At 46.4% G+C, this 232,156-nt stretch overlaps 1 protein-coding gene across 1 annotated transcript; it reads right to left on the reverse strand.

The window, feature by feature from the left end:
• Nucleotides 1-30,594: 30,594 nt before the first annotated feature.
• CACNA1I (calcium voltage-gated channel subunit alpha1 I) lies at nt 30,595-196,635 on the reverse strand. Its single transcript, XM_054386678.1, has 36 exons — nt 196,355-196,635; nt 124,330-124,441; nt 121,772-121,905; nt 103,853-103,950; nt 85,761-85,920; nt 83,385-83,700; nt 82,645-82,737; nt 75,732-76,038; nt 74,181-74,584; nt 64,687-64,838; nt 63,614-63,799; nt 62,822-62,939; nt 62,193-62,348; nt 61,674-61,764; nt 59,326-59,528; nt 57,802-58,218; nt 56,725-56,825; nt 55,533-55,656; nt 54,686-54,754; nt 53,584-53,768; nt 53,138-53,264; nt 51,875-52,000; nt 51,308-51,397; nt 50,157-50,349; nt 48,902-49,053; nt 46,947-47,056; nt 46,212-46,345; nt 45,423-45,493; nt 41,742-41,820; nt 41,066-41,187; nt 39,983-40,315; nt 39,200-39,346; nt 34,333-34,449; nt 33,749-33,917; nt 33,049-33,245; nt 30,595-31,296 (listed from the first exon to the last, which is right to left on the reverse strand). Exons 1-36 carry the CDS (start codon nt 196,633-196,635, stop codon nt 30,595-30,597), a joined length of 6,576 nt encoding a protein of 2,191 aa, XP_054242653.1.
• Nucleotides 196,636-232,156: the final 35,521 nt, after the last annotated feature.

The raw sequence follows: 232,156 nt of genomic DNA on the forward strand, positions 1-232,156 counted from the left end.
TGTTGCACTACAGCTTCTGAAAAAAACCCCAGTGAGTCTGCAATACCAAATGAACATTTCTAATTTTGAGATTAATTATGTTAATGGTCTAAACAAAACTAATCTCCTCTAACTCAGACAAATGAGTGTTTCCATGTGGCTCATTAATGCCTGCCTCTTCATCTGAAGAGGCCATGCTTCACAGGACCAATGTATGCAAAAGAATAGCATGCCAGGAATATCTCAGACTGGAAGGGCTGAGAACAGTAGAAACATTGCCTGATTTTATGTAGACATCTAAGGTACTGTCCACCTTTCATTTCTCTCCCTCACTTAAAAGAAGCCCAAGGTATTCCATCAAACACCATGATCTGCAGCAATCCCACTGAGAACATAAACTGAAATTGAAGGAACAGTCATGTGCTGCACATTTTATAAGAGAAAGCTTCTGCATAATGAAGGAAGGAGCCAAAGTGTCTTCAAATCTAATAAATTTGCCACTGATATTCACTCATTAATGAGAGTTAAGAGCCATCTTGCTGACAAACCTTCACATATGGTTTCAGTACAAGGAGAGACAATGGAGGAAATTTCTTCCCAAACTTTTTAGTCTGTCTTCAGAAGTTGTGCTTATCTGTCCCTGCCAGCTCATCCAGGTACAACTGCCTGAGAAAGGAGCAGCCCAGCACTGAGCTCAGGCTCACCTCCAAACCACCACTGCCTACATGTCACATCTTTACTGTGGGCACATGCCTTGGTTATAATCTTCAGCTGTTAGTACCAAAGCAAGCAATAAGCACAAACCAGCCAAGGTGATGCTTTGGATTGTGCAAAATTTACAGTACCTTCAAGTCACACTTGTGATAATTTTCAGTACTTACAGATGATCACAGACAAAAATCTATGACAAAGCAAGGAATTGATTTGTTCGGTGTCTCAGGCTTCGGGGTCTAGCCTGGGTGTCATCTCCCTTTCCTCATAATCCCTCCTGATTTAAAATTATTTTGCTGCTCTCTCAAGGTATCTGATCCCTGAGGCCTGAAATCCTCAATGTGGGTGCTCACAAATCAATTGCTGCTGTCACATACAATATTGGTTCCTGCAGTGCAGTGCTTAGGAGCAGCAAATGCAAAAAAAAAAAAAAAAAAAGAAAAAAGAAAAAAGCCAATTTCAATTGCTAAGCAAAACAGAAGATTTATTTATGACTAGATGACAAGTGGAAGATTACAAATAGCTGCATTCTGGGGAAGAAAATAAATAAATAAGGAAAAAACGTTCTCACTTCACAAAAGATGCAGAAACCTATTTAGATACTTGATATACCCAGATACATTATTTATGTTTCCATGCTGTTGAAATAATTGATATAGATACTTATATATGTAAAAATAATAAAATACATACACAGTGACACCACAACAGCATCCCCCTTTGAATGCAGCTCAAGCTAATGAGAGAGAAGTGTGACAGGGTGACTTTCCAGTGCATTCTCTTGAACTCCCTTGCTACACAAATTTTGATGAGTTTTAATCAGATCCTCTGTCATTACTGTGTCTGGCCACCTCGTTGGCATCACTGAATTCACCCTGGCAAAACACTCCTATGTGGGAAGTATATCCCATAGTAAACACAGGGAGATCAGTAGAACTGAAGAAATCGGATCCAGAGCCACAGGAAGGGGTGGGGTGGTGTCCTTTAACAAAGAGATCTCCAGGTCCCTGACATCATCCTCTCTTGAAGGGCAGCCCACGCTAGAAGAACGACATCATCTCCTGGCAAAGAACTGAAAAACAATTTCTTCTCTGTGTTCTGGCCACTGCCTCCATGGACATTTTTCAGCCCTAGCTCTGCCAGCAATGATGACCTTCCCATTGTAAGGTTTCCTGACACCCAGGCTCAAAGGACTCATGTTACACCTTGCATCCCACTCACTGCTGCAATGAGAGGGACGTGGTCAGCTGACTTGTGACAATGCCACTCTGGAGAGGGTTGCAGCAGCAGCAGAGAGGAGAATAAATCTCTGCTTTTGATCCAGCCAAGACATTAACATCATTAACATCTACAGGTGTGGCCCAGAGCTATTTGCCTTCCATCTCCTCCAGGCCTGCCTGATCTGCGTCAGGAGGTGTGCCTGCAGAGGAGGCAGGCTACCTCCAACACTCGGTAACAGCTGCAGGCAGGCTGTGCAGGCATCGGTGTGTGTGGCCAGCTGATGGTATGACATCTGTGGAGAAGGGTGCAGCTCTGTGTTCTCATCACAGACATTTCTTATCTGTGGTTTAGTTTGCCTATGGTATGTTTGTATGAGCTGCAGCTTGGCTTCCTCATACTGTGCAGAGGAGTCTCAGTTATGTTACAGCGAGCGAATTGACGTGGTACGAGGTGGTGGTGGTGCTAGAGACTCCAGCAGCTTACTGACATCACTGCACCAATGACTTCCAGCAGCAGCATAGGCAAGAAGCATTAAGAATTGTTCAGTGCAGACACTGACATTAGGAATATCCTCTTGACATCTGCAGTTCTTGTCTTTGGCTCAGCAAAAGCTTTGTCTATAACCTCCTATCGCTCAGAGTGGGGAGGGGAGATTGTTCCTGCATTTAAACTGTGGGTGGGTGAAACACTGAGATTCACAGAGGTTGCAGGGTAGCAGGCCAGTCAATGTCATGTTTTCTGTTCTGCTGGAAGGAGAGGTGAGGAAAAAGCAAGAGAAAAGCAGGCTAGACACACTTCAGCTCTTATTGAGAGAAATATTACTCCATTCACACAGCTTCTGAACCAGCCCAGAGCACACACAGCTGGAGGAGATGCAATGCAATGATGTGCAGGGCAACATCTGAGGCACAAGAGATATAAGACCACAATCTGCACACCCTTATGCCTTCCCTTCCTCTACCCTCACCTAACCCTCTCTTTCCAGCTTAGCCAATATATTTCTGGCTAGAAGATGATGCATAGGAGTTCAAAAGAGAAGACTGATTTCCTGCAATATGGCTTCCTTTTTTAAAATAGAATTCCTTTTTCTCCTTTTCTTTTTGGACTAGCAACATCCACAAAGGTATACCTGTCAATGACATTTAGGAAAAACCAATATTTTCATGCCATTGCAGATCCTTATGCTGGCCCTTGAACTGCAACATGAGTTGAAGCTATTTCTGAGATTGGTAAAGCACAGGGAACATTTTCCTGAATCCATTTTGCTGGAAAATTATGTGCAGGACTTCACTTTAGAGATCTAGAGAGGTCTGCATTTTTCCTTTTAAGGCATCACTGATGTTAATTAAGATTGACTCTTAGGTGCAGAAGGCATGTGATTTGCAATTGCAATAGGCCAGATGCTGTTTCCAGTGGCACCATCAAAAATATTCCACTACAACCCTGGTGCAAAGGACAGAGTAAACCCTTGGCTTTTTTTGGAGTCACTATCCCAGGTCCAGCTTTGCAAAGGGTAACTGGTTTTGCTTTTAGAAGGGTAATTCCCACCTTTCCATAGCGTGAAGTGATAAATAAAAGCTAAATTGCATTCGCTTAGCTTTGTGTTGTGTTGGGGTTTATGCTACTGCACAAGAGCGTTATGTTCCTAAGTCAGCTGGTGACAATGTAAAGATGCACACAGCAGGTTAAGAGGAGGTGTAGTCTTCCCACAGGGACCCCATATCCATGGTTCATAGATTGTGGCAGAAACTCTCATAGACATCAGGTGGCTTTGACTCAGACCTTCTCTATTAGGTATACCACAGGTCCAAAGTGCTCCATCAAGCCCTGGGTCGTTTTTCAGCAATCTAACAGCTCTGCTTGGACCCAATGTCATCCTTACTACTCTTCCTCTCCATTTCCTTACTTCAAAACCAGAGCTTGCAATTAGCTTCAATCATAGAATCATAGAACGCATTGGGCTGGAAAGGACCCTTGAAGGTCATCTTGTCCAACAGCCCTGCAGGGAGCAGGGACATCTCCAAGTAGATCAACAGAAAGTGCAAGATGAATTTGCCTTTCTGGAATTACTCATACCTCAGATCACAAAGAACAATAGAAAATGCCCTCACTGATTTCAGATTGGAATATCCAAGTTAAAGAGTCTAGCAGAGAAGCAGTAGGCTCCTTGCTTTTCTAGGAACTGTCAAAAGAAGCCCTAGCCTTTGCCTGAGTGAGCAGTTCCAACCTCTGCAAGGCAAGAGGTGAATCCTACAAAGTGCCTAAAATATGTATCAAAAGTTAAAGAAATTCCATAGCAAAAGCTTCTTAAGTAAGCACTTCATCTTGCCAGGACTGTTGGAGCACACTGCAATGAGCAAACACATGGGTTGGGGCAGAAGGCTATCTCTTGAATGTAAAATCAAACAGCTTGGCTGAGGGAGTTTGCAAACTCCACTAGCTTCCTGGGCAGACCCCATCAATCCTCTCTCAAGGGAGAAGGGCTGAGCCAGAGCTCACCAAGTTCACAGGCAGTGCTAGGATGGCGTGAAACTCATTTGGACCTGAGAGGTTCAGCTAGTGGAATGCAACATAAACTACCTAGAAGAGTGCAGTCACAACTGCCAGCTCTCTTAACCCAAGCAGCACAACTTAGGCAGTTTGAAAACCTCACGTCCTCTTCCACAGCCCAGCACCACCAACCTATGGTACACTTTCTGAATAGGATCTTGATGTGGGGTTTGCTGTTGTCCAGCCTTTGCCCTGTGGAAATCCAAGCAGGCATGGATCACAATTTGCTTTGGCAAATTCTGCCTTTAGAGTATGAAGCAAAAGTTTGGAGAGGCCTTGCCAAACGCTTAAAAAAGCGTTTCCTAATCTTTTCCAAAGTCACACTTTATGTTAGCATATTAACATGGACTCTTGCAAAACAATTTCCAAGCCAAGTCACTTTAGAGAGAGAGCCTGAGAAAGAAACAGTTGCAAAAAGCAAATGGCACAATTGATATTAGAGTTTTATTCCAACCAAACAGCCTTGAAGTGCCAGAAATATGGTTTATTGGCCACACATCACACAAACAGCTAAAATGATGGACTTTGTTACTGAGAGGATTTAGAAGGCTTGTAAAATGGGATGCAAAGCTAGTTAAAATCACTGCCACATAGACACTGCCAATTCTCCATGCTGTATGCACATGAGCTGTGTAGTCACAGGAGCTAGCTTGCTGAAAGTGTAAAAAAAAAAAAAAAAAAAAAAAAGGCCAACAAAACCAAAACCATTCCACTTCTGCGGAAATGGTTACTTCAGAAGCACAATATGTTTTCCTGACAAGGAGGTGTTATACTACACACAATTAGGAGTCTCTCCATAGACCAAAACTCAGATACTGCAGCTTGTGCAAAACTTGGTCTCTGACAACACCCCAGTTATTTAATAGCACTTGGCATATTAGAGGCACACACAGTATTAACAAGAGTATGACAGTCTTTGCTAAATAATCTGTGCAGCTTTATCAATAAGGAAACATTGCAGATGCACAGCAGCAAAATCTTTATACAACATGCTTCACATATATGAGTGTGAATAATTCTCTCAAATCCTCTTTCTCTCAGCTCTGTCATCTCCTTGTAAGATAGACCTGCCCAATATTGGTGGAAACCCCTCTTGCTAAGGGAAAAGGCTCCTTTTCTGATAAGCCTTACATTCAGCAGGGTGAACAATCCTCATTTGTAACACAGCCTGCACTTGTCCCCATTTAGACCAGTTTAACCATTAATTAGACAGAAATTAAAGTCTGTTCTAAGAAGCTGCCACTTTCAAGGTCGTATTACTTCAAGCAAAGGCCATTAGGGAGCTCTTTGCAAGGCTGAGTGAATCAGGATTCCTGCCCTTTATCTGTTTGATGCACATGCATTGGTATGTTCAAGACACAGAGGCAAAGCAGTCTGGTCTTTGCTTTCCCCAGGTTCACTGGGAAATGCTTCATTTAGCAAGGCTTGAACCTATTTCCTTTAGCCTAAGGACAGCCTGAAGCCTGTCTGGAAGATTAGGATTTCTTTTCTGTGACCACACAGCAAATATTCTCAGTTCACAGAGCCTTCCCAGTGGTGACCAGACTCGCTGCTGACTATAGCACTTCATAACTGATAAAGCTGTACCAGGACCATTGAAGAAGGGCCAAGAAGCAAACCCACTCACCTAACCTACAGCTAGCCACACATTAAACACAAATAAGTGAAGGGATATGAGGAAGGATACTGTTTAATGAAGGACACATCTTCCCAACAAAAAGGCTTACTTCCCAGCAATAACACTTCTTGGGTAAATATCATGGGTTTGGGTTCAGAATGGATGAAGATGCATTTGGATGGTTTTATTGTATTTATTTATTAACATAAGGCATTACAGAAAAGACTCAAAGCATGCTAGTATGTGGTGAGAGATGCCTTAATCTGATCTTTGCAACCTACCAACTGACTAAACTGCATCAAAAATGAGTCATAATATTTTCAAACCAAAGCTCTCAGTGGGTGTTTCGTAGCACCAGCCATCTGACAGTGAGCTGCATTTGGATCATCACAGGAGATGCATTGGCCTATCCTCAGCTTGGATGGTGGTACCTGAGGTTTATACCTGATCTGCCTACACAGAAGATCAATAGCCCTTGGAAGTCTTTGCTTCCAAGCCAATGCCCCCACACAGAAGATCAATAGCCCTTGGAAGTCTTTGCTTACTGGAAGACACACTGATACTATCATGTGCAGTCAGCTCATCTCATTCAGGGCTGAAATGATGCAGAAAAAACTCCACCATGATGGCTGGGTCTGTGTCTGACTCCACTGCTACCAAGCCAGGCTGGGAGTCCCACCACTGTGCCCCAAAGTGCTACCTGTGTCAGAAAGCCTGTCCAGCTCAGACCCCCAAACCATAAGACAAGGCAATGCCTGATCAAGTCCAGAGAGTGAAATGTTTCTGTATTTGTAGGAAGCAATACCCACAGGGAGAATAATCTGCAACCAAGTGACAGAGCACTGCCTGTGCACTGTCACAGGAGCAAGGGCAACCATATCTTCTCCTCCATGTGGAGGGGCTGAGAAGCGCTGTGACCTCACATCCAGGAGCTCCAGTCCCAGAGGGATATTGAATGCTAGCCTGCTGACAAGAACCTTCCAAGTGAAATGAAAAATCCTGCTTCTTTCCCTTGCCCTCCTAGCCTCCTCTCCTTCTTCCTCAGTAAAGCAGCAGGACACTCTTTGAAGGCCAGATGCTCCTTGACAGCCAGTGACATGATTTACATTTCCATGGCACAGTTGACACTAATGGATGCCAAAGGACACTTCAAACCATTTTCATAGAGAAGGTGTTGTACCTGAGTTATGATAAAGTACTGCAGCACATCAGGATCACACAATAGGCTTATGACAAGCAGCAAAGATGAGCAGCAAAGACAGCTACAAGGGGAATTTTGGTGAAGTGAAAGCAGTTTATCACATTAGCTCTGGCCAGAACATCACAACCAGCATCATCCCTGTTCTTGCACAAGATAGCACAGAGGTCTCAGTAGCTATATGTTTTTCTGTCTTGGAAGATAATGTGTCCTGGAGCCAAATTCGTACAGAGAAAGTAGAATCAGTAATAAATGAAATATAAATGAGTTCCACTGCCTGGGTCAGTCCTCACCAGGACCTATCATAACCTGTGTCTTCCCTTCAGTGTGCTCTCATCAGGTTCATAACGACTTATGATGAGATCTCAAACCAGCTCAAGACAACGTGTCTGGATGCAAAGGGCTAATCCTCTGCCTCTGTAGCCTGACAAGGTGTCACTGAAGTTGGTGAAGAGGTGTCAATTTACAACAGCTGAGGATATGTCACATAAGGTAATCAGGCTTTAAAAGAAATGTGATGGCAAGAGTCCTAAACATTTTCGAAACACTACTGTCAGAACAAATCTCAGAGTACAAAACCCATCTTTGAGAAGTTGTCAGAGACCCAGATGGGTTTCTGGTTTATTTTATCCTGCCTGGAACACCATGCACTGATCTCTTCTTTCCAGTTATTATTATTCCTGTGCCCTAAACCCCTACTGAGAGGGCTTTCTGATATCACATCAGCCACAAAGCTTGGCTCAAAACTAGCCAAATATTTTCCTGAGTTTTCTTTCCCTTCGTGCTTCAGTTGCTAAAACTTTAGCTTAAAACATTTATTTTTCATTGTGTGTGTGAAATGGGGAGTTTCCAGAGAGACAGCAAAACAACCTGTAAAAGGCAATTAATAACACATGCCAGCATTCCCAACCTGTTCAGAACACTTCGTTCAGACAGAACAGTAGAGCTGCTAAAAAGCATGCAACAAAGCAAAACCCTGGGAAAGGCAAAAATGCCCTGCACTTCTTGGCACCTTTGATCCAAAGTGCTTTGCAGACGTATGTGCACATTACACAGAGATCATTCATCTAACTTTGAAGTACAGCTGGCTTCACATCAGAACTCAGCTAGGTAACAGGACATACTAAGATCGCATACCAGAGTCAGAGAGAGGAAAATGAAGAGCAGCAGGTTCTAGGTGAATTAAAGAGCAAATGCCAAGTCAGCAGAACACCACTTTCTCCAGCTGGATTTAAGTGGAAGATCAAAGACTGCATTCAAACTTGTGTGGAATAAGCTATGGTTATCACTAATCACTAAGTCTTTAGGTCTGCCTCTAAATGAAAACACAGTGCCTCTGGCAGCAAAATGCCTCTAGCACCGTGTTAGAGAGGGTCCAGATGTCACCCAATGAGTTAACATTTGTTTCTAAATCACCTGCAGTCTCAAAGGTCCCCCAGCTGAATATCAATCAGTGAAGCCCAGTGAAGAGTAGTATTTTTCAAGAGCCAGTATGATCATAACCCCAGCACAAAACTGCTTCTAACACACCTGTTAGGCCAGGAGTGCTCAGTATGGTTCCTGGGACAGGGCAGTTAGCCTACAACACGCACTTGCTCGAAAGACTGTGGTCAACAGCACGATAGAAATGAAGTATGAGGTTTAACAAAGCCAAGTGCCAGGTCCTGCACTTGGGTCACAACAACCCCATACAATGCTGCAGGCTTGGGGCAGAGTGGCTGGAAACCTACCCAGCACAAAAGAACCTGGGGGTAATGGCTGACAACTGGCTGAAGATGAGCCAGCAGTGTGCCTTGCAGCCAGGAAGGCCAACAGCATCTTGGTCTGTATCAGGAATAGTGTGGCCAGCAGGAGTAGGGACCTCTGTATTCATCACTGGTGAGGCTGCACCTCAAGCAATGTGTTCACTTTGGGGCTCCTCACTACAAGAAGCACATTGAGCTGCTGGAGCAGGTCCAGGGCAGGGCCTGGACAACAAGTCTTATGGAAAAGAAGAGGATGAATACAAATATCATTGCTCTCTTCAAGTACCTGAAAGGAAGTTGTAAGGAAGGGGAATTTGGGTTCTTTTCCCTAGTTTCAAGTGATAGAACAAGAGGAAATGGCCTCAGATTGCACCAGCAAGGGTGGTCCAGCATTGTAATAGGTTGACCAGGGAGGTGATGGAGTCACTGTCCCTGAAGGTGTCAAAACTGTGTATATATGGCACTTCAGGACATAGTTTAATGGCCATGGTGGCATTGGGCTGACAGCTGGACTCGATTTTAGAAGCCTTCTCCAACCAAAACAGTTCTATAACTTTATGCCAGTGTGACTGCATGGAACAAGGAAGGATTGTATTTCTGGCTGTAGATCACACTACCTAGTTAAGACAAATTATCTCCCCTGGCTATTGGAGCTTGGAGATTTGCAAAGAGGTTGCTAGCAGGCCAGCACAGACATCCAGGAACTAAAATTTTAGTTGTTTTTATTTATATAGAAAATTCCTGTTGCATTCTAAATTACAAAATGCATGTTATGGGCAGGAGTCTTGCTCTTGGGTGGCTCTTCATTTTCTTCATTGCCTGAGTGCTCAGCTCTCATGTGTTTTGCACCATAACAAATTTCACAGATTGAAATGACCAGCATTTTATTCAGAAATTTCTAGTGGTGGATGCCTGGGGGTATCAGCTCTGCTCCAAAGCTTTAACTCTGGTTGTTTGCTGTTTCAAGCCTCAAAATGGAGGGAGCTGTAATTGATTCTTGCTTGGAAGCTTTTGTTTGCAAATGAAGGCTAGAAACATTAGTGTAACACCATCTTGGATACTGCAGAACCTAAACCTGCTCCACAGAGCAAGGGTAATATCCCTGCAACAGGGATTTCCTTTCTTTATCTTACAATACACAGCACTGAGATGAGGACTTGCCTCATGTAGCCCCAGCAGGCTTGGAAGGTGGCAGAAATAGTACAGTATGAAATGTAAAGTGTAATTCATCCTTCCTCCCAGCTACAGGATAGCCAGGCAAACCAGTGTGTGTGTGTGTGTGTTCATTTCCCAGAGGAACTTGCACAAAAACCTTCATTGGGAAGAACCTAGTGGGATACCTGGACTGGCATTTCATCCAAAACCTGGGATCACCACAATCATAACTGATGAGGAACTGCTGCTAGCACAAAGTAAAGTGCATCCTGTGCTAAAGAAACACCACCTTCTGTCACCTTGGGCTGTCCTGGTTTTGGCTGGGACAGAGTTAATTTTCTTCCTAGTAGCTGGCACAATGCTGTGCTTTGAATTTAGTGAGAACAACGTTGATAACACACTGATGGTTTAGTTGTTGGTACGTAGTGCTTATCCCAAACCAAGGACTTTCCCTTTTCCTATGCTCTGCCAGCAAGCAGGTACACAAGAAGCTGGGAGGGAGGATGACCCAAACTAACCACAGAGATATTCCATACCATAAGGCATCCTGCTCAGTATACAAACTGGAGGGAATTGGCCAGGGGTGGTTGGATTGTTGCTCAGTCATCAGTCACCAAACAGTGAGCATGGTGCATCGTTTGCCTTTTCTCAGGCTTTCTTTCTCTCTCTTTGTTATATTTCTTTCCTTCGTTATTATTTTATTTCAGTTACTAAGCTGTTCTTATCTCAACCCACAAGTCTTAACTTTTTATCCATTTCTCTTCTCCATCCCACCAGGGTGAGGTGGGGGGAGTGAGCAAGCAGCTGTGTGGTGATTAGTTGCTGTCTTGGGTTAAACCACAGCACTGTCCTTGCCTCCCTTCAGCCTCAGAGCACAATTACAGTCAGGCTGCAGGCACACTTAGCCTCTTTTCTCCACACAGCTTCTCTACCTCATTCACACACGTATATCAATAATGGCTCTCTTTTCCTGTGGTTAAAATTATAACCTCAGACATTTCAGACCTGTAGTCAAAGAAGATTTGACTAGTCTGAATTCACCTTTGAAGATTAAATAGGAACACGGAAAGGTGTTGAAATCAAAGCTATCACAATCAAAGACTGAAAATCTCCAGCTCTGTCTTGAGAGACTTGATCTGGAGATAAGAGAGCCCTTCCAATTTAAGGAAGAAAAAGGAGAGTATTGAGCAACTACTGTGTGACTCTTTCACCCTCAAGTCCTCCTATAATTTCTCATCTCCATGTGGCTTTTTTGTTCCTAAAAGCCATCTTTTTCTGAGCTATTTACTGTGGCATACTAGCCTGAACACAGAAAATACCTCCCCAAACCAAGGAGCTTTACTGGGACAGACCCAAGTCAGCCAGCAGCAGCTGATAAGGAACAATTCAATAGAATCTATTCTGCAGTTTCTATCCCTGGGACACTAATCCAGAGGTTACTAAAGCAGTAATCCCTTGCTGATCCGCAGGCTCTGTTTCCCCTGCTCAGCCCCAAACCATTACTCCAGGTTATGTCTGCTCTTGCCACCCTCAGTTTCCCTTCCACCTCTGCTCCCCCATCTTGCCTTGCCCTTGCTGCTGCACAGCCACCTTTCAGGACTCAACTTACAGAGACATTTATATTTAGCTATGTCAGCCTTGCTTCCTGGATTACTGCTATCCCAAAGATATTTTGTTTGCCTTTGAGCTGGCAGGCTCAAGCCCCAGCATGGGAGTTGCTTGTGGCACCTAGGGAGCTGCTGAGAGCCAGTATGGGGAGCATCATTACCTTCAAAAAGGGTTCCCCCTTGCCCAGGCACCACCACCTGCCCAGAAGATGTACACATGAGCCCACCACAAAATCCAGTGGTGATGTGACAGCTCCCTTTTACTCTGCTAGCCACTCATTCATCTGAAACAGTGTGGCAGTTTCAGGCTCTCTGCTTTCTCTCCTCTCTTTTCCCTTGTATAGGGGAGAAGAGGGGAGGGAAGGAGAAGGGAAAGCTATTGAAAGCCCCCTGATTTTGTCCAGGGGCGTTGTTGTGATGTTTATAAATTGTAAATACATGTAATTATTGTACATTTTGTACATATTCATTGCATTTCATGTTTCTAGATTGCAGTTTTGCTTGTAAATACAGCTTTGTTTGCTTTCCAGCTGAGCTGGTCTGACAATTTTATTTGGGGGGGTTAATTCTCTCAACTCAGTTGGGGGGTAAATTTAACCCACCACACACAGGAAGCTATAAGTCACACCATGGTTCACTTAATCTTGTGCACACTGCCAGCAGCCACAGGTAAGGAGGGAGCAAGGGAAGGAGATGTGCATCTCCATGGCAAAGCATAGAGATGCCATCCCAAGCCAAGTCCTCTAGTTTGTTCTCCATGTGGCCACTACCAAAAGCTACAAAGAAAGTATTTTCTGTCTTAGTCTTATCATGCTCCCAATAAACAGATATTGCCTGAGAAACAAAAGCATAGGGCTTAACAGATTATAAGTAAATATTAGGTATTCATAAACTTTTGGATTTTCTCAGTTACTTCTCACATGTCCAGCTCAAATAAATGTTGCAGAGATCCTGCTACTGTGCTGGTCTTGGGCAGCGGGTTAGTTCTACATCATACTTTCACTTAGCAATGATCTGGAGTCCCAAGCTTGCCATCTTTAATCAGATGTCCTTTGAACAAGGTTCTGTATTTTAGGCATCCCAAAGGGGCTAATATAGGGAGGGCTGAAGTCCTTGCTTTCTTACCTCTGAAAAAGCATACCTGTGGCCCACTGCTAGAGCTCACCCCAAGAGAAAATGAAAAAAGAACTGTAAGCAGATATAGGAAGAGACATCAAATTCTCCTAACACCTATCAACTGGTAAACACAAATTCACAGAATCATAGAATGGTTTGGGTTAGAAGGGACCTCCAAAGGTCATCTAGTCCAACCCCCTCTGCAGTAAGCAGGGACATCCTCAAGTAGATCAGGTTGCCCAGAGCCTTTGTCAGCCTCACCTGGAATGTCTCTAGGGATGGTGCCTCAACCACCTCCCTGGGCAACCTGTTCCAGTGTTCCACCACCCTCATGATAAAGAACTTGTTCCTAGCATCCAATCTATATCTTCTCTTCTCTAGTTTGAAACCATTGCCTCTCATCCTATCACTGCAGGCCTTTGCCAACAGTCTCTCTTCATCCTTCTTGTAGGCCCCCTTCAGGTACTGCTTTTCAGCAGATGTCTTAGGATGTCAAATGCTTTTACTAGCAATGAGTACCAGGACGGCAAGGGATGTCACTGGGTAGGCTGTCAAACAGTTGTGAGCTCTCTCTCCCTTGATTCAAGAGATAAGAAAGGCTTCTCATCTTCCATGGGGATTTAGCTTTACTCAAACTTCTGAAAACAAAGCAGCACTTCAAGAGATCTAAGTGCTTCAAATCACACAGAGATTCGTGAAACACAACCCAGCCAAGGTGGTCACCCCTGTTGGTAAAGTGCTATTTAAAGAGGACTAAGAAGCTGGACACAGTCCTCATTTTTCATCTGTCCTTCCTGCATCCCTTTCATCTTCCCCACTCTCCAGATGCCAAGGAAAATGGATGCACTGTAAAGATGCTTCTTTCCTGTCTGCTAAGAAGGAATTGAAATGCAAGAGCAAGTACACAGGGCATAGGCAACAGGATTGCCTTAAAGATGTGTGAGATGATTCTAATGCCATATCTGCATTAGCTGTGTATAAAAATGACTGTAACAGTAAAACCTCGTGTTTGAAAGACCTTCTTCCCTTAGTGAGGCCTTTCAGAGCTGTCCAATAGAGGTCACCAGTACTCAACCTCAGCAGAAGCCCATCCCCAGCAAACGAAACCCTGGACACCAGAACTCCAGCCAAAAAACTTTACCCTCAACAAGAGAGGAGAAGCAAAGAAAAAACAAACACCCTTCTTCATCCTGTTGTAAAAGAAAACAGTGGGGAAAACAGAGCTTTGGAAAATAGGTGCATGTGTCTGCCACAGATTTGAAAGAGGGAGCCTGGGGAGCCCATCAGGTGAGGGGGCAAAGAGACCTTGCCTGTAGTGATCAGCACTCAGAGCAGGCTCATCCAGCACCCTTGGCAGAAAGCTCAGCACAATCATGACTTCTTAAATAAAAGCAGAGATAGAGGCAGGCAAATTATGCTCTAGGTATTAAAACTGCCAGGCCATTTGGGAGCTGATTTCAGCTGCAAACAGACAACTGCAGAAGGCAAGGAAACTGCTGACCAGGGCATGGGAACTAAATGCAGCTTCGGAGCCCAAGCTATCAACCTACCTACCCCCTCCAGCCCTCCCCTGCAGTAGGGACCACTGCTACTGCAGCCAGTGTGGGACAGCAGGAGAGAATAGCCATGCTCTGACATTGTGAAACAACACAGCATTGTCTGCCTGTCCTGAGGATCCACTGACAGGTCTCAGTCAAAGCCCATCCTCCTGCCACCCCACAAGGGGAAGAACATAACACATCCCTGGTGTCCCACAGCTGAGTCTAGGAGGAAACCTGGTGACCTGGTTCAACCTGGGAGCATAGGCATGTGATGTAAAGGGACATCCCATCATCTCATAGCTCTTGAGACAAAAAAAGAAAAAAATTAGGAAATGCCATTAACACCCCCACCTCTCCAGTTGCTGCCTATCTGCTGTACTCTGTGGCTGATAACCTGCCTGCAAGCACTGCAATTACATTGGATCCCAAAGCAGGTGGGCAATTTATCAGCCAGCTGCATCCCTCCCACACACCATCGTTTCCTTCTGTCTTGCAATGAGGAGAATTTGCCACCTCTCTCATTTCCCTGCCAAGCACACAGGACCCTCACTGCTCTATCCACAGAGTTCCTGGCTACCTGTTGACCCTCAAGATGACATGCCTGTATTCAATGGTAGCCTCGGGGACAGGATACAAAGGCTGTGATGGAGTCATGCTGCTACATCAATATCTGAAGAGGCTGCGACCTCTTCTGACCCTGCTTCCCACTCCTCCCTCTGAGAGATCAAACCTGTGATGGCAATCCCTCCAAATGACCATCTTGCATCTGTCCAATTGCTCCTACCCTGGCAGGAGCTTCTGTCCTTAAGCATTTGACTAGCTCATTTGAGCCTGCAGGCACGGGGCACAGCATATGTTTGCTGCATCCCTGTCTGTATGCTCTCCACAAACCCTTGGCAGCATGGGGAGGCAGCACACAGAGGTGACAGGGGGGCAGCAAGGGGGGAAGGACATTTGTGTGCTGACTGGGTTGTCCTCCTGATGAAGGACAATGACAAGCCAGGATTCATCGTCTGCAGCTGCTCCCTTTTAACTGCTTGTGACGAATATTTGCCAGAGGGGAGGGGAGGAATCAAGAAATTATCTGTTGGGGTTTTTTCTGCAGCATGTTTGCTTCCAGAGAAGCAGCCAGTCTGACAGCCACCCAGGCTGCCTCTAGCCCTGTGTTTATACCCAGTTGACAGAGGCACTGTGAGGTTGTACAGACAGACACACATCTCACCCACCTCAGGACTGACCTGCAGACAGCTGGAGGGGAAGTCAGGGAAGTCAAAGGCTGATGAAGGCACTGCTCAACATTGTACTGATTTTTCTGACCTGGCACTGACAGACCCAAACTAAAGACCAATGCTGTTAAACTACTCCCAAATCTCAGCTTGGTGTTTATGACCTTGGTATGCTGCAGACCCGTGCTGGCCCCTCAGTATAAGTAAGCCTGAGAGGCTTAATGCCTGCCTCTCCTCCAAGGACTGCTACCATCTGACACTCCACTACTAACAGGCCAGCTGCTGCATTAACCAGACTCCCCAGGGGTCATGCAATAAATCTGCCTTTACTTTGCATTCACTTCACTCCAGATACTACCTGCGAGAGAACACTCAGCTTGGCAAGCCTTAGCTCACAGACAAGATCCTAGAATCATTTAGGTAGGAAAGATGTTTAAGATCATCAGGCCCAACCATTAACCTGGCATTGCCAACTCCACCACTAAACTACGTCCCTAAGCACCACATCTACATGTCTTTTAAATACCTCCAGAGATGGTGACTCCACCACTTCCCTGGACAGTCTGTTCCACTGCTCAACAACACTTTCAATAAATGAATTTTTCCTAATATCTGCTCCAACCCCCACTGGCACAACCTGAGGCAAATTATTCTTGTCCTGTCACAGAACGATAGGGGTTAGAAGGGACCTCCAGAGATCATTTAGTCCAAGCCCTCTGCTAAAGCAAGTATGCCTAAATCAGGTTGCACAGGAGTGCATCCAGGCATGTTTTGCAAATCTCCAGGGAAGGAGACTATCTGTTGGCATCAGGCCTGGTGCCATGTAAACCAACCCACGAGAAAAAAAACATGAAATTCTGCTGGTAACACCAAGCTTGGAGTCAGGTATTGATCTCCCAGCTCCTCCTGGTTCTCTCCTCATCACTTCTTCCAACTGAAAGGATAGAGAAGAACACTTGTGCTCCTGATCCCTTAATCAGTCATCCCAAAGCTCTGGAGTCTCTCTTGAGTCCCTCAGAATTCTTGTTGCAACTTCATCACTGCCTACACCTGAAAAATCAACGATGGATAACAATCTGAAGGTGATGACAGGGTAGGAAGCTTTCTTTTCACATCTTTAACCCATGCCCCATGGAGGCAGCAGGCTTTCCTAAGAAGCAGGTCCCATCTGCATATTAGGCCTTCTGTTTCTTTCAGCAAGGAGTCTGCTATGACAATGAACCATCTTTCTTTCTTTATAGATGTAATTTTGACACAGGCCATAGACAGATTTCACCTTGGCAGTGCCTCCAAGCAGATGAAATATTGTTTGGTTCCACTTGCAGAACCTCACACCTATTATACAAGGGCACCTTGAGACTGCAGCACAGCCAAAGCAGGACTCAGCAGAAGGGATTCTCAGGACCAAGAGCCGGTTCTTTTCCCACCTTGCTGTTTTCCCCACCTCAGGAAGGGGAGACAAAATATGAGAGTGTTTGTTCCACTCCATCTCTTCTGTCTAAGCCACACATCACCTTTTACTGCTCTTTATTCTTTCTTGCTCTTTCAGGTTTGGCACACAGCAGCATGTTCTTGATTTCCAGGCTACATTTGCCAACAGCTTTAAACAGCCCTCAAGGATAAGGCTGGCCAGCCTGCTCTACTGAGCCCTGTGGTTTGGACAAGACACAGGTGAGTTTACTTTATTGAGCAGTCCCGTGTGGGCAGTGGGGAGCAAGCTGCAGGGTTTTTTTCTGCTCTCAGCATTTGCCATGATATTTGGGGTTTGGATTGACGGCAGACTCTTGCTGGAGGAGCAGGTGAAGCAGCTGCTCTGTTATTTCAGTGTTCCCCATCTTCTGAGCAAGGATAGCCTCAGCCCCAAGGATATCTAGTCTCCCCTAAGAGGGTGGCAACAACTCTCCCACACACTAAAATACAGCTCCTACAAGTTCCCATGTGTACCATAAGGCTGACAAGCAACTCCACCTGCTCTCTAGTCACCTCTGGGCATTGCCCATCAGGTTTTTCCACTGTCTCCCCCACCCGTGATAGAGTCCTCTGTAAGTACAGGCATTTTGTGCAGCCACTGATGGATGCTGATGGCTGTGGGTGGGAGGGTGACTAAGCATGAAAAGGACCCTTTCTCAGAGGCTCAGTGGCTTGGAAGACTTTTCCTCAAGGGGAGAGAGCAGTACAAGCACAGGATTGTCCCTGTCAGCCAGATTGTTTGCCTTACCCCTGGTCCAAGTGAGTGGGAGAGTGCTGACTGCTTGCGTTAAAGCCACTGCACTGCTGATGAGGCAAAGAGTTCACTTGGGGAAAAACACAAAGCATAGCAGCATAGGAGAGGCTCTTTACAAACATTTTTTACTTTTGGTAATCACAGTCAGAAGACCTTTGGTGAAAAATCTATACCTAATAAAATGTTTAACAAGTCCAAGCAGATATTCAGGGTTGCCAAGACCAGTTGGTGAGAGCCTGAGATCTGCTCACCAGCCCTAGATATGTTAATTCACAATGTACCTGAGAGAAGAACACTACTCAGAGCTCCACAGGTTTACAAAAGAAAGCATGGCTGTTGGGAAAATCTTTTAAGCTGCTGGTGGTAGCAGCCATTGCTCTTTCAGGGAGAGAAAGAAGCCATTCACCTCTTTCGGAATAGGCAACTGAAAAAAAAAAAAAACAACCAACAAAAACAAACAAAACCCCCAAACAAACAACAAGAAGCCACAAAATCTGCCTGCATCAGTCTTGCAGTCAGGCTGGTCAGCCTGAGTTTCCATGGTGTTTTTACCAGGAGCTTAAAGTAAATGGCAAGGGCAGTTTTGATGAAGTACAGAGAAAGGCAGATGTAGCAGACAGGGAGGAAGCCAGGGAAACGTATCCTGCAGGAAGTGTCTTGCAGAACACAAAGCAAGCTATACAGAGCTTTGGTTGCAGAGTGCAGGCTAGGAGAGAGACTTGGAGTTTCAGACAGCTGTGTTCAGGAAAACCTGGCTTTGCATATGTTCCTTGTCATTAAGCAAAGCTGCACCAAGGACAGGCTTTGCTCCAATTTCAATTACTTGTCATAAAACCCCCCTTGCACTCCTGAGCTAAGTTGCTGAGGTCTGAAGGTAGCACTGGTTACTGGTTACTGGAAGGAATCTGGGGGATGCTACCTCTCCTAAAGCAAGCACCATGAAGCAAACCCTGGCAGAAGGACTGGTAACATAACTCAAGCTACAGTGCAGACAGAACTGCCACATGTGCTCAGCATCTCCATCTCCAAGCCCAGGGCACACAGGATCACAAACACAAGCCATCAAATTCTTAAAAGTACTTATAAAGTTTGCCTTTGGGCACCACTAGCCCAAGCATCTCTACTTCTAAACCCCTCTAAGGCCACAAGCACAGAGATGTATACAAGACACAGGCCCACTTTCACCCTGCTAAAAAACAATCACAGCACAGCAAGCCCACAGCTTGGTCACACACACATATGGATGGGGAAAGAACCACCCCCTTGCTACTGCTGATTGCACCCATCTCCAGACAACTCAGAAAATGCCATAGCCTGAGCAATACTGCTTTGCAGTCCCAGCAAGAGGCAGATGTAGCACCAGGAGGAAGATTGCCAGCCCCCCCCCAACACCTCCACCACATAGGCAGACACACAAACTTACCTTTCACTCCTTCCTTCACAAGCTGTCTTGTCACCATAGCAACTGTAATCCTAGGTCATGCAGCTAGAAAAAAAAATACAGTACAAATGAAGATACCCACTGTCACCAAACACAGCCTCAGTGCTAGAACCTAATTTTCATTAGAGACATAACAGTGGTTTTGCATAATTATACATACATTAATGCCAACATGGCCATCTTCACTTAAAATTAATGAATTCAGTTCTAAATAAAAAGCATTGCTCAAAGCAGGTTCATTTTTGATACTATTTTTTTTTTAAGGAGAAAATATTTCTAAAAGCTTTTTTGTTTTAATCCTGAGATTAACAGAAAGGAGAATGCAAAGATTAAGTCAGTTCTCGAGTAGAAACTTGGCATAAAACATAAAGGGAACTTTACTACTTCTACAGGATGAGGAGTGAGATAGAAAAAGGCCAGATGTTGGAGCATACCTGCAATTGAGACCCAAAGGAAAGCATCTGATGGCCTTTCCCCTTGCTACTTGCAGTGAAAGCAGTACAGGAGCATCATACTGAGAAGTGACATACCACTGTGAGTCACTGAGCACAGGTTTAGCTGGCACTAGAATTTACTACATAGCTTGAGGTCAGTGTTTGCAAGAGGAAGTTTATTTACTCTGATAGCACAGACACGAGAGAGAGCACCCAAGGGACAGCCCCAGCTAAGGAAGCCTATAAATAAAAGGCTGTAAAGAAGGACTTCTTCCCTGTCCTTCTTTTTATTTGTTCCTACTGCCTTCAGGTTCTTCCACTACACACTAATTGCAACTGCCCTGAGGGTGGTACCCTACACCCCTCTTTATTGTAAAGTTTCCAGGTGGAACTCATCTAAATGATGGGGAGCCCTTGGTGCTGATCAGACCTCATCTTCACCAGTTCTACCTGTGGGGCAGTGCCTGGAGGGTGATTATTGTCACTTCAGGGAGCTGGGTGGGTAGAAGATTTGAGACCCCCCACAGTGAGCTTTTGCATTGCAACTCTAAGGATCATCACCAAAGGCTGACCTGCTGCATGCTGGGCTTGGTGTTAAAATAAAAGTGGTATACTTAGGAGATGCCTCCTCTTTAATTATATCAGTATCCTAGTCAGGGAATAAAGGGAGATGGTACTACCTGAGTTTGTCTCTGCAGAAGCTTCTGTAATTCTGCACTTACAGAAAAGGCAAGGAGGAGCAGGACAAAAGGGAGAAGAGGACTGGGCTTGAGGAAGGGGTTTGGGGCTGAAAAATGGATGGAGGAAGGAAAAAGAAAGATGTTGTAAAACAAATGGAAAGACAAAAGAAGACAGGGAGAGATGCCTGTCCTAAATAAAACAGAAATTCCTCATGGCTGTCAATCTCCATCTCCTCTTCTCCTTGCACTGTCATTAGCACACAGCAAGAGGAAAATAAGCTGAGCACAAAGCACAGCTCATGTGGAAAAGAAAGCTCCCTTCTCACCTATGTTCCTGAAAGAAGGAGAGGAATTCAGTGCCTCTGTGTCCGAACTCATCCACTGTGGCCAGGGTCTTGCTCATCCTCCCCTCTGCAGCAGAGAGCCCTGGCTGATGCAGACCATCAAGAATTGCAGTGAGTCAGTGTGGCCTCTTCACTCCACTCTGCAAACACTTCCTGCCCACATACCTGAGACCTGGAAGTCCACCTCTTCATGATGAAAAGAGAAACACCACCTTGCTTCAGTGCTGCTGGGCACAGACTAATTAATGTATTTTTATTTAAATTACGAGCATAGACATCTCACTGTTTTGTGCTTGTGCTGTCTCTCCTTCCTTCTCAGGCGCTACCCTAGGGAGAGAAGATACTTTTTAGAGAGGTCAGACAGGGTCTGACAGAAGTTCTTGCTGGTCAAGAGCTGTGAGCAAAGGCAGGGAAGAACCCACCTCTCCTCCAAGCACTTTCTCCTCCGCCTTGTCCTTCAGACTGAACCCTGGATGGTAGCAAGTCAAAGAGTTATGTGTATGTGTTTTGTAGCCCACATGTGCAGAGCCACCTCAGCTGTGATCTCATAGCAGGGACCTGTGTACCTGCCTCCTCCTGCCCACAGGCACCCTTGGGAAAACTGTATGTTCAGTGTGACCCTCCCTGTCTGCTCCAGCTCCCTACAGAAAGGGACAGACCAGTGATGCTTAGCCTGGCTTGCACAGTACTGGGGACCTCTGCACGGTACCTTAGAGGGTGGTATCATGGGGTAGGAACAGACAAGGAGGCAAGGGGAGCAGGTGACTTGTTTCAATGTTTTGCTGAAGTTGTACAGCAGTTCCTGACCAGACAGAGAAATGGAAGCCATGGGGAGCCTGCACTCCTTGGTCCAGTGCTGGGCTGCAGCCAACGCATGTGCTTGCTGGGGTAGTGGCTCTCCTACCCATTATGGGCCCAGATTTGCTCTCACATGTTCCCACAGCAACAGTGAGGCATTCACATTCCTTCTTCTCTCCTGTGCACCATACTCATCACAAGTGCCTCAGCTCGAGCACCCAGCCCTTTAATTGCTGCAATGAAGGATACGAATGGAGGCGATTCTGAGGCCAGCAAAGCAGAAAATTAGCATTTAGCATGAAAATGATACCACTGCATCATCACCAGTGCCAAGCAAACACCACAATGAGCTCTGCTCTCTCTCTCCCTCCGTACCCTCACATTTGGACCTGTTGGGAGCTGCAACAACCCTATGGGGCCTGCCCCTCTGAGGCTGCCACCAGGAGACCCAGGGCAGGCAGGAAGCTGGGTCCCAGCTTCTGTTTTCTGCCTCTGGACTTCTGATGATGAATCAGATTTATGCACTCGTTTCTGAGATAATCCTCCTTCAAATGTCAAAAGCACCACATTTGCTGCTGCACTGACTCCTGCAGTATTTACAGAGCAGAAAAATGCAGTGGTTGGAAGCATGAGGCTGGAGGAAAGAAACCTGCACCCTTGAGGTGTCCCTCAGGCTGACTCATCCTTGTCTCAAGCCAAGAGTCAGATCTTCGCCTCCTCCAGACCCTTAACTACCTTTCTCCATCGTTAGTGTAAATTCCCCCCAGGCCTTTTCACCTCTTTGTTACCTAGGCTGTATTTTTGCCTGATTGGACACAAATAAACCTTAAAATGCTGCATCCATCCAAGCACAAAAGGAAAGGCTGTTTACCAGCCAGGCTGCTATGGAGCCAGCACCCTCACCCCCAGGGCCGGGGGTCACACCAATGGCCAGGGGGTCCCACCAGATCAGGACATTGGAATTAGCTGGGCTGGAGGTGATGGCTCTGCCTCTGTAGTGGTCACAGAGCAGGAGTACAGATGAGGCCTGGAGGGATCGCTCTGGAGCAGGATCCAGAGCCCTGGGTTTGACTCCACTCACAGAACCAGCAGCTGCACAGGAACCTTTGCTTTGTTGTGAGATTTTGGGCTGTTCAGCTATGTCCACATCAAAGATCCTTGGGACTGAAAGCAAAATCCCAAGCTATGAGTCAGACTTCAAACAGGCTCTAGATGTTGGGGTTGGGGACAGGAGTTCCTGATTCCTTCTGGCTGTTGAGACTGTCTCAATTTCAGGTAGATAATAACTAACCTTCTGAATCTGTGGGCAGCAGTGGTGCCCACCACACTTCCCCACCCCAGCCAGGGTTCTGCACATTGATGGTTTCTACCACAGAGAGCTGTCATTTCCATGGCCTTATGTAGGTGCCAGCATGGCCTTGCCCCAATGGAACCACTGATCATGAAGTGCCACAGCTCAAGTCTTGAATTACAGTGGGACCAGTAGTTTACATGATGTGAGGAGGGCTGTGGTGTTCCTCTCCAGTGCATGTTCCCCTACACACACACACATCCCATATACACCCATGGTAGCTACAGCAGCTCAGGTCCCTGCATGTCTGACCATGCAATCTGCTGCAGCTCCTCACCAGCCCTGTCATCCCTCTTTCCCCTCCTTACAGACACTGCCCTGAGCAGCAGCTGTGGGCTTGACTAGTGTGGATTGCAAATGAACTGCACCTGGCTCCTCAGGCTGCAACACTTTGAAGTTACCCATTGCTCCAGCTTGCCCTGGGGTGAGCAGAGACCGCTGCAACTCATTGCAGACAGGGATGGAAGTGCTGCCCAGGCACTGCCTGTGTAAGTGCTGTGGGGACTACCAGTGAGCAGTGTCCTGTGTGTCAGCAATCTGGGCTGCTTATTGCTTTAGTACATACACACTTGGAGAAAAAAAAAGACCAGGGGGAGATGTAGTTGTAAGGCACAGACATTCTGAAACAGGTACCTGCCTACACCCACACAGACACCCACAAGCAAAGCAACAGTGGCTATGGAAGCAGGAGAATGAATACTGAGCAACATCAAGGAAGTTTTAGAATAGTTTGCCTGACATTTTGTTCAATGCTATTTTGTTTGTTGTTGGTTTCTTTCCTCCACCCTTTTTTTTCTTTTTAATTCCTGATTTATTTCCTGTGCCTGAGCTTACTGTAGCAGCAGAAACTCATCAGTAACCAATGATGATTAAGAGTCTCTCACCTGTCTCTACACTCAATGGAAGGTAATTTTTAAAGACTGTGGCAAGAAATATAAGTATATGGGGCCAGGATGTATGAATGCAGAGGAAATAAATAGACTAAATAAATTTTTCACCCATGCCACCCCATTTATATTGCACTTAACCTTAGAGATATCTATTACCTGGAGTGTCTGTATTATTTCTGAGTGTAGATCAGATCTTGAAACCAACCCTTCATATGGCTCAGATAAGGAGCTGGGAGAAGGGCATAAATGGAAACATAAATTAATTGTCTTTGTGAAGTTGTAAATGAAAGGGGAAATGGAGTCATCCAGGTCATTGTTATCATCCCAATGATTACCAGATGCAGCTAAAGGTGACAGTGTTAGTTTTAAAGGAAAGCCCATCTATACTTCATATCCAAAGCTGTGATAATTTGAAAGCAAGGCTTGAACCAAGAACTTGCAGGGTAATAAAAGTGCCTACCTGTGGACCACATACTTTGGGTTATTACATGGTGCTTCTCTTCCTCATGTGTGAGTGAGCATCTCTAAGAGAGCACTTTGCAAAAGCAAAAGCTTGGATTAAAGATGTTTCAGCCATCCACATAGTCCATGGTATTGCAAATGATTTGTTTTGAAGCACCTTAGCCCATATAAATGTTTCTGACTGAAAGAGGGGTGGCTGTCCCACCTGCTTATGCTCACAGGTTTCCAACCCCCTTTTTGGAGCTGCTCTGCCAAGCTCTGTAAAGCAACAGTGCTGTTGTCTTGACAGCAGTCATAAGAAAGATAAGAGGAGGAAGGTTGTGGTAGCAGGGCAGTGACAGGCATGGTCAGCACTAATAGGTAACTTAAAGGGCTCTGGGCAACCTGATCCAGTTGAGGATGCCCCTGCTTACTGCAGAGGGAGTTGGACTAGATGACATTTGGAGGTCCCTTCCAACCCAGGCTATTCTGTGATTCTGTGAATTTCATCCAGGTTAAGTTATCTGGAGGGAAAGGAGAGGAAGAGCCCCAGGAAGAGCTGCTGAAGCTTTGCACAGTGCACTGCATGCACCAACCCTTCCCCAGCAGCAACAGCAATAAAAAAGCAAACACACAAAATACCCCTCCAAACAAACAAAAACCAAACACAACAACCACGCCAACCAAAACACAAACCAAAATTCAGCATCTTTTAAAGATTTCAGAAATAATATAGATGACTAAAATGGTGTTGGCCAGAGGGCTAAAGCACTCTAGTCTCCAGGAAAGTGCCCTTGGAAAAAAACAGTGTCTCACTCACTCTATTATTCTGCTCTCTGGACCATGAGACAAAGAGAGAGACGTGTCTGCTGACTTTGGTGACTACAGACAAAACCACTGAAGAAAAAGATTTGTATTCCTCTGTGCCCACAATACTGCACAGCAAAATGGGAGCAGGAGCTGGAGCCTGCTGTGGTTTACATGGCAACAGCCCAACTGTTAAGAGGAGCAACTTCATAGGGTGCTGAGTCCTTCCTGCTCCTACTAATGTCACGAGCGTGAACGATGCTCAGCAGCTTTGCTGACATACAAAGCGACACTGAGGATGTGTCTGGCTGTAAAGTTCATCTGTGTAATCCCATTGCTGCCATAAGGGAAAGGACAGACTGCTGCTGGAGCAAAAGCAGAGGCATGCTGCAAGCTGGAGGCTGGAATGCTGGTTTTGGTGGGGGGTGAGAGCTTCTAAATTGAGCACATCTGCTCTGCAAGTGGCCCAGAAGCATAAATATTGAATATCATATTTCCAGCTCCTGCTCAAGGTGTGACAGGATCTTAGAAGAAATAAACAGGGGGCTTGGAAATATGCAGAAGAAGGGAAAAGTGTTGCAGAAGAAACATGTAGGTCTAAATGAGTTTGAAGAAATGAGTGATAATTCAAAGATACAGAGATACTGATTTCCTGCTGAAAGCCAGTCCCTTGCAAGGAACAAAAATAACATGGAGGAAAATGGGCAAATAAGGCAGATCTCATAAAATAAAGTATTCATGAAGACCACAGAAGGGAATATTTGGACAGTCAGATGACATGCAGATTGAGCTGGGTGGCATACAACCAGGGGCCTGACTTTGCAAAGCACCAAGTGCCTCCTACAAGGAGCGTTGTGTGGTTTGTACTGTAGGTAGTCAGAAAACCAGCATGGTTTATTTTTTCTCTTCTCTGTGAAATTCCTGTGATGAGAACAAGCAAAGCAAAGCTGCTTACCTCGATGTCTTGCACAAAAAAAAAAGTTAAGATTTTAGTTACTTTGGCAAAATCAAATCTCTGCTCCTGAGATGCTGTTGCAATAACTTTTGCTCTCATTAAAGTGAGTGCAGAAGGCACATCCCCTGCAGCACCTTGCAGGCACCTCACTGCCTGAGCACCCATCTTCAGTAGCCTGAGGGGTGGATGAGTTGCATGGTGTTTTGAGGAAACAGTCACTAGGGGCCACCCAGGACACAATACTTCTGTCATACTCTGTGGGAGTATTTTGGACACAAAAGCCATTTTGGCAGGAAGAATTTCATTCTGAGAGAAAAGGAAATTAGAAAATGTCTTGGGGTCATCTCAGTTTTCTGTTTTGCTTTTCTTTTGTCAGAAAAATTATTTCCTGCTCAATGACATTTCCAACACCCCACCATCCTCACCATCCCCTACCCCAAGGCCTGCTCAACTCGTATTAATTTCACAGAAAGCTGGTGGTGCTCAGTCCTTTACAGGACCTGGCCTCAAAAACTTCTCCCCTCCCTGGTAAACAAAACCAAAACTGAACAAACCCAGATGTGCCACACTGCCAGCTCCCCATGAAAGAAAGCAGTGCTCATACTGGCAATTGTTGCCCAAGGATCTAATTTCATAAGGAAACTTTTGGTAGTAGTACAGAAGACAGATGAAGAGAGAGAAGCCATGAGAAGAAGTATACCCAGCAGTCCCCTTCATTCATCTGGTAGTGCTGAGACAGGGTCTCTGGGCTCAGAAGAAATACTAAATGTGGGTGTGTTTTCCATGGGCAGGTTGGAGTGGTTGAGGATTTCATACACCACAGAAAGTGAGAAGCACTACAGGTGGGCTCTGCTCTGCAGCTACAAAACCCCACATTGACAGGCCCAGAGATCACAGCAAGAGGGGAAAACATATGGGGAGAGGTTAAAAAAAAAAGTTAAAAAAAAAAGTTGAAAACAGGTTGGAGGAATGAGCTGGCCAGCCAAGTTAGAGAGAGTTAGCCATACCTAGCTTGTTGGAGCAGCAGCTGGAGCAAGGCATGGCAGCAGTGTGTGTGCATGTGTGGAGGAGCTTGGCATTGAAGAGGGAGAGGAACTGCTTTCAGTGGCAGACGTGGGGGAGAGCTGGGCACGAGGGTTGTGTGGTAGTGGGACAAAGTAGAGCAATCTTGGGCTGGCGATGGCAAGGAGCCCCCTGGCAGGAGATGCTGGCAGCATAGTCCCTTGTGGGAAGTGGGGAGTATGGGAGGCTGAAAAGATGCCTAGGCAAATCCTGGGCTGCCCTCAGGTGTTGTCTGGGAGGTGGGTGGGTGATGACAGAGGTTTTTCCTGGTGCCAACAGTCAGACATAACTGGGAAAGGCATCTCTTGCCAGGAGAAACTGCACAACCTGCCCTGCCACAGAAATCCCCAGCGAAAACACAAGGTGTTTGCTGAGTTTTACTATTATGCTTCCTCTTTGGGAAGGATGGATAGTTCCTTCTTCTTCAAACAGTTAGTAAATAATTAAAAGAGAGAGACAAAATATTCTCTAAAGATAACCTAGTCCTCTGTTTCTATGGCAACCTCCTTCCTAAGCCAGAAGCCTTTTTCTTGAATCATGTGACAGAGGGTGAAAGCCCTTTCTGGGGGGAGGCATGAGTAGTGGCATGACCCTGTTGGGAGGCAAAGGGGAGACATTGTGCAGAGCAAAAGGACTGTCACAGACCCCAAACCACAAGAGAAATAAAGATGTTTTTCCTTGTAAGTCACTTCCAGGGACAGTTGAGAATAAGCTGAAAGAGCATTCATTCTAGGGGCTGTAAGTCACCACCATCATCTTTCCTACTGCCTTTTGACCCTTCTCCCCTCCCAGCTACCTCAAGTGCAGGCCATACTTCTGTCATGGCTAAACATCAGAGTAACTTTTACTACCGCACTGGTCTCTGACCTTTCTCCCATTGCTGAGTCAAAACATTTCACAGCCCACAGCTGCCACGCCAGCTGAGAGTCCCACCTTCAAGTCCCCTTAATGTAACCCCTCCAGGAAACACTGTGCATGGAGTTGTCTGGGGTTTGGATGGGTTTTAACTGTTCAGGTATTTTTGGTAAGCCCTACTCAAAACTCTGGTTTTGAGTCTAAACCTTGTGCAGCCCAAGTTCATTGTTCAGCCCTTAGAGGACTGAAACCTCTCTCCTCTCTGCCCACAGGTGAGCAGGCAAGGGGCAATTCACCCAAAGAACCACTAGTGCAAAAAGAGCATTTAAAGACCCTTATTATTGCTTTAATAAATCTGAATCAGCATCCTTTCTGCAAGGACAAGGACCCAGGCTCTCCTGTCCTTGGCCCACAGGCCTGACTTCCCTGCAGTTGGTGGTGTGAACACTTGCAACACAACAAACACTCCCTTCCAGTGAATAAACCAAGTCCACACAGTAGTTATCCTTTTCCTGGCTGTGTTCCCATTTGACACACTGTTTACAAACCCAGTTTGTAAGATGTAGCAGCTGCTTAAAAATCAGACAGGTCAGAGTAAAACCAGAACATCTGTTTTGTGCTGCCCACTTCACAGTTCTTCATATGCCAGCTGGAGAGCTCTCGGAGGACTGCAGGGAGCCTCATGATCTGATGGGAAAAAAGGGGACAAGTATTCTTGACGGTACTCTGAACGCTACATCAGCTTCCAAACCTTCCTGTCTCCACTGGGTTGCTGTCCTCTCCCTGCTGCCCTTTTCACTCTGTCTTCTCCAACATACCTTAGTGAAGCTTCCCTGGGTGTGGTAGGTGACATCCAAGATCCTTTGTGACCCCTGGGTGACTGGATTTCCCACCCACCTGCAAACTTAGGAAGGGTACAAAATCTTGGAGCTGCTGCAGGGTGAGATCCAGGCTGGCACTAGCCAGAAAGGAGACACATGGCAGTCATACTGCTGGAAAGGAGAGGAGAGATATGGCCTCCTGAGGTCTTGATGTAACCACACCAGGAGGGGATCATGTCTGCCCAATTGAATCTTGGATCCTGAAGCAGGCCACGGTTTGAAGAGTCAGTCTGCCCTTGCCCTCCACACTCACACTCCCCTTTCAAGGCAGAGGCAAGGAAAGATAAGTTCTCTTTCTTCCTCTCCCTCATTTCTCCAACTGGTGACACACAGAAGCATCCTTACACTTGTGCACACACAGAGAGACACATTCACACATGCACCAACATTCCCTGCTCTCCATGTCCACAGCTGGCTCTGAGCAGGGCTCATCTTGGCTACACTGATGCAAATCAGGAAAACATCAGAGGATGAAGGTGGTGCCAGAGAGGAGGCAGAGCCATCACTGAGACGAAGATGTTCTTGTAGGCTCTTCCCACTGGGACTTGGAACAAAGTTAGCCCTCAGCCAGAGGACTGACTACATTTTGTGTTGTTGAAGTCCCCTTTGCTTTTATTTGTCCTTTTTTTTTTTAATTCTAGGTGTTGTCTTCTTTTAATATATAGCTATAGATACAAAAATAACAGATAGGTTTCTCTAGAGATGATTTTTGCACCTTTGGGCTTCTAAAATAAAATATCACAATTACTGCAAATGAAAGGGGGAAAAGTTCAATTTCCTCTCCCCTTTTTACATACTGCTCCTCTTCTACCCTGCCTCTCTCAATTAAAATTTCTCCATATGTCTTTTTTTTTTTTCCCCACCCAGAGCAATTTCCTTTCTTTGGAAAATAAAAAAGACAAAGCCAACAAAACAACAACAACAACCTGCCCTGTAGCCTCCATCTTCTCCTCCCATGAGCATGCCTGCTGCGTTCACACATTCCCTTCAGAGCAAGATTTTTCGCCTCAAAACGTTTCCTGTGCTGCATGGCTGTTTGCTTTTCCCTGCTGCCGGGGCCAGATTTTCACCTGCTGTAAACCAGCATGAACCCACCTTGAGCCAGAGCTCTGCTGCTTTACACCCACAGAAACGCACAATCGAGTTCTGCCAATTTAAGCTCGACCTGAAGATCTAGCCCACAAGTTTTAATGTTTGAAATGGAAGCATGGACAATAAGGGAGTTCCCAGAAACAGGCAAGGCAAACCCCAGATGCTCTTCCTTTGCTGCTCACCCTGCTGAACTCTTCCCCTTGCCCCCCCACCATTCTTCTTGGTGTAGCACCTCCTTCAGCCCCACTTTGCTTGTTCCTCCTTAGCACTTTCTGAAATTCGTAATCTCTCAGTAAAAAAAATAAATAAATCGATCTCTCTATATATGTATATAACTAAACAGCTGCCATGACAGTCACCTGGCTGGAGGGGCTCATCCCTCCCAGCCCCATGGCCTTTTCTTGTCACTATAGTCTCTGCAGTGATGGTCCAGGTCTTGCCCTTGGGCAGGACTGTTCCCGTATTGCTTGCACTCTCCCAGCCTCTGAGGTACGGTACCAGAGTATTTATTCTATATATATATATATTTATGTATATATATATATTTATAAATTTGTTCGCCTGGTTCTTTGTCTTGCAAATCCTTTGGAATTGCTGCTGCTGGGGAGAAGTTAGTGAAACACGCTCCCCATGCCGGCGGCTGAACGCTCCCTCCCTGCACCCCAGGGACCCTCATCTGTTCCTCTTGCTGACTCCGTCACCCAGATCCAGCTTGGCCGGGAGCGGGGAGTCGCGGCCCCCTGTCCCCAGTCTGCCGGGGACGTCCGGCTTCTCTCCTTCCCCAGGCGAGGAGGTGCCCTTGCAGAAGTCCGTCACCCAGGAGGGCATTGAGAGGAAGCCTCGGGGGTCAACGGTATAGAAAGGTTTGGTGTGGTGGGCGGCGGGGCGGCGGGGCGAGGGGCTGGCGTGGAGGCTGCTGGTGCTGCTGCACTTCTTCACCAGCGTCAGCCCCGGCGGTGGGGGCGAGAAAAGGGAGGTCAGCGAGAGGCTGCTGAGGGTCTCCGAGGGCTCGCTGTTGTTGCCACCCCCGCGCAGGCTGCTGCCCGCCCCCTCCTCGTCCGACGGGTCCATGGAGTCGTGGTGGGTGCAGCCGGGGCTGGTGCTCCCCCCGCTGCTGTGGCTGCGCTGGTGACAACGAATGCTGCGGAGGCTGAAAAGCCCCCGGCCCCGCAGGCTCCGGCGGCGGGAGGTGGGGGAGAGGGGAGCCGCCAGGGGTCTTTGGCTGTCGGCAGCTGGCATGGGGCACAGAGCCACCGGTAAGTCCAGGGTGCATTGAGGAGAGTCGCTGAGGTTGAGGCTGTCCTCCATCGTGGTCTGTAGGCTGCCCGCCGAGCTGCTGCTCCTGCTGTCCAGCGACGTATCACTCTCGGGGGCCTGGGGAGCAGGAGTGTGAAAACACAGCTCTCAGGAAAGAGATGTGCAATGGGCAAGAGAATCTGTCCCTTTTTACAATGCGAAAATGAGCCAAAAATACAGGAAAAGCTGCAAATCTCCAATTCTTCTTTCCTTCTCCTCTGCTGGGGAGGGCAGCTATAAACCACCTGAGCAATGCTGCAAAGCCCCTTGGGCAAGCTGCATGACAGGTTTTTACTTCTAGGGGAAGGAAGAAAAGTTTTAATATTTTGAGCTCTGGTGTCATTTTGCTCCAGGATGAATCTTCCCCTTCTATGCGAAATGCTTTGCCAGAGGGAAGGGGTGCTGGGTCTGTGAGCTCTGCTGGGCTGTCCCTGACCACTTGTGCTCCAGGAGGCAGTGGAGCTGAGGTTCCTTGTGAGCCTGTCACATAGACTGCAGGCACATCAAAACCATCAGCTGGACAGAAATCAGGGCACTTCCATACACAGACCTCAGGCTCTGTACCTAAACCTCCTCTTGTTAAAAATTCAGCAATGCTGGGGATAGAAAAGAGGCCTCTTGGTTCATCTGGCCAGCACTGGTGGTGGTGATGGTATTTAGGGCAGAAAGGATGGCTACCCTTCCAGCAGGAAGGCAAAATAGCTTTAATTTCCCTGTATCAGCGCTCAGTTAGTGAAGCTGCATTTCTCTTGTTCCTAGGAAGTTGGTCTGTGCCATGAGATCATAGTGCAAGGACACAGCCCTGGGAATGATGCATGTAGGACAGGAAGTAGTCTCCAGAACCCTAGATATTCAATACAGTCTCCTTTACAACAGTTCAGTACTTTTGTCCCAGTGGTGTGCCAGCTTCAGAGACCTTTCTCCTCATGTCTAAGCTTATACCAGAACTTTCCACACCACAACAACTCTGTGGTCTCAGCTTGAGGCTAAATTTGTCCTTGGTGAGTTTATGCACATTTGTATTGTACCAACAGTGTCTGTCATGCAGAACTAGATAACATATGCTTTTATTTGGATTTTTCAGATTGTCTGAAATAGTGTCCCTGTGCTCAAACAAATTGTTCATGGAGCATCTTCCAAGAACAATAACAGGGAATCTCTACTGGACTTTCATCTCTGCCTCTTTTGCTCTTCAGAGGCACCTGATGTTCCCTCAACACTTTTATTCTTCTCTCTTGTTAGTGAGAAATAGCTGCCTTTTCAGAAAGAGATAGCACCTCTCTGGAATGTAAGAGCAGAGGCAGGGGAAAACAGTGAGCTCAAGAACATGGTGTGTGGATGTGGCATGAAGGGCTGTGGAGGAGGTAAATAAGGAGAAGCCTGTTCCAGCCAAGAAAGTGCATGATCTGGAGTCACAGCACTAAGAGAAGCCAAGGAGGGTGAGTAGCTGTCGTTTTTCCCTGTCTCACACTAGGAGGTGTCTGCAACATGCTTGGTGCATGGGATCCAGGAGTGAGCTAAAAGGTGATGTGATTTCATCTTCATGTGGGACTAACTGCAACTGTCAAGCTATTTTTGGATTCAAAGAAGAAGATTCTATGATTTCAGGGGGTAAGAGCTATACAACACCCCCTTACTGTACAATCGTCTCACTAACTCTCCTGAATTCTGCAGTCCACTGTGCACCTGCAACAGATCAGATTGAGGTCATCCAGCCCACGGCCACAGCTGCCTCTCTCTTTCCTCTGCCCTCCTCCCCATTCAGGCCCCTGTGTTTGGGTGTGATGTGCAGATCAAGCTTTGCTATCAGAGGGAACCAGGGGTCCTCACCTGATGAAGAAGTGAACAGTTCACACTCGGAGATCTCAGTGATGCCCATGAGCCTTGCAGAGAGATCTTGGGAAGATTGTGTGGACTTGAGACTTTCTCAGGCCCTGTCTGGGTGGCAGAGATGGCTGGGTGGAAAAATTCTGCAGGTACAGGTAATAGAGGGCAAGACGCACCTGGAGAGAAGGGGCTGGGAGGGACTGACAAAGCAACAGAAGAAAGGGGGAGGAGAACACAAACAAAAAAAATAAGGCTAAAGAGTCCTCTGATTTGATTTGGTGCCTTTGCTGCTGTTACACTCAGTGTCCTACGAGTACAGTGCGTGGAGGACATTTAGTAATACACACTCCTGCCCCAAAAGTCTCAGACTAGTGTTCACACTACGAGTCATACTTTCTACACAGGGACCAAAACCTGCATCAGACCTGGAAGATCTAACACAGCTTAGAGTCATAAAGCAACAGCCCAGCTTGCCTTTCCACTTGCTGCTCTCAGAGAATTGCTGAGCTGTAAGGCTTTGATACAACTACATATCACTGCCTGCTCCTCACCCCATTCCTGAAGGTTGTCAAACTGAAAGGTAATTCTTGGTTAGTGTAACCCTACATCACACTAATTCCACACCTGGCAGGGGGAAGGCAGGAGAAGGGTAGAGGAGCTGAGCCAACCCACACACCTGGAGAATGATGAGAGCCATGCTCACCTTTGGTAGTTTCATTCTGCAGCCAAGACTGGACTGAGTTGAAAGGAGTTTTCTCCATTTCACATAGGTAGCTGTCTGGGTTTGTAGAGCCATCCTCACTGGATACTGGGAGCAGGCATTCCCCCAGATCACCTGCCCCATTGGAGTCAGGGCTGTCCTGGCTATCCTGCTGGAAAAAGTTAAGTGAGGACAAAGCCTTGTGAAGTTTAATGGCAAATAAAAAGTAAGTGAGGACAAAGTCTTGCGAAATTTAGTGGCAAATAAAAGAGAAAACTTGTCAAAGCCTCAGGAAGAATTGATTCTAAAGGTAACTTCCAGTAGTCTAAAAGATGTTCAGTTTTCCATCCCAAATTCCTAAATGCAGGCTCAGAGGAAGTTACTGAGAGCAGTGAAGAGAACTTGCAAAAACATACATCCCTGTTTTTCTCTTCACATCTTTCTCCACAATATGTCTCTATGGAGAAGGTCTTGAGAAGTGATCCAAATCTATATTCCTCATCAGGGATGAGTACAGAGCACTTTGAAAAAGAAGGGGCATAAATACAGCACACGGTGCAACACGTCCATGACCACCTGGGGCTAACCTTGATCTCCTTAGGGCTCAGCTGAGAAGTGTTGCGATTGTCTGACTCATCTCCTAGAAGGATGGAAGAGGACTTGTCTGAATTGAGGGATAATGCTTCCATTTCAGCCAGCTGGACCTGCAGGAAGGGAAAGGAGCTGTCAAAGGCCATGCCTAACACCCATATTTCAAGCAGTCACACCGTTTATGGTGGATAAGTGAGAGCCTGTAGACCCAAGATCAATTTTAGGTTATATTCCTTGGAATATTCTTGAGCCCAGACCTGGGGTAGGCAGGAGAATCCACTTTTTTTAAGGAAGGTTGAACACATCTGCAAGCAGCCCATGCCAGTCCATGCTCCTCTAGTGCCAGAATTGGAGGAAGGAGTCCTGAATCTGTCCCAGCGATACAGCTGGCACAAGGCCCTGTAAGTAAAGCTGGGTGGGGAGAGGGCTCCCCCAGGCCAGTGACAAGGCAGTCTGCTCTGCTGAGGGATGGACCCCTCTCTCTGAAGGCACCATGGACAGCCCTGCTTAAATGGGAAAGTGCTTTCATTCCAGGGGTAGTCATGCCTCTTGCAGTCCATGCCAGTATCATGCTTTTCATGTACTCTTACCTTCATCACTGAAACTCTGTCTCCCTCCAACTTCCCCTCATCTCTAACCTACCCAAGACCTCAGCTAACATGGTCTCCCAATCTGCTCTCCATACCTGAACTCACCCCTCCTGCCCACTCATACGTGTGCTCTCTTGCTTTATGAAACCAAGTCTGGCCACTCCATCTCTCTCATCCTTGAGCTTCAGCTGTGCTCCAGCCCCACACCTGACCTTGCTTTATCTTTTGGCCTGTTTCATACCACATGTGTGTCTCTCCCATTCTCTTTCTGCTAAGCTTTCAATTCCCTCCTGCCTCTTATCTCTTTCCCACAGTGCCTGAAAAGCATCTCCCTTTCCTAGCAGCCTAAGCAGTTGCTCTCTCTCCTGTGCTTGGCTTTCCGTCATTGGTCTCTAGAATCCCATCCATCCCCACCACCAGCACCTGACTCTTTAGAGCTATATTCTGGGTTGTTTCAGTCAGGGCAGATAGCTTCCTGGCCATTTATCTTGCCCTCCCTTGTGTTTGTGTTTGCAAGACGGGGGTACAGCTTTTGTCCTAGAAGAGCAGGTAGAGCATTGTGAGAGATGACTCCTTCGAGCTGGAAGTTTAGTGGCTTGTGCCAACACTAGACTGGAAGAGGTCTTCGTCCAAGGGATAATGCACTTTTGAGTAGACAGAATGGGAAACTAGAGTTGGATCTAAATAAAGGGCACAAATGGGATCCTTACTTGGGATACTACTATGACACTGGAACATTGGTGCCATTCAAGCATGTAGAGAGCCCAAAACCAACAACTACTACTCAGAGCACTGGCACACCAGAGACCCCACAACAAAGTGATGTCAAGCATTCTACACAGCCACCAGTCAGCAGCTACTTGTGTAAAGAACAACCGGTTCCATTCAGTCCCACTGCATGTGAGTGCTGAGCCATTACTTGTCTAAGTTCTTACACCAGAGCAGCCTTACGGCTGTGCTTGTGGAGACGCCAGCATGAAATGTGGTAACATCTGTGGCTGCCTTCTCCATCCCTAAAAGAGGGTTTCAACAAAAGCCAGAACAGTCTGCTTTTCACTGAACCACTTGCTTACAAATTCTGACCACCCTGTCATCTACAAAGTGATGAAAAAATAAACTGGGTGTGTGGAGACATCACCCACAGCTGCTCACTGGCAAACTCCTGCCACTGGCTAAACGCACAGTCAGCCACCAATTCACAGATGTCTAACTGTCAACCAGACCCAAGAGTGAAAGGAGAGAGGTGACAAGAGATAAACAGTACCAAAAAACAATTAAAAAAAAGGAACTTTTATTCTCACAGCTTCCGTTACCACAGAATACTTAAAAACCTTCTGACTAAAGATGAGGACCAAAACAAATAATCTGAAAATTGCAGTAGTGGGAGAAGAGGCTGAAGAGGCTGTTCACCAGGAGCACAACCCATGAAAACTGCCAAGAACATCAGCCTGAGACACTGAACCATGCACACAGATCCCTTAGAAAGTAACTGGTTGCAGGTAGAACACTTTTTAAAACAGAACCATCATTTACAAAAATCATTAATTGTATGAATAATTGGTTTGAAAATAAGATACCAGCAGCACAACTGGGGAAGGCACTGAGCACCTCTACTCAATGAAGCACGAAGCTTAGCACATATTAATAACTCTGAGCATATATTTAAGTGTTGTGTTCATCTACTGTGCTCAGCATCTTGATGGATTAAATTACAAATGAACATTTTTGGCTAATAGGTGATTCCTGGAGGCAGCAAGTGTACTGTTTTGCTTGAACATACACCTGCTGAATAGGACTAGTTAAAAGTTGCTTGGCCTATGTAACTTGCTGACAGCTTCTTCTGAGATTGTGCATTGTATGCAGAGAGAGAATTGTACTTTCAGATATGTTGATCTGCCAGAGTACACTAATTTAATGACTATGTGCATTGCTGGACAAGCCTAGCTGTGACTCCATGTAGTGCTTTCCTGTTGGAATTTCCTCAGTCTTTCTCATAGAATGAAATGTGAAGAGAAGCTCTTGATCAACCATGATTTAAAATTCTGAGCTGATTCATATAATCAGAAATAAAAGTTGAAGTTATTCCTGCAGTCATAGGTAATTTCTTTCCATTATCACATTTTAGATGTATTGAAATACCAATTTAAAAAAAACTAATGTATAGCTCTATAACAGCCATTAGAAAATACAATCTAAGAATAGTTCTTTGGTTGTGATTACTCTGTTAAACTCTCTGCTGTGTCTGTGGGTTGCACTTGAAGATTTTGCTGTATAGTTTCCTTGCTGAGAAGGTAAGAAAATCCATTCTTTATTCTTAGACAGGATACTGAAGACTGTCTGGATGGTTTTCAAATGTAGCACACTAGCTGTAAATGACTTAATTTTAGGGTAATCATGCTGAAATGCCTTAGAAAACCTGATTTTCTGAGGCAGCTTGAGCACCAACTGCTGAATATAAAGACTTACTTAAAGCAGTGTTATGGTTTGAGGCTAGATGCCTTTAAGAACCACAGTGTGGAAGACCTCCAGGAGGTTTAGAATGGTCCAGAGATGGATCCTAAAGTGTAGCTTGTTCATTCGATCCCATAATTCTGCTATCTCTTTATAAGCAGGCTGTACTGCCAGCATTCTCTCTCTTTTCTTTTTCTTCTCTCCTCCTGGGAAGGCATGAGTTTTTATCAAACACGAGGGAGGATTTGGGGTCTCACTGCAGCCTTAGGAGGCCTGGGTAATTTTTCAGACACAATTTTGGCCTATTTGGGCCTTATGTAGGGGGCATATGGGGGGGGGGGGGGAAGAGAAAAGAGCACTAAGGCCTGAGTATTAAGGCATGGATGGGGGGGAGGTTTGTCTTGGTATGTGGAGGTTTGTCTTGGTATGTAGTAGATAGTATGGATTTCTATATTCTGTGTTATGGATTGATGTCTTCTGTAGTCTCTCTATATTTTTGAATACAAGTCTGCATTTCTCTCCAATTCTGTGAGAGTATTTTATTTTGCTCCCTGAGGAGGGTGTGTGTGTGTGCATAAAATAAGATTCTGTCTTGCTCTTTAAAGCAGGACAAGCAGTAGAAATTTCAGTTCATTGAAAACTAGCAATTGGGCTGCATTAATGCAGCACCCACTTACGAAGTGTTGCAGTACTGATAAACTGCAGCAATGTTAGCATTCTGATACTTTCAAAAGGGAAGCTGTAGGACAAGCATTCAGCTGAGAGGCTGAGAAAAACCTACAGCATCAGAACTAGGCATCTGAAGCCAAACAAAATGGTGTTTTCCTCCAGTATAGATGGAGTAATCTGTCAATGAGAGCCCTCTTCTCAAGGTTCGTGGTTTCTTCATAAGCAATAGCAACATAGCAAGTTAGTTATGGGAAGGAGATGGTGAAGCTTGCCACTGATGCACTGATTTACTGTCAGATGAGCCACACTACTGTTACAAGTCTGACCACAATCATTGCATTTAAATACACTACACTGATTTCAGAAACAATATTAATTCTGCTACTCGCTTAACTTCTCCCAGACTACTTTGCTCCTGAAATTCCACAACCTGAAAGGACTAATCACTTAGCAAGTAGTTTTCCAAACCATCTTATAACTTTAGAAGCACAAGACTAAGCCATTGATGCCATGCTCTTAGCAACAACCCATTTGTCAGCTAACAGGTTCTCCATCAGAAGAGAGACTCTCAAGCTTTCTTGGTAGGCCCACTTAGTTTTCACTCAAACTAACTAACTGCTTTTCACCACAAACCAATCCTTGCTCACAGATAGTGAGTCTGTTCAACAAGGTATTTAAGTATGTGCTTAATTCATCAACCTCAACAGGGTCTAAGCAAGCACATGTTTGATATTAAGACAAAACCTATGCTTAAATCTCTTGCCGATTTGCCCCTGAGTGCTGACGTCGGGAAAAGATTCTTCGAGTCCTCTGTACAACATGAGCTTGAATCTCTGCTTTTCTTGCAGAACTGAACACAACAAGAGCTGCCAGGATGCCTTTGTAGTCATTTCTCTACAGCTCATTCAGTACCTCCTGACCCATGTCCTTGCACCTCTCACCTTTCCACCACCTCAAACATCCCTGCATGGCTAAGGAGGGCAGGCCTGCACCAGAGGCAGCATCAGCAATTCACGGCAAACACAGGTCAACAAGCTCTCTGTCTACACAATCTCCAGCCAGGAGCACACATCGGATGACCTGCAGGCACGTGAGCCTGGGGGTGCAGGTCTTGGGGGGAGAGTCCTCTCACACATCCTCGTACGCAGGTTACCTCTTGCTTGTCATGGTTACACTTCTCGCACATGGCCGGCGAGGAGTAATGATGGAAGACGGAGCCCGATAGGTTATCGATGATCATTAACTCCCCGTCGAAGGAGTCCTTAATAATTAAAGAGACACTGTCCAGCCATAAGTTCTCCTAGGGGACAAGAAAGGGGGGAGGATGGGAGAGATCATTTCAAGAACGCCAAGCTTTTTGCTTCAAGGTTTCACGTGAATTGGGGGCTGGGTTCTCCACCCTGACTCATCTGGAGCAGCATCTTGTCCTGCAGGTACTTGCACAGGATTGCTCTGGGAGCATCTGCTCCTTAGGGTGTGTAAAGGTGCCAGATTTCAATGGAGAAAAGAAAAAAAAGGAAGGGGAAAAAAAAAAAAGGAGGGACTGTCTTCACTTATTGTCAGTGCACCATGGCACTGCTCACACCTTCCTTCCAGCTCAGCTGGAGTGCCTCACTCCTGATCTGTCAGTTCCCACTCTCTTCTCCTGAAATACCCTCTAAAATGTACTCCTAATCACACCTTGACTTGATCTGTTCCACCCCTTCTCTGCTGGCCCTCAGTTTCACCATGTTGATAATGAATAGGTCCCACTGCTATCACAGCCTCGTCCCCACACGATTCCACCAACTCAAAAGTCTACTGCTGGAAGCAAACCTCACGCTCTGAGATGGGAGAGTCTATCTGTTACTGCTAAGCCCTCTGTCATCTAGGCTGCCCATCTTCTCCCCACATCTACTTACTGCACTCTGGTTGGTAAGCTCAAAAGCATACTCACCTGTGCTGGAGAGTAACATCTCATGCACAGACGTCCTTCAGGATCTGTTCTCCCACCACCACCACCTCCTGTTCCTGTTCCTTTTCCCTGCTCCCTGCGTGACTTGCGGGAGCAGAACCCATGTGCAATTTCCAGCTCGATCTCAGCATCCATCTCTGCATCCTCCTGGGCCTCCTTGTTGCTGTCGTCGAGGTGTTTCATGAGCACAGCTACCACCACATTGATGAGGACAAACTGGGCTGTGAGCACAAAGCTAACAAAGTACAGTGGGGAGATGAACTGCAGGTTGCTGAGGCAGCTCCGGTCATCGTGGCTGCAGTCACGCAAGGTATCCTTGAGGGGAAGTTGGGTTTGAGAGGAAATGATGGAAGGAAGGAAGGACTAAAGTAAGAATACAAGCTTGGCTGCTCTTTCTGTCAAAACCTACTGATGCCAATGGAAAGAGCAAGGCAAACATTTCTACTGTCCCCACCCCTTCTGGGATCATCACATCCCCAAGGAATATGGGACAGTATCCCACCATGTGCTCTCTACTTCAGTATAAATATGCCCAAAGGCATGCATATATATAGAGACAGAGAAACTACTTCCAGATCATCACTTTGCTGCCACTGCACATGTGAACAAGAACAAAAAATAGGCAGCCTAGTACTGCCTTGTCCCATCCAGGCTCAGAAGCACCACATGTGTTCAAAGAACTTCCATCTCTCCACATCCTTTGAAGAAAGGGTTATTTTGGATTGCCCTGGGAGCTCTGCAAATGGGTGCCCTGTCCAACGCACCTGCATTCAGCTTTGATAACAGGTCTTACAACAATAGATATTTCCTCTTAGTCTGGGTAGTCTTATTAATCCTCCCAAGGACAATTTGTACTTTTTTCAGCCAGATGTCTGGAGGACTAGATAAGCCCAAGGTCTGAGTTACCATGGTGGGGGGGAAGGTCTGGCTCAACCGAGGACCTTATCTAGCATCCCCACTCCTGCCCTCATTCCCTTTTCTAGTCCAAGCACTACTGAACAGAGCACATATCAGAATTTATTCTTTCCCAAAATAAGGACATCCACAACATTGAGACTCAGTTACCTTCATGATTCCATTCCAGTTGTCACCTGTGGACACCTGGAAGAGTGTGAGAAAGGCCATCCCAAAGTTCTCAAAGGTGGCATGGCGGCTCATGCCCTCACAGGGGTTCTCATCGTTGCAAACTGAAAGGAAGGGGATTGTGGCTATCAGTGGAGGACACACTGCAGACATTCAGATCAACATCAGGAACTGGAGAAGGGGTCTTCAGGCTTTTCATAGTCTGGACACCTCAGGTAATGGCATCAGCACCCCACCCAAGAGTTGGTTGTTGCCTGGCAACACTGAAAAATCCCTGGTGGCCCACTCCCAGGATATTGGGCAGTGTAATTCAGTTGCTCACGATATCCTCCCAACATGCTATTGTACTTGATCAATATCCCACGGCAAGAGATATAAATTATCATTCCCTGAGTTTTTCTTGTAATCTTGAAGGCAGTATGATTATAAGCAGTCCAGAAAAAGCAAAAGTTTAAGAATGAAAGAGAAAGCAGACACTGCTTTTAGGCTGTTAGGATAATAACAACTTCAAGGGAAATTCCTCTTAAAGGAGAAATCAAACAGAATAAACACCATCAAGTAATTCAGTCCCTTTATTGAATGAGTACTGATTCTGAGAAATCTCACACTCTCAACAGGTCTGTAGCTCACACTGAAGCATGGTCAGTTTGAGACTTACCCAGTTTTCCAAAGAGCTCAACTCCTAGAGCAGCATAGATGAAAAACAGGAGCATGAAAAGGAGTCCAAGGTTTCCCACCTGAAAGCAAATGGTGTGGTCAGCCTACCCCAAGGCCTATTTCATCTGTACAGGCAAGTCTTTCTGTCTTTCAAAGCCTGAAGAGAACAGCAGAGACTACCCAATGTAAAATGCAACCAAACAATTGAGAAATCCCCAGTTGTAACTGGACTTGAAGGATGCTTTTTCCCCCAGTTACCTCCACTCCAACACGAGCTCGGGCCAGGGCTGGCTAAAGTGTACAGTTTCTGGGCCAGATGGAGACAAGCACATTGGAGCAGGGGCACAGAAGTGGAAGCCAGTTTGGCTGAGTGAAGGATAAGCTATGAATTACAAGAGACAGACATGTCCTGCACTGCTACAAGCCCCACAAAACTGCCTAAGTTGCTCAAAGCTATGCTCATGTGAAGAGCACAGCAGCAGTGCTCCAAAGAGACAGGGACACTGGTACATGAGCTCCTGCCCTGAAACAGGCAGAGCATGGTGAGACATAGCACCAGCTGCATGTGGAGGTTACAGCAGGCTTTCTGGAAGGAGTAGGTAGGTGGCAAGTAGGAAGGGTAGAGGTACTTGTGAAATGTGTGGAGATGAAGAGGAGAAGAGAGGAGAAGAGAGAAGGCTATGAATGGGTCAAGAGAGAAAGCATAATTTCCTTTGCATCTCCTGAATAATAGGCAAAAAACTGATTTCTCAGCCTTCGGTAGGTGCTGTTTGGAAACTCCTGCTGCTTCATAGTGCACAAAGGCAGCAGTGCCACCAGCACTCCCAAACCACTGCTTGCCTCTCAATCTCCTGCCAGGTTGTGTGTGAGGAGCAGGAGCAGGCTGAACAGTAACGGAAAACGCCAGTGATGGTGAGCACATCGTTGGTGGAGCAATAGAAGGCAGGGGAAAATGCAGGACCTCACTGCTATGTGGGTGTTTTTGGAAAACTGAGCAGTGTCTGATCTGAATGCATGTCGTCACTGGGCCTTTGTTAGTACCATCCACTTCAGGAGTCTAATTTAGTCATGGCAACTGCTGTGCCATCCAAATTCAGGAAAGAAGTAAATGATTCGGCCCACCCACTCCCCATGGCTGCCAGATCCTAGCTCCCTGCATACTCAGTGAAAAAAATAATTTCTGATGACTAAATTGGACACCATAGTAAATGCTGTGAGTGTGCACTTTGGGGTCTGTCTACAGGCCATTCAGATGTTAAGAAAACTTAGCTAAGGGCTACATTTCCAAAGGGCTCTTCAAAATTAAAGATCTATTCACTATTAAGAATTGTTGCAGTATAACAAAGAAAGAGAATTGAAGCAGGACAACTGGAGCTGCCTTGTATGTCATTAGCAAGCCAAAATCCCTGATGGTTATACTCTAGGAACATAAAGAGAAAGGTTGAGAGGAGGAAAAAGTGCAAGGAAAGAGCTTATTTCAAACTGCTTCTTTTGGCAAAGCCAATAAATCTTGAATACCAATATTTCAGATAATTCAGTTGTCCCCTGAAGACTTAATGTATGAAATATGGAGACTAAATTCGATCTTCTAACAGTGAAACTGGGGGACTTTAGCCCTGCTTTAAGTGCACAACTTTAACTATGGAGTAATTTTTTTACTCTTCTGTTATGTGACTTTATTAAACTCAGCCAAGCTGTTACAGAAGGAAGTCAATAGGAAATGGTTTGATCACAGGCTTTGACGCTGGAAGACTTAAGCATTGCTTTTTGTTAACCTCCAGGGAATACATAGAGACTAGACCTTTAGACATCCACCTGTGGGGGAGTTGTGGCAGGTATTAATGATGTCCAAAAGATCTGACCTACCATCTTAGTTAACAAAGCAGTTGTAGGTGAGTAGGAGACAGAAAAGGCAGAACTTATAAAGTATGGAAGAACATACTGATGGTTTGTGGCTTGGACCACAGAAGGGCTCAGAGGCTTGAACTGAGGTCCCACCTGTGCTTTTTGCCACCCTGAGCAAACCACTACTGCCTGATGACTGTTTCTCCATTGGCATGACAAGGATATCAACATTTCCTTTTCTCTTATTTATTCTCTGTATTTTGGGGGTAAAAGCTGAGTCTCACCATGTAAGTCCAAATATACTGCAGAGTCCTCTTAGCAAAGGCTTTTAGATACTACTTCAGCCACCTCTTAATATCTGAATGCAATTATCTGGATTTCAGAATAAATATGCCACACACATGCAGATGCTGGATCTGAAGATCTGCTCCACTACAGATTCTTGCCTGAAAAAAAAAATCAGCAGTTGTGGCTCCTGGAACAGAAAAGAGCAAGGTGGAAAAAAGCTGCACTGAGCTAACCTTGGTCAGCAGAGCCAGAACTAATAAATGTTACTGACTCAAAGCTGCCAGCTATAAGAATACCCTTAATCTCAGGTCTATCCATTGCTCAGTGTATCTCAGCCCCCAACTATCTTGGATGATGATATTATTGCATATCCTACATTTTAATGATGTAATAATAATTATTAGATGAAACCAGAAATTATTATTGTTTAATAAGCGGCATGGAAGATCACACAGAGCTCAGGATTCATAAAAATTCACAGTGTCCCCCCCTTGCTTTTGTGTCATAATGTTCCTCTAATGCAGATTGACATTTATTGTCAGCAATATCAGAAGTAAACTCCTTGGGTAACTACTCATGCCATTTTCAGATTGATTCTCAGCTCTGCATCAGTCACCAAGACTGTTAGCTGATAAATCACCTGATAAATGCCTGTGCATTTTGATATCATGCAACATAGCTGCCTGGCTCAGGGCCTGCCAGCAGAATGATCTGATGTATGATCAGTAAAGCCACTTGGTGCCATTACTCCTTGCTTAACAGTTCTCTCTCAAAGACCTAAAACGAATGGGACCAGTCTCCCTGGCTGCTCATCCATCACAGAGGCTCCTCACAGTGGGCTTGAAGCCTGTGTAAAGCACTGTGTCAGCATCTCACTTGGGAACAGCTGCTGCTCACAGCTCATGAAATCCTTCTGTCTGGCTGTCTTGCGGTAGACACTTAACTGCCGGCTGCGTGAGCCACAACAGAGAGCGTTGCTGCTTCTCCTGCAGGAGAGGCTCAGGAACACAAAGGGATCCAGGAGGAGAAAAGAAAAGAGGAAGAGAAAGTAGGAAGGGGGAGGCAGTGGCTAAGAAAAGGAGTGATGTGATATGTGTGAGTAAAGGAGATGAGGGAAAAGAGGGCACATGCAGGGAAGGGTAAGAAGGGCGGAGATGTGAAGATCTCCTTTCTTCATGAAACGGTTGCCAGTCATCACTCTTCCTTTCTGTGGAGCTTTATTTCTATGGAGCTTCCTTTCTGTGGAGGGAGAGAGGAGCTGAGCACTAGCCACAAAAAGTTAGACACTAGATAGACATGATGGGGAAAATATGCCCTTATCCAGGAATCAAGCTTTATTTAATTCACCCACTGAAGAACCCTCATGATTGACATGCTAACCTGGACAAGACCTATCTGAGGACAGCTATACCCCCATAAATGACACGAAAACATGGACATCACCTTCAGGCAGTTGCCTGCACAACACAGTAGAGACCACCTCTGAGACTCCATGAGAATCAGCCCTTTGGAAAAGGGGTGCAGAAAAGGAGAAGCTTGTCTGTTTTACCTGTGGCAGGGCTTGAACAACTGTATCCAGCAGTGCTCGCATTCCTGTGGCCATCTTCAGTAGCTTCAGGACTGCCACAACAAGCACAAGAGAAGCGTCACTCACACTAGGGTCAGAAGGTCCATCTGTTGTGTCACTTATGACTGGCAGAGACACAGTATTAGATGAACTGTCTCCCCTTGACCTAGAAAAGCTGGACTGTTCCTCTCAGACCTGTTCTCCCTTTTCTCACTTCTTTTGATTGCACAACCCCAGTGGTTCTTACTCTTCGAGACCATCTCCTTCTTACTAAATACTCTGTTTCCACTCCCTTCTTCTGCTTCATCTAGATAGTCTGTCCAAGACCTCTCCTTCTCCCAGCAATGTGCTCTGATTTTTCATTCCATCACTTTCTATTCCTCCAGCCTCCATGGTAAGGCAGCTTAGTACACCTGGCCACCACTAGGAAGACTCAGTCCCCTCCTTGTGTAAATGTCAATCTGCTTGTTGTCCCCTTCTCTGAATACCACTGCCATACTTTCCCCATAAAAGAATAATAGGGAAACTTGAGGTCTCACATGATCAGCAGATTCTCCTGGCCCTTCATATCTCCTTTTAAAACCACTGCATCTAAATGCCTGGCTAAAGGAAGCCAGAAAGCCTTAGACTGTAGGCTTTCCTTCATCACATCCCCTGCCACTCTCCCAGGGCAGAGCTCTCGACTGTACCCTCACTGATCAATGAGTCATGGCACCAAGTCCCACTCCATGTCCACCTGCACCCCCTGCCTCTAGCCAACGTCTCTCTCACCCCGGGCAATACGCAGCACCCTCATGATCCGGATGATGGTAGGGTTAATTGGGAGAGCAGCATTGATTTCAATCTCTTCCAACGTGATGCCCATGACAGAGAGGAGCACAATGGCCAGATCTAACTGGTTCCACCTTAAGAGGAGAAATTGAAGAAAATAAAAGATGAAGGAGTTTTTCCATTTCCCTGTAAAAGAAAGTCAATTGCCTCCTCTTCAACCTAAGTATTTCTCTATGTATGAGTTCAAGGCCCCAGTCTGAGTCAGTCTATATGGGCATTTGCAGACAAACAGAGATTCACTGCATACGCCCTGAGCAGCCAGAGGCAAGCCAGGCTGATCTGAAAGCATGGAGCTGTGTTACTATGGTGCTATGCTTTGACTAATGGGCTCAGCTTTTTATGGCCTTACTACCTCAAGTCAGCTTCCCTATAAAAGTTCTGCTTCAGCATGCTCCCTGTCTGCCTCAAGGGCAGGGAAACAACAGCTTTCTCTAACCCCATCTCATTTGCTTTCTAACCTAACCAGCAAACGCCAACCAAGAGCTAATTTTTGGACAACACTTGCTTAGGTATTGCAGCTCATGCAGGCTGAGGCTAGGTCCATGCTGTGCAGAACTGGGAGGCAGTCCTGGCACTCTGCCACCACCTCACACACCAGATAGGGATCTATGCTCAAAACCTCCACTCCAACCCCAACTGTCCCACAGCTACTGTTGACAATAACCCTCTGCTCACCTGTCTTTGAAGAACCGCCGCAGGCCAAACGCCACGAGCTTGAGGACTGCCTCCAACACAAAGACAGTGGTGAAGAGGTAGTTGCAGTACTTGAGGGCGGTCTCCAGGGACTGCCAGCAGAAAGAGAGGGCACAGAATTGAGGCAAAAGCAACATCAAGCACATAACCTGTCAGGAGACTCTCTTGAGTGCCAGGAATTCACATGAAGGTGAGGGAAGGTGCCTCATGCCTCCTACCTACTTGAATGTGGAGGCTGCCTACTAAGGGGAACCACCAGCTGACCCCTCTGTCCCATGTGATTCTCAGATTCAGTTATTGCTCTTTCTTCTGTACTACTCAGCATTATGGGGAGGAAGAGGATATTGAAGAAGAATCCATCAAGTACCATCAGCCTACTCTTCAGCCAGTGGCCCATACCACCTTAGTGCCACCATGGCATAGCTATCCACCAGGATTAAGGCACAAAGATTACTCCAGTTGTGGATGCTTGTCTCACCTGACAGAAGGAACCCCCCCTCTGTGCTTTGGTGAGGAGCAGGCATATATCATATCCAATAGCTGTTGGGCTTCTGGTTCTTTTGTGTGCTGCCCCTTCCCCACCACTAAGGACCAGTGTGAGCAGTGAGCAGAATTTAGTGGTACTTTGTGCTGGAAGGGTTCAAAGCGCTTTGACAAGATTCTTTAGCAGAGCCTGACAGCAGGCTGGCACAGTAGGACCTACATTCCAGGGAAAGGAGCTGAGGAGCAAGAAAAAGGAGTGACTTGTTCAAGAACAAAGGCCTCACACAAGGAAGGTGACAGATAAAGGTCAAGAATCTCTACAGAGTAAAACTGGGCACCATCAAGGGCAAGATCAAAGATGGGCAGTTGGGTAAGATGGGCAAGAAACAGGGGAGCCTGGCAGTGGATTTGAATAAGGACAGACAGATTCAGTTCCTGATCAAAGCCTGAGCTACCTTGGACAGCATCTGCTTAGGCATCAGAGCTGTCACCTAAACCAAAGGTCTCCTGAAGAGAAGACTTAAATACCACCAAGCAGATTTCATGATGAATGCTACACATGGAGGCAGAAAGCTTGTTTGATATGTGCAGCATACGTTTTTCCATCAAAGGCATCTAGAGCTTTGCCAGGAACACTGAGAGGTACATGGTATTCCCCAATCAAATATAAAACCTATTTGGCCTGTAAAGCCCTTCACTGGGAATCACCCTTTGCAGCTGAGAGAGGCTCTGCTCAGCACTCTGGCCCTGCAACTTATCTTATGGAAAAAAGGTGGCTTGTTAAAAACACTATACCCAATGACACAGATCCAGCCACTCCAGCTGGATCCACTTTCAGCTCAGACCATATGTCAGGGGAATTGGACAGGCATTTGGAAATCTGATACAAAGCCTGAAGTTCCCAGGACACTGCTGCTCCTACCACTCCTCCTCTTAGTATCTGTAGATACAGGCAGCAAAATCTGGGTGACCCAGATATACACTTAATAATATAAAGCATAGACATTTAATTACACAACGCTCTCTAGGGGCCTGACTCTTGCTTAGATGCATTCTCTCTGTTGATTTTAAAGGATAAAGTGTCTGAGCAGGGCTACCCTTCTGGATATATATATGAAACTCTTTCCGTAACTTTGCCTATTATATTAAATCTTGCAACACTTTAATGGTATTTTTTAGAGACTACCCTTCTAGATATATATGAAACTCTTCCCATAGCTTTGCCTATTAGATTAAGTCTTGCAGCACTTCAATGGTATTTTTTAGACTACCCTTCTGGATATATAAAGCTCTTCCCATAGCTTTGCCTATTACATTAAGTCTTGCAACACCTTAATGGTGTTTTTGGAGCCACTCCAGTGTTTTACCTATGCCGGTGGGCAGCAGTCATCAGAAAGCTGGAGCAAAGTAACGTAACGACTAGAAGCAGGGCTTATCTCCATGATCTCACTCACCACAGGCTGGTTGTAGTGCTCCAAGGACATAGTGACCACGTTGAGGCAGATGATGAAAGTGATAAAGATGTCCAGATAGTGGCTGGTGCAGACCGAATGAATAAGGAGGCGTATGGGGCAGTAGGTAGCATAGTACGGCAAACGCTGCGCCTCTTCAGTGGAAAGAGGGAGATGGGCAGAGTTAGGAAGAGATTGGAAGAAAGAGAGAAATGGGTAAGAAACACTGAGGAGGGAGCAGGCACAAGAGTGGTGATAAGTGTTGAAAGAAAAAAGAATGAAGATGGCAGAAAGAACGGAAAAGGATAGGCAAAAGGTAGGGAGAATAGGAAGGGTATAAAAAAAAAAAAGAAGATGACAAAAAAAGAAGAAAGTAGAAGTGTATGTGGGGGGAAACAGAGAAAAAAAGACAAGGAAAGAAATGCTAGAAAGAAAATCTCTTAGCCTGTGTTTGTGGGAATGGTGCTAAATCAGCATTTCATGCCTCAACAAATTAAGATCACAAATTATAATAAGGGAGCAGATGGTTCTAGGAGAGGCCCTGGGGTGTCACAGGAGAGAGGGGAAAAACTGGAGCAGAGGAAAGGAATGTGTGCCCACAGGCTGTGAATGGAAGAAAACCATCAGTCTGGGGTAGTAGGGATGATAATCAGGGGCAAGTATGCTTTGGGACTTTTTGTCTAAAGGTAATACAGAGGAGGATGGAAACACGAGGAAGAAGGCTTGCTCACCCAAGGAGTGACACTGAAAGCCAGGAACAAAACACAGAAGTCTTCCTCTTGCCTGCCCACCCCCCAGTCTCCCACCCCTCACCCTCCCACCTCCTTCTTTAAATTTGGATTTAAACAGACCTGGATGGTCTGTCCAGGTCTTCCCACAAACACCAGCTTGGTAACAGGAAGCCCAAGTGGGACTGACCCAAGCCCAAGAGGCGTACCAATGTGTGCTTGTCCTGTCACAGCCAGAACACACACAGGGGGATTTTTGGTACATATCTTCTTCCAAGGGGCAGGGTGCCAAAACCCCAGTGGCTTCCTGAGCCACAGCATCATCAGCCACCCCTCTTCCCCAGACCACCCCAGTGAGGTGCACAGCAACATGGCAGTGGGGCACGGAGGAAGGCTGAGAGCACAGCCACAAGCAATGCATTTCAGAGGCTGGTCCATCAGGAAAGAAAAAGGAGAAGTTGTTTGTTTTGTTTTGTTTTTCCAGAAAACCTTGGCCCACAAACCAACCAAACACTTAGGCTGTGCCTTACTCCTTCTCTTCTTCTCCAGGCGGCGCAGGCGCTTCTCCTCCCGCCGGCGTGCCTCCTCAGCCTCCTGGTGCTGACGGCACTTGTGGAAGTTCTCCACCACCACCCCCACAAACATGTTGAGCACAAAGAAACTGACGATGAGAAGGAAGGAGATGAAGTAGAGGAGCATCCAGGGGTTGTTGTTGGTTACTGGCTGGAAGAGAGGGAGAACAGAGATGGTCAGTTGGGTGGATGTGAGGCGGTATGGAAATTATCAGGGTGGGACCTGCCGTGGTGATTGACCGCTGGGAAGGTGAGAAAGGGTTATGGAAATCAGGAGTGGGCTGGGAAGAGCTGGTGCTACAGGAAAGGCAGCTTGTGGTTGGTTGGCTTTTAGCATCAGCTAGCAATTGACAGAGGGGGTGGGAATCAAGTGCAAGAGCCTGCTTGCAAAGAGTCACCTGCAGTTCAGGCACAGCCTCATCTGCAGGTCAAGTACAGCACCAGTATGTGGTAAAATGGATGGCCCAGACACCAGGAACAGCTTTGGCTTGAGGACAAGTAGGGACCACATCCACACAGCACCAAAATGGCTCTGAGATGGGAATAAACATGTCATTCAGGAGAGAAAGGAGGCCCTGACTGCATCTCCTGACAAACATCTACAAAGCCACCAGTGGCAGAGGTGCACTGGTAAATGGAACATCAAGCCTGAGGTTTAAGCCTGTGGTACTGCTTTCCTGGGCAGGTGCCTACACTGGTCAGTGCCTTACTAGTAGAGGAATAGAGAATAAGTGGGCAGCATCTCAACAGTCTCTGCTTTACAGAGTATTAAAATAACCTCCTGTGTCCCAGGAGGGAGCTGGCATATCCAGAAAGGCACACAGCATTGTTGCTCCATCATAACAAACAAATAAAGGCCTACTGTGAGATCCAACCTGGGTAGAGGCTGAGAATTGCTATAGATAACCACCACACAGCCACAGCTGCACAGCCCTGCATGCACCAGGCATGACCCTGACCCCTTGCAAATAGGTGAGCAAAGGATTCAGAAGGGCCCTGCAAGGGACTTTTGGTATGAGGGGGGTATCTGAAGCAGGACACTAAAGCATGCTTCTGTCTTACTAGCCTAAGAAAGTGAAAAAGGTCCTTTCACAAGGAAGTTTTTGTACCTGCTGGTCAACAGCCACAGCATCTAGTCCATTATACATAATATTGACCCAGCCATCCTTGGAAGCCAGAACAAAGAGGGACATCAGAGCCTGCAACACAAAAAGCAAAGCAGATATGGAGCAGGTGCATCTGGCAGGCTGGGAGAAAGCAAAAAGGAAAAAAAGAAAACTGAGTTTACACTCTAACAAACACAGCATTGAAATCCTCTTCCTGCCTATGTTTCTACACACATCAAAACCTGCTCCTTCCCCCATGGAGTTGAGAGAGGGGGGCACAGGAAGTTGTGTGCAGCCAGACACACCAGAGGAGAGAGGTTGTGAAGAACATCTGCTTTGCAGCAGGAGGAAAAAAGAAAACGAAGCTCTCTGCTGCCACCACTTTTCTTTCCCCAACAACCTCTAAGCATCATTCTGATCCCAATCCACTAAGGGACACGGCTTCTGCCAAATAAGTGCCCCTCCTGGACCAGGGACCAGACTTCCCAGGCACCACATCTGTGCATATATAGGAGAAGACAAACCCTGCACTGGGTTCCCATCAGAGACAGGGCCTGTAAGCACACTCACCTGTCCCAGGTTGTCAAAGTTATACTTGTGGTGCACCCACTTGTAGTTGGCAGCCACACAGTCAGACCGGTTGGTGATGTTCCTGATGTCGACCCCCAGACAGTGGTAGAACTTGCCCTTGAAGAGCTGCAGAAGGGAAGTGATCCCATCAGCCCCTTTCCCCACTGGGCTCTCCATGTTCCCTGGGCTAGTGAAGAAGCTCTCGAGATGGTGGGTGGGCTGCAGGGCTGCAAGTCAGGTGGAGTATGACGGGTAGGGAAGACTACCAATGCAACAGAGCACAGGCTCAAACATTGATGCAGAGCCAGAGCCACCCACATAAACCCACACCTGGCCTTTCAGCCTCCTCCATTGCCCTAGGCTAGCAGTGACTCCAAGTCCTTACTCTCTGACAGCCTTTAGGGCAGCCTTTCTAGGTAGAATTAGAGTCACTGGCCTGAAAGGAAAAACATCCTCTATTTAGCCCGCAAACGTAGTCTCCTTTTCTTGCTTCCCAGTTACTGAAAGGACTGATGGGAAAAGAAGATCTCATCTGAGGGTAAAGAACCAGGAAAAAAAAAAGTCCCCTGATTCTCAGATACTTTGTTTTTTGTTTGTTGTTTTGTTTTTTTTTTTTCCTCTCCACAAAGCTGCACTGCACTGCTGGGGCTCTTCTGCCCAGGGCTCCTTTCCCCATATGGAAGATACTGGATTGTGCATTTGTACAGATGCATCAGAGCAGACTAAGTATAGCACATTGCCTGAGATGGAAGTAACACCCACGCCCTTGCTCCTCTGCAACAACCAAAAATAAAGAGGATTAAATAAATTTTTAAAAAGAAAAAAAAAAAAGAAGGTTGCGGGTGGATTTAGGGCTCAGAGTAAGGGGGGGAATCAGAGCTTACTGGAGGCATGGTTCACCTCCTTGCCCTTGTGGTGTGATATGGATATGCCCAGTGAGCCCTGTGCCACACCAGCCCTGAGCTCTCCCTACAACACTGACCCAAACCCTGATCCACCTCCTGCCAGGTGTGAGCATTACCTCCTACCTCACACACCCAGCAATGCCTGAATTGACTGAGCACCTGGCTGTCCCTGCCAAAGGCTACACGAATGTTATGGTGGGATATAGCTCATGAAGGAGGGCAGGCTCAGAGATATTCCTGGCTTGCCTGTCCATCCTGGTTAACCTGGTTGCCTCTGCCTGTTGTAGCATCTGGGGTATATAGGTGCCCATGGCAGGGTGGCAGCACAGAGGCTGCTTGATGGGCAGTAACAACCTACCTGCACACCCAGGATGCCAAAGATGATGAAGAAAGCACAGCAGATGAGCACAATGTTTCCTATGGGCTTGAGGGAAGAAATGAGTGTCTCCACCACCAGCTTCAGGCCAGGGGCTCGGCTGATGACCCTGGAAAGGAAGGAAGGGGAGGGGTAACGAAAAGGACAGGGCAGGGATGTTTGGCTTAAGCTAAGCATTTCAGTTGTGGCAGTGCCCTGCTCTGCCTGTGCAGTGACTCATCAGTGGAGATCAAAATGCTCTTCTGTCCCATGGGCTGCTTGCCTGGTGAGGTACCTCCAGGGCCAGAGACATATGGCTAAGGGAAACCTTCCTGTGGCTTATGGCCTGTCAAAGACCATGCTTTGGCACAGCAGGATCAGACTCTAGGACTTTTCCTGGAGGGGCTGGTGGGAAGAGGGGACCAAGCAGGGCTCAGCGGGGCTCTAACCGGAGGGGACGTAAGGTGCGCAGCAGCCGGAGGACGCGCAGCACCCCCAGGATTTTGGCACCGCCAGCAGAGGCCACCGAGACCACAATGTCGATGAGAGACACAAAGACCAAGAAGCCATCCAAGACGTTCCAGCTGCTGCGGAGATAAGCCTGATCCCCAAAATACAGGCCTAGAGAGACCACCTGCAAGAGAGGGGAGATGAGAGGGGGTTAAATGGCTCCTCTACATCTTGCCTGGTAGAGGCAGCTATAGAGAAGGAGGGAGGATGGGGAAAAGTTATCAACTCCACTTGACACTGAAGTGTTATCATCTTTTCCTTTCACCTGGAAAGCTATGAAAGAAACATCTTTAGGGAAATTGGTGTGGCATAACTCCAGAAATAACAGGGCTGTGGAGTCTCCTCACCTGTTCTTTAATTCCCTGAGCAACAGGACTCTGGAAAGAACACACAGGAAACTATTTCCTGCCATAACACAGACCTGGGGCAAATCTCTCAATCCAGAGGTCAGCTGGGAGGTAAAATTGGGCACTGAACCCTGTGTTTTGAGGTTTAAGGGGGTGCTTCGATTTTCAGCAGTTCTCAACACCAGCAGGTGCTACAGAAATAACTGGACTTGAGGAGAGCTGAACACCCTGCAAATCAAGGCCATAATTCAGGTATGAAATTTAGGGGTTTTACTTCAGGCATCCAGTTTTAGGACTCTTTTCCAGTCACAAGAGGATAAAACCAAGATTTCCCTGTTGTTGCAAAGTACTGTGGTACATATTGAATAATTATGTGAACTAAGAGTGTATTATTCAAATTGTTGTCATTTCTCCTATCCTTGTTTCAGGAGAAAGGGAGTGGACATTTGACATCATTACAAAATCCATACCTCCTGGATACTAAGATTTCTTTGGATTTAAAGCCCAGGATAAACATACCCTCAATGCCTAACAGGGGACTCATACCCAGGCAGTATCTGCCTGTATCAAGGTAGAGAGAAGGATGGGCACACTGAAAAGACAGAGATTTTAGAAGGGTTCTGGGCAAACATGAACCACGTTGTGTTTCTGACACTGGGAAAAGGCTCTGAGCTGCTAATCTCCAGTAACTTACCTTCAGTGTCATCTCAGCTACAAAAATTGCTGTGAATATGTAGTTGGACACAGTGAGAAAGATTCTTTCCTGAAAATAAAAATAAAGACAGGCCTTAAATGTATCTTGACTTCCTGTTACTCTGCCAAATTCCTCTGATGAACTTGATATCTTTTGCTTTCCTGTGAAGGGTCTGAAAGTTGGGGAAATAAGAGAGGTGCCTTTGGCAAAGGTCAGTGCCAAGCAACTTCTAGCTCCTACATTGGCTCAGTCCTGTGCCATAGCTGGGACAGGCTCCTACACAACTCTGCAAGAGCACAAATTCAGTTTCAAGATGCTTTCTGCCCTGTTCTGCCCTGCTGCACTGACTTGAACTCGCTGAAAGGCTGCTGAGCACTGACTGCTGGATTGTGTGTAAGTGCAGTAGAGTCCAGGGGTCAGCTAAGGCAGACATGCAGACAAAGCCATTTCACTTGTCAGCTTGAACCATCTCCAAGGTAGCTCAAAAGCAGCATACACGAATGATGACATGCCATTCCTACAGAATGGGAGATAATTCTGTCTCTTAGTGCACACTCCCTGTCCCTTTTGCCAGTCATCTCTTGACTGCAGGTGTCTGGAGGACTCCCTTGTTCCCCACGAGGGAAGGAACTAGGATTACTCTATTACAAAGTGGGTTACCCCATTTTAAGGCCCTGCAGGAGAAGAACACACTGTGTTAAATACTAATACTTAGGCTTTAAAATAGATGAGTGGGAGCTGATGTTTAATGCTGAAGTTCTTTTAGAGGTCCTAGCAGTGCCAGGAACACTTACAAACCTCTGGCAGAGGTCGTGATAAAAAGTAAGTGGGAGGAACTGGTGCTCACCGTGCTTCTATGTTCAATCTGTGGTCTCTCCAGGGCAATGGTGATGCAGTTCAGGAAGATGAAGGCCAGCACAACGTGGTCAAAGAGTTTGTGAGCTATGATGGTTTGGCAGAGGAGACGAAACCTGCAAGAGAGTTCTAGTAGGCAGCTGTGGCTTAGGCAGAGGAAGGTTAGGAGCTATGAGGGCAGAGGATTGAGAGGTCTGGCCAAAACTGAGCTCTGATGCAGCAGCATTCCTGTCACTCATAGTATTGTTCCTTGCCATGACAATACCCCAGAGTGACCTACAGTCACACAGGGAGCCTGGAGCAGAGTAAGGGCAGAGGAAGGAGCTGAACTTTCATCCACTGCCAGTGTCAGAATGGTATCCTAACTACTATGGCTCTGGGCTCTTCTCTTGCTCTGTAGAGAAGAGACTGAGTTTCAGTTTTCATCCCAATCCCACACTGTGTCAACTCAGGGCAAAGAGGCCACACGCCTGAGGAGAGGCAGGTAAGTTGGCAGTCAAGGTGACCACACTTATATCTGCTCTGAAAGATACTGCCTGTGAGCAGAGCTGTCACACAGAGAAAAGCTCTCCCTCATGAATTATAATGAAACCCTCTTCAAGGGGTGATGCACAGGGATGAGAATACCATGGGGCATATGGATGCTTTCTCCTAGTGGAAAGACACCCTTTAGCAGGAAGAGTTTAGCTTTTGTTCTTTCTTTCTTTCTTTCTTTCTTTCTTTCTTCCAGGCAAGAAGAATTCTGACTTTACCCTAAAAGGTGTGATAAGACTGCTGATAAGTTGGTACTGGGACAGAAAATGAAAAGGTTCTAGCATCAGGGGAGGAAATACCAGTATTGTGGAGCTGTTAATAATACATTCCTTCTTCTGGGTTAATGTTAGTATTCCCTGTCTTGCTTTGCTATAAATATTTATGATTATACAAAAAAAGAAATGGGATGCTCCAAAGGGAGGGAAAAATCACAATAGTGATTTAGGATTCTTATCCTTTCTTCTTTCTCCAGAATCAAGGAAGAGTTGCTTGGCTGTAGAGGGAACATGGAGAAGACAAAACACATTCCCAGCTAGTGAGTTTAAATTTGTAACCCAACAGGCAGCTCAGGGGATGTGGCCAGCAGAGCACTAGAATCTCAACCCTCTTGCCCCAGCTTCTCAACCCTCTCATGGCAGAGCTGCACAAACCTGTTTTGTGGAGAGAAGAGATAGATGGACCAGTCCTCCCGTAATTCACACCAGTCTGGCTTATAGACTTCCATCATCTTCCGGATGCGAAAGCACAGGCTCTGGAGGGACGCAGCAGAAGCAAGTGCCACTGGTTACCTTCCCACCGAGAGAAGGACTCTTCCTTTCACATCTGACCCCAAAACAACACTACCTGCAGGTTGGCCTGCTTGCCTTTCTTTAAGCCCCTGAATGAGGAAATGGGATCAAAGAGCAACAAAGCAATAAAGAAAATAGCTAGATGCTGTTTTGTCCAGGCCTTTTTGCTGCTTGGCATCTGTTTCCCCTCTCGGATCATTACCAATTAAACTTCTCATGTCCTTTCTCAAGCACAATGTTGTCCATGATGCCTTCTCAGAGTGGTTACTTGAAGACAGGGTTTTCTCCCTACCTCAGCTAAATGAGAAGCCAAGACAAGAAGGCCTTTGACTGACACTCAGGCTTGGAAGTGACTTCATTTCATACAGCATATATGTCTGTTCAGATTTCTACTAATCCTTCCTCCAATTTTTCCACCCTTTGATGTGCTCACAGATTGGACATTGGAGTCTCCCAGGCTGGCACTGCAGACCTCACTTGCCTTGTCTCTTGTGCCTGTGCTTCCTGCTCTGGTATGCTGATGTTTCCCATGCTGATGTTTTCCCTTGCTGCTCATACAGCCTGACTTTTCCTACCCTCTAGTAACCACTGCCTGCAATGCTCTGAAATAACACCCCCTGAATGACCACACGCACTCCCCACATCTTTTCTCCTACCATCCACCTGTACAACTGCCTTTCAGGCAGTCTGACACTATGGGTTGAGCTTGTCTAGGCCTAAAAAGTCCCATCTGCATTTAGTGTTGTCCTCCAGTTATACTTAAAACATTTCAGCAAGCTCTCCCATCCACGCAGCAGGGAAACAAACTCTGGCACTGCCCTAGGTGACCCTGCTTTGGCAGGGGGGTTGGACTTGATGATCTCTGCAGGTCCCTTCCATGATCTGGGAGTTCCCACAGCCCTGCCATGTAACCTCAGGCTCCCTCCACCAAATACTTACATAATCTATTTCTTCATCATCCTCTCCCCGTTCCTTGCGGTTGTTCATCTTTGGGAAGATCTCCTTGGAAATACTGGGCATTTTGCCATTGCAGTCTTGATGTTCACTGGTCCCAGGTACTGTTCCCAGCTTACAAGTCCCTCTGTGGCTGGATGGGACCGAGGCCAGCTCTAACAGGTCAGAGGAGCCTTTGTTGTCCAGGGAGAGCGTCCGGCGGTGATGGAACACCCTTCCCGTCCCATCTGGCTCTCCATCCACCACCCTGTGCCCTTCCCCAGACAGAAGGGACTCGTGCTCAGCAGAGGGAGGTTTGTGCTTCAGGCTGTGCCCCTGGGCCAGGCTGTTCCAACTGGAGCGGCGGCTCCCCCAGGCTCCACTGCGGCCCCAGGCACCATAGTGGGAACTGCGGGAGCTCGACTGTAAGAGAGGGAGAGGAGGAGAGCTTAGCAACTCTGGGCACAAGGAGGGACCATGAGATCCTGTTTCAGATCACAGGGGAGGCTGCCAGTTTTCAGCCACTGAGGAAGTTGAATGGTGGAATTTAGCAGCAATCTCTGTACATCTGACAATAAATTGATAGTGAGTTAGCAATGGTGTTGGCTGTGATTACTTTGTAGCACCATCTGTGTGCAAAGCACTTATGGGGAAGGTAGAAATTAAAGCCAAAGGCCAGGTGTCTGATATTGTTACTTACACCAGCACAGAGCAAGAATAAAGCTCTCAAAAAAAATTCGATGGGCAGCTTTTTAGACTGCCCCAGGGTGAAGGATAACACAAGGTACAAGGTGATGGATAATCTTACATGCCATCCTTGAGTACAGTCTTAGTGAAAGGAAGAAATGAGGGAAACAGGCTTACTGATTACAGTCTAGACCAACCACATCAACAACTTACCAGGTAGCATGTGGCTGACAGCTCTCCCTATTTAGAAATAATAGGACCATGAACCCTTCGAGCACCAGTGCACCCCCCAAGGCTGTGTCTCTGGGTAGAGAGCCCAGAAGCTGATGTTACAAGCATTGGCTGGACAGTCACTAGTGCTTGGGAAAGTGCTAAAGGGCAGCAGGACCAAGCCTGGGGAGCTCCAAGGCAAGATTTCTCTCTCCATTGTTACAAAAGCTTCCAGAAAACCCATCTGTTGTGGGACTTGGAAGTTCTGGTGTCACCCAGATACTCCTATCCCTTTAACTTACTCAGGGCATCATTGTGTGCCCTGTGGAAAGGAAAGAGCAAGGGGACAAAATGTATTTCACTCTAAGAGAGAGATTCTGTCTCCTTGGTGTTTCCCCCACTTCTACTAGAAGAATACAAAAGTGCTGGATCCCACCTTCAATAGAACATAGATCAGTATCCTGGAAACAGACTTCAATAATCTGGAAATTCAGGTAAATAATGTGAACTGACCTGACTCCTGCCTACAGCAGCAGCGCAATGCTCCCCAGCAATCCCCAGATGATTGCAGAAACACAAGCAGAGTGCTTGGAAATCAAAAGAAGATCATGACACACGTTTCTACTCGCTTACCAAGGACCGCTGGTCATAGGTCATTCTCCCCAGGGACATCACACTGCTCTTCCGGGACCCAACAGCCACACGGATCTGGTCAGGCTGCAGCGAGTTGTGTGAAGAGTTTGTGACTCCCCCAGCAGCCACTGGTGGGTTGGAAGAGGGCAAGGATGGGTCCAAGTGGCCATTAGGTGTCACAGGAATTGCACAGAGCTTGGGATCTGTGTGGAAAGATGCAGAAAGCAGATGAAAGAGAAAAGAAGGTGTGTTCCTCACCAGCCAGTGACTGTTTCAATGTCTCAGTTATTTAGAGAGTTAGCAGCAGCTAATGGAATATTCACTGTTTAGCAGCAATCAGTATCAGTTCCTTCTGATTTAGGGGTTTGTGGCAAAAGCTGTGTAAGATGGGAAGACTTTGAACTATTCTCCTCAGTTCCCGAAACCAATCTGCAGTTCTCCGTGGGGCCAGGCAGATGAGCAGAGTGCTGGTCAGGTACACACAGGTTAACAGGCAGAGCAGGAAGCTGAACCCTGGCAGCAAGGGGAGGAGAGTGTGCTGCTGCTGCATGCTGAACCCTGGCAGCAAGGGGAGGAGAGTGTGCTGCTGCTGCATGCTGAGAACAGACACTTGCAACTTCAGGTCTGAACAAGACCCACCGACTCTCAGCTTGGCTAATTAAAGCAGTGAGGCTGAGGCACTGAGATCAAGAGATCAAGACGTGGGGAAACCCACAGTCAACTGCATGTTGGGGTCAGCTTTACATGTCTGCAATCCTTCCAAGTCTGTCCTACACTGAGCCTTTGCAGGGTATGTTAGGTGCTGTGGAGAGCCATCAACATTTGTTGAGATGGATGGAGAAGATGGGGTACTAGATTTCGATGCCTAAAAGGACTGAAACAATCCTTTCTGTCTGACTGTTGCATTATGTCTGCATGCAGCATCAGTGCACCAATAGGCTCTGTAACCTCTTCCCCATCTGCCTTCCTAGGGGGTTGGCTGCCTACACTCAAGGTGAGCTCTGCTATGGTGCAGCCAGAAAACCCAGGATCAGGCTGTTGTGAAAACAGCTGAGTTGCCTGAAAGAGCTGTGACAAGCCAATACTGGAGTCACTATTTGCTGAGAGAGCTGCATTTAGGCTCAGACCTGTGCCTGTGGTCCTTGTCTGGGTTATGCTGGAAGTATGCTTGTGCCTGTCCTTGCATCTTGTTAATCCTCATCTTGTCTTGCTGACTGGACTTCTTGCCTCAACCTCAGACCTGCCTCACCAGTGACTGCCTCACCTGCAATCACTGAACCATTGGCTGAACCTGGCTAGTGTGAGCAGATGTGCCCTGCTCACCTTGTGCAAATACCATGTCTTTGTAGGTACAGTTCCCCCACCTCAGCTCCTGGCTCACCATCCATTGTGGAGCAACCCACTCTTGCTGCTCCCTGCCACCAAGTCCTGTCTGAAGTAGAATCACAGAATTGTTAGGGTTGGAAGGGACCTCAAAGATCATCTAGTTCCAACCCTCCTGCCATGGGCAGGGACACCTCACACTAGATCAGATTGCTCAGAGCCACATTCAGCCTGGCTTTAAAAACCTCCAATGATGAGGCTTCTACCACCTCCCTGATCAACCTGTTCCAATGTCTCACCACCCTCATGGTGAAGAATTTCTTCCTATGTATATATATATATATATACACCTCTTGTAGAAAAACTTTCAGTCTCCAAGGGAAGACTTTGAAGGGTAGAGACCTTATCCAGCATCTTGTAGTCAAACTGTTCCAACAGTTAAATTATCTTTCCTTAAAAATATGTGGCTTTTTTTTCTTCTAGTCTGAATTTGTCTAGTTTCAGCTTCCAACTGTTACAATCTCATTATGTCTTTTTTTCTGCTCAACTAAAGGCCCATTTACCATCAGAAATCTCTCCTTACGGTCAGCACTTAGAGAGCGTGTGATCCCGTCACTTCTCTAGTTTCTCTAAGCTTCATTAGCCACTCACTATGAGGCAAGACTTCCAGATTTGTCCAAGTCCTTACTTATGTGTTGCTATCCTCTCTCCAAATGTTGGTCCCAGATTTGGACACAGCGTTCCTGAAATAGTGACTCTGAACCTAAGTGGAGACAATCTCACTTCTTACTCCTAGTTACCATTCTGTAGGTCATTCAAGAGATGCTCCCCTTAGCTATCATATTCCTCAGGATGCCAACACATCTCAGTTTTCTCACACATAACACCACAAGGTAGCATAAAGTTCAAAATGAAAACTGATAAATCCTTGGAGATGAGAGTGACTTTTCTGCAGAGTTTGCTTTCATTTTTCTCAGTAAACAGCAATGGGAGATAAGAAAATGAGGCTGCATGAGCTACTGTACCTGAGCCTTCCTGCACCTCTTGGAATTGATCTAAGTCCTCCATGTTTGATGAGCTCTGGTCTTCATCTGAGTATGACCGGTTGGCATCACCCTGGAACACACAAGTTTAGGAGCTGAGAACTCAGAAATTGAAATGATCATTTGTTCTTGTCTTTCATTGCTGGAACAACTGTAAATCCTCCTTGGCAGCCAGGCATCAATGAGATAACTGAAAGAGTCTCATGTAACCTGGGATGGCTGACATACTGCTTGCTTGCTTTGGGAAGGGCAAAGAACTCACTCTAGTAGGGTAGGGTCTGTTTCACAGGATAGAAATTGTGACTCCCTTCAGAGAGTTTGTCTCCTTGCAAAGATTAACAGTGCCAGGGGTTTTTTTGTTTCATGGTGCCCACCCTGAACCTAACAAGGGAAATTTCAAAAGTGTAGTAGTCTTGAGAGTCCTCCACTTCAAAGTGTCATGAAGGTCCCATTTTTAACACCTGTATTCCTCCTCCTGATGAGGCCTTAGTGGCAACTCACCTCAGCCTGGAATCCCTCCACGAGAATGGCCACCAGCAGATTGAAGAGTACATAATTGCCAAACGTCATGAGAGCCACAAAGTAGAGGGATGCCCATGGTGAGGTGGAGGCCATGCCATTATAGAGCACAACATTCCAGTCCTCCTGGGTTAGAATCTGCAACCAGGAGTAGAGACCACATAAGCATGAAGGAAGAACACAAAGAGAGTTCTTAGAAAAGAACAGTGAAAGGACACACATTAGGACTACATCAGGCCTCTTGACTTCCCTATAACCACACACTCACTGCCCACTGTTACTGTCCACTGGTACTGCCCCAATAACGTTAGCTGAGCAAGGATAAACAAGAGCAACCATGAGGGTGGTCATGTGATGATGTGACAGTATTACACATGGAATTTCCACAACAGGAGGGACCTGTGCAAACTACCTCCTCTAGGAAGGAAAGAGTGTTCCTGCCTGAGAGATACTACAGTCATTTGATTACAGCATGCAGTTGTTCTTCCTCCAAACATAACAAGCTGGAACCTGCTGTCAGGAGCGAGTGCAATGTTCTGCAACGAGGAAAAGCAGCCCTTGGTCCTCTTCTCTTTCCCCTGGCCCACCTGTAGAAAGCAAAGTGAGCTCACCTGGAAGACAGTGACAATGGCCCACAGCAGAGAGTCAAAATTCTTCCGGTCGGGAACTGTATCTCCTGTGTCTGTCCTGAGGCTGAACTTGCAACCAAAGATGTGCATTCCCAGGATGCTGTTGGGATAAGAAGTAGAGATGGTGTCAGACATAAATACCTCTGCCACCACAATGATCTCAGATACTTTCTCTTTTCCTCCTGACAATCTAATGTCATGCCACAGGAGCGAGAGGTAGAACACCACAGCCAGACCACTGAGACCTGTTCATGAAGAAGGAGCTGTGCATTGCACTTCCCAAACACCTTGTTTCTCATCTGTACTGCCTCAGAGCTCACGTTGTCCCTTCAACCTGTCCTTCACATCTGCCTTCTCCATTGTTTGCTTTCATTTTTCTTCATCCCCCTATCACTGCACCCACAGGATGCACTGACAAAATGTCTTCGTGGCTTCCTGCTGCTCTTCTGCCAGCCAGCCTCCAGACTGAACTGTTCTTGCAACCAGTGCTGATTACCAAGGCACCTTCCCCATCCTGCCATGGGACATTATGCTCAGTGTGCACATTTGGGGGCAGTATTTCTCCACCCCTGCCCAGGCCAAATCTTCAGCTGCTGAACCCAATCCAGGGCAGCAGCAACCTCAGCCCATACCAACAAATAGATGTTTGCCAGTGCTTGCCTGAGGCTAAAGCAATGTGCAAGACCCAGTCAAGCAAGCGTGCATTGAAGCTGCTGTCCCCAGGAGCCATGCAGCGCCTCTCCAAAACACTGAGGCAACTATCTGCCACCTCACCTGAATATAAAGATGAAGAGCATGAGGAGCATGCAGAAGGTGGCTACGTTGTCCATAGTCTTCATCAGCACCACAAGCTGGCGGCGCAGTGCAGGCATGAAGCGCACCAGCTTCAGCACCCTCAGGAGGCGGAAAGTCCTCAGCACGGAGAGGCCCCCATCCGCCTGGCCAACAATCTCCCAGATGCTGTGGCCCAGAAAGGCACAAGGAATACAAGGAACAAAATGAAAGACAAGTGAACAAACTGAAGGGAGAGAGAGAGAGAGAGAGAGAGCAATAAGAATGCCAAGCCAACTTTTCCACCTCTGCGAAAAAAAATCTGTTTCAGCAAGATATCACAGGATCCCAGGGGTTGGAAGGGACCTCCAGAGATCGAGTCCAACCCCCCTGCCAGAGCAGGAACATAGAACCTAGCACAAGTTGCACAGGAACACATCCAGATGGGTCTTGAAAGTCTCCAGAGAAGGAGACTCCACAACCTCTCTGGGAAGCCTTGTCTCATGCTCTGTGACCTTCACAGTGAAAAAGTTCCTCCCCATGCTGAGGTGGAACCTCCTGTGTTGTAGTTTATGTCTATTGCACCATGTCCTATCACAGAGTGCAACTGAGAAGAGCCTGTCCTCTCCCCCTTGACACCCAGCCCTCAGATATTTGTAATTAGAAGCATATAATATAGGCTTATATTTAAGTGCAGAAAACCATATTTCTCTGTTATGAACATGAGCTGCATGTTGCACGGGGGAGGAAAGGATTGCAGCATTAAATTCCAGTAAGACAAGTTCTTTTATCACTCATTAAATCTTTCTGACCTCCTTAATTTCTGCATTTACCAATATTTCACAGCTAATATTTGTTGTGGAGTTGCAAAGCAACTGCAATTGCCTCCATTCTACAGAGAGAACTGAGGGGCAGCAATGCTGTGCAGCTTGCCTAGGGTCACCAAGTGTTGGCCTTGTACATCAGCTCAGGTCCTCCCAGTATAGCTGCTGAATCTTTTTTTGAAAAGGCAGATGAAAATGTGCAAGCTCTGTGGTACTCTTTTTATTTCAGTCCCTCCCCAAGGCCCTTGTCACCTGATGATGACGATGATACTGTCAAAGATGTTGTAGGGGTTGCGGAGGTAATCAAAGAGACCAAAAGCAGCAAGTTTCAGAATCATCTCCAGGGAAAACATGCTTGTAAAGACAACATTGCTGATCTCCAAGATGTTGGTCAATTCCTCTGGCTGGAAAGCAAGCAAATTCAGAAAGTCAGAACTGAAAGAGCCCTGAAATTATGGGAAATAATTTGCCACCATTCCCAGAGGACAGATTTTTTGTAGGGAGCTGGCAAGCTCCTGTAAGTGAAATTAGAGTGGAGCTGGACAGAGCCACCCCTACTCCAATGCCTTTGCATGTTTACTACACTCAGCACAGATTTTGTACTAGGGGTGGTCAGGAGGCTCACAGCCATTCACATAGCAAAGGCTGATCAAGTGTCTCCCAGATTGCACTCCATAGCCTGATTCCCCAGCTAAAGGCTACTTTACTTTGTGCCAAGAATCTGAGTATTTTCTGAAGCAGGGCAGAAGTGATTGATCTGTGGCAAATCTCTTTCTTCAAGGAGTCCTTCCTCTGAGGTTTTCACAGGTAGCTGGCACGTATTTTTGCTGACATCTGAGTGGTAGGAAGACAGTTCCCCATCTTCCTCTAAATCTCACTGCACTTCTCTGCCCTTTCCCCCTCTGTTTTATCCCTTCCCTGTTGTTCAGTCCCCCTCTCCCCACCAAATCTTTGGTATGTATTAGTCTTCTGAGTTTGCTCCAGCAGTCTTTTCTCATGCCTCTGTCCTCAGAGTGGTCTCAATAATGACCCAAGTGAATATCAGACTGGGTAAATAAGACAACTGCAAGGAGAGGCCACTGCTAACAACTACCTGTAAGAGATAGGAAGAGCAGAACAGGGTGAGGAAAAGAGAATAATAGATAGCAAGAGGAGAAAGGCAGATGCAGAAGGTGAAAATCTCCACATATGACACAAGCTGATAGTGTTGAAAGAAAAAAAAAAGAAAGAAAGAAAAGAAAAACCCCAACAGTCTGCCCCTGCCTCAGGAATATTTTTTTCCTGTTGAATCTCTGACACATCTTTCAGCCCCTGTGATACAGCCTTCTCCAGCAGAGACTGATGTGCTTGTGCATATGAGAGGAAGCCTTTTAATGACTCCATCAGTAGAACAAGACTCAGCAAATTAAATTACTCCTCCTTTTGTTTTCTGAGTTAATGACTTTTTTTTTCTTCAGAGAAGTTTCCAAGGCTGCACACACTGACAAGGTCAGGAAAGGGTCTAGACCATTTCCTCAGGAATGGTGAAACAATTGCTTCGGAGGGAGACAAAGGCTGCACTGATATCATTGATAAGGAATGCCAGGATCTTGCTATGCCCTATGAAATAGAAGCATTCCCTGCACTAAATTTGAGGTGGACTCATCTGCTCAAATCAGCTGTTACCAAGGGGACTAGGACTGCATGAGGCCAAACAGCAAGGGCTGAAGTCTCACATAAGGCCAGATGTGTGACAGGCAGCAAATGCAGAAGCCTGACCATGTCTGCAGGCACACACACACAGAGCCCAGGGAGACCACTACAGCAAGGGAAAGGTGCAAAACATTCCCATAGCGAGAGAAAAACTTCCTCACAGTATACTGGGAGCCAGGCTAGACACCTATGGATGGCCTTCAGACCAGATGAAGCTTCTAGGTCAATAGCCTCATGAAATTCAATGTGGGCAAGTGTAGGGTACAGCATCTAGGGAGGAACAACCCCACATGTCAGTACAGGTTAGGGGCTGACCCGCTGGAACACAGCTCAGTGGAAAAAGACTTTGAAGTTCTGGTGGACAACAGAATAACCACGAGCCACCAGTGTGCCCTTGTGTCCAAGAAGGCAAATGGAATCCTGGGGTGCACCAAAAAGAGTGGCAAGCAGGTTGAGGGAGGGTCTCCTTCCCCTCTACTTTGCCCTGGTGAGACCTTATTTGGAATAGTGTGTCCAGTTCTGGGCTCCCCAGTTCAAGAAGGACAGAGAGGGTACAGCAAAGGGCTACCAAGATGATTAGGGGACTAGAACATCTGTCTTATGAAGAAAGGCTGGAGGACTTTGGGATTTGAGGCTGGAGAAGACTGAGGGGGGCATCTTATCAGTGCTCATACAAATTTGAAGGGTAGGTATCAGGAACGTGGGACCAGTCTTTTTTCTGTGGTTGCCCAGTGACAGGACAAGAGGTAACAAGCACAAACTTGAACTTCCATCTAAATGTGAGAAGGAGCTTCTTTACATGGAGGGTGGAACATTGGAACAGCAGCACTGGAACAGGCTGCTCAGAGAGGTGATGGAATCACTGTCTCTGGAGTCATTCAAAACTTTCTTGGGTGCTGTCCTGTGCAATCTGCTGTAGGTGAACTTGCTCTGGCAGGGGGTGGTTGGACTAGATCTCCAGAGGTGCCTTCCAACCCCTATCTTCTGTGATTCTGTAGTTCACCTGGCTGTAGCCCACTGCTGACCATCACTTTTCCAAGCAAGAGCTGGTGGGGACTTGCTCCAGATGAAGGTGTGCCACCTTCCTAGGAGAAGGGAGAAGGAACACACTTCAGTGCTTCTCTGGCCCAAATGTCCATGTTTACCTCAGGGCAGGCATGTGACATCTCAGACAAGGTTACTTTTTTGTTATTTAATTTAATGTAGCACTAAACCCCAGCTCCAAGCCTTCAGGATGATTCTGATCCAGGCTCCCTAGTAGCAGGCAGTAGTACTCTCACGGTTTGGATACCCTTGCTGAAAAGGTGGCTGAAGACTCCCCTGTTCCTTCACACTGGTCTGAGCCAGGCCTGGCCACCAGAGCACTCTATTAAGCATCACATAAAATGGATGGGAACAAGAAAACTGCAAAAGCCTGTTGGTTAGGACAAGAGAAGACAGATGCTCCTGGTACTGCTGAAACGAAGAAGTGAGTCTCTGCAGGTCAGAGCCAATATTTTTATCATCAATTCAGTGCCCAACAGGGAAAGGAGTCATGGTGTCTGAGGACTGCAAAACTGATGTTTTTCTAAAGGGCAGCCTTTTCTGTTGGCTCTGCCTATTACATATGGAGTTTGTGGAAGGGGAAGTGAGAGAGGGATGCAGTTCTGGGTTTTACTCTCCCCCTGAAGCTGGGGGCTGCTTTCACCCCTGCTCTGGGACCCTCAGAGGACCATATCCTCCATGGACTGGAAACTGCTCCTCTCATCTGTGGCTTCCCGTGCCCTTTGCTAGTTTGTTGCACTCCTCATTACAGATTTTTACTGAAGTAGTCTATTTCTTTAAAATATAAAAAGGGGAGATGGCTCAATTTCCATCCATAATTACATTTGAATAACAAAACCATCCTGAAAATGAGGGGGAGAGGAAGGGAGAGAAGAGCAAGAGAGAGAAAGAACAAACAAGTGCACATAGGAAGGGCAAGATAAATATCACTTTATGGAGAGCCAGGCAGTAATGACACTCACCAGGGACATGTGGTCCATATGCTACACAGAGATGCCAGCTTCAGCCTGAATCAAATGATTATGTCACTGAGAATGAGCAATGCAAAAAAGCAGCAGGCTATGATGGTGGATTATCCTTCCCTCTGCTGTCCACATAGTCTTTCCTGTGCTGTCTTAGGAGCAATTGATGCTTGAAAAGCCATGCTTGCATCTCACTTGTGGAAAAGGTCACCTGTTCCCTTGTCTCTACCTCCCTCCCTAACATCTGTTTTTCTAGTCAAGCCTCCACCTGTTAATCTGTTTCTAATGGGCCATCAATCAGGCCCAGCAAAGCATCCTTCCTAGAGAGAGGGGCAGGAACGATTGGCCAGGGAAAGGAGGGAGAGGAATCAAAAAACAAAGCTGAAGACAAATTAGCAAAACAAACTCATTGACACCCACAGGAAGCAGAGAAGCAGAGTTTTGTTTTTTTTTTTTAATGGAGTAGAACAGTTGTAAATGCTGGGGAAGGAAGAGCAACACAGGGAATGAACTCAGGAGAGAAAGAAGAGAAAAAGAGAGGAGCCAGCTGCAGAGATACTCACTGGCTAAAAGCAGATCCTCCTTTAAGGCCATTTCTGGAGATACAGATAATTTGGCAGAGTGCAAGGAGCCACCAGCTGGGAGCTGGGGGTGCAGGGTGGGGGCTGCCAAGGGCTGTGTCCCATGTGGGGACACCCTCACACCTGGGGCAGTGTGGTCATGAGTGACAGTGGGCAAGGCTGATGTGTGGGACTCTGGCCAGGGAAGTGTGAACTTAATGAAGGGGGCAAGCAAACAGGGAAAATTGGCTCTCTCCCTTTTTTCCTAACAATGGACGTGTCCCCTCACACGTGGGAGAGGTCCAGAGGCTCCCACAGACAGTGCTCAGGCATTTATTATCAAAACCTTTAGCAAGGCTTCCTCCTCCCAGGCTATTCAGGTTTACCTAGAAACTGTAAATGGAAGCATCCACAAGGAAAAGCTGAACTCAAGGATATGTTAGTTCAAGCAAAACCATGGAATACCAGAAATCTCTCCATAAGAGAGGTTGCCAAGCCAGGATAGACTCATTTACTCATCATACCAGGAGAGAAACTTGAACAAAAATCATGGGAGCTGAGTATTGGGATGAGAAAGGTGGCTTCAGGGGGGCAGAGCATGCCCTGATACACTGTTTTAACCAGACTGGTTCACCTACTCTGAATATGGATCTCCTTCCAAATCCATGAAACTACCTAATCCACCTCTTCATGACACTAAGTCCTTCCTCCCTACCAGTGCAAATCAAGTACTGACAGTGAAGTGTAGGATTCAGGTCTACTTCAGTGCTCCTGAACAGACATCAGAAACTAGACTTGGGACAAGGGGCAGCTGCTCAGCTTCTTTTCTCCTTTTTAGTTTCTTACTGACTAACATTGGAATTCTTAAATTGGATAAAAATTAAAACACAATGAATCCATTCTTTGACAACAGCCAGAAACTCCTGCACTATATGTTAAGAAAACACAGAGTACCATTAAGCCCCTGCAAGAGGAGTTTCTCCTAACCAGGAACAAATTGGCAGCAGTCTAGAAACTGAAGAGTAATTCATGTCATCTATGAAGACCAGCCCTACCAAACCACATCTACACATCACTGCCCCTAAGAACAGGAGAAAAAAAAATAAATTCCAGAGAGGTCTCTCCAGCCTGCCCATTTTTACTCACCATTTCAAAGTAATTTGACAATAATCAGAGGAGTTATATCAGCCACAGAGCATACCAACTAGTTTTCCTTGCTCTAATCACCACCCCACAACCAGTACAGGATGTCCTGATGTTTTGTTATACCCTAGTTTTACAAGGCTGAAGGAATGTTGTTCCATCTACTACCCCAGGGAGACTGTTCCATCATTTACTAAATGTCAGTGTGATGAGCTGGCTTGGACATTTGTTGAATGTTTCTGACAAGCAGCAAATAGCAAAGAGAGAAGCAATAACTGTAAAATATGAACTTGTAGATGCAATAAATGTTGGTATAAAGGGAAATCATGCAGGCTAAAGGATATGAAAGTACTGATCCACAGGGCTGGTCTAGTTAGGAAACAGGGGATCATCTCCTGATCTACACAAGACAGACTTCATAAAGTATTGTCTGAACTATGAAGGAATATTGTAAGTAGGTACTGGAGAAGATAAACCAAGTTACTCAGCAATTGTCTCATTGGCTACTAATGGCAAAGAAGCTCAAGTCCAATGGGCCCTTGAAGAAATATATAATAAAGGCAGCCTGGAACATTCAGCTGGGACCAGCCTTTTCATCCTCATGCTGAAGAAGGGAGAAAAGCAAGCAGCACTAGATCCTCTGTGAGTATTTAAAAAAAAAAAAAAAAAAAAGAGTAAGCCTCTTAAAAGGATCATTCTGGAAAGCCACAAGCATCTAATATCTTGATTTTCTACACTGGATTTAAAAATAGGCACTTCCAAGTAGAAGCAGATATGAAGAACTGCAAAAACTATTTCAAGCAGAACAAAGCTTGAAAGGATGGATTTGGGCTTGTGCAGTGTCCCAGCAGTATCTGAAGGCCTAATACTGAAGATATTACATGGTATAATACACATGATGGGTTTGAATAAACTTGCCTATTTACAAGTGATAACTTGGTGATGGATCTAAGGATCAAAAATTACTCATAGCAGTGCAGTTTGCCCCAGAAGGAGTTTATTGCCCTCACAAGAAGTGTATAAGGTGGTGGGAAGCTGCCTTAACCTCACAAACAGGACAGGATGAGGGGCTGGGTGGATAAGTTAAAGCCAAATTCCAAGGTGATCTGGATGTGAGTAAAGTGGTTTGAGCTGCTGAGGTTAAGCACCTGGGCAGAAAAGCACTGTGAATATTAAACCTCTGCATTGCAACAAACAGGTAATTGTAATTCGTGTTTTGGTTTGGATTTTGTTTTGTCTTGTGTTGTGTTGTGCTGGTTTGGGTTTTTTTCTGTTGGTCAAGGCTTGGAAATCAAAGGGTGAGACACCAGGTTCCTGTGTCTCTGAGCGTGAGCAGCCTCCTGCAGTCTCACTTCTCACCCTGATGGCTGATGGGTGCCTTGGTCAATGGATGCTTTGGTCACTAAGCAGCTCGCTTGGGTCTGGTTTGTGAACAAGCGGAGCAGCAAGGAGCTGACAGACATGCCCAGGACTGCTCAAACACATGACACCTTCACACATCCTCTTGCCCAGCCAGATATTTCCTCAGAGAGTGGAGTTGTGATCTCCCATGCACCAGAATAAAAGCTTGAGAGGTCTCTATAAGCATTAGCTCTTGGCCAGGAGAGATTCATATGATGAAGTAGCTGAGGCAACAGAGGCTACACCTCTGTCATAAGATGGCATCACCCTGCAAATCCCAGATCTCCGTGGGCAGAGGGGTTTGGCTGGATACCATTCTATGAAAAATTGCGTTTCTGAGAGGAAAAACAACAGGAAAAAGAGGAAGAAAGGAGAGAAAATGATGGAACGAGGCACCAGTCTGAGATGTACTGATAACATGGCTTGAGGAAAACTGAAAGAGAGCAAAGGAAAATGCAAATGCCTGTGTGCTTTAGAGTTAAATGCTGGCTGGAAAAGACCTGGAGTTCATGGTATGGTCTGAATACTACTTTTTAAAGTCTTGTGCCAGGGAAACAGGATTCAGTGCACCCATGTTAAATAAACAGGCTGCACCACTCATGACCAATTTGTCTGACATCTCTTTCTAGTAGAAACAGCATGCAGGGTCATAAGCTTTTTCTAGCTACTTAGAGATAAAAAGGGATAGCATAATGTGAAGGATGTGTCATTAATAAGCTGCTACTAGAAACCCCAAGGCTGCAGGCAGCTCCCACTCTGCTGTGGGCTGTACAAACACAGCAGAGGCAGCCTAGAAGGGCTTAAATCTGCACACACAATAGCCAGAACATGAGACTGAATTCTCTACCTCCAGCTCAAATAGTCATCTGCTAAACTCTTAATTCATGCTGTCTCAAATAAACCAAAATGAACAATGGCTCTCCCCACTTGGTGCTCACATCTTTAAAATATCAGTGGGCAGTGTTCAGCTTGTCCTGGGCTTCAACCCTTAGTCATCTCTCTGCTATGTGATAAATTCATGGCTATCTTTAATCTATTTCCATGAGTCAATCCCTGCAGCCTCTTCATTCTCCTCTCCCCTAAGCTCCTGCCAGTATTTTTCTGGTATCGTAGCATCCAGTGCAGTTTTGCATTCTGGGATCAAATTAAGGTTTTCCCATGCTTGTGTCAGAAGCTAGCTAGGCTTTGAAAAATGGTTTAGTGCTTGATATGTGGGTGGGATCCAGACATCTGGGGCTTCAAATACTGGCTCAGACACTGTGTTGCCTCAAACAGGGAATTTAAGATACTCTTGGTCTCGAGATATCTTGTGATGGTTTTAAGACTGTCTTTGTAATCTCTCTTCACAAAGTTCGAGCAGAGAAAGTGAAAGAATGTAAATAAATCACTATTGGGTGTAGGAAAGCAAAATAATGATTATTCTAAACAATTCCATTGGAGAGAGAGAAATGTTTAAGAATCTCTACTCAAAACAAGGTTGGGGAGTTGGGCAGTTCTCAGCTTGCTTGCTGGGCTTCTGTCTGCTGCTTCTTTTCTGGCTGAAGATAACACACTGACCTTGACAAGCTAACAGCCTCTCTGCTTCTTGACTCTCTGCCTTCTGCCAGTAGGGTTTGGGGGGATTCCTTCTGGCTGGGGTGGAGGCCCCTTTGGGGAAGCAAAGGGAGCTTGGTTGTGCTTTTCTGTTGATTGTGATATTTGTAAATGTTGTGAATGGTGTATATTTGTATATATTCATTGCATTTCATCATAGATTGTAGATTTGCTTGTAAATACAGCTTTCATTTGCTTCCAGACTGAGCTAGCCTGGTCATTGTCAGTGTGTGTTGGGGGGATTTCAGCTCTCACACTGTTACATATCTCCATCCTGATAAAGCACAGGACAGTTCTTAGTGCCTTGCTTGAATCAGGCTCACCATCTCTTTGCTGCCTGAGACTACGTTCAGGACTAGACCTTACTAGGTTGATTCCAAACCTTCAGTGCAGTCAGCATCTCAGTAGTGGAGCAATCTCTTATTTTTGTGATCTGGGCAACCACATGGAGTGAATTGTTGGTGACATTCAGACCGATGGCATAGATCTGAGACGTGAATGTACAGCATGGACTCCTACGTGAAGTGCAGCGGAGCTACCAGTGCAGATCCACATCACAGAGTAGGCACAGCCTCTGTTTCCCAGCTATAAAATGAGGGCACACAATCTTTCTCTATGTCACAAGTCTGTCATTAGGATAAAGAGCATTGCTGACTCAGAGCTGCCTGCAAACTATTGGCGTGAAAGTCAAACCTGTGCCCACACCTGCTGTCTATGTCTGACCTACCTATCTCTTCTTATTGTCATGGCAAAGGAAAGACTCAGGCCATCCAAGCCCCCCCAGATGACTGAAGATGGGAGGTGGTGCCGTGTACACCCAGACTGTGCTCACGCATCTCTTAATTAATCTAGAAAGACTAGCAAGCTGATGGATTTGAATTGAGATGCTGGTGAGGTGACTGTGACATCCCCTGAGGGCACATTAAATTAACCAAATAGACTAAGGATTCAGTAAGCTAATGAAGAGAGAAATGAGTGAGAGAGAGAAATGAGGAAGATGGAAGAGACAGGATGGAAGAGAGAGAAGCAGATGGAAAAAGAAGACAGAATGAAAGAGAAAAACAGAAGGATAAAAGTGAGCAGGGAAGAGTTAAAACAGTGATTGGAAAGAGGTGAGAGGAAAATACGTAACAGAGTGAAAGTGATTAAGTACAGGAATAAGGAAGAAAAGACCCTGCAAGATCCTAAGGTTTTCTCCGAAGCCATGCTGGGACCATCTGTGCTGTGGCCTGGGGTCCAAATCACTCTATTCTCTGCCTCCACTGAGTTGCATCAACTGCTTAGCAAGGTTGTAACCTCCAGCAGGACTGACCAGTCCCTGCTTCTCATACTGTGCCTTCAGGTGCCTTACCTGCTCGTGGTGCTCGATGCCCATGCTGATTGTGTTCACTAGGATTGCTATCATGATCCCACGGTTGAAATATTTACTGTCCACAATCCCTCGAAGCTTGATCCTCACTTCTTGCCACATGTCACTGCAAAGCTTCAGCCGTCCGCCTTCTTCCACCTCCTCCTCTTCTTTCTCCAGCACTGAGGCACTATGGTCCTCCCTGCTGCCCTCTCCTTCCTCTTCACTGGCTCCACCATCCTCCTGGCCTGAGCCAGTGCTATCCAGGACAGAGAGCCTTTGGGATGCTTTGTGCTCCCCACTCTGACATCGGGGGCAGTTGGTGGGATCAGAGGTTGCTGTTACAGCAATGGGCTGGACCATGCCCTGAGGAGGGCAGTCAAGAGAGTTGTGCTGCTGGCAAAGCCCTGTGGAGAGAAAAGATCACACTTAATAGAGAAAGTTTTGAAAAATACATCCAAACTGAGCACCTGCTTGGCTTTGGGGTATTTAGACAGAGGGCTTTTTGGCTGTGAGGATGACTAAACAATGGTGCATCATCTCAAGGCCAGCAATAAAAGCCATTGCCATTGGGGGCTCTACACTGACTGGCTGTGTCACCAAAAGGCACAGTACTGCTCAATAAGGGTTTACATCCATCAGAGGAAGAACTGTTTTGTTTGATGTAGGGATCACAGCTTGAGACTCAGTAGCTTGTGTTAAGTGGGAACTGTTGGGAAAAAAAAAAAAAACAAACATCACAAGGGCTGCTTTTGGCCTGAACAGCTATGAGTGGGGTCTGAGAACACACATACGGAGCTGAACTCTCTAAATTAGGGAAACCATATTAGCAAAGCATCTCAAGAAGCTAGAAAAAGTAGCACAAGAACAGTTCCTCCTGGGACACAGTTCCCCCTAATACTTACCTCTCTTAGACTCCTGCCATTCCCCTCCTATGCCAGACCTGAAGCCCTTCACAAGCTGAAGTCAGTGTTACCCCATTATGGTCTCTGGGTTTCAGACCTCAGTTTCCCATGTAACAGAATCATAGAATGGTCCAGGCCAGAAGGGGCCTCCAAAGGTCATCTAGTGTGACCTCCCTGCAGTCAGCAGGGACATCCCCAACTAGACCAAGCTGCCCAGGTAAGCCTCACCTTGAATATCTCCAGCAAAAGGGCCTCAACCACCTCCCTGGGCAACCTGTTCCAGTATTCCCCCACCCTCACAGTGAAGAACTTCTTCCTGATATCCAATCTAAATCTGCCCTTCTCTAGTTTGAAGCCACTGCTCCTTGTCCTGTCACTGCAGGCCCTTGTAAACAGTTTCTCCCATCCTTCCCGTAGGTCCCCCTCAGGTACTGCTATGGTCACCCCTGGTTTGTTCCAGTTCTTGCTGGTTGTCCCCACCTCGCTGGTCTGGCACACTGGCCACAGCCCCATGCTCCATGGCCAACGTCAACTCTAGTTCTGTGCTCTGTAGGCACAGGACCTTTGGCAAGGCAGCACACGGGGATGCTCGCAGTGACTGTCACGTTTCCACTGCTGGCACTTCCAGCTTTACCCACACAATCCTTACTGTAGTGCCTCTGGCTTTTCCCGCTCTTGCCTAGCTTGGCAGCGCTGGGCTGCACGTGGCCCTGGCGCCGGCTCTGGATGCTGTTGTAGAGCCCAAGGGTGCGGCGCTTGGCTTTGCGTATGATGTGGCAGACGTATTGGAAGATCTCCTCGTAGCAGTCCCCTGGCTCCATGTAGCTGGCGACGGTGCTGGAGGAGAGGTACCGGGCCCGCTGCTCCTGCATCAGCTGGTGCTCTCTCTGCTTGGTCTCTGAGAACTGGGTGGCGATGACCACCAGGCACAGGTTAATCATGAAGAAGGAACCAACCTAGACACAAAGGAGAAGGAGGGACGGTCAGTGTCTACCAGACGAAGGACATGCAGGAGGGGGAAAGAACAAAGAGGAGAGGAAAGTGACTGGAGGTAGACAGAGGACTAGGAACCAGTCTGCGTATGAAGATGAATCACAGAATCAACCAGCAGTGTGCTCAGGTGGCCAAGAAGGCCAATGGCATCCTGGCCTGGATCAGGAATGAGGTGGCCAGCAGCGCTAGGGAAGTCATTCTGCCCTGGACTCAGCACTGGTTAGGTCACACCTTGAGTACTGTGTCCAGCTCTGGGCTCCTCAATTCAAGAAAGATGTTGAGATGCTTGAAAGTGTCCAGAGAAGGGCAACAAAGCTGTGAGGGGTCTGGAGCACAGCCCTGTGAGGAGCAGTTGAGGGAGCTGAGGGTGTTTAGTCTGGAGAAGAGGAGGCTCGGGGGTGATCTTATTGCTCTCTACAATTACCTGAAGGGAGGTAGTAGCCAGCTGGGGGTTGGTCTCTTCTCCCAGGCAACCAGCAACAGAACAAGAAGACACAGTCTCAAGCTGTGCAGGGGGAAGTTTAGGCTTAAGCTTAGAAAGAAGTTCTTCCCAGAAAGATTGCCCGTTGGAATGGGCTGCCCAGGGAGGTGGTGGGGTCAGCGTCCCTGGAGGTGTTTAAGAAGAGACTGGATGAGGCACTTAGTGCCAATGAAATTTCAGAATAAGCCATGGCAGACTAAGCATGTGTTTGAGAACTCATTCACTGTGATTTCTATGCAGAATTCAGAGCTCTGAACAGAAATTCAGGAAACATAAGCACTGCTTTTGGCAGGCTTTGGGGCCTTTAGCATGTCACTTAGAAGTTATCTGCAAAGGCTTTGATGAAAACTGGACTTCTTTCTTTCCCCCTCCTTTGTGTTAAACAGAAAGTGGGAGACAGAGGACTCATCTGGTCATTCGGTTTCTTTCTCCTCTGGTTGCTCTTTTACTACTGGGAAAATAATTTGCTGTCATTTATGGTCTTCAGCTGTTGGAGGACATGCCAGTATCTCTGGACTATTTTATTTATTTCTATCATTTACACCTCAATTCACCACCATACAGTGTGATGGCACTTTGCTGAAATGAATGAGCTCTTGAAATCAAACAGGAGTTCACAGAAACTATTGACTTGGAGGAGGACACTAAATAGTCTGTCAAAACAGTTCTTCCTTAACTCATTTTCTCTTCTTCTGGTACTAGACACACTTATGTTAGCTCTTCTTGTCCTGCAGCCTAGCTAGGCTTTCCATTTCAAACACAAACCCAAGCATAACCCATTCCCCCAGTTTCTTATAAACAAAATGCCCAAGTTTTCCCTGTCTCCCTACAGAAGCCAAAAAGCCTGTCAGGCTTATTTTACACCTTCCCATGTTTCCGTTAAACTTCCTTTGCCTGAGTTTTCCTATCTGTAAAAATGAAGCAAATTTTTCTTGGTGCTGAGAGATCTGAAGGTAAAACTCTGACTCAGTGTTACGTACGACGAAATTACAGCTTAATCTCCACTAGGAGATCTGTTCATGACACTTAGAATAAAACCTGGGCTTCGATATGATGAGAATTTAATACATAACAGGGCTGATAATCACCTTCAAGATCATTCTCAAAGGCTGTGATGCCTTGATTGCTGCCTACTTCCCACAGAGCTGCAAAGTGGTGATACAGCACTGATAAAATGTAGAGTCTGAACTGTGATTAAGGACCACAGGTCTGCACTGCTCTGAAATGGACACTGCAGCGCAGCCCCCAGAGGGAGAGGAAGCACCAGGTCACTACTTCTCCTGGACCAGAGAGTATCCCTGTTAAGGGACCTCACACCATGTTCCTCCTGTATGGGCCCACACAGGATCCAGTTTCCTCTCCTTGCCAAGCAAACAGCTCTGACGCATAGCTAGACCCAGTCCTGCTCTTATCTTCTTATGTGTCCTCCCCTATGTCACCCTTCTAGCAAAGGGGAGAGGGCAAGCACAGATGATGATAACTGGAGTCCAAGCCCCACACATAGAAAAGGAAAAGGTTTTATCAGCAAGCACTCCAGTTTGGTTTACCTATGCAAGCAGCCTAGCAACTTCCCTCACCATCTTGCCCCCTTGGTTGTTCCTTTCTCTTGCACACAGGTGCCCAGCAACCCTTTCTGGAGGCTTAATACAATGGCTGTCAGTATTCCAAAAGGGAAGTGTCCCTGCTAGCATCTGAATAAGCCTTTGAAACATAAAGCCCTTCCCAACCAGATTCAACATAAGGACAACAAATAATCTCAAAAGAGAGACTTCTTGTTTTTTTACTCTCTTCTCAGCACTCTTCAAAGTTGTTCTAATTCTGTTTCCCTTCATCATCAAACCCTTCTCTTCCCTTTCCTACCTCCCCTGTTTCAGCCTATTTTCCTTTCAGCTTCTCTGTGTGGCCTTGAAAATTGTAATGATGCCTCATTTGGATTCCTTCACCTTCCCCCATGATTTTCCCTATTCCATTCTTCTCCAATGCACTTTCCTGCTTTCTTTCTCGTCAGCATCACATGACATTCACTTGCCCATTCATAGAATCATTAAGGCTGGCAAAGACCTTTAAGGTCATCGAGTCCAACCATAACCCAGCTACCACAACTACTAACCTATATCCTGAAGCATCACATCTACACTCTTCTGAAACACTCCCAGGGATGGCAACTCCACCACCTTCCTGGGCAGCCTGTTCCAACCCCTCAACACTACTTTCAGGAAAGAAATTATTCCTAATAGCCATTTATCTCCTTCAGTTTGTCCTGGGTGATGCAGGGTTGGGAGTTGGACAAGAGCTGCGCATGCTAGTCATAGCACTGTTGGGTGTTGTAGCCTCCAAAAACTTCACAAACAAGTAATTCAGACCTGAAACACCTTCTCTTTAGGCTACAAGCAGAGGAGCTGGGGGCAGCAAGATGCCCTCAGCAAGGTCATACTGTCAGCCTAGGGTTGAATTCAGAGTGGTGTTCAGTTTCCACATCATCAAACCCTGTCCTAACATGCATTGTTTGCTGTGATCTCCCACCAGATGATCGAAGAGGAGCGGAGTGAGAGAGCTGGATATGGCAACTAACTAGCTAGGAACATGAAATGCAGAACAAAGGAGCTTGTTTAATCCTTGAGACAACAGACAAGTCCATAAACTCTGCCGAGCTTGATGCCATCTCCCAACTAGCAGAAGGACTGCAAGGGTTCCGGATGGTTCATAACTGAGTGAACCATCTCAGCTAGCTGAGTGGGGAGATCAAAAATATCTGACATGGAGTCAGACAAAGCATCTGACAGAGGCAAAATGACATATCATTGGTTCAGAACCCTAACACAGGAGTCCCATTCAGCCCTGAGACTAAGCTATACTTTAATTAAACAGACCCTGGCCTTATTGAGCCCAAGGTTTGATCCCTGTCTCTATAATATCTAATAAAATCTGACTGGTAGTGGAGATTCTGACTTACTTGCTCATTATTTTTATTGGTTCTGCTTAGATAGTCAGCTTGTCTTCTGAAGTCCACATATGTAAGCACAGATGATTTCAAGGGAGCCACTGAGTGCTGCCAGATTCATCCACCAGGTAGATGCTAGTTCAGAACTCTAGTCCAGGAGCAATACCAGTGGCCAAGTAGTTGGAGAGGTGGCAAAGAGACAGTGGACCTCAAGCAGGAAGACCCAAAGGAAACACTGACCCAAGAGGTGAAAGCAGTCCTTCCTACACATCACCTCCCTGGTCTCTGGCAACAGGGGAATCTATTTACAATTTTCTGGATACCAGATTGTTCTGCAAGGCCACCTGGAATATCAGTGTCAACCAGCACTCTTCCCCTCAGGGAAACACATCTATGCAGGAATCCTAACCATGCTGCAATACATCTAGGTGGTGGACCCTGATCCCGTCAGATGAGCAGTAGCAGGTAATGCCCTTGAATATATCTCTGTGAGAGAAGGAGAAGTCAGGGATGAAAGCAGAGCTCTAAAGAAGAGGCTGTACTGATCTAGCCCCAGAAGGGTAAGTCTGAGCCAAAGCTCGGATATATGTGGAAAAGCAAAGAGTCAGGGCTTGAAGCATGACTGTCAGCAATTGTGCTTAGAAAGCCAGGCCTTTCAACTGTGGAGAAGCAGGGAAGGATAAAGGCTGGAAGGACTTTGCTTCATGAGACTTGAAGAGGGATTATAATTTCTGTAAGACGACTCAGAAGGAAAATGGAACCAAGTGACAGCCAGTTCAGACTGTGATGTTGCAATGTGCTGCAAAAGATGCATTACACATGCAAAGAAGGTGACAGAAAGGCTAAATACTTTCTTGGTGTAACTCCATCAAAGGCAAAGGAAATATCCTGTGTAGGATATGGCTCTTTTGTTCTGGGCAGTCACCAGTATAAACTGAGGTTCATGTTCTTCTGTATTTGATGGCAATAAACCTACATGGCTTCTGCAAATGAGGAGGGAGTGTCTAGAAATGTCAATGACACTCTGCAGTAAAATCTCAGGTGAAGTGTTTAATTGAGGGTTTTCAGCACATGCAAATTCAGAGACAAAGTTGGAACAGGTGGGAATCCACATGAGGTGAGAGAGCACTGGAAGAACAGCTCCACTTGGGAATCAGAAATATGATGACAGAATTTATGTAGCTTGGAGCAAAGGGTGAGGGGCAGTTTTTGGAACTGGCCCACAGGTGACAGGCATGCCCAGGCCAATGGTTAAACACTGACTCCACAATCCTTCCTGGCTCTGAGACAAGGAGTAAATTCAATGTTGAACTGTGCAAGTATGAGTATCCTGACCATGCTGCTCAAAACGGAAATGCAAGTAGGGACTAAACATCTACTGCATGGTGGGAGATCTGAACAAACGTTGTTTTCTGAACTCACAAAAAGTAGTGGATGCTCAGTTTGGGAACAGAGCTGAGGGGAACTCCCCCCTCATCCTGTGCAGTCATACCTCTACGGTGGACACAAAGTAGATCACAGAAACAAGGAAAATAGTCTTCACTTTGAGTGTGACAGAGCACTGGAACAGCTGTTCCAGTGGAACAGAGGTTATGGAGTCTCCATCTCAGGAGGCATTTAAAACCTGCCTGGACATGTTCCTGAGTGATTTACTGTAGGGGATCCTGCTCTAGCATCGTATTTGGACTACATGATCTTCAGAGGTCCATTTCAACCCCTACCATTCTCTGTGTGTGTCTATGCACATTGTTTCTCCTTGGTAATCTCCAGCCTCAAAGTAAAAGAAGTGCTCTTTAAGGAGCATTTCACCTCTGCTGTCTTGGCTAATGCTTCAGCCCACAGGTAAAAGGTCATCTTTCCCTTGTGAGGCCAGAAAGTAGGGAGAGATCAAGGATACCACAAAGACTCATCTTTTTCATAAGTTCTCTGACCTGAATGGACCAATAGATTATCTTTTTGTGCCACTCCCCATACATACAGGTCACAGGATTTCTCTTAGAAATTGGATTAGGGTTTGTTTGCTCCCAAGTCACTACATGTCAGTTTGAATTTAAACCAGATCCTGTCCCACGTGAGTCTGTTAAGGTCACGAGGTGATTGCTTCCTGAGATCCTATTTGTAGGAGGGCACAGCCAAACAGGACAAGTAGCAGTTGAAGAGCAGAGTCTTAGCCAGATCTGTTTAGTAGCCCACCCAAATGCATGTATGCTTTAGAAATGCACACTGAGGTCCTTCCTGGCTAAGTGACCTGGAGCTAAACTATACCTGCCATGTAAATATTTAATCCTTCCCATAATTTATCCTATGTCTTTCCTTCCTACTCTCTGCTTTTGTTCCCATGTGGGCAAAGTGCAAAAGCCTTCATAAAGCCCAAATCCTTCCTTCCTAGAAACAGGAGATCCTCTCCATGAAAATGCATTTATGTGTGGGAAGCTTGAGGAATGGAAAAAGCAATGGCACCATGTTTCTCACCTCTCTTTCCAACCAGTGACAACAAATGTCCTTACAGAGAAGCAAACTTCAAACTTCACTTGTATGAAGAAATCCACAGAGCTTCAAAGCTGCTCATTAAGTTCTCATCACGGACACACTTCCCTCTTTCTGTCCCTGCCAACCACAAGTGATCTCACACAGCCACTTTATGTTGGATTGCTGACACTTTCAGAGCAGCAGATCGTTTTTATTCATGGTGTGGAAGTAATTCAGTGTGACAGCCCCTGAATCTGATGAAATCTGAATCTCAGACCCTGGATCTGAGAGATGCAGGTGCTGCCAAAAGCCATAAAACGTGGCTTAAGAATGACTCAAGAGCTTAAAATGCATAAAGAGACCAAGTAGGAAGGCAATGTAGAAATGGTTTTCTGTGCTTTTGGGCCTACTGGTTTAGGCATTTTACTTTGAGATGAGATCTGTAAGTGAGAATATTGTGATACAACAGGTATGCACATCTCCAGGAGTCAATCTTGAGCATGTTTTTTGAGTGAGAGATTATGACCTGGTTGAGAACTCCACCATCTTGCCTGCAAGCTTTGGTGAAAATCAACTAGGTGGGTCCTGAGATTCCTAGAAGAAATCCAAGTAACCAAACACTTGTTTTATGTAGGCTTTTAGCTTGCAATGCTGACAGTCATCAAGTCTAATACTTACAATTATCAGCAAGATAAAGTAGATAAAGTTGTAGAAGGAATGGGCATCCATCACGTAGTACATGATCTCCACCCACCCTTCCAGTGTGATCACCTGCAAAGACAAACAACAAGAGAAACAAGAGGGAAGTGGGCTTCCAGAGTTTACTCCTGGGTTACTGGCAGGGCCATTGTAACCCAAGCAAGGCAAAAACCCAATTCATTGCAAGGAGGCCAAATTTCCATTCCAGGAAATCAGCATGGTACTGCTTGGTGACTCTGGCATATTGTCAAAGCCTGTGAGATCATGCTAGCCCACAGCAGGAATATTTCATTAAAATAGTTCATTTCCCTGGATCACAGCAGGGGGAAACCTGCAGCAGGTTTCTGTGCCCCTTGGACTGGACACTGCGTACAGCCGGTGGAAAAAGCAAAAAGGAAGGGAATTCAGCTGGGAATTAAACAAAAATAAAACAGAGTCCTTTGCTTTAGTGATCTGGATTGAAGGGGAAACTGTTACAAGTCAGCCTGAGGGGTGTAGCTTATTTCAGCAAGGGCCTGGAACAGCTCTGTGTCCCTTCCTATCATCAGGAGCAGCATGCACGGACTGCACGCTGTCTCTCGTGCCAGAGTAGTTACAAAGCCCTTTTCTCTCCGCAGCTGTATCACACCCTGCAGAAACCATCACGGGAGCACAGAAACACTGAGTTAGAACAAAGAAAAAAAAGCTTGAGCCTTCTTAGAAGGCTGGCTTGGTCTCACCTGAAATATCACAATCCAGGCATAGCCGATGTTGTCAAAGTTGATGGCACCCTTGTGCGGGTTGGCGTTGCCCGTGCGGCACACGTTGTAGTACTGGTTCCAGTTCACACACATGCCGCTGATGTTGAACTCTTGCCGGACAGAGTTGTAGTAGTAGTAATCATCCTTGTCCAAACAACACTCGTGGCCCCGCTCCTTCAGTGGGGGTATCTCGTGACAGCCCATAATTCCATTGTCTCCTGACAGCGAGCAGATAAAGGGCATCTCGTCATCTTCCTCGGGCTGGTAATAAGGGGGTAGGACGATGTCACCTTGTCTGCAAGGATGAAAAACCACAGTCATCGAGTTCCTGTAAAAGTCACTTTGCTATCAGCAACACTGAGGGAGATGGGGAGCTCCCATCCTGACACAGAAACTGCATTGGGTAAGGGATTTCCAGGTTTATTGCCTCAGGAAATGAGAAGGGAAGACAGAGTTCCTGAAAAACAGGGTATGGCCAGGTTGAGCCCCCAGTTTTCAGAGCTTTGTCTGCCATCAGATCACCCCAAGCCAAATGACACATTCTGCTCACATGGAGCTGAAGGAAACCTGGAATCTGCATTTGGATCACTCTCCCCATTAGCATCAAAGCTAAATCAGATGCAGTGATACTAAAGAAGTTCTTCTTCAGGCTTTCCTGTGATGTGCTCCTGTCATTAAGCGTTGATGGACATGTTTTATAACATTTGGCAGTGAACCTTCTGTACTTCTAAAAATAAAATAAAATAAAATAAAAAATTAAAATTCCACTTCATGCATAATTAAGGTTGCATGGCTAAGCCTTAAAATCAGGAAACACAAAGTTAAAACTGACTTAACCTTAACTTGGACTCCTCCTTGACAGCTGACAATAAGGGTGCAGTGTTTCATGACAAGTTCACATGCTTTTTCTTCCAAATAATGCAAGCATCTTCCAAATGCATGAATAATTAAAATCATCTGTGCCTGCCTAGCTGGAGATGAGCTAATGATCAGGAAAGCAAGAGGTGGAGGTTTAAGAATTCCCATTAAACTTTATCTGCTGCACTCCTTGCAGCGCTGCAATCCATAGCTTTCACGTTGCATGAGTGCAGACTTTTTCAGTAAGTGTCACTGGAAGAGGATAGGTGCTGATGAAAAAGAAAAGGAAGTCTCTGCAGACAAACTAAGCAGGACTGAACCACAAAGATCTGTCGTAACACATCCGCATCACTGCTGAACTGGGTGCCTGCAGAATTCATCTCTCTAGTAACGGTCAGCAGAAGATTTTTCCAGTATCTGTCACTTTGCAGGCTGTGGCCCCAATTCACTTCTCAGTCACATCAGCTCTGCACAGATGCAATTAGAGTCACTAAAGTACTTCTACCTGTGATTTACATAAAGGACAACCATTCTAAATGTTATATATTCCTTGGAGAAAGCCAAAATACAGCAGAAGGCTGCTGCACATAGCTTCTGCTCTCTGCTGCTTTGCAGATTGTATTTTCACACCTTTATCTCTTTTTTCCCAATTTGAGATGATCTAAAGCTTCATTACTGTTTAATCATTCTAAACTGATCTTCAACTGTAGTTTGTTCTAAGCAGCCTAAACTGATAGGATGTCTGGGATTAGTAGATACTTTTAAGAAGACATTTTAAAGCCTGAGACCTGCTAAAGCCAGAAAGTCAGCAGGAGGAGTTGTGCCCTGGGACTGGGGGTAATTGGAGAATTCCTAGCAAGTAGGAGATTTTCCACACCACTGCCTCCAGGAAGGAGAAGACTCATGCTCTGCAGGCTCCTCTTTGACTCCCCAGAATAAACCTCAGATACCTGTAATTGACCACTCTGTAGCTCCAGGCTCTCTTTGCCACAACTGTGCCATGTTTCCCCATGTTTTTTTTGTCCCATTCAAGCAACCATACTTCACTTTCACTTCTACTAGCCCAGCTGTGGGACACCTCTCCAAAAAGCTCTCCATCCTATTTTCATGGAACCTGCCATGTACAGCTCTACTCCTGACATTTGCCAATTTCCTGATGTCCCTCTAAAGCATCTGGAGATAATGCATTACTGTCCAAACAGTGACCTCAGCTCCATCTTGGAGGTGCCAAACATGTCCCTACAGAAGCATTAGGTAGCACTATGGATTTCTGGAACACTCCTCTGGCTCTTGATTTTTGAAGAAGGAGCAAGTTTAGGAGAAAGACAGCATGACTGGTGTTTCAGAGCTCTTCAACTCTTTTTACTCTATCACCTTAAAGCCATTGGGAGTAAGCAATACACAAGGAGTCAGGCAGCAGAAGACAAGGAAGCAGCGAAGGAGAAAGAGAAATGTCTCTGGAAGAAAGGAAAGAGACATGGTCCCCTAGGCACTCACATTGTGAAGTTCTCCTCCATGAAGCAGCGGTTGCGCAGCAGTCCAGCCCACAGCTGCACCCCAATGATGCCAAAGATGAAGAAGACAAAAAAGCAGAGAAGGAGAACATTCCCCAGCATGGGCAAGGTGTCCAGGAGCAAGTTCACAAGGATTCGCATGCCTGTAGGAGGAGAAGAGAACCAGAAGGAGCAAGTGTGGGATGGAGGGACAGAGAAAGGGAGAAAAGGAAGGGAAGGAGAAGGAAAGGAGAATTCAGGAGATACACATTAAAAGAAAAAAAGGCCACATGAAGATAAAAGCAGAGCATCACAAATTAATTACTGCCCAGACCAGGCCAGATTTATGATTGCTGCCCCTTCTTGTCCTAACCTCTACTGACAGGCAGCCAGCAGAGCTGCTGCAGTGCTGTGACCTCTTAACCCTAAGCCTCCATCTGCAGCAGTGAGAAGAAAAGCAACTGAGACTTTTGGTACCATCAGCTGTCTGACTGATGTCCCTCCCTTCCCCTTCCCTCCAGAAGGGCCATGGAGTGACAACTGTCCCAAAGGTGCACAGCCCCATCCTGAGATTTCTCAGGCTGAAAGACAACCCAGTTCAACAGCTGTATGCTGCAACCTGTGAGAATTGCATCGATGGACCAAGGGCAGCCTGCCTAGAGAGATTAACCTCTCCAGCACACAGAAACCAGCATGGATTGGTTTGCTCAGTGACAGATCATCAGTGGGCAGTCATGGAGACCACACTTCTCCTCTCTCTCCTCTCTTGATTAGTCCTACATCCCCACGAGGGCTGGAGCACACAATAGCAGGCACAGCACAAAATGCTGTTGGCACAGCACAAAATGCTGTTGACACAGCACCTCTGTACAAATGTTTTAAAAGAAAGAAATAAAACATATTTAAATTACCTAAGAAATTATTTCTGTGATTTTTTTTCTCCTCCTGCTCTTCAGCTCACAAAACCACAAGTAAGGGAAGTAAGGGTAAGCAAAGACTTGTTTCTTCATGAAGCTAATGACTTTTCCTCTGCTCCCCAGGGATGGTCTAGAAAACCTTCTGAGCATCACCATACTGCCTTTACCCTCACATACATACCTCATGCAATTGTCCCTCCTTGCCTCAACAGAGGTCCCTCCCTGCAGGGAGTTCCTTCACTGAAGATGTTAGGTATAGGCTAGCAAATAATTAGCTAATTAGGTACTTATAACCAGTTCATTACTTCAGATAGTAGTGGAAGGGGAAAGAGGAAGGAAAGATAAGATTAGGATTCTCTGACAGCCTTTTGAGGCACAAGATAATCCCCCCTTGTATGCCCAGCATCAAGTAATTAGCCACAGGATGCTGTATGTGATGCTCTGTCTTTATTCCCCAGGCTGCTCACAGTCAGAGAGGCAAGGGGAGTGGTGCCTGCAGGGGGCATGCAGGTGTGGGGCACACAGACACTGAAGGGAGAGGAAGGAGGAGGAAATGTTCTGGGGATGGGTAGGGGTGGGAAGAGACAGAACTGATATTTGCTAGTAGGTGACACTTAAGAAGGAGAAGATGCTTAGTGATGGCTACATGGGATCATGAAGGACAAGGAATGATGCCATTAACCCCAAGCCAAGGCTCAGAGCAGCAGCTAAGCCCTGCTTGCCTGACTGTTCAGCTGTATCACTAATCACTAGTTAAGGCAGTTTCTAGGTAGTACCTCAGTAACTCAGTAGTGCAGGGGCTCAGCTCCAGCCACTCAAGGGATCATGGGCACTGATGGCTTTTTGATCTGGGCACAAAGCCCAACAACATAGCCACAGTAACCTGCTGTCTCTTGTTGTGACCTGCCAGGCTCTGGAGCAATGCTCTGCACAACACTTTGGGTTTTAAGGCCACATACCCTCACTAGGGTGCAGCACATTGCCAGCACTAACACTGCTTCACAGCACCAGCTCAGTAGATGCCATGAACTGTCCTGGTCAGTACGTTAGAGAGGGCCAAATGACACAGGAAGCTCTGCCAGCACACTGCAAGAAGAGGTGATGCTCCACCTCAGAGCACAGGTAATGGGAAGAATAAGACTGCCTTCAGGTGAAACACAGAACAGGTAGAATTGACATCCCCACCAGAAGTTCACAGAAAATAGGCTTGTCAGGTCAGAATTTGCAAAAACTGATTTTGTCCACGTCCCAAGAGAAGCCAAAGTGACTTGCAAAACTTGCCTGCCTTTTCCTAGGAAACATCTTACCTTACCACACATTCCCCATCCTGACTCTCAGAGGGGCTGCTGCTGGTACAGGATTGTGCAATCCACAGCTTCAAGATCCTAGCAATTGATCTCATGCAAGTTCTTCAGGGGTGCTAGGACCATAACCCAAGAACTGGCAGATGGCCCTGTGCCAGGCAGGTGGCCTCAGCACTTGATGTCTTTTCCACATCAAATAATTTCAACGTTGTTGGATTCCATTTCACAGAATGCTAGAGGTTGGAAGTGGCCTCAAAAGATCATGCAGTCCAACCCCCCTGCCAGAGCAGGATCACCTGTATCAGGTCACACAGGAATGCATCCAGGTGGGTCCTGAATATCTCCAGAGAGGGAAACTCCACAACACCCCCCAGGAGCCTGCTCCAGTGTTCCATTACTCTCACAGTGACAAAACTTTTCCTTATGTTTCCATGGAACTTTCTATGCCTCAGCTTCCACCCACTGCCCCTTGTCCTGTCATTGGGCATCACTGAGCAGAGCCTGGCTCCATCCTCTTGATGCTCACCTTTACATATTTATAAACATTAACGAGGTCACCCCTTAGTATCCTCCTCTCCAAGCTCAACAGCCCCGGCTCCCTCAGTCTCTCCTCGTAAGGAAGATGTTCCAAGTCCAAATGAACCCAAACTTCTGCTTTTTAAGTCTTCCACTTGAGCAGAGTCCTCCTCTGCCCATTGGTGCTGACTGGATATGAGACAAATTCTTCAAAAGCACAAATACTGAAGCTACACACATCTGACCATCAATTGCAATTCTGCTATGGGCCAACCACCTCTAAAACAAACCCATCACTTATTGCAAAGCCTCTTATTTCTGCCCTAAACTGCCAAGCAATTGCTCTAGGAGGCCATTTTTCACCAGAAGCATTTGGTTTCTATCAAATGGACCACCTTTACCCAGCTAGTGGAGGTACCTCAACTACTACTTCCATAATGATGAAGGCACTGTGTAAATACAAGCTCAGTACCTTTGTTCTCTCCGTCATTAGCCTCCCCTGCTGTCTCTGATACTCAAGCTGGGGTCCCTGAACCCCATCCTTTGCTATGATATTTTGGTAGTCCCCTCCTATACCTCTGCCAGCCCCTATGGACACTTTGGGGGAAACCCTCACAGCCTCCCTGTGCCCTCCTGAGCCAGCAGCCCTGCATGAGCCTGTCCATGGCTGGGGCTTTTCAGTCCCCCAGACCCAGGAAGGGACAGACTGATCTGGCAGCCACGCTAGGGGCATCTGTTCCAGGTCTCCAAGGAAGGACTCTTGCTGATAGGTGTCTGAACAGTTTCATAGGCAAGAAGTAATGAGCCCTGCTCAGGTAGGACCCACAAAGCAGTGTTTCAGGGTCTGCCTGAATGGAAGCACATTGCAGATGGTCCCTGTTTCCTCAAGCACTCACAGGGTGTGGTGGAAAGAGGGAGAAGCCTGGAAAGCTTGATGAAGGCTGGTGGTTTACTGCAGATGGCAGAGATAATGAGGCCTCTGATGCAGCTGTAGTGCAATGGAAATGGGCAGAAGGCATATTTGTCAGTGCAGCTTTGGCCCTAGAGAACTAGGATGCCTCTTTTTGAAGGCTTGCTGGACAAGCCCTCATCCACAATAATACCAGTGCATCTTGCATGACAACTTCTGGAAGGTGCTGGAAAGCCAGTTCCTTGGCAAATCCTGCTGCTGCTTCCTTCCTACCTCCTGCCACCTCTGCCTGCTCCTCTGCTTTTCTGTTGCTGTATCTACACCATTCTGCTGCCTCTGCACTGCTCTGCAGTGTACATGCACACATCTCCCAGCCTCCCTCCCCACTGCTGCCTTTCCCCACACCCTCATTTGTCCTTTACCACTGGCAGAGTAGAAGCCATGCTGGCTCACAGCAAGGAAGGAATATGAAAAGGACAATGACCTTTTCTGAAGCAGCCCTTGAAAAAAGGAGATGTTCCCTGAGAAGAGTAAAGAAGAGGGGCTGGGCAGTCTGGAGGGAGAGCAGGGAGGGAAAGCATTGATGAAACAACATTCAACAACCAAACAGGCTCCCAGGGCATCAGATATGAAAAGGTTTTGCTCTTCAAGAGGAAGAAGAGCTAGAAAGATGAAATATTCATGAGTGCCAGGTGTGGGCTCTGAAAGACCTTTTCTTTTTCCCATTCACCCTCACAAGGAGACCAGGTGAAAGGAGGAAAGGAAACAGCATCAGCTGTGGGCATCCAAGGAAGGCTTCTCATGAAACGATGCTCAAATAACACTTCCCTGCTGCTCGCTCATGCCCTCGGGCAAGGGGTAGGGAAGGGTGCTCCATCACGCAGGAGCAAAGCCACAAGCACAACAGAGATGCATTCACTGCTCCAGCACAGCAGTGGACATTGTGGGGAGAGTATGTCACAGGGATGAGCAGCAGTGGGAGGGTGAGGAGTGCCAAGCAGTGAGCTGTCAGAGGGGAGGATAAGGCTGAGCAAAACCAAAAGACAAAGCAAAGTCCCTGAACGCCCTCCAGGGTTCAAGCAAAGCAGATCCTCTGCTTCACCCTAGCAGCACACAGAGGCCCTTCCTGACAAGCTCAGCAGATGCTACAGTGACCATAGCTCCCTCCAGACACTCGAGATCAACCCTGATTAGCCTGCCCGTCACCGCCAAGCAGACCAGTCCGGCATGTGCCAGCCCCGGGGAGAGCGTGGCGGCTGCGGTGGGGAGCAGCCAGGGCAGGGCTGAGGAGGAGTCAGACTCCAGGCAGGCAGAGCCAGCCATGCAGTGCTCAGCAGCACTGTCACTTAGCCTCCTCTCCCCCTGCCACTTTCCTGGAGTGAGAGCCAATAGCTGAGCCGATTAATTCCTGAGCAGTAACAACCCTGTGATCGGAACAGAAGAGTAGCTCAGGAGACGGTAAGAAACCTTACTCTTCTTTTGGTGTCTTGTGTCTCACCCACCTCTGAGGCTCTCTAGCTCTCCCCAGCTCTACAGTGAGGAACAAAGCTAACGTGTGTGGAGTCAAAAAGAGGCAGCAGTCTGAGGCGTTTGTTCCCTTGCTTAGAGTAAACCAGATGGAAGAGAACATAATTCCCAGCACCTGTCTTACCTGCATCATGGGCCAAGCCACCAATTGTCATTTTAACTGGAGCAAAAGCAAATCTCTTCCCTATCAGCACTTGTGACTGTAGCTGGCAGGACATGTTGCAGAGTGCAGAGACCAAAGTGTTACTCTGTTCCTAAGCCAGTCTGCTTGTCCAAGTGTGCCTTCTTTCCTTCCTCCCCTGCCCCAGGACACATGGCAGGCCATCCAGCTAGCATGCGGTTGGCAGGATTTTCCTGTGCATCCTCCTTTTCGGGAATTTTCAAAACTGAGGAACCATTCCAGCAGAAAAGTTGCATTAACACAGAAAGCACACAGGGAGCTGCAACTTTCCTTCTTTTCTTTTTTTTTTTTTTTTTTTTTTTTTTTGGTTGTTTGGTTTTGGGGGTTTGGTTATTTTTTGGTGTGGTTTTGATTGGTTGGTTGGTTGTGGTTTGTTGTTGTTGGTTTGGTTTGGTTTTTTGTTGTTATTTTCAAGTTGACCCCACAGATAAAATAATCTCAGTCGGTGTGCACAGTGCAAGCTGGTGCTCTAACTTGTGGCCCTCCTCACTGATCTCTTGCTGATCCAAGGTTTAGCTGTCATTTCACACATTGCATTCTCCACATCAGCTAAAATGTGAGGCCAAAGTACAGCAAAGAGGAACCAATCAGATATATGTGCAACAGTAAAGGCACGGCCAAGTTCATCAACAGACACAAATGTGAAACACTGGCCTTGATAAGAGGCAAATAAAATCCTTCCACTGATCTCTTGTCATGTTCCCAGAGCATTTGTAGGATACATTTAGGGTTGGGGATTTTGTACTTGCAGGTTGTCAGCCTGATCCATAGTTCAGGAGCACCACTCAGTTCCTCACCAAAGCCCTACTCTTGCATTGCCAACAATCAAAGCTTTCAAGCTTCTCTGACTGCCTCAGACCTCATCCTGCTCAGCCTGTTGATGACCTAACCTTCAATTATCCAAATTTTTGTCACTTCTCAGCCTGACCGCAGAAAATATCAAAGCCTGACATTTCCAGTACTCACAAAGCTTCAGCCAGTGCAAAGAGCTGCTGTTAATTTTCTCAGTAGCACAGGCACATCAAGTCTCATCTCAGTGCAGTGTATCCCTTAGGATACTGAATCAACTTCAAGCATTAAGTGTTCTCAGTCCCTACCTTCGAAGTATTTCTCAGTTTAAGATTAGGGTAGCTAAAAAGAAAGGCTAAAACTCTAGGAAAACTCTGCTGGTCAGAGCTTCACACTGCTGGGACAGCAGAGCTCTCCAGAGTAGGTAGCATACTGACATAAGAGAAAGAGTTCTCTCAAGCCTCTGGAGCCAGGGGCTGGCACAGATCTCACCACTTTTCATTCTGAGAGCGAGACATTTACCTTAGATGGTTCAGGTCAGGGCGAGACAAGAATCAAAATGAAAAGGAAGAAGAGAGAAAAAAAACATACTGCTTGCAACACCCCCAATACACTCAGCTGAAAGAACTGCCAAAAGGAGAGTGCAAATTAAACCCAAGACATGCTGCACTCCTTGAGGGGGAAGATGAGAAAACACACATGGGTGCTGCGTAGCCACGATGCTCAGCACACCACCCAAAGGGGGCTCAAGTGCCAGAGCCAGGAATCTCAATATTCTGAATCCCTCAGAGCTCTCTTTCCTACCTGCTCATCAAATGTGATATGCACACTGAGGAAGTAGGCCCCTCCTAAGTGAGATTCAGGATACAGAAGTATCAGGAACTTTAAAAATCATAATTCTCCTTAGCATGGTGTACAGCAACATGTCCCATTGAGCCCTGACCTGGCTTGCATCCCAAGTAGTTATTGCCACATTTCTTTGCTGCAGACCTGCAGAAAATCCTACAAAGAAACATGGCCAGCTTCCAGCACAAGGTAGTAAAAGGTCTATTCATAAAGAATTTCTTTTAAAGAGAGTATCAAGATGTTAAATGTAAAAAAATCCCCTCTCCCTAAACCAAACCAAACCACAAAAAACAACTGACCTGGGTAAAACAAACAAACAAAAAAACCAACAACAACAAAAAAAAAGAAGCAAAACCAACCAAACAAAACCCCACAAAAACCACAACAACAAAACCCAAACCCAACCAACCAAAAATTACCCCCAAAAAACCCAATAAACCCCACTTTTGGAGAATGCTACATGAAATGTACACCAAGGTCATGGAAAATTATCTTCTCATCAGATCATAAATGATATAAAAACTGAACTGTGATTTGAACAGTTTGACCTTCTAAGGTTGCAGCTTGTAAGTCTTTCAGAGAAGACTAGTGGCCTAAACAGCAGTCCTGAGCTCTTCTATTTTGCAGCCTTGTCCAAAATGCACAAGACCCAATGCACAAAAGAGATCATCCTTGCCAAGCTTGACCCTCACCAGCCCTATAGAGGGACCAGAAACTAGAGCCAAGCCAGGTGGAGCTGCCAGGTGCTTTGAAGAAGCAAGCTCAGAGTTGAGGCCTCCTAATTGCAGACTTGACCCTCAAAAATGAGGGTAAAATCCAGAGCATTTATTTTCTGTGGTAGTTTAAGGCTGTGCCTAGGAAAATTTTCCACAGATTGAGTACAAAAGTGATAGAATGTAAATAAATTGCCATTAGATGTAAAAGGGAAAATAATTTTAAAGTCTAAATAATCCCATTGGTCTGAAAAATAACATAAAGGTAGTTGTGTAAGCTATTTCTTTCTCTTTTGAACTTCCTTTGCTCTAGCAGATACTGGCTGGTGCTTCTGATTCTGATTCTGCTGGCTTGCTGACCTTGGCTGTGTTTCTTTGTTGTGGCTAAGTACTAACAAACTACTCTCTGCTCTTCTCTCTATCTTTTGCCTTGTAAAAGATGGGGGAAGGGAGCAGGGAGGGGGAAGCTGTTGGTAACCCCCTGGTTTTGTCCAGGGGATTCTTGTGTTGTTTGTAAGTTGTAAATGCATGTTAGTATTGTATATTTTGTACATATCCATTGCATTTCATATTTCTAGATTGCAGTTTTGCTTGTAAATGCATGTTAGTATTGTATATTTTGTACATATCCATTGCATATTTCTAGATTGCAGTTTTGCTTGAAAATGCAGCTTCATTTGCTTCCATCTGAGCTGGTCTGGCAATTTTATTTTGGGGGGTAATTTCAACCCACCACACCTTTACATGCAAACATCTCTGAGGAAAGCAGGTCCTAGGTGCAAGTTTTGTCATGACCCAAAAAGGAGACACCATAACTCTGCAGCAGGCTGTACCCTGTCATGGAGTCTGCCAGCCTGGCTGAGATCCATCGATACCAAGAAGAAGCTCATCCGCCACAAGCACTCACATTCAGTACCTGCCACTGTAAGCCTGGTTGGTAGCCACATTAGCTGTGACACAAACAGAAACAAGCATGAGCAAAAGACTCTGTCAGGAGTCCCCTTCTTCACTCTCTTGGCCCATTAACTCCTTTCAAGCTTTGGGTTGTTAAGCAACCTTTTTGTGGAGAGCGATGCCGGGTGCCAGATAATTTCTCACAGGGGTGTCTCTCTGGAGGATTGCTGTCATTCTGTTCTTTTTTCTAACACTGAACATCTAATAAGCAACACCTACTACCACCTGCTACTGTTGTTCATTCACCAATCATCTCATTCCCCCCCTATTTCTCACTGCAATGATGACTGTGCTCCCTCGCAGTGAACACCCTCTGAAGAGCCGACAGCACCAGCTCTACTTTCAGAATGGCAGGGGTCACCCAGCACTGGGGACAAAAGGTAACTCCAGTGCCACAGCTGCGAGCCACTCGCCTCCATTCTATAAATACCCTTAAGTTCCTTACATATCTTTAGTGCTGTGTAAGTAGGACAGAACAATGCAAAATATTATGTAAAGCAGTGGTAATGCAACTTCTGGTTAAGATCACAGGGAGCTGATTTCCTCTTGCTGTCACCAGCCTGAATCGCATGTCTCTTCTCGACTGCAGGCAGTGACATGACGTGAGGTGAGATGTGTGTGAAAAGGAGGATCAGGCCCTAAATACATGAAGGCTGAGAAATTTCAGGTTCTGGTTGTAAATTGCCCTGCCCACACACAGGCACGGAGTATAATTTGCATTAGTGTAATACGACGTTATCTTTCACCCTATAACGTGTTGTCATTATTGCTCACATTTCCATGGTATCTACTGCTTGATAGGTCCCATGGGACAGATTTTTGCAAAACAGCCCAGCTCCCATTTAGGCAGCAAAATACGTGGCTGGGCTTTCAAGAGCAGTGTGTACACTGCAGGCTGAGCGTGTTTGAACAGGCAGCAGAATTGTCACAATGGGAGCTGCAAAGTGCTGAGCATTTTTTAAATCCTGGCTGTGCAGGTTCCCCTAGGAGGGGAAAGGAGAAATAAAGATTCCAGTGAAGGTCTTTTTATGACTGGTTTTTGGTTGTTGGGGGTTTGTTGTTGTTGTAGAGGTTTTTTTTTTTCTTCCAGCCTTGCTTTGCTTCCAATAACACCAACTCCAAAGTGCTGTTGCTAAATCTTGCGATTTTTATCGGGAGTCTTGGGATGCGTGGCATAAACCTTCAGGCATGAAATCTTGCCATGATTTGACAGTCTTGGATCACAAGAAAAAAAAGAAGAGAAGAAGAGAGAAGAGAAGAAGAGAGAAGAGAAGAAGAGAGAAGAGAAGAAGAGAGAAGAGAAGAAGAGAGAAGAGAAGAAGAGAGAAGAGAAGAAGAGAGAAGAGAAGAAGAGAGAAGAGAAGAAGAGAGAAGAGAAGAAGAGAGAAGAGAAGAAGAGAGAAGAGAAGAAGAGAGAAGAGAAGAAGAGAGAAGAGAAGAAGAGAGAAGAGAAGAAGAGAGAAGAGAAGAAGAGAGAAGAGAAGAAGAGAGAAGAGAAGAAGAGAGAAGAGAAGAAGAGAGAAGAGAAGAAGAGAGAAGAGAAGAAGAGAGAAGAGAAGAAGAGAGAAGAGAAGAAGAGAGAAGAGAAGAAGAGAGAAGAGAAGAAGAGAGAAGAGAAGAAGAGAGAAGAGAAGAAGAGAGAAGAGAAGAAGAGAGAAGAGAAGAAGAGAGAAGAGAAGAAGAGAGAAGAGAAGAAGAGAGAAGAGAAGAAGAGAGAAGAGAAGAAGAGAGAAGAGAAGAAGAGAGAAGAGAAGAAGAGAGAAGAGAAGAAGAGAGAAGAGAAGAAGAGAGAAGAGAAGAAGAGAGAAGAGAAGAAGAGAGAAGAGAAGAAGAGAGAAGAGAAGAAGAGAGAAGAGAAGAAGAGAGAAGAGAAGAAGAGAGAAGAGAAGAAGAGAGAAGAGAAGAAGAGAGAAGAGAAGAAGAGAGAAGAGAAGAAGAGAGAAGAAAAGAGAGAAGAAAAGAGAAAAGAAAAGAGAAAAGAAAAGAGAAAAGAAAAGAGAAAAGAAAAGAGAAAAGAAAAGAGAAAAGAAAAGAAAATAATTCCTCACTACTATGGTGGGGAAGAAAAAAGGAGAGAAAGAGGACTACAAGATCTGAGTCACAGGTCTAAATATCCGAAAGCCATGGCATGTTTTTGTTTCCTTTTCATTTTTCATATCTCATAGTTTTAAGCCCATTTGACAACCTATAAGCACATAATTTGTGACTTCTGAATAGTTGTTTATAATAACAATGAAATGGAGCAGACTACTTCAGAGAGGGAAAGATGACTTTCTCCCATGACCTGTGACTGCAATAACAAAAAAGGACTGAGCAATGTATGGTACAAAAAAAGGCATTACTCAGTCTATATTTCCTCCACTTCACTGTTCCTCAACTGCCTGCCACGATGCTACACTAACACAGGGATGTAATTCCCTTTTTGTTTGGGGGGTTTTCTCCCCCCAGATTTACTTTGATTACTCATTTAAACACATGGCAATAGATTGCACATGAAAAACAGCACTGAGATCAGACAACGAGCAAATAAAACTGGAGCTTCTCTTCAGCATCTGAAGACCTCCTTCAGCACTACAAGATGTGGAGTCTGTTACAGCCTGCTCAGTTTGTTAAAAAGTCCCAGAGAAGAACTGATTTGCAGACCCACCCAGAGTATTACCTGAGAGTCAATAAGCTTTCTTATACTGGTCTTTGTCCTTGTTTCAGTTTTGATTTCCTCCCATTCTCTCGCTCACTCCACCCTCACCTTTGCTGTGTTACCCTACACACAGAAGTGCATCATGCCTTTGCATGCTGTGCCTAGCAAAGCCTATACTGGCCTCCTGTGCTTTTCTCCTTCAAGCCCTGCTCTGTTCTCTGTTGATCCTCATGCTGCTCTCCTTCCCCTCACACCACTGCTCTGTATCCTGAACACGCACGTCTGAGGTAGGGCTCAACTGACTTGATAAAGAGCTTCACATACAGGAAAATACAGCTTTAAGTTACAATTTCATCTCCCATCTGCCCCCTCTCCGAGTAAAGGCAGCCTTTAATGGCCAGAAATAAATCACCTTGCTCTCTTCAGTGCATCACTGCACTTGGCTAGGAGATTGGGTTGGGAAGGGAGGATACAAACTGAATATGACCCTGTCGGTGAGGTCCATCCCCTGTCAGCTTTTCTCCATCCTTTCACTGCCCACCTACCTGGGACAGAGCCTACAGAAAGCTGTCAGCTTCTTTGAGCCACACATAGCCTGAGCAGGGAATAAAAAGGGCTTTTTTAACATCCTAACTTTTGTGCATGAACGCTGTCAGAGAACATTACTTTTGTCCCTGTACTGACCTGCTGAGGACTCTGGCTGAGCATGGATAAATCTGTGTGCATACACACTTGCAAGTGGTTTGTGTGTCACTGAGATGTGATAACAAAAGTTTACAAGGACAACTTATACAAAGAACTGTGGATGGGCTGAGTTTAAGTAATTGGAAAATACAACAACAGCTGAGTCTGGGTTATCAGTTTACAAATAAAGCTGGGAGGGAAAATATTTACTTCCAAAAGAGTCAAATGGAAGAGTTTATTTCTGAAAGGAAATTAGCATTGGATAGATAACAAGCAAGTGTCAGTCCTCTTTCAGGATGACTGAGGCATCTGAAGCAAAGACCCAGTAGGGAAGGACTCTTAGAAGAGGAATCTCATCACCCTTTTGCACTTCCAACTGCTAGGGCAGGACTGTGCTTGTCAAATGAACTTGCTTTTTTCTGATCTAGCTGTAAATGAGAGTGTTTTACAGCCTGATATATCTCAGCTCAAAAGCTAATTTCACACACACTCATCAGTGAAATTAGTTCTTCAAAAACACATTTAGAGAACTAAATGCCATCAATATTTCCCCTGTGCCAAGTGTGGGGTTCATAGGCTGACCACTCTTAGGCACTGCTGCAGCACCAAACTCAGGTAGCTCAGGGTTGAATACAGATTTAAGGTAGGCATATAAATACAAAACATCTGCTTCTCCCATTCCAGGGTTCAGCTCCTTCAGACTATCTTATATTGGTGCTTTGGTCTGGTGAGCTGAAGGCAGAGTTATGAGTTAGAAGATGTCAGCTGTATTCCTGAGTCTGCTGGTGACAGTAAGAAAGATTAAAACATAAAAAAGATTAAACCAACAAGCCTTGGCTTACATCTAAGAAAAGCTATTTCACTGAAATGGAAACACTTCAGTGTTGTGATTGTTATTGAAACATCATTTAGCAAAAAGGAGGACAAGAAGAGAGGAAAGCAATTCTGTACTAGAATGGCATAGTTGAGGTTTTTTAGACTTTGAAACCTCTTTGGCATGGCCCAGTATGAGGAGGGGGGAATAATCAAAAAGCCAAACAAACCACCGAAAATGAGGCAGAATAAAACCAGATTAAAATGGGTAGGAAATGTTTATTCTTATTCTTACTCTGACTGAGGGGGGAAAAAACCAAAACACATATTTAGAAAGAGCTGAACTTCCCAAAGATCTGAAATTCTATTTCTTGCAGAGCTAGTAATAAGAATGCAACATTATACATCTAATGCCTATACCTCCACATAAGTATTACTGCACTTACACCCCAAGTATTAGAACATGTATGCACTTTCTGTTTAATAAAGTTGCTATGCAACACTCTGCAACAGACTCCTTCACTTTCTTACAGTGTGCTCAGCTCAAGTAATCTGCTTGCAAATGATGAACCAGTAACTAAATTCTAAGTGGAAACTGGAAGACATCAAATATGTTACAAGGATTCTTCTTTGCATAAGACAAGAAGGAGTAAACTGAAGAAACATTTTCTGCTCTGATGTCAAAAACCCCAAAATAACAGAAGCAAAAGAAATTCAAATGATCAGAAATGACTACAGACTACCTCCTCAAAAGCAGGCAGAAATAGAACAAAACCAGCCTCCCCCCAAGCCTTGTGCCTTGCCACGAGAAGAAGGGATGAAAGAGCTGGCAGAAGCAGCAACGTTTCACCTAGCAACCTGCCACATAACTGCAAAAGGAAAACGACAACAAATGGATGCAGAATTTCACCCCAAAACCAGGACATGGATATACCCAAAGCAGAAAGCAGCTACCTCTGACAGAGACCTGGAGAGGACTTTTTTTTAGCTCTTTACAGTTCTTCAGTGACTTGCAGGACTGGTCACACCACCTCACCTCTTTACACATGGTAATAGGATCAGAACAATCACTAATTTTTTTTTTTTCTTCATGCATTTTCAAACAAAAACCTCAAAAGGCAGCATTCCTGGGGCTGCAGCCAGGAATGCAAGAGAGAAGCAGGAATACTAATGAAGGTGTGATACATATTATTGAGGGTGATGCCTCATGTTTTCTCTGGTATACTTCAAAGCTGACACGCAAGTGGAGGAGTGATCAAGCAGGGCAGAGCCACAAACTTCATCCAGAAGTGAAATCCAGAACAGTCAGGAGCACATCTTGCTAAGAACTGCAAGAAGTGCAATTAACTGCTGAAAACCAGCAGCTAAGGATTAGTTTTAACTCTGAAATAAGGAGGTTTGATATCTAGAAATGTCTGTCCACGAGCTCTCATCCCTTGGACAATCACGATTTTCTTACTTTACTTACACAGTGCCTTTTACTTTGGGTCTGGAAGGATTTCCCATGGCAGCAAGCTTTACAGCCTAATAGCAAACGGGTGGAGAACTTCTTCCTTAACAGGAATTTTCCACCTTTTGGTTGAACTGGATGTGCTTTTCTTCTTGTGTCACAATTCAGGTAGGAGAGTCTATGCATCCTCTAGACTGCACATAATGAGTATGGCACACACAAATAGCATTTGTCAGCTCCTTCTGGGATATTGTTTCAAAGCCTCACAAGTCTCCCTGTGAGGAAGGGCTTTCAGTAACACATTAAGAATGAGCACAGGTAACCAGATTTTAGACATATCCAATTTGGGCATTTAAACTTCAGCTTTGCCTACTTGCCAAGAATACAAAATAAATTTATTTAACTTACTTAATAGGTGACACTTTCTAATCTCTCATGTCTCTATTGTTTCCTTAGAGTCATTCTGAATTTCCTCCCTCCTAATTTTCTGCTACTGGTTGTTTTGGGGTTGTTTTTTTTTTTCTTCCTTCACAGAGTATAAAATTTCTCTCAAATTTCTCCAGATTTTTTTTACCTTGGTATGCAGACTCTTCAAATGCTGGCTGAGCATTCCAATGGTGCTGTTCTTTGGGCACTAAACAATCAACCCAGACAGACCACTTTAGCACTCTGCCACTCGTGCAGTAATCACTCATGTTCCTAATAATTTTGTCCATCCTCCTAATAATAAACTGTGATTATTCAGTCCACATGACCAGACTCTCCCCAAAAAGCAGCTCCTACCCGGGTGCCCATATGGAAGCCTTTCAAATGGCCACCAGTGAAGGCTTGACCACATTGTCCCATCGCAGCCTTCTAAACACTGTCACATATCTGTCCTTGGGATTAACCTTCCTGCCTCTCCTCATGTATCTCACACTCCTACCACGACCTCAGTCTCCCTGCCTCCTGTTGTTTTACTTCCCACTTGTTTTGCTTGCACCTGCAACACCTCCAGCTTAGTATCATCACTACATCTCACTAATAGACTTTTCTCTTGCTTCAGATCAGTAATGAAGAACTTTAAAACGACATTAAAAAAAGATTTGTGGCCAAAGGTCCCATTTGTTATGTTTGCTATACCCCACTGGGCACCTCCTTCCAACGCAGATCATGCCCATTTATCACAAGCCTTTGTTTACAGCCTCTTCACCAGTCTTCACCCCTCAGGTCAGTGCTTCCTCTCCCAGGGAATGTGATTTCTTTTTTTTTCTTCCCTGTAAATTAATGACAGACTGTCTTTCTCCCAAAACGTTCTCTGCATATAGCTACAAATTTATGTAGCAAGAAAGGTGCATAAAGATTTAACCACAGAGTGGAAATTAAAACAGCATCAATTTCACACAGGTAGAATTTTATGCTGATAAATTGAGCAGACAGACAGCATCAGGGCTGGGACAGTCTGGGGAAATTCAATGGCCTATGCTCTGCAAAGGTCAGGCAAACATGATTGAAAGCTTCCCTGGTGCCTCTGCGTGGACAAAGCAGATCCCTGATGAGCCAGTTCTGATGCTGCTCACATTGCTCTTCCTGGGGCAGCTCCTGCTGGCAGGGAACAACCCCAGCTGTTCCAGGAGATAACCAGGAATTAAACAAGACCTTGGCTTTGTCAGTCAAGCTTTACTCCTGACTTTACACTGTGGTCCAGCAATTAACAGCAACCCCTACAAGAGACATATGCAAGAGTTGGTTGAGTATCATTCAACGTGTCCAGAGAAGGACCATGGCTCCCCTCTTTATCACCCCATGATGGGCTTGGTATGCACCTGAGTATACACTCAGTGCCCAAACCAGCTCCTCTGCCTGGTGCCCTCCTGCCACTTTGGGCACATCAGATTGTGCCACAGTTCCTTCCTCACACCTTTTGGCACCCTATATTCCTGGCTATTGCTCAGAGAGAAAAATACACCCAAGGAAGAGGCACAAGATCTAAAAAAGCCTTCTAGAAAGGCTTTGAACAGAATCTGAGATACTAAAATCTGTCCCTGGACCATGTTCAGGAAATAGGTGGCATTGTGAAAGTGACTCTGGCACAAGGAAAATCATAGGAGGAAGACTGGGAGGCTGCCTTTGCAAAGTTTGTAAGATCTGGAAAAGAAAAAGGAGCATCTGAGTTTGAGAGGATTAGGAGAGCTCTGGCAAGGTCTTAGCCACTGCAGACAGCCTGATAGGGAGATTATGGGGAAGAGCAAAGAGACCTGCTGCCATTCTCCAAGACAGAAAAACCTGCAAAAAGAATGCCTGAAACCTCACAGAGCTGCATGTGGCAGCTGCTGCCTTTGCACAGAGAGTAGCCAGAAACAGAGTGACATAGAGGACTGAGCTCAGTGCTCTTGCAACCACCTGAGCCAAACTGCATGCAACCTGCCTGCCAGTTCACTTCCATCCACCTGGATAAAACCACTGTGAAGCCTGAGCCACCTCCATCAATGCTTCCTGCACTTAAATAACAACAACACCTGCTTACTTGCTCCAGGGTTACAGGCAGAACAACACTGATGAGAAAATTTTTTAAAAAGAAAAGAAAAGGTGAAAGAGGTAAGAAACAGGCTCCAACAAAACCTGCAAAGCACAGTGAAGAGTCACAGAATTAACCAGCTTGGAAAAAATCTTTGAGATCAAGTCCAACCTATCACCCAACACCATCTAATCTACTAATCCATGGCACTAAGTGTCTCATCCAGTCTTATTTTAAACACTTCCAGGGATGGTGACTCCAACACCTCCTTGGGCAGCACATTCCAATTGCCAATCTCTCTGTGAAGAGTTTCTTCCTAACATCCAGCCTAAACCTCCCCTGCACAGCTTGAGACTATGTCCTCTCTTTCTGTCACTGGTTTCCTGGGAGAAGAGACCAACCCCACCTGGCTACAACCTCCCTTCAGGCAGTTGTAGAGAGCAATAAGGTCTCCCCTGAGCCTCCTCTTCTCCAGGTTAAACACCCCCAGCTCCCTCAGCCGCTCCTCATAGGACTTGTAGAAGTTGGTCTTGTTCCCATCCTCTGGGAAGGAAGGAAGTGAGGGTTATGGAGGGGCCACCTCCACTGTAGGAGTAGCATGCTCATGGCACATGCTGCAGGGCTGTGGATTACATGCCAGGGCTGCAGGACCTCTCTGGTTTGTATGCAGATCTGAGCTGAGGGCTGCATTTCAGACCTGAACGGTATTGGTGAGCAGCATTTTGGCTGCTGACACATCCCAGCTCCCATGCAGCCCCAGCAGCACGTGCCCTGCAATGCTCAGCCTGGCTCATACACACATGCCAGCTCACAGTAGGGAGAGTTGGCGCAAAAGAGGGAGTACAAAGCACAGGGTGAGGTGGAGAGAGAAAATAACTGGTGCTACACACCTCTAAGCTCTAATGGCATGAAAATTTTTCAGATGAGAGGACCTGGAAGAGTGTGTGAAAGCCTGAGCAAACCAATTCACCCTGCTTCCCTCCCCTCATCCCTCACCAGACTGCACACACATCTCCTTTTGAGGCTGCAGACATTATCAAACCCACAATGTCTTTCAGTATGAGGAAGAAAAACCCCTTTCCTTTATTTGCACTTTGTTCAGCTTCAGCTCCTGAGCCATCAGCATGGCCCTGCACAAAGGATGACCAGGGCTGATATGCCAGAAGACTGTGGCTTTACCACCCATCCAATGGCACTTCCTGGCCCCATGGTGGGCAAAAGCCTGCACACATCATGCAGTAGTCTCCATTCAGTTTGCACCTGAGCCTCACATAGAGACCACCACCACACACAGTATCACAGATCAAGTACCCCCACAGCCCAAGCTGAGCAGGTGTGAGAGGGACACATGACTTACTAGGCACACGGTTGATCGCTTTCAGGGGTCTCAGGACACGGACAGTACGGATTGCAGACAAGTTAATGTTTTGCAGATCCAGGGAGTACTCCACCATCCTGCAGAAGAGGAGAAAAAGAGAAAATAAGGAAGTTTAAAAGAACACAAAATTTTGGTCTGAGCCGCAGAGCCAACGTTTCTTCATTGAAGGGCTTCTGGAAGTCACAGGAATGAAGCCCAAGTCCCTGGGAGTAAAGCTGAAGCCTCCAGAAGCAGGACTGGATCCCAACGTTCCCCTGACAGAAAACAGTTTGTCCACAGCAAGGCAGTGAGTGGTGAGAATGTGCCACGTGGATGCAGGACAGGAGCTGCAATGATGTTTACCTGCTGCAGCTGTCAGGGGGTGAAGGGGCTGCATGAAGATGCCCAACAGGAAGCATGCACTCCTGAAGAGGGCACACATGTGGCGAGTACCTTTCTCATGAGGCCAGGCGGAGGGGGCTGCATAGCCCGCTTTATGGAGTGTTACCTGCAGCAGAGCAGGGTGCTCCCCATGTTTGACTCATCTCACAGGACAGGATGCAGTCTGTGAAGGTGGCTTCAGCTAAGTTGTTTCACCTCTCATGGAACCAACTCTCTACTTAAAGCAGTAACTGCTTCAGTTAGATGAGAAGACTTTTCCCATAGCTGTGAAAAACTCCTTTTTGACACCAGCCAAGAGGGGGAAAGCCTAATTTTAGACATATGAGAGACCTTAGCTTTCCTAGCCCAACAGCGTGCTCCCTAAATTACCTCAAAGTACAAACAGCCATGACTAGTCCATTGGCTTCCCTGCAAGAGCAGCAGGCACAGGTGAAAAAGAGTGACATGGCCCAGGACCCCTCAAGCCCACTGCTTCCCTCCTCATCCAGCATGGCAAGTGTCCAGTAACTTCCCTGCCTCTTGGATGGTCCTAATCATTTACCCTGACCAGCACTTTCCACCTGAGCATTTTGCATGTTTTAGTGAACACAGTGAGCTGTTGTCAGCAGCTTCCCCAGGGTGGCCCTGATGTGCAGAGAGGATCACAGAAGTATCAAGAGAGTAATAAATTTTGCAGATGAAATAGCAGCAGAGTCAGGATGGGAACCACTTCTCCTGAATCTTTTCTCAGGTATGAATGATGAAAAGAGCTCCCTTTTCCTTGGCCTTTCAACATGCTCAAGAGACAGGGAGGGATCAGGGGACAGAGCCCTTTGTTACAGCATCCCTTCTCAAGCCAAACCCATTATAATTTGTATAGAAAGACCCACAAGTCAATAATCCTGCAACCTGAAGTCCACCCAAAGCCCTCTGACCAGGAACAACCAAGGAGTGAATCAGAGAGCCTGAGTGAGGCGTTGAGAGGGAAATGGGGTACAGCTAGTGTCTGTGCACAGCTGGTCTGTAAGAAATATCAGAGAAAGGACTTGAATGAAAGCATTGATCCTCCTATTGATCACCCCCTTCACTCTAAAGGACCTCAAAGAGCAAATGTCTAGTTATCTGTCTACACCTTTCACAAGGAGGACTTGTCAGAGTGATAGATTTTCAAACACAACGAGGTAAACCTGTCGAAGTGTTGTGATTATTCCTCCTCATGCTCTCTTTCGTTCTCTCCCTCTCCTGTTCCTTTCACTGTTCTCTCATGCACTTTTAGGGTAATTGCATGAAATAATTCTTCCTCTGAAATGCAGTGGCATTCATTTACCTCCCTGGAGCTGTCAGTTCCAGATACACTGAGTGCAGAAGGAAAGAGAAGGGATTTCATGCAAGTAATTAAAATATTCACACCCCCACAAAAAATAACCCCCTCAAAAAACCTTTCCCAAACCAAGCAGCAACACTTAGCCCACGGAGGGCATTAGTGATAGAGAGAGGCTTGGGATGCAATCAGATGAAATTGGGAAGTGGGTACAGAAGGAGGAAGAACACACATGCATATAAATGCACAGACATGACTGCAGAGTATCACACAAACAGCACACATGGTGCAAAGGGCCTTGCAGAAGCTCTGATCAGCCTTGCTTCGAAAGCATAACTCAAGACATTGTGCTCCAGAAGTAGGCAGACCTGCTGAAGCTTTGGAACTATGGTTATGGGCAAAGCAGCATATGGACACAGCCATGGGCTCACACCTCTTTACATCACAAGGGACTTGACACAGAAGCTTGGAAGCATATAGCTTGGAGAAGCTTGGTCAAGTTCCAAGGAACTTCCTTTCCTCTCCTAAAAAAAAAAAAAATAATAAAAAAAATCCAACATGTTTCCTAGAGCCCTGGCCTGAGGTCAGATCTCTGAAGGCAAACAAAAAATAGCTTTGAGCAGCAGGAGAACAAACTGGAAAGACACTGTGGCTGTTTGCTTATTTGACATCTGACAAAGAAGGTTTGTATTTTCAAAAAGTGGTCTTTTCTGCACCACAACTGACCAAATGAGAAGCCATGAAGAATACCACGACCCTCACAGACCCTCACAGAAACTGAGCACAGGGAAAGCGTGCAGGGCTAGGGCTGAGAATAAATCAATGGGCAAAGGCAACATCCTTTCTTAGACTTAACCATGCAAAATTAATTTAAAAATAAACCCTCTGTTTACAAACCATTTCAGTTTTGTCCTCTTGTGGCTACATTGCTGCCATTAGAATAGGAGTGACCTTAGCCAGGTTACTGAGTGCATCCCTGCCCTGTCCTAGCTGGAATGAGCTTGCCAGGCTGTGTGTCACTAGAAAATTAATAATTATCAAAGCAGTGAGTGTGGGTCCTTCCAGAGCAGGATAAATGCTGCCCTAGCTGGGACTCTGCAGTTCAAACAGCCAGCAAGTCAGCCTCCTGCAGCCCTTGGTGACTACAGGTTTGCAGCAATTACATTCCAGTTTAGCTGGGAAAAAAAAACCACCACTCAGTCACTGCACCAGCAAAAACACAGCAGGCTGTTCCCAAGGATGGGGCAGAGAAGGCCAACTGCTAAATTTTTCAGAGAGCAACTCCTAACAAAAATAAGCTCAGCTGTAGCAGGCCCCAGGGCTTCAGCTCATTTAGCAGACCCCTTCTGCCTACAGTTCTTCCTGAGGCCTCCTTGTCTATAGGCTTGTCTATAATAACATCCAGGATGTTTAAATCCCCATGGATGAGTTTGGTCTGCTGTAGTCAGGGAAATCATATCCAGAGCAACTCCAAACACAATTCTGGGGCAATTTGGCACTAAGGCAGCTTGCTCTTGCCCTAGTGATGGCTTTAGCATCAGTTTATGTTCACACTCATAAAAAAAAAAAAAAACACCAAACGTTTTCTGTGTAGGTAAAACCAATGAATCCAAATGTTTGCCTCCCTTCTCTAACAAAATAGGATCTCTAAGCAGCTCTGCTGGAGTCTCTGGGCATCTGAAGCATTTCAGGGATTGCCAGCTCAGCTGTTTTTTGCTTTTATCTTTCTCCAGCCAGCCCTGCTCCCCACTACCTGGGAACCCTCTACAGTTAACCACCTTTAGGTTTGGGCTGTGCCTGACCTCTTGCCACATGTGGAGGTGGTGACAGGTTGACAGAGAGTCAAAAGGGCTCATAGCAGAGAGTAGTAACAGTAGCAGGTTTATGTCAGGAGGTTCATGTTTTCCTTTTTCCTCATGATCTTGTGATGGTGGATTGGGCACATAGTGCTTATTTGGACTTTCATGCAGGCATCTGACCTTCTGTGCTTTGATCCTTACCACAGCAGCCACCTGGGGAACCATGTGTTTACTGGGTGCTCATAAGCCAAGAACCAGGAAAGATTAAAGCTAATACAAAACTGTTTCCTTCTTATTAAACTCCATGAGGTCTTCATGCTCCTTTTCCTTGCTTTGTGGTAGCAAGTGTAGCCCTCAGAACCTGCCCTTCATCTAGTTCCCCCATGTTTATTGGCTGGCTTAAGCATGGCTTCTTTGTTCGTGTCTTGTTTGCCTTAGATCCTTTAAGGTCCAGTGGCAGTCAGTCACAGTTTGGGATGTAGGGGGTGGGGAAAGCCCCTGTGGTGGTTGCAAAGCTGTCCTTTCCCCTTATCGTGATGGGGCAGGGGAGGATGTATCTATCCCAAAGGAAATGGTAACTCATTTCTGGCACCACTAAAGCATTTTGTGGCCTCTGGCGTGGGTGTGTGAGCGCAGGGGCAGGTTAGGGAGGTCGAACTGTGTTAAATCAGAGAGAAACTCCTGGTCTGTGATGGAATTTGAGCACTGAGCTGTCAGGATAATTGAATTTATACAGTAGAAATTCTTCTTCCCTTGCTAGAGATTTTCTTCTTCAAAACTTACCACATGAAACCCTTCTGAAATGAGAGGGGGTTGATGTATGCACTATCCCCATGCCATACAGATCCAGCTTAATGCCTGGTGGGAACACTGACAGGGTAGGAAATGGATAGGGGCATCAGCTGCCTACAGGGGTTTCATCCTGCAGAAGCAGGGGGGATGCCTATCAGGAAACACCCTTCCTGCTTCATTAGTCTCTGGCTTAGCTGCTAAACATTAGCCTATGGCCCAGGCAAGTCTGCTCAGCTGAACACACAAGAGACCTGGAGTTTAACAGAGATGAGACCAGGTTAGTGTGAGGAGCAAATGAGCAATTTGTTAGCACATTGACCCTGGTCATTTGTCTCATGCCAAGCCACTGGAGCAGACAGCGAGCACAGGGGGACAAGAAGGCATGCAAGCCACCAGCCTCACAAACCCTCACTCCTCATGAGGTCTCAACAACAGCAGAATAACTTCATCAGCTACAGCTTGGCACCCCTTTTGCTACTGTGCACCTACGAGCTTCAATCTGTCTTGGCACTCCCCACTTGTGCACCAGCAATGAAACTCAGGGCAGAGCAGGAGAGCAGTAATCACTGCCCAACAGCAGAAACTCATGGCCAGCATGGCTCTGTGCCAGACATGAGAAAGCAGACTAAGCAATGGGCTGGAGGCAGAAAAATTAAAACTGTTTAAAACAGACATAGTGAGAACGTGAAAATCATGCAAGGAGTCCAGACCCTCTCTGATGTCCATGTAACCCGAGATAATGTACTTCTGCACTGCTTGGTTAGTAGCTTCCTCACAGCTACACTTGATGAAATCCATGATCAGTTCAAACCTGACCATTTACCTCTTCACATTTCCACCTCCTTACACCTTTATTAAATACTTACTAACTTTCCTAATCTTAGCTCCTGAACTTCTGTTTGCTGAGAACTGGCAGCCAAGAAATAATTTTTAAAATGGATTCTGGAAGCATTCATGAAAAATACTGAGGCAATATTTTTCTTAGGAGACAAAGTCAGTGTGGTTTTGTCAAATTCAAAAGCTGCCTAATTCCCCTTCTCTGATAGGGATTTTCAATTGAAATCTAATTAACTGCATTCTAATCAATTCATATTTCTTTTTCCAATACATTTGGAGTTGGCACTGAAGCCAGAAACTTTATGGCTGTGACTTCCTAGCTGTAATTTCAGGCTTGCTTATGAGTCTCTGTGGAAAGTGAAGCTTTTCCTGCCTCTGGATTTTAATTTGGTCTTTGCATCTATGAGCATCTGGAGCAACCAAGATAGAAGATTATTTCATTGCTTTCTATTCCAAAATCCTTTACCTTCTCAGCTATAATCATGAGTCTAAGCCTGACATGGACCTACACCATGACTAGATGTGGTTTAACCAATATCTTCTGTGTATAAGAACATGCCTTTCTGTCTTTGGCCCCTTGTTTGGCCAAATTCCACAAGCTGAAATGTCCACCACTTCGAAGATCCAAAACATAGGAGTCACAGGGAAAAATATAAGACTAAGTCTGCCAGGTTTCCCTGAGTTTTTTTATTCAGATACTGGCATCCCAAGTGGGAGATGACTGACACCTCTTTGTTTACCAAGGTGTCCATCCCTTGAATATGTGAGCCATGTGTGAGCCACTCCACAGCTTCAATCTCCCATCTGCAGTGTGTGGGGTGGTGGTGTAGACTCATTCACCCTTGTATCCTCCCACCTCTGCAGCACACACCAATGTGAGGGGAAGGGCTCACTGCCTCTGCTCTGGCTTCAAAGACTGTGGCTACCATGACAAAAAGGAGCAAAGCTGGCCCTCCCACAGGATGATATATTTCAATGGTATATACATATCTCCCCTCTTATCTTAATGAGTCATTCTGATGAAATGCATTGCTAGATCCATCTAGTTCTGGCCTTCTATAACCAGAGATACAGCAGTGGGCATGGGATGTGGAGAATAGGACTGACCAGGCACCCCCTTAGGCTGCATTAGTTGAGCCTGTGGTGTGCAAAAGAGGGAGGGCAGGCAGCAAAATCCACTTACTGGTGCCCACAACTGCCTGGATAGTGGAGATCATCTGTGTTGGAGCAACAGCAAAGAGGCAGGAAGAAGAACAAGCATTTGAATAGCCAGTGTGGAGCACAGGTGGTATTCAAGACCTCTCCTGTAAGCCTTTGGCAAGACTGGACATGCCCTGGCCTGTACACAAGGAGAGCTGTAAGCAGGCAGGCACTGACGACAGATTAATCCAATCTCTCACAAATCCATCTGGAGACATTGGAAGCAAAGCTAGGAGATTTTGACAAGGCCTGGCCAGATGCTGGGCAAGAGAGGAGGGCTACTGCTTCTACCTTGAGCCTGCAGCTACAAGACATGCATTTAGCAGCAGAGAGAAGAACCACCCAGAGCATGCAAACAGGCTACCTGCCAGCCCCAGGTCTGCAGGGCTCCTCTGCAGGACCTATCTATTTACATTTCTGCACCAGGAGAGCCCTTTTGCTCTACAGCTGGAGCCACATGCTTACTTGCCCTCAAAAGTAAGGAGCTAGGAAAGAAATGGAAGACTTCTCCCTGCTCAGAGATTTGTGTTGTGGCCCATTTTCCCATTTCCTTCACCTGTTCACAGCTGCAGAGGCACAACCTTTACCGGGCAAGTGGGAATGGGCAGGGGCTTCAGACAGCACAGGGTGCCAGCCCCCATGGGGTGGGTGAAGCACATGCAGGCCCCTAGCCACGTGTAGTCACAAGCCACAGGGCCCTGCAGTCACCTACAAACTCCTTAAAAATGTTGTCTTCACAGATGCTCTAGCTCCCAGCCACCAGATTATTTGGCCCTGATCTGCTGCTACACGTACGCAGGTTGCTCCATGGAGCAGGAGGCACAGGGCTGCCAGGCAGTCCCCAGCACTGAACCCACTTGCTTGATAAGTATTTAAAGAGCAAGCCATGCAGCCATTTGTACACATTTTGCAGTTTTGTGCCTCAGGGGCTGGGCTTCAAAATGTGCCCTAAATAGATGAGCCAAACTCCTTTCAACACCTTACTGTAGCAAGGATGGAAGAACATCATATGGGACATGGCCAGACATTACACAGTAGGTCTCTAAATTGCTCTGCAAACCACAGCCTCCTCAGCTAAGTACTCTTGCTTATCTATTTTAAAGACAACTCTCTGCTGACATAAAAGCTGAAAGACAGAAGTAGTGGGGGGGAAGGGAGGGAAAAAAATAAATCTGTTGCTAGTAAAACAAGGACTGCAAAAATTTAATCCTTTCCTCCCCCCTTTAATAATTTAAAAAAAAAAAAAGGAATACTAATTAAAGAGGCTATAATTCTGTTAGCAAAAAGTTAGATGTTTCTTCAAGGAGTGATAGAGGGGGACTGGAGCACTGCCCTGTGAGGAGAGGCTGAGAGCCCTGGGGCTTTTTAGTCTGGAGAAGAGAAGACTGAGAGGGGAGTTAATAAATGTTTATAAATATCTGAGAGCTGGGGGTCAAGAGGGAGGGGACAGGCTCTGCTCAGTTGCACCCTGTGATAGGACAAGGGGCAATGGATATAAACTACAACACAGGAGGTTCCACCTGAACATGAGGAGGAACTTCATCACTGTGAGGATCACAGAGCATTGAAACAGGCTCCTCCAGAGGGGTTGTCTCCTTCCGTGGAGACTTTCAAGACCCATCTGAATGCATTCCTGTGCGACCTGTGCTAGATTCTATGGTCCTGCTCTGGCAGGGAGGTTGGACTCAAAGACCTCCAGAGGTCCCTTCCAACCCCTAATAACCTGGGATCCATTACTAATTACACAGTCAGCTCCAGAACTATGATGCTTAGTGTTCTTTAACAAACAGCCTGCAACTGGTGCCCTTCCAGTGCAAAACAACTTTTTTAACTCTTCTTTTTTTTTTTTTTTTTTTTTTTTTTTTTGGTTATTGCTCTGCAAGTAAAAGCCGCTGAAAGCTTCCAGAGCCTGTGAGACTGGTCCCTTGCTGTCTGGAACGTGATTATTTCACACCCCTGAACACTCCAATTTCTCTCCCAACTGTGTACCAAGAGAAAACGTCAGAGTTTCTTAATAGTTTTGGAGACATGATATGAAAAGACATAAGCAGGTTTTCACACTGTGATAAGAAAGCCAGAGGGACTAGGCAAGCTCAGACGACTGAAGACGAGAGACAGAGCCTCACTTTGGAAAACCAGGAGTCTGGACAGAGGCTCTGAGCTCTGCATTTAACTGCTTAGGGGGAAAAGAGAGACGGAGGGAGAGAGACGGGGAGAGAGACGGGGAGGGAGACGGGGAGAGAGACGGGGAGAGACGGGGAGGGAGACGGGGAGGGAGACGGGGAGGGAGACGGGAGGAGACGGGGGGAGACGGGGAGGAGACGGGGAGGAGAGAGACGGGAGGGAGAGAGACGGGGAGGGAGAGAGAGACGGGGAGGGAGAGAGAGACGGGGAGGGAGAGAGAGACGGGGAGGGAGAGAGAGCCGGGAGGAGGAGAGCGGGAGGAGAGAGCGGGGAGGGAGAGAGCGGGAGGGAGAGAGCCGGGAGGGAGAGAGAGACGGGGAGGGAGAGAGAGCCGGGAGGGAGAGAGAGCCGGGAGGGAGAGAGGGGGAGAGAGATGGGGGGTGTGTGGGGAAGGCGGTGTCTGCATTTTGGTCCTGCTGGTGTGGCCTTTTTTATCCTCATAAATAAAGCTAAAGATTCACCTCCTAGGGAATTAGCTTTTAGGGAGGCAAAAAACTCAGAGTCAATAATTGAGAACTACACATAGCACAGGCAGGGTACCACTGCCTGCTTGTTTTGATTCTTTTCTGGTGTGATTCATTTCATTTTGATGACTGCTTTCATTTCAATGTGTTGCACATCTAAGGAGAGTTTTACTAGGAGAAAGCAAATGAAATAATTAGTATCATTAAGTAGGAAAAAAAATGAGTGCATGTTGGTGGGGCGGGGGGGGGGGGGGAGGGCTGTGCTTCTGCTTTTTCTGCTTTTGGTTAAGATGCTGTTTAGCTGCTGCTTGCTGGTTTCCATCCCTATCTGATCACTGCTTGAAACACCTAATTGCTATATTTATTACAGCTTTCTTTAACTTGCCATCATTTTCTAGAAACTTTCATTTGGCGTCAAAGATTAGCTGCCGAGGATTTGCTGAGCATTCTGCTGTTTGCCCTGCTGCAAAGAAGCATTTAATGGTCTGTGGTTTTAAAGTCATAACTATGCAAATTCTGGCCAGGTCCCTGAAGGACCACAGTTAATTAAAAGCAAAGAGAAAGCAGAAGATTGGCAACACACTGCTCTGTCTTATGAGATTAAGCCCAACCAGGGCGTTTCAGGCTAAGCAGCATCTTCCCAGCGGGGAAGGACATTGCACCATCCCAGTGTCCTGGGAATGGCTGGGCAGTTGAGGCTGAGGGGCTGTTACCTCTCATCCTTCAGAGAGCTGCCACCCTCCTTTCCTTGGCTCACATGCAGACTTGGGGCTGTAAGTGTAAACTGGTGGCTTCCCAGTAAGGAGAGAGCCACTGGTCAGAGGAAGATGCACTGATGCTGCACCGGTTAGAAAAGAGCTCGGATGGATGAATGTGGGAAGCAGCATCACTGAAGGGTTCATGGAGGAAAAGATGCAATGCCTAAGGAATTATGTGAAACAGAAATCAAGGGCAGTAGATCAGAGAGAAAAGGTACAAACAGTGATAACAATTGTGTCATTTAATGGAGAGCAATACACTTTCCAGGCTCCCACTGCGGAAGCTGCATAAAGCACACTCCTGAAGAAGAACCAAGCCAAAAGGCACAGGGAGTGAGAGAAATGTTCTGCTTAACCTAAGGGGCTACCAGGCATGCCTGAGAAGAGATCTCCAGCTATACAAAGACACCAGCCCTCTCCAAAGGCTGCATAACTGCTCAGAAATGAAAAGGATGCTTTGTTAAATAAGACAAGACATTGGGACAGTTGTGCTGCCACACTGTAAGTGAAAGAAGATTTAAAAAAAAAAAAATTAGGAAGGTTTCCAAACTTCCAGGAAAATATTTACCCATTATGATGCCTTTTGCCTTTTGAAATTAATTGCTTATCTTATCACAATATGCTACAGACTATGGACCATTTCTGAAGAAGATGGACAAGAAACATTCAGCTGAGCTCTTTGGTGTACCTTTCTAGCCAACAGGCAGAGGAGAGGGTGGAGGAATCTGGTAATGAACTGCTGGTTTGGCCAGCCACAATGGGCAGGAGACTGAGAGAGCCCTAGCTACCCCTGGAGAAGCACAAATGTTTACCAGCATTTCATTCACAGAAGAATTAGGTTTTTTAGGGAGCTGGCAGATTGATCAGTCAGGAGACTGTTAAATGAAAGACCAAAAGGCGAAAGTGATGAAATTAGGGGAAAACATTAATTCTTACAGAATCTCCATGCCAAGAACTAAACTAATCAAGGTACAAAAAGATATAAATAGGAGAAATCCAGTATCATTTATAGACCAGTGCCAGGGGGCTGGCTAATAAAGAGAATAGGAGTTGCTCAGTTTATGAGCATAAACAGCCTAAACAACATTAAGAAAGCCTGGTGGGAAGATCTACATGAAAGGAATATTAAAGTCAAGGATTTTAACCTAGCTAGGAAGGCTCAAGTGGACAGAAAGGAGGAGGGAAGGGGAGTGGCATACTGTCAAAAATAGCATTTTCTAGCATGCAATCAGTGACAATTTAGAAATTAATACTTGCAAATTAATTTTCTGCCTTATAAATTAGAGAATTCCTCCTAAACAGAGAATTGGGGTGACAAGGGCCTCATGAAATTAAATAAACAAATGCAAGATCCTGCACCTTTTCTGGACTGACCTGCTGCTTAAGGACTGCGGGGTAGTGGCTCTGCTGAAAAGGGACTGTGGATCCTGAGGAACAAGAGGCAAAACTCAGTTGCTGCAAGGAAGCCTTGATGGCATACCAAGCTGCACCAACAGGAGTGCAGAGAGTTGTGAGGAAAGGGATTTTCCCCTTTACTTTGTGCTTGGTAGACCACATCTAAAATAGCATATTTGGTTTCAGGGCACCCAATACAAGAAGCATGTTGATAAACTGGAGTGAGTTTAGTGGAGGGTCACCAAGACACTCCTTGCTGGCTAGAGCACTTGGATGGCAAGGAGTGGCTAGTGGGTGGGGGCTTGTTTAACCTGCAGAGGAGGTGATTTCGGAGGGACCTAATAGCACCTCCTTGGTATCTATGAGAAGGTCAGTAAGGAGACGAAGCCAAGCTTTTCACAGTGGTTCACAGCAGGAGAACAAGATAAGATGGTCATAAATCCAAGCAGGGAAGGGAGGCTCAGCCTAGTTACAGAGATAAATCAGCAGTGGGGTTAGTGTGTGGAGATGTGCTGCACTCTCTGTCTATGGTGGATTTCAAGACTTGACTGGACAGCTCTGAGAAACCTGACTTCAGTGTTGTTGACTCTCCTTTGAACAAGAAAATTGGTCTGGAGACCTCATAAGGTCCTTTCCAATCTGAATTATCTAGGAACCTAGGAATGTGATTAGGTACATCCATCTGCAAGAGCTGAATTTGGGCAAAGTGTTGAGGACACATAAACCTCCTTCCAGTTTCCCAGCATTTACAGTGATGTGCCTTACAACTCAAAGAAAACTGCATTTAAGCATGGAAGATACAGAGATTGTCCATTAAGTGGTTTTACCTTTTTCTTTTAATCACAGAACTTAAATACAGCTCTACTCAATTTAATGTGTTATGTGCAAATCAAGTAAGGTTATCAATAATTGGTGGATTAGAGAGGCCATATTCATGCAATTGGAAACACGGAAACAGCCAAGCATCAAACCAATCAGGACAAAGACTTTAATCAATGAACTGTGGATACCAATGAATTGGTGTTCAGGAATATTTATCAAGTGACCAAGAAGCTTTCAACAGAGACAAGAAAGCTGAGCAGGCTAAAAAGATAATGCAACATAAGTGAAAGCAGGGCTGTAACAGCAAGGGAGGAGAAGTTGATACCAATGAATATAAATTAGGAGATGGAAATTGTAGAAAATTTGGCAAAGAATTGAACAAGCACACAAAATGGTGTAAGTTAATCACTGGAACAAGAAAACAGAATTGTCACAAACAGAGTGGAAAAGGCAGAAAACTTCAATTAAAAAAAAAAAAAAGGTCTATGGGGAAGGTCAGATGATATGTGTGTGGCATAGATGATAATGAGGTAGTTTCAGCTCCAGCTGTGATTGAGTATTTTAAGTTGTGCCTGTGAAAAGCAGGGATAGTCTAGGATGAGCAGGTATGGACTATTTATATCCACAAGGTTTAAAAGAGATGGCCAGAAACGATCTAGACCAATACTGATGATTTTTGATTAGTCTCAGAAAACTGGGGAAGCATCCAAGGGTCAAAGATACTCTGGTGATGTGCCAGTACTTTAGAAACACAGTGATCTCAACAGCTGGACTGGACTGCTGCTGAGCACAGCACAGCAATGAAATCGCTAGCATGCAGCTCTGATGCGTTACAGATTAAAGGTGGGTAATGAAATTAACCACAATCAGCACAGGTTTAAGGAAAAATAGACATCATCAAACTAATGTGCTATAATTTCTTGTGAGATTACAAGTCTGGTTCACACCAGTAATTATGTTGATGTGGCTGGAACGATGAGAAATTATCATGACATGCATTGGCTGGAGAAAAACTGGCTAAGCAAGAAACTGCACATGCCACAGTCAATGGGGACTCATTCATGAGCAGATGTACTTCTGTAATGCACAGTTCTTGCTGCTCTCTTCTTTATTTATTTATCACAACCTGGCAGAAAATAAAATGTAGAAATAAAAGAAAAATCACGGATGGATTTTGCAGTTGAAGCATATTTTTTCTTGGAGAACAGAGAAGAAAAAAAGAGGACAAGTCAGCAGCATAGAGCAGTATGAACTGCCTTGGAAATGCAAATAGTGTGTATTCCAGTGTGAACAAGTGGGACAGCGTGAATCTGGGCACAAAGTTTGCTGTTCTTACTAAGAGGAAGGGATTTTCTCTCTTCTGAAGGGGAGACTGAGGAAAGAGAAGAGAAAAAAAAAAACAAACCCAACAAAACCACAGCAACAAAACAAAACAAAAAACCAAACACACAAACCAAACCAAACCAAAAAAAACCCACACAACCAAACCAAAACCACAACTGACCAACCAACCAAAACAAAACAAACAGCTGCCAAAATCGATAAGGAGATGCTGTGATTGATTAGATGCTTGTAGATTGCAGCTAGTGCAGTGTGTAGCTGCAGGACCTAGGAAATTTCAGCCTGGAATAGGGAGACAGTGTTGCCACTGAAGGCACTGAAGCAGCTTAGACAGACTTCTATATCTTGTTCTGATGTCCACCACTTTTAAAAGCTGTTTAAAAAAAAAAAAAAAAAACACTGCAAGTTTATCTCAAAATTCCAAACTCCACAAGTCATTGCCATTCCTCCCAAAGTCATCAAGGTCAGCATGCAACTTGACCACATCTTATGAGGTCTGTGTGGCAAGCTCCAGAGAGATAACGGAGAGGGGCAAAGATGGGGCACGCTCTGAAACACAGACCAGCCTCTCCTCAGCCACTGGACTCATAAGTAGCAACTAGTTAAGTATTTTGGGTATGTTTTGGGCACACACTTGTGATCATAATCAACCCCCACAGCTATCTAGCAAAACCCCTTCCCCCGTTACCCTCCTGCCTATTTACACAAGTACATCACATACAGAATATGGCATGGAGATGCTGCAGGGCAGAGACAAAGCTAATTCCCACCTCAGATTGTTAATTACAATACTTAGCTCAAGAGAGGCACAAAAACTCCCTCAGTGGAATTAATACCCTCAGGGTCAGGCAGATTGCATGAATCCACTCCCTGCACAGGAACCCTCAGGACAGAGTCATGGAAAGGGACATTTCCCTTCCCAGAGAGACAGTGCCTTCTCCAACCTCACAGAAACACAAGTGCCTCACAGAGTAGTGTGAGCAGGAGAAATTGCTCCCTCTTTTTCTGCTGGAGAGCCTCCTGGCTTAAACAGTTGTAGTGCTAGCCCAGAAATAAGTGACTCTTCCCCTAAGTGCATGTACATACAGACATTGGCTGACACCTCCACTATGATTAGTGTTCACATTATCTCAACTTTAAAAGGCTAGAAGGCTCTCAGCTTTAGGCAGCTGTCCTCTGAAGCTGCCTCAGACCAAGCTTTCCCAATGCACCCATCCCTGGGAAACAAATGGTGACAGACAAGCCCTAATCACACATGAAGAGGGACTCCCACCAGGACAGATGGTGATGAGCACAGCCTGCTTGAAACATCTGGAAACCTGCAATTTCCTGTTCCAGCGCACAGTTGGGAACTGGAGCACTGGCACTGGCAAGCTGAATCTGCAGCCCTGGTTGCCTCTATGCACAAGGGTATCAGCGTTCTTCAACCCAAATTTCCCCACTCAGTTTTAGGAACTCTGAGGGGAGCAATGAAGAATTGATTTAGAATTGGGTTTTTTTTTGGGGGGTGGGGGTCTGATCCTTTCTGGGGAAAAAAAAAAAAAAGTGTTGAAGATGGTTGGGGGAGGGAGCATGCAAGAGGGGAGAAAGTTCTGGTGATGTCATCTCCTATCACCATGGAAACTGAACATTTTTAGTGACAATGGAGTCTTCCTCCTTGAGCTGCTGGGTTGTGTGGGGAGCAGGGGCAAGCAGGGCAGGGGCACACGAGGGAATTCAGCCAACTAAAACTATAGCTTCTGGCTTTCCAAGGAAGTGAGGAGAAAACTACAAATGAACGCCTGAATGCATGCTTTATGTAACCAAAACACTGTCTGGGGCACAAACAGTTGTCATGCTCTTGGATGAAACATGCTGCAGATGGAGGCATCTCAGCTGCCCAGGAGTGCCTGGCAGAACAGTCCCTTGCCTGCACTTCACTTTTCCATGCTACAGTTTATTCTTTGACATTTGCTGCCTTGCTGGTGCCTATTTGCAAAAGGAGAAGGGAAGAGAAGGGCCTGGGAAGTGCAAGCCTTACTTTTGAAACTGAGAGAAGCTGCACTTGTAGGCAGTGCAGCCTTCCCAACATCAGGCATTATCTTGAGAGCTTAATTTATGAACTCCATTGCAGGCAATAAGAGTCCAGAACCACGAAAAGGAGAAGGCCCTTAGAGAAAACTGCTTAGCCTCTGATCAGGATCTAACACACTGGCATAGAGAAAGCATGCAAGACTGAATGCAGGATGTCTGCTCTTACTCAGAAGGCTAAGACAGCATCTGGACCCACAGTGAACCCATGATCCAGGTGTGGGATAAACCAGGATAAAGCTTGGAGCTTAAAGTGGAGGTTAAATAAAAGCCTAGAGTCTGTATGTAAGGGTAAGATTGAGCCCTGGATTTGATTTAAAGAGTGCAGACAATTTTAATGAATTTCAAAGAATAATGAATTAATAACCACAAGCTTTTATAACTTGAAATACATTATACAGTCATTAGCTCTATGTAACTAAATGGGAAAAAAAGGAAAAAAATCTTTCTTTAGCAGAAGTCTTTTGAGATCAGATATTCTAATGAGATTACTATCATTTCAGCCTGACACCTCCTGAAGACAATTGTATAGAAATCAGGAAACAAATTTCTTTCCGTTTTTGGACCTGAAATGAAGAATCTTCCACACTGATTATTTCATCTAAGGAGTTGATTCTAAGTCTCCCTGGCACTGAAAGGAGTTCAGATATGAGCTTTTTTCCCTAGTACTGCTATCAGATGCACAAAATACTCTTTCTCCAAATTTCTGCCAGCAATGGTGACAGAGGAAAAATGTGTAAAAGGGGTTTACTCCCTTATCATTTAAATAATACAGGTTTCACTGCTTTCCTGCATGGAGTAAGCACTTGAGTTCACCTTCTTTCATTTAGCATTGCCCCACTGAGTCCATCATCTCTCCAGACAGCACCACTTACGCACCATGCTTGCAGGGACACCAGGCAGAGCAAGACCTCCACTTCCCAAGCCTTTTGCTCCATACCAGCAAACATGTGCCCAGCCTTCCACCCAGCATACCACAGCACATCATCCACACAGAGGAGCAGTGTGGGTCTGAGATCACACACACACATCTGTTTGTTTCAAACACACCTGTCTGCCCCTTTCCTCCTCAAAGGCTGCTGAGGTAGTGTCTTGCTTTGCCTGCATCCAGTCATTGGTAATTTTGCCACCAGGAGCTCAGGCTAGATCTGGCTTTTCTAACCACCACGTGTCAGGTGCTTTAACTCAGCCTTTCTTGATGAACTCACAGTCCCCATGCTGGGCCATTTTAAATGAGATGCTAATCACAGCAGGCTCAGCCACAAGAAAGGTCTTCCCATCTCACACATGTCACATTAATTCAGGAAAAGCTACAGCTTTCATCTGCTCTCCTCCTTTTGTGTACAGGCTGGCCAAGAATCAGCCTTCAAACTTTAACAACTGAGCAGAGTTTGAAAACCTCTGCTCCCCTAGAAGCAAACAATTATACACCCCTCCAGAGGGAATGACTTTCAAGGCTTGCTGTAGAACTGTGTCAGAAAGCAGATACAAAGACAGAGCTGCTCCACACTGCAGGGAAAAAAAATCTGCCAAGTGAGCTTGAACTCACTGCAGGCTCAGTCAGTAATACAACTGCTTCCACTGGAGAGCTACTGGGAGTGATTCCTTACTGGGAGGAAGAGGGAAGTGGGGGATTGTCTCTAAAAAGATCTTGTTTGCTGCAAGAACAACACCACTACTTTTGTTTAGGGCTTTTTTCATGTTGGTTTGTTTTGGGGGGTTTTGGTGGTTTTTTTGTTTGTTTTGGGTTTTTTCTTTTTGTGGTGGTTGTGGGTTGTTTTTTTATTTTTTTGTTTGGAGAAGATTTTTGTTGGTGGGTTTGGTTTTTTTGTTTTCTTTGGTGGGGAGCTGGGGGGTGTTGTTTGATTGGGTTTGTGGTTTGTTTGGTTTTTTCTTTACTATCCCACAATGCAATCTAATTGAAAATGGAAAAATTACAAACAAACAAACAAACAAACAAACCAATCCCAGCTGTCCACTAGTCATTAGTATCAAAGAAGGACATTTTGCTGTGATTCAATAGGCAAGTCCTGGTAGGCTTTCCACTTCATACATGCACAGGGCAGATCAAAGCTTCACCATAGCAACTTTGTTGTAAAGAAACACTGTCATTTCAACTTGCCCTGACAGTATCATGGGTAAAGCAAATACAATACCAACACAAAAAAGCCCAGAGTAACAAAACCGACATTCTAACTGCTGCTGGAAACAGAGAAACTAGCCTGCTTCTGGTAAAGGTGGAACCTCCTCCACTCAGACATTTAATAAAAAAGATAGATAGATAAATAAATAAATTAAATAGATTTCTGGGCTACCTCTTCAGCTGGAACAAATGAACACCCTGCACTGAGATAGATGGCTGCACAGCGGCTGGGGAGCTAAGCTACCTCATCTACTGTTTCTTCCATAGACTGCAAAAAACTTAGCACATACAATTCCAGCTTGGCAGATGCACTGTACCAGAGTGGAAACTTTCACCTCAGTTACATCGTTTCTGTTCCATGCAAAAACTCCAACGAACAGAGAACAAATAAATTCAGAAATAGTTAACCTACCCAGCCATGACAATGAAAAAATCCAGACGGTTCCAGGTGTCCCCAAGGTAACACTTCTTGCCAAAGATCCCCAGGGCCACCATCTTTAAGACCATTTCCATGGCAAAGAAGATGAAGATGAAATCATCAAATACCTGCCAAACAGAAATCCAAGAGCATATTTGGTAAGCACTCTCGACCTTGGACTTCGAAATACAGGACATGAGATGAATACAAGTTTCAGTCCTTCTGAAATTGAGTACAGAGGCAGGTCTGGAAAACCTTCTTCCATGCAGCCCTGGCATCAGAGTTTCAAGCAAGGGGCTCTCATAGTTGGTTGGGTGGTTTGGTTTTGATGGGTTTTTTTCTTTAGTTTTGTTTTGCTTTTTGTTCTCTTCCCCATAGGTGAAGCAATTGATATACAATCAGAGCCTCCTTACATGGACTTCATAGAACCATAGAATTGTTTTGGTTGGAAAAATCCTTCAAGATCAAGTCCAACCATTACCTAACTACAGAATCTGATGCTAAACCACGTCCCTTAGCACCACAGGTATGCCACGTTTTAAACACCTCCAGGGATGGGGATTCAACCATCCCCCCTGGGGAGCCTATTCTAGTGTTTGATAACCCTTTCAGTGAAGAAGTTTCTTCTAATATCCAATATAAACCTCTCTTGGTGCAACTTGAGGTCATTTACTCTTGCCCTATCAGTTGCTAAAGAAAAGAGACTAACACCCCCTTCACTACAACCTCCTTTCAGGCAGTTATAGAGAGCCATAAGGTCTCCTTTTAGCCTCCTTTTCTAAATAACCCCAGTTCCCTCAGTCGCTCCACAGGAGAGCTGTTCTCTTCCCCAGACTCTTCCCCAGCTTCTTTGGCTTTCTCTGAATCCACACCAGCACCTCAATGTCTTTCTTGTAGTGAAGGGCCCAAAACCAAACACAATAATCAAAATGTGACTGCACCAGTGCTGAGCACAAGGGCACAACCACATCCCCACTCCTGCTGGCCACACTATTCCCAACACAGGCCAGGATGCTGGTGGCCTTCTTGGCCATCTGGATGCACTGCTGGCTCATGTTCAGCCAGCTGTCAACCAGTACCCCCAGGTCCTTTTCTGCAGAGCAGCTTTCCAACCACTCTTCCCCAGTCCTATAACACTACATGAGGCTGTGGCCCATGCACAAGACCAGCACTTGGCCTTGTTGAATCTGTTGAATCTCATACAGCTGGCCTCAGCCCATCAATCCACCCATCCAGGTCGCTCTGTAGAGCCTCCCTACCCTCGACCATATCAACACTCCAACCCAATTTAGTGCCACCTGCAAACTTACTGAGGGTGCTCTCCATTCCCTTGTCCAGACCACTGATAAAGATATTAAAGAGAACTGGCCCCAGCACTGAGCCCTGGGGGATACCACTTGTGACTGGCTGCCAGCTGGATTTAACTCCATTCAGTGTCACTCTTTGGGCACAGCCATCCAGCCAGTTCTTTACTTATCCAAGCCATAAGCAGCCAGTTTCTCTAGGAGAATGCTGTGGGAGACAGTGTCAAATGATGTACCCAAGTACAAGGCAAACAACATCCACAGCTTTTCCTTATCCACCAGGCAGGTCACCTTGTCATAGCAGGAGATCAGGTGTGTCAAGCCAGACCTGCCCTTCATGAACCCATGCTGACTGGGAGTGATCACCTGGATTCCCTGCATGTGCTGTGTCATGGCACTCAAGGTAGTCTTCTCCATCACCTTTCCTGGAACTGAGGTCAGAGTGACAGGTCTGTAATTCCCTGGATCCTGCTTCTGGCCCTTCTTGTAGATGCACATCACATTTGCCAATCTCAAAGACGTTGGCTCAACACCAACAGATTCAAACCTGGCCAGGGAAAAACTGTACTTCCAAGGTTTCACTCAGGAGGGATTCCTCATCATCCTACTGCAAATGGCTCAGCTGAGGACACAGCACAGCTTCAGGCACAGCTTGGACAGCACATACCGATCACAGATGGAGGCTTCAGATAGCTGAACATTACAGCCTGCAGCCTCAGCAACACTAGATGACAACCTTTACTGTCACCTTCTCCCTGGGGAAGCAGTAAGCATAGCTAGTGCATTCACAGGCTGGATGTACCCATGGCCCTTCTTGGCATACCTTCTGTGGCTTCTCCCGTTGGACATCCTGAATGCCTCACTACCTGTGGACTCAGTGGTACCCTTGCTCTTCAACAAAGTGGCAAATGCACTAGGGGCTGCTAGTCTCTTCTGTCTGAATGCTGTAACCTTAGTTATTTCTCTCTGGCTTACCTCTGAGCTATGTGTGTTGTAGCTGTCTATGTCAGAAAGCCCCTGCTTATGCACAGGATCAGGAAGGCTAGCAACTCTTCTGTATTGCATGGTCACAAGTGGACAACATTCATGATATCTCACCTCATTCTCTGTCTCTTGCCATTTCATGCCAGCTTACTACCAGGAACCTTCTTGCCTGGGAAGGTGTTGCTCACATGCTGAAGAAAAGCATGCATGAAAATTTGTGACTTGGACTGAGGCACCATCACAAGAAGAGGGAAGTTTGCTTACCTGCAGGATTTGACACCTGTCAGAAAGGCAGTCCATGTCCTCACAGGGCTGGTACATCCCCAGGGTAACGCAGTTTAACAGAATCACCATCATGCTGACACACTCAAACCAGGTGGAAAAGAGTCAAGGAAGAACTTCTGTAAAAGCATTATGGCTGAGATAAACTTGCTCTAGGCTTGGAATGACAAAATAGGAAGATTAAGGGAAATAACAAAATAACAGCTGCTGGTAGGCTGATTCATTATAGTCCTATGTTTGTTTTTTTTCCCCCTCATTTCTTCACTATTCCACTCCTTGATTAAGCCAAAACTCTCTTGAAAACACCAAAGCAGGGGTAGCACAAAGGCTTTAGCTGTTTATACAAGCCAAATCATTGCTATAGTTAAGCACATGCTCACTCTTCTCCTGTTGGTTTAATGAATCTTCCAAATAAATGCAAGAGACCTTCCATAGTGTCCTGTATCTAAATGTAACAGAGATCTCTATCATTTATGGGTCTAAATCAAAATGCACAGCCACATCTCTATGTGAGTCTGGTGATTACTACCCTTCTGGGAAGGGAGTACAACACACAGCTAGAAGTTTCCCTCTTCCCTTCTGAGAGAATTTTGGATATAGTTTCCATATTGGAACAGGTCAATGGTCCCTCTAATTTATTATTTTGCTTTCAGCAGTGGCCCACGCTGGATAAAACTCCACAATGTGCCTAATTAAGTTATTTGTTAACCATGGGGGGAAATTGTGCTTCTGACCCCAGCTGGTGATCTGTTTATGCCCTAAAGCATGAGGATTGATAGCCCTTATAATTGTTTTCTCAGCTACACTGGTGTCCCTGCAGATGCTTTGCTTATTCATTTGAATCCTCTGTTGATAATCTTACTAAGATATCTGCTTCAATAATAGTTGGCAGCCGTGAGCTACAGTGGCTAATTATACTTTACATTAAAAATTGTTCCCTCTTATTTATTTTTAATTTGTTGCCTTTTAATTTCACCAAGTACCACTTCATTCATACATTACAGAAGAGGAGGTACTTGTGTGACCTCCTCTGTGGTCTCCACACCTGCCTCCTTTTCACCATTCCTCTCCTTCTGGGAGAGTCTGAAGACCTGATATGCCCTTGTCCAAGAAATCATTTACAGTATTTTAGCCCTACAAATGGGCACATTTCTGTGATATCTTTCCAGCGTCCTCATAGCAAAGCAGTGATGTAGATCTAATGAGAACAGACCTCCAACCTCAGGCAGAACCATTGTTCTTGGGTATTTTAGCACATCTCACAAAAAAATGTATCTGCTCAGCTTCCATTTTGGGACAATTTCTTTAATTATTATTATTAAAAATAGCAGAGCCAAGAAATTATCCATTTAAAAAATAACCTGCTGAGTCCACCCATTTTCAGTCCTTGCAGAAATGAATCCAAACCCAGTATCTCTGGTCACTTGTGAAAGACATTGAACATCTCTGGTTTGTTCTGAGCAAGTCTTCTGTGCACATCTCTGACAGTGATTCATGACTAACTGGCACAATCTGATCTAAAAGATTATTAATTCTTTCTCTTCTCCCCCTCTTGGTTTTCAGTGAGCTACCTTCAGTTGAAAAATCAAGCAGGAACAGGGCACCAGCTCTCCTGTACCAATGTCAGGTGATTTCAGGAATGTGTGATCACTACTCCTAACTTAGTTAATCCCAAGTGCTATACAAAGTAGTGCACAAGGATCCAACCCTCTATCTAGGCTTCAAAACCAGAGACCTTTTCTGAGAGGAATACACCAAAATGGCATGAATAAAGTTTTTGCATTCAGAGGTCTACACAACACATCTTCATCTTTCCACCTTTCTCTCTTCCATGTTTCTTTATTGGTCTGAGCCAAAAGCCCAGGAAAGCAATTTGGAAGGTTTCCATTAGCTCACATGAGAATTTTGGGTTAAGACTGCAATTCTCTTCTAGGCTTCTCAAAATCCATGTTTGACAACATCTTTCACAGAATTACAGAACCACAGAATGGTTGAGGTTGGAAGAGGCCTCTCGAGGTCATTTTGTCCAACCCCCCCTGCTCAAAGCAGCATCAGTTACAGCTGATTGCTCAGTGTTGCATCCAGGTAGGGTTTGAATACCTCCAAGGATGGAGGTACCAGAATACCTCTTGGCAGCCTGCTCCAGTGTTTGACAATCTACACAGTGAAAAAGTGGGAGCTTATGTTTAAATGGGACTCAGGCTATGCCCATTGACTCTTGCTCTGCCACTGGGCACCACTGGTCAGTCTGCCTCCGTTACTCCTCCCACTAGGTGTTTACATGCATGGATAAGATCCCCCTGTGCTGAATGACACTCTCTGAGTGGCCAAAAGACTCTGTGTGGGCTGAGCCAGTGGCTGTATATGTCCCTCTCCCTGGGCATAAGGCAGTCAGGAGAGGCATGGACAGAATCAGTGCTTAGAAAAGCCCTGGATGAAATTAATGTGCAAAACCAATACAGAAATAACTTAAAAAAACAGGGTCATGTCTTCAGCAAACATCCAGAAAACGTGGCACAAGAGACCTAGAGGCAGAGAGTATCACTCTCTGACAGCAGACAAACTCAGGAAATTCAGGCAAAGGGTAAGGGGTTTATTTCTTAGAGATCTGCACTTCCGTGTACATACTTTGGCAGCATGCAACGTGTGGATGGCCAGGATATTCCTTTGCTCCTCTTGCTCCCCTTGCAGTGCCCACCACAGACCATGGGATGTCTTTGGGCAGCTGGCAAGACCCCAAACCACAAGCCCTGTTCAGCCCTGGCAAGTGCTTCCAAAAACGTTGCAGTTTGGGCCAGATGCTCAAGACCTTCATCTTCTTGCATAAAAAGCTCTGGCCAACTGCACTTAATTTCTGCTCCCCCTGCTTTCTGGCTGCCATCTCCCTGAAAGTTTGTCAGTGTTGTCTGGGTTTCCTGAGGACACTGCTGAGTTGCTGGCTGTTGCCGTGCTATTAAAGCAACATTAGGAAAAGCTGCTGCCCCACACTTTCAGAGCAGGCGAGGGCTCTGAAAGGGCACATCCCCCCTGCAGCAGAGAAGAAGGAAGTGCAAGGAGGAAATCAGAGCATCTCCTGCCCTGAGTCAGGAGGAGCTGCTGCCTGCTTGGGTCGGTGGAAGGGGTAATTAGAAGTACCTGATGCCTCCAACGTTATCACCGCTGTCAACCACAGCAACTGCCTCCTGTCACCACGGCAACAGCCTGCAGCCAGGTTTATCATCTCTCTTTCAGTGATGCCTCCCCCTCCCCACATCCCTCACTCCCTCCCCTTTTCCCTGTGCCTGAGCCTGTAATTAATTTCAGCTGCTGACAAAACTGGTCTTCACAATCTGCATCCTTCAGTCAGAAGTTTCATTACTAATTAACTTCTTCCAAAGTTCAAATCTCCTCATTACAAGCAAATCCATGCACTATCCTCCTCTGCCCCAACCCTTCCTCATCACTGCTCTCCCTTCCCACAGCCCTGCTCCTGATGCCTTTCCCAGCAAGGCCTAGGGCCTGAGACAGCTTTTGGTAACTAAAAGGAGACCCAGGGACTTCTGTCCATGGCCAACTTCTTTCTTGGCCACCAGAGGAAGGTGGCTTCAGAGGAAGGTACCAGAAGCCCCACAGCCATCCACTATGTCATAATTTGCTTTTAAAAGGAGATTTATTCTTTTCCCCCTAACAGTGACCATTCATAGTTGTCTCAAACCCTCTGGGATGAAGGGGCCATGATATTCATTTGGTATTCATTGGAGGCTGGAGCACAGAGGGAGCCAACCTCTCCTCCCTAGTGGCAAGTGACAGGACTAGAGGAAACGGATACAAGCTGCATCAGGGGAGGTTCATGCTGGATATTAGGAAATAGTTCTTCACTGAAAGGGTTATCAAACAGTGGAACAGTCAGTCCAGGGCAGTGGTGGAGGCACCATCCCTAGAGATGTTTAAATGGCTTGTGGACCTGGGACTTAGAAATATGGTTTAGTGTTGACCTTGCAGTTCTGGTTGAAGGTTGGGCTAGATGACCTTGAAGGTCTCTTCCAACCAAATACATTCCATGATTCTGTCATTTAAGAAAGGAAAAACATCACGAATTAAAGTTTTCCTGTACTCATTTAATCAGGGACTATTGTCATTATCCACATCATTATCCACACAACTGCCTCCTTCTTGTAAAAGTCCTGTTAAGCTATCTTCAGCACTGTCTTGTGGCATCAAGATCCTTATCTAGGTTAATTACATTTTGCCTAAAACATGCTTTCTTGTACTGGTTCTATGGCTGGTGCCTGCATGTGGCAGGGACACTGCACAGCCTGAACAGGGTCAGGCTTGCTGCTGGTCAGAGCAGCCACCATGTGTCTATCCATTGACCTCCAAAGGTAGGAATGTCCTCCAATGGACAGGGCAAGCCTGGGATGGGGAGAGACTCAAGGGGCATGTGTATCATCAGCACAATGTAGAACAAACCATCATCCACTCCAAACCATCTGGGATGGCATCAGTGCCAAAAGCCACAAGTTGTAGGACAGCTAAGGATACCTACAGGTGTTTCTGGGAGCTGGTCATGTTGAGACATTCCAAAGAGTCACCTTATCAGACACTCTGAGATGATGTTAGAAATGAGTGATGGGACTCAGGCAAAGCTTTTGGTCTCAGTTCCTGAATGATAAATAGCTGAAGCAAGGTGTGCTGTATTGGAGCTGTAAATAGCTCACACCTGGCAAACTAGGTACCACTTAATGTTCTTGGGGTCAGCTTCAATCTCTGCTTTATATCACTGTCAAAAATACAACAAAGCAAAACAAATGAATGCTTCTGGGTCCCCTCTCCTTTTCCTTCATCATCATCAGAATAAGAGTGCACCAGGCACAAAGAGCTCCAGAGTGGCTGGTGGTCCTAACAGCACAGAAAATATGTAAGTTTTATAAGCATGAGAATGCCCAAGCCTTTCCTGTTGTATTGTCAAATCACTCTTAGGATACACTTTGTGTCAATTCAGGTCTTGAATATCTCAGATCTGTTTAATCTGCAGTAGAAATGCCTTGGCTACAAAGCCCTTACAGTAAGGGGAAGCAGCCAGCTCTGTGGTGTAGCAGCTGTTCCTGCCCCAAAACAGAGAGAAGAGCCTGCTGTGGTGGAGCAGTTCAGTGACTCAACTGGAAACAGGAAGCCTGAGGCAGTGCATCCCAAACACCAGCACACAACTCCTCGTGGCCTCCCACCTCTCAGCCAGTGCCAGGCAGGCACAGATGTGGACACTCTGCAGGTGAGACATCACATTTTCATGATCACACCTCTCTGCTTCTCCTTTAGGTTCCTCTCCACCTACCTCTCATCCCCACCATACTTCACCCTGTGATTCCAGTTTGCAGTGACTGCATTTTGTTTCCCTCCTTTTAAAATAAGCTAAGGATAGTGCTGGGCTCCTTCCCTACTTTCCCTCTCTGTTTTCTGACCCTTCTGAAAGAAGCTGGTAGGACACTGTAAGTGGAGCAGGACAATTAATATTTCATTTATAATGGAAGGAGTGATTAGTGTTATGAAGGTCGGAGAAACAAGTAACTCCAGGGAAAGAGTTCCCCTTGCCACCCCTTCATTGCTGTTGGATTTTGCAGATGCCCTCACAGGTGAGTTGCATTTTTTTTTCCCAACCACATCTTTTTTTTCCCTTCTGTGCTGATGCCTAGGAGATCCATGGACTTTTTCTACCAAATGAGCCAAGAGAAGCAGCAGGGTTCTTTGTCTTCAGCCTCAATCCATTAAGCTAACTCAGTAGCAAAGGAAAAAAAAAAAAAAGCTGTACGTAACACCTGGTGCTCACTCAAAGGAAAATACATCTCAAAATGTGTTTGTGTTCAAATAGATCAAAACAATCAAAACATTTCTCAGAACAAAAAGCTTTAAAACCCCTGTTTTGTAAAGGCTGAAACAATTATTCTCTGTCTTTTTGAGCGCAAAGAAATGTTTCAGCGTTACAGAGAAAAAGGTTGTGGGGGTTTTGACCTGACTTAGAGCTCTCTTCTTTTGAGTTCTGAGTCAATTGGAAATTAAATTACAATAACCAGCACTGCAGCACTGGGATGTCATGATGGCCAAGCCATGCAATGCCATTTGTGAAGCTTTTTTTGCAAGCCCTGAAAGTCAACATGCTCTAGGTGTTCGTATAATCTCTTGTACATGTTTACTTTCATCATAACATCATTTATATACTCTTCTCATGAAAAAGGAGCACCTGAACTTTGGACAGATGACATACACATCACTATGATCTTCAAGTCTTTTGCAATAATGGCACCAAGGAAAGGACTGCAGTACTGCCACACACAGCAAGACTGTTAGAATGATTTGAGAGGCACTAGGGAAGACTTGCAAAATTTGTGATGGTCTTACAGGAAGGCAGGATAAGAAACTATAGAAGAGGGAGGTAGCAGAGAGGTTATAAATGCTTGGCAATGCTTGCATGTTTCTGACCTTTGGAAGAGACTTTACATCAAGAAGAGATTCATTAGAAAAGAAAAAGACTTAGTCACATCCATACTAAATCAGATAAACACCAAAAAAACCTAAGTGCCATGGGTCAGCCTCCCTTCATCAGTCTAACCTGCCAGGACTGCTCAGGAAGTGTGTACCATGCCAGGCCACATAAGCTTTTGGCTGCACAGCTCAAATTTAGATTTAACTCAGAGGTTATTGAGAACTAAGCCAGTTTTATCTCAAATCCCACACCATATTTCCCTATGGACTCAGGCAAGGGTTGAAGATGGCTTCTGGAAAGTTGGTTTGTTGCTTGCTTTTTTTTTTTTTTTCCATTACAGAAAGAAAACTAAACAAATCTCTCATTTCTTAAAACTCTTTCCACAATTATTTATTCAGACTTGATAATTGCATCTGTTAAACTCTTAAGTCCAGCAAAATTAAAACTAACAGAAAGAAATTTAACCTCTGTCAGGAAACACATACGATGGAGATTAAGCATCTAACGAGGAATCTGAAGAGCAAATAGACAGAAATATTAACACAATGGGAGGAGTCTTCAGATATTCCAGATATAGGAAGCCAACAAGAGAGCTTTCAGCTAGGGTAGGGCCACAACAGACCACAGAGGACTCCTAATCAAACAGGAGGCTGCAGAGAGAAAGCAAAGCTTCTTTACGATGCTCTTCACCACAGGACCAAAAGGGGAGTCCATTAGTCCTGAGGCCAGTGGCAGTTATGCCAACGATTCTGGCTGGCTCTCACATCACCTGGGTGGATATGTATTGGTCTTCTAAAGAAACTTGGTGTTTTCTTCAGAAGAGGTGTGAGATGCCACCACTAATTATTCAAATACTTCACAAATACCATGCACCTTCAGCCATGTTGCCACACAGCCCTACCGTTGACTGCCTCTTGCCTGTAGCTGCTGGGCCCTAGAGCTTCCCTACTGACAATGATGCTCCTCCAAATTGCATCCAGCTTTCAGGGTGCAACACAGCATCTGTTAACAGTGTGTAACATTCTTACAAAGCTCTTTACTATAAGAAGCATGAAAAAAGTATCACATCTAGGAGAAAAAAAAAACAAACCTACAAAAAAACCACATGAGAATCTTTTTAGTGGGTCAGAAGAAACTAATTGCTCCTATTTAAACTTGACCAGGGTATTAGAGATAATGACTGTTCCTGGAGAAAGAGCTTTTTAATGTCCTCAAATGGCTGGTACTGTGGCTGTATGGCTTGCCTGCCAGCAAAGCAACACTCCACCATGCTGTGGGATCAGTTTAGGACTGACTTGAGGAATTGCACCTCCTGCTGACTCCCAAATGGTGCCCCCTACAGCATTCTGGCTCTGCCTTGGAGATGACCATCCAAAACCTGACCTGGCTTCCTATTAGGAGCTTCAACAAGGCCACAGCATGAGGCAATAGGACTAAAGCTTGCAACATTATTAAGCTATGTGACAGTTGAAAGAATTTTGCTCTAAAAATCTCCAAAGGTCAGCAGCTGCTTCCTGCTGCAGATGTAGCTGTAGGGGTAACAGACACCAGGGAAGGACCACTGAAGAAAACTCCCTGAACAGCAACACTGGGACCCAAACAGCAAAGCTTTTATTGCTTGCAAGTATTTAGCTTTGTGGAGGCAATTCCCTACTGACATCAGTGGCAAAGTAAGGAGCATAGAAGAGTTAATCTTTGCATTTGCACTCTAGAGAAGATCTGAACTTAGCAGACCAAGGCAGGAAGGCATTTGCAGTCCCAGAGTCATTTAAATTAACAGTGTGCTTCAGAGTAACAAAATCTGAATCTGAATGGGGCAACCGAATGCTTTGATATGGGGCCTCCATCATACCTGACCCCAGGAAGTAAAAAGAACAGTCAGAGAAGGGTCTGAGCTACAGGGGCATCTTTGTAATTGGCTTTTTATCCAATATGATATGGACTTCATTGGTGGAAATCTTCTTACAAATCATGAAGTGCTTCACGAGAAAAATCAAAATCTCTCCACATCCTTCCCCTTTGCTTCTGTAGCTCACTGTCTTTCCTCTCACAACCACCACCCAAAGTTGTCTAAGTCTTCCCCAGCAGCTGTCAAACTGATGTAGCATTTCTGCCATGTTTGGCAGTACTGCAATCCCTTCTTTGCCCTCCATATCATGACAACTTTAAGTGAAGTTCTTATCTTGGGTGAGTCCACTAGAGAGATAGACAAAACAAATCTAGCACTGTAACAGCAGTGTATTTATGACTCAGCTTCAAGAAAAGGAGAAGGAAAGAGCTAGTTGATGATGGATTTGGGAGAGCAGGGAAAACAAGAGAGTTAAAAAATATGGAGGGCTTTGCTTTCCCCCTTCCCTACTGCTTCTGATATTTTCTGGTTTTATCTAGGCTTTTTCCTTCTGCAGGGGTCTCTTTCTTACTCTTCCCTTACTCTAGTGGAAAGAAAAGCTTAAATGTTTGGAATAAAACAGCATGAGGAACAGAATAAATATTTCTTCAAGAACTGGGAACAAATGGCTGAGGTTTGGAAGACACATGGCCCTTAAGATGCACAAGAACACTTTGCAGAACTTTTTAAAGCACAGAGATCCCTGCCACCCCTTGATTTTGGGCAGACCACACTGTTCCCCTTGAGCCTGCCAGATGAGCTCTCTAGCAGCTCACAAAGACGAACAGGTGAAAGGAGGACGCTTACAAAGCGCAGGAAGTTGGCTGTGAATTGCCAAGCAGAGTCTGAAGCACAGACAACTCCTTCCATTTCCAGCACAACTTTCACCTTCCTACTAAAGGGATGTCTTCTCACCTTACTTTCTAGTGCTTCATAGGTTTGGGGTTTGTCCTTTCATTGTGGGTTTTAGGTTCAGTGCGTCACGGGAAAAAGTCTGTGGAGCATGAGGAGAATATTTCAATGAAGGTCTTGACATGTTGAGGACAGACAGATCTGGGTGTTGCTTTTGAGGGGTTGGTTTTTTCCCCTCTACTACTTTATGGCAAATAGAACAAGATAGTGGAAACATCTGTCTTTGAATAAGAAGCCATTTCCCTGGAGAGAAGAACAGGTACCAGAAACCTCACAAGCACTGAAGGTATAAAGCCCAAACACTCACTGTCTTCCTGTTCTTGCTTCTCTTTCTTGCACTGGTCTCTCTGTTCAACACCAGTGCCTTTCTAGTCCATCCTGGTTTTCAGATGTTACAGATTGCCTTTTCCACTCTGCAGCTTCCCACCTATCTCTGGCAAAGGTCACAGGAGCTCAAGCTGAACTCACAGGAACACAACTCAAATACATCTGAAGGGAGGGAAGGGCACCTGTGACTAAAGGCCATCTCATTTTGCAAAAATGTGAAGACAACCATGAAGGCATAAAGGACAGACTCTGGACCTTCTCACAATTTAAAAGGTGTATGTTTTCCTCTGCACAGGGACTCTGCTGTCTGCAGGTGCCAGGGCAGTATCCAGCCAGCCTGATCTAGTGTGGGGTGTCCCTGCCCATGGCAGAGGGGTTGGAACTAGATGATCCTTGTGATCCCTTCCAACCCTGACTGATTCTATGATTCTATACCCCAAGCAACACACTTAGTGAAGGATGAGTGAGCACCTTGTTCCACCAGACAGCCAGTTCCCAAGGCTAACTGGTCTTAGAGGGTACTCTGACTCCAGAATTAGTCCTGTATTATACAGGCAAAAAGGATAAAGCCACTTTGCCGTTCTCCTTTTTCCCATCTAGGCAGTGCTTGCAGTGGATACAGCATCACTAAATCACATGCTTGGTTCTTAGCTTAGCAGGCTTTTCTGACGAGTGCTTCAGTACAGAAAAGAAAGTCATGTGGTGACAAAGCTTTGCAGCAAAGTAAATAAAGACTAATTCAGCAGTATAGGGAGTGCTCAGGAAGGTCACTCAGAAGAAATTGCATACAGTCTAAGCAAAATGCAGGGCAATAACAAAAAGAGCTGGGTATGAGCTCATTGCTCATTTCATTACTGGCTGCAATTAAACTTGCCATTTTCAGGGTTTCGAGATGCCACCACCCCCAACTTTGAATGCCCATTTTTCCTTCACTGTTTTGGATTTTTGGAAGGCTTGTATCTGGCCTCTTTAACCTGGTGCCCAGAGGGTATGCTGGATGAACTGGCACCAATGGTCTGTAGGACACATGCCTGGAGGAAGGACTGATTGCAAATGACTGAGGCAATCTGTCTCAGAAGATGACTGGGGGCTAGGAGCTCCAGCCAGCATGCAGGCTCACAGCAGCTGCCGGAACCTACTCGAGCACACAAGTGGCTCTAGCTGGCCTCCTGAGAAGGAAGCTCCTGATGTGTACGTGTGACAGAGGTACCTGTGAGGGCCTCCTGTGAGGAGAGGTGTTCATTAGGCTTCTCATTCAAGAAGAAGAAGGGACCATGTGGTGGATGAGCAGATGTGCCAGTACTGCTCTGGTACATCTGTCCTCTTTCTCTTCCTTCTACCTTCTTGCATCCTGCTAAGAGCACTCAGTGAAAATGAGATCAAACCATCTAGTGCTTTCCTTCCAAACACTACATAAACTTCTACTAATTTAATTTCCACAACTAACTTTTAAAGTGCATAAACACTTCCCTTTTGTTACTGGTAAGAAAGCAAGCAGAAGTGGAGCATATTTTTCCAAGGTGGCCCCTGATCTGCGTTCTCCAATGCATGAGCTTCTTAGAGCCTCGTTTTCAGCAGTGTGAAACATTTGTGATTTCAAACACAGCCAACAAGAATTGTGGAGCTCCAAGCTTCTAGCTCCCACTGCCTCAAAGTCAGATGACCAATGACCAGAGTCCTCTCTAGAAAAAATACATTATCCAGAGATCACACAGCAAGCCACTGCCTGAGCCTGCATTAAAATTCAGGTGTTTCTGACACTCAGTACGTATTCACTAAACCCTTCAGCTCCCTGGCTAGCTGACAAGTTGCACCATGCCAGGGAGAGCAGCCAACATGACTCATACTCAATCACTACGATACTGACAGTATTGAGTACTGGGTTAGGGGGGTTAAAAGCTGTGAATGTGCTAAGCACTATCAATATTAAAATATTATTAGTATTATTTATGAGGTATCTCCACGTGTCCCAGATGACAGCAGCCAAGATCGAACTCCAATTATGCAAAGTGTTACATAAACATGTGGTGGAGCACAGGCTGCCTGCTCCAGAGAGGTTTGCATCTGACTGAACAGGACAGGCTACCCATGCATTACCATCTCTGCTTTGCACACGAGGAGCCAGAGCACACAGACATGAGTGGATTTACCCAAGGGCAGAGAGGAGACAAAGGGCGCAGCTGGGAACTGAGCAAGAGTCTCCCAATTTGTTCTCTCCAGCTTCCCTGACCTAAGATCATTCTCCATCTCAGCTACAACTGCATTTGATGAGGACAGCCCACAGGGAGAAGGGTTCTCCAATAAATTTTTACTGGGAGCAATGGAAAAAGAATCCAAGTTCCACTTTATAGAGGCAAATCATGTACTGCACACAGATCATCCAAGGGCCACCTGCACCCATTCAGAGAGGTCCTTGGCTGTTCAGGTGTGCAATGGATGGATAGGCAGGAGCCAAAAGACCTATCCTCTACCTCCATCTTCTACTGACTGGCATCTCAGTATAAAATTCAGCCCATAGTTATGGCAGCATGACACTTAGTCCACTCTAATACTCACACATCTTTCTTTTTCCAATCTGCCAAAGAATTTGCTGCCTTCCAGGGGTGCTCCAGAGCATACTATATAAGCACAAATTATTGACACCTTCCACTGCAGAACAACCAGCTCCAAAAAAAAGGGCAAATTACTAACAGCACAGGCTGGCTAAAGCCGCCATCATCAGTATGGCACAGCTCTGCTACCTCTTTGATGTCTTTCTGTCTGTTGTATTCATCACCCCTCTTCAGATTTAGGACTAGGAGTACATTGCCATTGCCACATTCATATTCCTGTGACCTATTTGCTTTCATATAGATTCAACTTCACAGTCTATTTATTCTGGAGCTTCTGACAGCCTCTGGAAATACATGCCTCTTCCTCTTTCTTACAGCCTAACTTATTCTTCCCTGTACAGTTTCCATACAGAATACTATGGATGAGCATTAATCTCATTTCATTTTTGGACATACCAGTTACAGCCTAGCTCACTGCCCCGTTCTTTCCAGCCATGCCAAGTATTTCCCTTTCTCTTTTCAGAGTCTGTCTTATGAGCCTGATGGTTTTGATTTGTTATAACTTCTAACAAGCATTCCCAGTTCTGTGTGACTCTGCAGAAGCTGGTCTTTTATTGGATTACTCTTCACTGTCTCACAGTCATCCATCTTCCATCACGTTAATTACTGAGCACTAAAGGATCATTTGCATTTCCATTGTCCTATGAAGGTTTCATTGCCTTCTCCACTAGTCAGATTCCTCTTCTCTCTCCACACTACATACACCATTTAAATATTGCCTACTTAACTACCTCATTTCCATCAGCCTACTTCCCTTTTGCTTATAACAATAAAGTGAGTTTACCATAACGATGGAATAAAGATCATTTAGCTGGGACATAGTTAGTACAAAATATTGGTGAGCAGAGCATCTTCCCCTGCTGCAGAGGACAGGGCTCGGGTGGGGTCATGGTAGACTGCAAAGATCCATCTCAAGGATGGAGAACCTGCCCAGCTCAGCAAGACAAGACACTGGCAACAGTAAGAACTGTGACCAGATATGTGTGATAACTTCATTCCTTGTGGATCAGGATGGCTGCTTCATGCCCAGTGCATTCCTACCAAGGGCCCTTCAGGAGCAATATCTTCATATGCTGTTCTCCAAGATAACATACCACCTACCACTAACTCAGGATGCCTGCAGCTAGCAGACCCATCACTTTCTGCAAATTTATTCTCCTACCCTTTACACTCAAGTGTATCCTTTGCCAAACAGATTTAGCAATGACTGAACAAAGCTTACATCTTCCCTACACAATCTTTCCTTTCATCTGAGAATGATTCTTCCTGTCCAGATACAATCAGACATGGAGCCAGCAGTGCACTAGGAACGACTACTGTAGAAGCTTTAGCTTTAAGCCTTCTTGCTAATAATCTACCCTTATATTTCAAGACTTCTTTCCTACAGATTCTTATATCACTGACACAGAAAGTGCCATGACCACAGGCTCCTTCACACCTATCTCTAATGTACTCACATATCTTGTGGAACTTGTATCCAGTAGGCAAATCATCTTACAGGTCTCATGGCTGTCAGACATCCACCAACAGAATTATCTCCTCTCCCCACAAGCTGCTTGCACATTCCATCCCATCCCATCCACTCAGTTTGTGTAGCCAAAGCAGCTATTATCAAACCCAAAGCAGAAGCTGTCCATGCTCCTGTTCTCTCTAACCCAGAATGCCACTTGACAGGGAAAGCAACACAGATGCAAACTGACAGCACCAAATGCAGCTATATCATCACCACCATCAGCAAGGTGCTGCAGAGCTTGGTAGGAGCTCTGGAGATGAAAGTTGGGAGTTAGAGAGAGAGAGTCCTCCTTTATTATGTGTCTAACAGTCTGATGAACACATCTCCAAGCAGAAGTAGACCACAGGCCTTGGCCTTTCCCACTTTGGCTCACCTGTAGCAACACAGTGATGAAGGACATGGCAAGGAACATGAGAAAAATGCAGAAGAGTTTTCCTGGAGAATCAAGAGGCATGGAGAGGCCTGAGGGATAAAAAAAACCATTGCTGTGACCTGTGCCTCAAGCGTCCCCACAGTTTGCTGCCAGAATGGGCATTGTTTCTCATGTCCATTCCTATGGGACACTGCACTGTGCAACAAAGATGTCTATTTTGGTCCAAGTCAGGTTAGAAACCAAAACATTTTCCCTCAGGTAGCTGCAGTCACCACTTATCAGCGAGGAAGAGAAGAGACATTCCTGCCATAGCACCTCTTCAGAAGAAAAGAAAACCCCTCTGCACCACTGGTTTTCTGGGAAAGAAGTTGCTTTACGTGTTCCTACAGCAGGAAGCTGAAGCAGGAGGCATCTGCACCTCCATGGCATATAAAGCATAGCCTCCACTCGGGCATGCTTTGAGCACCCACTTAGCTTTGCCACATGTAAAGAGCTTTCACATTATTTATGACAGCAAGAGGAAGGAAAAGAAAAACCAGAGCATAGGTCAGGATAGTAAAGACAGACTTGGCATGCCCGGAGGAGCCAGCCAATGAGCACCTGCAGTAAATCTCAAAGAGAGAACACAAAAGAGCTCCCATTACTTTCCCAGAAAGAACAGCCTGTCCCTAAAGCCAGCTCTACTCCCAGCCCCTCTGCCATCAGGAAGAATGACAAATCACCAGCCAGCAGCCAGGTGGCCGAGGTCCTGCAGCCCCACGGGGCAAGGGACCCTTGCCAGGTAGCAGCCAAGGGCCAGGGCATCTGCAGTGTGTCAGGTCTGGAGCCAGCCACACACTCGAACCCCTGCTCGCTGCACCAGGCTGATAAGGCTTTCTCCCCCTCTCTCTCTCTTTCTTTTCAACCTTCCCACCCACCTGCCACCAAGGCTGGGGAGGAAGGTACAGAGACAAAAAAATAAAAATCATAAATTTGCACCAATGTTTTGTGAGCAGTGACCCCTATTACAATTTCCTTTGTTTAAGCTTTTGTTTAAGCCCAGCTTCATTTCTCCAGGGTAATTAGTCCTAGCAACCCTTCAAACATACTTTACAGCCTCATAGAGAAGATGAAAATTTCTAAGTGACAATTGTCACACCAGGCTGCACTGTCACATGCAAAGCTCTTTGCCCATCCTGCCTAACTCTCCATACCTTGAGACTATTTCTGTGAAGTCTCCCCACATGCACACACCCCTCCACCCCCAGATCCTTTCCTCCTCCATTATCAGTCGCACTTCTCCCTCACTCCTTGCAGCTGCCTTGCAGGCTTTTGTGTGAAGGTGTATAAAAAAAAAAAAAAGCAGTGATAGACTTGCATTGGCCCTGTTATAGGCTGCTGCTGCACAGCAGCTTTTCAAGGGAACTGTGCCTGTGCATGTGTAACATACACAAGGATATAGGGCACAGGCAGAGCACAGCCAGCTGGCACACACATTCACGTGTTTTGATGCTTTGTCTAGCATTTTATTTCTTCACCTAGCATAGCCAACCTTTCTGCTGGCACATCTGATGCACATGATGTTTTCAAATAGTCAAAGTCCTCTCCTTTAAGCCAGTCATACCTGTTTGGAAAGGTGAACTTTCTCTTACGAAGGCTGTGGTGGGTTGAAATCACCCCCCCAAAATAAAATTGCCAGACTAGCTCAGTGGAAGAAAATGAAGCTGTGTTTGCAAGCAAAACCACCACCTAGAAATATGGAATGCAATGAGTATGTGCAAAATACACAATATTTACAACTTATAAACAGCACAAGAACCCCCCTGCCACAACAAAACCAGGGGACCACAAACAGCTTCCCCCACCCTATACAAGGTAAAAGAGAGAGAAGAGCAGAGAGTAGCTTGTTAGATACAACAAAAATGCAGCCAAGGTCAACGACAGCCAAGCAGAAGCAGCAGCCAGTATCTGCTAGAGCAAAGAAATCAAGAAGAGAAAGAGTTAGTTTACACAACTAATTCGATGTTAGTAATCAGACCAATAGGATTTATTTAGACCTTATCATTATTTTCCCTCTACATCCAATAGTAATTTATTTACATTCTACCACTTTCCTACTCCAACTGAGGAAAATTTTCCTGGGCACAGCCTAAAACTGCCACAAAGGCCTTTTCTTCCCATGTTTGAAAATTCCTCTACTTTTTCCAATTAACCTTAATTTAAAAGAAACAGAGCAATAAAAGACATCATTATTCCCTGTCCTCCTTGCACTGAAGCCCTGTGCTCTGCAGAAGAAACTGTTGTGATCACTTAGCACCCTCCCCTGTAACTACTACCATCAAGGTCAAAACCAAAGGCACTGAAGCCAGCAAACTCCACACACTGCACAGGAAAGGTTCCTTTCAGCCCACAGCAGAGAGAGTGAATTTGTCCAAACACTGAGGAGACCTTGACAATTTGAAGTGGGGCTAGGCAACCATAGAATGTCAGGTTGGAAGGGGCCTCAAGGATCATCTGATCCAGCTCTGCTTTCCAGGCTCCATTAAATCTTAGCCACCACACCTATAATCTCAACAGCACATAAATTTGGGGATCTGTGTTTAAGCTGCTGCATGATACATAAAGAAAGGAGCAGTGTGAACATGCATGTGGGTGTCTGGCTGTTTGTTTAGAGGGAACCAAAGCATTGCCTTTTCACCCAGTCACTGTGACCACTCTGGGTCAGGTTTTTCTTCTCATCTCTCATCCCAGAGCACTGTTGCCCACCAGAAGGTTGATGAGACAGCACAAGACTGGGATAAAGCAATCAGGGCAGAGGAGAGCAGGAACCCACAAAACCCATGTCATTGTCAGGGAAAAACAGCCAGGGAAAATCAGCCTTCCATAGGAAACAGTCTCCCACATTCTAGCAATGCTCTTCCTTCCCTTCCAGTTGTGAAATGGCTCCAAAACAGTAAAGAAAACAAAAACAAAGCAGTTTAGCATTGGAGAATCTCTCATGGGTCACCTTGTAGAAAGAGAGATGGATCTTTCCTTATCCAGCAGAGTGAGGTTGATGGCACATTGCACACCTGACCCTGGCAGGGACAGAAAAACAGCTGCAGGGAAACAAATCTGAATTCCCCAAGCCCTTCATAATGCAGCCACTTTCTAATGTGCTTTAGAGCACGTGGTGGTTGACAGAAAGGTTTTATTAATGCAGAGCCTGCATAACTCAATTGTGAATTTTAATCCACTCCAAATCATGTCAATAAAGCCTGTCTGCCTGATCCCCATTCTGCAGCTGATACAGCAGAGGATGATGGCTCAGCTTGAGGAAGCAAACTGGGACAGCTCCAGTGCTTACCACCCAATGGCTTTCCAGAAGGGTCCTCTATTTGCACCTGGGCAGAAGTAGCCCAGAACTCCATCCACCAGTAGAACTCTTCACAAATTTAAGTATTGCAATGCACAGTCATACAGACTGCTGCAGCAGACTGCCCCACATCCTGCTGAGCCCTTCTTGCTGGGGAGGGAATCTCCAGCAGAAGGATAAGGTGGACAACAGAAGATGACAACTGCTTCAGTCTTGCCACTGTAACTTAACACTATGTGTGGGAGAAGACCACAAAGCTGCAGTCAAAAGCAGAGCTCAGATGTTTCATGGCTGATTTCTTATACCACTTGCATATACATAATCACATCTTTTGCAAGGCTGAGAGGGTGTTGGACATCCTTGACCTGGTTTTAAGACACACACTGAGAACTGCACAGAAAACTACCTCATAGTAGGGTCTGGGATAAAGATTTCACACCCACAGGAGCTGAGCTGCTTAGGAATATTTACATGGAAGTAGAGAAACATCCAGCACATACTGCCTAGTAGGGAAGCTAGTTGGTAAGCCTGAAAGACCTTTCTCACCTCTAACATGAAAGACAGTGAGACACAGGGGTTTGATCAGTTGCCACAGAAAAAGCTGGATGGATTTGGTGTTTGTGACAGCACGATGGAGAGAGAAGCTAAAAATCCAGGGCAGGGCTTGCAAGACCAAATTAAATCACTCAGTTCTGTCACTTCTCATTTCAGGCTAAAACTTCCACCTCTTACTAGAACAGCACCTCCAGCTTGCCCAGCCCTACAGTGAAGCATTTAGTCGTGGCTGTAGGGTCAAGCCCAGGAAAAAGCTCTCTATGCTGTCTTCTGCTGGATCTCTGTTCAAGCACTTCTGCTCTCTTCCTTTGCCATGAGGTTACTCTCTTCCTAGACTACACAAACTGTGAAGGGCAGCAGTATCATTTATTTGAAAATGGTAATACCTAGTTTTGGGGTTTTTTTAATAGAATGAAAACTCCCCACACCCCAACATCCCAGATCCTTATCGTGTTGCTGGGTGTGTAGGGAAGGAGGAATGGTTTGGTTTCCACTGGCTCTTTAAAACAAACATTTTTCTGTCTAGATTAGAAAGCATGCCACATCTGGGTAAAATTTAACTCAAACCTTCTTTCTGTTTTCTGTTTCCCTTCAAACAGAGAATTTCAGAGGCTGCTTCACTGACAAGAAAAAAAATGGATTTGGTTTATTTCAGGAGTGGAGGTTGTGCCTTGGTTCTCTCTGATATATGAAACATCCCTTGATTGTGCAAATGCATCCTGATGGTGTCTTTGTGTTCCTGTCACTCCTGATTTATGGGGGCCTTTTCTCCACTCAGAAGAAGAATTTGCATTTCAATTTCCATTATTGGTACCTCTCCCCACAGCACTCCAGCCCTTGAAAGGAGCTCATGCTCTGCTTCCTCCCCAGCTGCCCCACACTGCACTGGCATTGGGGAGGGTATGAAAGTAGGGATAGTGTGGACATTGCTCTATAGGAACAAGCTCATGCTGATGAGATCTCCAGTGAGATGTGTGTTTGCTTATGCCCAACGAGGAGCCTTGATGTGAGTAGTCCTCTTTCTCATCCCTTCCTCCATGCTGTGATGGAGGAGGAAGGCAGCAGCCTGTGTTCTGTGTGGTTCCAAACACAGGCCCTTGCTCACCTGTTCTCTGAGAAACAGCAGCCAACAGAAGAGCAAGAAGGACTTGGATATGCTCAGGCTTGTCCCTAGCAGGTGAGTCAGGAGTCTGCCTTCTCCATTCTTGCAGGGCTGGCAGAAGGACAAGCAGGAAGCCCTCTCTTGGGGACTCATCCCTGCCTTGTTTGCTACAGAGCTGTCCCCATTCTGACAACATGAGCTTGTGTCCTGGTTTCAACTGGGATAGAGTTAATTTTCTTCCTAGTTTCTGGTGCAGTGCTGTTTTAGATTTAATATAAGAATAATGTTTGTAACACATTTATGGTTTAATTATTGGTAAGCAGTGGTAATACCAGACAGTCAAGGATGTTTCAGCTTTTCCAAGAAGGCTGGAGTGGTACTAGAAGATGGAATGGGATACAACCAGAACAGCTGACCCAAACCAGCCAAAGGAATATTCCACACCATATGACATCATTCCCAGATTATAAACAGGGAGGAGTCCACCAGGAGGGTCAGGTCACTCCTCAGGTATCGGGCAGCAAGTGGTGAGCAATTGCCTTGGGCATCATTTGTTCTTTTTTCTTTCTCTCTGTTTATTATCCTCCTTTTCTTTGCAACTATTATTGTATGTTGGCTTTATTTCAGCTCTTAAGCTCTTATCTCAACCAATGAGTTTTACTTGGTTTTGATTCTCCTCCCCATCCCAACTAGAGAAGGCAGGGGAAGGGAGTGGGAGAGCAGCTGTGTGGTGCTTACTTGCTGCCTGGGGTTAAATCATAACAGCTTACAAGCAGACTCCTATCCAAAAATCAGCTCAAAGCATAGCAAATGTATTAGACAGGTGAGTTGAACACAGGTCTAGAAGCTGCTCTCCCTCCTGGGCTTCATCCTTACCCCTCCTGCAAGCCTCAGTGGCCACAAGCTCCTCTGTCAGCCCTGGCTCTGCACTCCCAGTCATGCACTGCCTCTCCTTGTTTGTGCAGTCTGGATAAACTGTCAGAGGCAGCCCAAGAACAGCACAAACCCTCTGAGCCTGCACAAGGGGTAGGCTTGGAGCCAACAACCTAAGGGAAACCACATGGACTGCATTGCAAACCCCACAGACTGCATTGCAATCTCCACTATCCACCTTGCAGCTAAACTTGGACTTTGATGGATGTAGTTCATGTCTACCTATGAAACATTACAAGCTTTGAAAGGAGGGGCAAAATAAAAAAAAAAAAAAAAAAAAAAGATAGCTTCAGAAATGGAGGAGGAGTTGCCAGGACACATCAAGCTTTAAAGATGTGAGGATGTGAGTTGCAGAAATGCATTAAGGCTCATTCTTCAGAGCTGTCAGCCCCACAGCTGTTATCAAAACTAAACTAAAAAAAAAGAATAAAAGAGAGAAATATACTGAACCTTATCAAGTGTTTGTTTGGACATTAAGGCCATGGATTCCTAACAGGCTGGTAGAAGTTAAATGTCATGCTGTGTGCCATAAGCCTGTGTCATCTTAATTTGCAGTGGCCTCAGAAAAATACATTAAAAAATACATTTTGCTTTGACTTGTTTGAAGCACATTGTTTGACCTAAGGGTCTTGACAATCACCCATTGTTATGTTGACTTTTATATTACCATACAAAGCCAAAAGAAAATATTCTGAGCTGATTACAACATGCACATTATTTCCAGGAGGTGGAGGAGTGGCAATAAATTGATGCTGATTTCACCAAATCAGCAATTTCCAGCTGAAATCAGTTCCAGGGCAAAGTCCTCCAGAAGCACGGTTGGAGCTCACATGCTGTCCCTGGTGTGCACCTGAGACACTACACACTTGTGGATAGATTTGAACACCCAACTTGGGTCCCTCTTTCTCCTCTGAGCTGCTTTGTTATTGGATTTCAGAGGTTTGCACGGAGTGCTGAAAGCCATTATGTCAGGCAGTATCTCCCCTATTTACCCAGCTCCCAGCTGGCTGCAGAGGAGCTTTCCTCAGTGGGTCTGAACTCGGGGATGCTGAGAGGGAGATGAGCTGCTCCCTGAAGAAGGGTTTAACCAGATTCAGCTGTGGGAGATCCCATCAGCCCCTTCCCTGCAGAGCCCTGCAGTAAAGGACCAGCATAATCTCACAGCCTGTGGTGTGTGTGGCCCCCCTCCAGAAGAATGCTATCCCAGTTCCTCAAGATGTCTAATTCTGTTTCCCTCCCTTGTCTTGGCCCCTTTGCAGTGCCAACCACCTCCTTCAGGGGAGGTCTGGCCCAAAAGACATGAGGAGCTGTATTGGGTTGGGGTAGGAGACTGCACCCCCATTTTGCATGCCCTGGAGTTGGTAGCCCTGCTCCCAGCACAGCATGCCATGTTAACAGAGACCTAGAGCAAAGCCCCATAGCCATAAGCCCCTTGAACCCATCAGATTTACACAGCAGGGTGGAGTAAGGTGATCTGCTAAAGGTCCTTCCTCATCTGACTCAAACTTGCTTTCATTACAGCAGATAAAAACATAAGCCAGTTATATTTGGCAAATCCAAGCCCAGAAATCACATTCCCTCAGCAACTCATGGAGTATCAGAGGAGACAGGAGCAAGACAGACTTTTAAATAAGGGAGGAAGATTCAACATTAGCATTTCTACTACTGCCTTTTTTTTTTTTTCACTCCCTTCTCCCCTTCAAATATAGCTTTAAACATCTCAAAATGGGCTGATTTTAAGGTAAACTAGAAATCCTGGCAATGGATGATGACTAATACTCTATGAATGACAGAAACTTGGTGCAATGCTAAAAAGCAAATGGGATGTTAGAATAGCTGGCTGCAAGTTAGCTAGAAAAGTGGGTTCAAGCCAAAGGGTTGGAGGAATAATGCAGTCTTTTAAATACCTCTGTGGAGCTAACTCAGAAACCTTAACATTCTTAAGGGGAAACCTTGAAGTTCCCAAGAGAGTACCATCAACTCCTCCCCTTCTAGTCTGCCCTGATAAGGCCACGTCTGGAGTATTGTGTCCAGTTCTGGGCCCCTCAGTTCAAGAAGGACAGGGAACTGCTTAAAAAAGTCCAGCACAGAGCCACAAAGATGATTTAGGGAGTGGAATGTCTCCCTTTCTTCAAAAGGCTGAGGGAGCTGGGTCTCTTTAGTTTGGAGCAAGGGAGACTGAGAGGTGACCTCATTCATGTTTATAAAGATCTGCAGGGCAAGTGTCAGGGGGACAGAGCCAGACTCTGCTCAGGGATGTCCAGTGATAGGACAAGGGGCAATGGGTGCAAGCTGGAGCACAGGAGGCTCCACACGAAGCTTTTTCACTGTGAGGGTGGCAGAACACTGGAACAAGCTGCCCAGAGAGTTTGTGGAGTCTCTCTGAAGACATTCAAAACCCACCAGGATGCATTCCTGTTCTGACAGGAGATTTAGACTGAATGATCTTCTGAGGTTCCTTCCAACCCCTAACATTCTACGATTCCACCAACTCCGCACGAAATCACAACCCCAGGAGCAGCAATACCTTTATAATCCCATGTTGCACATTCATCATCAGGGTTCCAGATATAGTCAAAACTGGATGTACAGCTTTGAAAGAAGCAGTGGCACAATTTAAAGCAAATGAAGTCAGGGGAATTCATGTCTAAGCTGGCACAAAGGACACAACAGCTCCTCGGCACTTCCAACAATTGCTGCCTGGAACAGTTAATTCAAGCAAAAGCAGCTATTCCTGACTTCATTTTCAGTAACATGCAGGAACTAATTTGAGAAGTGACAACATCTGAGCCCTGAAGTGATAGGGTTCACAATGTAATTATGTACAATGTCCTAGGAGGAGGCAGTGAATGAAGAGATACATGAGTGACACTAGATTTAGGGAAGTGTTTAGAGCATGAGGAGAGTCGTTCAGAAGGACATTAGTTCAGAATAAAGGAGGTGAGTGCTGGACAGATGGCTTGAATAATGCATAAATTATGTGGGAAGGGATGTCTTGGTGGGATCACAGAGTCTGCAGAGGATGCACGTTATTTTGGGTAGGTCAAAACAGCCTCTCAAGACCAGAGAGCACTCTTGGGTACTGAAATAAGACTTAGCCAAGCAAGGCAGATGGTCAATGCAATGCTGAGTGTCACTGTGTCAATAGAACCAAAGTGATTATTTTACAAAGTCCACGTTAAAGCTACACCAAATCACCCTGCAGGATTTTGAGCACCAATAGCCTGTGCAAGGGAGCTGAGGTCCCCACATCCAAGCACATCACCACCAGGCAAGGTGTCCAGCTGCAAAAGGTCTGGGAGGACAAAGACCAGAGATGCTAGGCAGCAGGAGTTGTCACCTCAGGCTGTGATGAAATTGGTGGACAGTCTAGGAACACCATTCTCTGCAAGGAGAGGGGAAACTTCGGGCCAGTTTCTAGTCTCTTTCACCAAGGAGTTTCTCTTCCCCACTACAAGCACGAACTATGTTAGCAATACCCTTGCTTCCTCCCAGGACTGTCACCACAGTATTGTTGTCTGAGATTTTCCATCTGCTGTTGCATAGGTTCTACATCTACTGCAGAGCACACAGAATCATTTCATGACCTCTGATGTACGAGGAGACATTTTTGGTAGTTCATTCTGCACTTAACAGTGCAATGGCTCATGACTGCAGGGTGCTAAAGAAAGCAACTCCAGGACTCTTTTGGTACTAAGCTCCTCTGAACAGGAAAAATTATACAAGTGTATAAAATAACAAAATAACTGGAGAACTGCAAGACAGCAAACTGGAGAACTTCTGTGCTCCCAGCACAGGGCAGAAGGATACACAGTGGCATTAGAAGAGGGCAAATCCAAACCTTGCAGATGAGAAATGCTTTCCCCCTCCATTTCAATAAATGATCAAACAGCAAAACTCACTGCCACAGGAAGGTGGCAAGACCAGGATTCCAAAATCAGTTAACACAGGACCAAGCAATCCATGATAAAACTGTACCCAGAGCTGTCATCAGCAGAGAACCTCAAAGCCTCCAGCACTTGTACCAGTCTCTAACCCATACACTCAGGATTAATCTGCATCTGCCAGCAACACCACTGAGACACCTTCGTGAGAGGTGCTCCCTGCTGTGGTTAATCACCAGCAGCTATGTACTGGACCAGCCCCAGCTCAGCCATTCCTCTTCCTTCTGAGCTGAATGACATTTATAATCAAGGCAATCACATTTATTGCTTGATTTTTTTTAAGTGTCACAGGGATCGTGAGGCAGGCAAGCAACAGGTCTGAACTGGAGCACGGAGCAAGGCAGCCTGGAGGGCAGCTGTGAGTCACAGCTGATGAGGTGGATATCAGCATTAACTTTTGCAACACTCATTTTGAGGTTTTTTTTTTTACCCCTTCCACAATCAATTTGCTCTCATCATTTTGAGTCAAATCTTCACAGATCAAGCCAAGCAAATTCTGCTTGACACCTCATTTTCAGGTCATAAAAATAATTGTTTGTATTAATAAAAGCTGCTGTGATTCATGCTAGTTAACACCTTAGAAGGTAGAGACACCTTTCAGACAGCTGTCACTTTCCACAGCAGTCACTGTCAGAGAGAGGCCATATCAACAATTCATACCTAGCCCAGCACTAGGAGTGTCCAACATCCTTATCCTCTTCACATCAGCTTCTTCTGTATGCTAAGCAAACATTCCTCTGCCTGTTTAGCTCAGAGTCCAAGGAAAACACAGCTACAAGATTGTCTTGCACTAGGGATGCTGCAGTGACACAAGCCAGTTTCAGGATAAATAGATTTGCTTTGCCAGCCAAATCTTTCACAGTGTTCTATCTAGCTCACTTAGCCTGAGTGCCAAATGCCCAAGCCTTCACTGAGCCCCAAGCCTCTTTCCAGCCATCGGATCCCAGGCTCACAGGATGTTAGGGGTTGGAAGGGACCTCTGAAGGTCATCGAGACCAACCCCCCTGCCAGAGCAGGACCATAGACTCTAGCACAGGTCACACAGGAACACCTCCAGATGGGTCATGGCACTTGACCATCTTTTCTTTGTGGATTGCCAGCCATTCTGAACACTGCTACCAATTCCTAATTAATTTGCTGCTCATTTCCACTGCAAAAGCACATGAGTGCAGGACTGCAGCTCCCACACAACATGATGAGTGGCTAGAGCATCTGTCACTTCCTTTCACTGTAAGATTAGTCTAAAGCTCAAGAAAGTCACTCCCTGTCTGCTGCTGCTTTTCACTGCACCCAGGATATTGTTTATTCCTTTTCACATCCCTCAGGGTATTCCTCATATCTTGCTCCTGTTGCACCAATTCCTACTTCTTCCAACCCCTCTCCCAGCTCCCCTGTCCCACTGTCATGATTTCAAATTTCTTCTCCTCCATTATTTTTCTGCCATTTAATTAGATGTCACTACTTACAGCCCCTGTACATTCCCACCTTTGCCCTCACATGTTGTCACTTTTCAGCCCTCCCTCTTCTCAGGGAAGCAGGCAGGGGGGAATGCCATCTCTCATTTTTATACACAGGATAAACTCAGCCTATTTGTAGATGAGGCTCTGGCAGAGCCAGAGCAGTGGAACTGCCTGGGATAGCTAATGATCTCATCTTCTGCAAACTATGAGCTTTTCTCTTGGCTCATTCTTTTTGACCTTAAATGCTGAGCTGCTGCATCCTCCTGGAATTCAGATTTGACAACTCTTGCTCCTTCCTGACTTCTCTTCATTTGTGATACAGCTGTTCTCCCTCCTTTTGTAGGTAACTGCTTTCCTGTTGTGCTATCTCAATACATGCTCTTGCCTGCTATGGCCTTCTGATCCCCTTTTAAAAAGGAAACCATAAGTGGTCCCTCCTGGACTGCAGCAATCCCCCAGAACTGCTGCCATGATGGATAGAAATGCTCCCAGCCTTTACCTTTCCTGACTATTGCATCCAGTAATCTCCAGGACACTCTTATGGATTGTGAGGTTTGGCTACAGCCAAAGAAACCATGATAGAGCTTCCAGTCTGGCTGACTGGCAATTGTCATATTCCTTCTTAATTTCCTGCTGGAGCTGAAGCATCTCTGCCTAGAAATACAGCAGTCAGCAGTGACAGAGACACGTGCAGCAGCCCAACTCTGACTAGAAGGACCCTAGCAACACAGTTTCTAGTGTGTTTGAGCCAAGTTGCAAGTGTCACAAGCCATGGGGCATTCATCAGCTTAACAACTTCACAGGCACAAAGCTCTTTTGAATATTCAAAATGTTTTGTCCTTCCTCCCTCCATAACCATCCAGCATTTCTATAATCTTAAAGTAAATCTTCTCCATCCCTGGGACAGAAACTTTTCCTAGTGTGACAAATTCCTTCCAGACTCCTCCTTGACTTGTTGCTAGGTCAAGCAACCCATAATAGCACTTTAATCTTTCCTACTGAAAAACAACCCTTGAACTTTCCACATCCTTCAGCATCTCCCTTGTTCTCTCTTTCCACTTTTTTTGTTTCACTCTTCCCAGGCTCCCCCTAGAGCTCAGAGTACTCAATGTGTAATGACCTCAACCCCCCAAGAAAAAAGGAGTACTACATGCCAGGTCTACAGTATGATGTCTGCCTGTGCACCTAAACAATAAACACCTTAAAGCAAGGACCATCTTCTTTTCCTATATTTATACAGGGTCTGCCACAAGCTGTTTCTGACCCTCCTACATAATGTTAAGATCAAGGTGCTCTGAACTGCACAATTTGTGAAGGTCTTATGATTTCTCTCTTATCCCACCCAAAGTCCTCTGCTCAGGAACAGGTCTCTGCCCCAGTGCTCCTGTGGATGCCCCTTCCCACTTCAGAGAAAAAGGGCTGCAGGGCATGAAACACAAACATGAGGCATAATCAGTTCTGCTGCTCTCAAAATGACTCTCATCACCCTCTCTGGGTTTGCTCATGTACAAGTCCTTGGGTCCTGATAGGATTCATCTGTGAATTAAATTGGTCAACATTTATACCCCAGCAGGATTCAAATCCTTACTATGGCAGTGAATTATTTTGTGTGTGTGTGTGATGGATAGAGATTCATTTCTAGGCTGTGGCACATGTTATTTAAAAACAGTTATCTGGAAATGAGAACATTCAACGAGTGACAAAACTGTAGACAACACGAAGTCATTTGAGGTAGCCAGGGACCAAAAGCAATAGAGAAGAACCTGAGTAAGACCTAAGCAAATAGACAGTGTGATAATAAGTTACATTCAGTGTTGGTAAATGCAAATAATACCTCTAAAGGCAGGGGAGAAGCATTCATACATTTGAAAGGTCTGTGAATAGTAGAAAACTGTCTCAGCAAAGAAAAGAATCGAGATGGCAATAGGAAAAGCTGAATGCTGAGCTCAGCTTACTGTGCAGCTGTGGCAACAGAACTCAACCACAGTGTCAGAATGCAGAAGGAATAGGATGAAGTGATACAGAGACTGTGCTGAGCCTTCTATAATTCAGGGCTGGGATCATGCCCAGATTACTATGTGCAGTGCTGGTCACCATTCTCAAAGAGGGGAATAAAAACCGAAATGGGGAGGCTGGGTGAAACATCACCAGGACCATGTTCTCGCTGCACAGTTTAGCAGGAGATAGACTGACAGCTCATGCAGATGGAGTACTGAGCTGGCCCAATGCCATTCCCCATCTCCATATCTTGTCCATGGCATTTCAGGCAAAACAGCCACCACTGGATTTCCCCACATATCACTCCCTACAAGAGGTTTCAAGCTTTTTCAGGACTGACCTGGAAGAATCATTCTTGCATTGGATTTAACTCCTACAAATATTAAAGCTCATGGTTGGAAACATCTCTCTCTTTTTTTCAGTGGTTGATTTCCTCCTTCCCTCTGCTGTTGCTATTATTGAATTCCCCACTTCTGTTATGTAAAGTGATTTGTGCTATTGTGTTTGGAGAATACAGCCAGCACGGCAGATAGCACACCAAATAAGATGATATTGTATCACTTATCTGAAAATCTGTGCTTACAGCAGAGGAGAAAGGAGGAGAGAGGATGCCTGCAGAAAGCAGGTAGGGGGTCCTCAAAGGTACCTGGACAAAAGCAATGAGGTTGGCACTACCTCTCCACACTGCATGTGCCACTCAACAACAAGCAGCCCAGGGGAGATAGCAAATGTGTATCCCAGACCCTCTGGCCCTGTTGTCCCAGGTGATACTTGCCAAGAAGCAGAACAGACACAGGCAGAGGGGTCCTCATCCCTCTCTTTGCATGCCAGGGAAACAGCCTGCAGCAGCACAGGCTCCTGGCAGCTCTTGGGGTTGCCAGCTACTGGATCCTGCTTTGCGTTTCGGAGAGAGAAGCTGTGGCAGAAGTGATAAAACTCTCCTCCATTTGGATGAAGGAAAGCACAGGGGTTTGCTTTGGCTAATTAAAGGCATGAGGCCATGCAAGGAAAGCAGTGCTTTAAATCACTGAAAATAGCTGGAATTAAAACTAATCATGAGCACTTAGGCTGCCACGGATAAAGATGTTTAGAAGTGCTTCTGCCAGGGGCCTGTAGCTGCCTTTACATAGCTACAGGAAAAAGGGTACAGAGTCTCTTGCTGATGCAGCATCACATAAACCTGTTTGGCTGTATGCTTGGTCACCCTCCTCGAGGGCTTAAGAGCCTGTCATGGTGCAACCCCAGCCAGCAGCTAATCACCACTCAGCCACTTGCTCACTTCCCCTCCACCCACCTCAGTGGGATGGGAGAGAGAGGGAAAAAAAATAATACTAAATTAGTGTTTTGAAATAAAGAATGTTTAATAAGGACAGAAAAGGAAGGGAAAATAATGATAACAGTGACAACAGAACAGACAAAACAAGTGATGCATAGTACAATTGCTCACCACCCACTGACTGATGCCCAGCCAATCCCCAAGCCACAGAATTCCCCTGTCAGCTCCCTCCCCCCCCAGTTTATATACTGGGTATGACATCATAGGGTGTGGAACATCCCCTGGGCTCATTTGGGTCAGCTGTCCTTGCTGTGTCCCTTCCCAGCTCCTTGTGCACTCCCAGCCTCTGCTGGCACAGCAGTATGAGAAGCTGAAAAGTTCTTGGCTTAATACAAAGACTGCTTAGCAACAACTAAACCATCAGTGTGTTATCAACATTATTCTTGTCCTAAACCTACAAACACAGCACTGTACCAGCTACTAGGAAGAAAATCAACTTTATTCCAGCTGAAACCAGGACAGAGCACTATCAGGATCACAATGCCAGGGCTGCACTCCCATCTTGACCACCACTTCACTCCTGGATCAAGGGAGTCTCTCCGGACCATGCATCAACAGGCCAAGGAGCAAGAGACCCTCAAAGGAAGAGGGAACCACGGCACCCATCCTCTCCCCATCACACCTTCTGCTGCAGCTGATTACTCCCTGCAGTCATGGGTTTGCCTCCAATATCTTCATCTCCAAACATCCACTGGGACCCTCTGATCTGGAAGGTGCTACCAAAACGGTTCCAAATAATCAGAAATCCATCACCTGCCTAGCGAGCTGTAGAAGACTCTAAAGCAAAGTCCATCAGACGCCTGAAGTATCTGGTGGGTGATTGCTTTGCAGGACAGAGGGGATCTGATCATTGTGTATAAATGTCTGAGAGGTGGGTGTCAAGTGGAGGGGGCCAGGCTCTTTTTGGTGGTTCACAGTGATAAGACAAGGAACAATGGGTTCCAACTTGAACATAGAAGATTTCAGCTCAACTTGAGGAGAAACTTCTTTACAGTGAGGGTGACAGAGCACTGGAACAGGCTGCCCAGGGGGGTTGTGGAGTCTCCTTCTCTGGAGACTTTCAAAACCCACTTGGATGCATTCCTGTGCAGACTACCCTAAGTAATCCTGCTCTGGTAGGGGGTTGGACCTGATGATCTCTGGAGGTCCCTTCCACTCTCTGATATACTGTGAGACTGCAACAGGGATGGACAAATTCCAAGCTCCTAAGTCAACCAACCTCATCAGACAGCCAGGAGCCATGACATACCTCATGTTGCCAAACAATGGTGGCCAATTCACTCCAATCTACCTCCTAACCCAGCCTGAAGCCCCAACATATCCAGCAGCTCTTCCATCAACTAAATACTGCTCTGTGACACAAACCCAAAATGGGAAATCCCTTGAAGAATGCTAACACTCATACAGTTCATGTGTCACCAGTTGGACTAGGTTAATTTATTAGTGGGGCCTTCCCTTTTTATTTCTTACAAAATGAAGTCCTTAGCGCTGCTGGAAATTCCCCCAAATGTGGACAGAGCACAGCTTCAGCAAATCCTATCTGTGAGGTCTGAAGCAAGGTTTTCATTCATTTCAGGTTACATCAGGATAGTGCACACTTTCCATCTTCCTAGAGATTTCCTGCATCTCTGTTTTCTACTCTCCTCCTACAGACCCTAATCATGAATGGTTTATAACCAGATTCAGAAGAAAGGGGACTCGGCTTGCAAGTCTGAATGGCTTATTGCTACGGATTGTCTCTTACTCCTTTTGCTGACTTTCTCCTGCATCTCTGCATGTTCACACTGCTTAGGAAATGCCCCGTAGCTCATTATTATCATACTTCAGCTACTTACAGTCAAAGATGTACAAGTGAATCATTCTAGCCCATATGCACATGGCCATGTAAGACCAGAGTTGGAAGGAAAACCACTTTTGAAGGTGTACTGTAGGGTATATTTTCATGAACCCATAGCTCAGTGGTTATGCCAGGCCATGCAGGTGAGAAGGTGTGAAGACAAGCTGCCATTGTGTGAATGGTCTCTCACTACACTGAGGAATTTAAAGTCCACAGGAGAGTCCAAGTGGATTGCTTCAGCAGCATGTTTGCAGGCATCGAGTGTACCCTCAGCAACTTTTCTGATGACACCAAGCTGTGTGGTGCAGCAGACAGGCTGGAGGGAAGGGATGCCATCCAGAGGGACCTTGACAGGCTGGAGAAGTGGACACAAGCCAATCTCATGAGGTTCAACAAGACAAAGTGCAAGGTCCTGCATCTGGGTCGAGGCAATCCCAAGCACAAACACAGGCTGGGCAGGGACTGGCTGGAGAGCAGCCCTGAGGAGAGGGACTTGGGGGTGCTGGTGGATGAGAAGCTCAACAGGAGCTGTCAATGTGCACTTGCAGCCCAGAAAGCCAACCAGATCCTGGGCTACATCAAGAGAAGTGTGGCCAGCAGGTCAAGGGAGGTGATTCTCCCTCTCTACTCAGCTCTGGTGAGACCTCACCTGGAGTACTGCATCCAGTTCTGGAGCCCCTACTACAGGAGGGCTATGGACATGCTGGAAGGTCCACCAGAAGAGAAGGGCCACCAGGATGATCAGAGGGCTGGAGCACATCTCCTATGAGGACAGACTGAGAGAGTTGGGGCTGTTCAGTCTGGAGAAGAGAAGGCTCTGAGGTGACCTTCTTGTGGCCTTCCAGGATCTGAAGTGGGTTACAAGAAAGCTGGGAGGGACTTTTTAGGATATCAGGTAGTGATAGGACTAGGGGGAATGCAACAAAGCTGGAAGTGGGGAGATTCAGACTGGACATGAGGAAGAAGTTCCTCCCCATGAGAGTGGTGAGAGCCTGGAATGGGTTGTCCAGGGAGGTGGTTGAGGCCCCATCCCTGGAGGTGTTTAAGGCCAGGCTGGATGAGGCTGTGGCCAGCCTGATCTAGTGTGAGGTGTCCCTGCCCATGGCAGAGGGGTTGGAACTAGATGATCCTTGTGGTCCCTTCCAACCCTGACTGATTCTATGATTCTATGTGTCCTGCCCTTAGCCCTGCTCAGAGAGGTCTAAGACTCACAGGGAACTGAAATAATTTTGAACTATTATTGAATATCTTTAAATTATGTTAATCTTATTCAATAACTGTTATATATAATAACTAGTTATCTGTTGACAGACAAGGTGACAGTTACCTTGCAGACCTAAATGTGGTTCCAGTGTTTTAGTGGTACCTGGCAGCACATGTTCAGCCATATGAATGTCTACCCATAGAAACTCAAAAGTATTTCGTTTTCAACAGGTTTGCTTTAATGCCACTAAATGATGGGTGCCAAAACTTCACTCTTTCCAACTGAATTATGACAAGAAGCTTTTTTTTTTTTTTGGGGGAATTTTTGGCTTTTTCCCTAAAAGAGGCAAACTTCTCCTTCTACAAGCAGCAGATCCCTTTGCAATAGCTTCCACTCACTATGAAATCCTCCTCTTGTGCTGATGACAATTAGAGCCACGAGGATGCTTAGGGGACTTGAGCATCTTCCCTGTGAAGAGAGACTGAGAGCCCTGGGGCTGTTTAGCCTGGAGAAGAGAAGACTGAGAGGAGATCTCATCAATGTCTATAAATATCTGAGGGGTGGGTGTCAAGAGGAGGGGGCCAGGCTCTTTTCAGTGGTTCACATTGATAAGACAAGGAACAATGGGTTCAAACCTGAACATAGAAGATTTCAGCTCAACATGAGGAGAAACTTCTTTCCAGTGAGGGTGACAGAGCCCTGGAACAGGCTGCCCAGGGGGGTTGTGGAGTCTCATTTTGTGGAGACTTTCCAAACCCACCTGGATGCATTCCTGTGCAGACTACCCCAAGTGATCCTGCTCTGGCAGGGGGGTTGGACCTGATGATCTCTTGAGGTCCCTTCCAACCTCTGATATACTGTGATAATGTCAATAGCTTCACCTTACCTTCAAAGCCTTTACCACCCCCCAGGAGTCTGCCTTTCCCACATGCCAAATTCACTGCAGAGTTGCTGAGCCACATCCTTTGTGTTCATGACCAAAATGGTCAGCCAGGGCGAGTCCTGCTCAGGTGCTACAACCAGCCAGATCAGACAGCATCGATCAAAAGTTCAGGAATTCATGCTCTGCCCCAGCAGCATAGACAGCTAAGAGCATATATGGCTATATTCACAGGGCTGTAGCCAGTAGGTTAAGGAAAGCAATTCTTTCCCTTCATACAGTACTTTCTAGACCATATATGGATGCTTGGCTCAGCTTTGGATCTGTAAGTACAAGAAAGAAGTTGATAAACCAGATCACATTCACCAAGATGTTCAGGGGGCTGAAGAACTTGCCCTTCAAGTAGAGGCTGAGAGACTGGGACTTCTTCAGCCTGGAGAGAGAATTTGAGGAATCTAATAGCCATCCAGCCACTACATCAAAGGAGATAGAGCCAGGCTCTTCACTGCAGTACATGGCAGGAGAACAAGAAACAATATTCTTTAAACCAAACAGGGGAGCAAAAGCATTTTCCCTGTGTAGATAGTGAAGCTACACCAGACATTTCCCAGAAAGATGGTGCAGACTCCCTTCTCTGAGGTTTTCAAATCCCAGCTAAACAAAGCCCTGGGCAGCTTGGCTCAAGTTCAGTGCTCACTTTGCTTTGAACAGGAGACTGGACTCCTGAGGGACCTCCTGAGCTCCCTTACAGTCCAATATTCAATATTTTTTTTTTTCCCCCCTCATAAACCTTAGTACCCATTTTCCTCAGCTTCCAGTCCCAACCTAGGCACTGAAGTACAGTGGACATCTCAGTAACTGAATAAAATGAGGTGGCTTTAAAAAAGCTAAACCTGTTCCTTAATTACAAGAAGAAAAAAATCAATACAGATATCTGAAGTAATCTTCCCTTCCTTCACCCTTCACACAGGCAATGTCCCTCTGCCCTCCACACAGAGCATCCTTTCCTAAGGACTGATGTTCTGTTTACTCTTTCACTCTCATTTATTAGGTTACAGCTTTGCCACTAGCCTTACTCTAGGATTTGGCAGCCTCGTCCTCTTGCCAGAGAAGGAGGAATTTTTCTCTGCTGTGACATGAAGAGATGCCACTTTTGTATTCCTGTCATTTTCCCCAGATGTACATCACTCTCCTGGTCTCCAAGGGAATGTGCATATTCACACAAAGTTGGAAATGAATCTGCCTCTATCAGCCCCCAGCCCGGGCATGCATACACAGCCTTGTGCTAACACACCCACCCACTCAAAGATTAACTCAATTTTGACCTGATTGCATCCAATTAACCTGAATTTCTCACTTTCTTGCAAAGCAGTTGCCTTCACAAGCCTGTTGGCCTTTACCTTGTGGCTATATTATAAGTATGATGCCCTAGAAAAAAAAATTGAATAGGAGAGGAAAGCAGGGCTATGGAAGAAAAAAGCAGTACAAGACAACAGCATAAGACAAAGACAAGGAAGCAGGAAATTATGAAAGCTATTATTTTCTTACCTAATATAATTTTGCTAAAACAACCTTTTGTTTCATGCCTTCCCTCTAGCTGCCTGTAAATTCAGCCATGGGATAAGTATTTCACCTTTTAACGCATCAGGAAAGCAATTCCTGTTCTTCAGATGCCTGTGAAGCCAGGCACTTGGGCCCAAAGCTTTGGACTGGTAGCCTCCTGCCAGGGGAGACACTGCAATCCCAGAGAGAAGAGCAATGCAGTAAGAGACAAAGTAACAGAGAGCACTAATGGGAGGAGAAAGAGATAGAAGAAGCAGAATGATGTGCATATAGAACAAAAGAGAACAGAAAATATGGAAATGAAAGCTAAATAAAACACAGAAGCTCAAGGGGTAGGTAAGGTTGGTGAAAGGTATGGGAGAAGAAAAATTGGAAACATATTTGGATTGAGAGAAAAAGGCTTCAGTCCAGGGAAAAACAAACCAAAAACCAGCAACAAAAATCCAACCACAGAGCTAATTAGAAGAGATAAAGCAGCAGTCAACACAGACTGAGTTCCTGCAGCCCACTGCTCCCCAGCCAGAGCCACCAGTCTCCTTCACTGCAGGTGCAACTCTGGCACAGCAGATTCAGCCTCAGCTGAAGACATCCTGGCCCAATACACTTCCAATAAATAGTTTCAGTAAGACTGCAGAGAGAGCGGGGGCAGATGGAGAGAGAGAGAGAGAAAACCAGAAAGGGGATGAAATGAGACCAAGCCCATTTGTCAAACAAAGCAGAAGAAAGAAATAGGGACTTATTTTTGGATAGTGCTTCTGAAGTGAGTAACCCTGCCCCCTCCTGCTTGGTCCTGTAGCCCACCTCCCTCCCTCGGTTCACTGCTCTATTTTGGGTTTAATTATACACCGTGCACAGGGACTAGAACACACCATGATCTTCCCTGGTGTAGAATTTAAACTCTTCTGGTTTGCCTTTTCCCCTTTTCATTTCACACACAGATTATTAAAGATGAAGGAAAAGAGAAAAATCACTCTCTTGTTTCTCAGATGAACAGGAACACCATTTGTTTTTAACTCCCTTCAATCAGGCTCATTTTCTGTATCCTTATGCTAAGGCAGTTCTCAAATATGAGCAAAGGTTTTACAAGGCCATTTTATTCCTCCTTTCAAAAGGAGGAGATAGCCTGAAAGGGGAAACATTCAAACAACTGTGAAGTAAAATAAGGGTGGCAGAAAGAAAGGAAGGGGAAGAGGACATATTCTTGTTTTCTGTAGGAAAACAAAATACCTCACTTACATCCAGAGAACTATTTCCAGTGCTCTGTCCCATTTGGGCAGCTTCCCCTTAAACACCACTTGCATGTCACCTGGGAAGCTCAGGTAGTCATACACAAGGTGCTCTAGGTCTTGTGAATATCCTTAGCTACTACAATGGGAGGTGACAGCACGGAGGTATCTGCAGCCACTAAAAGACCCGTGGCAAGATCTGGGCAGAAGTGATGTGGGGCTGGAGAAGACCCTGTTCAATATGGAGACCAACCACCTCCGTGGGCTGCCTTCTTGCTCTTAAGGGAGCAACAGGTACAGACCCTATCTAGGGACATCCTGACGCAAGGAAAGGAGAGCACCAGTTCTGGAGACAGCACACAAAGAAGGCTACGTGCAGGCCAAAACAAACCACTTCCTTCCAGGCCACAGGTGTAAGTGCAAGGAGCCCACACAAGGTTAAAAGGAAGCTGCCAGTGCCACAAGAAGCTGTGCTAATAGTGCCCAGGGCAGACTGGCTGTTTCTAGACATGGCACAAAGCAAAGCTTTCCTCTGCCCAGACGTCTACCTCTGAAGTATGTCTCTGCTGCCTGAGCACATGCAATTAGTGCTACTCATTGTTTGCACAACTGCAAAGCTTACATGACCTGCTCTGGTCAGGACCCATGTGCCAGCTGCTGCACAGACAAAGCAAAAAGACAAGATCATTACTTCTCTCCACCACAGACCACCAAGGGAACCACAGCAGCCATGGCATTTGAGACAGCAACATGAAATCAGAGTGGAGAGAGATGGCTCTTCCTTCACAGCCTCTAAGGGCAGGCAATGCAATTTCTCCTTGCAGCAGGATCCCAGAGTAGCAGTCACACAGAGCTTCTAGATGAAGGAGAGGATGTCAGAAAACAAGGCACAGGGCACAAATGGATGCTGAGTCAACAAACCTGTTCCATGCAGAGAATTACCTGTATGGGACCTTCCACCTTTATTCTTCATCAATGGGAAGATGAATCAGTAGATTCATGTGACAGTCTTAAAGCTCAGATGTGTCAGTCTGAGAAAATATGGTACTTTAGTGAAACAATTAGGCTCAGACACAGAATACAAAAGGACTAAGAAAGTCAGAGACTCATGTGGGATGCTGATTTAACCTTAAATCAGGCCAGAAAGATTTTTCAAGTTCTGTGAAATGCAAATTTAGGCTTGAGAGAACAGAAGCAGCTATTCCAGGTAACATCATTCAAAAAAAAAAAAAAGAGAGACAAAGAAATCCCCAGAGCTGAAAGATGCAGAGAACTAAAGCAGCAATCATAGATATTCAGAGCAGAAGACAAAGGGCAGACCCCATGCCCATCACAGCCATGAAAGATCTTCTGGTGCCACCGCTGCAGCTGTACCAAGCCTTACATAAAAAGGAAAACAAGCCAGAAAACACTTCACGTTTGGTCAATTATGTCATCAGTGCTTACATACAAGAAATGCTTTTTCAAAGCTGTATCACAGCTACAGCCAAAGCCTCTCCCATGCTTAGGCAGCAGCAGGGCAATGAGCCATGTCTTTTGGTAACTCGGTGACCACGGAACAAACTGCTTTAGGTTTGCAGCTACAGTTGAATAGAGACAGAGCTCTATCTTTTCATGCCAGGCACCCAGTGCTCTAGGCAGCATTAATCCTAAAAAAAATAAACAGCATAGCTAAGGAAAATGCACAGAAATCAGAGGTAAGGCATGCTGCTTATTCAGGACTTGAAATACAAAGGCAAGTAACTATTCCCGTCCTGCTCGGAAAGAAAAACAAACTGCAGCAGCACTTGGTGACAACTTTCCTACAGCCTGTGCAGACAAAGGTGTTGTAGCTGTTGTGTCTGCCTCACTTCCCTGCCAGACAGGAGGAGATTGACTGCAAGTGTCTTCTGGTACAGCATGGCTGTCTCCAAGGCCCAGCAGAGAAACACAGGGCTCCTCTATTGAGTCGCCCTCCCATCGTGAGCTGCATTAAGATGGAGGGTAATCAGTGCTGAGTCATTCAGATGGGACAGGAAAATAAACTCCAGGCAGGAGGAAGAGAAGGTGGAAAGAACCTTCAGGCTGGAGGTCAGCTATCAGATGCATTTCAGGAGATAAAAGAACTTCTTTCCTGCACGCTAATTTTTTCTTTTCATCTCCATTGTGGTCAAATATTCATCGTCCAAGCTGCACAGGCTGCCAAGGGGTGAGGATTTCCCTCTGCTGGCAGGACTCAACACTAAGGCAGACAAGTGGAAGGCTCCCAAGGCACAGGCAGGGGCTCTGCAGGGAGCATTGTCTCCCTTGCATGCAAGTATCCCAAGGCTGAACAGCCACGTGGAGTCCCTGGTAAAGGATGGGCACACACAGCAAGATTTCTGCTGCAGAGGCCTTTGTATGATCTCTTAAGTCTAGACAGCCTTTTTGCAACAGCTTGTGCTTTCAGGCCTCTTCTCCTTAAGCAGGACTCAAGTAGGACCAAGGGGATCAAGTGATGGATGATGCAAACACCTACAGTCTAAGGAAAGCTAAGTTTCTCCTAATATGCAAGAATGATAACAATCTAGAAACTCTGGAGAAAAGGCAAAGCTTCACACAAAACCCCAGTCTGTGGCTGTTACTGAAAGGCCATGTTAAGTACAGAGCTAACCAGTGATTCATGGGATTGACATAGAGTCAGGAAACGGGAACATTATCTGAGAAAACCCAGTGCTGCAGAGGAAGCCAAGCTTCCAAAAGATACAGGAGGTCACATCAGGTATGGACATACCAGCAAAAAGCAAGGGTTAAACTTAAATTAGTGACGGTGTGCATGCCATTCAGATGTCATCTAAAAGCTCTCTGATTTTAAACCTCACAAAGACTAACCACACAGGTCATCACAGCATTACAAAATAGCACCTTTTATTTATTAAATAATGCATTTCTAATTAGGGTAATCCATTAAAGGAACAATTAGAGAGCAGGGCCTAGCTCTCCCCCGTGTTGTTCCACTTTTGCAAGGTTCTGCCGTGAGTTAACGTGACATAACAAATGGGGAAGAGCACCCTACAGACAAGCTTTGCTGCACATACACATGCATAAGCTACTAAAGGTATTAAAAGCACAACTGTAACAGAGAAAAGCATCTGTGCTCCACAGCTGAGACTCCTGAGATGAAGCAGCTTTCAGCAAGCCACTCAACAGCATACAACACAGGTCTCCCAAGACAAGCTGCCTGCTGATTTCTAAGATCACTCAACCCCACCTTTTGAGATAAGGGTCACAGACTTTAAAGTGCTCTGCCACAGCATGAAATCTCACTGGCTTTGGCTTATCACACCTCACTTATCCATTTATCTTCAGGTTACAGGGTGGTGAAATTCACTGGTCCAAAGAAGTGTTGGACCTTCACTTGCCAGGACAAGGAGCAGTGGGAAGGATTTGGGGGAATGACTGGATCAACATTTACATATCTTGTTAAATCCAAAGAGCCTCAACATGCTTGTATCTGCACACTTCTGTGCTGCAATAGTCACATACAAGCACTGAAATCCTGCCCTGTGTTCAGCTTGGGTAACTCACAGATAAAAATCACCAAGCTATGGGCTGTTCATAACTGTGTTCACACAAAAGACAAAGTGAAGAAATGCACCTTCCACATGATAAATTGTGTACAGCGTATGCATGGAAGCAATCATATTTCATGGTGCAGAGTGTACAGGAAACTGATACAAATGGAAAGATTTACAGCACACATTTCATAGCCACCAAGAGTAAAGATCCAGCAGTACCTTGGTTCAAAAAATTATATAAACTTTTGTTAGTGTTGTCCTCCATGAGGCAAACAGTTAAACTCTGCACAGAGATCACAATTAATCTTCATTTCAGGAGCCCAGCTAAGGACAACCTCACACAGAAGCTCCTGATTGAATCCAAGCAGATACCACAGAGAAGGATTCCTCATCCGTGTCCACCTAGAAGCCAAGCAACAGCTGAGCTCTAGGTCATCTCTTTTTTATGGGAAATCTGAATTGCAATGAAAACAAAAAACAAACAAACAAGCTATGAAGAAAAAAGCTATACCAGTACCTTAAGTGGATCTAAACAGATTTACAAATATGATAAAGCTTGGACCAAACACATTGCAAATCTCCTGTTAAGCAGTAAAAGCTCTTCAGGAAAGTGCTGGAACATGGCTTGCCTCCAGTAACTGGTTTGGGGGTGTAGAAAGGTACTGGAACAATTAAACACGCCAATCAATCAACAGGCCAACTTTATCGTGTGATTTAAATAAGTCACTTGCCATGCCAGGGTTTTATTTTGGGGTTTTTTTCCTGAAAAGGAGTACAGAAGGCATTTCCCCCCTCAAAAGCAGCAACCAGTTGCACTTGGATTGGAATCTCTCCGTAGAGCTCCCAGAAACCACATCCAACATTATCTTGCTTTCGAACACCGCATTACATAGGAGAGAGAAAAAGATCTAGCCATCTGAAGAACTTTTGAAAGGTTGTATGCCCTTTAGCTTGGTTTATTTTATGCCTGTCTTTTAATACAGAATAATAAATTCCCTGATATAAAATTACAGTCTCATAAATATCAAACAGATGGCTGCAGGCTCCCCTTAAAAGTGCGCTTTAGAGCAGCACCTAGCCTACAATATATGACGCTGGAGCTGGAAAGATAATGGAGCTTGTTTCATCTGCAGTTCAATAAATCCACTTTGCACTTCTAAAAATTACTGTGTGATGGTGCAAGGAGGGTGGGGGAAGCAAAAAATTGCCCTTTATTTGCAGGTGGAATACAGATTGAGGAAAGAAGTGAGCACACCTATAGCCACATCAGCACTGGCTCAGAGCAACGTCTCTGAATGTGCAGGTCACTGTGGTAGTTTTAGGCTGATGCCTAAGAAATTTTCCCCAGATCTCGACTAGAAAGTGATAGAATGCAAATAAATTACTACTGGATGGAAAAAGAAAATAATCATAGAATCATAGAACCAGCAAGGTTGGAAAAGACCTCAGAGATCATCAAGTCCAACCTATCACCCAGCACCTCATGACTAACTAAACCATAGCTTCAAGTGCCACGTCCAGTCCTTTTTTTGAACACCTCCAGGGACAGTGACTCCACCACCTCCCTGGGCAGCACATTCCAATGGTAAATCTCTCTTTCTGCGAAGAACTTTCTCCTCACCTTGATCCTAAACTTCCCCTGGCACAACCTGAGACTGTGTCCTCTTGTTCTGGTGCTGGTTGCCTGGGAGAAGAGACCAACCCCCTCCTGGCTACAACCTCCCTTCAGGTAGTTGTAGACAGCAATAAGATCACCCCTGAGCCTCCTCTTCTCCAGGCTAAACAGTCCCAGCTCCCTCAGCTTCTCCTCATAGGGCTTGTGCTCAAGGCCTCTCCCCAGCCTCGTTGCCCTTCTCTGGACACGTTCAAGTGTCTCAATATCCTTCTTAAATTGAGGAGCCCAGAACTGGACACAGTACTCAAGGTGTGGCCTAACCAGGGCTGAGTACAGGGGCAGAATGACTTTCCTGCTTCTGCTGGCCACACTCTTTCTGATACAGATTGGCCTTCTTGGCCACCCGGACACAAATAATGACAAGGTCTGATAACTAACAAAGTTAGTTGCATAAACTACAAAGTTAGTTGCATAAACTACAAAGTTAGTTGCATAAACTACAAAGTTAGTTGCATAAACTACAAAGTTAGTTGCATAAACTACAAAGTTAGTTGCATAAACTACAAAGTTAGTTGCATAAACTACAAAGTTAGTTGCATAAACTACAAAGTTAGTTGCATAAACTACAAAGTTAGTTGCATAAACTACAAAGTTAGTTTTCTAACTAACTTTTCTCTCTTTTTGGTTTCTTTGCTCTAGCAGATACTGGCTGGTTGCTTTTGCTTGGCTGTTGCTGACCTTGGCTGCGTTTTTGTTGTGGCTAAGTACTAACAAACTACTCTCTGCTCTTCTCTCTCTTTTACCTTGTACAAGAGGGAAGGGAGCAGAGAAGGGGAATCTGTTTGTAACCCCCTGGTTTTGTCCAGGAGGGTTCTTGTGTTGTTTATAAATTGTAAATATTGTATATTTTGTACCTATTCATTGCATTTCACATTTCTAGACTTTATTGTGCTTGTAAATACAGCTTCATTTGCTTTTCCAACTGAGCTGATCTGGCAATTTTTTTTTTTGAGGGTATTTTCTCCAAATTAGCTGGGGGGTAATTTTTCAACCCACCACAGTCACACAGGACCAACTCCTCTCACAGGCAGAGGAAGAATACAGAGGTTACTCTGGGCAGCCTCTTCCCACTTTCTTAGTGATTCTTGCACTTCCACTTCTCCTACAAGTATTGCAAGTAGCAATCTCAACTTTCATTGGAAAACTCGTTACCCTAAAGCAAGTTTCTCCATGCAATTTCAGTTAGAAGTCCTGAAAACAAGCACCCTTGCAGCAAAGGATCAAGAATTGCACCTCCCAAGCATAGGGTGGGTTTTTAAGGCAGTGTTCCCTGTGTGGAGCAACATGAGTGCATAATGCTTTTCCTGGAGTGGGCAGCACTCATGTAAGTGCAGCTTCCCAGCTTTGGGAGGACAAAAAAAACCTGTCCTGGCCTCCTCCTCGCTCAGCTCTGAGAAGTTTCACGCAAAAGCAACGTCCATGCAATGTCTGGCAAGCAATGTACGTGCCACACGTGCTCAGAATCAGGGGGAAGCTGCAGTCACATCAGCCCAGCAGAACACTGTGCCCTCAACATGATTTATTGCTTTATTTCAGTGGCATGAGCAACTGCACAGCTTTGACTTCACCCAGACTGGGTGAGTTCAGAGTGCAGGCACACAGCATTGTGTTCAGATGCCTACCTCTGAACAATGGTACAGTCCTAGCCTTAGAATCATAGAATGCATTAGGTTGGAAGGGGCCCTTGGAAGGTCATCTTGTCCAATTCCCCCCACACACACACTGTGAGCAGGACATCTCCACTAGGTCAGGTTTCTCAGGGCACCTTGAATGCCTCTAAGGATAGGGCTTCCACCACATCTCTAGGAAACCTGTTCCAGTATTTCACTACCTTCATTGTAAAGAGCTTTCTCCTGATGTCCAACCTATATCTACCCTGCTCTAGTTTTAAACCACTGCCCCTCATCCTATCTCTACATGCTCTTCTACACAGTCCCTCACCAGCTTTCTTCTAGGTCCCCTTCAGACATTGTAATGCTGCTGTAAGCTCTCCCCAGAGCCTTCTCCAAGCTGAACTCCAACTCTCTCAGCCTGTCCTCACAGAAGAGGTGTTCCAGCCCTCTGATCATCTCTTTGTGACACTCCTATGGACCTGCTCCAGCAGGTCCATGACCTTCCTGTGCTGAAGACTTCAGAGCTGGACACAACACACCAAGTGAGCAGAGTGTCAGAATCACCTCTCTTGACCTGCTGGCCACGCTCCTCCTGATGCAGCCCAGGATGTGATCAGCCTTCTAGGCTGCAATTGCACATTGCTGGCTCATGTCCAGCTTCTCAACCACCAGTACCCCCAAGTCCTTTTCTGCAGGGCTGCTCTCAACCTCATCATCCCCCAGCCTATGTTGGTATGGAGGATTGCCCCAACCAAGCACAGCAGCTGTCTCTCCACATCCAAATGCGCAGCGTTTCAAGTTGAACGACAAAGATGCCTAATTCTGCATAAGCTGCAATTAGCAGTTTCAGAAAGATGGCTTGCAGCAGAAACAGATTGGGATGGCATTGGCCACAGAGGGAAGAAACCAGCACAGGGAATGTTCTGTTAAATGGAGCAAGACAGATTGCTCTAGCAACACCTAGAAAGAAAAGACACTTGCTGCAATGCATAGCAGTGACTTGTCGGGGAGAAACGCAGGTAATAAAGTGATTTAATTTTGCAAGAGGGAGAAGAGCCTCTGAAAGCAGACTGGGCCATTTGCTGCAAATAGAAACGCAGGAGTCCAAGTCTCAGCTGGGAAATTTCAGGATTTCACTAAAACACACTAATTTCATCCTTTTACCTCCTCATCAAGATACACACAGAGAACCAGACGTCCCATTGGACAGCAAATGTGTGTCGAAAAAGAAGCTAAAATTGACAGTGTAGAGCTACATCTCTCTCTGCTGGATCCTAGAAACACACCAGTGGAAGGATTAGGCTTCCCATCACTGATGCCAACAAGTAGACAAACAAGGACTTTATTCCCCACAAGACATCAGTTATCCAAATGCAAGCAGACTTGCAAATACAGCTGGAAGAGAGGCAAAAATAAACCAAACTTTCACTATGACATACAAACCCATCACTTAGACAATCAATCAGCATGGCTGAGATCAAACAATGACAGCTGGAAGTCAAAGTAAAGCTGCTAGCCCTGCAATAGCGAGGCAATTACATACAGCAAGTCAGGAAAATGTTTCCTCACCTCCCTAGAGAAAAAAAAAAAAAAGTACTGTAAAAAGTACTTTTGATCACTGATCAAAATATTTATTACAGTAAGAAAAGATGAACTGTTTTGATTCCAGATTATGGCTCCATGGGGCTCTCAGCCACTTGCTCAGCATCCAAAATGTTCTCTCTGCATTGAGCTCCCTGTTTGTACACTTTTTTTGTAAAGGAGGGCAGTTATTTTGGCAGTCAGGAGCAATCCCAACAGTCAGGCAGCTCCAATGCATCATGAGAAAAGGCGTCTGGCTGATGTCATACCCTGCAGCTGACCTGCTCCCTTATAATGAGCCAGAACATATTGCAGACCCTGGCTACTCAGGGCTTAGAGCAAGCATCACAGGCCCTGCAGCATTACACTTGTTGCCCCAAATAATCCTTTTCTGTGAAAAGGAGACATTTTCCATGGCAAAGCTTCCATGAAATTGAAAAATAACCCCACAACTTTCTATTGAAAGATGGCTGTGATGAGAAGCTCTCTGAAAGATCCCAAGTTAGAAAGGTACAAAAGAGTAAATAACTAATATAACTAAATAACTAATAATAACTAAACCTGAAATATGCAATACAAAGATGACAAGTTCAAAACTTCTGTTTTGATAGGCCAAAATGGGGTTCCCTCAGAGGAACCATAGTTCCCATATGGGAATATTCTTATACTTCACCAATACTCCCCATATGGGAGAAAGCAGGGCCCATGTTTCCCTGCTTTCTACTGTTTCATCACTGTCAGGCTCCAAAACAAATAATTGATGGATGCTCCCACCAGGTGCAAAGGCAAGATGCCCCTGATCAGCTGTCCCTGAGGAGGCTGCAGCTTCCAGCCCCACTGAGATTCAGCCAGAGCTATCTATGCAGCCACAGGTATCACACCACCACAAGCTGAGGGAATAGCCACTATGACATGACCTGGAGAAAAGCATCAGCATGACCCCAATGTGCTGTGAAGCACCAGGACCTGCATTCCAAACCTCACACCATCCTTGATCCTTGCTCCCCTGGGGATGGCTTTTTCCGCCAGGAGAAGAAAATCTTGGAAATGCCTTCCAGCTTGGGCTGTAGGGAAAAGCCACCACTGCCAGAAGCCCGAACCATAGATATTTGGATTTCCCTACTCTATTCTGTACTTTTGATGGACAAATAAATTCAATTAGGAAGGTTCCCCATAGAGTCACTCTCCCTGTGCCAGCACATGTGGTCACCCAGCACATCATATCACTTCCTGAGAGCATGGAGCAATTGTACCATCTGGTAGCACATTGCAGTGGTGGCCCGCAGGGACTTCCTTGCAGGGGTTGCTCCTGTCACCATGAAGTCAGAAAAGAGCTGAGCACAGAAAGATCTGTCCCAAGGCTCTGATCTTTGGGCAAAATAAGTCACTTTAAACAGGTGGTAACAAGTTCTGTTATTTTCATTATGCACTATAGACCAGAAATCCCAAAATGGTCCAGGTGAGAAGGGACCTCCAAAGATCATCCAGTCTGACCTCCCTGCAGTGGGCAGGGACATCCCCAACTAGACCAAGCTGCCCAGAGCCCTCTTGAGCCTCACCTTGGATATCTCCAGGGAAAGGGCCCCAACCACCTCCCTGGGCAACCTGTTCCAGTGTTCCACCACCCTCATAGTGAAGAACTTCTCCCTGATATCCAATCTAAACCTGCCCTTCTCTAGTTTGAAGCCGTTGCCCCTTGTGTTGTCACCACAGGCTCTTGAAAGTCTCTCTTCATCCTTCCTGTAGGTCCCCCTTCAGGTACTGGAAGGTTGATATTAGGACTCCCCAGAGCTTCCTCTTCTTCAGGCTGAACAACCCCAGCTCCCTCAGCCTGTCCCTGTGCCAAAGGTGGTTAAACCCCCTGATCCAGCTTGCAGCACAACAGCCACCTACCTTCTGCACCTGAAGGCTTCACACATCAGAAATGCTACACCCTGCAGGGTCTGAAAAATACTAGTCCCAGCTATCTTTAATTAGGACTTCAAAATTGCTGGATGCTTCTGATTTCAGTCTGTGCCCACTGCCATCCCCTCTGTGTAAGCAGGGAGCCAAGAGCAGCCCTTTCCTCCCAGGGGTGTTGTAAAGACAAATGAACATTTGTGAAGCACTTGGGTTCTCTAATGATGGGCACTCAGATACTACTGTGATAAAAAAAAAAAAAAAAGACTATGAGAAAAATCAATAACCCCACCTTCAGAGCAGGACTTAAACAGCGTGTCGTCAATAAAGCCTAGAGCCACGTATTGAACAAACAGAGGAAAACAGAGTGCAATCCAGCTGCTCATTAAGTGAGCACTGTCCTTTCAGCACCTGACAGCGGTAGGAGAGCGATGGGGAGAAATCAGGTCTGCAACACACAAGAAAAAAGGCACCAACCAGCTTATTTCTGCCCTTTGGAAGGGTGGAACACGTGGGTTTGCAACAGTTCTTGTTTCCACCTTCCCCTTTGCCCCAGCTTCTTCAGTTACTCAGAGGCCTTAATTACCCATCACAACACCCTTATGTTCAGATGAGCAAGAAGCAAAGAGGAGTTTAGCAACATGCCTAAGGCTAACCTCAGAGGGAAATAAGGGGAGAATTTGGATTACTTTTCAACTTTTGCTGCAGGACAACTCATCCCCTATCCAGGTCCTTGACTGAAAAACCAAGCTTATGGATCGAAAAAAACTGTAACAATGATGCTTTCTGCATCCTGATTTAGGGAAAAAGGGAGGAATTTGAAGCATTAAATACTAACATATTCTACTAATATTCATAACAGAATGAACAGCTGAGCACTGATAGTTGCTTTCTTGCTGTGGAAAGCCATCCCCATAGGACTTTAAATGGCATTTCTAGACAAATTAAGAGTCCACAGGCCTAATGCCCAATTCCAGTGGACCCAGAATTTACCACTGCAATGCTTGCCTGAGCTGAATGGGCAAACCTGGAAAGGTTTCCTTACTCCCCAGAAAAAAAACCTGAGCCTGGGTCTTGCTTCATCCAGAGTTATATTTTATGCCAAGAATAAAATTAAGAAGGGGAGGGGGGAATAATAAAATAAAAATGGGAAAGAATGCTTCACTTGACCCTATGGTTAAGTACCAAATGCTCTCAATGGGGCTGAAGCAGAGGGAGTCTGTATGTGCTGTGAGATAGCTACTCACCAAGGAGAGCAGCAAATTAGCAGGAAAGTGCCAAGAACAGCCACCATGCCTTGGATTAATGACAAGAAACAACATCTTTATGTAATAAGATCCAGTGCGTCTAGCACTGTAAACTGCAAGGAAAAATTGAAACACGTACAAGAAAGCTGAAACATTTCCAGTTTTGCTTGTGGGGTTTTTTTCTAAGCCTCCAGCACACTGGGACACCTCTTCCTGCCAAGGCAAGGAATAGAGAGGATCTGGGGAGCGAAGGCAGAGAAAAGGCAGCAGCAGGAAGAGCTCAGAAGTCAGAGAGGGTTCCTCGCATCCCTGTGCCTGAGGAGCACCTGCACGTTCACACACATGGTGCTCCACTGACAGCCCTGTCACCTACTGGGACCCAGCAGCAGGGAACGAAGCACCTGACTGCCAGTGCTCAGAGTCCCTGATGAGAGCACCACAGAGAGCAAGGTGCCATTGCTGATGCGCAGAGGGAGCTGGTGCAGAACGGCTATTAGCAGTCCGTGAGAGCAGAGCTCCTGCTGTGCAGCAGCAGCAGCCCATCTAAACGACACACGTTCAGCACAGCCCCCGGCAGGCACCACCCACCTGCCCACCCCCACTCGGATTCCCTTCACATCACTTCAGCCATCAGGCAGGGAGCCCATTGGGAAGGTAGGGATGCAGTTTAAGTCTGGTAAATCAGACTGCCCTTCTAGTCCTTGATGGGGGACAGGCACCTACCTCCACAGGTCATCCAACCCACCTGCTTTGGACATCAGCAATCAGACAGCTCACTTAGAGAAGGGACTTGTCTTTCAGACAGCTCGCCTCCACATCTCACCCCCCATGACAGGCCTGTCTGAATCTGAGACATCTACTTGCAGCCAAATAATTCCAGTCCCGGGGGAACAGACTTTCTTGAAGTGACTTGGGTCTATCAGCACAGCGTTCACCTGAGGTCAAGGTGCTGAGGACACCCACGCTGTCGAGCCTGCAGGTGTTCCATCTCTTTTCTATAGAAGCAGCTCTTGTTAGCTGTTCTCTTGGTGGTGCCCATGCAGAGGGAACCTTGCAGCTCTGCACAGGCTGTAGGCACCTGGGGCTCTCTAACTGCTCTCTGCCTGTCAGGTGAGGCTGGCTGCTCAGACTGGCCAACGTTGCTGTAAGCAGATGGAAAACCATCCTACAGAGCAGCAGTAGCTGCTGCCTTCCTGCCAGCCCCACATTTCTTTTGGCCATGTCACTCCACTTTAGAAATATGGATCTGTACCCCGACTCTTGACAGCTTTAACTCCTGCTTGTTCCAGGCTGACTTAACTTCTGATCTTGCCATCAAGCCTTCTCTCCATGTTACACACTGTTTCCCTGTCCCTTGGCTATCATTCAAACTGTCCTTGTGCCTCAGGACCTGGAGGAGACAGGATGCCTGAGGAAAGCCAGTGCAGGAGCAACAGGCTCCCCACACTGTGGGCAGCTTCTGACCTCCATAAATTCCTCCACTGCATGAACATAGACTGGAAGCTTTCATGGCTGGTTTGTCTGATGTCAAAGGTCAGAGCTGACTGAAGTTATATAGAAAGCTTGAAGGGGTCAGTTCCCAACCCAGGGTACATCAGATGTCCAGGTCCCCAGGGCACTGCAGCTGCAGTCTGTATACACTGCTTCTCTTTCTCATATCCACCACACAGTGTTTCCTCACTGCTGCTCTGAGGGAAAGCAGAAACGTCAACTGAGGTTGCAATGCATCAGTAAGAGGTGGGGGAAAAAACAAACAGGTAAAGGAGTCACTGAGAACAGAAAGGAGAGAGCACCCTGGGGAGGTGATGTGAAGAGATTAGGGAGATAGGAGCAGTCATACTTAATAAGGCAAGAGCTATCAAAGTCATAAAACTTTAGATGAGGGCCAAGGTGCCTGCAACATAAAACAGATTAAAAGGATGTTTTGGGGAGAGGGCAAATATGTTTATACACTACAAGAGAGAGGCTTCAAGGCAGTGCTGCATAAATACCTGAGTGCTCTGCCTACAAGCCTTCCTCTGAAGAACATGATATTCCTCTTTCCTCCTCTTCTGACCAGGGCTCTATCACACCAGCTCAGCTTGCCTTCTCCCCAGATAACCCACAGTGATAACCCACAAGGGAGAGATCAGACAGCTGCTAAATAAAGATAATGAAACAATCTACAGTGTCCCTACCCTGCTGCCCATCAGGCTGCACCACCAACCAGCAAGTGAACCATCTCTCAAACTCCCTTTGGGTTCACAGCAGCTATTGTCACCCTCTGAAATTTAGCCCAGCACTAGAGAGAAAATTTTTTACAAGCTGCCATTTGCTTTAATCAACCTTTTAGTCAAATTATACACTTTATCCCATTTGATACCTGCCTTTAACATCTGTCCTGCCCCTTGCCATAAATTCCCTCCAAAACTGCTAACATCAGCTATATATATATAGATATATTTCCTCCCCCACCCCTCTCATTTTCCCTTTCTACCTATTTAGGTGCACAGGCTGTTTTGGCTAAGAAGGTGGAGTGGGTTCATTGATGATCCACTCCTCCAAAGCCTTGGTCATCCTTGTGTCCATTAGCATTAGACTGTGTCACTGTCATTATAACACCTGTGAACATGCAGCAGCTCCCAGGGTTAAAAGCAGCCATTACCCAAGCAAACAGTGAGCAGCATTTTCTGACCCTTTTCATTAAGAAATAACCACTCTTGCATGACCCTCAGTCCTTTACAAGGTTGTTTCTTGGATGCCCATCAAAGTCTGTGTTCATTCACTCCTGCCCCTACCTTCCAGGTCACCAACCCTCAAACTACTTCAATTCTTTCAGTATCTTATTAGGTGGAGTCCTGGAAATTAAGCACAGCTCTAGAAAACTGATTAGTAGACCTTAAAACCACATACTGTGCTGACTCTAAAGAAGAGGACACGGGAACATCACCCAAAGCTAGTCCCATTATAAAAGAGAAACACTGGGTTGGAAGGGCAGGAGGAGCAGTTTGTAGAACATAACACTTCACCAAATTTGAGACAATTTGACCCAAAAAGTCAGAAATAAGAAGTGTTTCTCTCACATAGAATCATAGAATAGAATCATAGAATCAAGAAGGCTGGAAGAGACCTCAAAGATCATCGAGTCCAACCTGTCACCCTACACCTCATGACTATCTAAACCATGGCACCAAGTGCCACATCCAATCCCCTCTTGAACACCTCCAGGGATGGTGACTCCACCACCTCCCTGGGCAGCCCATTCCAATGGCCAACCACTCTCTCTGTGAAGAACTTTCTCCTCACCTCCAGCCTAAACCTCCCCTGGCGCAGCTGGAGACTGTGTCCTCTTGTTCTGGTGCTGGTTGCCTGGGAGAAGAGACCAAACCCCTCCTGGCTACAACCTCCCTTCAGGTAGTTGTAGACAGCAATGAGGTCTCCCCTGAGCCTCCTCTTCTCCAGGCTAAACAGTCCCAGCTCCCTCAGCCTCTCCTCATAGGGCTTGTGCTCAAGGCCTCTCCCCAGCCTCGTTGCCCTTCTCTGGACATGCTCCAGCAATTCAACATCTTTCCTAAACTGAGGGGCCCAGAACTGGACACAGTACTCAAGGTGTGGCCTAACCAGTGCTGTGTACAGGGGTACAATGACCTCCCTGCTCCTGCTGGCCACACTATTCCTGATGCAGGCCAGGATGCCATTGGCTCTCTTGGCCACCTGGGCACACTGCTGGCTCATGTTCAGGCGGCTGTCAACCAGTACCCCCAGGTCCCTTTCCACCTGGCTGCTCTCCAGCCACTCTGACCCCAGCCTGTAGCTCTGCATGGGGTTGTTGTGGCCAAAGTGCAGCACCCTGGCACTTGGATTTGTTGAATGCCATCCTGTTGGACTCTGCCCATCTGTCCAGCCTGTCAAGGTCCCTCTGCAGAGCCCTTCTACCTTCTAACAGATCAACACCTGCTCCCAGCTTGGTGTCATCTGCAAATTTACTGATGATGGACTCAATCCCCTCATCCAGATCATCAATAAAGATATTGAACAGGATGGGGCCCAGCACTGATCCCTGGGGGACACCACTAGTGACAGGCTGCCAGCTGGATGTGGCACCATTCACCACCACTCTCTGGGCTCGGCCCTCCAGTCAGTTCCTAACCCAGCACAGAGTGCTGCTGTCCAAGCCACAGGCTGACAGCTTGGCCAAGAGTCTGCTGTGGGGGACAGTGTCAAAGGCCTTGCTGAAGTCCAGGTAGACTACATCCACAGCCTTTCCCACGTCCACCAGGCGAGTCACCTGATCATAGAAGGAGATCAGGTTGGTGAGGCAGGACCTGCCCTTCCTAAATCCATGTTGGCTGGGCCTGATTCCTTGGCTATCCTTCAGGTATGCAGTGATTGCCCCCAAGACAATCTGCTCCATGATTTTCCCTGGCACTGAGGTCAGGCTGACAGGCCTGTAGTTCCCAGGTTCTTCTGTCCGTCCCTTCTTGTGGATGGGCGTCACATTGGCCAGTTTCCAGTCTTCTGGGAGCTCTCCAGTGAGCCAGGACTGGTGGAAAATGATGGAGAGAGGCTTGGCCAGCTCATCTGCCAGCTCTTTCAGCACCCATTAAACAGCAGAAACAAAAACAGTTTCCTTTGCATCACCCACATCTTTTGCTGACAAATACTGCTGTCATGACTAAATCAGAATTTCTCAGCCTGTGGGAGCTTCAGCTGTTGTTAGAGTACAAAAACCACTGCAGACCTGGTGTAAAGCTACAAAGAGGACATGCAAGCATAATGTAACAGGTCTGGACCTTTGTGCAACAGAAAGAAAACTTCTGTCCACCTAGTGCTTTCCTACAGCAGCCTTTTCCTACAGCTGCTGAACTGCCTGTGCACCTGACTGCTGTACTACAGGGTTGTCCTCAAATGAACTTCAAGACACGGCTGAGCCTTCAATTAGTTAGTAGGTTAGTCAAGATCTGTCTTTGTAGCCAGGGACTACATCACAGCCCAGAAGGAAAAGGTCACTGTAATTAAATATTTAGATCAAAGGTTCACATATAATCAAGGAGGAGAAAGGGAAGATGAACATGAAGCAAACCATGAAGTAGAATCCAGTTTGTCTAGATTAATCAGAGCCTGGCTGACCTGCCCTGCTACAGTCCCAAAAAAAGAGATCCTCTACCCAATGCACAAAACCAATCAATGCACAGTCCAGATATTTGCTTTGTTTTGGCTCTGCAGAATTGGGTACTAGGAAATAAATGACAAATCCAGCACACTCAAACAGCTCAAACAGCAGCACCTGATACACAGTACAAATAAACTAGAGAGAGAGTCATGATTGGTTGCATTGTTTCACATTAATCACTACACATATGCTTCATCAGTTATTAATTCATTATACTAAGCTCCTACATTTACATCTAAATTCTCCTCCCAGAAGTGTGGGGTTTGCTATTGCAATCACCACAGGTCATGTAGGAGGCACCTCAATGTTTTGATCTTTGTCCAGATTTGTCTCTGGTTTATATAAAAAGATCATGGCAAAGCGTTGTTTACAAAAGCTGACAGAATTTTACTGTCTTTGGATACTCTTAATTATCATGTCTTGCTTCTGATTACTTCAATCTTGGAGGTCATCTTGTCCTCTGTTCTTAAGACCCTTCCATCTTTGTTCTGCTGGTTTCAGACCAGTTCATTATAAGGTTATTCAGCCTAAAAGTTTTTAACTCTATCCTTCTGACACCATAACCAAGGGAGGGGTATTCACCCCCTTGGCGATGTCCCATCCTCTTAAAGCAAGCAACTCATCTCCATGTTGCATCTATTTACCTAGCAGAGTTGAGTCAGACCTCATATTTACCTCTTCCCTATGGGATAGCTCCCCCCCACTGACAATGACCAGGCTAGCTCAGCCTGGAAGCAAAGGAAAGCTGTATTTACAAGCAAATCTACAATCTATGATGAAATGCAATGAATACGTACAAACATACAAAATTCACAACATTTACAAATATATGCAATCAAGAGAAAAGCACAACCAAGCTCTCTTTGCTTCCCCCAAGGGGCCTCTTCCCCACCACCCCCCAGACTCCCCTGGCAGAAGGCAGAGAGAAGAAGCAGAGAGGCTGTTAGACTTAGCTTGTCACGGTCAGTGTGTGATCTTCAGCCAGAAAAGAAGCAGCAGCCAGACAGCCCAGCAAGCAAGTTGAGAACTCCCCAACTCCCCAACCTTGTTTTGAGTAGTGGTTCTTAAACATTTCTCTCTCTCCAATGGAAGTGTTTAGAACAACCATTATTCTGCTTTCTTACACCCAATAGTGATTTATTTACATTCTCTAACCTTCTCTGCTTGAACTTTGTGAAGAAAAAATAAAAAGACAGTCTTTAAAACCATCACACTCCTGGTCTGTTTTCAGCAGAAGGACTGGAGGATGGGACACCACAGAGCCTGGGCAGGGACTCCTCTGTGCTTTAGTAGTTATGCAAATATTGAGTAGGTACCACAAGGGTCTCCAACCCCAACCACACAGGTACCAATGAGGGGCAAGAAATCCCCACCAAGAGCTGTTGAGCTGACTAGAAGAGCAGCTGCTGTTCCCTCCAGAGCTGAAGGTTCAGTGCCCCCCCTGGCTGAGAACATCCATCAAAAGGGCAAGAAACTTGAAAATAAAGAGGGGAAAATGGTAGTAAGAATTAAGCAGGAAGGTTGTTAATACAGCAAGTGACCTGAATCTGTTACAGACTTTCAGAAAGCTTGCACAAGTCAGGGAACAACCAGAAAAATATAAATAAGCATCTCAGGTTGGACTAAACATCTGTCCAGACTGGACTGCAACACAGCTGCCCAGGGAAGTGTGTAAAAATGGGATGAAGAGACAATACCTCCCTTAGGCACTCTTCTAGCTGCCAACCCCTCTCCTGAGCTCCTGAGCTTCCTGAGCCAAATCAGGTTTCTCTATTTTTCACTCCCTTTTCATGGATTCCTCCTAATGAGGGAGGAATGGGAACAGCCAAAGAGAATAACAACACTTGGGGAAAGCCAAGGTAATACTTGGTATCAATCTTGATACAGGATAATAGAGAGACAGCATCAACATGTAGGCTTCCCATACATAATCTACTGAGATGTGAACTGCCACACTGCTCTTGCAAATGCAGATGCATGTCTCATATCTCTGGAAGAAATTGGATGATATGCTGCTGTCTTGTACTGTGGATGCTTTATCAATAGCCTTAACCAGACATCTCAGTGCCTGGGATCCTATTATAAAAACTGGTGAAGGAAAAAAAAAAAAAAAGAAAGAAAGAAAGGGGGAAAAATATTTTTTCTGAACATTTTTCTGGCTGTGACTTCCAAAGGGTACAGAGAGACAAAAAGGAAAAAAAGAAAAATAAAAACACCAACTTCAGCTTATTGGAAGCCATCAATCCTAGGGCAGGATGTTAGTTCATTATGAAAGCCTGTTATTTTGTCATCTGAGATAACATTTACTTTTTGTACACTCTCCTGCTTTTATTAACTCATGCTGGTATAGTCCTGTAGCACATTTTGCCTTAAATACAGTAACATTTGTTATTTGTCTAGTGTGTCCCATGAGGTTTCTGATGCCAAGCAGACAGTGAACAAGAAAAGCAGGAGACAGTGGCCCAGGCTCACTTGCTTTATGAACCATGTCAAATGTACTTTGTATCCTTTCTCCAAAAAAAAAACAACCAAACAAAAAAACAACCAGAAAATAGCCCCAACCTCCACAACCTCCACTTGCTGACTTACAGCAGCAAGAACAGACAGTTCCACCCCCCTAGGAAAGATCAAGCATGATTCATGAGGAGGGGGGAAGCAGCAAACAGTGGGCAGGACACTCCATGCCCAGGAAGATCAGAAAACCAAGACAATACCTGTTACTCCTAGAACTCCAGAACTGAGAGATTCAGAATTCTATGATCAAATTTAAATCCCTCACCTCAAAAGCTTTTAGGTCCCCTCAGGATTTTAAACCCCAGTGGAAAAGCCTCCCCCTTCTCCCTGTGCCCCTCTGGCATTGCCCAGCCAGATGCAGAGGAAGGTACAGCACATCTCTCCCAGGGATAATTGCAGAGGAGCTCGACAGTAGGTCAAATATTTACCTAAGCCTCATCAATGCAAATGTCTTCTAATCCTCTTGTATTTTTCAGGGGTGGCAAGAGAATGGTGAGTACACCTCTGATTTATAAAGATGCATACAAATTAGAGTAATAAGGAACTCGTTCAGATGATTTATTATGCAGTAATTGCATGACTGTTAGTCAAATTTATTGTGCATCTTCAGCAAAGAGTTAATAATAAAAAAGCAATGGAATGACAGTTCCTATACTCTCTTCTGTCCAGTTCCCAGTGCATTTTAGCAGTCTGACTGCTGTTTGCACATCTTTCTACAGAGAGCCACGCTGGCTCCACAAGAGCTTGAATGTTCAAGCAGGGGAGGGGGAGGAAGATTGAGACATAATCTCATGACAGTTCATTTGAGGCCTCCCTGCCATTTCCAAACACAAGCATGTAGCTAAGTGCCTGAGGGCACCAAAGAGAAGCAGCACAGTTGGTGGGGTAAGGGGTGCAGAGATAAGCCTATAAATAAAAAGCTGCACTACTCTTTGGGGGAAGTAGCAGGGTCTCAGAAGAGGTCATTCAGTGGGATGAAATAATCCCAGGTGTAACTATTATTAAATCCATGCAGCAAAGACTCTGCATCAGATTCTCTAGTGGGAATTTCTCTTTGTGTTCCTGAAAAGCTGCCTGAGACCCATGAAAATGTTAATCATCAGGAAAGAATAATCCTGTGTCCAGCGGGAAGTGTTGTCACAGCGATGGATGAGGAAATCCTTCATGCATGCAAACAAGAATGGGAGATGCCATAGGTACAAGACAAAGTCTCAAGTGCATGACACTAATCTGCTTAATTGCACTCAAGAAGTACCCAGAGAAGTCAAGTGGCCAGGGAAGGAAATAATTATCTTTGTGCTCTCTTGCTAGAGCTGACTATCCTGACACCTTTGCTTCCACTGATAGGACCACAGACATCCTGCTGTCCTGAGAAGAATGCCCCAGGTCTTTCAGCCACCTCCTCACAGCAGCTCACATCTCTGACAAGTGATACCCAGCACATTCCTGCATTCCAAGATGCAATGGCCTCAGTGACATCTTCCCACAGGGCTATGCTCTTCCATCTCTTGGAAACTCTGCCCAGAAATGCCTCGACAGCAGCACACCTGTGCCTGCACATACCAGCAGTGAGGACGTGCTGGTTGCTACCACAGCCAAACAAGCCTTGGGCATTTTTATTGCCCAGAAACTTAGAGCATATCTTCCAGGTTGAGCAGGAGAAGAGGGGTGGGCCAAGTGCCACAGGCAAGCTTTTGAAATGTAAAACTGTAAGAAAGAATCCCAACGTGACAAAAAGGGGACTGTCAGTGCATTTAAATACTCTTCCAGAGACACCTGGTATTTATCTCCACTATGTTTGTCTCAGCAAAGGGGAGATGTTGGCACAGGCACTAACACTAGCTTCAGAGGCTTGCAGCAGCTCCCCTGCTTTACTTCCTTCCCCTGCCCCTCCCTCTGACACTGCAGAGGAAAGGACAGAAGGGAGTTGTCCCTAGCACAGTGCTCAGTCTCTCCCCCTGCCTGTGGGGAACAGGAAAAAGAAAACACAGGGACACAATTCATCATAGCACAAGGACAAGGGGGCTGACTGGTTGCAATGGTGGTCACTTGGCTGTGCTCAGCCACTGATACAGGCAATGGGATCGAGGGCACCAGCAGCAAGTTTGCAGATGACACCAAGCTGAGTGGTGCTGTTGATATGCCAGAGGGATGGGATGTCATCCAGAGGGATGGGATGTCATCCAGAGGGATGGGATGTCATCCAGAGGGACCTGGACAAGCTGGAGAGGTGGGCCCAGGTGAACCTCGTGAGGTTCACAGAATCAACCAGGTTGCAGGTATCTCTGGAGATATTCAAGACCTGCTTGGGTGAGTTCCTGTGTGACCTGGTATAGGTGATCCTGCTCTGGCAGGGGGGTTGGACTGGATGATCTCAGGAGGTCCCTTCCAGCCCCTAACATTCTGTGATTCTGTGATTGTGTAAAGGGACCTCCAAGATCACCAAGTGCAACCAATCACCTAACCCTAACTAATCAAGTAGACCATGGCACTAAGTGCTTCATCCAGGCTGCTCTTAGACATCTCCAGGGACATTGATCCACCACCTCCCTGCACAGCCCATTCCAGTTGCCAATCTACCTTGCTGTGAGGAACTTCTTTCTAAGCTCAAGCCTAAACTTTCCCCTGCACAGCTTGAGACTATGTCCTCTTGTTCTGTTGCTGGTTGCCTGGGAGAAGAGTCCAACCCCCACCTGGCTGCAACAAGAGCAAGTGCAAGGTTCTACACCTGGGCTGGAACAATCCAGAGCTCCAGCAGCTGTGTCCTGCTTACGATGGGGACACCAGAACTGGACACAGTATTCGAGGTGGGGGTCTCACAAGTGCAGGGTAGAGGGGAAGAATCACCTGCTCTAAACAGACCTCCCCAGCCTGTCCTCCCTCCTTGCAGCCTTCAGAGGACATTCTTCCACAGGAAGCTGCCCTTGACCCAGGAATTGGAGCACATTTTACGTTTTGCAATCTGCATATGATCAGGATTCACATCTCACACCCAGCCAGAGAATCCCTGATGTGACAGCTGAAGGAAATCAAATGAAGTGCCAATCCCCTTTCATTTTTCAGTAAAATAACCCCCATATGGGAGAAAACACAGTTTCCCCAGACATCTGTCACACATTCCAGAAAAATGCATTACAGGCATGCCACTGAGTGAGAAATAGCTTTTTAAAAGTTAAAAAGCTATTGGATATTTAAAGGATGTGTAACATAGCACAATATGCTGGGAATGCATTCCAAAGGAATAACAACACTGCAAAGATAATGTGGAGGAATGCAGTTAATTCTGTGCTTTGAAAAAAAATAAATATCTCAGGCTATGGAGGATGTTTGGTGTGGGGTTTTTGTTCTGTTGGGTTTTCTTTTTTTTAAGTATCTATTTTCAATAGTTAATTATAGTATTGTAGGGGAAACTGAGGCTCCAGCAAGAGCTGAACTACATGGTAGAAGGCTGTGTGCAGCAACACTGATAACACTAATTTTAATGAATCCCACCCAAGCTTTTCTCCCTTACAACACTCTGTTTCATTTACTTAGAGCTTCACCTAACCTGACAGCTTAAACTAAAATTTCCAGAGCAGGAATTACTTTTTTTTTTTTTTTTTTTTAGGGAAAAAAATGAAACTAAGCTGAATTTCAACAGTTGAAAAATGTTTTGTCTGTGCAGAAGCATTAGAGAATGTTTTTGAGTAGCACTTGTTGCTGGATGCTCTGAAATGCTGCTTCCACACTGGGTACCCAGGAAGCCTGAAACCTCTTTTGCTCATTCCCTAACAACCCCTCCAAATGGAGATAAGTTAGCATCTGCCATGGGCAAAAAACAAACAAACCAAGAAGATAAATTGTGCTTTGAATATGCTCAGGAGAGACTGTTTTGATATGAATCACAGAATCACACACAGAATCAATAAGGTTGGAAAAGACCTCAAGGATCATGACTCAAGACAGAAATTAAGACAGAATTAAGGATGAGTATGGAACCTTGGTTTTTCCCTCTTCACACTGCCTTTTGCAACACAATCTTTCACTGCACATTCATGTGGGTTTATTTTCCCACAGGATCCCTGCATCCACAGAGAAGGATGGCATCCAGTGAAGACAGTGATGTGATGCCTGTTTAGCCAATGGGTCTTGCAGAGGTTTGCTGGCAGCAGGGAAACAGAAATAAGCAGGAATGCAAAGTGTGCAGGCTCCAGGGCTGGGACATTACTTCACCCCCACCATCCACACATGGAGTGCTTCTTGCTGCAGCCTGAGTCCTTCAGACCTTCCAGCCTGCCTCCACTTCAGCTTACTGCCCCAGACTTAGTCAGCTTCTTCCCATCCAGATCCTAACCTTCCCCATTCAGGTTACTTGCCCCCATTAACCTTGCTCAGCCCACCCAGTTCCCATTCCTTGCTTCTGCCATCACTCTCCAGTGCCACCCCTCTAGTGGGCAAACATCTGATGGATAAGCTTTCTACCTTAGCTTCCTGCTGGCTGCCTCTGGATTTATTTTCCTTCTTGGCTTCTCAGTCTCCCATTACAGTATCTTTCCTAGGCTTTTTGCCTGGTCCCTCCCCTCTAAACCCTCATATTAAAATTCCATTAAGGGATAATAAGAGTGTTACAATGGGAAATGCTGGGCAGCTTGGCTTCTGTGTGCATGGCCCTTGTATGAACCATGGGGCTTCAGAGATCCTGCTGGGCAAGGGATGAAGGAAAAATGTTACTCAGCATCCAGCAAGGAGGAAACCATGCATCATCAGGAGGTTGCCCATGCAGGGAAAGACAACAGAGTCAACCTTTAAGATATAGAAACTAGGAGGCTATAGCATGGGACAAATAAAATGCTTATAGGAAAACCAGTGAGAAGACTGCTGCCTTCAAAGCCTTTGGAGTGGCCTACCACTTAGAGCTTCCCCCAGTCACTAAAATTCCAGTTCCAAAGAGGGCTCCAGATAGGAAAACAAGAGCAGTTGCCAGTACAGAGACTGTTAAAGACAGGGTCAACAAGTAGAGAGAAGAGAGGAACAAACTGCAAAGCAGGAAAGGATTCTACTCCATCAAGGAAACTAATCAGAGAGGAGCCACATGGAAAGAAAGAAAAAAAAAAAAGGCAAGAAAAAGAATTGCCTTAAGGAAAAAAAATAACATCCTTCATCAAGAAATATCACTGTTGGCCAGCAGCACTGAGCATCAGGCAGTACCAAAGGCAATATATTATTACTGTTGCACTTCTATGAGTGTGCCTTTTTTAATATAATTCCCTTGTGACACAAACATTTTCAAGGCCTGGCCTGAATTTCACACATGGACAAGGCAGAGCCACCAGATCTATCAACAGATGAAGCAAAAACTACATCACGAGTTGGTAAACACAAGAACAAAACCAAGGAACTAAAAATTGTAACACACCACAAAGCACACTCTCCTCAAATATTCTTTAGCTTAATTGTTGCTAGCAATGCTGGTCACCAGTGCCTGCTAGCTGGCAAATGGTCTCTAGTACATTCTCTGGAAAATGAGGACATTGCATTCTTGGGTGGACTTACTGCTGCACTAGAGAGAGTTCTTGGCTGAGAAGCAAGATGCAGGATAGAGGCAAATGCAGGAAGCACCTTTTTGAGTGTGTGAGTGATGGGGCAAGGCAGGTTTGCCACACACCCTCCTCATGGTGTTTTAGTGCCCTCCCAAACAAGAAGCAGGGCTTGGAAGGCAAACAGAGATTTTGGATCTCCAGTTTGAGAGATTATCGACCTCTGCATGGAAGAAAATATTTTTCCACTTTCAGATATTGAGCTCCTGCCTCTTCCATGCCACAAAACAGAACAGCTGCTGTTTGTTACAAACTGCCTATTTCAACAGAGAGGTTGATGTTTTATCATGTGTTTTCTTTCCAGTCCTTCCCTTCTCCTTGCCTGTTGAGGCAAATCTCATAGCTAGCATTACAAGGAGTGGATTCAGCAGCTCTCTCCTGGAAGAATTTGTACTGATGTTAGCCCTTTTCTTCCATGACTCTGAGAACTGAAATCCCACAAGAGGCACATTCGATTCACTCTACCTCTCAAGACATCCAGTTTCTCCAAGCTACATGCAATCCAAAAGCCCTTGTGGTATTTCAGCATTTATGCTACTCTGGGGAGGCAGCAGCAAACAAAACCAAGTTATTAAAGATGAAACATCTCACACAAAGGTTTAGGGTTCAAGAACAAGGCTGAGACAGCAGTGCTGTTTCAACTTTGGTAAGCAAATCCTTGAACACCTTGCCCAGCTTCCAAGCTGGGGCACAGGGCCAGGAGACCACAGCCACACAGCTCACAGCCAGCATGCTGAGCTCACATCTGGCTGCATTGGCCCACAAGAGCCAGCCCTGGTAAGCAGGGATTTGTAGAGACACAGCTACCTCTCAGGAGGACCAGGGACAGCCCCTCCAGCAGCATGTCTCACCCAAACTAGTCCAGGGAGTGTTCACTTAGCACCCTGTTTCTGCTACAGGGTGGACACATCCCTTGGACCCTGCTCCCCTGTGATCAGCACAGTACTCCTGCATATGACAGCTTGGTATGGGGATGTCAGGGATGCCACTTGCATGTTGGAGGTCACAGGAAGATAGCTGCTGACCTGAGAACAAAATGCTCTGGATGTGGATAAGAATTAGCAGCAATCCCACCCCCATCATGTAGCAATCCCTTCCACAGATAGAGGAAACCTGCTGTTTGCACAGATAAGCTCTTGCACCTCTGCCTTTTGCCTCCTAACTCAGCCAATGAGTTATGTCCCTTGTTTAAGTCCTACCTTCAGACCTTCCCTTTAACTCCTGACCATTCCTCCCAGGAAGCCTGTTGCCCATGATATTGGCTAAAAAGGGCACTTTACAGAAAGAGCCAATTCAAGGGCAGCAGCAATCAACACAGAGAGGCTGCTAGCAGTGAAACTCAGGAGTGACAGCAAGGGAAGACAGAAAAAAAAAAAAAAGGAGAGGAAAAAATGACAGACTGCCACAGATGGAGAAAGGAGAGGGGAGAGACAGGGTGGCTAGTCACAGGAGGGGCTGCTGGAGGAGTTGTGGGGACTTGGCAGCTCCGAATCACACTTGAGGAGGGGGAGCAACAGCAGCTTTTATAGACTCGAGCACGGTAGGCGATGACGAGGGGAGACTGGGGGAGAGAAAACTAAAGAAAGAAAGGATAAGCAAAGAGTGTGGTTGAGTATCATTAGCGAGGACAGATTTCTTCCTTCTCCTGGATGAGCTGCAGTACATAAGTGTAAATGGCACCATTGTCTCAGGGGACAGATGGTCACCTACATCACAGCTCCTCCCATCCCCTGTCCTGCCCGAGGGAATTGCTCCCCTCCCCTGATCTGCACTGATGCAACGTGCAGGGAGAAAGCTGGAGAAAGGGAAGGCAGGGATGGGCATCCTGCAGGCAAGAAGGCTAAGCAATCCATCTCAATCCCCACCAACTGACCTTGTAGTCAGGGTTGGGCTAGTGAGAGTTGTTCCAATCACAGCACTGCACTTCAGCACCCCAGATCAGCCAACTCATCCAACCACCCATGCAGGTATTCTAGCCAGAGGGTTATGCTGCTGTCACACCACCTCCTTACTCACTTCAGCAGCCCTTGATGGCAGCCACTGAAGATCAAGAGCTCCTGCTGATTCTCTATCGGCCTCCTTTGATACCATTGATTACACAGATTTGTTGAGATGCCTGCCAAGCTCAGCAGGAATTTGCAGTGTGGTGTCAGAGTAGATGTTCCCAACCTTGATAACCTCCACTTATCACTCTCCCTCAGTTTCTGTCTTACATCTTCATAATCACACTTCATCTCTTCTTTTACAAGTTCAGTGGCACTTTCAGCTAACTTCCTTGCTCCCCCTCCCACTGTCTTGGCCTCCTTGCCTAGCTGCTGGTCTCAACTCTGCTGTTCTCTCCAACCAAATAAAAACCATCCTCCTGGGCTAGCCTGTCCTCACCTCCAAAGCTTTTCCTGAAATGATCCCTGCTTATTTCAGCAGCAATGCTCAGAGCTCCCTCCAGGGAAGGGAGGCAGGCAGGGCAGCAGAGCCTGCAGCATCCCTTCCATGATGGAGGTGCACGGCTGCCAAGAGGCAGCACAGTACAAGCCTGTGGCCCAAGGAACAGCAGCGACCAAGAGCACAGCAAGCCCAGTTCATCAACCACAGCCATCCATTTTAACAGCCTTGGGTGCTTCCCACCACTGCTCAGCCTTCCTCCCACTGTCCCTGCCAGCAAGAGGCTGCTAACCCCATTTCAGAGAAGCACACTTCAAACACGACCTCCTTTGACCCTGCCCCATGGCAGTCAGTGGAGCACAGGAGAGGCAGTGGCATGGAAATGTGCAAGGGACTTGGGGAAGTGGCTGGCCAAGGTGTTCTGGGCCAACCAGAACCAGTGGGCAAAGGGAGCACAGGACAGAAGCAGACATGATCTTATGCCTGCTCCATCTTATGCCAGGCTGCAGCCCTCCTACACCTTCATCTTCCAAAAACATTGTCTTTCTAGGACTATAAAGATCTTCCCATCTTAGAGATTGACAGCTTGGCAGATTCTTTGCTCCTGTTCTTTGCATAGGTCTGAAAGGGGGCAAGTTTTTCACACAATCTTTCCTCCTGGGATCAACTGCAACTCTGTTAACCTTTCCTCACCTGAAGGAGCTCCTGTCAAGTAGTGCAACACAGCAAACTCAGCTGGTTTCAGGTCCTTTCCCACAGTCTGGGGTGGGAAGAGTGAAGTCCTCAAATAGGCAGCTGGTCAATTTGTTAGTGGTTAATTGCATTATTTAATTCACATTGTTATGACAGAACATGCAATTAGAGGTCTGGTCAGAGTATTTCATAGGTCTTAAACTCAAAATGAGTATTTTTATTGCCCTTTCTGTTTCTCCAAGAGCCCCCTCTGGCTCCCCCACACGCCCTGCTCCGGTGTTCACCAAGGCTGAAAAAGGCAAACTGACCATTTTTCAGAGAGTAAATGCTTCTTATCTCCAAGGCAAAATACATTCCAGTGAATAAACACAATATGCTCCAGAAAGGGTTTTCAGCATTTGCTTCTGTTCAGCAATGCACTTTGCAGAGGGATGGGCTGGTCCCACAAAGAAGGCACTGCTACCACCCTCACATTCAGCTGAGCACATCACCTCTCTCCCTTGGCCTGGCAGCACCACATACCCTCTAGGATGCCATGAACCATACTTTGCACTGGACAGCACTTCACTAAATGACAAGACCAGACCAATATTCCCAACACAGCCTGAGGAGAGCATCAGCTGGTGCAAATAGGTCTGTTCTCACTAGGCATAGCAGAATAACAATGATTTATATCCCCTACTTTCTCCCACCTTCTTCCCCACACTTTCCACACTAAATGACCAGAAATCCAGGAATCATATTGAGAACCTCATACAAAGCTGTTGCAGTGAGAATCCTAGCCCCATTTTCCTAGGGCATGAAGCATTAAGAGGTCTTTTATTGCTTTTGGCAGATATTGGGGAAACTGGGCAGTACATCATACACCCAGCCAAAATAATACCCTTCTCCTAAACCACAGACTCCCCTCAGTATTTTGCAGTTCTCCTTTCCTCCAATATTAGGATCTATCCTAACACAGAAAATTGCCAGAGCTTTGCGTGAAGACAATAGATATGCACTAAGACTTTTTTTTTTAACCTTTGTTTCCCAGTTTGTTAGACCCTATGGATATCAAAGCTTCAGACAGAGCTCTGTTTGGGTTTGTGCTGTTGTCCTGGCTTGGTTTCTAAACCATGGTCTTTGATGTCTCAGTATAAAAACCTCCAGAAAATCAGCTAAAGAGATGAGAGAGGCAGATATCCTGTCTCACCATTTGTGCTTAGATACATAGGGCCAGCTTGCAAGCCAGCCAAATTTAGACCTCATCTCTTTAGACCTGCCCACTTGTGTGGAATTGTGTGCATCTCCCACCACACAACTCCAGACAAGTTCTTACAGAATGCAAGCATGCAAATCCCTTCCAAACTACCCATGCTTTGCATGCCACTAGTGCCAATGCACAAGTTTAAATTGCATTTACACCACATCTGACCATGCAGATGATGCCTTTCAACTTCCATCATAAACTTGCACTTCAGGTGACCCACACTAGAGAAACTCCTTTGTCACACTAGATTTGCAGAGTCAGCTTCCTCCCTGCTCCTTGTGCAGGTCCTGAGCACTATCCTGCCACCTGCCTCTGCCTACTAATCACAAAGTGGGAAACAGGGCTTCTAGCTGAGGAAAGAAGCTGGAATTTACAGAGCTAATTTTTCCCAATCCAGAGTGCAGGTGGAAGGTATGCACTCCCCCTCTTCCCACAGAACTAAGACTGCTCAATATTTTATCATGGAACCACTGCAATGATCAGAATGCACCATTTCCATAACCAAACCTGCTCACTGCCTTTCCCTTGGCTTCCTTCAGCAGCACCTGGGGAGCTAAACAGCACAGCAACTGTAAAGGCAGCCCAGGATGCCAGCCAACAATGCCTGCACCCCGCTTTTCAGAAACCATCTCTTTAGTAAAGAGAAGAAAAGAGGCACCTCTAGAGAGCAGTTTTGCCTTCTGAAGGGAGGGGTTAAGTTAAGGGTGCTGAATTTCCTCCTATAGATGTTAGTCTGTAAAATATCTATGAAGAGAGACTGGATAGCTGGGCTTCAGGTAAAGTTAGATGAGGTGAACCCCAGCCAGATTTATTCTCAGAATTAACAGGAAAATTAAGGGTCAGTTGACAAGAGCAGGAAATGCCTGCTTTAAAGCACATTGTTAACACAGGAATAGTTGGAAACAGTTTGGTCCTGAGGAGATGGTCTTGTTGGCCTGGTTCATGCATTGCCTTCAAATATTAATCAAGTTTATGGACAATTTGCTTATTAAAAGTCACTCTTATTTGTTACTGGCAAACCGTTACACCAGCAGGAAGCTTGGCAGACTGACAGAAAACCCAGCAGGATCTAAAGCAGCCTTGCCCCCTTTTCAAGCCTGAAAAGCATTCAGTTCAGCACATGCCTAGGGGAACACTGACACCATACATCCAGCTCAGTTTCCTCACACTACAGGAGGGACTGTAAAGTTGATTTAACATTTTGTGAAGTCCAGAGAGGTGAGATAATCTCTTACACAGAAGTGGGGAGGAATTATTTTCCACTTGCTGGATCTTGGGTGTACAGAGCTGTGTTGGCTGAAAGGAGGTCTGCAGAGTTGTGTAATCAACAGAAATCAATCCATTCCTAGGGGCACAGCAGCAGCATCTGCTTGATTACCTGGAATGATACAAAGCTATCACAAGTCCTCAAATAAGTGCCAGACACTTACATGTCTTCTGAGCTAGATTTGCAAAGAGAGACAGGAGAGATCCATCTTTAAAATGGAGCAGCACAAACAACATCTGCATTTTAGTGTTTTCCAGATACTCACCAAAAAAAGCTATTACCACTCACCCCAAGAGTGGAAAACCATGATCCCTAGGTCTTCAAGAACAATGAGTGCTGCTTAACATTCATAAGTCACTCAATTTTTTTATGTATTATTATACCTTCTGGTGACATTTTGCAAGCTTTCCTCTACTTACTAGAGAGGTAGGAATCATTTTTATTATTATTTATACACACATATAAATAAATGTGCACGTGGACAAAAAAAGGTAAACCTCATCAGGGGATTACAGTAGCTCAGGCCTTAAGACAGACATTTATTGCAAGACTTGCAATAAATTTGCAGCTGATGTTTGCTTATTAACTAATTACATCCAGTTGTTATGAAAACTGCATCCAGGGTTTAACAGTACATAAGGTAAGAGCTTACAACAGAAACAAGCACAACATATCACAGGATCTGCACGTAACATTTCACTCACACAAAAACAAATTGCCCAAACTGCTATTTGAGCAGCGTGTAACACATAAAGCAGCTCATAATTCAAAACTTAATGAGAAAAAGATTTGTTGGCCCCTTGGCCATGTGGGTTTGGCAGCACAGAGTCCCCATGCACCATGGCATCACCTGCTCAATCTTACCAAGACAAGCATCAATTACCAATCCGCACACACACCACTTTCTCTGCTCCTCCAGTATCTGATTCTCCATTCTACTCCCATAGGGCAATACCAGCATGAAACACCTCTGCTGCCATCAACAGCCCCCCTATACCCTAGATGTATATACACATATACATCTGTGGCACCAGGCATGGAAGAGCTGGTGAGTAAATCTGTAGGTTTTCTCAGTTCCTCATCAACATAGAATCATAAAACAACAGAATTGGTTTTGGTTGGAAGAGACCTTTAAGACCATCAAGTCCAATCGTTACCCCAATACTGCTAGGTCACCACTAAGCCATGTCTCTAACATCTACATGCTTTAAATACCTCCAAGGATGGTGACTCCACCACATCCCTGGGCAGCCTGTTCCAGTCCTTTACAACCCTTTCCATCAAGATTTTTTTTTTTCCCTAATGTCCAACCAAAACCTGCCTTGGCATAACTTGAGGCTGTTGCCTCTTGTCCTGTTGCTTGTTACTCAGGAGAAGAGACTGACACCCACCTTGCTACAACTTCCTTTCAGGTATTTGTAAAGAGTGATAAAATCTTCCCTCAGCCTCCTTTACTCTAGGCTAAACAAATTCAATTCTTTCACCCACCCCTCAATAAAACTTGTGCTCTAGATCCTTCACCATCTTCATTGTCCTTCTTCGACACACTCCAGCACCTCAATGTCCTCCTTGTAGCGAGAGGTCCAAAACTAAATACAGCATTCAAGATGTGCCCTCACCAGTGCTGAGTGGAGAGGTACAATCAGTGCCCTAGTCCTGCTGGCCACACTATTTCTGATATAAACCAGGATTCTGTTAGCCTTCTTGGCCACCTGGGAACACTGCTGGCTCGTATTTAGCCACCTATTAACCAACACTCCCAGATCCTCTTGCACCAGGCAACTTTTCAGCCCCTCTTCTCCAAGTCTGTAGCATTGAAAGGGTTGAACATGCCCGTGACCAGTGCTGTTTCCTTGTGCACTAAGCACGTGGCCCAAGCCAATAGAGATGCCAGTGCAAGTTACAGAAGCATGCTAGGACTTTTAGGGACAGATACAAAGGCAAAGCCCTACTTGGAGGAAGCTTAAAGCTGAAGAGCTACAAGGCAGCTCCTCAGTACACGTAAGCAGTCATACTAGCTCTGAGAAACCACCCAGCTCTATACTCAATAAAACACAGCTCCTGGTACTAAAAATTAAGTGCATATATAAGCTTTTGCACAACTGGGACTTAACCTGCTGCTCCTGCACCACTGAAATCAACTGGAAATGCAAGATTTTACTGCCTGAGAGCAAAAGAGAAGCCCAAATGGTCAACACTATTCACAAATGAGGGAAAAGGGGCTGGTGTAGAACAAAAAGCAAGCAAATGACAGTGCTGAACTGCAGAGCCTGTCTCGTTACTGCTGCAGTTTGGGCATTGATTTTTTTTAATGGCACATTTCACTCTTCCTCTGCCATGTCAATATTATAGATATGACAGTAAAGGGAAGTCTGCACCTCCTGGAAAGAGTTTCTTGTAAAGAAGGGCTCAGAAGACAAACCAAATCTATTGCTTCTGACCTTAGGGGTGGAGGAATTGCAAAGTCTTTCTGGAGTCAAACAGCGATGCAGACACCTAAGCATCTCTCTCAATCTTCTCATAATTTGCAAAGTGCATGAGAACCTGTGTGTAAGGTGCCATGTGGCAGGCCCTTTCTTTAGTCCCAAACACTTTGTAAATTCTACCTATATCTAACAAGGCTGTTTGCCCTGGTGAGACCACACCTGCAATACTGTGTCCAGTTTTGGGCTCCCCAGTTCAAGAGAGGCAGAGACCTGCTGGAGAGAGTCCAACAGAGAGCCACAAGGGTGGTTAGGGGACTTGAGCATCTCCCCTATGAAGAGAGACTGAGAGCCCTGGGGCTGTTTAGTCTTGAGAAGACTGAGAGGGGATCTGATCAACGTCTATCAATATCAATATCAGGTGCAGAGACTCAAGCTCCTTTCGGTGGTGTGCACTAATAAGACAAGAAACAGTGGGTTCAGGCTTGGACATAGAAGATTTCACCTCAACATGAGAAGAAACTTCTTTACAGTGAGGGTGACAAAGCACTGGAACAGGCTGCCCAGGGAGGTTGTGGAGTCTCCTTCTCTGGAGACTTTCAAAACCCACCTGGATGCATTCCTGTGTGGACTACCCTAAGTGATGCTGCTCTGGCAGGGGGGGGTGGACTCAGTGATCTCTGGAGGTCCCTTCCAACCTCTAATGTACTGTGATATAATATTATTATATATGTGATATATATGTGTACTATGATATAATACTATTATATGTGGTACAATAATAGTATTAACAATGTCTGCTGAAGTATTCATTTACACTGTATGCAAAGCCACCTCAGAAACATCTGATCAGCCAAACTTCAAAACAACATCAGGCTCCTCTCACCACGAGCACAATGGCAAAAAGCTCAGTAAACACTCCCTTTGGGGACAAACACCACAAGTTTCACATGGAACATAGTCCTCATCTTAAAAAGGAGTTAGAGTCTACAATTCTTGCAGTAACAACATCTAGTTGTGCCTCTAGAAGGGATTTTCAAGTAGGGATATAAGCCATGCTTTCTCTTCTTACTGCACTGCAGCAAAGGAATGTGGCAGTTGTTTAATAGCACATAACAAAACTGCAGGACTGCTCATGGAAGGAAAAATAATCTTCAGGGGAGGGGGCTTTAAGTAAGTTGAATGCAATTACCTAAATTGCAATTTGGTGGCTAATGACCTTGTCCTTACAGAAATTGCTCCACTATCTGTAACAATCAGAGCTTCCCGTTTAAGTCTCTTTGACAGCATTTCCATAAGAATGATTAGCAAGCTCTGGCCTAGTAGAAAGTCACCAAGAAGATTAACTGGCTTTCACTTAATGCCCCAGCTTTTTCACTGAACCTTCAGGAAAGCCCAGGTGTTGCCCTGTGACAGTGACTCAGCCTGCCACTGCTCGCTGGAGACTCAATATCCAAATGTAACAGAGGTAAGAACTTCAGACAGGGAAAAAGCAAGCAAGCACATAAATTCTTAGAAGACACAATCTGACTTTCACAGAAGCATTCCTTAGGAAAGGGGCTCAATCCCAGCCAAGGATGAGGCCATGGTGAGTGATCTGCTTCCCAGGTCACAGAACTGCAACATTTCTAAGGTGCTATGAAAAAGAAGAAAAAAAAAAAAAAAGATGCCAAAAACCTGCAATAAACCTTCAGGGTGCAGAAACAACCCCTTATTTGAAAGAAAGTATATGAAATAATTACTTACTGACTGGCCCATTCAAAATGAGGACTACAGAGGTGGAGAGAGAACTAAAAGAGATGTACCCTCGCCGTTCAGTCCCTGCCTTTCAAACAAGCTCCTAACTTCAGACAGCTGAGCTGAAATCACAGCTCTGGAACAACCCTTTCAAAAGGTTCCCAGCAGCCCCACCACTGCCATTCACCCCATGTCACACACAGCTGGACACAGGTGATTGCATGAGGCTTTTTTAATTTCCTTCTATAGCTTCTACTATGAAAAACATTCTCTTCAGTGTCAAATGCCATGAATGTCTGAGGGTTAAAGCACAAGTAACATTCAAACATTGAAATGGGCATATAGTGCCAAGTTCATTGAATAACACAGCTCCAACACTTTGATACCTAGCAAGGAGCTTGTCCTAAACTGGAAGGACTGTTTTGACCAACTTTTTAGACAAAAAGTAAAGTGTTATAGGAACTTCTTCCTCCACAGCTTCCTTCCCCTGTCCAACAGCAAATCTTCATCCCAAACCCAAGCTGTTACTCTTCTTTCATTTTCTGAATCCAGCATTTGCAACAAGACATACATTTTGTCTGCTTTACTCTGAGCCCACCATATGCTGGTGGGGACAAGATTCCCAGGACATAGTAACTAGTTCAGACGCACAGCTGATGACTGAAAAGCAATCTATAATTTAATACAAAGTTTTAAAATTTTAAGGAGTAGCTGCTAAAAAGGAAAGCAGGAAACCTAAATCTCTAACAAGTTCCCAGTCATAACCTGCACTTGAGACTACAACACCTTTTTAAGGGGTTCTGAACTTTAGAGCTCAGACCTGAAACCCAAAACTTTTACTCCCTCTGAAATTAAAAGAAACCTCCACCTTCATCAGTCATCTAAGGTCGTCTGTGACTGCTGACAGAACCTCGAGGCTTCATCCAGGGTTTGGCTCTTGAAACTCAAAAGGCTCTTGAAAACATTTTGTGAGTTTGTGCTGTATGCTCAGACACTCAGATTTCATCTAGAAACCAATGCATCAAAACCACAGCAAGCATCCTTATAGACAATACCTACTAAACCAGCAACTAGGAAATTCCCAGGGAGAAAACACCAGCACTTGAGATTTCTGTCCAGAAAAAGGTTCAAGTAAAACTTTACACCCACCTCTCTGATGAGTCATTAATCTTCCTCCCTATTTGAAGTGTCTCATGGTCCAAAAAGCAGCAAATGCCTTCCTCCTGGTTTTTGTATTGCATCAGGCTCAAGGGCCCCAGCTTCCCAGCAGCCTCAGTGTTAATGAGTGGTGCAGGTGGTCAGCATTTGCACTGATGGGTTGCAGGGGCCTCCTTGTCATCAAGGCACTAAGTGTGATCAGTGACACATGTGTCATTTCTGACCTCTCATGAGAAGGAAGGATGTGTTCTCATCCTGGAGGTCTTCCCCAGGGGCTCAGCATCAAACTATGAGCACATATCCTCATTTATTCTTGCCTAGGCAGCTTGGCAAGACATCAGCAGGACAGTGATGTGTGCTTGGTGGAAAGGCAAGGGCTCCCCCAGGTATTCTTGCAGCTGAGGTCCAGAAGTGGTGGTTCTCTCACCAAGGGCAAGGCAAGCTCTCACTAAAGCCTGTACACTCAGAGAGAGGAGACACCGTTGCCATTCATGGCAGCCTGTCAACAAGATCCTGGGCTAGCAACTCCCACTCTGTCCCACGGTAGAGGCAAAAAGAGAGGTGGGAAAGGGAAGACCAGGACTTTCCCTCATACTTGCCCTCATCTCTCCCCTCCCCCAGCCTCCTGTGGCTGGGGCCTGTCAGCAGCTCTCTCTGAAGTCCTCTCTTTCATAATCAGCTTCTTTTGATCACACACTAGAACAGCTGAGGTTCTGTTTAAATGCAAGCAAGGAACAAAGCAGGTCATTAAATATGTCATTGCTTACCTGCCAGGAGGACAGGGAGAGGAAAAGATGAGGCAGGAGGGAGCAAGAGGCAGGGAAGGAGAAGGGGCACCTCAGAAAGGATATGGGTTGCACACCATTTTGATGCACCAGTTTCGTGGGCTGGTGGTCTGCTTTAAGCAGAAGAAGACAACAGGGGCCAAGTCAGGGTAAGGGACGTCAGGGTCTGGTGGAGAGGTGACTTCCTCATCTTCTCCCAGCTCTGGGGAGGAAGGTGGCTGCTCCGGAGGTGTTTGCTGCTCTGAGACCCCCAGATCCACAGGCTCCAGTGAGCAGACAGCAGAGGTGTGAGGGGGCTGTGGGCCTGTGGGCCAGGTGGAAGGATGCTGGGGGATGTATTCTGCCATGCCAGCCAGAAGAGAGAACCCCTAGAAAGGAGTGGAGAAGGAGAAATTAAAGCCACATGAAGAATCAGCAGCAAGAGTGCAGCACACCCATGGTCTTCAGCGAGTTTGGAGCATGGGAGAGCTGTAGGACTGATGGCTCTGACAATGATAAACCATGGCCACACTTTGTGCTGAAGCAATTTAAGCAAAACTCTTCTGCCAGTCCCTCTCTCCACCGAGACTCCTCTCACTAGTCATTTCCATCACTATTCAAATCACCCCTGCAGCTCCTGAGATGCCCTGGCATGGTGCTGTACCACCTCAGGTGATGGTACCAAGGCTTCTGGAGAGAGCCTGAACACCTCAACAGAGCATTGGGCTTTGGAATGGCATGAGCCCATCCTGACACAACACAGCCACCCTTCCCTCACAGTCCCTCATGCTGTCCTGCCACCCCAAGTTCAGCTCTGCTGCCCACCCAGGAACACACTAGGCTGGCCTTGTGCCATGCCAATTGTTGACCAGGCTCCTTCAGACTGATACTGGCAAATGCACATCAAACCCATACAGAACAGCCACTCCTTTAAACAAGGAGCTGCAATGCAAACTAGAATGGATTAAATATTAAGCATCCCTATACTGGAGCTTACAGAGCTCTCCTTTTGTCAGGGCACTGGAAGCACCTTGAAGACAGGTTGCAAAAGTTATTCAATTAAGCAGAATGATCAGAGAGCAGGTGCACACAGGAAGAGATGGACAGGTTGTAGGCTTGGTGGCACCTGAGTACTACAGAGCACCATGCTTTTGCTAAAGAACATCACTTTGCTGTCTGGGTGCACTTAACAGTGGCCTTGCTCTGGGAAAACAAAAAGCCAAATATTGTCCATTAAACAGCACAGTGAAAGTGGTTGTCAAGGTGAGTGGAACAAAATAAACTCCAAGGCCTGACTTTGGAGGGGTGTTATAGTAATACCCTTAGGAAAGAGAGGTTGCCTAAGGACTGCCTGATGGTGGCCTGATGGGCACTTTCTTCCCTTCACCCTATTGGCATGATCAAGCATTTGGAGTGCCTGTGATACAAGTATAGGTTTAAAAGCAACACAAGAGCCCTTGGAAACATCACAATAATATTTTTTTAAAGGCCGATCAGCAGCAGGAAAGATGTGTCTGTAACCAAGATCCATGGCACAGACCTTATCTCCTCATGTCATGGCTGTGGGTTATCCTCCCAGGCACTTTACTCTGTTCCTTTTGCTTTAGGAGCACACAGCCCATACACATCTCCGCAGACACTGCTCTACCTTGGCATCCTGCACCCTTGATGTTTCAGCCCAACACTGCTTTAGTGCCCACACTGTTGCATCCATGATCTCCAGTGCTCTCCTCATCATTCATTTATCAGGTCTGGCCAACCTTTGCACCTTGTGCCACAGTCTCCGTTATCCCTCAGTTAAGGCCCTGCAAGCTCTGCCTGTCCTCTTTGTTCTTTCAGCCCCCTGCTTCCAACATGCACTTTGATCCAAAGCTCTGCTTGTTCTTCGAGGCTTGGTATTTGTCAGAACAAAGAGCAGCAAACAGCAGAGGTTTAGAAAGCAGACACGGTGTCCCTCAGGGGATAGCACTGAGACTTTGGAATTCATTACCCCAAAAGGCCTGCAGCTACTGGAAAGAAACAGGTATTGTGTCTCCTGACTGGCTTTGGGATGCTGTCCATGATTTTTTAACCCCTATGACAAAAGTGGCAGCACATCCTTCCCACCGTCTAGCACCTCTGTTTTCACTTTCACCAGGTGTTTAACTCTGGGCACCCATGCAGTTCTTTGAAACAGCTTTTCCATTCCCTATTCCCACCAGCTTCCCATCTCCTGCTCTAAGCAGGCAATGGTGTCCCTGGCTATTAACATGCAGTGGCTGAGCCCAGCTTCCTTCTCATGAACAACAGGGAGGAGAAAGGTTAACAGGGACAGCCAGGAAGAATTTAGTGCTCAGAGCTCAGGGCATGACAATTCCAAGCTTCGATGTACAAAGCTTCATAATTAGCAATACAACTGAGCAAAGGAATGGGAGAAACAACCTCATCAGCATTTCCCTGCTTTCCCTCCAAGCAAACATTCAGGGCCTCTTCTCCATCACACCAGTGCCAGATGCAGCTGGGACTTTGGGTTACAGCTCTGCCCATGCACAAGCTGGGCAGTAGCTGCATCACAGGCAGTTTACTGCTCCAATTTGTACAGCCCAGAGTGACTCCTTAGAGGTCATATGGACGCTGAGCCAGCTGAATCTCTTTGGAAGTCCTGAAGCTAAATACAGTCCTTGAAGGACAGCTGCCCCACTGGAGGTGTAAGTAATGGCCCTTTTCTTCCTGAAGTTAAATCCTGTTCTGCCACCCAAACCAGCCCCGAAGTTGTGATCACAGTGTATTTCACAGTATCACAGTTTATCAGAGGTTGGAAGGGACCTCAAGAGATCATCAGGTCCAACCCCCCTGCCAGAGCAGGACATTAAGCAGGATTAATATGCTGTGCCAAAAGAAGGAGAGGGGAAACCCAAGCAGTGGAGTGCTCCTGAGCTTTTTACACAGCATCGGTCCTCCTGTCTCAAAGAGGGAGTAGTTTTCCTGCCAGCAGCAGTTCCATTGTCCACCATTACCATCTGAGAGGTGGAGGTTGGAATCAGATGTTTCCTCTATTTTGGCTAAGCTGTAACTCATGCAATGCTGCTGTTTTCTCTAGGATTGCAATTAGTGGCCTTCCCTTGCTGTAGCATTGCTGCATATCATAGTTGGAGTGAGTCTGCTACAATATTTCAAGGGGCCTGATTTTATTCAAAATGATCAAGAGGAATGAGCTTGGCACAGGCACACATCTGCATACACAGGAAAACATGCATCAACAGAGAGATGAAAAAAGACAGTTGTAATACCACCAGACAGGACTATAAGGCTCCAGAACTTGCCTTTGGGATGCTTCCAAACTCTCTTTTGTATTAGTGCTCCTTACTACAACAAGGGCAATACAAAAGGACAATTAGATGGTTATGGGGTGGCCAGATGAACGTTCTTCCCACTCAACTTTTTGCTCAGGCAAGCCTATCCCCAGCTGGCAATGGCAGGCCAGACCCATTAGTGAAAATCAAATCCTGCCCATGCCTGACTTTTATTTTCTGTCCAAATGCTCCCTAAATGCACAAAAACATTTCCCTGCAGAAGCCACATACCGCTGCAGGAGCGATGCTACATCCGCTCCCAGGGGAAAGAAAGGTATTTGTGGGCTGGCAGCTCCTCCTGCTTCTCTCCCTCAATAGCCTTTCCTGAAGCCAGCTCTCAAGGCTGCACTTCTCCTCCCACTGTCCATTCCCAAGGGCCATTTAAAAGCATCATCATCCTGAGCCGAGTCCCTGCTGGTCCTTCATCCGGCTCGCACACCTGCCCCGGACACGTGTGTTGGCAGCAAGCTCATTGACTTGGCAGGAGCGGGAGGAAGCTGCCAGCCTCTGGCGCAGCCCTTCCCCACTTCAGAGAAAGCACTTGGTCTGCCGGACTCTGCTGGAGAAAAACGGAAACAGCAAGGGAAGAGGAGGACTTAATGAGTGGGGGAGATTGCTTGGGTGAAAAAAGTAGGAAATAGCACGACTCAGGGGAAATGGTTCAGGTTGGAGGTGCCTGTCCCAAAAGGCAGATGTCACCTCCTGGCATGTGCTGCTCAAAGACATCTCTGCTGAGACACACTCCCCTCCGGATCTGCAACTGGCATACCAGGGCTGTTAATGCCATAACCTGGCAGGCACACCACAGTTGATCAAAACGTCATGAGCAAGGCATCTCAGGGTGTCTTTCAGGCATCATGTCCCAGCTGAAGCAGTCTTCTGGCTCCTTGTCACCCTTCCTCAGCAAGGGTTTGGGCAGTCAGGGACTATAGATGAGGAAGGGCTGATGGGACCCTTGCAATGACCATGCATTCCTTTCCTGAAAACTTGTTCAATGCAGACAAGAGACTGTTTCTTCTTGTCAATGAAAAGCTTGGAAATACTGGAGAGAGATCCCCCAGTGCTGGAGGCAACCCACCCAGAGCCCAGCAGGTTGAATGGGAGCATCTGCAGAGCTCACCTTCTCCATTGCCAACCCTATATCACCCACCAAGCCCAGGGCCATCCCTTCCTCCCTGCACACTGCTTGCATGGGCAAGACCAGGGCCTGTGGCAAAGATGAAAGTGCAGAATGTATTTCTTTTAAGAGGAAAAGCACACAGCACCTCCCATCCTGAGGAAACACAAGTCCTTTACAGACCATCCATCACCATCACTGACTTGTTACTTGGAAGCAGCAGGAAGTGCAGCAGCTGTTCTGTCCCACTAACACCCCACAACACCCTTGCAGAAGAGGGCCAAAAACGGCAACCTTCAGCTGGCACCACAGGGGAGGGCAAGCTGGCCCCATCAACCACAGCAGCACCTGCAGCACACTCATTTCTTTATCTATCATCTCCAACTGTCCATGCAGAAGTTGACACCTATCTTGGGGGCACAGCTCTTACAGCCAACATCACAGAACCCTGAACTTCTTTAGGGCTGTCTCTGACTGGTAGCATATTTCTGGATGAGCGTGGGTGACCCCACTGGGTAGCCATGTGTGTGCCTGTGCCTCCTGCAGTGCTCTGTCGTACGCTGCAGCGAGCCCGCGGTGTGCACTGCTAGAAACGGCAAGTGCCGGCTCTGTGTTAACTTTGATGCATGTGTCTGGCTGTGGGGATGTGTTAGTCATCCAGGTTTCACATTTTGAGCCTTTGCAGTGGTACAAGGTAATCAGTGGTATGTGGCTCCCTCTGTGTTTGTGTGCATCTGGCACTGGAGTGTTTCTCTGCCTGTCCGTGGCAGGCAGTGCCTGTTCTTGTCTGCCTGTTTGTGCAGGGAGCGGGTGAGTGTTGGGAAGGAACAGGCTCACTTTCACTAGCAGACAATGGGAAAGAGGAGCTTTTACATCTCCATCATCTCAGCACCTTCTCATGCAATGGGACATGGCAGAACCCAGCAGAATGCATTTCTAATGGCACCCAAATCCATCACTCAGGTGCCAGTATGTCCACACGCTCCTGAAACCTGTCAGCTGTGGCCTGACAGAGCCAAGATCTCCCAACTACCCTGCCTGGTCAAATGCTATGCCCCGCTGCCTTTCAACTACATGCTGTGTGATTGCTGTGTCTTATCCCCACACATGTTATTACCTTCTGTCAGATCTGCTCAGGAGCTTGACAGCACCCCCCAACTTCTCATCCTGATGATTTTGGATGCCTCCTCCTGCTTGGGACATGGAGCAGAAGAAATTTCCCCATCCCACTGAAGAGGGGACGAAACAGTGTGGTCAGTACAAGGTGAAATAAAGATAAGTGAACTACCTGTCCTGAAGCCTTGGCAGTCCCCTGCCTCCAAGCCATACTGCAGGCGGCACCCACAGCTGTAGGAAGAGCAAGCCCAGATCTCCTGGACTTTCTCATTCTTACCATCACAGCTGGTGTCCACTACATCACTGCTCCTGGGATAGCCCTGTCCCAGCCATGCTTCTGGTCCCCATCCCTTGCACAGCAAAGTAGAGATCTGCTTGTACTGCTAAGCAGCTTTTGGCCAAGCCCAAAGGAGATGTGAAGACCAGAAAAGATGTTGCTGCAGAGATGGGGAAAATGCAAACAGTGACAGAAAAAGAAAAGGCACAGGAGCAACACAGTCCTTTTGGGCTGAGGAGGTACAGGGAATTTTCCTGGTAGAAAATAATCACCTGGCCTCAACTATGTGGGGTGTTGGAGATCCAGAAGTTAGTGCTGCTGAAGGCCTCAGCCTCATCCCGTTGCTCCCCAGAGAACACGCATGCTTGCTTTCAACAAAACATTTTTCATGCCCCAAACCACCCAAAAGCTCTTTTGCTGATGAGTCCCCATTCTGACAGAAACATCTCTGAGGAGGGTCCCCCCCAGAGCCAGTGCTTTCCCCTGCCAGCCTGCCTCCCTCCCTTGCTCCCCGTGACCGCCTCGCTGCACGCCGCGCACAGCCATGCCTCCTCCCCGGGCACACGGGCAGTTTTCACAGGAGCGGATTCCTGTCATGTCCTCTCTCTTAAACCAATGCTTAGTCAAGCTACACATCTTTAGCACTTAATCCTCGCTCATAAATTAATCTTTCTAGCCCCGTGGTGGCTCCGTGCGGATCCGGGCTGAAAGCAGCTTCTCGCCTACCGACGCTCTGCCGATAATGAAGTGCCAAGCGCCGCCTTCCCGCGGGGCTGGCGCCTTGGCCAGCCGCAGAGGGGGGCTGCCATCCTGATGGCTCTGTTGCTGGCCACGCTGCAAGGCCGCGTCTGATATGCCATCTACCATCGCACCTCAATCTGGTGACGTGCGCTGTCCCCTCCCTGCCCCTCGCTGGGTTCTCAGCCCACGTGTTTCAGAGCAGATTGCCCCCAGCTTGTGTTTCACCTAAGACAAACCTCATTACCCTGCCTTCTGCCTGTCCTTCTGACCTTCCTAGTTGCCTTTGTGTTATTTTCCTGTGTCCCCACTGGCAGGCAAACTCTGCTTTATTATGATCCAGGAAACTCATTGACACACTCTTTACTCCCTCCTCCGGATCAGCATTGAAGATGTCTGCCAAGATGGGTCTGGAGAGGATGATGAAGAGGAAGATAGTGGTCCTGTAGGCTTCCAGCAATGACATCTTTGGGGCTGTCCTCACAGACTCAGCCCTTGAACCAGAATACAAAGTGCTTGCAGGAGAGGCAAAACATGTAAATACCTTTATTGTGCCTCCTGAAGAAGCCCATGCTGGGGGAATGCAGCTGCAGCTCCTGCACAGCATGAGGACAGAAGGTGCCCGGTGCTGCAGCTGCCACTGTTGCACCTGCACTGGGAGTGAATGGCAGAAGGCAGTCTGAGGCTTTGCCCGGGCTGGTCACTCCCATTCAGGTTAAGAATCTCTGCCCTTTCACATTATTCTTCCTGGATCAACCTCTGCCCCTTTTGTCCCGGTCCTAGTGCCGGTGCCCAGCCTGCTCCAGTGTCCCTCTAGGACTCATTGCTAATGCCCAGCCTGCTTCAGTGTCCCTCTAGGACTCATTGCTGATGCCCAGCCTGCTCCAGTGTCCCTCCAGGACCTGTTGCAGCGAGCAGGTGCAGGAAAACAGCAGCACACGAGGAGCAGGGAGACCCCGGAAGACCCTCTGTTCTCTGTGACAGCACAGCACCTGATTCAACCTCCCACCCCTCCACCTCCCTGCATCCTCACCCCACATCCAGCCTTTGTCCCAGCCCACATCATCACTCACATCTGGAGAGGAGGAGTAGAAAAGAAGGTGGGGAGAATCAAGAGAGGAAGGAGCACATCCAAAGGGAACACATAGCTAAGAGATTTGGGCAGCATAAAGAGTTTGTATCTGACACCTCTCCCCTCCCTACAAATTACTGCCACCCCCACCCTCCCTCCCAATCCCCTGCCTCCAAAGGAGTTATCTGCATAAATAGATATGCACATTTGGAGCAAACTAACTCTGGCAAAAAGAAAAACAGGAAAGGAGTTGAAGCTATCTGGAGTGCAAGGATGCCTCAGGCTCTGCCTCTAGAAAGGAGAGGGGATGTGGGAAAGAAATGAAGATGGGAATCATCTAGAAGGAGAGAGGAGATGATGCTGGTAGTTCCCCTGCAAAGGCCTGTGGGCTGCTCAATCTCAGGTCAGTAGACAGACCAGGACGCTGCAATGGCTCCTTGCATCCCACACAATTTGGCTGCTGACTCTGCTACTTGTTTACATAAGCCTGAAAAGTCCCCTTCTCTCATAGACTCATAGAAACATAGAACTATTTAGGCTGGAAAAGACCTTTAAGATCACCAAGTCCAACCTAGCTCACCTAACACAGCCAAGTCCACCACTAAACCATGTCCCTAAGCACCACATCTACATGTCCTTTAAATACCTCCAGGGATAGTGACTCGACCACTCCCCTGGGCAGCCTGTTCCAATGCTTGGCAACTCTTTCAGTGAAGAAATTTTTTCTAATGTCCAGTGTAAACCTCACCTAGCACAACTTCAGGCTATTTCCTGTTGTCCTATCACTTCTTTGTTGGGAGAAGAGACCGACCCCCACCTTGCTACGACCTCCATCAGTTAAAAACCCAAATCAAAGCTTGGGCAGTTGCTTGAATAGAAATCACTGAAAAGCAGCAAAGACACCAATGCAAGCATATCTGACCACAGGCATAAAATGGGCTCCTGTAGTTCAAATCCAATCCCTCCTGAGCAGACACTCAGTCCAAAAGAGTCCATTAACAGTTGCCCTATCCCTTGCCACCCACACTGGCTGACTTAGAGTAGCTCGAAAAGCAAAACAGGGGGAAAAATGCCCAAGGAAGACAAGCAACTGAGGGCATCACCACTGCCAAAAGCTCCTGCTCTGGGAGGAGAGGCAAGATGATGTTAGGCACACTGCACATATGCAAACACTGCACACACACACTGCAGCAGGAGAAACAGGATCCCACCCATCTCTGCCAGTCTGACCTGCAGGAAAATCCATTCCTAACCTCTGCCTTGGAAAGCAACCTATCAACCCTGCCAGCAAGAGATAGTAACTCCAATCTTTAATGCCACTAACCCCACCAGCACTCTATATACAGTGCTCCTTTTCTAGCCATGGCCAAACTCTGACACTTCAGGGTAAGGAAATTCAAACCTTCCTATCCACCCTGCCACATAGATACCTTGAGCATCCACATCACAGCAGCAAAATCCCCAGCACTTGCTGCTTCAGCTACCAACAGCTCAGGTCAGCAGCTCCTCTCCATCCCATTCAACCACATGGCCATAACTCCAAGCTTCAGTGGCTGTCAATGAAAATGCCTCTCTCTAACACTTCCTGGGACAACTATGTGAAGCTTTACATCAAGGTGTAATGGAGCAGGATGTGGAGCCTGTACTGCAGACTTGGGTTGTGTCAAAAACGGAGAGCAGCTGCCTGGTTTGGGGGGGTGGTGCGTGGGGGGGAGTTAATACACAGACATTTGATTGGAGTGGACAATGTTTTGTTTCAGAGGCATCCCTCTGATCCTGCCTTGGTCACCCAGAGATGAGACTGCTGTACTGCGCTCTGTGGGTGCAGGGAACACAAGCACCAACAAGCAGCATTTCATACCAAGTGCCCATGGCACATCTACTTGCCCACTGGCTGCAAGGACTGGCATTGACCTGTAAAGCCCCTGATGACTGAGCCCAGATTAGCCAAGAGACTACCTCCCTCCTGCACCACCACAGCAGCACACACCTTCAGTCCAAGGCAAGCAAAAAGGCATTTTCTGAGATCTCCTCATTGCAATTAGGGCCATGATATGCTGGACTGATTGCTTTTCAGGGCACACCGCAGTGCTTCAAACACAGTGGCCCGAGGAGTACCAGGAAAGCAAGGAGTTTATTACCAAGTTAGTAGGTTGATTTATGCACTCTGACTTATGATTAGAGGCCTTAAATGAATTTTGCATCAGTATAAGACATTTTTCAAGCCAATATGCAATTTTGAAGAGCTTCAAGGTATGCATTTCAGATGCAGACAAATAAACTAAATAAGCTGACTGCATTAGGTCATTGCAAACAACTATGCACCCCTGCATAACTGGGAAGAAACCTTTACCTTCCAGTCACAGGTTGGGGCTTTGGAGATCTAGAATACTCCTGAAATCAGCCTTATATTATCTCACAGACTTAAAAAAGTATATCTAGGAAATCATACTTCCTTGTCTTGCAGATCCACCTGTGCCACTTGATTTCTGAGCCCATCCATGGACCCAGCAGTTTTAGCAAGGTTCTGTGGAAATGTTTGAATTGCTTACTTGAATTTGCAAGATTAGGACTTTGATTTAACAAAAGATCACATTTATTTTTAAACCAGTGACCAGCTCCTTTAAGGATTTCTAACACTGTGTGTGCATTTCATGAGTATCCAGCTGCAGATACTTGTTCTCTTTGAGAAAAAAAAAATGAGTAAGAATTGCTTTCAACACTTTTTTTTTCCCCAGGGAAAAAAAGCTGACCAAGCATATGGCTTCTTTGCAGCACAGCCTAGAATGGCAGGCTTCTCCCAAAATCCAAGGTGGCCAGGGCTCAGCGTAAGCCACCCTGGTTTGGGATATCCTCCTGCTGTACCTTGCTGTGGATGAGTCAGGACAAGGCTATAATGCTAAGCAGGGCTGTGGGTTGGGAGCACATTGCACTGGGCATGGACATTTGGGTTCTCCAAAACCAGATCAGGCAGAAGTAATGCAGCAAGCAAGCAAGTAAGCCCAGGACTAGAGGAGAAACCAGAGCTGCAGGGTGGGACAGAGCTGTGCTATTGGCTCTTGGAGGATGCCCAGGGCTGGACCAGCAAGAAGTGCTGCTCTTGGTGGGGACAAAGGAAAGCAACCCAGTATCAAAGGTGTGCTCTGATAGATCCTAAGCAGTCCAACCAGTCTCCTCATATCCCAGCCAAGGCCACTGTGCATACCCAGAAACACCCACAAGCAAGCAGTGAGCTCCTCACGAATCAGCATTCCTCTCCTGTGACCCTTCTCCTCACTCCTTTAATGGCTATGGTCATGCTGGCCCTGCTCCAGACAGGTCCACTGCCTAAAACCACTCCTGAGGCAGCAACAAGGGGAGATTTTGTGAGAAAAAACATGAGACAGGTTGGCATAGCCCCTCCCTTTATGACAGGCACTGTCAGACTGATCCAGGCTGCACAAGGCAAACCCCCTCAATGTGGCAGACCAAACCTCTGTCCTTGTCCCCCTGACACTCCTCTGAGATGTTCTCCACCAGATCTCCTAGCAAGACACGTGTGAACCCGCCGGTGCACTGAAGTGGCCAGTGCTTAGCCACATGCTTCCCAGTGGTATCTGCAGGAAAACTGCCTTTCCCCATCTTGCTGCCACCTCACAGTCAGGGCCAAGGCCTTCCCAGACAGCTATGGCACCTTCTCCCAGCCAGCCTTGTGCAAGCACCCTGCCAGGGGGTAGGGAATTCAGTGATATGTTCAGATGCAATCCCTGCCTGACCCCCTGCTCCCCTTGGAAGAAGACTGTGACACTAGACCTCCAGTGACAGGCATGCACTGCTGATGTTCTGAGGAAGCTCACATCCAACACTGATGCCACAGAACAATTATGTTATTTCAGGAAGAGAGCAATGAGTGCTCTGAGTCTGGCAGCATAAGCCCTTGCAGGCAGTGGGCAGCTGCCTCCTGCCCGAGGTTGGGCTCCTGCCCAGACCCAAAGGATGGGGCAGGACTGGCTGGGGGAAAAGATGCTCAGAAGGTGTGCTTAAAATGTAAATGGGAAGAGGGTCATTATCAAGGATCTATAACTCCCTTCCCAGTGCTTTGAATTAAAAGTTTCTTTGCAGGTAGGGTGTTGAGAAGCTAATGAGTTTGCGGATTTCCTTCCACCAATAGAGAAGTTTACATGTTGGAGTGAAAAGATAGAGGGATGGGGGGGGGGGGGAGGGGGAGTGCAGAGGGTCAGCAGCTCCCTTCCTTCTTCTGAGATAACAAATCCTTAATCAACAAGCCCAAATTTAAGACCAAGAGCTCTGCAACAGCAGACAGAGACAACTGACAATTAGCACAGAGGTCTTCTAAGCAACAGAGATAGGGAACCACTAGCAACCCCCAGATCGATGAGGAGAACACTTCCCATTAGCCAAGAGAAAATGCAGAGCAAGTTCTGCTTTTTGATGTTTGCCCTTTTTCCTTTGTAATAATTTGCAGGGAAATGATGCATGTTGTTGTGAATTTTTTTTTTCCTATCTGTTCTTGTTTTGTTTTGTTTGTTTTTTTTTTTAAAGCCCCTGGTACTTTTCACACAGCTGCTGTTACCAAGAAGCAAAAAACGTATCCAGCAAGAGTGTTACGAAAAGCAGGACTGGCAGAAAATATGACAGATAATTGCCAGTCAGCAATGCCTGACATTATTTCTAGTTCTTTTCTCTCTTAATTCTTCTATTTCTCTCCCCCTGACTCCAGCCAACAGCTTCCACAGAGGTACAGAAGATGATGCATTTGCTATTCCCTGTCCCCGGTCAGACACTTTAGACGTCGCACACGCACTTGAAATGCAATAATAATCATAAACAAAACAAGAAAGGAAAATTTATGAAAACTAAGTCCGAGATCCAATTCTTGCTTTGCAAAGAAAAGAAAGGAGAAAAAAAAATACTCCAAACCCTAAGAAGCCCTTAAACAGTGAGATGGTTTTAGGAAAAGTTATATATATATATATATATATATATGTATGTATATACACACACACACACACAAGTCTCAAACAGTTACCTCTCCAGGGAGGAGATTTTGTAACCCTTCCTCTTTCCCACCATCCTTCCCCATCACAACAGTACCAACTAACCAGGGCTAAATTTGAAATTCCTGAGATTATTCACACTCCTTGGATAGTTTATAGTCATCTATGAAGAGCTGCTGAACATATGTGAGAAACACATTCCCTGCTGCAATCACCCATGGACACGAACTGCTGGCCACACAGTCGTTCCCTTTCCACCACCTCCCCTGCCCAAAACACAAACCAAAAATCAATTATTGCTACTTGTTGGGTAAACAGAGGCAGCCTCACATACATGGGCACCACACATGGGCATGCAGGTAGGACTGGACATGCAAAGAGAAATAACTTTCCTCTCTGGAAAGACAGAATCATTAACACTACAGACATGTCTACCCTCAGCCTTTACTTCTGCCAGGGAGGAAACAGGTATGAAACAAAATAGGAAGGATGCAGGTGAGCACAAGTTTTCTATTCCAAGGACAGCAAAAACAAGCAAAACAAGACAGACATAAGGTTAGCCAGGTGTGCATGCGTCTCACCTACCTTTGCATGGAAAAGAAATCTCCAAGGGAGAAGTGTCCAAGTCAGAGAAGCAAAATAAAATAATAATGAAGATGCTTTGAAAAAAATTCCCCCACCAAGGAAAAGGGAAAAAAAAATTCCCCCTCTCACCTTCCCCCCCCCCCTTGCACACAGGCACGCTCACACACAGACACACACACCTCAGTGCCCAGGGAGGGGGGGAAAAAAATAGGAGGGAAAAAAAAAGATCTGGATCAGCTGAGTGACAGAGAGCAAAGAACCTGCAGGCAAGAAGCGGGGAGTTGTGTTAGATCCGTGGCTGCAAGGACTGAGCGTGTGCAGGAAGGAGATGGTTTAAAAGGAGAATACATGGTAAGAAACTGTGGCTGCTCGAGCTGGAGTCTGAAGCTCTGGAGTCAGAGTAAAAGAAAAGAGGGGAGGGGGAAAAAGGACCTCTTCCTTTGTGAGAGGGTTTGGGGGGCTTTGTCTGTCTGTGCATGTGTGTTTTCCAGGCAGTTTGTGTTAAGAAGTGACAGAAGCTTCCTTCCAAAAAGACCAGAGGGTCAAAATAATCATGGGGTGCTGGGAGGTGATGGAGGTGTGGGTGGGGGGCAAGTTTAGCTATTCCATGATGGAAAAGTGAGGAGGAAAAGCTGGTGTGTGCTTTCTGTCTGTCTGTCTCGCTCTCTCTCTGTCTTATGGTATGTTCACCAACGGCTTATGGAGCAAACAGCACAGCAAGAGAGAGAGAGAGAATAACTGCACAGGCAGAGAGGGAGAGTGAAACGCCGTCCTTACAGTGACACCAAATGTCTTTAGGGGAAACCTACAATTAGAGGCACATGAAGCAGGAATGGTAGCAGCACCAAAGGAAAGGAAGCAATCTCCTTGCACATCATCACACAAACACATCCATGGCAAGGGGCTCAGCACAGACAGCGTTCCCCTGCCTTCAACCCTGCTCATCTTCCCAGCACTGATGGGCATTGGCTTCAGCATCCTTGCTTTGCCCTGAGCTTAGGAGCTTGTGCCCCTCCACAGGTCACAGACTAAGCAGGTTAGAGAATTACCTCTTGGGAAGAGTTAAAAAACAACCTAACAACCCCTCCCAAAAGTACCTCCCTCAAAAACCAGTCCCTCCTCTCCCCTCATCCTACTCCCAAATCTGTTATGGGAGCTCAGGGCGTGGGAACAACTCGCTGCAAATTAGTTTCCTACTGTGTTTAATTAAGCTGGGGGAAAAATGAGAGCGATGGTTCCCACCTAGGGATCCCACTATCCCGGGGCTGGAACACAGCACAGCCACCCTGACCCCCCCCCCCAATGGAAGGCCAGCCCAGCTGTCACCCCAACAGGTTTCATCCTGTGGCTGAGCAGCCTGGCCCAGCATCAGTGCAGGGCCTTCAGCCTTGCAGCATCGCTCTTCAGTTTTCCTGTTTGCAGCATCAATCTTCAGTTTTCCTGTTGAGGTTTCCCCAAGTCAGCTCTGGGAAAGAGACACTGCATGCAGCCATCGCAGTCCCCAAGGCTCTTCATGAAACCCCAGATGTTATGAGAGACAAAGATATTCTTGCTTCTGCCACAGGCATATATTGTAAAGAAGCAGACAGAAAATGCCCAGCAGTCACTTCGGGTGTGGTACAAAGCCTGCCCTAGCCCAGAAGCTTCTCCACTTCCTTACAGGGTTACACAAAGCCTTCTCCACCCTTTCCCCACCAGGACAGTATCTGCACCAGCTACTGCAGACTTTGCATGCATGCCTAGAAGAGCTGGGTCAGGGTAATTAACACATCTGACCCAAAAATGGCTAGGAAACCAAGCACTTCAATCCTGTTGTGAAGCCCTTGGGCATTAACTCTCAGTGGGAAGGCAGTGGAGTAAGCCCACCTTTTGGTAAGGCCAGAGCACCCCTGGTTTTACCTCCAGGCAGCTCACATGAAAAACACCCAGTGCTCATCTTTTCCTCTGCCATCCATCTCTGCATGGCTGGACTTTGCTGTGCCAGGGGCATCGGGCAGAAGCCAAGGAGCCCATGGCCATTTCCATCACATAAACCAAGCTCACTGGAGCCTGAGCAAGGCAGTTGGCTCTGCCACTATCTCTCAGGAGGCCCTTAAAAGTCTCTGAAGCAAAGATGACAGCCACCATCCACTTTTAGCATGACACTTTTGTGTTTTATAAAGTGTCTAATCTTGTTTCCTCTCCTGAAAGGCAAACTCAGCCCTCAGAGGATCCTCAGGGTGCAGCAGGAGTGCTAAAAAAAAAAAAAAAGAAAAATAGTTATAAACAACAGGAATGTTGTGGGCATCAAAAGCTATGTGATTAATAACCCTTGTGAAGAACAGCCCTTCCTCAGGCTAGTCCAGCCTTGCTTTTCTCATAGCTTCTGACCAGGGCAGCACGATGAACCTGTGCATCTTTCACAAGGCAGAAAGAGATTTTATTCCAGGGTAATAAATATTTGTGGTGGCCAGACCTCTCCACATCAGTGGTCAGTGCCTATCTGTACTGAAGCTACCTCTGGCCACCTTTGGTGTGGGAGCTGGAGGGCTTCCACGTGGGAGCACAGAGACAGCAAGTGCCCAGCCATATCAGGAAGCCCCTCAAAATGCAGGCTGGACACAAGTCTGTGACACACTGACCTCAGTGGCTTAGTGCAATGGGGATGTGGTGCTGGGCATGTCCCCAGGCCCACAGCAGAGTTCAGGGTGATGCAAGCTATAAGGATGATGAAGGGACTGGAGCACTGCCCTGTGAGGAGAGGCTGAGAGCCCTGGGACTTTTTAGTCTGGAAAAGAGAAGACTGAGAGGGGATGTAATGTTTCTAAATATCTGAGGGCTGGGGGTCAAGAGGGAGGGGACAGACTCTCCTCAGTTGCACCCTGGGATAGGACAAGGGGCAATGGATAGAAACTACAGCACAGGAGCTTCCACCTCAGCATGAGGAGGAACTTCATCACTGTGAGGGTCACAGAAGCACTGGAACAGGCTGCCCAGAGAGGTTGTGGAGTCTCCTTCTCTGGAGACTTTCAAGACCCATCTGGACGCATTCCTGTGCAACCTGCAATAGATTCTATGGTCCTGCTCTGGCGGCAGGGGTTGGACTCAATCTCCAGAAGTCCCTTTCAACCCCTAATATCCTGTGATCATCATCCCAACAGTCAGCTGGATGTGAGAGGTGGATGTGCAAATAGTTCTCTAGACAATCACTCTGAATCCTGGGGTGCCAGGCTGCTGGCAACCCACTGAGACAGCTCCTGCCTCCGTCCTCTCTTGGCAGCCCCCTAAGAGATGTTACACTTCCCTGAGCACAGACAAGCACCAGACCTAGCAAATATGCAGGTAACCACAGGCTCTCCCCCTCCTACACACACTCACCTGCCTACACCTTCCCCGTTCCACCATGCACTGGAGGGGCTGCCTGACCTTTTAGTTCCCTCATACTAGCAAGGGAACCCTGGGCTGCCAAGGTTAATCCCCTTGGCTTCCTCCTCACCAGCCACAAGACACCCACTACTCCTCTTCTCCCCATAAAAAGCATGTTATTCCTTCCTGAGAAGAAGAAGGGCTTCAATTCTGTCCCTGAAATGATGAATCTGAGCATTATATGATTTCAGATGCCTGCAATTCACCAACAAGCCCCTTCAGGGGGAACAGAAAAAAAATGCAATTGAATTTATTCATGCATGAATATCAAATGAGAAAAAGAGAATGAGGAGGAGGGCAGGAGAGGGAAGGAGAGGGTGAGACAGGAGGGAGAAACAAGGCAGCAAAGAAAGGCAAAAGAAATGAAATGATAATGGAAGATGAAGTGTAAACAGAGTGGGGCATGGGAGGACAGATACACATCAACACACAGCCAGGATAATCCATGGGTCATCACTGATGGCCACATCCCAGCATCATGCCCTCTGCTTTCCAACGCACTCACAGCATGGGGGAAAAGGGATATCTGACCTCTCACTCAGACAAGCCCTTCAAATTGATAAAAACATGCAACAGGCTTAGAAGGAGAGAAGGAAAGGGGCTACACAGGGAAACAAAGCCCTCCCTTCACAGGTTTGGAGCCTGTGAAAGAGGAAGCCCAGGACAGCTCACGCTCCAGAACAGAGACCTCTCATTCCTACACCCTTTCCCAGGCCACACACAATGGGGATGATTTCTGTGGGCTTGCTGGTACATGCCACAGGCATTTCCAAGGGTCCCTCCCTATCCCCTCTGATCTGAGAAGAACAGGAAGGTCCATGCCATGCCTATCACCACCTGAGTCAGCAGCACTGGCTGGGGGAGGTTAGTGGGGAAAGTGTGATTCACTGCTTCAGAGAGGGGACTGGATGAGAGGAAACAGGTGGGAAAGAAAGAGCTGTATCAAAGTAGAGAGGCTGTAGGAACAGCTCTGGGGGCAGGTGCAGCCCCATCCTCTGCAGGTTTGCAGGTAGCTGTGGGCTGAACCCACTAAGCAGTAGCCTGCACTGGATTTAAAGGCATCCTCTAGCTAAGCCTCATGAGCTTCATCCTCCCAGGCTGACCCAGCCCCAAGAGCTCTTGCCAGCCCTGATGGCAGATCCCACTCCCCCGTGCAGCCCTCAGAGACCAAACATTGCTGCAATTTCTGCTGCTGTTGCCCCCAGGAACCACTGTGCAGCCCAGTCCAGCCTCTGGCTCGCCTGCAGTGCACACAGACCCCTCAGAGCTGGGCCCACTGGATGCCCAGATTAGCCATAGCCACACATCAGCTGAGCTCATCCCCAGGCACACAGCAAGGAAGAGGAGCAGCCAGACACCAAAGAGGCTTTGTTCACAGTGCTCCCAGCTAGGGCTTCAGGTCCAGCATCTGTTGCTGTTGTGAGTTTATGGTTGCTGCTTCCAGGAGACAGTGCTCAGCTTTTCCCACACCCTTCAAAATAGAAAGAGAAAAATAAAATGAGAGAGAGAAAGAGTAAGCTCTGACGTGAACCTAACTTTAGATCCAAGGGCTGATGACTCACTCCACTGGGGGAGAAGTGGCTGAGCTGGCTCTAGGTTTCATGTTTATATACCTCACTGAGCTAAATATATAGACTGAGAAGTTCTCCTGTTCGAGCCCAACAACTTCAATCTGCATTTTATCCCTCTCAATGTTCCCTTCCCTTCTAAACCTCCCTCTCTTTTCCCCCAGCACTGCATTCTTAATCCCCTTTAGGCTTGCTTTGTTGTAGGAAATTGAAGGAACACATCTCCCCACCTTCCACTCCCCCCAGTGTTTATGGTTAGAGTGAGGAGGGATTTCTGGGAAACGATTCAGTGTGGTGGCTCTTAGGCACAGCTCCTCACAAGGATCTGCCAATGCATCCCAGGCCTGGCCCAGTGCTCCCAGCCACGGTGCTGGCAGGCAGCTTCTGTGCTGCCTCCTGACACCGGTGATCACGCAGCTCTCAGGATGGACATCAGCTCCCTCCCTTGTCCCACTGCTCCAGTGCACAGCCCTGCTCCAGTGCACAGCCCTGCTCCAGTGCCCACCTGCACACCCCAGGTTTGCAGTGTGTGTCCCTGCCTTCCTCAGCCCAGCACTCATGATGCCACTCTGCCTCCTGAGGAAGGGCTGACAGGCATCTCCAGCTATGCTCCACTTCTGTGCATAGCTGGACTTTGCTATGTCCAAAAGGATAGCAAAAGGACTTTGTCAACATCAAAAGGCGTTTGAATGAGACCTCCACAATTCTTTTTGTCTTTGATCTACTAACATGGCACGATGGTGCCATGGTCACTCTGCCCTTTGACAACTGTCATGTTCCAGATGTGGACTGCAACCTGTCCATCAGCTGCACAAGGAGTCCAAGGGCCCACAGAAGTAGGTCCCTCACATGCCCTCCTCCTCTCTCCTGAGTGCTGCCAGCCCTCACCATCACCTGATAAACACAGCATCACTTTACACATTGGAAAAGAAGCCCCTCATGAGGGGTAAGGCTGGAGAAGGGCTGAGATGAGGAGTGCAGCAGGGAAGCAAGGTCCACATGCACAAACCTGCCTGGGCTTCTCTTCTATGGGGCCAGAGGGGTGTAGCAGAGCTGGGATAGATGATGGAGCACACAAGGATCATTTCTTGTTGGATTGAATGCTACCATGGATTGGTAACTTCTGCAAGCTGTGATACCCTTTCACCTCATCCCTCCTCATCTGGAACAGGCTGAGACAAGTGGAGAAGGAAATGGTAAAAGATAATAGCTCAGAAAGAAGTGAGAGGGAAAATAATAACTAACCCCTCCAGCTGAGGAGAGAAACAAAGGGTGTGCAGGAAAAAAGGGAACTCTGTCCCCAAAGGACAGCTCAGAGCTTTGGTGGCAGATAGGTTTCCAGACAGGAGCCAAAGACCATTTAAGAAAAGGTGGTTTGTTATGAAAAACAACAGCAGAGAGGAAAAGCATAATGAAGGGACCTGCATTTGAGGGAAAAGCCTCCAAGGGATGTAATTCAATTTAACCTTACAGCTCAGTCTAGGAAAGGAGGATCCCCACTGCAGTTCATGAAGCAGCTGGGAAGAGGAGATTTGTCTTCAAAAGCCCTGGATGAATCTTCCCTAGATGTAGGTTTGTGGGATCCAGTGGTGAAACCTGAGCTTATCCAAGATGCCCCTTGGGTTCAGACCCAGACTGAGGTACACCTATCTCTAGGGAACTGTCTCACACAGTGCCTATTTGTCAGCTTGCCCAAAACCTTCTTGTCTCTACTCAAAGTATTAGAGGGCTTTTCTCCCAGCGGGGGGTTAAGCACCAAAGCTAAGCCATCCTGACCTGCTTCACTCCACTGGTCATCCAAAGGACAGCACAGAAAGTCTGCATACAGCAGCCTGATCATCCTCTGTGCAGCAAGGACCAGCACTTCATTTGGAGAGAGCACAAACAAGCTAACCTCCAGTGTGTAAGCGTTTGCAGAATGCCTGTTGCAGAAGGACAGATTCTGCTTAGGCTGAGGTCAACAACCCCCAAGAGATCCATCACCCTCTCAGCACAGCTGTGGTCCCTGGCTCTGTCTGGCATCCCCTTGCCTGTCCTCACACAGCCAGAGGGAGGCCAGAGCAGAGGCTGGGCAAGGAAGATGCATCCTTCCATCAGCAGCTACTCCAGGGAGAAGTCAGCAGCAAGAGCCAACAGGCACCCCAGGCTGGACTGGGATTTTCCCTCAGGCATGGTCACTGATCCTTAAAAAAGAGACCAAACCTGCACCTCAAATAACAGCTAGTTCTTCTCATCACCCATGCATCACTTTGGCCTTAATTCTTTGAGTCTCTGTGCCATGTTCTGCACAGCTGGTTTATGCTAGCTGGCTCTGATACGTGTTCTCACCTGGCTTTGGACTCAGGACTCCAAGGAAAACCACACAAGCATCTGCAGTCAGCTGAGTGGGAGAGAACAAGAAATGGGCCAAAAAGCAAGAGGATGGCTGGGACTAGTAAGAAAAATGGGGAGAGATTTACAAAAACAACTAACAACAAAAGCAAACCTGTGGTGCCACCTCATGATGGCTTTGCACAACATGGTCGCGGCCAAAAAATCCTGAGTCCAAGATTGGCTGACTTGCAGGGAGCAAGAACAGAAGTGGAAACAGAGTGAGACAGGAGTATGAAGATCTACAGAGAGGTGAGACTTATTCACATTTGCTACAGCTCAGGAAAAGATATGACTCTGACTCAGACACTGAGAGCAGCAGTAGGGGAAAGAGTAAATAATTCTGAGTGTGAATGATAGAGGACACCTAAAATACTGATGGGTCCAGGCCTTTCCCATCATACTGTACCTTCTTCTGGAAAAGCTTGTGGACTAAAGGCACAAAACAATCTAGGAATGAAAAGGAGGATGTGCTTTTCAGTGCAGTAGAGGTGGCAGAGATGATGCCTTTCCTTAAACTAAAAGCACAGACTGGCACAACAAGCAAGGTTTGAGATTTACCCACCTTCTAAAATAACTGAGAACTTCTTTCAGCCAATGAGCCTTATTGTGGGCTCCAGAGCAAGAAGAAACAAGATCAGATCCCCTGGATATAAGCTGAAAGGGACCTTTTCTATTGGGGTGATTATCTCTGCTGGAAAGCAGCTCCACAGAGAAAGACCTTGGAGTGCTGGTGGACAGCAAGTTCTCCATGCTCTTGTGGCCAAGAGAGCCAATGGGATCCTGGGATGTATCAAGAAAGGTGTGTCCAGCAGGTCTAGGGAAATTCTTCTACCTCTCTACTCTGCCCTGCTGAGACCACACCTGCAATACTGTGTCCAGTTTTGGGCTCCCCAGTTCAAGAGAGACAGAGACCTGCTGGAGAGAGTCCAACAGAGAGCCATGAGGATGATTAGGGGACTTGAACATCTCCCCTGTGAAGAGAGACTGAGAGCCCTGGGGCTGTTTAGCCTGGAGAAGAGAAGACTGAGAGGGGATCTGATCAATGTCTATCAATGTGTGACGGGTGGGTGTCAAGTGGAGGGGGCCAGGCTCTTTTGGGTGGTTCACAGTGATAAGACAAGGAGCAATGGGTTCAAACCTGACCACAGAAGATTTCAGCTCAACATGAGGAGAAACTTCTTTACAGTGAGGATGACAGAGCACTGGAACAGGCTGCCCAGGGGGGTTGTGGAGTCTCCTTCTCTGGAGACTTTCAAAACCCACCTGGATGCATTCCTGTGCAGACTACCCTAAGTGATCCTGCTCTGGCAGGGGGGTTGGACCTGATGATCTCTTGAGGTCCCTTCCAACCTCTGATACACTGTGAGACTGTGATTACCTCCCTGCAGCACTCTTTCAAGCATGGTGCACATTGGTTGCCCCCTTGTTGGGGGACTATGCCCTTCCATGTACTTGATGTTACCAGTGAGGAATGTTCCAGGTCTCGAGGCAGCTGATGTATTTTCTCTTTTGTTGAGGTACAAAACAAGGCAACTCCTCCAGCATTTTTCAGCTGTAGAGATGTTATATAAGCACTTGAAGAAGGGAACAAATCTAATTAGCTCTCATCTTAGACACAAGGAAACTGAGGTGCAGACAAAGCAGATGATCCATCCAAGATAATCTCACAGAGTGGGTGCAAAGCCAGCTTTAGCCAGCCCCAGCTCAGCGTCCACACAGTGGGTCATCCTGTACCAGCACCCAGATGGGAGATGCCCTGGGTACCAAATGTCATCAAATAGAACCCAAATCTAACACAGAAGGTGTGCATTGCCATGGAGGGTTGGGAGAAAGGTTTTTCACAATGCCCCCCATCCACTAGCTTGCATTTTTCACCAAGATGGGCAGTTTAATTTTCTGCTGAGGCAGAGTATGGGCAGAAAGAAAGATTTTTTGATTAGATTAACTGATCCAATGTGGCATCCCCTGTGCTTCTAACTCTTCCCAAGTCCCACAGTCCTCTTGGGTATATTTTCCTAACAAGAAAGAAAATAGAAGAGACAGAAAGATATAAATATTGGAAACTAAATTTGAGCTACAGCAGTGCCTGAGGGAGAATTAAAGAAAAAAGAAACACACACACACAAAAATCTAAAGAAAAAAGAATTAGAGAAGAGTTTATCAGATGCAATGTTAGGAAGGGACAGGGGTTATGGTTAATAATAAGCCAGTTTCCTGTTCTGCTTTCAGGCTACAGACTAGCCACCCACTCCCCTCTCCCAGCTCCTCCATCACTCCCATCCTGCCTTCTGCCCTCCCTGGCACTCCCTCTTTCTGCTCTGTCACTTCATGTCAGGTCAGGAATTCAGCAGAAGGTGCCTGCCCCTTCCCACAGGATCACACCACCACCCTGGCCCTCAGCAGGGGTGCACCTGCTCCCAGGCACACCCAGCCCCCTGCCAGCACATCAGTGGGGTGCTTGAGCACACCAAAAGAGTTCTTCATTTGCTGATGATGGAGCAAAGACAATGGTCAGTCCCAGGGAGCATGGTACAGCCAGAGCTGAAGGAGATGCATGGAGCCACCAGGAGATGCAGGCTTGGCCAAGCCAGTTTGTCCTGCTGTTAAAGTTATGCCACTGCAGGTACCCAGATAGTATCCCCACAGCACTGCAGCATGCCTAGTGCATCCCTGAGGGCTGCTCAGGAGGCCTGGACAAGGAGAGCAGGGATTGTCCCCAGCTTGCAGCATAAGCAGGCTCTCTATCACTCCATCCTACCCCCTCTGTTGTACAAGATTGGAAGGGAAAAGCCTTCTCCTTTTCCTACCCTGCATGCAGCCCACTGAGACGTGTGGGGCCAGACCCAGCACTGTGCAGAGTAGGGGCAGATGCCAATGGGTTGAACAGGGAGGAAAGGACCCCAAGCATTTACAAGTGGGAGCTGAAGAAGAAATCAAGACCCATGTGAAACAACTCCCCACAGTTCACCAAGAAGAGACCCACAAAACACTCTAGCTGGGTGAAGGCAGAAAAGACCCATGCTTTATTGTCACCATCAGTACTCCAGAGCCACCATTTTAAAGAGGAGCTGTCTTGATGGCAGCTGGGGAGCCCAGCTCAGGAAACTGCCCTGGGGCTGGCCACAAATATTTCAAAAGTGCTTCCTCACATCTGCAACTCAAGCCAGGGTGATGCCATCCTCCCTGGCAAAAAGGCTGCCACACAAAACTCCTGGGGGAAGGCTGCTTGTCTAAAGACATGTGGCTACTAAATGGGCTGGTTGCCAAGCAAACTGGGCCACTCCAAGCCCAACACAGAACTGCCAGGAGCCCAGTACTCAGCTAGTACCAGGACAGAGCCATTGTTAGCTGGAGAACTGCTGCAGCACTGTAGGCACAGCCTCTGCCTCCCAGTCTCTCCCAGCTTCCTTGCTGGCCCCAACCTGTGGTGACCCTCTGCATCTCCCTCCCTAGGCCACCCTGGCAATGTGAAAAGCATCCAGGCAGAAAGCCTCTGTGAAAGCCACCAGGGCAGGAGCCCTGTCTGTGCCTGCAAATGCCCTCCAGAGCTCACACATCTCTCTATATCTAGACACACACCTTAACACCCAAAACAAGGACAGTCTGTGCCCACACATCCACATCTTCACATGCACCTCCATCTTCAGTGGCAGGATGTTTCTCAGGCAAAAACACCCAGAGACAGGCAGGGCTGTCTGCTCAAGGAGAAGCATCAGGCAGAAAGGGACCTGGGGGTACTGGTTGAGAGCAGCTGAACATGAGCCAACAGTGTGCTCAGGTGGCCAAGAAGGACAATGGCATCCTGGCCTGGATCAGGAATGGGGTGGCCAGCAGGACTAGGGAAGTCATTCTGCCCTGTACTCAGCACTGGTTAGGTCACACCTTGAGTCCTGTGTCCAGCTCTGGGCTCCTCAATTCAAGAAAGATGTTGAGATGCTCAAAAGCGTCCAGAGAAGGGCAACAAAGCTGTGAGGGGTCTGGAGCACAGCCCTGTGAGGAGCAGTTGAGGGAGCTGGGGGTGTTTAGTCTGGAGAAGAGGAGGCTCAGGGGAGACCTTACTGCTCTCTACAACTACCTGAAGGGAGGTAGTAGCCAGGTGGGGGTTGCCCTCTTCTCCCAGGCAACCAGCACCAGAACAAGAGGACACAGTCTCAAGCTGTGCAGGGGGAAGTTTAGGCTTGAGCTTAGAAAAGTTCTTCACAGCAAGAGAGATTGCCCGTTGGAATGGGCTGCCCAGGGAGGTGGTGGGGTCAGCGTCCCTGGAGGTGTTTAAGAAGAGACTGGATGAGGCACTTGGTGCCAGGGTCTAGTTGATTAGATAGGTTGGGTGATTGGTTGGACTTGGAGGTCTCTTCCAACCTGGCTGATTCTGTGATTCATCTGCCTGGATTTTCCTCCCAGCTCAGGCATGGACAGGCTGGGCAGCCCTGTGTGAGTCATCTTCCCCCTCCATGCAGAGAGGGCAATGTCTTCATCTTTTTGCTGAAGTGTCCTAGAGCCCAAGGCTGAAGAGCAGCCTGCAGGAGCCGAGTGCTTATTATATGTCTTAACCACAGGCTCAGTGTTTCTGTATGCATCATCCCACAGGAGTTGAACTTTCAGCAAAGAGGGAAATGAGGACAGGAGGGAATGGGGGAGAGAGAGGACAGGTGACATTTCAGCTGTGCTCAGCAGGAGAGGTGAAGAGGGGCCGGCAGATGGCTCCCAAAACGTGGGTGCCAGCAAGGACTCTTGAAGCCAACGTGGTGAGATCGCAAGGAGGAAAAGCAGCAGAAGGAAAAGCCAGCAGGGAAGAAAACATTTTTAAAGCAGAGAAGGTGAATTGAGAGCTACAACAGCCAGGATGAAAGAAGACAAAGGCTGAGGAGGAGATTCAGCCAGAGCAGAGCTGAGGCAGAGATACACTAAGGAAACTTCTCAGCTGTTGCACAAGGCAGATCAGCAGAGCCTGCCGCCACAAGTATTGCAGTACTGTGTTCACCTTTGGGGCCTTCAGCATAAGAAAGACAAGGACCTGCTTGAGCAGGTCCAGAGGAGGGCCATGATCAAAGGACTAGAGCACCTATCCTATGAGGATAGGCTCAGAGAGTTGGGGTTCTTCAGCCTGGAAAAGAGAAGGCTCCAGGACATCTTACAGGAGACCCTTATAGCAGCCTTCCAGTACTTAAAGGGGGCCCACAGGGAAGATGGGGAGGGACTCTTTATCAGGGAGAGTATTGATACGACAAGGGGTAACGTTTTCCCACTGAAAGAGGGCAGATTTAGATAAGATATAAAGAAAAAATTATTCATTGTAAGGGTAGTGAGACACTGGAACAGGCTGCCCAGAGAAGCTGTGGATGCCCCATCCCTGGAAGTGTTCAAAGCCAGGTTGGATGGAGCTTTGAGTAACCTGGCAAGGGGGTTGGAACTGGATGATCCTTAAGGTTCCTTCCAACCCAAACCATTCTATGATTCTGTAAGTGGGCAGAAAGGGGATCCGAAGGTTAAAGGTGAAGGCCAGGTCACAGATGATGGAAGCAAATGAGAAATCACAGGAGCTTCTGCTAGCCCATACAGCAGACACTTTCCAATCTCCTAGCTGCAGAGGGTAAAAACTGGGAAAGGATGAGACTGGCAGAATATTGGTAAATCATTTTCATGTGCTGCTTTGCACCCAGGGATGGAAGAAACAAAATCAAACCCCTCAGGGGACCTAGAAGTTGGTTTTAAAGGCAGCTGTGCAGAGAAAGCTCATCTGCATGATGACTGCAAAACTCTCCAAGCAGCAGAGATGGCTTCCACTGGTGAGATGGTTTTCCAAGCAGCATGGGTGCTGCATGGAATGAACTGAAAGGTTCTCCTGCCTGCCCCTTAGATCAACACTACAAACACTTTCAGTTTGAATCATAAAATAATGGAAAATACCAAGTCCCACGTGGATCATAAACACATGGTGACCAGAGCAGGCACAGGGACTGTGGAGAATCAGTGCTCTGTGTTGCCATGGCACTGGGGAGAATGGAAGGGGCAAGGCAGAGGCCCACCATTCCATTCTTACATTTACCAGCTGCAACACTGCTCCATTCTTACACCTATCACCTTCAACACTGCTGACCAGAGGAGTCACACCAAAAAAACCCAAAACGTTTCTTATGCAACTGATAAAGAAACTGCTTGACCTCCATTAACTGGTGCACGGTCTGCACAATTGTAGATAATCAGAGCAATCCTCCATAGCAACACAGGCTATGGGATGGTGAAATTGAGAGGAGCCCTCCAAAAAGGACTTGGGCATACTGGTGGATGAGAAGCTGGACACAAGCCAGCAATGGGCACTTGCAGCCCAAAAGGCAAATCGTATCCCAGGCTGCATCAAAAGAAGCATGGCCAGCAGGCTGAGAGAGGTGATTCTGCTCTCATGAGACCTCACCTGGAATCCACTGTGTCCAGCTCTGAGGCCCCTGACACAAGAGAGACATGGACCTGCTGGAGCAGGTCCAGAGGAGGGCCACAAAGATGATCAGAGGGCTGGAGCACCAATCCTATGGAGGCAGACTGAGGGTTGGGGCTGTTCAGCCTGGAGAAGACTCCAGGGAGACCACATGGCTACATTACATATCTGAGGGGGACCCACAGGAGGGCTGGGGAAGGACTGTTTAGAAGGGTTTGTAGCAATAAGACACAAGGCAATGGTTTGAAACTGGAGCAGGGTAGGTTTGGGTTGGACATCAGGAGGAAGTTCTTTACAATGAGAGTAGTAAAATACTGGAACGGGTTGCCTGGGGATGGGGTCGATGCCCTGTCCCTGGAGACATTCAAGATCACACTCGATGTCACCTAATCCAGTTGGAGGGGTCCGTACTCACTGCAGGGGGGTGGGACAAGATGACCTTTGAGGGTCTCTTCCAACCTGATGCAACTGTGAAGCTGTATAAATATTGCCCTAATTTCATATCTCGTTTGGAGAGGATCAAGAGTTGGACACCAAAGGGATGGGACAGATCACTGGGTTTGCCCTCCCTCACCCTCCTGCCAGGAGACACCTTTTGGGTAAGATTTGTGACCTCAGCTACACTGAGTGCTTCCCCAGGAGACTGAGTGTGCAACTGCAGCCACAGCTGGGAGCTACAGGGTGTGTTTAGTGCTGGCAACCTTGTGTTACATGTAAATAAACTGCACTATTCCTGCACCCAAGTGCTTCTTTGGAACGTGGCCAGCCCTACAGCAGATGAGCTGTTTGGGTATTTGGTGCTGGGCCTCTTGTATCCATGACATCTATTAAGAGATCAGCCCAGCCACCCCTAGCCCCTCTAATCTCTGAGGAGCAGCTAGAACACAGAGGATTCATCTCTTACCAAATTTATCCTTCTCTAAATGCAACACTTTCTAAAGGAGACACACACACACACAAATTGAGCTTGCCTTTAGACACCTTTTTGGCTCACATCTAAGCCAAGATGCAGCTAGAATTAATTGCCTTGACAAACAGCAATGCACTTCAATCCAAGTGTTGGGAAGAAAATTTGATGAATGACTTCAGTTGTCTATAAAAATGACATAAAGTCATATTTGAGGGGGGGGTTGTAGCCAGGTGGGGGTTGGTCTCTTCTCCCAGGCAACCAGCAACAGAACAAGAGGACACAGTCTCAAGCTGTGCAGGGGGAAGTTTAGGCTTGAGCTTAGAAAGAAGTTCTTCACAGCAAGAGAGATTGCCCGTTGGAATGGGCTGCCCAGGGAGGTGGTGGGGTCAACGTCCCTGGAGGTGTTTAATAAAAGATAAGGCACTCAGTGCCATGGTCTAGTTGATCAGATAGGGTTGGGTGATCAGTTGGACTTGATCTCGGAGGTCTCTTCCAACCTGGTTGATTCTGTGATTTAATGGTTCCAGGGTGATGGAAAGGTTTTCTTCCATCAGTCTGAGGGGGATGGGGAAAGAGAACACAGCACCCCTCAAAATAGTTAGGAAAATCAGAGGTGCAGAAAGCATGACCTACCAGGAAGGTACTGAGCAGAATGAAGCTATTTAGGTGACAGAAGATTGGGAAGACAACAACAGTCTTGAAATGCATAAAAATTTGATACAAAAGAAAAAGGTTTGTTTTTAGCGTCCACAGAGGACAGAAGAAGCAACAAAAGGCTTACACTGCAGCACAGGACATTTAGTGACACGAAGAGCAAGGAGTACCATGCAAAGACTGCTTGAGGATGCAGGGGAATGTCCTGAGCTTCAGGCCTTCAGCACCAAGCCAGCCAAAACCTGTTGCGAACAGTGCATGCATTGATCACCCTCAGATGGATATGAAGTCATTGATCATCTTGAGATGGGTATGAAGTCAGTGATGTCCTGAGATGGATATGAAGTCTGTGACACCCTGAGGACCTTTCCAAGCTTGTCTTCTGTGAGTGTCTAATCCCAAATGCCTGTGGCCACCACCACAATCAAGTATTGCTATTGTAATGGGTGGTTTTGTTCAGGGAGAAACAGCAGCTGTTTCTCCCCTGGCCATTCCTTCCCCAGCAATGCCCATTTATTTTGTCTTCCTGAGAGTCTCACAGAGCCCAGCATGTGTTTGCAACACTTTGTGAATAATAACACCCATATATCTCCAGCAAAATAAAAAACTGGGTCAGCTAAGTCACACGCCTGTGTACATCAGGAGCAGCCAATGCATCTGCCAATGAACCCTGAAGTGCTGCAAAATTCAACCCACCAGGCATACAGAGGTTACAAGGCAGTGCATCTCCATGGGGAGAAGAGGGGAAAGCTCAGGTATAAGTGGGATAACACAAGCATTTTGGTGACATTTCATAGGTGAAAGCATGAATAAAACAGGACCTGAGAGAGGGTTCTAAGTAATTGCTCACGCTAATATCCTTGCCTCTGGGAGAGAGGGAGTGAATGCACAATTACCCCAGCTCCAGAAGCTGCCTCCAGTGCCTCCAACATGCATGCATAGATATCAGAAAGAGCTGGATCCAAATAAAGCAAGATGCTTACCTGCTGTCATCTGCAAAAGGGCGGCTGAGGAGAGGGATATTCAGAAAGGAAAAATGAGTCAGGAGCTCTGGGGAAGAGCTGAGACAAGACAAAAGCACAGCACATTGCAAAACAGATTCCTTTAACTGGAGGATGTTTAGAAAGAGAAGAGAGTCCTGGCTTCCTAGTTGCAGCAGGTTCCACAGCTGGTAGGAAGGTCTGAGGCCCTCAAACACACAGGCTCTCAACTGGCTGCAGACTGTGTATACAGATGCCAAGGCAACCACACTGCATTTGAGAAAGGCTGAGCTTGGGATGCTGGCCAAGAGACCAAGATGAGTCTTGTTTAATGTCTGTCCCCAGTGAGCAGGACCTTGAGCCACCACGTGTATGCTTGCATGCCTGTGCACATCCACCCCTGCTGGGCCAAAATCCAGACTGAAATCAGAACCTCTGTCAGACACAAAGCTGTTTGCTGCAGCCAAGCAGCCAAAAGGAAGAGGAGAAAAAAAGCCCCAGCAGTGGGATGCACAAGTAGGAGCTGCCCAGCTGTTTCACCTGGCCATTTCCCTTGGCATGTTTTACAAAGGCCTGGTGACCAGCAGCAGGTTCCCTGAAAACGCTGTCCTGTGTTATCTCAGCACAGAACCTGCACCCTGCCCATTAAGGTACAGCCCTGAGAAGACAGAGAGCTCTCTGATGTTATGCATCACTGCTTGAGCATCCCTGATCATCTCAGCATAATGGGCCTAGGCCAGTTCTCCCCCAAGGGGTGGACTGGAGACAGGAGAGAGCAATTGCCAATTTTAATGCATCCAGTGCTAATCAGGCTGGCAAGGACATAGAGAGCACAAAATCAGGCAGCAGGAGTACACCGGCGGGGAGCCGGAAATAATTACCATGATACCGTAACCAGAAAACACAAGGCCAAGCTATTTACCATACTAATTACTGTTTATCCCTGTTTATGGCTCCACGTGGCAGTGGTTCTGGCAGTCTGATGGGAGGTGTAAATGCTTAAAGGAGCAAGCCTGGGTATTAGATGCCAGCTCAAGGGAAAGCTTCTGCTGAGCCAAGGACAGGCAGAGATGAGCTGAGCTGAGCATCCCTCTCCTCCTCTACTGGAGAGCTGCTGAAAGGAAGGCTGAGCTGGTCCTCCCAGGGCACAGTTATGGGGAAGTGCCCAGAGCCTGCTACATCCTATTTCTCTGCTAATTCATCTCTGTATCTTCATCTCCCCCAGGTCTTTTTCTCCTACACTATTTCTCTTGGATGTTGCTACAGGATTAAAGATTTCCCCAAAGTGTTCCTTAATGTTCCTTCTTCTAAACTGCATCTGTTCCAACAAAATAAGATACAGTTTTTCAAATATTAAAGCAGAGTTATTTTTCCAAGGCAGTTTTTCCACATCCTGCCTCCCTCAACATATTTTTATTTTATTTCCAAACAGTTTCAAAGTAGAGGCATAGGGAAAAGGGAGGGATCTGCTGTAGGCTTGCCCAGTTGCCACTGGCAAAGATGAGCATTAGGATGAAGATTCAGGAGCCTATAGCAGGGGGCCCTGCTCCAAACCCTGGCCCATCACTCCCTTCTGTGTGATCTCCTGCTGGGATGTTCTGCCTGGCAGCAGCCAGTCAGCCTTTGCTGCCTGTCCTCACTGCTGCCTGCTACAAAGCTGCCTTGACAACAGCAAGAGGTATCTGAAATACTTCCCTAACAATTTGTGTTCATTTTCATTTGACTACTGTAGGCTATGTCATGGTGAAATATGGCTCTGGAGGTGCTGCCCATGATAAAAGGGTGAGTTTGAATGCCCAGGCACTGGGCACTGCTGATCTCTCCAAAGTCTGGGTCCATCACCCTTCCCTGCAGGGCTGACTCACTCTTCCCTTGCACTGCTCATCACTCTAGCAGGAGTCTCCTTGCTACAAGCCATGCAGCTGGTGGGTCTTGTCTCTGCTCCTTGCACTTTATTCTTCAGTCTGGGGATTAATACAGAGCCTACCTCTCACTAAGATGCCTCCCACAATAAAATCAGAAAGCTGCATTGGTCTCCATCTGTCCCTGTGCCTTCCCTCCATGCTACATTACCAGATGTTCTCGTGGAGCTGGGCATGTCCTATTCACTTCCATCAAGGATGTGATATCTGAAAACCCCTGGGAGACAATGGCTTTCCAGTCTGGAGGATTTGCCTCCTCCACTGCATCAGAGGTGTCAGAGCAGCATTTCCTTTACCTTTCCCAGTGATTTTTTTTACCTGTCTGTTATTAATAAGGAAGTTTAACTCACTCAATAAGGAAGTTTAACTCACTCCTGGGCAAATCCCTGGAAGCCAAACAAGTCCTGATGAGGGAGAACCAGTCTGTAAGGGAAACCATCATAAAGACAGACACCAAACAGACACTGCTCCTTCAGTGAATGAAGAATGATCCCCCCTTGGCTAATCTTGCCCTCTGCAAAGGTCCATGGGTGCTCTGCCTGCCACCAGTATGGATTCCTGAGTGCTAGTCATGTCATTTTCCCAGCTCTCCCAGTATCAAGCACCCTGAACCACTATGCTGAGAAGCCAACTCAGCCATGGCCACCTCAACACAGTTTCTAAGCACAGCCATGACCAAGTCATTAGCCTTTATTTAGGGAAGATATTTAATTTCTTCCAGATAAAACTTAATGCATAAAATCTCAGTCTGCTTCTCTCATAATCTGATTGGTTTTTACCTCAATACTTGTTCTCCTGACTTGTTCTCCTGGACGATGCTCATGTTTGCCCAGTGCCCAGACTTCCACTCCTCTCATATACTGCCCCCAGCATCCCTGCTGCATAGCATGACACCACACACCCTTCACAATCCAGACACCTGAGAAAATGCCACCATGAAAGTAAAATAATCTTCTCAAGGGAAGACTGCACCAAGACCTCACTCTCATCATTCTCCCTCTTCAAAAGGGGCTGCTCTAAGCTGCCCAAATCCAGCGTTTTTAAACCTTCTCTCCTCTATGCCCTATTGCTGCGACAGACACAGCCATACCCATAGCACTTCTTCTGCAGCACTGTTCCCAGCCTTTCCAACCACTTCTTCCCTAATTCCAGAGGACACAAGTGCAACTGCACTTACACCTTGGCCACGGGCAGGGGGAAAGCAGAGCTGCTCACACAGTGTTTATGCTGAGGATGGACTTACCCTGGCTCTTGAACAACTGCATGTGGGAGCCAGGCATCTCTATTCCCACCAGTCTGTACAGAACTCACATTGAGATGGAGTGGCTGTTGGTCCCATGGACCATGTAAGGAACTCACATGTCCCTCTGTTGGCAGCTCAGGCAGTACAGACTCACACCTTGGCTTGCAAGGCACAAGGGGCAGCTCATGAAAGAGTTGAGGGCAATCATACTTCACAGGATCACAGGATGTTAGGGGTTGGAAAGGATCTCCAGAGATCATCAAGTCTAACCCCCCTCCCAGATCAGGGCCATAGAATCCAGCACAGCTCGCACAGGAACACATCCGGATGGGTCTTGAAAGTCTCCAGAGAAGGAGACTCCACAACCTCTCTGGGGAGCCTGGTCCAGTGGTCTGTGACCCTCACGGTGAAGAAGTTCCTCCTATAGGGATTGTTCCCACGCTCTCTGGGCACAGACACAGCCTCAGGCACAAGGCAGCTCACAGAGATCTGTGCTGCCCTACTGCTGCAACAGAGGCAAGTGCCCAGAAAATGTCATTTGTTCCCAATGCCTGTGCACACCTTGTGGTTCAATAGCCAGTCCCTGCTGGGAGGCAGCTTAAGGAGGAGGGGGGAAAGAGAAAGAGAGAAGGGGAAAGCAAGCAAAAGGAAAAGAGAGCAAGGTGAACAGAGAATAACACTGCCAGGCAGAGCAGCAGCTGAATTGGCTGTGACAGGCAGATCCTCTCTGCACCTGGGATTCAAATGCAAGCTTATTTTCCTGGTTTCTTCGAGAGACAACGAGTCCTGACTACCTGTCAGCATGCACTCAAGAGATGTCACTGCAGAAAAGGGGCCCCAGGTGCTCCTGGCCTGCATGGCTGACACACATGGCTGAGGTCACAAGTGGCATTTCCCAGAGATGAGCAGTGAGGAGCAGAGGGTAGGGGAAGAAAAACTGAGCAACAGCAGAAGCCTGAAGCAACACTCTTGCCAGAACTCCTGGTGTTTTCCAAAGGATGCAGTACACCTTTGCTGTCTGCACAGCTCCTGTCCTGCTCATATGAGGGGCACAGGAGCAGCCAAACAGTGTGTGTCTTCAGGCAGACACACTTCACCAGCAGATACAAAAGTGAGGACATTCACTGTCTGTCCCCAGCTGGCAACTTGCTGAGGAGCTGTGGAGGACATAGTTCCCTGAGAGGTGAGGTCAAGCTGTGGCAAGGCTCCTAACAAGCAAGCTACACCCTCAGCAGCCCATCAGAACAAGGATATCAAAACCATTAAGTCATGCTCAACCACAAGGGATCCATAGTGGATGCCAGAACAAGACTTCCACACTTCAGCACAGCCCTCCTCAGGACTGACAGCTGATGGGAAACCCCAAATGTGAGGGGCCACCAATCGGTATTTTTAGCTTCCCTTCTTGGGAAGAAGCAGAGCAGGTCACCCCAGGCCTCCTCCCAAGCAGGAACTTGCTTCTGTGCTCTCACATTCAGCCACCAAAAGGTGCCACCCATAACTCACAGCATTCCCCTACTTCCTCCTCCTCTTCACCAATGCTCACGCCCATTCCCACTGCAACAGGCCAAGTAACTGCTGCTAATTAAAAAACACTGTTTTCACTATGTTTTTAATAAGGCAGTAAGTGAAATTTTCTTTAATCAATGACCAAGCAGCAGGGGAGGGTGTGCAAAACTGAGCCAGCACTGGCTCAGGTTCCTGCAGGAAAGAACTTGAAGCAAAAGCTGTGCAAGGAGACCAGGGGGATGCCTGGGGCAGCTGAGGGGCATCCATACAGGAGGTTTCAAATCAGGGGATCTCAAATCACCAGACCTTCCAATCAGACTTCTCCCCCAGCCCACCTCCAGCACTACCTGTAGAGCCTCCAGGCAAGCCTCCTTCAATCAGCCACATAGGCTTTCACTGGACTTTCTCATCCTGTCCCTGCAGCCTGCAAGGAGCAGGGTACCTCTCTCCTGCACTCCTCCTCTCTGCTGCTGGTGCTGCTGAGAGCAGAGCCCTGTCAGAACTGGCTGCCACAAGCCCATCAGCACAAGCTGCCAGCACAAGGAGAGAAGCAGAGGAGTCCTGAAGGCCCAAGAAGAGAGGACTCATGAGTCATCCCCTCTGCAAGCACATACCCACAGCCCCCGCTGGCTACCGCCACGCTCCAGGAAGATGTTGAATATTCAGTGAAGGTTTGGTGTGTTGTTTTGTTGGTTTTGGTTTCTTTTTTAAGTCTGCTGAAAATGGCAAGGGAAACTCCACTGTCAATTAAAAAATAAATAAATAAAACTGGAAAGAGAAAGATCACAATCTCATCGCCCCAGCCAGTCTTACACCTTCCCTGAGGGTATGTTAGAACAGCCAAGGGTGTGAGAGAAAAGCAGCCTGTGGGGAGCTGTTTCTGCCAGGCTGAGGGAAGGAAGGATGAGGGAATGGCTGTGGGAGGAGGGTGAGCACATTGCCATCCCCACCTGCCTGAATGGGTGCAGCCTGCGTTGGCAGGGGAAGGGATGGAGTGAATGCCATGCTGGGGGGAAAGCATCACCTGGCTCTGACACCTCTGCTAGAGGTTTTGGTATCTCTGCTTTGGTTGCCACCAGAGGAACTTGCTTGGTTAAGGCAAGCTACCCCCAGAAGATTTTGCTGTGTCAGCTTGCTGGGTAAGGACAAGGACGAGGCTCACTGCCTGTTTTCACACATGGATCCCTCCAGAATCATGGGGTGACAGGGGACTACGTGGCTCAGCTAGAAAGCCCTTCCATGTGAGCAGACACAGGGTTTCAGCTCTTAAAACCTCAGCCCAGTGAGAAAGGAAACTTCTGTCGCACCCAGGTGTGCCATACAGAAGGAGATGTGGCATGAGTTCTCTGCCTCAGAGCTTGGCTGGGAAGGGGGAACTGGGAATTGCAGGCAGCGATGTGGGGCAGAGATTCTGGGCTGAAGCCCCTCAGAGCTCATCCCCAGAACAAACAGAGTGCCACCAGGATGGTGCAGGGGGAATTGTCTCATTGTGCAGCTGAGGGAAGGGAGGGTATTTGTAGGTGCAAGGGAACAGCAAGTGAGCAGGACGGAGAGATTTATGGAAATTATAGAAATTTTCCTTTCTCCCACTCTCCTCCACCCTGTTATTTTCTCTTCTCCACTTTATCTTCAGGTCTCCGTCTTGCCTTCTGTCTCTC

This window comes from Indicator indicator, chromosome 14 (genome assembly GCF_027791375.1).
Source record: "Indicator indicator isolate 239-I01 chromosome 14, UM_Iind_1.1, whole genome shotgun sequence".
NCBI classification, from domain to species: Eukaryota; Metazoa; Chordata; class Aves; order Piciformes; family Indicatoridae; genus Indicator; species Indicator indicator.

Excerpts from the sequence above, each read along its gene's own strand:
- CACNA1I (XM_054386678.1), bottom strand. The coding sequence starts at position 196,635 with ATGGCAGAATACATCCCCCAGCATCCTTCCACCTGGCCCACAGGCCCA. Across the intron at positions 54,755-55,532 it reads AGATTGAACATAGAAGCACG|GAAAGAATCTTTCTCACTGT; the intron begins GTGAGCACCAGT and ends TTTTATTTTCAG. Across the intron at positions 53,265-53,583 it reads CGCACCTTACGTCCCCTCCG|GGTCATCAGCCGAGCCCCTG; the intron begins GTTAGAGCCCCG and ends CTTCCTTTCCAG.